General features: G+C 39.2%; 21 protein-coding genes and 2 long non-coding RNA genes across 52 annotated transcripts in view; 16 read left to right on the top strand and 7 right to left on the bottom strand.

Annotated features, from left to right (window-relative positions):
* Positions 1-15,324: 15,324 nt before the first annotated feature.
* On the bottom strand, positions 15,325-35,701 carry snx33 (sorting nexin 33). The gene is made up of 2 exons (XM_088417463.1): positions 33,463-35,701; positions 15,325-18,256 (listed from the first exon to the last, which is right to left on the bottom strand). The coding sequence occupies exons 1-2, from the start codon at positions 34,895-34,897 to the stop codon at positions 18,003-18,005; spliced, it is 1,689 nt and encodes a 562-aa protein (XP_088273589.1). The 5' UTR covers positions 34,898-35,701; the 3' UTR covers positions 15,325-18,002.
* A 1,043-nt stretch (positions 35,702-36,744) lies between these two features.
* Positions 36,745-43,294, top strand: snupn (snurportin 1). Of its 3 annotated transcripts, XM_088418336.1 has the most exons (10): positions 36,786-36,802; positions 36,887-37,075; positions 37,336-37,500; positions 37,608-37,806; positions 38,034-38,138; positions 38,993-39,089; positions 39,166-39,263; positions 39,407-39,484; positions 40,626-40,706; positions 42,148-43,294. In XM_088418336.1, exons 3-10 carry the CDS (start codon positions 37,343-37,345, stop codon positions 42,451-42,453), a joined length of 1,122 nt encoding a protein of 373 aa, XP_088274462.1. In that variant the 5' UTR covers positions 36,786-36,802; positions 36,887-37,075; positions 37,336-37,342; the 3' UTR covers positions 42,454-43,294. The 3 variants fall into 3 exon arrangements, with proteins under 3 accessions (XP_088274461.1, XP_088274460.1, XP_088274462.1); XM_088418335.1 differs by lacking the exon at positions 36,887-37,075 and having other exon boundaries at positions 36,745-36,802; XM_088418334.1 differs by lacking the exon at positions 36,887-37,075 and having other exon boundaries at positions 36,780-36,802; positions 37,313-37,500.
* A 3,856-nt stretch (positions 43,295-47,150) lies between these two features.
* On the top strand, positions 47,151-64,307 carry ptpn9a (protein tyrosine phosphatase non-receptor type 9a). The gene is made up of 13 exons (XM_088418065.1): positions 47,151-47,601; positions 53,746-53,889; positions 53,975-54,064; positions 55,029-55,153; positions 55,938-56,043; positions 56,170-56,280; positions 57,443-57,759; positions 57,836-57,923; positions 57,993-58,062; positions 58,783-58,861; positions 58,971-59,121; positions 59,191-59,398; positions 60,837-64,307. Exons 1-13 carry the CDS (start codon positions 47,569-47,571, stop codon positions 61,025-61,027), a joined length of 1,713 nt encoding a protein of 570 aa, XP_088274191.1. The 5' UTR covers positions 47,151-47,568; the 3' UTR covers positions 61,028-64,307.
* A 792-nt stretch (positions 64,308-65,099) lies between these two features.
* Positions 65,100-80,609, top strand: LOC148422753 (paired amphipathic helix protein Sin3a-like). 2 transcript variants are annotated; one of them, XM_088417503.1, is made up of 21 exons: positions 65,100-65,138; positions 70,088-70,300; positions 70,392-70,577; positions 71,454-71,560; positions 71,650-71,941; positions 72,082-72,324; positions 72,403-72,555; positions 72,972-73,127; positions 73,214-73,303; positions 73,674-73,792; positions 73,871-74,081; positions 74,207-74,323; positions 74,410-74,648; positions 74,727-74,910; positions 75,458-76,043; positions 77,039-77,208; positions 77,292-77,465; positions 77,963-78,055; positions 78,155-78,249; positions 79,039-79,231; positions 79,301-80,609. In XM_088417503.1, exons 2-21 carry the CDS (start codon positions 70,115-70,117, stop codon positions 79,514-79,516), a joined length of 3,810 nt encoding a protein of 1,269 aa, XP_088273629.1. In that variant the 5' UTR covers positions 65,100-65,138; positions 70,088-70,114; the 3' UTR covers positions 79,517-80,609. The 2 variants fall into 2 exon arrangements, with proteins under 2 accessions (XP_088273629.1, XP_088273628.1); XM_088417502.1 differs by lacking the exon at positions 65,100-65,138 and adding an exon at positions 67,862-68,058.
* Positions 80,610-84,806: 4,197 nt separating this feature from the next.
* crabp1a (cellular retinoic acid binding protein 1a) lies at positions 84,807-94,977 on the bottom strand. The gene is made up of 4 exons (XM_088417039.1): positions 94,814-94,977; positions 91,586-91,764; positions 87,314-87,427; positions 84,807-85,129 (listed from the first exon to the last, which is right to left on the bottom strand). Exons 1-4 carry the CDS (start codon positions 94,881-94,883, stop codon positions 85,079-85,081), a joined length of 414 nt encoding a protein of 137 aa, XP_088273165.1. The 5' UTR covers positions 94,884-94,977; the 3' UTR covers positions 84,807-85,078.
* Positions 94,978-96,172: 1,195 nt separating this feature from the next.
* On the top strand, positions 96,173-100,693 carry skic8 (SKI8 subunit of superkiller complex). The gene is made up of 11 exons (XM_088417248.1): positions 96,173-96,296; positions 96,498-96,549; positions 96,632-96,659; positions 97,003-97,108; positions 97,665-97,837; positions 98,453-98,601; positions 98,675-98,768; positions 99,223-99,316; positions 99,420-99,512; positions 100,328-100,406; positions 100,506-100,693. The coding sequence occupies exons 2-11, from the start codon at positions 96,538-96,540 to the stop codon at positions 100,593-100,595; spliced, it is 918 nt and encodes a 305-aa protein (XP_088273374.1). The 5' UTR covers positions 96,173-96,296; positions 96,498-96,537; the 3' UTR covers positions 100,596-100,693.
* Positions 100,694-101,950: 1,257 nt separating this feature from the next.
* On the bottom strand, positions 101,951-106,809 carry slc25a44a (solute carrier family 25 member 44a). 3 transcript variants are annotated; one of them, XM_088416204.1, is made up of 5 exons: positions 106,722-106,803; positions 106,509-106,630; positions 104,771-105,475; positions 103,859-103,981; positions 101,951-103,757 (listed from the first exon to the last, which is right to left on the bottom strand). In XM_088416204.1, the coding sequence occupies exons 3-5, from the start codon at positions 105,402-105,404 to the stop codon at positions 103,513-103,515; spliced, it is 1,002 nt and encodes a 333-aa protein (XP_088272330.1). In that variant the 5' UTR covers positions 105,405-105,475; positions 106,509-106,630; positions 106,722-106,803; the 3' UTR covers positions 101,951-103,512. The 3 variants fall into 3 exon arrangements, with proteins under 3 accessions (XP_088272330.1, XP_088272331.1, XP_088272328.1); XM_088416205.1 differs by having other exon boundaries at positions 103,859-103,986; positions 106,509-106,809; XM_088416202.1 differs by having other exon boundaries at positions 106,509-106,809.
* Positions 106,810-107,499: 690 nt separating this feature from the next.
* Positions 107,500-119,306, top strand: ireb2 (iron-responsive element binding protein 2). The gene is made up of 21 exons (XM_088417663.1): positions 107,500-107,594; positions 109,155-109,244; positions 109,327-109,492; positions 110,728-110,865; positions 110,967-111,194; positions 111,718-111,787; positions 111,867-112,053; positions 113,160-113,299; positions 113,373-113,544; positions 113,623-113,723; positions 114,378-114,494; positions 114,566-114,725; positions 114,801-114,936; positions 115,039-115,123; positions 115,203-115,484; positions 116,315-116,419; positions 116,501-116,643; positions 116,715-116,862; positions 117,670-117,792; positions 117,881-118,066; positions 118,813-119,306. The coding sequence occupies exons 1-21, from the start codon at positions 107,570-107,572 to the stop codon at positions 118,930-118,932; spliced, it is 2,922 nt and encodes a 973-aa protein (XP_088273789.1). The 5' UTR covers positions 107,500-107,569; the 3' UTR covers positions 118,933-119,306.
* An 843-nt stretch (positions 119,307-120,149) lies between these two features.
* On the bottom strand, positions 120,150-132,545 carry snx1a (sorting nexin 1a). The gene is made up of 15 exons (XM_088418031.1): positions 132,194-132,545; positions 129,192-130,077; positions 128,882-129,027; positions 128,600-128,675; positions 128,447-128,490; positions 128,225-128,366; positions 128,073-128,151; positions 126,893-126,968; positions 126,610-126,723; positions 126,439-126,532; positions 125,219-125,424; positions 123,652-123,795; positions 123,493-123,573; positions 123,340-123,411; positions 120,150-122,377 (listed from the first exon to the last, which is right to left on the bottom strand). The coding sequence occupies exons 1-15, from the start codon at positions 132,296-132,298 to the stop codon at positions 122,327-122,329; spliced, it is 2,316 nt and encodes a 771-aa protein (XP_088274157.1). The 5' UTR covers positions 132,299-132,545; the 3' UTR covers positions 120,150-122,326.
* Positions 132,537-140,748, top strand: sv2 (synaptic vesicle glycoprotein 2). Its single transcript, XM_088418032.1, has 13 exons — positions 132,537-132,964; positions 133,717-133,815; positions 134,312-134,473; positions 134,555-134,717; positions 135,233-135,354; positions 135,462-135,625; positions 135,700-135,780; positions 135,888-135,977; positions 136,080-136,168; positions 136,963-137,090; positions 138,002-138,097; positions 138,187-138,346; positions 139,795-140,748. The coding sequence occupies exons 1-13, from the start codon at positions 132,886-132,888 to the stop codon at positions 139,976-139,978; spliced, it is 1,617 nt and encodes a 538-aa protein (XP_088274158.1). The 5' UTR covers positions 132,537-132,885; the 3' UTR covers positions 139,979-140,748.
* Positions 140,749-141,421: 673 nt separating this feature from the next.
* Positions 141,422-163,083, bottom strand: ap3b2 (adaptor related protein complex 3 subunit beta 2). Of its 10 annotated transcripts, none has more exons than XM_088418019.1 (29): positions 162,805-163,083; positions 157,123-157,198; positions 156,727-156,801; positions 156,426-156,521; positions 155,569-155,729; positions 155,403-155,469; positions 154,597-154,779; positions 153,869-153,904; positions 153,252-153,452; positions 152,560-152,657; positions 152,421-152,475; positions 152,268-152,339; positions 151,192-151,254; positions 150,965-151,097; positions 150,572-150,858; positions 150,006-150,192; positions 149,801-149,931; positions 147,415-147,462; positions 145,802-145,916; positions 145,534-145,699; positions 145,287-145,452; positions 144,959-145,046; positions 144,727-144,836; positions 144,264-144,492; positions 143,898-143,982; positions 143,712-143,809; positions 143,427-143,447; positions 142,431-142,569; positions 141,422-142,286 (listed from the first exon to the last, which is right to left on the bottom strand). In XM_088418019.1, exons 1-29 carry the CDS (start codon positions 162,915-162,917, stop codon positions 142,094-142,096), a joined length of 3,492 nt encoding a protein of 1,163 aa, XP_088274145.1. In that variant the 5' UTR covers positions 162,918-163,083; the 3' UTR covers positions 141,422-142,093. The 10 variants fall into 10 exon arrangements, with proteins under 10 accessions (XP_088274145.1, XP_088274142.1, XP_088274146.1 ...); XM_088418016.1 differs by lacking the exon at positions 162,805-163,083 and adding an exon at positions 160,179-160,483; XM_088418020.1 differs by lacking the exon at positions 153,869-153,904.
* On the top strand, positions 162,518-172,258 carry dnai4 (dynein axonemal intermediate chain 4). 4 transcript variants are annotated; one of them, XM_088418028.1, is made up of 17 exons: positions 162,518-162,970; positions 163,957-164,104; positions 165,593-165,750; positions 166,040-166,128; positions 166,206-166,359; positions 166,987-167,126; positions 167,216-167,362; positions 168,821-169,006; positions 169,083-169,363; positions 169,884-169,964; positions 170,242-170,396; positions 170,544-170,707; positions 170,901-171,022; positions 171,099-171,197; positions 171,277-171,503; positions 171,639-171,792; positions 171,878-172,258. In XM_088418028.1, exons 2-17 carry the CDS (start codon positions 163,967-163,969, stop codon positions 171,926-171,928), a joined length of 2,346 nt encoding a protein of 781 aa, XP_088274154.1. In that variant the 5' UTR covers positions 162,518-162,970; positions 163,957-163,966; the 3' UTR covers positions 171,929-172,258. The 4 variants fall into 4 exon arrangements, with proteins under 4 accessions (XP_088274154.1, XP_088274153.1, XP_088274156.1 ...); XM_088418027.1 differs by lacking the exon at positions 162,518-162,970 and adding an exon at positions 163,738-163,843; XM_088418029.1 differs by lacking the exon at positions 162,518-162,970 and having other exon boundaries at positions 163,990-164,129.
* Positions 172,259-174,504: 2,246 nt separating this feature from the next.
* Positions 174,505-176,827, top strand: snx22 (sorting nexin 22). Of its 2 annotated transcripts, none has more exons than XM_088417441.1 (7): positions 174,505-174,746; positions 175,253-175,336; positions 175,439-175,543; positions 175,626-175,720; positions 175,940-175,972; positions 176,197-176,264; positions 176,392-176,827. In XM_088417441.1, exons 1-7 carry the CDS (start codon positions 174,684-174,686, stop codon positions 176,496-176,498), a joined length of 555 nt encoding a protein of 184 aa, XP_088273567.1. In that variant the 5' UTR covers positions 174,505-174,683; the 3' UTR covers positions 176,499-176,827. The 2 variants fall into 2 exon arrangements, with proteins under 2 accessions (XP_088273567.1, XP_088273568.1); XM_088417442.1 differs by lacking the exon at positions 174,505-174,746 and adding an exon at positions 175,115-175,141.
* Positions 176,828-177,776: 949 nt separating this feature from the next.
* On the top strand, positions 177,777-185,527 carry adpgk (ADP dependent glucokinase). 2 transcript variants are annotated; one of them, XM_088417906.1, is made up of 8 exons: positions 177,777-178,009; positions 179,375-179,598; positions 179,880-180,105; positions 180,191-180,253; positions 180,648-180,768; positions 181,151-181,347; positions 181,659-181,757; positions 182,022-185,527. In XM_088417906.1, the coding sequence occupies exons 2-8, from the start codon at positions 179,381-179,383 to the stop codon at positions 182,580-182,582; spliced, it is 1,485 nt and encodes a 494-aa protein (XP_088274032.1). In that variant the 5' UTR covers positions 177,777-178,009; positions 179,375-179,380; the 3' UTR covers positions 182,583-185,527. The 2 variants fall into 2 exon arrangements, with proteins under 2 accessions (XP_088274032.1, XP_088274031.1); XM_088417905.1 differs by having other exon boundaries at positions 182,019-185,527.
* Positions 185,528-185,879: 352 nt separating this feature from the next.
* isg20 (interferon stimulated exonuclease gene) lies at positions 185,880-188,100 on the top strand. Its single transcript, XM_088416224.1, has 4 exons — positions 185,880-185,964; positions 186,600-187,151; positions 187,255-187,455; positions 187,641-188,100. The coding sequence occupies exons 2-4, from the start codon at positions 186,711-186,713 to the stop codon at positions 187,839-187,841; spliced, it is 843 nt and encodes a 280-aa protein (XP_088272350.1). The 5' UTR covers positions 185,880-185,964; positions 186,600-186,710; the 3' UTR covers positions 187,842-188,100.
* Positions 188,101-190,582: 2,482 nt separating this feature from the next.
* On the top strand, positions 190,583-196,462 carry rlbp1b (retinaldehyde binding protein 1b). The gene is made up of 8 exons (XM_088417043.1): positions 190,583-190,694; positions 191,989-192,029; positions 193,838-193,966; positions 194,031-194,235; positions 194,377-194,555; positions 194,639-194,797; positions 195,739-195,849; positions 195,915-196,462. Exons 2-8 carry the CDS (start codon positions 192,018-192,020, stop codon positions 196,041-196,043), a joined length of 924 nt encoding a protein of 307 aa, XP_088273169.1. The 5' UTR covers positions 190,583-190,694; positions 191,989-192,017; the 3' UTR covers positions 196,044-196,462.
* Positions 196,463-197,975: 1,513 nt separating this feature from the next.
* abhd2b (abhydrolase domain containing 2, acylglycerol lipase b) lies at positions 197,976-208,222 on the bottom strand. Of its 2 annotated transcripts, XM_088417040.1 has the most exons (11): positions 208,111-208,222; positions 207,878-208,011; positions 205,804-206,035; positions 204,102-204,277; positions 202,858-203,025; positions 202,602-202,785; positions 201,536-201,628; positions 201,369-201,470; positions 200,169-200,238; positions 200,004-200,088; positions 197,976-198,582 (listed from the first exon to the last, which is right to left on the bottom strand). In XM_088417040.1, the coding sequence occupies exons 3-11, from the start codon at positions 206,025-206,027 to the stop codon at positions 198,335-198,337; spliced, it is 1,350 nt and encodes a 449-aa protein (XP_088273166.1). In that variant the 5' UTR covers positions 206,028-206,035; positions 207,878-208,011; positions 208,111-208,222; the 3' UTR covers positions 197,976-198,334. The 2 variants fall into 2 exon arrangements, with proteins under 2 accessions (XP_088273166.1, XP_088273168.1); XM_088417042.1 differs by having other exon boundaries at positions 205,804-206,032; positions 207,878-208,167.
* LOC148422740 (uncharacterized) lies at positions 204,117-206,213 on the top strand. The gene is made up of 2 exons (XR_015865895.1): positions 204,117-204,314; positions 205,818-206,213. It is a non-coding gene; the product is annotated as an uncharacterized LOC148422740 (long non-coding RNA).
* Positions 208,223-211,928: 3,706 nt separating the features above from the next.
* Positions 211,929-234,444, top strand: mfge8b (milk fat globule EGF and factor V/VIII domain containing b). Of its 4 annotated transcripts, none has more exons than XM_088416851.1 (11): positions 211,929-212,099; positions 220,224-220,346; positions 221,448-221,579; positions 222,412-222,444; positions 225,188-225,301; positions 226,388-226,569; positions 227,599-227,754; positions 228,397-228,541; positions 230,112-230,296; positions 230,889-231,044; positions 232,159-234,444. In XM_088416851.1, exons 1-11 carry the CDS (start codon positions 212,030-212,032, stop codon positions 232,300-232,302), a joined length of 1,440 nt encoding a protein of 479 aa, XP_088272977.1. In that variant the 5' UTR covers positions 211,929-212,029; the 3' UTR covers positions 232,303-234,444. The 4 variants fall into 4 exon arrangements, with proteins under 4 accessions (XP_088272977.1, XP_088272976.1, XP_088272979.1 ...); XM_088416850.1 differs by having other exon boundaries at positions 230,094-230,296; XM_088416853.1 differs by lacking the exon at positions 222,412-222,444.
* hapln3 (hyaluronan and proteoglycan link protein 3) lies at positions 234,236-243,183 on the top strand. Its single transcript, XM_088416854.1, has 8 exons — positions 234,236-234,375; positions 234,535-234,695; positions 235,216-235,275; positions 240,111-240,291; positions 240,530-240,672; positions 241,531-241,938; positions 242,070-242,372; positions 242,553-243,183. Exons 5-8 carry the CDS (start codon positions 240,534-240,536, stop codon positions 242,828-242,830), a joined length of 1,128 nt encoding a protein of 375 aa, XP_088272980.1. The 5' UTR covers positions 234,236-234,375; positions 234,535-234,695; positions 235,216-235,275; positions 240,111-240,291; positions 240,530-240,533; the 3' UTR covers positions 242,831-243,183.
* A 983-nt stretch (positions 243,184-244,166) lies between these two features.
* On the bottom strand, positions 244,167-259,909 carry acanb (aggrecan b). The gene is made up of 18 exons (XM_088418086.1): positions 259,870-259,909; positions 253,230-253,308; positions 252,626-253,009; positions 252,293-252,467; positions 252,084-252,211; positions 251,680-251,973; positions 251,159-251,350; positions 250,889-251,063; positions 250,691-250,818; positions 250,294-250,587; positions 250,094-250,222; positions 249,863-249,970; positions 248,476-249,750; positions 248,235-248,393; positions 248,073-248,155; positions 247,834-247,978; positions 247,302-247,484; positions 244,167-245,949 (listed from the first exon to the last, which is right to left on the bottom strand). Exons 1-18 carry the CDS (start codon positions 259,870-259,872, stop codon positions 245,876-245,878), a joined length of 4,008 nt encoding a protein of 1,335 aa, XP_088274212.1. The 5' UTR covers positions 259,873-259,909; the 3' UTR covers positions 244,167-245,875.
* LOC148422736 (uncharacterized) lies at positions 244,192-259,160 on the top strand. 2 transcript variants are annotated; one of them, XR_015865975.1, is made up of 5 exons: positions 244,192-244,300; positions 245,870-245,979; positions 253,152-253,324; positions 254,791-254,875; positions 258,047-259,160. It is a non-coding gene; the product is annotated as an uncharacterized LOC148422736 (long non-coding RNA). The 2 variants fall into 2 exon arrangements; XR_015865976.1 differs by lacking the exon at positions 258,047-259,160 and adding an exon at positions 255,329-255,439.
* Positions 259,910-266,755: 6,846 nt separating the features above from the next.
* ppip5k1b (diphosphoinositol pentakisphosphate kinase 1b) overlaps positions 266,756-277,730 on the top strand; it is a 33,448-nt gene continuing 22,473 nt past the window's right edge. For all 6 annotated transcript variants that reach the window (XR_015865891.1, XM_088416993.1, XM_088416990.1 and 3 more), the window contains exons 1-8: positions 266,756-266,922; positions 272,818-273,163; positions 274,240-274,435; positions 275,265-275,355; positions 275,577-275,662; positions 276,372-276,526; positions 276,669-276,770; positions 276,853-277,014. Coding sequence is in view for 5 of the 6 variants with exons in the window: in XM_088416993.1 (XP_088273119.1) it covers positions 272,999-273,163; positions 274,240-274,435; positions 275,265-275,355; positions 275,577-275,662; positions 276,372-276,526; positions 276,669-276,770; positions 276,853-277,014 (957 nt within the window). In the remaining variant the exon portion in view is untranslated. The remainder of the gene's footprint in view (positions 266,923-272,817; positions 273,164-274,239; positions 274,436-275,264; positions 275,356-275,576; positions 275,663-276,371; positions 276,527-276,668; positions 276,771-276,852; positions 277,015-277,730) is intronic.

Genomic DNA, 277,730 nt, shown 5'->3' with positions numbered 1-277,730 from the left:
GACAGCAAGTCTCCAGACTTGTCGCTAGATGTTTCTTTTGTTGCATGGAATTTTTTAAAATGTTCAAAATTTCTTGGTGACGAGCAGTGCGGGCGGTTGGTGAGCTTCTGTTGACATTTGGCGACCTGGTAAACTTGAATCAATCCTGAGAAGATCAAAACAACCACTACCTTCGCAGTCATTGGCTAGCATTCGTCCCTCAAGTGAGATAGGAGGTTGCCAGAGGTAGCCAAAACGTCGCTAGAGGTTGCCAGACATTCCCCTTGTTGCAAGGAAATTTTGGATGTATCAAAATATCTTTTGGAAAAGAGCAGAACAGGTGAACATCTGGTAACCTCTGGCGACATTTTGGCGACCTCTGGTGGCCTTGAATGAACCCTGAGGAGATCAAAAGAGCCCATTTCAGTGGGATCGGGACTTCAAAATTACTTTTTAAAAAATTGTGTTTATGCAGCGTTCTCCTCACTTTCAGTCGCAAGAAAGATTTATGGCATCCACCATTTTGTTTTCTAGTATTAAAGCATTAGAGAGCCCTTGAACAGATGATGTTCTACTGTCTTCCATTTGCCTTATTTCAAATTCATCATGGTGGCGGATATTGTCCAAATATTAACTGTACTGTAAGCGTGTACAGTATGTTGTACTGTTTAGAAGATTTCAAACTGCCTTTTGGTTCTTGTGTGCTTTCTAAGTTTGTTTGTTTTTGTCCCCTCCCGCGCTGATTCTCAGGGCTAAATTCAGTTTAACGTCGACGCTCCAAACGTATCAACAGCAGAGGGGTTGGTACTCAACTCAATTTTTAAACTTGAATTTAGCTCCGAGGACCGAGTATTACTGCTTCTGAAGGTCTGGTGGACCTTCTTTACTCGAGTGGACTGGCAGCCTGGACGGACTTACGTTTCGAATTCCACGCAAGCTGCTCGGCGCTCGGAATGGACGACGATTCGAAGCATTCCATACGTAAGCTAAATATAGTCACATATTGAGGTAATGAGGATTTATTTTTTTGTAACTGAGGAATTTTACTTCCTTGTTCCTGTGTGATTGGTGAATGTTGACTAAAGGTCAAAAGGTGATGTAGAACTTGAGTTAGGGGTCCCTTTGGCTCGTGGACCATATGCTACGCCGGAAGAGCATTTAATTATGATTATGAAAACCCCAAAATGTTAAATGATCAATGCTCATGAATTATAGGGGGGGGGGGGGTATTGTATCAGATATTCATCATTTTAGTACACTTGGATGAGAAAAACTCTATTTTAAATAATTTCTCCACTAAACAAGGAGTTAATGGTCTCACTCTTGTTGCTTTTGTCTCATGATGCACAAACGAAGCTTCATAAGGCGCTTATGATATTTTTGACTCCTCTTGATTGGACTCTGTTTAAGCCTTGTGCAGTATTGTGTCCATTTTTTGGACAAATTCTTACACAATCTTCTTACCGTATTTTAGCGAAGGGATAACACACTCCTGCTAGTGTGATAACTAAGTGGTCGTGCCATGTCGAACTTTGACATGTTGTCGCCATCTGGGTGAAATTTCAGCTCCCTAGTGTCTTCTTTCAATGCTTTTCCTTTGGTGTGAAATGCCTTGGACACAATGCGACACAGGGGTTACAATTTCAGTGGAAATTTAACCACTTACAACAGTTTTTTTCTTTAAACCAAGAGCAACATCTAGAGGAGTAAAAAATGCTTCGTGAAGCTTCATCTTCTCATCGTTTTTTCTCATAACGTTAAAAATGTAGCTTTATGTTCTATTGTACTGATACGTCTTCACATCTTAAGTCGTCATAACGTGAAGATTTTTGTTTGTTTGTTTCCAGTCGGCACAAAGCTCAGGAAGTGATGTGTTCAAGGACACTCTGTATTTCCTGTGAAATGTTTGCTTTTCTCATTTCTCACTTTTCATCCCCTCTTTTTGTGTCAATAATGTGTTTGGCTGCATTCTAATTAAACGACATTTAAAGAAGACTAAGCTCCCTCTCTAGCTTGCTGCTCCCTTTTGTTTTCATCCAGAGTTTCATCATCGCACCTCCTTTGTTCATTCATTATTTATTATTTCTTTCATTTCCCTTACATCACCCCCATGCTATAAAAGATCTTTTTTTTTTTTTTCCTCCGAGCTGAGCTTCCAGAACATGACAAGCGTCCGTCTAAGCCTCCTTGAAAGGTTCCCATTACACTAATTGAATAAAAACTCTGACGCAACAAAAGACTCTGTTCATTGATTTGTTCTCAGTCAGGCAACTTTCATATGATAACAATGTGATAACAGATTCATTTCGTTAGCAGGGTTAATTATGGAAATGGGGTTGCATAGAGAGCTAAGCCATTAGTTCAAATTGACGACATTATTTCATTTAGGGGCCGGGCGAATACTGATATTAAATATCATAAATCATAAATATCAGTGCAAGTAATTACAAATTTGAAGAATAAAGAATTGCCATTGATTTTAGGGATTTTTTTTTTTTAAAGAAAATGCTGTATTGGAATATATATATATATATATATATATAGTTGAGTACCGGTACTCATACTGGTATCGGTCGGGGGAAAAAATAATATGAATATTCTTATTATACATGCATTTAGGTATATGTGGAATATTTATTTTTTATTTTTTATATATAAAAAAAACTCCACACCTTTGATTGAACATCATAGTTTTGTTGCATATTTTTTTTCAACACAAAAAATCTCATTTAAATTTGAAACGCTTAAAAATATAAGATTTATTATTAATACAGTTGAGAAAACATAATAGCAGCAAATACCGAAAGAAATCAAAACTTCCGCCCATGACAATGTGCTCTTGTGTATGTCTTTTTATTTTAATTCGTTTTTAGGTGTGTATATTTCTATCTTTTTTTTAATTTGGTTATTATGTTCGGATTATGATGATGATTATGATTATAATAGCTAAAATGGGATCAAACATTATTCATTTAATTCATGGTAGCAGTTCATAAGCTGCAGATTTGCAACAAACCATCAATATTAATAATGCATACTTGAAAATATTACTGGTTCAAATCCATATTTTAGCCCCCAAAACTACAAGTTACGTTTGGTTTTTTTAAAAGTGGAATTTGTATGAGCAGCATGCAATTCATTTTTCTGATGCTGCACTCAAACTAAACCACCAGAGGGCAGTAATGCACAACATTACCATTGAAGTGCAAAAGAACCGACAACATTCCAGTTTACTAGGTGTGCGCGCGCGTGCGTGCGCGCGCGTTCCGTCTGACCGCTTTTCGCAAACGGAGCCCAGCTGTGCGTGCGTGCTGACGTCATCAGATCTCAGCTGCGATTATGCAAGAGATGTCGCTGCTGGATATGTTTCAAGGGGAATAGAATCCAGATCTTGATGTTGTTGTTGACTTGCATTTTTTTTTTAATTATTAAACTACTTATGATTTTACATTTTGCGCCGCAGTATCACTCGCGAAAATTTTGAGTCTTAAATAATTCAACAATGTGTGTGTGCGTGTGTGTCTGTGTTTTTTTTTTGTTTGTTTGTTTTAAAGTAGGATGAGATTCGAAACAAACTGTTTGGTACTTCGTTTTTAGAGTTTAATAAAATGCCCTTGATGGCAGCAAAATGGACAACAGGCCTTAGCCTGACCATCCCTGGTTGTAAACAGTGTCCATGTTGGAAAGAGGTGGGGCGCCATTAATTGTTTCCCTTTTTTTTTCCAAACATTGAGCAGACATGATGTCCCCTCCAGATGCCTCCGTCCTGAAAGCAAAACTATTCTTTCATGTCTCTGTCAGACGTCGTCTTGCGTAAGTTTGGAGCGAAATGATTCCTCCAGGCTTCAAAAAAAAAAAAAAACAACATAAAAATGAGAAAACAGTTCAAGACTGGGAAGAGGAGGAGCCATTCTTCAGATGCCAGGAGGATAAATACTCGTTTCCTTAAAGTGAGGGGAATTAGAGGAAGACAACCGCAAGAAGTTGTTTTTAACTTTAAAACAAGCATGAGCTCATCTAACAAAAAATAAATAAAATAAAAGGAGGCCTGCTGGTAACCGCGGCGACAAGTTGTTCAATAAAGTTGGATTAAAAAAAAAAAATCTAAGCCAGGTTGCAATGAGGTTGAAAGATGAACAAACACGAGCACTTCCTGTTGGGCTTTTCTAAGCTCTTCTTATCTCGCTAGCCAGTTGGAGCGCATAGCCTGCAGGAAGTGGCGCGCATCTCAAAGATAATGACTTGATGTTGATGCCAATTCCAAGATGTCCAAGAAAAAAAAAAAACTCATGTGGGGATGAAAGTAATTGGAGCCCTAAATTAAATATCCAAACTGTGCAACAGTGGCTTCATTTTAAAAAAAAAAACAATGAAAAATTCTGAGCAGTACATTTAAGACCAGCTCAGTAAAAATAGCCCCACAAATTTTTGCATTTGTATTGCTTGCTTTGAAACTCCTAATAACATTTAAGGGTGCTGTTATTCAATTTAGGGGTGCTTGAGCACCCTAAAAAATGGTCTATGAAAGCCAATTAAACCTAAACTGAAACAATTTGCATATATATATATATATATATATATATATATATATATATATATATATATATATATATATATATATATATATATATATATATATATATATATATATATATATATATATATATATATATATATATATATATATATATATATATATACACTACATTGTCCTGAAGTCAAGTTCAATTGTTAATTGTATTATTAAGTAAATTGATTATGCCAAGCTTGTTGCCAATGTTACAGGACTAAATGCTAGCAGCATTAGCAGCTAGTAGCACGCAACGGCTCCACATAGGCTGGCGAGAGCCGTCAAAATACTTTTCAAATGCAGTTTAATAGACAATAAATAACTCAATTGAGCGTTACTGTTCTTACTGATCACTTTTTTTAAACATACAATAATTGTTATTGTGGATTTGGCATTATTTTTTTTCATAAATCAAATTAGGAGCCAACACTTAGCATTCCAGCACTGTTGTATGTTGTATGTTCAAGGCTATATAACTTCTTGTTTTTCTAAATTCCTCCATTTTAGTCATTTTAATGTTCTTTACTCTTCTTTCCCTCTATTGTACAAAACCACTAGCATTGTTTGATATTTTCCTGATTTTTTTTTTCACCCAGCAACTGCAAAAAATAACTAAATAAACATTTTCTCGCATGCAGCTGTCAGACGATTGCCGGAGCCGCCCCGAGGCCAAGTGTCACGGTCAGGGGGTCAATATCACAACACACACTTGCGTAGCCAACGGAGAAGAAAAGCCCATTCAGAGCCAGCAAAACACTCACACACTCGCATGCGCTCGCACGCGCGCACTCTGACAGCTGGAGGTGAGCTAAGTGATTGTGAATTGTTGACTGTTGTCCACTGTAACACGTGTGTGCGCGCATGTGTATTTGAGAAAATTATTATAATATTAATGCCCCGGTTTTACTATCGATGTTCGTTCTGAGTCAAATAGCATAGCATATATGTGATGCATTTACACAAAATCAGACTTATATCTCCAAAAATAAAAATTGAGACACAAATTGAACCCCCGCCACACAAAATCAATCCGTTCCAGAGTTGGGATCGGAAGGCGAAATCGTCATGGGAAATAGAAACCTATGCTAATTAGCTAATGCGTATAAATCCCAACATCAAAATTGTATATACATATTAAAAATTGTTAGCAAAATAGCACAGTAAGTGCTACTAACATATATGACTTGCTATGACTTCTTTATGTCTTGAATTTATGTGCTGTACCGATTCATTAGCATGATGTAACTAAATGGCTTTTTATTGGTTTAATTTTTACACAAATAACCTCCATATATCTCGCCTATTATTTACTTTCTTCATGTTGAAGCCACTTCCCTTAAAGGCTTTGTTTGTTATAACTAAAAAGATGAGGAAGAAAAATCCTGAAAACATAAAGTTGCCTTTGAAGGATTTTCCCTTGAAGTCCACACTACATTCCAAACACAGCATGCTACATGTCATTAGGTGAACATTAGCTCTTTCATTTTAAGTAAACAAACAGCATATGGAAGGCTTTATGAGAGATTTTTACAGTAAAATTGTCAACTGCGCATATCCCTTACTTCTGTGGCTTTAGCTGATAGCGTGACCGACCAACTTCATGTTTTTGTCCAAGTAAATTGAAACTCCCACGGCCAACAACCGCTAACGCTTGGCTTTTGTTGACAAAATTTAGATTGCTGCTCTTATTTTGCTGTAAAAGCCAAAACCAACAGCCAGTGGCCAACCACGGTCATGCTAACTTCCTGCTAGCGGCTATTATTGGTGGCTCAAAAACGATTGATAATTTGGTGAAATTGAGCTTCAATATTGTGTTGTAGTGTATTACAGACAATGATTTTATCTTTTAGACATTTTTATTGTATTAAAAATATAATAACTAAGCTTGTTCAGTAGCACAATAGGAGTCACATTAGCATGTGAAGCTTGCCCTTATAACTTTAGCGTCTTTAACAACACACAGGCTAACACTGACGCAAAATGGAAGCTGGTATTTCTTAGTATTTAGTAAGCGGTTTCGTATACATGTCCTGGCTTGTTGACAAAATATGTTTGTTCTTCTTATTTTAGAAGAAAGGCCAAAAAACAGCCAGCCAGCGAGCCAATTTTCTTTTACGTTTTTGTTGGTGGGGCTTAAAGTCCGAAAATGTGGTAAAAAAAAAAATGTAGAAAGCTAGCTACACAGAAAAACACAAGTCAAGAACCTAAGTTAACAAAAATAATGGTCAGGATGTGAACAGGGTTTGCAAATTACGGCCAAGTGACGTGGTGTGGTTTCATTTGCTACACATGCATAAAACCAGACCCTCAAAAATTACAACTCGAGAATGAACAAACACCCCAAAATCACCATAATTCTGGAATCTCAACGTTGTGTAGGCGATACCCTGTTGTGGTTCAGGATTTGGACGCGATGGGGGTGGTCCAAGAACAACACGGGCACTGATGGACCTCGTTTCTGCTTTCGCCATCATTTCTTCCTGTATTACAGAAAAAAAATGACATCATCGGGGTGGACCCTCTCACCCCTCGTTCAACATTCTTTGCGGGGTTGTCATAATCTAACGCGTGCAGCTGATTAGTTGGATCAGGAGAATATTTGCGGCAGTTGACCATGTTGGCGTTGGACACATGAAGGCACCACGCACGCAATCCGATCCTAGGAAGTGTCTGAGGTGGTCCTAGATGTCAAGCAGCGAGGTTTAATACGCTCAAAGACGCCAACACGGCAAGTTCTTTTTAAAAGAAGGAGTCCTTGGGGAAATTGGCTCCAGAGCTGTCAGGCCTTCGCTGCTTTTCATCACAATTTTCTTTTTTCTCGATGCAATTTCCCAAAATGAAGTCATAGAGCCGAGTAAGGGGAAAAACATTGGCTTCTCGTCCAAAAAACTTGACAACAAGCAAAGCAGTCGTATGGTGAGCTTTGTTTTGCAGTTTAATACATTAGGAAGGCTGAATAATATGATTTAGGCTACCTTTTCTAAGAAAAGAATAAAACGAAATTACGGCATGATTTTCAGCTTCTTTTAGCAGCATGAACTTCACTGATATGGTGGGCATATCTCATGGAGCAAAATTACCAAATACATATAAAAAAAAAAATCTCAAACGTCAAGTTTGGCCAAGTTTAAACCGCAGACAGATGTCACTTCACTTGTGATTGAAAATATGCAGAATGTCTTGCTCCATGAAATGTTGTGTCATACATGTACTAATCTTCCACCTACACATGAACAAATACACTCGCCCCAGCTGCACTTTTGCCCTTTTAGAGCTGGAACCTTCATGAAACCTCCGAACCAAATAAAAAGAGAGGGTTCGGAGAGACTGCTTCAGAACTTAGCAGAATTGTAATCATGCAGTCCTTCTCCGTTCTCCTCATGCATGAGCAGAAATGAATGCCTTTTCTCCTTTTTTGTTTATAGTTGTTTACAAAAGTCTATTAGGTGAGCCTGACAATGGTGAGAAAATGGAGATTTTATATTATTTGGGCAGCTATGGTGATCATTTATTTTCAAACATAGGTCCACTCAGCACCAAACAAATCAAAGTCAGTCAATATGATCGATGCTGCACTTGTAAAGAGACATTAAGCGCTTGGGAACACATTTGTTCTGGCCACATCCTTACTCGACTCCGAAATACCAGTAAAAGAAACATGAATTATCAAAACTTTGCGGCTATCACCAAATTCTAATGTTTATGTTTTTTAAAAAGGTGATCCCAAGGTCAGCCCGGAATTCAAATTCATCACTCTTCTTTAACTTTTGCAGTTTTGTTTGGCTGTCGTTTTTGCAGTCCTTTCGACACACTGGCGAGAGAGCCAACTAGCAAAACTCGCCAAAATCGTGTGTCTTTGTGGATCGCTTCAGACTCTGAATGACCTCAAAGCATAGCGGGACAATCTTCTTCACTGCCAAAACCCGGCTTGTTTTTATTGTTTCAGCTCGAAGGCAAAGTGTGCTTCTTGCCGCTGAGAAGGAAATTCTGTTAAAGTTGAACTATTCCAAGCATTTTGCGTCTGGTGGTAATTAATTATGCAACAATGTGCCATCAGAGAGAAACCACAACTTCATTCCAGAAATGTCTGTTTGACCCAGTCCTTTTCAAATAAAGGCAAGGGGGGAAGCTTTGTTTTTGTCATGTCAAGTGTAATTGCAATAAAATAAGGATTGGCATTTCTTTTTTTAATTTTATTCCAGGCACTTTGATGAACACCTATTTTTTTTTTCAGTTTTGGACTAATCTGTGACTTGTATAAATGGTGTAAAAATACTAGTTGGAAGTTGATTTATTTGGCTTTTTTTCTTATATTGAAAAGTTGTTAAAAAGGATGCAGGTTTAGGTATATTTATACAATGTTTATAGATAGCAATCTTATTTTTAAAAAGGCGGTGCGAGGGAGGGGTACAAGGTTTTCCATTTCCTCAGGGGGGATTTGCAAGATATAACATTGCTTTAACACTTCTTTTATGTTGAGGGTCAAAAAGGCCCGAACCAAAACCTGGGTCAAAATGACCCAAGAACAGTATTGCTGTTTTTTTTTTTTTTTTCTATGGGGGCGGGGTGTCACAAGATTTGTTATTCAGCATAATTACACGCACAAAAAAAATTCTGAAACCTTACAATAATTACACATAACCCCGGGTCAAATTGACCCAGAACGTAGAGTATACAAATATGTTCAAACGTACAGTATATACAGTACACATGTAGAGATTAAATTACGCCTTTGTAAATTTGCGAGTGCGTTTAAAAAAAATGAATTTTTGCCACTTTTGGATAAATGCACACACCTTCGGGTCATATTGACCCGGAGCCATTAGTTCCGCTCTCAAGAAATTAACATAAATCAACGGTTAAAACAAAACATTGGATTTGGATTACGCGCATTTCGGACATATTTGGGTGACTAAAAAGGCCTCGGGTCAAAGTGACCCTGGAACAACATTGCTGTTGCTTGCAAACAAACATACCACGAGGGTGAAAATTCAATCTTTCCAGACCTTCTAATTTCTCAAACGTTTTACTTTTATTCAAAATACTGCACAAGCAACCATTTGGTCATCCTGTGTTTCCCGTACCGTTCAAGGTCAGTAGGAAAAATTGATTGCTGAAACATCTGTGGACATCAGATGATACAACGCAGTCGAGATTTGTTTTGACTCTTCGAAAAAATCAAGAACAAAGCTGGAACGGAGATCCAACAGATAATACATATGTCGCGTGTGAACAGTGTGGCGTGTTTTCACCCTTGCGTACATTTCTGTCAACAAGAGGTGCAGCTTGTGAAATCCGAGGATCTTCCAGATAAGTGCTGACTCACTAGAGAGGTTGTTCAGAGGACAGTATCCCCTCTTGGAATAACACGACTAATCTGCCAGCGCCATGCGTACGCGTCATAAAACTGCTACGTTGATTTGTCCTTTTTTAAACAATTCAATCCCAAAGACGTACTTTTAAAAAAGATTTTCTCAAGTGTCCAGAATTTGAATCCTAAGTAAGGATTTGTCAATTCAAAATTAAGTCAATTACCAAATGAAGCGATTACTTTAGGTATTAAGTCTTAAAGTAATTTATTACTTCAGGTACTAAAGTACTAAAGTTATCAAATACTTTAGGTAATAAGTAGGTAATAATTAAAGTAATGAATTACTTTGGTATGTAAAATAATTGATTATTTTAATATCTAAAGTCTTTAATCCTTTACGTTTGAACGTAAATGCTAAATGCTAAAAACAGCTAATGCTAAAATGCTACAATGGCATTATGGGAACAAACGCAATGCTTGTTCGAACATATTAGCAAATGTGTTCAAACGTGTGTATGGAAAAATTTCGAACGATTTGAAAATACGTCTCAGTAAACATGTAAACACTTGTAACCAATAATTTAAGTAGTTTAAAACGAATTTGCCACTCAAATAATTATTATTCACATTACAAGTCCAATTAAACCACAAAACAGGTTTGAAGCAAGAAGAAGCCTGGAGACAATTTTAATAAGTGACATTCCACTTCAAACAAACTATAAACGATGTGAAAAAAAATGGCTGCTCTTCACGAACTTTTGAGATTGATATTTTGGCGGTTATTGTAATACTTCTTCACAATTCCAGCCTTGCGGTTAAAGACGCTGGAGAATGATGTCTGCCACCTTGTGGTAAAAGCTGCTATTGCGTCTTTGAATAAGCACATTTTCTTAACTTAACTTAATGTGGGTAACAAATGCTAATAGAAAGCTATGCAATAATATTCAGACTAATTTATAAAAAAAAAAAAAAAAAGAGACCTAAGTGTGTTTTTCACCATCTGCTCAAACAGAAGGCATCAAGAATAGGAGGGCAGAGGTCAAGTCCGTGTCACTGGGGTTAGTGGTTTCAGGCACGCCAAAACAAAAGTGTCACCAGCACTTCCCATGTCAAAAACAAGAGTGATGTGATCATGTTGCGGGAAAGCGGCGAAGACTCAACGTGCCACTTTCCGTCGTCTAGCGAAACTATGCAGACGCTCGCTCTTCACTCAGCATTTTTTTTTTTTTTCATACAAACATCTGCTGCCATTTCTTAAAGCGGCCGTAATGGTTTTACCAGGTGCCCTCGCAGGCAAGGACGCAATCCAACACTCTTTCCCCGAGGAAGGACTCGGTCAGACTGGGGAGCGCTTAAGAATGTAAAAAAAAAAAAAATGTGGACCACCTCAAGTGTCCAAAGGTATGCGGAAATGCCCATCCGTCTTTTTGGGGAGGGGCCTGTAGTCTCATTAGGGTCACAACGCAGCTGGAGCCTATCCCAGCTGATTTTGAGAAAAAGTCATCATGCGATTGGACAAGTCGGCAGTCGATCACGGTCAACGTATAAACAGATGGATTTTCAAGGTTTGGGGCAAATTGTTTCATTTTCCATGATTTCAGATAGGACAGTGTTCGGAATATTTCCCAATGTGTTTTTTTTTTTCTAAAGATAGTAACAAATTATTAAGGCAGCAGTTCTGAAATAGGGAAACGAGGACCTACATGAAGGCGCTTGAGAATTAACCAGCAAATTTAATTTAATGCTTTTCAACACCATGACAGGAGAAGTATTTTTTTCTTTTCAAATGAAGAGCAAATTAATTAGAATATGTGTCCGTTTTAGTGCCTCCTTTGCAAAATGTTTTATGCCTTTTTTGGCAAAGTTTTATACAAATGTGCATTGGCATCAGTGTTGCAGTTTTTCGCATTGTTTTTACAACAACAAAGGCTTTAATAAATCAGACAGAAAATGGCACAGCAGTTTTGTTTTTCATCCAAAAAGGTGAGAACCACTGCAGTAAGGTATGGGTAATTTGCAGACATGTACTTGGGATCTGAAAGTGTCAGCATATCAAACTTAATGTTGTTTAATGCCATGACAGAAACATTACATGTTTCTTTTCTGATTAAGAGCAAATTGATTGGAACATGAAACAACTTAATGTTCAATTTTGTTATAGTGACTGCTTTGGAAAATGTTGTTTGTTTTTATTTTATTTAGTCACACAGAGGCACATTTTCTGCGTTTTTTTTAACCACTGCAAATGTAGTTCCATAAATTAATATACCAAACATTGATGGTGCAGCAGTTTTGATTTTTAATCCAAAAAATGCTTAGCGCTGTCTTGGGGGTACTTGGCTGGAAAAAAAAAATATATGGAGATATGTGTCAATGGTTAAAAAAAAAAATAATAATAATAATGTTGTTTAATGCCATGACAGAAACAGTACATTTTTTTTCGAATTAAGAGCAAATTGATTGGAAGATGAAACAACTTAATGTTCAATTTTCTTCTAGGGACTGCCTTGCAAAATGTTGTATGTTTTTATTTTATTTAGTCACACAGAGGCACATTTTCCGCATTTTTTTTTTACCACTGCAAATGTAGCTCCATAAATTAATATATCAAAAACTGATGGCGCAGCAGTTTTGATTTTTAATCCAAAAAATGCTTGGCACTGTCTTGGGGGTACTTGGCTGAAAAAAAAAGAAATTATCTGGAGATATATGTTTAAAAAAACAAAACAAAAAAAACTTAATGTTGTTTAATGCCATGACAGAAACAGTACAGCTTTCTTTTCGAATTAAGAGCAAATTGATTGGAACACAAAACAACTTAATGTTCAATTTTCTTATAGTGACTGCTTTGCAAAATTTTATTTTATTTAGTCACACAGAGACATATTTTCCGCTTTTTTTTTCACCACTGCAAATGTAGTTCCATAAATTAATATACCAAACACTGATGGCGCCGCAGTTTTGAGTTTTAATCCAAAAAATGCTTGGCGCTGTCTTGGGGGTACTTGGCTGAAAAAAAAAAAAAAAACGAAATTATCTGGAGATATATGTCAATGGTTTAAAAAAAAAAAAAAAAAATTAATGTTGTTTAATGCCATGACGGAAACAGTACATGTTTCTTTTCGAATTAAGAGCAAATTGATTGGAACACGAAACAACTCAACGTTCTATTTTGTTATAGTGACTGCTTTGCAAAATGTTGTATGTTTTTATTTTATTTAGTCACACAGAGGCACATTTTCCGCCTCAATGGTTTAAAAAAAACACTGCTAAAGATAGTTAACTGACTTGAAACGTTCAGGTGCAGTATATCCTGCAATATTTCCTCCACTGCCCTTTTTTTCCACTTGATGACATTTCCTCCTGTGAGCAAAATGATGTCATTGCCACTCCTCATGTTACATTCCACAAACTGAGAGAACCTGAAACAAGTAGCTGAGACGTTGTCTTTCAGTACACATGATTTGAAAGAAAGAAATCTTGTCAGGTTAATTACTTTGTCTCAGGATCACATGATCCAAATATTTTTTTCTTTATCTTCTAACAGTAATCAAAACAAAAGTGATAGTGAATCACGGGTTGCACAAGCTTCTTTTGGGCTTGTTTATTTTATGAACAGGTTGGACAATTTTCTGCTTCCATTCTCCCCCTCCCATCAAGGCGTGCTCGGACAAGTCGGACCTCTGAGGAGCTCGCGAAGCTTCGTCTGGATGAAGGGGCTAACGTTCATCCGCTGTCAGAAAAAAAGATGATTTGAGTCTTGTAAAATTAAATTCTCAAAGAACTATTTTGATGTACTTCATTGTTCTGAATTTCTCTGAGAACGCGACAGTAGTCATGGAAAAATACACATTAGCAACATGGTAACTTCTTTTCTAAAAAAAATATATAATAATAATGATAATAATACAACGGCAGCTTTCTATTGAAAAATTCTAAAAAAAAATTTAAAGTTTACTGAAATAAAGAAAAACTACTCACCTTCCAAAGACGCTTCTCGTAATGGAAAGTTCAAAGGTAACTTGATTGACTGACAATTTTGCAGTGAAATTTTACAGCAGTAAATGTAAAATTCAAAATTAAAAGAAAAAAAATGAAATTCTGAATTTGGAAATTAAAAACAAAAAAATAAAAAAAAAAGCAAAGAATTAAGAAAAATAACAGTATAAAATGGGGAAATTCTTAGGTCTGAAAATTTGGGGGAAAAAAAAACAACAACAGAAAACAAGTTCCATCCAAAAATAAAATAAAGAAAACTACTTGACTGACAATTTGGCAATTAAATCTTACTGTGGTAAATGTAAAATTAAAAAAAAAAAAGAAAAAAAATGAAATTCTGAGTTTGCAAACTATTAAAAAAAAAAAAAACTTGAAAAAATATCCATATTTTAAAATGGGGAAAATCTGAGGTCTGAACATTTTGTCGAAAAATGATTACAAATAATCACATTTAAAAAAATAGACAGTTCCATCTCATGAATAAATTCTGCTATCTGAACAAAAAAATTCTAAAAAATAGAAAAAAATTCTAGTTTTAAAAGAAAAGTTACAACAGCTCCATCTCCACCCTCCAAAAAAAAAAAAAAGTAAAAGTAAAACTACTCACCCTTTGAAGATGGCTTGCAGAATGGAGGGTCAACGGGTAGCTTGATGGACTGACGATTTTGTTGATATTTTTCAAATTTAAAACTAACAAAAAAACATTAAAATTCTGAATCCAAAAATGTAAAAAATGAATAAACATTTGAAAGAAAAAAGTTACAACAGTTACATCTCCAAAAGTAAATAAAGAATAAAGCAAAGATACTCACCCAAACAACATGAAGTGTAAACAGGAAGTAGCGCTAATTTCCATTTTAAATCGTATCATTTAACTCTGTAATAATCGAAAAACCTAATTAAACCTATATTAACTCTAAATTAATCTTGAGGGAAATTTTAAATGTATTCAAAAAAAAGTACCCCAAAAAATGAAATAAAATTTTGGAACATACCAATAAAATGATAATTTTGCATTTTGCAGACCACCCTTCAAAAAAAATTTTAAGCTTCTACGTCTCCTTCCCTTGAATCAAATGATGACTCAGCTTTTTTTTTTTTTTTTTTTTTTTTGGACACCGTGTAAACTCTCAAACTCTCACATCAACATTTTTTTTTGGAAGTTTCACCAAAAACGTGAAACCGCTCTTTATTTCGAAGGGGATTTTCACACGCTAAACCTTTTCCGTTTTTTGTTGTCGGCCTTTTTTTCAGAGACCGCTGCACATTTTCCTCACACAAGGACAGATTCGATTACAAAAGCAGACAGAAAAATGAGCTCTGCAGTAGAAAAAAAAAAAAAAAAGAAAGACGTCGGAAAATTCGGACTTGTGGGGGAAACTGCAAGAAAGACATGGTCGAAGAAAGTTTTTTTTTTTTTTTTTTTAAATGAATATGGAAAGGAACTTTTGTACCCATAAACGCATCACTTTAGGAAGCTGAATCTGTATTTTTTGGGGAATGTCGTGACATCAAAACAAACACACCGGAATGTCAATTCCATTAAAAAAAAAAACAACCTTTTTCCACATAACAGGCATCAAAAGCATTCATACAATGACAAATTTCTATGGAAAAAAAAAAACAAAAACATAAAACATGCTCACAACTTGTCCATAGAAAAAGTGCTATTTTTGGTCATGTCTTCTTAAAAAAAAAAAAAAAAAATCAATTCAGTTCTCGCTTAGACTCCCTCAAATGTGCCTCTTTCTCTTTCCAGCTAGTGTTGCAAAAAATGCTAACTTAAAAAAAAATTATCAAACACAAAAACTAGTCACTCTGAACAAGACTGATAATCCACCAATGTGTCAAACTGTCCTGTATAGCGCCAACTACTGGCAAGGAGGACTTCCTCTGTCCGATTTTCTTCGCCTTAAAGGCATAGTGCACTAATTTAGCAATTTTCAGCAATAAAAACTTCATATTTTGCCAGTAATTCATTTGAAAACCAAATAATTTTCCCTGTAGAATTAATAACATCAAAAAGACAATTTACATGACATGACCTTCACAAGCTGAGTTCTTCGTTACCAGATTTCAGTCGAAAGCAAGTGGCAAAAGTATAAACTACTTCAATGCTAGCTGAATGTAAAATGTAAAAAAAAAAAAAAAAAAAAAAAAAAAAAAAAGACGTTAATTGTACGTGAATTATAATATGATGAATGAATTTTAGATAAAACAACATTTTACTGCTGAAAATGGCTGAATGTGGACAATCCCTTTAAGTATTGGTGGCTGGTATCGGCAGCATATCGGAGTACCTGATACCTTAAAATATGGCCTTAAAAGGCCTTAAAATTAGATTGACATCGGCCTGATACCGATACCTTGTGTCGATACTAGCCGTCCTCCCTATGTACCAAAATAAAACTTCCTCTTGTGTACGTTTCCACTAAACGCTGCACTTTGTTTTTTTCTTGTGTGTTTCAAAAAAACATAACTACCAAAAATAATAATCTGTTTTCAGCAATCTACCCTGTAGTTGCTAATGGCAGTGTTGGGATCTTGAAATGTTGTCATCACCATCCACAAAAAAATGTACCAAAATGATCATCACCTACCAGCACCGACTGTCATCAGGGACCTGACGGTTTGATTTTTCCGTCATCGATAGTTGATAAATATATCAACATCATTTATGCGTAGTTGGGTTAATAAGCCCATTAACGAGACGAGATCTCGTTCATGGAAATCTCATGACATTAAAACCACGAGATTTGTCGTCCCTTCACAGCGAAACATCGGGTCGATTTTTGGGCCGCAACTTCAATGGAATGCACATTAGAATGTATGACAGTAAAACAAACCCCCGAATGTGGTGAGTAGGCCAACCAATGCTTCAAAATAAACCTTGGCATAACAAATAATGTATGGCCACCAACGCCTTGGAATACTTTTATTTTGAAGTTCTTTGCGCAAACCATTACGCCTTCCCGGAGTGAGCCGCGTGTTAAATGACGTAAACAACACAACGGTGTTCTGAAATCACATTCGATCGGCAATTAAGGGCACAAAAAATGATTTGATTATGCAGACATTTTATTGTATGTGTTTAGCGCAGCCTCTAGCATAAATTAGCCAATAGCTACAACGCTCAAGTGAAGTTGAGAGAAGTCTGTTTTCTTTTAAGAGGCGGTTTAATAGACATAAATCAAAACGGCATTTTGATGCGGACATCCTCACATGGTTGCCGTTGCTACTGATCACTTTTGATGTCACTTAATGGAAAAAAAAATACGTGGAGAGAGCTGCCTACAATCTCAGTTTAAATTTAAGTTGAGAAAAATGTTGCTCATCAAAAAACTTTTAAAATTTGGTCTTCTGTATTAATAATTGTTTTTCACAAAACATTTTTGTTTTTTATCCGAATACCAAAATACTTCATAGAAGCTGCCCTATATTAGAAATGCAGGATGTGCTTATTCCTTTCAAATCAAGTGTGCGGCGATACTTTGGTTTTCTAGTTGAAGAAATGAATGGTAAAATATTGCTATATCAGACAGAATATTTAAACACATAAGAAAAATTCCCTACCCAACACAGACATGTGGTTTTTGTTGTTGTTGTTAGCTTAGCTGCAGCTGTAACAAAAATTTGTTGTTGTTAGCTTAGCTGCAGCTGTAACAAAAATTCCTCTCCTTTGCATGCTAGCTTGTTAATTTTCTTGCTGCATGCCTAATGAAAAAATAAGACTTTGAAAACTGAAAAATTTACACTGCGCATAAAATTTGGCCCAAATCTCATCTTGTTCTCGTGGACTCAATCTGTGAGACATTTTTTCTCGTGGGAATTGTGTCTAGTGCCATTTTTACTATTAACTAAAACTTAACTGGACTGTTAGTTGGAAATGTGGCTTGAAGGCACTTGGCAACATTTGCAAGGGTCGCGACTCCACAAATGAGGGCGGAGTCAATTTGGAAACAGTTGGTTTTAAAAATGGACATTTAGTGTGAGCAATCTACTACAGGAACAGCTAAAAATGAAAAACCTATAAGCAATGTCATACCTTAAATTAAGTAAGACAAACAATACGCTGCGACATATTTGTCCGATATGTGATAGGTGTCCACTCCGTAATGTCCTCGAGTTTGGCACGGGACGTCCTTAAAGACACTCGTACATGCGCAGCGTGCGCTCCAGTTGCTGCACCACGCGCTGGTAGAAGGCGATCTGCTCCCTGAGGTACACTTGCATCATGTCCTTAAAGTCCACTTCCCGCTGCCGGTGGAAGTGGCTCATCTCGGCCTGCAGCGCGAAGCCCACCGTCCGGCAGCGTTTCCGGATGCCGTCCGCCTCGTCCTGGTCCATCTTGCCCTCGTCCGTCATGCGCTGGCTCTCCTTTACCTTGGCGAAGGCACCTGATAGTGACAAAAAAAAAAATCTCACGGTTTAACTCATTCTGCGCCATGGATGAGAATTCTCATCTTTTAAAATTGTAATAACAATAACAAATTATAAAATTCTGTTTTTTATGGAGGTTAGCTGAAACCCTTGACTAATGCTTACCTAATATAAGCCAATTGAGCACTGTAGTGTTAATTGTGACCATTGGATGGCAGTGTTTCAACACTTATAACACAACTATTACCTACATAATTCTAACTGAAGAATGGAAGTCAATCTTGAGCACTGTAGTGCTAACTGCGACCATTGGATGGCAATTTTTTCACACTTACAACTATTACCTACATCAATTCTAACTGAAGAATGGAAGTCAATTTTGAGCACTGTAGTGCTAACTGTGACCATTGGATGGCAGTGTTTCCACACTTATAACACAACTATTACCTACATCAATTCTAACTGAAGAATGGAAGTCAATCTTGAGCACTGTAGTGCTAACTGTGACCACTGGATGGCAGTGTTTCAACACTTATAACACAACTATTACCTACATCAATTCTAACTGAAGAATGGAAGTCAATCTTGAGCACTGTAGTGCTAACTGCGACCATTGGATGGCAGTGTTTCCACACTTATAACACAACTATTACCTACATCAATTCTAACTGAAGAATGGAAGTCAATTTTGAGCACTGTAGTGCTAACTGTGACCATTGGATGGCAGTGTTTCCACACTTATAACACAACTATTACCTACATCAATTCTAACTGAAGAATGGAAGTCAATCTTGAGCACTGTAGTGCTAACTGTGAACATTGCATGGCAGTGTTTCCACACTTATAACACAACTATTACCTACATCAATTCTAACTGAAGAATGGAAGTCCATCTTGAGCACTGTAGTGCTAACTGTGACCATTGGATGGCAGTGTTTCCACACTTATAACACAACTATTACCTACATCAATTGAAACTGAAGAATGGAAGTCAATCTTGAGCACTGTAGTGCTAACTGTGAACATTGCATGGCAGTGTTTCCACATTTATAACACAACTATTACCTACATCAATTCTAACTGAAGAATGGAAGTCAATCTTGAGCACTGTAGTGCTAACTGTGAACATTGCATGGCAGTGTTTCCACGCTTATAACACAACTATTACCTACATTAATTCTAACTGAAGAATGGAAGTCAATCTTGAGCACTGTAGTGCTAACTGTGAACATTGCATGGCAGTGTTTCCACACTTATAACACAACTATTACCTACATCAATTCTAACTGAAGAATGGAAGTCAATCTTTCATATGGAGGCACCCATATTTACACAGACATAGCATACAATATTCTGTTGGCCTTGAAAGGGGAGCGAAAATGCTAAATAAATACACTTGCACTCTAGAGGTTTCCTTTCCGATAATGCTTGGCACTGAAAATTTCAAATATTTGAGAGAAACTCATACATAAATGAATCACAATATTCAAAATTGGAAAAAAATCAGGCCACGGTGTTTGCCCTTTACATCTGGCTGTGAAACCGTGTTTCAAATGGATAATTGGATGATTACTTTATCTGACCTTTTTTTAATTTAACTGGGATGTACAGGTATGCGCCCAGGCAGCATAACATTACAACTGAAACTTGGAACAGCACGACCAAAAAAAAAAAAAAAAAAAAAAAAAAACAGAACAGGCCAGAACAAATGATCACAGTACAATGAAATGCCGAGACGGATTTTCACCAAAGATTGTATGACATGACTCCTTCTTGTGACAGGTTCAAAGTGGGCCTTTTGGCTAAAAACATCCGATTTTGCCTGCTTCATCAACATTAGTCCCTATGAAAATACTTCTAGGAATGTTATCCTAGCATTTGCCTCACAAAATTCTTGATGATATGGAACACTTGTAAAAAATACAATAAAAAGAATTACAGTTTAGCACTAGACAAATAAAATGTCTCTATTTTTATGTCTTTGCTTAACTGAGAGTACATTGTAGCACAATTAACTTTCGTGGATCTGTGGGCACCTAGCAACATTCTCCTTTATTTTTTTTGCTTCTGCATACCAAACGTCTGAGGACAAGATGTAACGGCGTTGGCGCTGACGGCCCCGACGTCACTTTTCCACGGGCACGTCGCCACCTCGCACTTCCATACGATTATTCCAGCCAGTCCAAATGCAAACGGGGAATATTTCACAGTTCCTACAATCGCCGATGCGGACGGCGAGCCGAGACAGGCCCGCGGTCGCCGGGGGTAACGACATCTCGAGTCAACGATGGGCCCGGAATTTTGAGCGGAATTCCTGGCAAGCGTGTGGGAAAGCACGGAGAGAGGAGACTGTGGAGATGACCTACATTCATCAGCTCCCTTTTCCACATGAGGGGAGAATGTGCATCACCATGTAGAATGGCTGCCGGCATCAAGGAGTGTGTGTGGGAGCATGTGGGGGGTGTTGTTTTAATTACTGTAGGTTTGTTGTTTTATTTAGGTTTTTATTTCGTTTTTACTAGTTTCAGCAGTAGTTTCTGTATTTACTCGTAATTTGTTGAGTGCGAAAAGTCTAGTCATGTGCAGTAAAGTGAAAAAATTAAAATTAATTATCAAAATTTGTATCCCTTTAAGTATCAGTGACCAGTGTCATCGGCCTTAAAAAGTATTCGATATCTAAAAGTAAGGCCAGTATCAGCCCGAGATGGCACTAGCTAATCTCCGCCCACGATATTCCCTCAGTGTGGATGTCACAAAAAGAGGAAATGTAAAATATGGTTGCATGAACTCATGTTATTTATGAAAAAGTTAAGTTTTAACTGAAATTGTTTGGCGAAAACTCTTGCCACTTTGAGATTAGGTCACCTGCTCGGTTGGTCTCACGCAGCGGACTGGATGTTTAATGGCGGTAGTGTGACAGCTTAACAACCTTGTGGAGACTAGATCGTCTGTGAGGGATTAGGTGGGGGGGGGGGCTCATCTAAACAGCATCGAGGCAAACGGGCCCGGCTTTACAGGCTGGTACAGTTGCGCATGCGCACGGCCGCAATCCAACAAGAAGAATGAGGACGGCCAGATTAACTGTGACCACAATCCTGCGGGCGACTGAACTCTGGCGTCTGCTCAATGTTCTTTTCCCACAAGCCTCAGAGGGCAGGAGGAATTCTGGGAGAGAGCAGAATTTGCTCTCATGATTTTCAAGAATCCATTTAATACAAACGTGACAGCCCATAAAAGATTGCTTGTATTTACTGTATAAAACAGATTATAATGAAACAGATCATCATGGGAATGTTACTTTTGTTGATCTGGCCGTTGTTGCAACATTTGTTTTCTCAACACCCCATCCTGTTTTCTCTATTCCCTTTCAAGCCCTTTTTTTTTTTCTTCCAGTTTCTCCATCTCAACCCAACCGGCTGAGAGGATTCTGTTCGAGTATAGTAAAAAGTGAATATTTTAACTGTAGTTAATTCTATCACAACTAGTTTGCAGGTTTAGTTTCTGAGTCTAAGCCAAATTTGTTTCTCAGATTAATTTCCGTGTCAAGTTATCTATACTTCTTCTTCTTGTACGTCAAGACATTTTAACCTGCCCAAATTCAGCTCCTCACGTGACAAACACAACTGTACTTATCAAATGTGAGAATCGCCGTCATAAACAATATTGACAGTTAGAACATTGCGGTGCTTGTTTAACATGAATGATGAAGTGAAGAGACAGCCTGATGATTTTACAAGTGAGAAAAGGGGACAAAAAAAATAAATAATAGAGAGAGAGGAAAATTCAGGCCGAAAAGGGATCACACACTCTAAATATTTGCAGCAGCCAATATTGCGCAATTTATCTTTTAAATCCGAGGCGCTGTTACGGAACACTGACCCAAAATAGTTGCAATACTTTGCTTTTTTTTTTTTTCCCCCTCAAAACCCCTGATAGGAAAACAGAAACAGGCTCTCTCATCTCAGCACTGATCTCAAAGAAAAGTACAAGTCATTACAACTGCTTCCAAATCCATCCTTGGGTCGTGTTTGGCTACTTAGGACAAAATATGTTCATAATCAAAAGTTTAGTCAGGAGAAATTCTTGGAAGTTTCCATCCTGATGGGATTTGCTAAGATATTGGCGACCTAACAAAGCTTGTGTCATTTGAAAATCCCATTAAAGTCGGTGACAAGCTTCGACATGTGTACAGATGGACATCTCATCGGAAGAAGGATGTCACCACCGTATTAGAACATCGTTACCATGACTTTGGAAAAAATGGGATGAAAAATAATAAATTACGGCTGGGACTAAGAATTATCGCAAGAGCTTTCATGATCATCACAACAATAGGTAGAACTTCTTGTTTAGTCCAGTGTGCTAATTTTGTTAGCCTGTCTATGGTGATTTGCATTATACGGTAGCATTAAGCTCGACAAGATTCATTTTATGAATATTGTTTGGTCAAACAGTTCTGTTTTATCACAGGAGATTAGAGGCAGTCAAGAAAAAAAACTGTCAGATTTCTCACTGATTCTCTTATGAGAATCCTCAAAGTGAATATTCTAACTGAAATAATAAAAACTCACAATTCTGAGAAAAAAAAGTTTGAATAAAGTTAGAACTCCCATTCAAGTCAGTCAAATCAAATCTAACTTTATTCTCATAATTCTGACTAGTCTGAAAAAGTGAGAATTTAAGATCAGAATTATGAGAATAAATGGAGAATTCTGAGAGTAAAGATTTGGGTTTTAAGTCAGAATACTGATTTTAAAGTAGGAATTCTGAACCAAAGTGACTGATGTGAGAATTCTCACTTCAAAGTAAAACGATGAAGTGAGAATTCTCACTGATGTCAAGATGACAATAAAAATTGAATTCTTAGAATAGTCTGATTTTTTTTGGCTTTGAAGTGGGATTTCTGACTTTAAGGTCTGAATTTTGGCAACTTGAAATTCTAAAAGTTAGAAAAATACAGACTTCAAAGTAAAAAACCCGAAGATACAGTTGAAATTCCAATTTATAAGTGACTTAGAAGAAGAAAATAGATCTATAGTCAGATTTCTGAGAATAGTCAGAAAATTGGCTTTAAAGTGAAAATTTAAACCTTTTTTTGGAACTGATCCTCTTCCATTCCATTTTCGTTTTCAATATCCTTTGATTTTATTTTAAAACTTTAACTGAAAGTGACAAACAGCTTGACACACGCATACGGTGTTTCTATTTGCTGAAGGGTGGGTACTCCAGATTTTGGACAGCATAATACAATGCGTTAAAAGCATATGATTATCAATTTAAAGTAAGCACAGAACTGTGTAAAAAGAGAGGGTGCGGAGAGACTGTTTCAGAGCGCAGTAGAATTGTACTTGTGCAGTCCTTCTCCGTTCTCCTCATGCATGAAAAACAAAAAATGTTTTTTCTCCGTCTTTGTGTATAGTTTCTCACAAATGTCTAACAGGTGAACCTAACAATATGTTCTTTTGCATTTGCGCGTTTATTTTGACACCTTTATCACATCCATGGTTTAGCTTGTACTTTAAAGGACAAAGATGGGACTCCCACTGTACTGTAAAGAAAACAGGACAAAATTCTGAATGGGCTCACAGGAGGAAGATTCTTTCTAGTTTACACATGGCAACAAAGCGGTGTGCTCCCCGCTCGGGGTGCCAAAGAGCCGACTGATCCAAACATAAACAAATACAGATGCTCTCTACTGCTACTTTCCACGTGTTCGTGACACGGCCAGCGTTTTTCGACAGACATCAGCAAATTCAGCCAAGTTTCTTCAATAAAAGCTCACGCAGTTAACGTGCCACACTCTAAATTTGGACAGGGAGTCTGGGTTCAAAAACCGCTTGCGACCACCAGAGTTCAGTGTAATGCATATAGATATATAACAAATAGATTTAATGAGGAAACACAAAAGAAGACCAACACAGCTATGGAATAATTTTAGTCATTTTTCAAGGATAATAAGGAATTTATTTTGCTTATGAGAACCCGACAGGAACTGACAAACTGCCTGCTTTTAAAATATAAATTAAAAATAAATCAGCGCCGCTAGTGTTGCCAAACCTCAAAGGGCCCAGTCTGAGTCAAACGCCATTTTCCACTTAAATTAATCAAAAAGGGTGGGTGAACATTTTCACGCAAATAAAAGCCAGCAGCATATTAATGTCTACATTGGGCGTGGTGGACAAGAACAAATAAAGGTGGCTGTGCAAACACTGAAACTCCTAAAAAGTAAACAGCGTAATTCACAGGACATTTTCGGGCTGCGTTATCACTCCATTCAAGTGTTCTGATTTGGTGTCTGCCGGATGTTTTATGCTGTGGTCGCCCACATGGATGCCGTGACTCACGTCCTGTTACTGTCCAACATCTCTTAGCCAGACAAACCACACCATCACAAATATGGAGCCTGCTGGCACCCGGATTCCTATTATAGCATCCTTGCAAAAAGTTCTTCTTCTTGCATGGTCTGGAACAGTTTTCGCTCATTTACTGCCCGCCATCACAACTGTGCAGATCTCATATCCTAAATCGGTCAATGGGGCCACCTACTGGTGATTGTGCATCAATAACATTGTTTCTAAGATTGAGATTTACAGTAGTGGGCTCAAACACGGCCTTGCTCATCCCTGTAGAAAAATCTAATTGACGAGTAAACTCGTTAATGGCAGTGAACGAGTTAATCCTCTGTTGTGATGACCTGCACTAACAAACACTAAAACTACCATACTCATCACCAGTCTTACCCTTGCATGCAAATGTATGGCCCAGTTCAGTTGTATTTAACTTTTTGACTTCAAAACATTTACATTTCATTTACATTTTAGTTTTAATGAATGCCTGTTCTTTAAAAAAAATATTTCAAGTGGAGATCAAGTAAAAAAAAATAATAATCTCAAAATTAGGTTCTTTGCAGTCACATTGATAATCACATTAAATGGACGGATTAATATTGCTTGTGTGAAATTTGAATTGTTTGTTTACACATTCTGAAGGATTTAACAATAAAAAAAGAAAGTGATATCACATGTAGAGATGAGATAGAAATATCCAAAACCAAAATAAAATGAAAATAAAATAAAACAATACGATCAATGCGGGCTAACCATCAGCAAAAATATTTTCTTTTTAAGTAAGCAGAAAAATCCAGTCGTTTTTAATCCATCTCAGGCCATTTTATTACTTGCTGTCGACATCACAGCTTCTTAAGCTTCAGGTAAAAAAAAAAAAAAAAAAATCACACCTCTGCATGCAAACGTCATTGATTCTTAAAAGAAAATATTTGATACCACTTTTTTCAGACCGATACCAGTATGAGTTCACAACTCTTATATGCTTACCGATACCAGGTCCTGACATCACCAATACTGACTTACTTTATGTTTTGTTTTATTTTTTCGTTCATCTTTAGTTGTAAACGGTGATATCATTTTTCAGTAAGTGTCAAAATGGCCGCCACCTGAGATAAACAAAACTGGTGTTATTTTGCAGCTTAATTCATATTTCACAAACACAATATGAATGTGTTCTGGTGGATGAGTATAAAATATATCGTAAAGGAAGTTTAAGGGATGACTTCCCCTTTAAGTGCTGGTATTTAATAAGGCTACGTTTTTATTCGCTTACAATAAACTAACTTCAGTAAGAGTCAAAATGGCCGCCACCTGAGATAAACAAAACTGGTGTTATTTTGCAGCTTAATTCATATTTCACAAACACAATATGAATGTGTTCTGGTGGATGAGTATAAAATATATCGTAAAGGAAGTTTAAGGGATGACTTCCCCTTTAAGTGCTGGTATTTAATAAGGCTACGTTTTTATTCGCTTACAATAAACTCATGTGGTAATATTGACACTGTGCTTAATGTTACATTGGTTTACTAAATAAAGCCTTTACAAATGGAAACTCTGCTTTGTTGTTTTTTTGTTTTTTTTAACAACTGCTCGACGGGATAAGTGGTGGACTGGATCCAAATCAAACAAAAAGACAACAACAAAAGAGGCACGGTTTGTGTAATAATGACTACCTTCTTCTTTTTACACAACCACTGGGATTGTTTGCGCGAATATTGGTCTTAGAGTGCTTCGAGTAGAAGACAACACAATCGCTATCTTTTTATAAGTCTTTTTGCACACTGGTGCCCCAAGAGTATTTGTCTATGGTGAGGGAGGGTTCTACAAAGGATTCTGGGATACATCTGTGGTCTCCGTTGGTGTGAATCAGCAGTGCAGTGGGCCAACATGCGCAGGAATGCCGCAGCATGTGGACAGACAGTTTGTGTGAAGACGAGAGGGCCTCGCCTGGGCCCCGATTTATGAGTAAGCAAACAGCGTCAAGAAAAAAAAAACATTTGCTGTCCAAAGTCGCCAAAGTGGATAGTGCAGCAAATAAGCTCAACAGTAAAAGATACAAACGTTTTCCAAGGAAGGCTATAGTTCAAAAGTCCTTCTGACTACACAGTTTTTTGTTCCTTACTGTTTGTAACGTGCACAAATTGGATGCATATGAGAACTTTTCGATGATCAAAATGACCACTCCAGGTCATGACCAAATTGTATTGTCTCAAAAAAAAGGTTCAGTTGTTGGTACTCATTGTAATTTTTGATGAGCTAAACAAAAACATGTTGTCTCCATCAAGATACTGGGCCAAGGAGCATTATTTGTCGAGGACAGCTATTATTTCCGTACAGCAAGAGAAACTTGATTTGGGTGCAGGCCAATAGAATGAGAACACTTGGTGATTTTTTTTTTTCTTTTGTGATTTCTTTTTTGGTTTGTTGTACACTAAAACCAAAAAAACATTGTGAAGAGAACCCAAGGTAGAAATCTCATTTACAAACTGTTCTACAAACTGTATTGTGTAAAATGAGAACCCCCATTTTGAGCATAACGCAAAACAAACTTTCACAGCGTAAAATTAAGTTTTCTTCTATACTTCACGCATCAAAACAGTGAATTTCATAGATAAATAGAGAGAGATAGATAGATAGATAGATAGATAGATAGATAGATAGATAGATAGATAGATAGATAGATAGATAGATAGATAGATAGATAGCGCACGAGCTAGATAGAGCACTAGCTTGATCGAGCACTAGCTAAGCGAGATAGAGTGTGAGCTAGGCTAGATAGCTTGGCAGCTTGCTAGCTAGCTTGCGAGATTAGCAGCTATCAAGCTAGCTATCTAGCTAGGTAGCTAGCTATACAGACGGACAGACAGACAGACAGATGGAGATATAGGCTAACTAGGCTAGCTAGGTTATTTAGCTGCTAGATGGAGCACTAGCTTGATAGAGCGCTAGCTAAGCTAGATAGAGTGTGAGCTAGGCTAGATAGCTTGGCAGCTTGCTTGAGAGATTAGCAGCTATCAACCTAGCTAGCTATCTAGCTAGCTATACAGACAGAACAGAACAGATAAAGACAGACAGACAGACAGACAGACAGACAGACAGACAGACAGACAGACAGACAGACAGATAGATAGATAGATAGATAGATAGATAGATAGATAGATAGATAGATAGATAGATAGATAGATAGATAGATAGATAGATAGATAGATAGATAGATAGATAGATAGATAGATAGATAGATAGTAACATTAAGTATCATCGTTTCGGAACAGATATTACGAACAATAGTTTCCAGCGATTCAAAACCGTTTAGCTGTAAAATCCGTGCTGGAGCAGTAGAGCTAAGGGGTTGTGCAACCTTCATTGCTCAGCGCTGGTGTGCATCACCGCAGCTTTTATCGCACTATCAGCATCAAGTGAAGTCGAGAAGAGCAATTGAGACAAGTTGTTCCTAAACTGAACAACATTATCATGTAAACAACTTTAGTGTGTGGGATCTTACAACAATTAGGAATGGGACACTTTGGGCTTTGTCCACTGTAGCGCTACACTGTCAAATATTTGCTCCGTGGAGATTTGGTTCGGGGAAACACTGCGGTCGCCATGGATACGGTAATGACAGGAACTGATGGTGAGTCGGAGCCGCCCACTCAGCAGTCTTGTGTTTTGTTAAAAAAGAGCAACGTTCCAGTGAGCAAGGTTGAGACTGAAGACGGTAATTTCCATAACGTCTTTTTTGTAGCCACCTTAGCAATCTTGAGTCTTCAAAAGACATCTGTATCTGTATCCAAACCCAAATGTAAAGATTTTTGAGGAAAATAATGTGAAAAGTCACCCTCAGTGGTCGTTTCACTCCGGTTAGTAAACCAAAACCCAGCTGACTAAAAGTGGTCAGTTATTTTGGAAGGGAGGAAAATCTTGACACATTCTCCCCGCAGTTAGTAACCAAACTATCCAGCGCCAAAACGTGTTTTGGAAAAGATTAGCGGCGCAATCGGTAATCGAGAAACTGGGATAATTTGATTACAAAACTCAAAGCAGAATCTCTGCCAATAGTATCAAAAAAGTGGTCTCATAACGTACTATACACGACTTTTAACTCATTCATTGCCAGCTACGACTGGGCAATAAATTAAATTAATTCAATTAATTATTTTTTTAAAAAATCCAAGCTTTGAAAATCAACTAAATATTGAAAAAAAATTGTGAGATATTCCTTTAGCCTCACACTTAAAAATCATTAGAAAAAAAGTAAGTACCTGGGATTTATTGTCTGAATTCTTAAAAAAAAAAACCAGAATTACGTCTTTGGGATTGAATAACTACATTATTTTCATGTACATTACACGTGCTGATGGCTCAGATAATGACCAATCATGGTTCAGTTTAGGAGTGTCACATGACCAACAGGTGAACCATGAGTGGTCGTTACTGGAGACTTGAGCACGGGTGATGTCATTTTCAGTCGACAGCAAATAGAAAATGTGTTTTCAAAGGTAGTGTTTGTACGTGAAAAATATAATTTAATTTTCAAATTAATTATTGACAAAACATTAACTTTTTACTGCTAAAAATGGCAGGATAAATAAACTATCCCTCTTCAGCAAGTTATCCACAAGCCACGAATGTTAGGTTTACCTCAAATCTGATTTAAAATCACTATTTTTTTTAGAAGATCGTCCACAGGATTTTTAATCAATGTTTATTTCTTCCATTAAAATCTATTAAAATCGGAAAAGAAGAGAATAAGTGAAGAAAATAGAGATTTTGTTTTTTTCTTTTCGCCAGCCCGGTGGAAATGGATCTTTTGACGTCTATAACCGTCAATGGCATTGAATGAGTGGATATAAAATGGAAACTGAAACCTTTCGATTTACACCCATGCATCAACGTTTTATGATGCAATCGCAATAATTTTGCTACCCTACAACTTCAAAGCACTACCCAAAGACCACAGCTCAGTCGGAATCAAATTATTTTAGGGATGAATCTCATCAAACACATTCAATGGCAGCCATTGCCTTAATCCATTATAAAATAACGAGTTAACACGTGGATGGGAGTGACTTAATTTTTTTTCTACTTGTATTGCAATTGCGAAAATGTTGTTTAAACAGGAAATTGGTAAAAGTTCTACAACGGTAAGTTTATTATAATTGAAATATTTCCTACTGGAAATCTACTTTTTCCCTAAAGTGAGCTTTAGAGGTTCTGCTTTATCAGAGTAGATATGAGATCTGGCTCTGTTGTCATTTATACAAGGAAGGGCCTCTTACATAACAAGGTAATCTCATCCCCTGATATCTCCATCAAGGGGCGGATCCGTTCCGTCCTCCTTTGTGTTTTGTTCTCGAATCGAAGTTCCTTTTGTCTCCGATTTGAACATCACAGAGCAAAAAAAGCAGAACCTGATCGTCATACCAGAAGCCATTCCGATTCTCCAGCTCGCTCACAATATGAGAGCACGGCACAGGAGGTGTCACGGATGCATTCTGGGAGCGAGATGCTCCGACAAAGAAGCAAGTGTGATTCGGCGGCGCATCGGCGGCCGGCGGCGATCACATCTGCGCGAACAAAAACCTCACGAGGTTCGTCACTCTGGAACAATGTAGTGCAATTAGCCCTCAAAATCCAATCCGGCTCCGACGCCAACTTCAGAGGGATGGATGAGAAGAAGCAGATGGAAAGCAGAAGTAAGGCTGAAAAATTCCACGAATTTTTTGAGTTGGAACCCTTCCGTGGGAATTAACACGTATATATGGGGATTGTTGCACAAAAAACAAGATTTTTTTGTAAAACGTAATCTATGACGTCTATAGCCGTCAATGGCATGGAATGAGTTAACAGGGAACCGAAGCATACAGTGGTGCTTTGATATGCAAGTTCAATTTGGATTATGAATACGGTCACCACTCTTGTACATCAAAAATTGTCTTTCCCCACTAAAATGGATAAAAACGCCAAATGTTAAGCGTTTTTTTTTTAACTCATTCGCTGCCATTGACAGCTGTAAATGTCAATCGTGCATTTTTACTGGGTTCGCAGTGAATATTGAGGAAAAAAAACATGTTTTTCAGCCATGTACCTCCTAACCAACACAAAGCATTTTCAGACTAAAAAAATAAAGACGAGAAAAAGTGTGCCATTCATGTCTGAATTATTATTAAGCCTATTTTATTCACCAACTCCAGAAGAGAGATCATGCTGGAAAATTGTGTCAGTAATGATAATGCAAATCCACATGCAAACTTAACTGTAAAACCATTTTACAATAAGTTACTTCATCTTCCAATTGATTTGCTCTTAATTTGAAAAGAACAATACACTTTTTCTGCCAGTGCATTAAAAGCATTACTTTAGTTGTGCTGATACCTGCAGAAAACCTGTTAAAATCTTACATAGCTCCATAAAAACATACCCCTAGTTGAGCTACTGTATTTGGTTGCTTTAATAAGTAGGTGATTTTACAACAAAATATTTAAAACTTCATAAAGTACTCCTTACAAATCAATCAGTTAAAATTGCCATTCCAAAACTAAATTCATATGTTTATCCTTGAATATGACATCAAAATTCACCAGGTTAACTTGCCATGTAAATGTACGGAAATTTTCTCCCCCATTTGAAACCGTAAGAATGAGGCGGAAAAAGAAGATGAATACAAAGCCCAAGTGAACAGGCAGGGCGCACGCCTCGGCTCTGACATAACCTGGAAGCTTCTCGCTCCCGAGGGACGTCCGAAACCAAGAACACATGCTTCACGCACACACGACCGAACGAAAATTTTGGGACATTTAACAATCTTCGCATACCATCCCACAAGAAGACATCTAGGAACATGCTGTACACTTGTGTCCAACCCACCGTATCTTATAGATAATCAATAATTCCTACTCGCATTCACACCTATATGGATAGAGTAGAGGATGGGTGTTCAAAATTTGGCTCGAGGGCCATTTGCATCCCAGAACTGTTATTTTAGAGGTCCGCAGGATTCATACGTGTAAAGTGTGTTGAAATTTACAACAATTATTTCGAATATACGACAAGGGCAACTCAAATCTCATCCAATGTCTGATTGATTCATTTATTGATCAAGACAAAGTTTATTGCTTTAGAAAGGATTCACTACGATCCCATGCTAGCAACACCAAGGTCAGCTACGGAACTTAAATGTTAAGCTAACAACGCTCTGAGCATACCGTTGGGTTAAGCCTCAATCTATGGTTTGAATGTGAATCAGTCACTCAGTCACGTCACAAACGAGCAATACTGATTTTTCATGATATTCACATGAAAATGGTCATGTTACAGAATGTCCCATTTGAAATCTCAGAGTGGTTCGTCGAATGGATGTAAAATCAATATATTGGATGCGGTGTGTGTATTACGACTCCTTGAAGAACTATGTTAACAAACACTGATTGAAGTTACATTTCAGTATGGTTGCTGAAGCTAGTTATCAGTTGACCACAACAAGCTAGCTGCCTTGGCTACAGTGCTCACATAAAGCCAGCTTGCTAGCTAGCAAGTTTGTGTTGTGAAAAAGGACTTTTTATCTTCTTCTTTTTTTACCATTTACCATTTTTTTACCTTTGCTGAACCACCTTCAATGTGTCTGGCAAAAAGTGAGATTTGGCAATCGCTGGTTTGACAACAGTATCGCCTACCGCAATCCACTGTTTCGAGGTTGACAACATCTCCAGGAAAACTTCATGCGTTGATAGAAGATGCTAAATGTAAACAGAATATTATCTGTTTGAAAAAAAAAAAGTTTTTAATGGTGCTGAATAAACAGTTTTTCTAATTGGATCAATGTGTCAAGTTCTACAACGGCGCAACATAATGTGGCATGCAGGATTTACTTTTGTGACAATCAAGAAGATCCTTTTTACTTTTTGACATATAAAACACCCACGGCCCATTTTCAGCCTTAATTTTCAAAGGTTGGCATATACCCGAGAGGTGAAGGGTGGGGGTAGGTGAGCCCATCTGTCATTCATAATGAAATAGCTAACAAATGCTCATGTTTCTTATTAACAGACTCAAACTATGTCCTAATTTAGGGGCTTTTTACCAGGGATTTCCAAAAGCTGTCTTAATCATAGTTGAAACGCTCCATCCAGTTTGTACATGATTTTGTGTTTGTTTTTTTTTGTTTTTTTTAAATCCGTCTAAATGGAGGACACAAGATCTGTCTCTCCGGAATACCTAAACTCCATGACCCACGGAGGAGAGACGTTCAGCCATTTACAAGAGCCTTTTAAGATCCCACATAAACCTTGGGACATTTCCTGGTTGTGCCCACCGTTACCTTTACCTATACTAATATAACCTACTTGATGCAGAAACATCAAGATTTAAACAATCCTGAGAGCCATTTAAGGCTGTACCCTTTGGAGGACCCAGTCTAAGAATTTGATGAAGACCAGGTCAAAACCTATTCAATTGAACAGTACCTGCATAGCTTTTTGGAGCTCTCTTGGTTCATCCATTATATAAGAACTGATAAATTCAATTCAACACACAGAAACCTCCCGATTAAGAAGGTCCCGAGAGACATTACTTGCATCCAAGGACTAAACCCTTTGGAGGACCCAGTCGAAGCGATTGACGAAGAATAAATCGAAACCTATCCAATTGGACAATAGTCTTTCTAAGTGGATCCTTTACATGAGACATGAGTCCCGCTAAATTTCAGATGTCTGATTATAGTTGGTCGAAGAAGAGATGCTTGAAATCAATAAAAGCACAGGTAGCTTGGACCCCAGAACCAAATCTCAAAATGGCGGGACAGACGAACTAAAAGACCCCCACTGTGAAAACCTACACGAGACAAAGGGATGGACTGTAAAATCTTAAACTTGGATTACCTTTTTGTAGATGAATAATGTCCGGGAAGTTGGCAAGCAGGCCTTGGTAGAGTGAGAGCGTGTCCAGCATGCGGAAGAGGTCGTACTTGGGCTGCTCAGCGAAGAGTTCACCGATGTTCTCATAAGTGCGACCAGTGTGGGAGATGGCGTTGTTGAGGGCCTCTGAGCTGTGCGGAGGGTCCAGCATGAAGGATTGACTGATGGCTTGGAAAGAGTTCCCGAGTCGTTGGAACTCCTTCCTGAAGCCGCCCAAGTGTTTGCGAACCAGCTCCGAGGCCACGTGAGTGAGCTGCAAAACGCTGTCGTCCATCTTCTTGGCGAAGTTCTTGAAGGTATCGACCCGTTCTTCCACGTCTTGAAGATCCTGATGCTCGTTTGGGATCTGGAGCGTCAGCATGAAGTGCGCCCCGACCATCTCGTCCTTCTCGGCCCGCCTCTTGCCCAGCTTCCACTGCTTGTCGTCGGCGCACATCAGGAAGTGTTCGAAGCCTTCGTACTGGGAGAGCACCGGGTGGCTGGTCATGTGGTTCATCCACAGAATCAGCCGACGCTTGCGTTTCTCGATGAAGTCCTCCTCAAATCGCCCCGTGGCTTGCTTCTCCGGCAGGTGGGGCACGGAGATTACAGTGAACTTGTGCAACAGGCGGTTGTAGAGCCAATCAAACTGCTTGTAGCGCCTGTACACAGGCCGACCCGTATGGCTCGGCGTCACGCGGTACGAAATGTACGTCTTGATTCCTTTAAACTTGGTTTGCTTGGTGGGATCTTCAATGGAGCAGGAGAAAGGCTGCGGGCTCTCCTTCCATCCGGGCCCCTGGGGTCTCATCTCAATTGTGTAGGATTCCGCTATCTTGGCCATCATGGGTACGTCACCCAACACGAAGGCCTCCACGCCGGAGCGGACGAAGCTGGAGAAGCGGTTCAAATTGCGGCCCACCATGCTGCCTTTCCTGGCACTGGAGATGCTGTCCTGCCTCTCCATGGGCGGCTTGGCCCGGTAGTGAACGTTGGGGTTGTTGGACGGCGGGCTTGGATGGGAGTGACCGTTGGCCCCGGAGCTCCGGCCGATATCGGCGTCCTCCACCACGGTGGATCTGTCGTCCCAGTCATCCCAATCGTCGTCGTCGTCGATATCGTAGTAAGTCGGTTGCGTGTTGAGGGTGGTGTTCGTAGTGGAGGGCAGGAAAAATGAGTCGTTCCCCAAAGAACCCGCCGGGCTGATGGAGCAGTCGGTCACGTTGGAGTTGGAACGAGTGCGGATGACTTCCACGTAGGATGCCGGGAAGAGACCCCGCTCCCCTCGGCTGTTCTCCCCCTGGAACCAACCATCCACCGAGTTCTCGTCGAAGATGATCAGTTCCTCGTTCTCCTGGATGCTGATCTCCTCTTTGTTTTCACTTTGGAACGTGTAGAGGGCTTTGGCTTTCACCGACATCTTGACTTTATCCAGACCCAGTTACGAAACAAAAATATTATATATACTAACTTATCTACATGCACATGGTGCCTAGCAGCTGTATTGGAAACATCTAGGACACTTTAATGAATATTTCAACTCATATCACGTGACATGGATCAGGTGTGCACCAGCTCCATCGGTCAAAAGATGTTTACTATGATTGACTTTTTAGTGAATATGCTTTACTTATTACTGTGTTTACACTTAAATGCCAATGACGCTACCCCAAGCCTATTCATGCATTGATTTTTTTTTTTTTGTCTAAAAACGGAGTCATTTGCGAGCACCCAAATGCCCTCGTGAATGCCCAGATTTCGACTCCCCCGAAACAACTAAGTCGGTTTAAAAACCGGTTTCACCAACCAGCTCCTCCAGCCAGGCTTTTAATAATCCAAAAAGTGGATCGGATCGTCTCGTTCTTCCTCCACTTCTCGCACTTTCGTCACATTACGGATCCTGGAGACGGTCCCGGGTGCAAGTAACTCCAAGCTAAAAGTGCACTTTTGTTGATAGCTTTTGTATCCGTGTACATGGTGAAGCGGCGGCTCCACATTCGCGTCCTTCCTTCCCTCACACACAAACTTGCTCAGTGAGTCTTGTAAGCAGGTTCCTGCGCATCTTCGCTCGATCCTTTCAAAAAAATCACAACGGTCTTCTCCGGATCATCCCACTTAAGCGAACCGGTATTGTTTCTGTGGCTCAATTTCCTTACAGACCCGACACAAAGTAACTCTTTCCATGACGTTAGACTGAGACAATTGGAGGCGAGATCGCCTGCTCTCTTTCAAGGCGCCTTCCCTGAAAGTGGTGGGGGAGATTTATGGCTCAATGACGCCCTCTAGGTGGACGCATAAAGCCATTGCAACAACAAAGAGGGAGACGATAGCGTCCATGTCAATATATAATTAAAAACGATAGTTTTAAAATATCAAATGTTAGGAAAAACGAAACCATTTAACCATTGTCATTATAATATATAAACAATGAAAAATCAAATGAAAATGTAAAATAACGAACAATTACTTATCACTGCCAGGGCCAAAATCTCATATGTCACATTTTGGTGAATTAAACAAAAAAAAGTTCCCTTTTCACCACTCCCCAACACGCGTAGGTGTTATTATTGAAAATTAATGACCAATCCGAAGTGCTGATAATGGCATGTTCTCTTTCACAATTTAATGGTAATTGTCGAATAATGTTGTCATTTTTTGGGGGTCTCCTGAAAAGTGATGATTTTGGAGATAAGAGGATTCCAACATGCATAATCAGTGCTCAACTATAAATTTCCTCACGACGACTTATATTCTCTTAATGATAACTCAAAATTGTACAAATGTCAAATTAATAAAAAAAAAACTCAGCGTTGAACTATCAAATGTTTTATGACACTATTTACAAACACTCAAATGAAACAATTATAAATGGCAACCCCCAAAAAGTTCTAAATGGTAAATGGTGAACAACGGTGTCAAATAAAACAAATACAAAATGTGTTCAATACAGTTATAGTACATGACAAAACATGGCAATACACAAAAGCACAACATAATTTGGTCATTTTAACGTATCCTAAACTAATACAAAAAAATACGGAAAATAATTCCGTTATAGTTATAGTACAGTTATAGTACATGACAAAACATGGCAATACACAAAAGCACAACATAATTTGGTCATTTTAACTTATCCTAAACTAATACAAAAAAATACGGAAAATAATTAAGAAACATTACATCGGTTTTAAAAACATCGTTTTAAGCGTCATCCCTTGTTTTATGTGAGGCCCCACAATTTGGGAAACGCTTGTTAACACCGGAAGAGTTTCCGTCTCCTTTGGCGGATGTGACATCACTGCACGGGCTCTCTCCTATGTCGAAGGTAAACGAACTTTTTTTGTCGTTTATTCGCCATAGTTGATAGTGGTTAACATTTGCACGTTCTACTCATTGTGTTAATTTTTAGGAGATTCTAAAACGTGGCATAATGGCTGCTTTGGCTCGCTACCGTTTGGCTCTACTGCGAGCTAGCTTAGCCACACCGCTAGCATAAACCGTCCGGCTAGCTGGCCACATACAGACTGTGCAGTACTGGGAAAGGATTGGCGAATCCCCTGTAATGTGCCAAATTAGCCACTTTGTGGATACGTTAACGGTATAATACTTTAATTTGTTACCTTTCATGTCTTTTTGATTTGCACCTTATGTACTGCACATCATCACATCCAAATTACATCACGTCAATTTTGAAATTATTAAACTAATATTCCGTATATAAATGTTTATATAACACACTATATGTTCAAAGATAGCCCACTTTTTTCCTCTCTTCATCTGCATTTAATTTTCTTTCTTGGCATGTTAAAGTGAAGGTACTGACACCACTGTTAAGTTTTGTTTCGACCCCACTTCCAGTGTCCCCATGGATGACCTGACCCGTGCCCTCTCGGCCAGCTTTGCTGTGTCCAAGGAGCCCAATAGTACGGCCGCCCCGCACCCTCGGCTGTCCCAGTACAAGACCAAGTACAGCGTATTGGAGCAGAGCGAGCGGCGCCGGCGCTTCCTTGAGCTGCAGAAAATGTACAAATTGCAATAGACCCTTTCATAATATTTGTAAAAAATTGCATCAAGAAAGAACGGACATCCTTTCTTCTCAAGCAGTAATTTTCCTTCTTTTCTCATCTCAGTAAAAGGTTAAACTACGTCGACCATGTGCGGCGTCTGGCTGATGGCGACTGGACAGGAGCGGACAGCGATGGGGAGCAGGACATGGAGAAACAAGAAGAATCTGAAGAGGAGAAGGGAAAAGGGGAGCAAGATGGCAAAGCTGAGGAAGAGGAGATGGATATTGAAAAAAGAAAGCTGCCAAAGCATTATGCCAACCAGGTCAGTGATTTCTGGAGACAAAGTTTGTTTGGTCCTCAATTTTCCCAATCAAATCCATAAAGTAAGTAATTTCCAGGATTTCATCACAAAAATTCTACTTCATTGTTGTGTCATGAGAAAGTTAGCTTCGATTCTACAATGTTCCATTGCGTCCAGAAGATGGCGCCTTTGTTTAATGAACAAAAAATCCGCTCTGACCATCACTTCCCTACTATGTTCTTTCTCAGCTCATGCTGTCAGAATGGTTGGTGGACGTCCCAGCAGATTTGGACTCTGATTGGCTGATCGTAGTTTGTCCTGTTGGGAAAAGATCCCTCATTATTGCCTCCAAGGTGGGATTTTTTTTTTTTTTAAGCCTCAGTGTACGTGATTTCTGTGTCTGATTTCGGAAATGTACGTGAAATGTGTCTGTAAATGTGAGAGTGCTTTCCAGGCCAATGGATAAGCTCTTATTGTCTATATTTTGTACCTTATGACCAAATTCATGACGTGTCAAACATTACGCAGCCAGAAAATTCGAAAATACCAAAATGAGCAAAGCTGTTATCCACGATATTTTGGTTGCAATAGTGAAGAATTTAAAATATCAGCTGTTCTGTTTTGAATCAACTAAAATGTTACATATTTGTCCCATCAATATTTCTTCACATTTTAAATTTTTATAAATCAGGGAATAGTTTTAAAGGGATACATATTTCACCACTTTCATAAGGTAAAATGGCAGCAATTTGCCTAAAATTATTTAAAAACAAAATAATTTCTGATGTACAATTAATACTTTGAAAAAAGAAAAGCTTTCACAAGGCTCAAATAACAACCAATCACGGCTCACCGGTTACCTGGGTTTGGTCATGTGACGATCACAAGCCGAGCTGTGATTGGTTATTCCATGAACCTTGAGCACATGTGATGTCATTTTCAGCAAGCAAGATATATTATTTATGTGTGGAATTTTTTTTAGGAATCAAATTAACTCGGGACACAATTTTAACAAGTTATAAATATTGAAGAAAAAAAGAATTACATGATGCTTCCAAACTTTCGACTGCCACTTATCAAGGTCATCATAGGACACTAACAATTGCAGGTGTGTATCTGTGAAGTTCAATTTAGCACTGTCCCGATCAATATTTGGCCTTGGAGGAGGTCTTTGACATTTATTGGTCATATCTTATATTGTGTGCAGGGTTCAACGGCGGCATACACAAAAAGTGGCTACTGCGTGAACCGTTTTCCGTCTTTGCTGCCCGGCGGAAACCGCCACAATTCAGCCATCGGAAAAGGTAGGCCGAGCCCTGGCTGTTTTTATGTGCAAACAAGACTCAAGTTGACCTGCGCCCAAATTTGTCGCCGGTGTAGATTCCACCATCCTGGACTGCATTTACAGCGAGGCAGACAGGACCTTCTACATCCTGGACGTCATGTGCTGGAGAGGCCACCCGGTTTACGACTGCCCGGTGAGACCACGGACCCTTCCCGAAAATCCCGCCGCGAATCCGGGAATGATTGTCGTTCGGAATAGATTGAAAGTGGCGCGAGTCTGGGGCGCAGATGTTGCTTTTCGCCGTTTTGACACAGCCGCTTGTTTTCTCCGCCGCAGACCGATTTCCGTTTCTACTGGCTCCAATCCAAAGTGCAGGAGACGGACGGACTGGCCCAGATTGCCAAACACAACCCTGTGAGTGGCAACACCTTCTTTTCTTTTATTTCTTCATATGGGAGCAATAAAATGTTGAACCTTGAAACATTTTGATTCTGATCTTACATACGGAAAAAAAATGGGAGAAACAAAATCCTTCTAACATCTCAAACTACGGCCCGGGGGCCATATGCGGCCCATTAAGCTTTTTAATCCGGCCCGCCAAATTTGAAGACATTATCAATCAAGAGGAAAGTAATTTCAATAAATATCTTAATACTGTTGTTCTCTAATGGGGGTATTAGTACCCCTGGGGGTACTTGAAGGAACTTCAGAAGGTACCCGAGATTTGAACTAAAACAAGCAAAAATCCTTAAAAAATAATTATTGAATGAATTAATTGTTTCAGGAAAATATAAGTTCATAAACAAATTTTAGGTTTAGTAGACAAAGTCTCCCCCCATACTAGAATGGTTCAACCCAATTTGTCATGTGCCACCTCTCGTCACCTGTCAAGTTCATGATTTGTTTTTGTAACACATCTCTACTACAATCCCAAATGTTGAATATTTTTCTGTGGACAAATATTTATTCATGATTATTTCTGTTTGGGAACAGGTCTGACACTTTTTTTAGGGGGACAAATATGTATTAATAATTAAGTTGATGGTTTATTTTTGTGAAGAGATCTCTCCTGTAACCCCGAAAGAGGATGCTTTATGATTAATATTTTTCTGTGGACACATATCGAAATTGAAACTCCCAACGCTTGAAAATGCACAGCTGTGAACTAAAAGTCAATTCCAGGTCATAAACCATCTTGAATCTAAATGATAAAACATGTTTTGGTTTGGCTGACAAGTTTTGAAGTTTAGTAATTGATTCCTTGCATTTTTCTGCATAGTCTGGATGATTGAAGTGATAATTTAGAATCCCCCATTTCGAGTTTGTTCCACTGATACAGAACAGAAAGTCCCATTGACCCATTTCATACAGAGCCGAAAAAAATGCCGCATCAGAGAAGGTCCATAATATCATCTAATCAAATCTGTCAGGTTGACCTTGCAACTTCCTCCGTTGCGTTTTTTTGGGTGGCGTTTCTACAGAACGTGTTCTGTCGGACAGGAAGCCAAAATTGTGTATGGGCGAAACAAACTTGCGGTTTTGTTTGCTTCGACAGTTCCGCTTCGTGAGCCTCCAGAGCACCGAGTGCACAACGGCGTCCGTCCAGAAAGTCCTGGCAGCCGAGTACAGCTTCAGCGTGAGAAAATGTTTTCGTAGACTTTTTCAGAATGTTTGTCAATCCTAGACCGGCATACTTCCGCATGACTGAACACAAGTGGCTACTGTTGACCCGATTTCAAAACGATGACATAGCACAACGCCATAAGACACTCATTCTTAACCTTTTTTCCACGTTAAGTATTTTTTCAGGCACGTACCTCCTAACCGCGTGGCATTATTTGACGGGGGGGAGAAAAAAAAAAAAACTCTGCTGTACATGTTTGATTACATTTTAGAAATACATTTGTAGTGATCATGTTCATCACGGAACATTTCATCGCAAAAAACAAGAGTGAGCCCTTATAAAACAAGAAAATAAAAAGCGTATGAAGTTCTGCGAATTTTAGAAATATGTTGACCCATGTTCCATTTAATTTGCTCTTAACTTGAAAAGAATAAAACGTAGGGATCATTTCACGACATTCACAAGCATTAAATTAGAGTTTCGGAAGACTTGTTAAAATCTCACTTACCCCCAATTATTTTTCATGTACCCCCTGAGGTACACACACCTCGAATGTATTTATTTATTCAATTTTGATCAAAACCTGCAGATAAGTCTTCACCAAAAAATATTTACAATAAATAATATTTTCTATGTGTCCCCACTAGAATAAACATGACATTCTTATTATTATCGCACTCTTAAAAAAACAGTTGGACAAAAAGAACCCATTTATGAGTTTAAAAAGAATTGATCCAACCTTCTGGGTTGTTTCTACAAGACAACCATAAAAATTGGGATGACACAGAAAGATGGGTCGAATTCTTACAAATTGGGTCAGTCTTTTTATTTTTTTTTTAAACCCATAAATAGATTATTTATTCTTTTTAATTGCTGTTTTTGGAGCATGTGGTTGTAGGATATGAATTAAGCAGCAAAATTCACAGTTAGATGGGTCAAATTCATACAAATTGGGTCAGTCTTTTTATTTTATTTTTTAAACCCATAAATAGATTATTTATTATTTTTAATTGCTGCTTTTGGAGCATGCGGTTGTAGAATATGAATTAAGCAGCAAAATTCACAGTTCATATGTTTTGAGTTTGGCAATGTGGTGTTCACAAGCTGACCTGTGATTGGTTGTTACCTGAGCAACTGTGATGTCGGGTGAATTTTGTTGTGTAATTCGTATTCTACAATTTCAATAGGAATGCCGTGTTTACACAATTGAGGACCAACAGAACATATTATGGTTAAGAAAATGTCGTCTTTAACTTCCATTTTAAATATTCATATTTTTTAGATGATTCTAGATATACTCTGGTATAGAAAGTGAGGTACTCTTCCTACGTCTGGTTGTGTCCGAGTAATTTAAGTAAATATAAGAGCTAGCTAACGAGCTTTTGCCACTTTGAAATCTGAGTAATATCTTGGCGAAAATGTCTTTCGAATGGGCCGTCAACTTTGCCGGCAGGTGGACGGTCTTCTGTTCTACCACCGCCAGACCCACTACACGCCCGGCAGCACGCCGCTGGTGGGCTGGCTGCGCCCCTACATGGTGGCCGACATCCTGGGCGTGGAGGTGCCCCCGGGACCCCTCACCGCTAAGCCCGAGTACGCCATCCACCAGCTGCAGCAGATCCGCGAGCACAAGAAGGCGTCCGCTGAGGTGCGGCCGGCCAGCAGGGATGGCGGCTACGAGCTGGAGTACCTGTCCACGCCCGTCCAAAACAACTGCCAAAACCACAGACACGTCCAAGAAGCGCAAATGGAAGACTGATGCAAATACGAGATTCTTGCGAACAAAAATTCTTCCCAAAAGCTTCCCTGAGAATTCAAAGTTAATTTTAATCAGGCACCACCCAGGACAACCTCTGAATGTGCAGAAGTGTTCGATTCGTCCCCTCTTAACAAAGTGGTGGCAAATTTCACTTTAACGGAATCGGAAGGTTAATATAGGAGCGGTTTCTGGAAATTTATATAAATAGGAACATTTGGTTTAGTCACAAGACATTGATGGAAAAATAATATCTACCAAAAAGCAACATTTAAACAGCTTTATTACTAAGCACAAGTTTTGTAAATATTTGAACAGTCAGCTCTTTCATTAAGACAAAAACGTGAATGTTGAGTCAAATATTAATCAACGCCTAGAGCCAACCCATTCAAAGAAAATAACTTTTTAAAAAATGACGCCAATTCAACCTAAAATATCATCAAAGTCCCATTGAAAAATTTAAATGCTAAAAGCCTCTTTCTCTTGGCCTCAAAGTGCAAAACAGATTAACAGTAGCACTAAAAACAGCAGTAAATTGAAATAAAAGAAACTTAAAAGCCAATCTTCAATTTTGTAAATTCCTCACAAATCATTAATTCCTGTGGAAAGTTAAATTGAAAAATCCTGGAATTTTGCAACCCTATTCACATTCGTTCAGCCGTATGCTTTTTTTTCCTTTCTTTTTTTATCAATTCGGATACACAACACAAAGGTTCTAATAAAACAATAGTTTACAATATCGAGTCTGTTGTAATGACATGTTTACATCAACGACTTTTATATATGTTGTTCCATTGAAATGTTTTTCATGGTGTAGTATTTTTAAATAAACGTTTTAAAGTTCCGTTTGTGCTCGCTGTCTAACTTCAAACAGCACTAATAAAATCAATTATTTGACATCGTGTTTTGCTAAAGGGAAATTTGAGCTGTCTCAAAGAATGTGACCTTACAACACAAATCTACCGCATCATATTTTTCTGAGAAGCTTGACCCAGCTTTGCTGCAGGAATCCAGGTATTAGTCAGCAACACAAGTCGCTTTCCAGGAAATGCTGCACTCACTTGTACTTTCCAGAGAGCTCTCCCACGCTCTCTCACGCGCAAGCGATCAAACCCTGCTCACGATTTGACCTCACAAGGAAGGACAGCAAAATATGATGAAAACATCGAATATCCACTCCGTTTTAGAGAAAGAGCAGGCTCTTTTTGTGGCAGCGGCATGCAGTGTGGCGACTGTGTGGCAGCTGCCACCGAGAGCCACGGGTAGCCACACTTGATGCCACCAGTAGCCACTCTTTCCGAGGCATTTCCATGTTCGTCTGTGGCTGCTGCCACCGGTAGCCACACTTGATGCCACCAGTAGCCACTCTTTCCGAGGCATTTCCATGTTCGTCTGTGGCTGCTGCCACCGGTAGCCACACTTGATGCCACCAGTAGCCACTCTTTCCGAGGCATTTCCATGTTCGTCTGTGGCTGCTGCAACCGGTAGCCACACTTGTTGCCACTCTTTCTGAGGCATTTCCTTGTTCCCTCTGTGGCTTGGCTTCACCTCCACGTTATTCTTTTTCGTGTTAGACTTGCAATGTATTGTTGTTGGTTTGTATAGTTGCTTTTATTTCACCCATTATTGTGTGGATTCCTCTTTCGTCGTTGCTGCCATTGCATTTTCCTCGGTCTTTTTTTTTTTATAAATATGTTTCTCTTATTTTCATTTCATGTATGTTTTTTAGATGTACTGGTATTGTATCTTATTTAGTGTGGACTGTGTTTTCATTTATTCACATTTGTATTATGTTCTATCACGCAATGACCGGAAGAGGCGTCTCCAGAGTTACTACGAGCGATGCAAACGAGTAGTCACGGTCGATGCAAATGAGTAGTCACGGTCGATGCAAATGAGTAGTCACGGTCGATGCAAATGAGTAGTCACGATCGATGCAAATGAGAAGCCACGAGCTATCCAATGAGCTGCAAGCAATGGCCGACATTTCACCGGCTATCCAATGCGCGGCAGGTAATGGCTGACTGGGCGTCGCTATATTGTAATACGGGGACTCCCCGTCGCCCAGCTGTCCAGTGAGCTGCAAGCAATGGCGGACGGGGCGTCTCCCGACGTGTCTTGAACATGCAAATGAGTAGGCTGTTACCAGTATGTTGCTCAGTTTTAAGGTTTTTGGTTGTGTCCCCCTAGCGTTGTTGTTTTTTTTGTTAATTTTTGCATTGTATTGCATTCTTTTATATTAATAATAATAATAAAAAAGAGTCGCGATGGATGCAAACGAGTAGTCACGATCCATGCAAATGAGTAGTCACGGTCGATGCAAATGAGTAGTCACGATCGATGCAAATGAGACGCCACGAGCTATCCAATGAGCTGCAAGCAATGGCCGACATAGCAAAATGTCATATTAATTGAAACTAAGACGTTTAGCAACACGCATTCACAATTAATTATTATTATTAATATAAAAGAACGCAATACAATGCAAAAATTAACAAAAACAACAACAACGCCAGGGGGAAACAAACCAAAAACTTACAAACTGAGCAACATACTGGTAACAGCCTACTCATTTGCATGCTCAAGACACGTCGGGAGACGCCCCGTCCGCCATTGCTTGCAGCTCACTGGACAGCTGGGCGACGGGGAGTCCCCGTATTACAATATATTGACGCCCAGTCAGCCATTACCTGCCGCGCATTGGATAGCCGGTGAAATGTCGGCCATTGCTTGCAGCTCATTGGATAGCTCGTGGCTTCTCATTTGCATCGATCGTGACTACTCATTTGCATCGACCGTGACTACTCATTTGCATCGACCGTGACTACTCATTTGCATCGACCGTGACTACTCGTTTGCATCGCTCGTAGTAACTCTGGAGACGCCTCTTCCGGTCATTGCGTGATAGAACATAATACAAATGTGAATAAATGAAAACACAGTCCACACTAAATAAGATACAATACCAGTACATCTAAAAAACAAACATGAAATGAAAATAAGAGAAACATTTATAAAAAAAAAAAAGACCGAGGAAAATGCAATGGCAGCAACGACGAAAGAGGAATCCACACAATAATGGGTGAAATAAAAGCAACTATACAAACCAACAACAATACATTGCAAGTCTAACACGAAAAAGAATAACGTGGAGGTGAAGCCAAGCCACAGAGGGAACAAGGAAATGCCTCAGAAAGAGTGGCAACAAGTGTGGCTACCGGTTGCAGCAGCCACAGACGAACATGGAAATGCCTCGGAAAGAGTGGCTACTGGTGGCATCAAGTGTGGCTACCGGTTGCAGCAGCCACAGACGAACATGGAAATGCCTCGGAAAGAGTGGCTACTGGTGGCATCAAGTGTGGCTACCGGTGGCAGCAGCCACAGACGAACATGGAAATGCCTCGGAAAGAGTGGCTACTAGTGGCATCAAGTGTGGCTACCCGTGGCTCTCGGTGGCAGCTGCCACACAGTCGCCACACTGCATGCCGCTGCCACAAAAAGAGCCTGCTCTTACTGCCGTTTTATGGGAAGCGGTTACGTATTTGTGCGTACTTTGATCAATCTACAATTTTGTTAGGGTTGACTTATTCACCCAATAATTCCTTTAGTGTTTCTTCATTTTGTCAAAGACAAACGACTGTTTGGGGAGAAAAATAGATGATTTTAAGGGTGTTTCCAAACTTTTGACCTGTGCTGTGTATACAAAACGCTTAAAGGCAAAACCAAACCCCAAAAAAATGTTCAATGCAGCCTCGCTAGTCTAAACACCGGATTTTCATTAACACTGTGATTATGGGATAGTATGGAATTATATTTGTGCCACAATCGCGAATGAGCAAAGAAAGATTTTGAGCGAGCAAAAATAGATTTAAAAGTACCAACTGCCCCCCCCCACACACACACACACACACACACACACACACATTTTAGGGGAGACCACCGTCATGTTTTCTCATAGCTCAGGTATTAACCAATCACGACTCAGTTTGCGAATGTCACATGACCAAGCTAAAAAAACGGATTGGTTGTTACCTGAGCCATTCGCTACCGTAATTTCAGTCAAGTGACAAAATAGTCACCCTGTAAAATGGTTAAAACACATTTGGATTTATTTTCCAATTCATATTTCCAATATATATATATATATATATATATATATATATATATATATATATATATATATATATATATATATATATATATATATATATATATATATATATATATATATATATTACTGTGAATGTCGGTACTATAGAACATTATTTTCAAGAAAAAAATGGGGTTGGTCTTCCTCTGTAAACAGATTAATAGTAGTTGCAACGTGACTGATTAAAGAAAAAAATATCTTTCAATAATTATAAAGAAAATAACAAAGAATACGACCACAACAATTTCATCAAATTTCATTTTATCTTTTCTGTAAATTGGGCATCGAAAGGGAGGAACAGGACAAAAAAAATAAAAACAGGACAACAGAATTTGGAAATAAAAAGGGAAGAAATTGGATATATCACCAGTGCTTCGTATATTTTGTTTTAGGAAACTATAATTTACACAAGAAATGTTTGTACGTCAATGTATTTTAAATGTTCCATGCTCCTGTTTTGCTTAGCTGTATTTATGAATGAATGCAATGGGTGGGTGACCCTGTGGTTGCAGTTCCAGTGCTGACCACCAGGGTGTAAGAGAAGCGCGGAAGAAGTGGCTGGCTAGTCACTGGCCTCATTTGCAAGGCAGCAAAAAAGGAGGCGTTCAAGGCTGTCCGATAAAAAAAAAAAAGAATCTCCATGGCTGGAAGAAGTCGAAGGAGATCCGCGCTGCTAGGCTAGGCTAAAGCTAGGCTAAGGCTGGACAGGAGGGGACGGTTCCGAAGGCGGCCGAACATCCATAATCAGGCCTTGTTTTTTTTTTGTCCCCCTCTAGTATGGAAGAGCTTACTGGAAACTTACACCAGAGCCGCGTTGTCGTGTTATTGTGAGGTTGTTGTTTTTTTTTTTTTTTAGATGGAACATTTGAGTTAATTATCCTTGGAAAAAAAAACAGGACCGAACAGTCAACGACCCCCCAGAAGCTTGCTTCTTCCTCCTCCTCCTGTGCGGTGACCGAACTGGTACCATGGCAGCTACTTTGTCGGCCGAAGAAGAACAGGTAGGCCCTTTGTATTCGTGCATGTTCTCAATTCGAGCAAATGGGACCGTGTCAGCGATCGAATGCGGACGGAAATGTTGCCCGAAAAGCCGAGCGGAACTGCTGTTATCGATTTGTGGCGCATTATTGCATCACCGACAGTTCCCATGTGTGTTTGAGTCGTTGTGGGGCGCAAGAACCCCTTCACGCATGTGGAATACCCACCCGAGCCCCCCTCGAGCGGGTGGGGGGCATTGCAGCTTTGGAAAATATGCGCATTTCATGAAAATAATCGTCTTTTGAAGGAAAGCGCTTTCCCCCGTTTTGGGGTTGGTCTTTAAACGCATCATTTTTACTAGTTAAACAGTACGAGTTTGTTACGTAAAGCAACAACTTAACTACACGTTCCCCATTAAGAATGTCATATGACCGATGCAAAAAATGCATTCATCTATTTTTTTAATAACGCTAACCCTTCAATGCCGTTAGCTGCAGGGGCGTAGCCAGAAAATTTTCACTCTGGTGGCCAGGGGTGGCTGTGCACGAATCCGTGTGTGCGTACGTATTTTTTATCGTAGCATTCAGTCAAGGTTTCATTAAATTCAATTCACATGCACAATAACAATGCGATCTATATATTTTTTTTAAAAAAGGTATGAAAGGAGGGTGTTACTTTTTTAGCCAAAACATGAAGTACCCCTAGACTAGTGTGTAATTCTAACACATTTCCATGTCGTGAGATATCAACAGGTGAACTTGGTCTCACTTAATCTGAAAATTACTTTTCTTTAATTGCAGTGATGCATAATGACAGGCTAGAAAAATAATGTAACTAATAGAAATAGTATAACTACACAAAGTACTGTATTTGTTTGAGTGTACTGTGCACAACCGTTGCATTTGCATTTTGGCATTCACAAATATGCATTTTTATTTTTTTCGGAACCGAACCTGCTGAGTCTGCAAAAATCTTTGCCTACTAACCATTTACTGACCAAAAAAAAAAAAAAAAAGGACACACCATATTTTTTTTGTCATTTTCTTGGCCGAATACTAGACTTCATGTACATTTAATGACATTTATGTATGGTTGAGCCATGATTTTTTTTTTCCTGTCGTAAATATTTTAAGAGGCCTCAATCATATGTATTGTATGCCTAAAATAACAAGCAAATTTTTTGGCGCTGTTCATGAAATACTCTGTTTATTGTCATAATTGATAAACTTCACTGCATCACACTGAGAGCAGTTTGTTATACTTTTCTCATCTCTTGCAGAGTTATGAGTACAAACGAATTATGTGCTTGCCAAGTGTACTATGCTGTGACTCGAATAATTAGCCGAGATGAATGAGGCGTTTGAAATGATGAAGCGAACGCCCCGTGAATCGTGGCAATTAGAATTGGCGGGAGAATACAAAATAACGTACAACTACTCAAGCTGACAGGCATAACTGAGGCAAATGGTTTATAAGTCCGACATTTTTGTTGACTGAAGTATCAGCATTAAAATACACTTTCTTGTGAGTATGTTTTCAACAAAAATACAACAATTTTATTCATTGTAGCCTGGGTAAGAGAGAATATGCAAAACATGTCAAAGTCAGTGACAAAATCACATTTGGACACCGCCCATCATCCTAAAACAAATTCAAATAACAAATAAGGCAGTCTTGAAATGAACTTTTGCAACAAGGTACGTGTGTTAGCGTGTCTCCGCTTGCAGAAATCAATACTAGAGTCTCGCTTGAGGTTATTATACAGTAAGAATCCGATACCTGGTTATACCAAACCACGAGCTATTGTAATATTCTGAACAGTTTAGACATGTTTTATACCACATTTTGTTCCAGACGCACGTGATTTTTTTTACGGTCGCAGTGTAACACTAATTACTCGCAAGGAAAACTTACATGGTCATTTCCCCCCAAGTATCAGTGGCTGGTATCGATGGCCTCGAGGAGTATCTAATATCCTGAAAAAGCCTGATATCAGCCTGATACCATGTATTTGTACCCATCTCTTCTTTCAGCTTTAAAGGGAATACTGAACCTTTTAGCCATTTTCAGAAATAATAAGATCATATTTTTTCTGCGAATAAATGGAAAATTATTATTCATGTCCCATCAATACCTTTAAAGACAAAAATGTCCCCTCGCCGTCGACCTCAAAATGACATCAACTGTTTTCAAGGCTCACGTCACATGACCAAAGCCAGAAAATAGGTGAGCCCTGTTGGGAGGACATTTATAGTTTTAAAAACAATTCTCAAGGGGAGGGGATGTATTTCCCATCCTAAACATTAGGTACACCGAGACCAGTTATTCCCGACCACATGACATGACCCAACCCAGACAAAAGCCGAGTCATGATTGGTCATTGCCTGAGCCTTGAGCGTGTATGATCATTTTGATTTGACAGCAAGTGTAGAAAATCTTTTTAAAGACATTAATGTAGCCATCACATTCATTATTGACAACTAATATTTGTTCTCACTGCTGAAAATGCCGAAAAAATTTTTAGTATCCCTTAAAATGTAGAACAATGACTACCTAGTACTCTGGCTTCTTCGTTCCACATTCCAAAAACGTGCCTCATCGGTTAATTGTCTTACATTTATTGTAGACGTGATAATGAGTGGAAAAATCTCTGACTGTATGTGCCCAACAAGTGACTGACAACAATTCCGAGGTACACACCGCCCAAAGTCAGCTGGTGTAGGTTCCAACCAGAGAATGGACGAAGAAATTACGCCTAGACTGAGGTCACTTTGTGACCTCAAATTCCCATTCGGAGTTAGCATGTTTTTTCGATGGTTATTTCTGCCTAACGATAATTTTTTTAGCCGGTAGAAAGCCGAATCTGGCAACTTCATTTCCTGTGTGACATCATCATTTTTTGGGGGGGGTATTTTTTGGTGGTGGGGGGTTCCAATGATGTGTGTGTATGTCAATAGAACGCACGCAGTCAAAGCGGAACTTCATTCAAGCAGCTGTTAAAAGCATTTCCACGAGACTGTGGATTTTGAGGGGCGGGGTTAGTTACAGAGCGCACGTGTGTGTGTGTGTAGCATGTGCTTTTGTACATGTGTGTTGCATGTGCACCCAGGAAGCAGAGAAAGTGGGAAGAGAGCGCCTAGAGCGTTGTTATCGACTTCCTGTTTTTGGGCATCGACCGCGTCGTCCTAAATGGAAGCCAGGCTACAGCTGCTATTTGACTATTTGGCAGGCGTGTTACCAAACACAACATAGGCAAATGCTTTTTCAAATCCCGTTCATGCTTGCGGGGGGAAAACGTTGCTGAGCTTCCCATCAGGCGTTGGATGTGTTGCATGCAGAGTTTTTTGATCTGTTCTGTTTTCAAACAAAAGGGAGAAACTAGCGGTCTCGAAATGTACATTTTAATTTGTATAGAGGGCTGGCCCATACAATCAAAATATAAGTAAAATGTCATTCTGGATTATTATGATTTTAATCAACAAAATAAACCCAACAAATATTGATTTCAAGGTTTGATTTCTTTCAAAACAAATCCTGTCTGATAATGTATGCTGATTTTAAATTAGCTTGAACCTGAACACGCATTGATAGTTTTTGCACATGTTTTAAGTATCATAAACAAATAGGGGGTACGAGTAACACTAGGGGTGCATGAAAGCACTTTGGTGGGGGTTACAGGATATTTTTGCTTGTATTTTTTAAGTATCATAAACAAATGAGGGGTACGAGTAACACTAGGGGCGCATTAAGGTACTTTGGAAGGGGTTACAGGATATTTGTACATGTATTTTTTATACTGTGACAATAGCAGTACTGTTTCTTTGAATGAGTTCGTGTGAGCCTTTATAAAGCATTATGAGCATCATCTGGTATAGATAAAAGCACTTTCTGTACAAATGCACTTCATTTACTTTTACTTCATTTTACTTTACTTTTTTCAAATTAAGAGCAAATTAATTGGAACCTGAATAACATATTGCTAAGTTGTTTTATAGTGACTTTTTGCATAACGACAAATGTGTATGGGCCCAAAAAAGGGTAACGCTTGATGAAAATGCAAATTTTACGAGCGAGAAAAGGAGTATGCAAAAGTTAGTATGCATTAACAAACGATGATGGTGCTCCGCTATCAAGAAATGAAGACGTCAGTGCCAGGGAGAAATGGGTGTCAGGTATCGTTTCCCCCGCAGGATAATTTTTCAAAACATTGTCCAAACTCAAGTATGCAGTTTTGTTGGAACAGCGGTCATGGAAATTGCCTCTCCTTGATAATCCAACATTGCGGAACACTGAGAGGAAACATCTGCCTCAATCAGGTAAATATTTATGCATCCTCAAGGAAACAAATAAGTGACTCCTTGGCTATCGGCGCGCCGACGCCGCACCAGAACGGATCCGTGGATTTGATCCCAGCAGCCCCCCTCCTGTGGAACCAAACAAAAGTGTCTGCTCCAGGAAGTCAGGGTCACGGGGAGCATACCTGACAGGAAGTTGCCTTTGGCGCAAAGCCTTATGAGACTGAACTTGACTTTAGGCCTATCAATGACGTTGTTATACTCCTGATTGGATACGAAATGATGTAAGCTTCCCGCTAAACACTATGACAGATATTTACCCTCAGGAGTGTAAAACGAGACGAGCCCCTATTTTGCCTAGTGAGACCAAATGGAGCGCTCCGATGGATCTAAAGTGTCAGGTGCACTGCTAGCTCACGTTGTGCATGTTAAGGCCCGGGAACAGAGCAGAAGCTTTATGTCTAGTCGTCTTTCCTCGAGAGTGAGAGAGGGAAGCGCAGACACAGCGGCATCCTGTCTTCAGGCCCCGCCGCCCCTCACTGAGCGTTTTGTACTTCTAAAGAGAATCCCATAAGTGGACTTCCTGCACCCCCCCAACCCCTTCCCCCCCGACTCCCTCCGCGCTTGCGGCTCTCGTCTGACCACAAAAAGCAGAAGGCGGCGTTGTTTGGGGTGCTGAAATGCCCTCCCCCCACACACCTCCCTCAGACTGCTAAATATTTGACGGTGTTTCAGGGAACCCTTTATCAAAGTCGATAGGAGTTATATCGCTTTGATAAACTGTTGTATATATTTGTTTACGGAACTGCAGGTTGAGTGAGGCCTTTTTTGGAATTGATATTTTTCCAACTGCGAACGGCTAAAAATAGTGAGTAAGTGACTTGCCCCCTCATTTTTGGTTGTTAACACACACAGATTTCTTGGAAATGATCATGGTCCTTTTGTTCCGCTCCCTCTTCCCTTGGGTTCTTTTCTGTGGCTGCTGCCGGATTCCACAAGAAGCTCATTAGCATCTCCTGACACAGTTGGCGGAAGCTCATTTATAAGCTTCAGCGTCACGCTTTAGATGATGACGATGACGGGAGCGGATTCAACTATGGGTGGTGTAAAATTATAGCAACGTACATGTGCACGACAGTTTTTGCTATTGTGTTATCTATGCTAACTCGGTCGCTAAGTTTATCGAAGAGCCTCATGTGAAGGCGTTTTTTTGTTTTAGCTAATGCAAGTGTATGCTATTGGTTATCCTCAATAGTGCATTCACTGTATAATTTAAGATAGCATGTTAGCTAGTACGATTGATTAGCCGCATGTGAAGATGGTTTGTTTGGTATATAATTGTGCTTCGTATATTGTTTATGCTAGCGCGTTAGCTAATTCAATTGATTAGTCTCACTTAAAAGTGCTTGGTGTATTAATTAAGATAGCGTATTAGCTTATACCATTGCCATTACTATTAACATTAGCCTCTTATGAAGACTATTTGTTACTTATGATAAATTAGCTTATTATATTATGCTAGCATTAAGCTAGCATGTGGTTGTTCTTTATGATAATTGTGCTTTATGTTATTCATGCTAGCATGCTAACTAATACTATTGTTTAATCTCAAGTGAAGGTGGTTTATGATACTTGTGCTTTGTATGTTATTTAAGCTAGCATGCTAGCTAATACTATTAGTTAGCCTCCTGTGAAGGTGGTTTGTTTGTGTTGAATAAATGAACTGCATACTGAATTGTTGCTTATGTAACATGTGTTTGTGCTGGATAAATGATTTGGATGCTTCACGATCCTCCACCCAGCTTGTAGCTAATTCTGCTAAAGTATTTTTGTAGGTTCTTTTGATTGTGACATTTGCATCATCTCTTTCAGGCCATCAGACAATTCCTGGAGGAAATTACCAAGTGGACCAGTCAGCATGGAGTCTCGCCGCTATCCAGAGAATTGGCCGTCAAGTTCCTCATGGCGCGCAAATTCGACGTGCTCCGAGCCATCGAGCTGTTCCACTGCTACAGGGTATGCAAGGTTCCTTCTTTTGTGGCCATCTTGTGTTAAAGGCGTTGCCCTCATTCAAACTGATTTCGCCTGGCGGTTTCACCAGGAAACGCGTCTCAAAGAAGGAATCGTCAGACTTCAGCCTCAGGAAGAACCTCTGCGGTCCGAACTCCTCAGCGGAAAGTTCACGGTGCTGGTAAGGTCAACAACATTTACAACCTGAGCACTTTTGGCACTGATGTCATTTTCAGTTGACAGGAAGTGACCAAATGGCCGCCACTGAGATTGTTTAAAAACATGTGGAATTTAATGCTTAATTAATGTTCCACAATATGAATTAATGTAGCATATTTATACTAGTGGACGTACATAGAACATATCATCAAGAAAATTTTGGACTTGACTACCCCTTTAACTCATTCACAAGGCATACACACAGTGTGTATATGCCCTTGTAAAAAAATTAATCCAAGGTACTTTTTTTTTCCATTTCTTTGCAAGTGTTAGGTAAACGAGGTTTGAAAGATGGCTGGCCCTAAATGAGTTTATGTATTCCATAAATACACTCGCTCAAATAATGGTCTCCACCCTAGAAGCTTTGCAACCAAATAAAGCAATTGAATGCCCCTTGGCTCTCTTTGTGGAAATGTGGTATTTGTATTTAATTATCACTCCACTTTGCAAGTTTGAGGTATGAATGTACAACTTTTACAAGCAGTGACATGTTCTAATTTGGAATCAAATGTTTCCTAGTCAACTGGAAATACAGCATTAAGATATATTTTAGGTATTTGTAATGCAAATCCCGCTCGTAAACGACTGGCTTCCCTGCTGATGCGGCCCGATTGATGCGGATGCTGCACCCGTTGTTCATATCCTGTCTGGAGTATTTTTAGCAATATCCCTGTATCGGGTGCTATTAAATTGTCTTCCTTACTCAGCGTCATTTACTGAATCTAGAATTGCTCCTCCTGCTATGAAAAAAAAAGGAAAAAAAAACAAGTTAATTCTAGTGCCCCCATGTGGTCAATTCTTAAATTGTTGCATTTTATTTAAGCTTCACTCAGGGAGTTTTTAACGTGGTGAACATGGATTACAAGGAAATAATCTTGTTTTTCGCAGTTGAAATTGCAATACAATTTTTCTGTGTGTTATTGCAGAGTGCGCGGGATCCATCGGGTGCCTCCATCGCCTTGTACACTGCCAAACTTCATCACCCAAACAAGACGGGTAACCATGTTGTCCTGCAGGCACTATTCTACCTCCTGGATCGTGCCGTCGAGAGGTCAGCATCCTGGAAAAATGCAATCCACTTTTTAATACCGTTGCTTTCACATCACAATTAAGGAAACCATTCGGTTTATATACTAAAAAAACTCAGTTGCACAGCTTGCAACTGTGCCATGTGCGTTTTATGGAACCAGAATCATGAATAAACTGATAAATGTAAAAACAATTGAAGATATTAGACCAGAGGTGCTCATTATAGAATGTAATGTCTTTATTATCATTATTGACCTTCGTTTTAACTTGTTAAAACGATGGACGCGTGCGTTTACAACAATAACTTTAAGATAACTCAGTTTAAAACAATAAAACAAGACAAAGTCAATGCACACAAAGCAAACAATCAAAATTACAAATGTACACATTAACAAAAACAGAAGAATTTTAATGCCACTACAAAAATTGGAATTTACAAATTAATGATGGACTGATGGGTTTTTTTTTTGTTCAGGGCCGATACAATTAGTCAAGGAGATGGTTAACCGATATATGGAGACAATATTCATTTTTGATAAAAAAAAAAAATACTGCTTTTAAAATATACAAAATCGTTTAGCAACTCATAATCTTTGTTCTTCAAGTGTATCATATTAAACAAACTAGTTTTCAGGTTTGCATAATGCACATTTTCTTTAAATTAATTAATTTACTTAATAATTATTATAAAAACCACTTGAAAACCTTTTCTCTGGGAAATGTCCCCCCCCAAAAAAATGAAAACGTTCTGCATGTAAAGTAAATAAGCAGTCAAAAGATCGTACCTCCATATTTGTCGTCGACAGCTTTGAGACCCAGAGGAACGGCTTGGTGTTCATTTACGACATGGCCGGCTCAAACTACACAAACTTCGAGCTGGACTTGAGCAAGAAGATTCTCAACTTACTGAAGGTTCGCTTTTTATTGTTCCTTTAGATGACAACACATTTTTAATAAAAGTACATTGCAAATGTCAACATCTGAGGGGGAATTTTCCACTTTTCTATTTGAATTATTTGCCGTCACTTTTACTGTTAGGGGGCGTTCCCCGCCAGGCTGAAAAAGGTTTTGATTGTTGGGGCCCCGGTGTGGTTTCGAGTGCCCTACAACTTGCTCAGTCTGCTGCTGAAGGAGAAACTTCGAGAGCGGGTAAGCGACAAGAAAGCTTCCTGTATTTATTTATTTTTTTTAACATCATCTCTTGGGTCTTATTATTTAGTTATTTTTACTACAAATTAGGGTGGTAAAATAAAAAAGATTTCGGCTAAAGTTTTTTTTATGTAATAAATCCCATGTAAATATGGATTCTGATTTTTAATCCGTTTGAATACTAACTTAGCGTTCATATATATTCATATTTTTTCTTTCAAAAATAGCTTTTTATAGCGTGTGCCTAACTTGCTTAAAAGTCGCAATAAAGTTGGTCTTAGCAACTTTTGTACACACATCTTGTAAAGCCATCCAGCATTCTGTCATGCAAAACTCAATAATACAATTTAGCTCATTTAGGTATTCGGGTCACATTCTTTGGGTCATTTTATGCCACGTAATTCTCTCAGTATTTTAACCAAGGGATGGTACACTCCTGGAAAGAAGTTGTCACGCCATGTTGAATTTTGACACGTGGTCACCATCTGGGTGAAATTTCAGCTCCCTGGTGTTTTCTTTCAATACTTTTGATGTGTTTGCCTTTGATGTTAAGATCAAAAGGTTGGACAAAATATCACACAATGGTTAAGAAAACAAATTGTCACCATCTGGGTGAAATTTCAGCTCCCTCGTGTTTTCTTTCTTTGCATTTCATTTGATGTGAAATGCCTTTGAGGTAAAAATTAGACAAAATACTTCACAAGGGTCAAAATAACACATTTAATTAGATTTATTGCCCAGCCCACAGTTGGGTAAAGGATTTTTGGGATTACATAATATTTTTGTCAATAAGGTACTATAATTGCATGAGGGCAAGGAGTGCCATAGTCACAGATATGATTTTTTTTTCAAATCACATTGTGCCATTTGCTGTTAATCTAAAAGGACTTTCTGATGGCTAAGGTATCGACTAATCAAAGCTCAGCTTGTGAACGTCGTATGATTGGTTGTTAGCCTAGCCTCGAGCACAGGATTTGTTATGACTATTTTGTTTTTAAAGGTATGAATCGTGCAAGAAAAATAACTGAGCTTTCAAATTAATTATAGACACAATAATAACATTTTACGGCGTTAATAAACAGGACAAAGTAAAAAATAAATAAATAAATTGCCCTTCACTGACAGCTTGAACTCAGCATGGCTTCTTGGAACGTATCTCCAGGTTCAGATGGTAAAGATGGCCGAGCTGCGCCAGCACCTCCCCAGGGACTGCCTCCCCCAGCACCTGGGCGGCTTGCTTCCCCTGGACTCCTTCAGCTGGAACCAGCAGCTTCTGGCGGGCCAGAACGGCCGCGTGGACCCCGTGGACGAGCTGGTGGGCATCCCCCTGGAGGACTCGTCCGTTCACGTCCCAGGCCCCGAATCCATGCGGCCGCAAGAGCTGCTGACGCACCTCGGCAGGCTTCAGCGCTCCGGCATCCACATGGAGTACGAGGAGCTACGCAAAGAGGCGCCGCCCGGAACCTTCCACTGTGCACAGTGAGCTCATTAAAATTTCTAAAAAAATGATGAAACCTTGGAGCCCATGATGATTTTGTTTTGGTTTTGTTTACAGAGCCGTCTACAATCTGGAGAGGAATCGATATGGAGACGTTCTGTGCCTCGATCAAACGAGAGTCCGCCTGAAACCCAGGAGGAACGAGGTTTGGCGTTGGCCCACCCGAGCTCGACTTTGTCCGTAAAGTGCTTCATTGAGAAATGTTTTCCAACAGAGATCTGACTACATCAACGCCAGCTTCATGGATGGCTATAAACAGAAGAACGCGTATATCGGGACTCAAGGTACGCTGGCAGGAAAGCGCGCATTTTACAGATGCAAATTTTTGTTTTGTTAGGACGAATTTGATTATTAGGGATGCCGGTAACCGATATTTGTGGCTGTTATTCATTTGAAATAAAAGGGGACATAGAAGCATCATACAAATAAACTAAATGCGATTCTTAAACTTCGGATGGAATCCTCATAGCTCCAAAATTATCGCTTTTCAGGAGGCCTCAAAGATGGCCAATATGTTCGATCAGAAATGTCCAACTAGAAATGGGTGGTATATGTTGCCATTAAATAAAATCTTAATTTTTCTTTTCAGTAATTTTGGAAGGTTACGATTTTAAGTCATGGGCCCAACAAGCGTTTATTCAAAAATTAATCCTGTGCAAAATGGACAGTAAAAATGTATACTTACTTAAAATCTGTCTGCCACTTGTGCACAACCTTGATTTTGCGATTCAGCAACTTTTGTTATTGTTTACGCAAATATGCTTCCGAATATTTTTTATGAACTTCTTGGAACTACATGTTGTGTAAATGTGCGGGTCATTAACTTTCATAGTTGAAAAAAAAGTGTGTTTATTGAAAATACATGTGTACCAAGAATCGAGCTGTGTGGTACACCAATTTGTCATTTAAGTGTGAAGATTTGACACTTGCAACTAATTAGATTTTTGGAAAACCTGAGCTTCGGGATATGAACTGATATTAATATTGTCTCTCACAATTTGTAGGTCCACTGGAAAAGACCTACGGTGACTTTTGGAGAATGGTTTGGGAACAAAGAGTGCTTGTTGTTGTCATGACAACCAGGTGACTTTTTTTTCAGCAATTGTGGCGAGTTGTGGTAGAACCTAAAAGTGAACTACTTTTGGGTTGTAAAGTTTGCGGGAAAAGTATCTAAAGTTGCTCATGGTTGCAGGACAGAGGAAGGCAGCCGACGGAAATGTGGACAGTACTGGCCTCTGGACCAAGGCGGGCAGGAGGTCTACGACCACATAGCAGTGGTCAATCAAAGGGTGGACCACCACACCCACTACAACCGCACCATCCTCGAGCTGCACAACACTGAGGTAAAACCACTCTTCATTTTTTTCAACATCTGACAGATGTAGCTAAGATGTCCCCATGGTCCAAAACAGACTTGCGAACAGAGACAAGTGAGTCATTTCCAGTACCTCAGCTGGCCCGACTACGGCGTCCCCACCTCGGCGGTGACTCTCATCGACTTCCTGGCGGCCGTGAAGCGGGAGCAATGTAATATGATCAAAGCTTTGGGACCTCAGTGGACGGGACATCCGCAGGGACCCCCCATGGTGGTCCACTGTAGCGCTGGGATCGGGAGGACAGGTGAGGAAGCCTCAGCACTGAAATATAAAGTTCCGACTGCTACATTAAACAGAAAGTACCATCTAGAGCAGTCAAAAATATCACGAGTTCTCCATGAAGCTTCATTTGTTCATCACTAGCTTGGCTTGGGAAAATGAAGCTTCATGCAATGTACTTGTAATTATTCTTTACTCCTTCAGATGGTGCTCTTGGTTTGAAGATAAAAGCTAATGAAACACGTGAAATTTTCACTGCTACTTTCAACAAAAAGTCCCATGCAGAGGAGTCAAAAATATTATGAATTCTTCATGAAGCTTCATTTGTTCATCACTAATCTTGGCTTGGGAAAATGAAGCTTCATAACGCACTTGTAATTATTCTTTACTCCTCCAGATGGTGCTCTTGGTTTGAAGATAAAAGCTAATGAAACACGTGAAATTTTCACTGCTACTTTAAACAAAAAGTCCCATCCAGAGCATTCAAAAATAATCACAAATTCTTCATGAAGCTTCATTTGTTCATCACTAATCTTGGCTTGGGAAAATGAAGCTTCATAACGCACTTGTAATTATTCTTTACTCCTCCAGATGGTGCTCTTGGTTTGAAGATAAAAGCTAATGAAACACGTGAAATTTTCACTGCTACTTTAAACAAAAAGTCCCATCCAGAGCATTCAAAAATAATCACAAATTCTTCATGAAGCTTCATTTGTTCATCACTAATCTTGGCTTGGGAAAATGAAGCTTCATAACGCACTTGTAATTATTCTTTACTCCTCCAGATGGTGCTCTTGGTTTGAAGATAAAAGCTAAGGAAGCTCATTTTAAACTTCTGAATTCTTGGTATACAAATGTTGAAAAAGTTTTTTGAGGGGTGGGGGGGTTATGTCCTTTTATGTAGGACTCCCAGCAAGATGCATATTTTCTAAGACCAGTTTTTCAAAGGTTGGAAAGTTTTTTTTGTTTTTTTTTTAATCATTATTATTATTGTCATTGAGAAAGTAGTAGTGATAATCAGGAAACTTGTTGAAGGTTAAAAAAAAAGAATCACTGAAGAGAAGCAATACAATTTTAGCTTAGTATGTATATTGGCTTATAAAAAATATTGTTATTTTTTTTCCTCATTTCTGCCCCTAATAACCAGAAAAATGCAAGGTGCAATACAGTCATTTTATTGTATTTATTATATGTATTTGTCATTGTCTATTCTTTATCAGAATATAAAAACTGGTCTCTTTTGGGACCTAATATTTACACCATGACACTGTTTATATTCTGTATCTAGTTGACTGTGCGCTTGCATCTCAAATTTTTGCTCTCAAGTCAAAGCAAAAAAACAAACTACTTTCTCTCAAAGGGCCTGGAGCCAAGATTGGAAACCAGAATCTAATAACAATGCGACCGACTTGCTAAGCACCAGTTAATAATTTTTTTTATTTATCCTTTTTCTCCTTCCTCAGGTACGTTCTGCGCCTTGGACATCTGTCTGTCCCAGCTGCAAGACGTGGGCTCGTTGAACGTGTGTCAGACGGTGCGACGCATGAGAACACAGAGAGCCTTCAGTATCCAAACCCCGGACCAGTACTACTTCTGCTACAACGCCATTTTGGAGCACGCTCAAAGGCAAGGCCTGCTCCCGGCCAATCAGTGAGCTCCGCTTTATTCCGCACCTTCTCCTCGCGCAAACAAAAATCTGCTGTTCGCTGCAAGACACGCTTCTGGACAAATGCTGTTCTTTTCTTTCCTGGGACCATTTTGTCAGCATGTGACCGTGTGTGTGTGTGCGCGTGTGCGTGTGTGTGTGTGTGTGTGTGTGAGAGAGAAGCCCAGCAAACAACTGGTGAGTGTGTTGTTTTTTTGTTTTTTTTTTCTCATTGCCTGGCAGCCCAACCAGTAAACTTTTTTTTTCTATTAACCTTTTCTGCGCAAACTATAATTTGGGAAAGCATTCATAATTTTTAGATGACTATACAATAAATTCCCGCTCTTCGCATGTGAGCAAAGCAAAGGTCTAAATTAGATAGTTGACACCGGAACTTTTTTTTTTTTTTTTAGATGTTCAATAAGTTTCAACCTTTAATAGAACTACATTCCAGAAAAAAAGGGGTCCATATTGAACTCTTCTCACAACTTTATCATGAAAAATATTTGCTCATATATACATGTGGTGAAGACTCTCCACTAATAACCCTGTTTAAACTAAGCTCCTACATATATGGATATTAGTCTCAGAGATTTATCACATTTATCACATACTTCCTTATAAGGCTGCAGTGAGCGATTATTTGATGAATCAATTGATTTGTCAATTAATTGATTATTCAGATTTTTTTAAATTTGTTTGAAATTTTATATCCTTTTATTCAAAAACAGGATATTTTCTCAGTGCAGGAAAAACAATTATTATTCGTTGCTGGTTTGCTGTGTAACTTGTCAGAAAATAAGCTAAAATATTGATAATTGTTTTCCAAAGTAAACGCAAATGTTTTAAATATCTTGTCTTGATTTAACAATGATAATGTGCATTTATAGAGGACTAAAATATACTCATAAATCAAAAATCATTTATAGAGGACTAAAAATAGAGCACTAGAAATCTGAGAATATTTCCAGCCGAGGGGCTATAATTTTAGTCTCAAAATGATTAATCGCTCGAAAAAATGATCGCCGATTTTTGATTATCGATTAGTTTTCGATGAATCGTCGCACCTCCACTTCCTTTATATTGATTACTACTTTTTTCAGCTTGTTAGGGTGTTCTAGAAACAGCACAAAAGTATACAGAAATGCTTGCAGGTGAATTTTTCAGCAAATATTGACAAATATGTGAAACTGTAAATAGTGACCCACAAAATAAGCAGGGGTTTTTTTTTTTTATTACCTCTGTTTATGTGGGGGTTTTTTTCTCCATGGTGGGTAAAATTTTCATTTAAATAAATGCACAATTTTCTTAACGGGGAGCAAACGTGGCTGCTAAATCGATCCCGATGGGTTTAAGTCCGTACTTCAGAGTTGTTTTAGCACAAATTGGAAGTCAGAGTTGCTGGTACGAGCGAGCAGCGAAAGACCTTCTTTGTGCAACTTCGCACAATACAACAAACACACTATGACACACCGCCAATTCCCTCGCACATTCCATCCATTTTCTATACTGCGCAACCGATATTCACACTCACGTTCCCATCTGAGGACAATTTTGCGTGTTCCGTGAACTTAAAATCCGCACCAGAAAGCCACATTCGAACCTCCAAATCGAAGTGAAAAATCTCTGTTAATGATGGGAAAATGAAGCTTCATGAAGCACTTGATATTTTTTCTCCTCTCGATAGAAATGGATGAGGTTTAACTCATTCAGTCCCACTTATTTTTTTTCCCTTGGGACATTCAATTCTAGCTACTTACTACAAAGGACATTTTTTTGGCGTTCTTTGCTTATGTTTTTTTCCCGTTACGAAGTGGAATATGATTTTTTTCGTCCCCTTGTTACGGCCTTTTTCCCGCCTTACGGCATCAACAACAATTACAATTTTCAAACGTGGCGGTCAGTTGTGCGTGCACTACTCGCGCCACTGCGTACGTCACGAAGATGCTGATCTGCTATTGGTCGGCGTCATGGCGTCCCTAAGATGCTGGTCTGCGATTGGTCGGCGTCACTAAGACTTGATCTCATGCGAGTGCTTACGATATCGTATTTATTGTGCATTTTAGTGCTTGATTCAAACTTTAATACATTAGCCGTGGGTCCCAAGATTGCCCGTAATGTTAAGAAGATGATTACTATGAAAACAAAGAAATACGAAGAAGGCACGTGCATCGTTAGCCTCGCCAGAGATTATGGCCGTAATTACAGTAGCTTAAGTCACGTCACTCCAAAGTTAAATACAATTTCATTTTTCTTTTATATAAAGTATATATTTTATTTATGATGTTATTCAATTTTATACATGTATATTATATATAACTAGTACTTAATATACTATTTTGTGACTCGTTTTTAATATGTTTATGAAATGTTGATGTTTTTACCTGGGGTTTTGCACGCATTAACTAATTGACATAGGTTTATTTTCCCTACCATACTATAAACTATAAATCGCAGGGCTCAAATCATGAGAAAAAAGTTGCGGCTTATATTCTGAAATTTGCGATGAATAAAATACGTACAATGTCTGGATTAAAAAAATAATAATAATACGTAAAAATGCCTCTTTGGCATTGAATGAGTAAAACCCAAATCGCCCTCTAGAGGAGTCAAAAAATATCACAGTACTTTACGAAGCTTCGTTTGACCATTCCTACTGTTTGTTCATGAGTGCAATACCCCCCTCCCCTCCATACACACACATCATGTCTTAGCACTTTTCACCAAGAGCCCCAGTATACTTGGAAATATCCGCAGCGATGTATGTAGAGATAATATAAATATGAACCATGTATTGACCTCAAGGCTCTCCAGAATGCACACGTGTGCCTACCTTAAGTCCCAAGTGATGCGCGAGACCTATTTGAAATCTTGTTGTTTTGTCTGTTGCTTTTAAAGTTCCACTGTGGTTGTAAATGTGTGCTTTCATCTGGCCACATTGTTTTGAAATATATATGTATGTATAATATCAGAGTATACCGTATTATCGTATGTGTGTTATGCGCCATGTCGTATTCGTTTTTTTTTTTTATCTTAACTACGGAATTCATATTGAATTTACTGGTAGTGAAGCGTTTTTATGTCAGCCGTCTTTTTTTTTTTTCTTCTTTCAAAGCCAAAATGTGGCCTATTTTTATTTTTCTATGCTATTCTATAGCTGTTTTCATAAAGGATATATACAGTTATCTACATTAATTTTATATTTGTTTTGTTATAACCTATTACTGTACTTTATCATTCTTGTGAATACTGAATCAAGCTATACTGTAATAAATACCAACCATGTCAATTTTTGGTTTGCTTGTATCATTCTTTGATGACGGCTTTGTTAAATATATATGTGTGTGTGTGTATAATATCAGAATATACTGAAAACTGGATGTCATTTTTTTTTTATTTTTTCACTTTACTTTTGGTTTTATTCTTGCTAAGTAAATTAAGTCAAAACAGCTTCACAAATTTATCCTCATAACATTTCATGATTTTTTATTTAATCACGATAAAACTATTCATAAATTCAACCTTATTTTACACAAAACATTTGTGACTATTTGTTTTTGTTGTTGGTTTTTTTTCTAACAAAGTTGTGACTTAGTTATTGAGAAATTATTTTTAAGGGCTCAAAAATATTTTATCTGAAAAAATTTTTAAAACAAACCAACGCCTTGGAAGTAAAATACAAACAGGGCAATCTGCACAAACAATTAACGATGGAACGCAATCAAAAGTTTTTCATGGAGCATAGAGAATATGCCTGTGAGTTCTACTTTTCCTGTCTACATGTGTTGCTGCACCATTTGTGCTTTATGACACTGGCTAGTTTGTTTTGTATAAAACATTTTAGATTTTGATTTTGAAGTGGAGGTACCACCGTGCTGTATTTGGTGTGCGTAGTACATGGACGTTTCTATAATGAAGAAAGAAAATCACGGTTCGCAGTTCCGTAAATAGTGTGCGTGTATTTTAGCGGGTTCGCTTCAAATCTAGTGACGTAACGCGTGACGCAGACCAATCGCAACACAGGTGGGCGGGGGAATGGACGAGGGGGGCGTGCCTCAACTATTTTGTTCCAAACACGAATAACGTCTGGAGTTCGAAGTCTCTTCTTAATCCCTACTGGGTATGTAACCCCAAAGTCAACCTTTTTTAAGACACACGAGTGCACTTTGTAAGTCTTATGATGATTAACTCGGCGTTTCGAGCGTTTGTTGTGGCTAGACGACCGCATGCTTGGATGCTTTTTTTATGCGCTAACGTAATGTATAGTGTACTACATAACATCGTCATGGCGTTTTGGTGCGTTTTATATAGTAGGAGATCGGCGCAGCGTGGTTGCGCGGTGCGTTTTGCTTTGTTTTGATGGCCAACCGAGCATGTTTGCAAATGGGAGGAGGGGACGCGTGTGTAGAGGGGAGGATCAGGATGTGTTGTTGTGGTGTGGTTCGACATTTTTGACGATATGCAATGAGAGCAGATGAACCCCCCAAAAAGCAGCTTGTTGCATTGAATGCACCTCGACGTCGTGTAGCCGCCGAATGACTTTAGCATTGTGCAGTAAGGGAGCCCCTTTTGTTCGGTGCTTCGATCGCGCACCGTTCAATAAAAGGTGACATTTACACGCATGAAGCGGTGTCTAAATATACATTTTTGTAGACAGCGCGTGCGGATGTTGTGCCTAATGGACGTTTGCCCGGTCCTGTAACTGTCCCGACCTTATCTTTGGGGGGAGAGCAAAAAAAAAAAAAAAAAAAAAGCGAGGACAGAGGAGGAATCCCGGGCTGGCGTTTAAAGCTCCGCCTATCGTGGGCGATGCTATAACAACCAGCCAGCGACGTGATTGGTTGTGTTTTTTTTCCCCAAAAAGTGGGCGGGGTATAACCCGGAAAAGGTTGACCGATAGTCGAAGCAAGTGTTGGACGATCAACTTCAGCAAAAATTTGGTCAAAGCACTTTCGGCACGATATACAGTATTTTTAAGCATTATGTTAGCAGAAAAATAAAAAACAAGCTTGCTTTTGCCATTTAAAAAAGTGTGTTGAAGTTCAAAGAACTTATAAAAATCATTCCCCAAATCAAAGACAAAGCTGCATTAGAATACTAACAAAACCATTGTTCATATCAGTCGTGTTGCTTTTATCACAACTAAAAAGTGAAAAACAATCATCAAATGTTACCTCTAATGATTTTTTTTCTTCTGCATATGTCGCAGAATGTGATTTTTACTAAGCTTTTTAAAGTGTGCCAAATAGTTAGCAGCTTTGATTTCTTCATCAAGACAGTTCCAAAAATGTACACCATATCTTGTCACACACTTACTCTTTAGTGTGATTCAAGCTTTTAATTTTTTTTTTCCCCTCGTTACTCATTCTATTTCGTGTGCAGAACATTGTTTGGATATTTGCAGTGTATCTCCAACATAAACTGATTTGATTTAAATGCTTTAAGATCCTTAAACTTCAGGGTTTTAACTGGAGAAATATACTGTTTATATGGTTCCAATACCCAGCAAAACTGATCATTCATATTGCGCTCCTTTGTATTATGGCTAATGGTTCAATATTGCTCTTATATGTGTTTCCCCAGGGCTCTACACAAGGTTAAATGTGGCCAAATCAGTGAGCAATAAATTATATATAAATATTTCTGATTAAGATTATACTTGGATTTGTATATTTTTACATTAAAGCCACAGTCTTAGCAATTTTGGTTTTGACCTTTGTGATGTGCGCTCTCCAAGAAATGTTATCAAGAAATGTTATCATTATCAATCATAATATGTGTTTGTATATTCATGTTGCATTTCTCGAAGAACATAATCTTGTTCTTTAGTGTATTTAGTGACCTTTTATTTCTTGCTAAATAAGTCACAGAAAATTATTTACAAGGTTTAGTGCCATTTGTTTTGAGATGTGTTTTTATACATGAATAACATACAAATGTATTAACATGATCTGAGTAAAATATAGAAACTAGGGTTAGGGCCTTATATTTCATCCTCATCCCTTTGAACATGTAAACCTTACTGAACTATGATATTCATTGATGATCCTTTATTTCTTTATATTTTGTTTTTAAATCTTGTAATGTGTTGATATGTTCAATCCATCAAACTATGATAGATTTCCAGCAACCATTTTCATTTCTCACATTTATTTTTCCCATCATTTTGTTTACAACATTAAAACTACCTCTTTTCCCCCTCTATATATTGACACATTTACCAAGATAATAGTGGGATTTTTGGAAGGGGGTGTAAAAACTGTGATTAAAACAATGGAGTAGTTCTACCGAAGCTCAATACTCAATTCATAAAATGAACTTAACTCAATTCCACTTTATGTATACTGCACTTAATAACATTCAAGTGCTGTAAATGTGGTGAAATTGATCAACAAAATACTCAGTGAAAACACTAAGTTAACACAAAAAATAAATTTAAAAAAATATATATATTTTTTTTTTTACAGACGTTGTAATGTACAAATATTGTCGAAAGCCAAAGAACAGTAGTGTGTTTTAAGACACGAGAGTAAGACTTATTTTTCCACCCAAAATAATAAGAAACCTTAAAATGTGAGTTTGACGCTAAACAACCGACAGCAAACTATTTTGTTTTGGGTCTCCTCGTTTCGTTGTCGCGCTCCCAGTCAAAATGGGAGAGCGCCTTCGACCGGGAGCTCTCCGTCATTGATAGACAGCTCGACTAGCCAATCTGGGGGAGCCACCCCGCCCTGCGTGACGACCTCTTTCCAAATTACCCAATGGCAACACATCAAGGAGGCGTGGTTACCCCAGACCTTTACGCCTCCGCCCACAAGCTAACCTAACGGAGATTGTTTTCCCTTGTCGAGGAAGATTTTTTTTCCTCCACTTTGCAGCTCCTCATCTCCTCTTATTTTTGTTTTTCTTTTACTATATACACCACGAAATAAGTCGCGTTTGACACACCGATCACTTCGGACTGCACCCCGGCTGGAGGTATCGCGGTTAAAACCCAACGAGGATTATCGTAGCACCGTCGGCGAACTTAAAGGAGAGGGGTGAGTTCAGCTTGGAAATTCATTCAGCGAGCTAACGTGGCTAGCCGCGAAGCTCCTCGCCCAGTATTCCGCATAAAACACGCCAAAGACACAAACGACGTCCATTATGATTCAAACTTGGAATAATTACTCGAATGAATCGCGAGCAGATGCCTTGCGGTGCTACCAAGTCAGCCCGCATGTGCTTCCCTGTTCGCCCCCGGACGTCCCCCCGCGTCGGCGCTCCTCATGTTGTTTACATTAGCTAGCAGCTAACACTCCCCCCCATTACCCCGACAAAAGCGAGTTACGAGATTGAGTTTATGCGAATAAATACGAAACTCCATTAAAGAAACGGAGAACCGGTGACATTTTCCCGTGTGTTTATCTCGTGATTTCCTCCGTCGACGTGGACCGCCTCGACGGGGTCCCTCATGCCGCACATGCGCCACCAAATGGCGGCCACGTATGGAACTCGAGCTCGGTGCTTAGGGGGCAAGGCCTCGCGTAAAACGGAGGGGGGCGAAGGCTTCCGCGAGGGATTTAAAGGCACATCACAAAGTCACGACATTTTTTTAAAGTCTATTTGATTATGTTGTGAATTTAACACCGATTTTGTTTAGAATTTAGCTTTCAGCACGTAGCGACGGTTTGCGGTCGAGCGACACTTGGCTAAGCTAGGTTAGCGCCAATGTTCCATTTGGTAGTTTGCATGTTCGGGAATGCGTTTCTTTTAAATGAAGTTGCACAATTACGATTAAAATCAGTCAAATTTGGAGTTTGTTTTAACGAGAGTCGCTGTATGGGGAAGTTGTAAGTAGCCGAGCGACTCCCACACGTTTGTTGCTTCGGTGACGTAGCGCCTCGGTAGCCGTGATTGGCCACAGTCGTTGTGTGTTTTTACTCGACTCTCGTTTTCCAAAAGGAAAAAACAAAACTCCTCAAATTAAAGTTAAACACCTCCTTCCCTGACTTTGGTTTTGTTCCATTCATTGTTACCCACGCTTGTGGAACGTCACAAAATTGGATTCAGTTTCATGTGGCAAAAGCACCCGTTCACTATATTTGAATAGACGTACAGATTATTTTGCCAAAATAAAGTAGACGTACATCTTTATTAAAGTTAAAATGACACAGGTTTAATTGAAAATACTCTTACATTTAACTAGTTTATGTCATGAACCGCCAAATAATGACTTTTCTTACAGCTCAGGTAACGACCAATCACAGCTCAGTTTGTCACATGACCAACGAGGAGTTGTGATTGGCCGTTACCCAAACGTTGAGCACAGGTCAGTTTTTAAAGGCATTATTCGTACACGGAAAATGAATGATCAGGTTGATTATTAATCAAATGTTAACCCTTTTTACAATGAAAATGAATAAAAAAGTGTGCTATTCTTTTAAGAAGGACAAGCGGCATGGAACAGTGGTTCTCAAATGGGGGTAAAGTTTTAACATCGATCATGCAAGTATCAGCCAAACTAATTTAAATGCTGTGACAGGGACAGTACATTATTCTTTTCAAATTAAGACCAAATCAGTTGTAACATGAAGCAACTTAATGCTAAATTGTCTTGCTGTGACTCCTTTGCAAATAGTCGTATGGTTTTAATTAGTCAAGTTTTCAACAGACGTGCCTAAATTGTCATTAATGGCGCAATTTTCCGGAGGACAAAAAAGAAACAAAACCGTTGCAGAAACAGCAAAATAAGCCTAAAGATACAGCCGTAAATAGATCCAGAGTTTATTGAATCAGACATGGTTGGCGTCACACTCTTTATTATTTTTTATTTTTTTTACTTTTCACCAAATAATAATAATAGGGTGTTCTTGGCTGAAAAACAATGATGATTGATAAAAGGTTGAGAACCACTGCCATAGAACATTAATGCATGCTTTATCACATACAGAACACCAATTCATAAAGTTGACGGTGAAATTCGAAGGTCCTTTAACACCACAGAATGCACCGAAACGGCTCCATCATGCCAGCTCAGATGATGGAGGATGATTTATTGTCATGGTTTCTCCTCATGTGGCCCGCAAGTCTCTCAGCTCCATCGAGTATGAGTTCATGATGAAGCGGCGACTGGAGGATCAGGAAACGGTTTTTGCGTCCCAGCAACGCCGCCTCCCGGGCAACGCCGAGACCTTCCAGCACCGCGTCCTGGCCCCGGCGCCGCCGGCGGTGTACGAGGCCGTACCCGACAACATGCAGCCCACCTCGGGCATCCAGTACTCTGTCCCGCAGGGGTACCAGGTGCTGTAGCTGAATGTTTTTGCAACTGCGTCAAATAATTAAAAAAAAAAAAAAGGTAACTGGAAGTCACGCACGTGATTCTTTCCCGCAGGTTCCCACGGTGGCACAGAACAGCGGTGGCCACGGGCACACGCCAAGCTCAGCTGTCCACGGGGGGTCCCACCACCACAGCCCGGCTGCCGTCCAATCCCACGGGCCCCCGGTGATGCCGCCACACAGCCACGCGGCTGCACCTCAAGCCTCGGCGCAGGGCCAGCAACAGTTTCAGAGGCTTAAGGTCAGTCTGCGCCGCTTTTTCGAGTACGCGAGTGTAAAGTGAGTCAAGTCCCAGGACGATAGATACATTTCATTTATTAAAGCTTCACTGCTCACTGGACAAATGATCAAATTAATCAATAGCAATTTTTGAGACCTTGTTCGATTTTGAAGTGTCCAGATCCTCAATGTGGTATCACTTCTTGTTAAAAGTTAAGTTTTGTAAAGCACTTTATTACAGCTGTTATGAAAGCAGTATATAATATATATAATATAATATATATATTATATAAGCAGTATTGTTCTCCTGCTGATATCGGATCAATACCATAATCGAACAGTACGCTACACTGCAATATTGGTATCGTATTGAAAGTGACTTAAAAGTGCTGTGGCACCCGCGTCTGTGTGACTAAATTTTAGAACTACATTTGTAATGGTAGCTCTAAGGTTATTTCAATCAGCACCTCCAGAAAATAAATTGTGTAATGTCATCTCTTCTATTTTTGTCTCGTCTACCATAAAATTGCATCTCCAAAGACAATTTCCATCCACATGAAAGTTATCCAAAAAAATGGAGCCGCCTTGCAGAATTTTGCAATGAGTTGCTTTATGTTCAATTTTATTTGCTCTTACTTTGAAAAGAAAATTGGGCAGTTCCTGTCACTGCATTCAATTAGATTTATTTATACCTGCCTTCACGTTACCCCCATATGATAGCCACTGCATTATACGTCTATGCTTCCCAAACTGTGGAGGAAAAAATTGAGAAAGCATATGTGGTTCTAAAGTTTGTTCAGAGTGACCAACATATGGAAGGTAGCTAATAAACCAATGCAGTAATTCTTTGTCTTTCTTTCCACTTTTTTTTATATGATCCTCAATTCTTGTCTCATAGGTGGAGGATGCGTTGTCGTACTTGGACCAAGTCAAGTTGCAATTTGGCAACCAGCCTCAGGTTTACAATGACTTCCTGGACATCATGAAAGAGTTCAAGTCTCAAAGGTGAGTACACCTTTAACAGTTTGGTATACCTTCTCTATATTACCCTTATTGTGGCGATGGTCATAAAATCCCAACAATTACTTCACCAGCATCGACACCCCCGGCGTCATCAGCAGAGTGTCTCAGCTCTTCAAAGGACACCCCGATCTCATCATGGGCTTCAACACCTTTCTGCCGCCCGGCTACAAGATCGAAGTGCAGACCAACGACCTGGTCAACGTGACAACGCCCGGCCAGATCCACCACATTACCCCGCACGGTATCTCCGTACAAAACATCCCTATCACGGGTGCTCCCGGCGTCCAGCACCCTGCCCAAGCGCCTCCCACCACCAGTGCGCCGGCGCTCCTCACACAGCCCGTCCCAGCCAAGATGAGCAAAGTGAGTTTGCATTTCATTTAGTAGTTCTCACAAAAGAGCCCACTTTGCAGTGTACATTCAGTTCTTTTATTGAATGGTAGTTTTTGTGTTGCGCTCAAAACATTTCCCAATTGAGCGTTATGCCGTGTCCCCGCTTGCAGCCCCCCCAGGCGTCCACGCCAGGCAGCCAGGGCAACCCGTCCATCCCGGCGTATCCTGCGCCGCGCTCCCCGCCCGTGCCGCTGCACCCGCCGATCGGCGGGATGCCTGCCGGCCTGCCGGCGCAGAACAACCAGCCAGTGGAGTTCAACCACGCCATCAACTATGTCAACAAGATCAAGAACCGCTTCCAGGGTCAGCCCAACATCTACAAAGCCTTCTTGGAGATTTTACACACGTACCAGGTCAGCAACAGGAACTCACCCGCAAAGATTTCCTAGAGATTTACTTTATATTAACACATCTTGCGTCAAATTATCCAGAAGGAGCAGCGGAATGCAAAGGAGGCTGGAGGAAACTACACCCCGGCCCTGACGGAGCAAGAGGTCTACGCTCAGGTTGCCCGGCTCTTCAAGAACCAAGAGGACCTGCTTTCTGAATTTGGACAGTTTCTGCCCGATGCCAACAGTTCCGTGGTGAGCGACACTTCAGTTTATTCTTTGTTGATAAACAGTTATCCATATTTATTTGAGTTATTTTGCTAGATTTTATACGAATGCGCAATTTTCTGTCAGACAAGCCAGAAGTAAAACACTGTTACATGATCTACATACAGGTGGATAAAATACGTCCAGGGATACCTCTTAAATAGGGTTCAAAGTTTAATGAACAAGACACTGTTTGCACAGCACTCTGTTGTAATTATTATTTATTTTTTCTCCAAACATACCTCTTGCTGGTTATGGTGCTTCAAAAACTATTACACATGGGATATGTCATTTAAAAAAAAAAAAGAACAAAAGTTAAGATTTAACCACTGTATTATGGTGATATAGTTTCTTTGCTCAGTCTAGTGCTTGGCTAGCTGTTTAAACTTTTCTGTTCCAAACAGCTGTTGAGCAAGACAACAGCCGAAAAGGCAGAGTCGGTACGGAACGATCATGGCGGCACCGCAAAGAAGCTACAGCTCAACAATAAGCAGAGACCCAATCAAAATGGCTGCCAAATTCGCCGGCATCCCACTCCTGGAGCCACGCCCCCCTTGAAGGTATGTAAAACATCAACATATTTTGTTGTGTGTCACAGGAGGATGATTTTGTCATTCAAGTGACTTTTTCCATGTTGCTTAAACAGAAGAAGCCCAAGTTACTCAATCTGAAAGATTCGTCCATGGCTGAGGCCAGCAAGCATGGAGTTGGAACGGAGTCGCTGTTCTTTGAGAAGGTAGAGCTTCATTTTCCATTTTGTTCTTCCTCTTTTAAATTTTCAAATTGTTTAGTTAGAATCCATTTTATTTATGTTTATCAATCAATTTTCTATAGTCAGAGGTGCACATAATTCTGTTTGGGTTTTCCAAGGACCACTATAGATTGTCCTCACTGGAAGTAGCAAATTACGGATTTATCACAGCAGCTATCGATGTCTGCTGCATCATTCATAAATCAAGCCTGTAGCAATATCCTGAAGTGTTACATGTATCCGCACTTAGTAAATGAATTAAATGAAGATTTACCTAATAATGGTGATCCAACAAAATGTAGTGTCTTAAATTGACCAAATATGTTTTAGAATGTGGTGTGTTTTATCACGGAAGGTTCGCAAGGCCTTGCGGAGCTCAGAGGCCTATGACAACTTCCTGCGATGTCTGACCATCTTCAACCAGGAGGTGATCTCCCGGGCTGAGCTGGTTCAGCTGGTGCTACCCTTCCTAGGGTGAGTACTTGGCATTGCGATGTGTAGCGGCCATTTCCGCACGTCTCTCTCACTAACCCACCCCTCTCTTCACTCCAGGAAATTCCCGGAGCTGTTCACCTGGTTCAAAAACTTCTTGGGGTACCGGGAAATGTCCCACATCGAGGCATACCCCAAGGAGCGGGCCACCGAGGGCATTGCCATGGAAATTGACTACGCTTCTTGTAAAAGGCTCGGCTCCAGCTACAGAGCGCTTCCCAAAAGCTATCAGCAGCCCAAATGCACTGGGAGAACACCACTTTGTAAAGAGGTGAGGACAGCAGTGAAGTAAAGGGGGCAAATTCTTCTTAAAAACTGTGGTGGTACCTTTATCCCAAATCTTACTATGTTGGTAACCGTACAGACATCAATCTCTTTTGTTGTGGGTGGCTACAGGTGCTAAACGACACCTGGGTGTCCTTACCTTCCTGGTCTGAGGACTCTACCTTTGTAAGCTCTAAGAAGACTCAATATGAGGAGCACATCTACAGATGTGAGGACGAGCGCTTTGAGGTGAGTTATTTCCTATAGTGCATGAGAACCAGCCAGACCCTCGCGTGCACAATTATTCAACCAAATCTTTGCTTTCCTCCATGCAGTTGGATGTGGTGCTGGAAACCAACCTGGCGACCATCCGAGTGCTAGAGACCGTGCAGCGGAAGATATCGCGGATGTCGGCCGAGGAGCAGGCCAAATTTCGCCTGGACAACACGTTGGGCGGTTCCTCTGAAGTGGTGCACCGGAAAGCCATCCAGAGGATATACAGCGATAAAGCCCCGGACATAATTGACGGACTGAAGAAGAACCCAGCCGTTTCCGTCCCCATCGTTTTAAAAAGGTGTGCGTTGGACCAGAATGACGAGCCCTGTCTTTTAATAAGCTAAATATTTTTATTTTTATCCCCAATTCTGCCCAGGCTAAAGACCAAGGAGGAGGAATGGCGGGAAGCTCAGCGAGGTTTCAATAAGATCTGGCGGGAGCAGAATGAAAAGTATTACCTCAAGTCTCTGGACCATCAGGGCATTAACTTCAAGCAGAACGACACCAAAGTGCTGCGCTCCAAGTCCCTGCTTAACGAAATCGAAAGCATCTACGATGAAGTGAGCGTTCTGCCCTTTTTCTTATGTCGCTGTTGGAATGACAGCATTCAAAACAGTCTTATTATCTCTAATCAACTTTTGGTTTGAATAAACAATAAATAACACGGCAGGCATAATTTGTCACTCCAAATAGTAATGCCTTTCTTTAATGATACTACAAAAATGTGATCAGTATTTGCAACACTGATTGTCGGCACTCAACTGGGAATGGGATACATCTTGCATGCAATAGTGATGTAATGTAATGCTTTTTTTATTTTGCTCTAGGAACAGTACATTTTCAAATTAAGAGAAAATTAACAGGCTTGCGAAATAACTAATTGCTAAACTGTGCTCTAGTGGTGCTTTTGCAAAACATTGGATGTCTTCATTTTGTTAAGTTTTACAGGGATGCATGTTTTCATTTGTGATGCAATAATCTAGCAATGTTTTGCACTGGTTAGGAGGTAGGCCTACTTGGCTAAAAAAAAAAAAGTTGAGAACCGCTGATCTACCACAGTATACTCCTAATATGGGGTTTATTGAGTTTAATATCTTTGCTCTGCAGCGCCAAGAGCAAGCATCTGAGGAAAACGGCGGCCCGCCCGCAGGCCCCCACCTGACACGCTCATACGAGGACCGGCAGATCCTGGAAGACGCGGCGGCCCTCATTATCCACCACGTCAAACGCCAGACCGGCATTCAGAAGGAAGACAAGTACAAGATCAAGCAGATCATGTACCATTTTGTCCCCGACTTGCTGTTCGCCCAGCGTGGCGAGCTCTCCGATGTGGAGGAGGAAGAGGAGGAGGAGGACGAGGAGATGGACGTGGACGAGGGCGTCCCCTCCAAGAAACAGAATGGCATCCCGGCCGGCGGGAGCCCCGCCAAGTCCAAGCTGCTGTTTAGCAACACGGCGGCTCAGAAGCTGCGCGGCTGCGAGGACGCTTACAACCTCTTTTTTGTTAACAACAACTGGTACATCTTCCTGCGTCTGCACCACACGCTGTGCTCGCGACTCCTTCGCCTCTACTGGCAGGCCGAGCGACAGATTGAAGAGGACGTGCGCGAACGGGAATGGGAACGGGAAGTCCTCGGACTCAAGAAGGAAAAGAACGACAATCCCGCCATCCAGCTGAGACTCAAGGAGCCCAGTGAGTAATCTCATAGATGGAGAGGCAGTATTAAAACAGGCCAAATTTATGATGTCAACCGAAATTGGGGCTTTGGTTGACTTTGAGCAGAAGCAAGGAAAGAATTACATTTTACTTGATTGTTTGTCCTTGTGGGTGTGCTCCCGGTTTATTCAACTCATCCTAAAGAGACAAGTCTGCAGCCTAATGTACTGTGAGATGGATTAGGATATCACAGGATGGATAAATGCTTTGATACAGTTTTAATAGGGATGTTCAAGACAACATTTTCTCACATCAATACCAGTATCATCAACTCTTGAAGATTCACAGATAACATACCAAGTAATGACAATAAATGAATAAACAAGACGGATCATTTTGACAAAAGACCTACTTATTCCAATATAGCATTTCCCTTACATTTTCTTAAAATCAACAGCAGTTTTACATCCTTCTGATTTGTAATCTCTAGGTCATGATCTTAAAAGTGTGCCAAGAAAACAGTCGATACCAATATCTAATACAATATGGTAAATGGACTTTCACTTATTGCGCTTTTCTAGCTTAGGTACTCAAAGCGCTTTACACTAACTAGTCATTTACCTACTGATGACGCAGTTTCAGGAGCAACTGGGGGTTCAGTGTTTTGCTCAAGGACACTTAGACATGGCCTTGTTGGTCGGGGTATCGAACCCACGGTCTTTCGGCTGGGAGACGACCACGCTACCACCGAGCCATACCGCCCCGGAATGATACAGGCTTTTACTTCTTTTTAATAATACTTACTACTTAATACTTGGTAAAGGTACTCTCCCATATACAGTACTGTCTATTATATCTAATTGTTTATAATTGCACATATTAAAGATTTAGGATGTAGACTGATATAATCCGTTTTCTTTTTGGGGGTTGGTATCATACTAATATCAATGTCGGATGGTGAAACCTGGTTATGCCCATTACTAATTCTGAAAAAGCAAACTAATATTTGTGCATCGTGAATCTCCCTCTAGTGGACATCGATGTGGAGGTTTACTACTCTGCCTTCTTGGAGATGGTTCGCAACTTGCTTGACGGCAACATGGAAGCCTCGCAATACGAGGACTCGCTGAGAGAAATGTTCACCATTCACGCGTACATCGCCTTCACCATGGACAAGCTGATACAGAGCATCGTCCGGCAGGTGGGCCTCTTGTCTCCTGTTGGTACCACATACTCGCCTTTGTTGCCCCAAATTGAACCCTGTACTTGCCCGTGCCCTCATAGCTCCAGCACATCGTGAGCGACGAGATCTGCGTTCAGGTGACGGACCTCTACTTAGCCGAGAGCGCCAACGGCGCCTGCGGGGGTTCCATGTCCACAATGGCTTCCCGGAGCACCCCGGAGGGCGCCTACCAGCGTAAAGCAGAACAACTCATGTCGGATGAGAACTGCTTCAAGGTAAGCAAAGACATCCATCCGTTTTCCTTAGCCGCTTTTCCTCACTAGGGCCGCTGGCTTGCTGGCGCCTATCCCAGCTGTTTACAAGCAGAAAGGTGGGGGATACCCTGAACTCCTTGCCAAACATTTGCAGGGCACAGAGGGGCCAAGAACCATTTACACAACCAATCACAGCTAAGGACAATTTAGAGTGTCCAATATACGTGCCATGCATATTTTGGAGATGTGGGAGGAAGCCGGAGTACCCGGATGGATGGAACCCATGCGGGCTGGGGGAGAACATGCAAATTCCACACAGGAAAGCTGGAGCGAGCTGGGTTTGAGCTCGGGACTCTTGAGTTCTGTGCTGGACATGCTAACCATTATTCTACCAAGCCGCCCTGAGCAAATGCGTTCAAGACAAAATGGTAGTCCAGGCTTTGCTGAGTCACCCTGCATGACTTCACCCGACAAGTGTTTGTTACATATGCATCACCTTTGCATTGGTTTCCTCCTAGGTGATGTTTGTAAGGAACAGAGGCCTGGTGCAGCTGACGTTGGAGCTGCTCGACACCGAGGAGGAAAACTCTGACGAACCCCTGGAGGCAGAGGTGAGAAACACCACCAGCAGAAGTCCTCACGACTTTTGGGCCTTCCATTTCCTCACATTACACAATAATTTTAATAACCCTTACTTTCTGTGTCTGCAGCGGTGGTCCGATTACGTGGGTCGTTACTTGAACCCGGACACCACCACACCTGAGCTGAGGGAGCATCTGGCCCAGAAGCCCGTCTTTCTTCCCAGGTGAGACACACAAATACCTTTCTTTCATTTGGATTGTCTTTGTCCAAGCACCGCCTTAGCCCTGAATGTTGTTTTTTCGTCTGCTGAATTAAAGTCTGCACAGACCTTTATTTATTCATTTTAATCATATGCACAGACATCTCCACATGACAAGGCATGGAATGCAAGTTGACCCAATAACCCCTAAATCTTGTGGAAATGGCAATAAATAATACTTATGATGAAAGGTAGAAAGATAGTCCTTATTTAAGGCTTCAATGGATGCAGAAATCCAAGAACATTTTTGCCATACTAATATATTAATGGTATCCCCCAAATCCCTGGTTGGCCCAGTAAATCCAAAGACTTGTGACAATAAAAGATAAAGAAAAACAATTATGATAAAAGCAATAAAGGTTTTGCTTATTTAAATGGATGCCGTGTGAGATTTGGGCCGTTTTTCATTACGGACAGCAGGAGGTGCTGCATTTAATATTTTCCATAGCGATAACAAACATGTCAGTCTCCATGAAAGTGCCACCCCTCCAGGTAATATAATTTATTAATAACTTGACCTACAATTTTATTTAAAACATACTGTTGGTCGTTAAGAACACATTTATGCAAGTTTTTGAAATGTATAATCTTTTAATGTATTCCTTTTTAATAAAAAACAATCTAAATCTTACACAGTGTCCCTTTAAGACTTTATTAATAGTGATTTCAATCCCACCCGAAAATTATTTAATTTTATTAAATAATCGTAGTAAGGACCAAGAAAGACATGTTCATGACTGTTGCTGTCGACAGGAATCTGCGGCGGATCCGTAAGTACCAAAAGTGTCGCGAACAGCTGGACAAGGAGGCCGGCGAGGGAGGCAAGAAGCCGCTGGACAAGGAGAAGATGGAGTGCATGTTCAAACTCAACTCCTACAAGATGGTCTATGTCTTCAAGTCGGAGGACTACATGTACCGACGCACCGCGCTGATGCGAGCGCACCAGGTAGGGGTTGACACGTTCTCATTGCTCGCACCCGATCGGGCATAACATATCCTCCATCTTGGCCCGCAGTCCCACGAGCGCGTGAGCACTCGCCTCCACGAGCGCTTCCAGGCCTGGGTGGCGGCGTGGGCCGAGGAGCACGTGCCTGCGGACATGGCCGCCGACACCGAAAAGTGGCTGATGGGCGAGGGCCGGGACGGACTTTTGCCTTGCAGCACGGAGCGCCAGCCCGAGGTCCTCCACTTCCGCAACGTCAGCAAATACCGCGTCAAGTACAACCCGTAGCGAGCGACTCCAGGTCAGGAAAGAATTTTGTTTTTAAGGCGGTATGTGCGCGTGTTGCTCCAGCGGTGGCGGGGTGACTTGTTTTTTTTTTTTTTTAACTACCAGCGTTTTTAGCTGGGAACACATTTCCTCCCCCCGCCCTCCTCCACAAGGGTGCCAAAACTTGAGAATGGTCTCATCCCGCTCACCAGCACTCACCAAGATAGCGTCTCTTTTTTCTACAGTAAAGGCCCGCTTTTACTATTCCACCGTCCACACGACCCCAACACGAGGGGAGGGAGGGTTTTAAGCCAGCCCGGACATGCTGGACAAGTGCACTTATTTGGGGAGGGGGGGGGGGACAAAACAAGATTCCCAGATTTTTGGATGGGAGCGACCGCCCAATCACAAATCGCTTCTTGTTTTGTCCCTTCACAACACTGTTTGGACTTAAAAGTGCACCCTTGTAAAGTTACGTCTTGTAAATATATACATATATTATATATATTATATATAATTCTGTTCACACACATCAGCCTCGCCGCCCTGGAAGACAACTTTTTTTTTAAATAGCTATAAAAAGCCCACAGCCAATGCTCACACACGTACACTTTGTAAATACATTGTAAATAGTTTCAGACTTTTTAAGGCCGAAGCGTGTTGTTGTTTCTGTAGAACTTTCCGAGCTCACTGTTAGATTGTAAACAAAACAAGCAAAGAGAGACACAAAAGACAACGTTTAGTACAGTTTTTAACCAAAGGGACTTGTTGATACATTTGAGCTGTTTTTTGGTCCCACTTTGCACCAGATCCCGCCCACCGTACACCGCCCTTTGTGTCTTCTTTTATGATTTTGCTTCTCATTAATTTACGTAGTAAAAACAAAAAGGTTGAGAATTAGAAATGTATCCAGGTTGTTTTCTGTTTTTATAAATGATGAATATCTTTTCTTCGCAATTCACCTGAAAGAAAAGAAAAGCACTGCAACCCCCCCCCCCCATCTTGTTCCTTCCCGTTGTATTTTTGATATTGGAAAAGTCACACAAGCATGTCTTCTGACCATTTATTTAGACATTATTTAAAGTAATAATAAAACATTTGTAGCCTACAACAATCTTCTCTGTCATTTCTTTTGTTCTTTCACATTATGAACCTAACGTGGGGATTTTTTTTTCCTTTCACTTTTCTGCAAAGAAAACATTTTGATGACGAACCAAAAAACCGGAAACAAAGCGGGTTGGAAATTTGTTTTGCGAGAGGCAAACATCCGTGCAAAATAATACAATTAAGAATCGATATCGGTGGAATAATGATCACAATCTTCATCATGGTCCATTGTGATTCTGATGCTGGTGTGTTTGTTGGCCGCCAGGTGGCAGTATAATAGCCCGACTAATGTCCCCGACTAAATCTGTTCTCACATTCAAAGCAAATCTACTGAGCTATGGATGATTTCTTAAAGAAAAAAAAATTAGATTCTTTGATTCTAAAAAAAAAAAAAAAATCCCAGGAATGCGTCATCAAGGGTGAGTATTTTTCCTTTTTCAATCCATTTCTTTAACAATTGACCCTAAAGTGCATTTTTTTTAACTCTTTCAGTGCCAAGCGTTATTGGAAAAGGAAACCTCTATTTTTAGCATTCACTCACGTTCAAAGCCAACATAATATTGTGTACTAAGTCTATTTAGAAATGGGTGGTATCTGATGAAAGATTGATTTCTATTTCTTACTACGAGTTGCATGTAGACAATAGCTATGTTATAAGTGTGGAAACACTGCCATCCAATGGTCACAATTATCACTACAGTACTCAGTTGGCTTCGGTAGGTAAGCATTAGTCAAGGATGACAGCTCCTCTCCATCAAAAAAAACATGTTTGACTAGATTTTATTATTTATTATTGTGATTACTCTTTTAAAAGATGAGAATTCTCTGGAGGTACTGACTGACATATGAAGCTTCATGAAGCACTTGTAATATTTTTGAAGCACTGTGATATTTTTGACTCTTAAATGTCACTCTTTGTTTTAGAATGCAGTGAAATTTTAACTTATATTTCATTAGCGTTTATTTTCAAACCAAGAGCACCATCTAGAGGATATAAAAAATATCACCGGTGCTTCATGAAGCTTCGTTTTCCCATCACGGAATGGTAGGTCGTTTGCATGGCGCAAACATGGCAACCAATTTTCTGCCATGAAGGCTTTTCCTATACAGTACTTAAGTTATATATTTGATTACGATTTTTCTTTTGGAATATATAAAAAAATAAATACTTTTGGCATGTTACGTTAACAGCAAACTAATATTATCTGAGGCAGGCGCTTAGTCCAACTGGATATAACAAAACCTGCAATCAACAGCCGCCATGAATATGTTTTGTAAATAGCTACAAAAAGATGTCAACGTGCTTACAACAGAAAAATCTAAATAATTAACCTGATAAATAAAAGACTCTCCAGCATGCTGATGTTGCAAAAATAAGCCATAGAACAATCTAGCTAACTACCTTTGTTCATGCAAAGATCTGACCTCTGCAGGTGTTTGCTGAATACATCTCAAAAGGAAATTCTTCTGGGACCTTGGAACCACAAAGCATGCTGGGTAATTCAATGTGACAGCCGCACGCACACACTTGATAGAATGTGACCTTATTCTTTTGCGTGCTCTCGGTGTTATTAGAATATGAGCGATGTCATAGGGATATTCATGGAGAAAAATGACAGATAAGGACAGAAGTACAATCTGATTTTTATGTTGTAAATTAAAAGTAAAAAAAAAAAAGTCTTTCCCACATGATGATAATAATTTTCAGAAACTCAGATGCTCTTTTCTCAAAAAGCTACTACAAACATTTTTCATAATGTGCTAATTATTTTTAATGAATAACTACCACCTTTAAAACACATTTTCTTTTGATGTACTTTCTGATTTTATATACCTATACTGTAAATTTTGGACCTTAAGCCTCTACTTTTTTCTCTCACATACTGAACCTTGCGGTTTATAATCCAGTCCTGCTTATCTGCGGCTTTTTTACTAGCCACCAGAGGGCAATCTCCTACTAAACAAAGGGAAACACAAGACACCTTTGAAGTATTGATTTAGTTTTTTACTCACCTCCAGGGGGCACTCTCCACTAGTAAATGCAACCAAGCATATGTTACTGTTGTGTTTGTGCAGTATTCTAACAGCACAATGAAAAAGTGCCAATGTTCTCTTGAAAATACGTTGGTGCCACTCTCATTTATAAACTAGCAGGCATGTTCACTGCGTTGAAGATCTGTTGTTGCTGTAACATGTTACAGTTTAGAGAAAAAAGTTAAAAGAACAAAAATTGAAAATGATTTACTGTAACACAATTTTGCAATTATTTTGCTCTTAAATTGAAAAGAAAGGTCTGTGTGTGTGTGTATATATATATATATATATATATATATATATATATATATATATATATAAAAAAATAAATATGACTTGAGTCAATTTTGTACACGAGTTTCTCCGCTTTCCTTCACCTGTGATGCTTTGAGAAACACTGTTCGGGACTCTTCTCACACAGGTTGGACCACCAAGTAAGCTTTTTGACAAATAGTGCCCGGCCGTCTTTAGAAGCCCGCCCGCTGTAGTAAATAAATTATTCTTTTGGGGGACACATCCCCCCACTCGCAGGTGCACCCCAACAAAAGTCTAGAAGAAAGGGGCACGCTATCAAAAGCCCAAGAGCAAATGTGTCTCTTTTGCTGCCAACTTTTTCCATTCAGCGCTTTGGCCGACACCCGGGGGGTCCCCGGCGGCCCCCGGGACAAATGGGTTCCGCCGGTGACGTTTCACCCGCTTATCCCCACGCAGAATGCTTTTTCCTCCTGAGTGCGCCGCCGTGCCTGTGGGAAGCAAAGAGGCCGGGGCCCGGCGAGGCGCCCTGAGGCGTGCCGCCCGCCGTTGAGTTAATTGAGGGACGAGCCGACAGCTCACCGCTGCTCAATGAGGGCATTCTTTTGTTTTGTCGCGGAGGGCCCCCCCCTCGCCCCCTCCCATGCCATCTTTAGAGTAGGGCATCAAACAGGGCAGCCTCTGTGGGTACAGTGCGCCAGCCACTCGGCGTCCCACTTTTGCTCTACCCTGCTGGGCTTTGATGTCGCCAAAGAGAAAAGGCCAAAAGGCGTTTGGCAGAGTCATACAAGATGGCTCCAGGATGGAAAAGCATTTATCATAGTATACAAGTAAATATTAGGTTGTTTTTTTTAATCCTGAAAAACTGCTGGAGTCCCTTTCATGTTTGTCGTATTCATCCCAAATGGGTCTTTTGTGGGGGGCAAAACAAAATAACAAGTTTTAATGAATGATAATAGTTTTTTTCCTTAAAAATAGAAGAAGAATTTTTCTTTTTTAATTGTACTTTATGGGTAAACAAAATTTTTCTGCAAGAAAAACATGTTGGAATTATATAACAAATACAATTAAAATAATCCAAAGTCTGCATATTTGATGAAAAAATACTTTTTTGTTTGATTAAAATGTACCTTTCTTTTTTTGTGAAGAAAAAAGTCATGGTTTTGTGAATAATATAGTCAAGTAAGTGACTAATAGTTTTGTTTTAAATCTGGAAAAATACTACAACCTGATAAAAACTTCGTTTTTCATATTTTTCATGTTGAAAATGTTCTTTTTTAAGAAAAAAAACTTGTTTTCATGAATATATATATATATATATATATATATATATATATATATATATATATATATATATAAAAAAAAAAATATATATATATATATATATATATATATATATATATATATAGTTTGTTTTCTGTGAAAATGCTTTTCATGGCATGTTTTTTTAACATTCATTATATTGTATACTACATTTTTTTAAAACCAGGAAAACTGTCGCAATCTCTTAAGAATTCCACATTTGTCATATTTTTCATTCCAAAAAGTTGGTTGTCTTTTTTAAGACTTTTTCCCCTCAAAAGAAGATAAAAAAAAAACTAGTGTTGAGAGAATTTCACTTTTTTTTTTTTTGGTAAAGAGAAACACTTATGAGAGAAACTTTGAATTGTATAATATTAAAATAATTTTGAGAACGCTTGAAAGAGTCCATAATCTGCGTATTTTTAAGATGAATAAATAAAATAAAGTCATAATGTATACCATAAGTAAATGTTAGTGTTGGCCTTCATTGCGATTACTAACTTAAAATAACGGCCCAATACCAATACTTGGTATTAGTACTGGGTCGTCCCATTTTTTGTTCAAAAAAAGCTTACATTTAAACATTGAAATGCGCAGACTTTTACTTCTGAAATAATCAGGGCTTTATTCACCATATTCCCCCCCAAAATAAAAGCAACTTTGTTGTTAGCTTTGATGCTAAGGCTAATTAGTGGCAAAAAGACTGACTTTTGTTTTTCTTTTTTTCTGTCAAAGATGTATTTTATTCTTGTTGTTGAACATCAGTGGGATAAAGAGAGAAAGAGCGTAACTACTAGTGCATGAAACTATTTGTGTGCGAAACTGTCAATTAGCATGTTAGCATTTGAGTCGTGGTCCCGCATGAGTCCTCCGCTACGTTCCGAAGCTTCACTCGCGCACGTATATGCGAGTGCACAACACGTCGTCAGCCCCGAAAATCTGCAAAAATATGGAACCACATGAAAATAACATTTAGGGGGAAAAAGTACCTGGTGTAATGCCAATGCTAATTTTTGTCTTTTTTTTCCCCCCATTCAGAGGTTTCCACTGTACACCAAGAAAGAAGCAATATGCAAATTGTATGGAAATGTGTCCCACTTAGTGTGCTCACACAATCCGCTTTTTGTCTTAGTAATGCTTCCTAAAAAGCAGCCCCCCCCCTTTTTTTTTAACCAGCTGTTTTTGGGAGCATCCATTTTTAAGCTGTGAGGAAGTTTTATTTTATACATCAAAACTAATATTAGTGTTTTTGTATTGTTTCAGCTTTATTACTATAACTTTTCAGCTTTATTATTGTTATATTATGTTGTAATTATCTTTTTTTTTTCAACTCACCTTTAATGTTAATTTAAATTTTAGTCTTACATGTTTTTTTTTTGTTTGTTTTTTTCACATTACAGCCAATTTATTGTACTTTTTTTCCACCCGAAAATTCTCATGCAACATTTTTTGGGTCAAAATTATACATTTTTCTTTACTATCCGAATGTTTATTACCGTAAAGTTATGTCTTAAGTATCAATATTTTAAACTCAGCTTTATTCACATGAAATATGAATTTTAGTTTGACATGTTATAGCTTTTTTGTTACGTTACAGTCAGTTTACTATACATTTTCCCATAAAAAAATCTCATATATTATAAAAATATATATAAAAATATTAGAACGTTACTATGCTAAAATTTTAATTTGTAATTCAAATGTTTCTTGTACTCATAATAGCACTTAAATTGTACTTTTTTTTTTTAATTTAAAGACAACTTTCATCTGCAATTTGTTTTTATTATGTTCTTTGATTTATTATGCCAACATTAAAATCTTTGCTACATGCCATATTTCGGTTTCAATCTAGTACAATTTTCTCATGGCGTAATCAGAATTAATTTTTCTAAAATTGCATATTTTTCATTCAATATTTTCACTCCATTTTTCTATCATAGCAATTTTTTTTTTTTTTTACAAACGTATGCTCCAAAATATAAGAGATTTGTAAGCAAATTGCCACTGTATATATATGCAAATTAAAAAAATAAATGGCCACATATAGACATTCAATATTTCTCCGTATTGTTTCCACGTCAACAGAGCTCGGTAGCCAAGGTAACCTTCAGTACACATCAGATAAGGCCGAGGTGAGAAGAGCTGGAGCGATCGATGTCCGTCAGAGCGAAATTATTTGAGCTCCCGTGGGAGCTTGTTGGCACGTTTTTGCTTTTATCACGCAGAGGCGATGACCACCAAGGATCGCCTCTCACTTCCTGTTCCTGTAAGGCTCTCGAACATAAAAAGCTAAATCTCCCTGCAGCCTTTTACACTGAAACCCAGAAAAACGTATTCTTGAGTTTTCGCTCGCAACAGCACAGATATTAAATTAGGGTCCATTTTTTTTGCCTTTTTCCAGGTTCTGTGCAGTGGCGTAGCTAGTGGATTTTTTGTGGGGTGGCCAGGGCGACCTTACACATCAGTAAAAGGTCATGCAACAATGATTAAATAATTAATTAATTATTAAATCAGATAAGATTCAATCGATCATGATATTGGCTGCCACGATTAAATTAACATTTAAAAAGCCAGCTACACTACATGTCAAATCAAGTGCTTTGTCATCCTACCCCTAGGGGGCAATGTTTCCCACATGGCAAAAGCTCTGCTTTTCGCACCCTAATTTATTATTTACCATTGTGAAATGACGTTATTGGCAAAGTATTGCAAATAAATTTGGTTTGAAATTACCGAAAATGACATTTTGACTGCTAATTGATTCAAATATGCTTAAAAAGTAAATCATGTGCTCTCAGTAGGCTTTATTTTTTTCATTGGTTTGCACTCAAGTAAGTTAGCTGTGTTGCCCTGTGTGCCAAGTTTTTGCCATGAATGATTATTTATTTTAGTTTATTATTATTTGTAAGTGTCAAGCCCTGAAGCCTTGTTTATATACTGCTAAATATACATTTTTGACCAAACATTATGAATAACCATGATTAACAATCGTGATTTCAATATTGACCAAAATAATCGTGGTCTGGTATATCAATTTTTGTAGCGTTTCTGTGATTATAAAAGGCATAATCTTGTCCATTTGAAAGGGTTACTTCATATGAATATTTGTTGCAGTGAACTCACCAGCGTCAGCTCATCGCCGTTGAGTTCTCGGGTCCAAAAGGTTTTTGGTCCGTCACCGTCCACCAGAGTCTGTTGACAGCTGATCTTGTTCTCCGACTCCCAGGTGGCGAGACTCTGCAAACAAAAAGGCAAGTCGGTTCAATGAAGCTTCATGAAGCTCTTGTGATATTTTCGTCTCCTCTAGATGGCACCGTTAAGTTTAAAGATGCAGTGGAAATTGAACACATTTCCTTAGCATTAGAGTTTATCTTTAAACCAAGAGCACCATCGAGAAGAGTTAAAAAATAGATCATAATTGACAATTTTTTTTAATGACTCCAGTAGATTGTTTTTCAGAGTTTTTGCTTAGTGGGACAAGTGAGCTACAGCTTCAAGTTTCTCATTTCCTGTGTGCTTATGTTGGATTATTTTGAAAGCCCAACATATTTTATGACATGGCCGCCCATAGTTTCCCGGCTGATTTTGGACCCAAGTTAAATTACAGTACATCCCTGTAGTAGTACTCAATAAATTTAGTACTTTCTGTACCTAAAGTAGTCCCTGACTTTAGTAATTATAGTACCTAAGACAATAGATTACTTCAGCATTTAATTCATCAAGTACTTAGCAAAACACTTGAGAGTTTTGGGGGGAAAAGAAAACATCCATAAAAATGTCTAAACAACAATGAATAAACACATTCTTGGCATTGAATGAGTTAACGCCGTGACAGAAACTGTACAAGTTTTCTTTTTGTTTTTAAATTAAGAGCAAGTTAATTGAAACATGAAACAACTTCTTGCAATATTGTGTTATAACGACACCTTTGCAAAATATTGGCTGCTTTTCTTTTCAAATTAAGATCAAATTAATTGGAACATGATGCAACCAAATTATGTTATAGTGTCACATTTTTTTCTCATTAATGCATCAATTCATCTGGCAAACAAGCCAGAAATAAAACATAATGTTAAGCAATCTTTCTTCTGAAGTTGCTGAATTGAAGATACCACTTCTAAAGCAGTTCCAAAGAACTTCTGGTTTTTTTTTAACCTTGGTTAAAGGTTGAAAAAAATATTTGACAAGGGGTACAAGGGTGAAAAAAGGTTTCAAACCACTGATGTATATCCATCTAATTCCCTATTGTCTTTTGAACTAGCTATAGCTTTAACCTCCGAGAAATGCGAAGCGCTCATACAGATTAAATGAGACTTTTGAACCTCGCAGCATTATTGGGGCGAAGGATCAGCGCATTAATCTCTTTGAGCTCTGCCGCATCTGGCCTTGACTCACTCAGGCCGCTAAGAATCACTCCAGCAAAACTATCGATATTCTATTTTGCGGGCAGTTTCAGGACACCTTCCACAAAATGGTTGGAGGTTGTTGAGTCTTTCCATCTTTTTTATGGGAATGAATAGAAATCTTCCCTGAGAAATGTTGTTTCACAGAAAATTTAAAAGAAATCTGTTTTTTGTCATGTATAAGCCGCACCGGACTATAAATTGTAACATCAGATATTTACGCACAAAGATGGTATATGGACGTTTTTTTTAAATATTTGTTTTTATTTTTTTTTTTTCAAACTGCATGGTTACAGCAATATTATGCCAAATTACCACCATATTTTCAAGGTTAAACCTAAACACTGATTGTTACAATACTGCACCAACACAACAGTATCCTGCCTGGTTGTGTTTACGATTGAAAAGTGCCCCCTGGTGGCGAGGACAATAGCAGTTCAAACTCAAAATCAATACTTTGAGGGTCTTCTGGTGTCTCATTTTGTTTATTAGGTGATTGTCCTTTGGTGGTTAATAAAAAAAAGAAAGCATAAATGCAGATAAGCCACAATGGAGAAAAAAGTTGATTTTTTTTTAAACTGCTTGGTTACAGCAATGTCATGCCAACTTACCACCATATTTTCACGATAAAACCTAAACACTCGGATTGTTAGAAGATTGCACCAACACAACAGTAACACACCTGAATGTGTTGACTATTGAGGAGTGGTGAGCAAAAGAGCAGTTTAAAATCAAAACTTTGAGAGTTTTTGTGTATAATACTACACCAACACAACAGTAACATGCCACCTCATTGTGTTTACTATTGGAGAGTGCTCCATGTGGCGAGTAAAATAGCGGTTCAAACTCAAAATCAATACTTTTAATAATTTCTTCTGTCTCCCTTTGTTTACAGTGAGATTGCCCTCTGGTGGTGAGTAAAAAAACTGCAGATAAGCCGCATTGGTCTGTAAACCGGCAGGGTTCAAAACGTGAGAAAAATACGGCGGCTTATACACACATTTGCAGTGTATGAAGCAATAAAAGTGCTTATTAATTGCTTGACATGATGAGACAAATTCAAGTCTTGGCTCCTGCAGAGAATCTGGTAAAGAAGCAAAGTAATGGCGCCTGACTCACGGGGGAATGTGGACGGGTTAGTCCTCTGCCAAATCCAATTACATTTTTGCCTCGTCAGACCAAATGCTTCTTGCTTGCTTCCCAAATGTAAAAAAAAAAAAAAAAACAGCATACTAAAGATAAAAAAAAAACATGAGGAATGAACAATGACAGTCTCTCTCCTTTGATCTTTCAGAGACGTCACGCAGCTTGGGACGGCACGCCCAATACCCAGCATGCCGTGGGGTGCTGAGGAAAGGGCACCACGCTGTCTCCAAAATAGGTCAGTCCTGCCCTTGATGCTCCTAAACACAACACTGTGAATAACGGTGAAAATACCGGACCTACTATATGCCTAGGAACAATGGTTAGCAACTGTTGCGGTGCCCACCGGGACCAACAGGGGGCGGTGTCAAATTTTAAGGGGTGTCTCGATCCAGTATTGATATCAGGTATCGGTCCGATACCAGACTTTAAAAAAAATACGGTCTATAACCAAAATCTCTGATATTAGCACCAATTCGATTACGAATGTACTGAACTACACTTGAAATGTTATTTTAAAAGAGAGTTATTTCTCATGTTTTTTTTACAAAGATGTATTTTTACATATTAGTTAGCTAGCTAGCTAGCTATGAGGAAATTTATTTTGAGGCCCTCTTTTACCCTAAAATCTAAAACATATAATCTCTAAATTAGTACCTGGGATGGATTGCCTGGACTATGTGAAGACATATAAATATGTCTTTGGGATTGAATGAGTTATTTTAATGAAGTGCATTATCATATTGGAAGTTGGATTTATGAAAATGATATAAATGGGAATTACCGGTAGTTTTGCAAACATTCGTTTGTTTGAATAGTATCACTTGGTCAAGTCCCTTCTATGATTTCATAAGAAAGAATTTCAAAACAGTATAGTTCTCTTTTCAAACTAAGAGCAAATGAATTGGAACATGGGGTTAATTATTGCTAAATGGTGTTTTATATATATATATATATATATATATATATATATATATATATATATATATATATATATATATATATATATATAGCAAAATTAATATATGTGTGCGTGTGTGTGTATGTGTGTGTGTTTGTACATATGTACGGGGTTTCTGTTTCAACAGATTAAATTCCCTTTAAAGCTTGGTCAGAAACCAAACACTTTATTTTCAAATTAAGACCAAACTAATTGGAACATGAAGCTAATTACCTGCTCGCGTTTGAAAGTGACTCTTTTTGCCAAACGTTGCCATTATTTTGCCAAGCGTTATTCCTTTGCACATTTGTCAGTGATGCAATTTTACCGCCAAACAAGCCAGGAATAAAACACGTTACGTAACGTATACCCTAGAGTTTCTGAATTTAGCACACCGAGAGATAAATATACAAATAAATCAGACACTGATATCACAGCCCTCTATTTTGAGTCTTTTTTTGAGTCTGGTTGAAAAACTTGCTTAGATAACTGCCCCTTTTAAACGTGAGATGCATATGGTTCATTGTTGGGGGTAGCGAGGGGGGGTAAGTTCAAAAGCTCATCAAAATCCGCCCTCAGGGCCCGCAAGATATATTCCCATCCATCTCAAGGATCACGACGCCCCTTGATCCATGTGCGCAGACGTGAGGGTGATACCAATTTCGCCAGTAGTTATTCATCCCTCAAAAGCACGCCGTGGTCTTTGAGCCTTGAACGGCGGCGGTCCACAACTTTGATTGGTGTGGGGGGAAATTACTTGTCTGTAAACGTATTTCACATCGCCAAAAAAAGGTTCTCCAGCGTTCTGCCAAATCTTAAATCCACCATCTGATTTTCAAATCGCCAAATCTGATGAATCTAACGAATCGGATGTATCATAATCATAAGCGCATTGTTCTCGCCCGTCACCTTGCACTTCCTGCCGTCCACCGTCTCCTCGTCAAACTCCTCCCCGATGCGGAAGTTGATCTCAGTGGTGCGCACGCTAGTGGACGTCTTAATGTAGAACTGCTCGCCGTCCTGCCGGATCTCCACGTGGGGGTTGGATGCGGCCGCCACCGCCACTTTCCTCAGCATGGCGTTCACGCCTGAAAACACAACGTTCATTGTATTGATTCTCTGCATTTTTTTTTTTATGAGTCATGAGGACCCGTGTCCTCCTTCTGAATGTTATGAGGACGTCAGGATGAGAATTTGCGGCTCATGGTGCGCCGGGGGACTTTGTTTTGCTCTCCGAGGTCAGCGTGAGTCCGGGATCACTTTGGTGAAGCTGGGATCATGTGAAACACATGGAGAGGATGGCGAACAATTTCAGATAAATTGGATGAGAAAGTTATGACATGTGCAAGAAGGATTTGCGTTGTATTTTTTGGAGGATTTGAAGTGTTATTTCAACCATGGTAACTTCCTATGGGAATGAATCTTATGAGGATTTGTAGGATGAGTATGCTTCTGCTGAGAATGTGTTTTGAGGATTATGATGACATTTCTACAGCTACAATGAAGGGACTGTCCATTATTATGCTGTGGAATATATATATATATATATATATATATATATATATATATATATATATATAATCTGTGTGTGTGTGAAAGCACTTCAACAGCTGATGCAATGACAGGAACTGTACATTTTCAAATAGAAAGCAAAGTAAACTGGAACACGAAACAAGTTAGTGCTAAATTGTGTTATGATTACGCCTCCGCACCATGCTGTGTGCATTTTTTTGCCATTAGTGGCACAATTTTCCAGTACATCAACAGTATATTTTTAAACACTAAATTTCTTAACACACCTGTGTGCCTTTTTTTGCCATTATTGGCCACAATTTTCCAGCAGGTCAACCGTACATCCCGGGCATCCTCAATTTAATCCTTTTTGGTGCAATGACAGGAACTGTACATTTCCAAATAGAAAGCAAAGTAACTGGAACATGAAACAAGTTAGTGCTAAATCGTGTTATATATTTACTCCTCCGCACAATGTTGTGTTGTGTCTTTTTTTGCCATTATTGGCCACAATTTTCCAACAGGTCAACAGTATATCCCAGGCATCCTCAATTTAATGCTTTTTGATGCAATGACAGGAATTGTACATTTTCAAATTGAAAGCAAAGTAATTGGAACATGAAACAAGTTAGTGTTAAATCGTGTTATAATTACGCCGCTGCACAATGTTGTGTTGTGCCTTTTTTTTGCCATTAGTGGCACAATTTTCCAGTAGATCAACAGTATATTTTCAAACACCAAATTTCTTAACACACCAAATATTAAATATTTTATTGAAAGAAGTCTATTGAAACTGACACAATTGCTCAGGGCTCAGATAATGACCTATCACCGGCGTTTTCAAAGTTTGGTCAGGTGACATTCGCAAGCTGACTCGTGATTGGGTCTTACATAGTCATGTACAGAACGGTGTTGACTTTGATAAATGGATGCTAAAAAGTTGAAGTACACACCAGATACACAAGGGCGAATCAATCAGAAATGCCGCACCAGTCCGTCGTCATAGCAACAAGTTTGTTTTGGTTCTCCCAACAAATTGATGTCAGTCATCAGCCAGCATCTGCTGAACCGCATCACTCTTCTGCTTGTTGCTAAAAGAGGGTTGTCTAGGGAGTTTAGGGGTGGGGGGGGGGGGGGGGGGGGTGAGGGGGGGGGGGCACCGAAGTAGATTCCAGTACAGAGGGAGCTGCCATTCTCCATCAGCATCTTCCTAATGATGTGGCCGCTGGGAGGTTAAACAGAGTGCAATCCAACTCAGGGACATGAGGAACAATTCCAATTCAAGTAAAAACATATCCACCTCAATCTGATTTTTTTTTTTTTTTTTTTTTTTACTCACCACCACAGGACGATCCCCCACTAAACAAAGGGAGACACAAAAAGTTTTGAATTGATTTTACCCGCCACTAGTGGACATTCTCTACTCCTAAATACAACCAGAGTAGTTACTGTTGTGTCGGTGCAGTATTCTAACAATCCAAGTGTGTTAGTGTAGAAAATACATTGTTGCTGCTCCTGTTAATTGTGCAGAGATGTTAGGGCTGTGTTGAAGGCATAAAGTTGCTGTTTCCAGGCATTATGAATAGAAACTTTTAAATATGAGCTAAAATTGAATAAACTTCCCTGTAGAGTAGCATCTTTTTGCTTAAATATCTAATTTGATTGTAGTCCGGTGTGGCTTATACATAGCAAAAAAAATGTTTTTTGTCACATTTTCATTGGTGCGGCTGGAAAATACGATGTGTGTGTGTGTGTTTGTGTGTATATGTGTGTTGTTTGTATTGTAAACATAAATGTATATAAAACTTTGCTTTGCAAAGTAACATGAGTCCCTATAGCACAATATAGCAATTAGCTGCTTTATGTTCCAATTAATTTGCTCTTAATTTGAAAAGCAACGCAAACTTTTCCCGTCAGTGCGTTAAAAGACATTTATTCACATTTATTGATGCCCGCTGAAACTTTAAAAACTCCCTCGCACCACTTCCCGTACCCCCAATCGAGAACCGCTGCTTTAAAAGATTTTGGGGGTTCTAGTTGGTGCCTGTGGGAAAAACCGTGGAACGATACGAACAAACGGCTTGTGTCCGACTTCGGAGGTCCCCAACATTTTGGTCCCCCCCCCCCCCCCCCCCCCCCCTCACCCCCCCCCCCGCCCACCTCCATCCCTTCGCCACCATCATTCCCCCTCGGCACCGCAAGGCAAACACAATTGAATGACCCACTTAATGCGTCCCAAAGCACAAGCGGCACAGTCGTCAGTTAAGACTATTAAAGGGTGAAGACGACACACACATGCATGGCCTACTTAAAAAGCTTCAACGTGAACAATATCGTGCGTAACAATGACACGCTTGTGTACAGGCTGGAATTCGGCATCTGGCGTTTTTTTTTTTTTTTTTACATCCATCATCATCATCATCACCCGCATCCTCATCCTCATCATCCCCGCGTCCTTTCCCAGGGCGCCGCTCCAAACAATGCCATGTTGTTCCCAAGTCCGGCTCGCATTCCCAAAAGAACAACACGTTTGTTTTGGGTTTTTTTTTTTTTGGGAGGTGAAGGATGTAAGACCGGCGTAATCGATGCGGCGGCGAGCGAAAGGGAGGAAGGAGGTACGCTCACCCAAAGCTTTGAGAAGTTCGTCGAAATTCTCGCTCCTCTTCATTTTCCAGGTGCCGGCAAAGTTGGCCATGTTTGCTGACGGAGGCGGAGGGAATGCCGCCGAGAACCTGTTCCACTTTACGCTGCCTTCCTCTCTCTCCCCTGGCACTCTTTGGCACCCTCCTCTTTCCCCTCCTCCTCATCTGCATCACCAAAATGTTCCATCTCCACCAATCTTGATTTCAATCTCAAAATGTCATGGGCAAGCACTCATTTTCAAAAATGAGAGGATTTAATGGGGAAAGTAAGCGAATTTTTGGATGTGAAATTTTGGCCCGTTTTTGGACATTTGCGGGGATCAAACTTTTGCCTAGATCAGGGGTATCAAACTCATTTTTATTATGGGCCACATTGTAGTTCTAGTTTCTGTCAGAGGGCCGAATGACTGTGAAGTCACATCTTTTTTAAATGCTTTTGTAAAACACGCACCAAGTTTTGAAATCAGAGGCCAGCAAAAACTGATTGTGAATTAAAAAATGCTTGTATTTTCTCCACAGATTTTTAAAAGTTAAAGACAACTTGCAAATTTGCTATTTTAGCCAGAAACTTGAAGTCAAATCAGCATTTCGCGGGCCACAAAAAATAATGTGGAGGGCCGGATCTGGCCCCCGGGCCTTGAGTTTGACACCTGTGGCCTAGATGGTCATTCTGACTTCCACTTTAAATTTGGCCTGTCCCATCATAAGAGTTACAACAGGGGCAAAAATCTTGATGATATCAAAAACTATATGACGACGGCGGTGCATTAAATTTTGCATTTCATATTTTTTTTTGCCATGAGTGACAAAACGCTTAATAACTCAGTTGAAGCTTTAAAAAATAAAAAAAAACTTCACTTGTATATTAAGAGTCATAACCAAGACATCTACTAATATTCTGCATTACATATAGCGCCTACTAGTGGCAGACAAAACAGTTTTATTTGCATTCTTTTCGTTGAATGAATAAAACAGAATTTTTTTCAGAAAAGCAGAGAGACATGGATCATTTATGTTCCCAAATTTTAAAAGGTTTTGATAGTGGGCGTGGCCTGCATTGCACCCCACAAGTTTGTTGATTTGGCTAAACAGTAAAACAGTTGCTGTAATTCGAGCCAGATGATTCAATCTTCTCAAAAATTTATATATTTGATGGAAGTCCAAGTATGAAGAGATCTACGAACTTATTTTTCATCATCGAAGTGTCAATAATGGGCGTGGCCTATACGGCACCTTTACGTCTTCACAAGTCCGAAATCAATACATTTCCGATCTTTGCGGAATTTCCCTATACTGTCAATAGGGGCGCTAATGAACAAATTGATTTATTTGTCAAGCGCCAAGCAGACACAACGAAGAAGAAAACCGCGGAAGTTTCCTTCAGTTTAATATTTTCATGGCGCCTCGCATGTAATTCAACTCGAACTCCTACAGATTTACTCAAAACATTTTCCAGTGTTTTGAAGGTACGTAGACTTTCATGGCACTTTGCGTTTTAAGTTGAATATTACATGAATTACGGGATTGTCGGATGGCTTACAACGTGTTATCGATAGCATTAGCATTAAGATAGCGATAACCTGCGATAAACAACTTATCGTGTATTGACCGAAATAGCTATTAAACTTATCCATTAAAAAAAAATCAATATGCTTGATTGTGTTTAGGTCGCCGTGGTTAAGCTGGCTGTTCCACCGCCAATCAATAATGAGCACACAAGTATGTATCTAATTTTTCACCAATGTGTGTCCCCAAATAAAGCAAGTTTTAATAGTCGCAATTTTCATTTTTTTCATTTCAGTACAGCATCCTTTTTAAACAGGAGCACGGTGAGTATCTACCAGAGTATTTTCCCTCAATCGTGATTTATAAAGTAACTACTTAGTACAAAATAACTACGTTCTTGTATATATGTGAACATAAATAAGAAAATTTTCTCAAATACACATATTAGTGTCATGATTTGTATTGCAATTGCATAAATATGCAATACAGTTGATCTAAAGCTCTATTTTGATATCATACATGGCTATGGCCTTTTTAAATTAAGCTCATATTCAACAATGTTCACAGGGATATAATAAAGGACCGCTTTTTATTTTAAAAAAATGTTTTGGCCAGTGAGGGTATACTCTCTCAGTTAATTCTAACATTTTTACACCACCTCCCCAGCACACGATGATGCAATCTGGACAGCAGCATGGGGTAAAAGTGAGGCAGACAGTTCAGAAACAATCGTCACTGGCTCTCTTGACGATATGGTCAAAGTGTGGAAATGGTAAGTGTGTATGCGTGCCGATATTTTCTTGGGTATCGCTTGGAAACCTCAGATGTGATTAGTGCAGTTGGCTGCTTCTTCCTTTTGCCTTCCTCGCACTGCTCCTGCATATTAGAATGACAGCGGGAACCCTTCCAATACATTTGAGCTTTACCAAAAATTTGGATGCTTTATTTTATTAAAGGTGATTCAGTCAAATGCGTATTTTTTTAAGGCTGATGCATTGTAAGTAAATATAAGTACCAAATTAACTGTAAGGGCAGAGTCTTCCAAACACATTGCAATTGGAATAATGTTTAATAACATTACATTAAAATTGCAATTGGATCTGAAAGGAACAGCAAGTTGTTCAAGGGCTCATACTGACCTCTAGTGGCTTTTTAAGGTATTTCTGTAATACAACATGTGGATTGACATGACTGTAAACTGTGTGTCAAATTTTTTAACCACTAAACCGTGAGTCTGGCCAGAAAAAGGACAGTCAGATTATCGATGAACGAGATGATGCCACAAGACAAAAAGACAACATGCGCTAACGTTCAGGTTTTCAACGCAGGTCAGACGAGAAGCTAGAGCTACAGTGGACGCTGGAGGGACACCAGCTCGGCATCGTCTCCGTGGACATCAGCCACAACGCCGCCATTGCCGCCTCCAGCTCGCTTGATGCTCACATCCGCCTCTGGGACCTGGAGTCCGGAAAACAAATCAAGTCTATAGATGCCGGACCAGGTAAGACCATATAGTGAATAATGTTTGCAATACCATAAATTATATAACCAGAATTATTAGGGACACGTTTCACCGGCAGGAAGTGAATGATGACTAGTTTCTGTGATGTGCCCCCTTTGAAATATTTTTTCAACCGAGTATCCCCTAATCAGCACATATCATTTGGGAGGAAAAATAAATAGTATTAAAGCAGAGTGTTGTGCCAAATGAAAGTTAGATGTATTTTATTCCAGAAGATAATGTTGTACCAAAAATAACGTGCATCTTTATGAAACTTAACAAAATAATGGCATAAAAGAGTCACGCCATATCAAACATATCAATAGGTTGCTTCATGTTCCAATTAATTTGCTCTTGATTTGAAAAGTAATCTATTACGTTCCTGTTACGGCATTAAAAAGTATTAATCTTGACCTGCTGATACCTGCAGAAACGTTGATAAAATCCCATGTACCTCCGGAAGTATCTTCACATACACCCAGGGTTACTCGTACCCTCATTTGAGAACCGCCACTATAGAAAACAAGTGGAACTCAAGTACTTCCATGAGGAACGCCGCTCATTCTATTGCAATTAGACAAACGTGTTCCCTGATGTGATATTCTTCCACTCTAGTGGACGCCTGGACGGTGGCCTTCTCGCCCGACTCCAAACACATCGCCACGGGAAGCCACCTTGGCAAGGTCAACATCTTCGGTGTGGAAAGCGGCAAGAAGGAATACTCTCTGGATACCCGAGGAAAATTTATCCTGAGCATCGCTTATGTAAGGAATTCCCCAGAACGCAACATTATGCATTTTTAGTTTGAAGTATTTGTTTATTTATTTTAATCCCCAGAGCCCAGATGGTAAATATTTAGCCAGCGGGGCGATTGACGGCATCATCAACATCTTTGACATCGCCACAGGAAAGCTCCTCCACACGCTGGAAGGTGGGTTTTTTTCTTCACAGATAAGATGCACCACACTATAATTCGCAGATATTTACACAGAAAACTGGTTTTACGGAAGTTTATTTATTTTAGTCCTTTTTTTTTAATTAACTGCCTGGGTGCCTGCTTCCAGCAACATCCTATCTTCAACAGACTGAAAACGCCTGCATGTTTAGCACAGACATATTTTCAACATAACATAGAACACTACAGAGTAAAAAAAGCATGGAGTGCCCCCTGGTGGCTTTTTAAAACAACAGCAGATAAGCCACACTGGACTATGAGCAAACCGCAGGGCTCAAATCATGAGAAAAAAGTTTTGGCTTATAGTCTGAAATTTACACAACACAAATCCTTCCAACCAGTCAGCAAAGAAATCACAATGAAAGGATTTTTTGCAGCGCCATCAGACGTGTCCCGATAATTTCAAATAGGTTCCTTTTTGTTTCTCTAGGGCACGCTATGCCTATTCGCTCCCTCACGTTCTCCCCCGACTCCCAACTGCTTGTCACGGCATCGGACGACGGCTACATCAAGATCTATGACGTGTAAGTCCATTTTTACGCGGTTTTGATTCTTTCATCAACTCAAAATCCATTTTAACTGGGAATTGAGTTAAAAAGATGTTTTTGTTGTGTTTTGTTTTGGTAGGCAACACGCCAACTTGGCAGGCACACTGAGTGGCCACGGATCCTGGGTCCTCAACGTGGCCTTTTCTCCCGACAACACGCACTTTGTCTCCAGGTAACCTTTCTTTTCAAGCAGAAAGAAGAAACACGATTTGAAACGTTTAAAAAACAAATTTTTAAAAAAGGGCGGCGCTGTATTCCCTCACGGTCCGGTTTTTGCATATTTTAATTTATGACCAAAACATTTTGGATTGCAGGTTTGTGTCGCTCTTTTTCTAGCAATTTCTTTCAATATTCCCTTTAAGTCGGACCAGTCTAGAAATAGCTATTTTATTTATTAAAAAAAAAAATCTAATTCAACCTCAACAAAATGGATTTTCTTTATAATTTTCCTCCTATGTATGGCCAAACAAAAAGATTTTTTTTGTATATATTTGTTTTTATATTTAATATATATATATATATATATATATTTTTTTTTTAAACCATAAGCTGCACCAGTATAGAAGCCAAAAAAAAATGTCGTGGATTAGTTGCACCGGACAGGTTGTAATGTCAGATATTTCACACAGAAATATCGTTTGTGGAAGTTTTTTGTTTTTTCTTAAACATTTTATTTCAGATAGAAACATTTGCTTTAGCGGCGGATTGTCCCCTGGTGGCTTGAAAAAACAATAGCTGATAAGCCGCACTGGACCATATGCCACAGGGCTCAAATCGTGGGAAAAAAGTTGCAGCTAAAATCCCGAAAATGATCATTTATCATGATAAAATATTTTGATCAGAATAAAGTTTCAGAGAAAGGCGTTATTAAAAATAAAAGGTTCCATAATTCAAGCCACAAGGTTGAAATCACAACCTCCGTTAACACCCTCGGTCAACTCGGGCTCGATTTCCCACAATGCAACTGTTCCCGTTCCAACTCCGCAGTTCCTCTGATAAAAGCGTGAAAGTTTGGGACGCCGGTTCCAGAGCGTGCATCAACACCTTCTTCGACCACCAAGACCAGGTCAGACCTGAACCATCCTTGCTACCATTTTTTTCAACTTTTTTGTTTTTGTATTGAATACAGAATAGTGATTAATTTGTGTACTTGTACCCCGCTCAGGTGTGGAGCGTCAAGTACAACAGCAATGGCTCCAAAATCATTTCGGCCGGCGACGACCGCGCCATTCATATTTACGATTGCCCCATGTGATGCGACACAGCCGCAAAAGTTGACTGCAGTTCATTTGTGTGAATAATTTTGCTCTGGTTTGTGACATTACAATAAAGTCTTGCTTTTTTTTAAGTAAACGTGTCTGCTTGGGGTTGATTTTCGAGTAATTGAGCAAAAATGCTCTAAAATTTTGAGGTTTAAATAAACTATATAATCTCTTAAGTAATTTAAATGCCTTCTTTCTGTTATTAAAAAATTGGTCTATTAAAACAATTACTTTTTGAAAAACGATTCAAATATAACTCATTATTTAAAGTAATGGATTACTCTAGTACTTCATTAAAAAGATTCAAATATAACTCATCTTAAGTAATGGATTACTCTAGTACTTCATTTGCAAAAGTAATCAATTATCTTAGTACTTCTATCCCCTAAGTAATGGATACTTAAATGCTTTATTATCTGGAGTATTCAATCACCTTCATACTTAATTACTTCAAGTACTTAATTACTCTAAGTAATCCGTTACTTTTACTAAATTTAGTACAAGACTTTTTTAGGCCCTCCTGAATTCTCAAAAAATATAAATAAGACTGCGATTAATTGATTGAATACATAAAACAATGTCTTTGGGATTGAAAGAGTTAATAATGCCACTGACACATGAATATTTTCTGTTTTACAAAAACGTTCAAGGAAACACAGACACCAAACAGTGTTACACTTTTAGGAGTCCATCTTTTCTCTTTATCATTGTCTTTCTCCAGAAGCGTAATTCCAGTCTGTAGATGATGATGTGCTCTGTGATTGGCTGGCATTCTGTCTTCAATAAAACAGTCAACGGGCCTGCAGGCCCGATTTTTGGCAAATAAAATCTACAGTACATACTTTGCTCCACGTGTGCCTTAAAGAGGAAGGAAAGTTTAAAAAAAAAAATTACAAGTTCTACACACACCCATTGGTTCAAATATGACTTTTTGATGAATATTGTCTCTTTAGGAATAATATATATATATATATATATATATATATATATATATATATATATATATATATATATATATACACACACACACACACACACACACACACACATATATATATATATATATATATATATATATATATATATATATATATACACACACACACATATATATATATATATATATATATATATATATATATATATATATATATACACACACACATATATATATATATATATATATATATATATATATATATATATATATATATATACACACACACATATATATATATATATACACACATATATATATATATACACACACACACACACACATATATATATATATATATATATATATATATATATATGTGTGTGTGTGTGTGTATATATATATAAGTGTTTGGCTTAAGGAGGGTCTAAAAATTGATGGTACTAAATTAATTCAGCACCGAGGTAATCAATTACAGGGTAATCAAGTACTCAAGTGAAGTACTTAGGGTAGTACTTTTGCTAAAGTTTTTTTTTTTAATTTTTGCCCCAACTGATTTTAGAGTATAACTACTAAAGAAATCAAGTACTACGAGTACTTTAAATATTCAAATAGTAAGGTAATCATTGACTTGATGTATTTAAGTGATAAAGTAATTACTTTAGTTACAAGGGTAATTGATTACTCTAACCCTTTCGTAGTACTCCAAATAGTCAAATAAGGTAATCATTGACTTTATGTATTTAAGTGATAAAGACAAATCAATTACTTTTGTAAGTAATCAATTACTTTACTTACAAAAGTAATTGATTACTTTAACCCTTATTTCATTTAGTACCAGTCATTTTAGATCCTCTTTTGGCCAAATACTCTGAAAAATATAAGTAACTCAGATTGAATGTTTAGACTCTTGAAAAAAAAAAACGTAAAAATACGTCTTTGGGAGCGAATGAGTTATTTCATATTTCACTCAAGCAATATTATTCAAAATGTCATCATGACACAAGTGGATGTTCGTAGAACAGATTGTAAAGAAAATGTTTGACTTGACTTCCGCTTGAGAAAAAAATAAATGCATTTCTCCACATACCAACAGAACCTCCAAAGTCCCACCAAACGTCACCAACAGGTAACAGAAATGGCAAAAAAACGTAACTGCGACAGGAACTTCCTGAAAAACATCTATAAAATCTAAGAGAACAATATTAGCAATACCAAAAAAAAAAAAAACTACCCTAGCTAATGTAAACAGCTTTTAGCAGAAAGCTTTAAGGCTGTTGACTTGCACAGAAAAAAAAAAAAAAGTCTGTTAACTTCTCAGCGTCTCGCACATCTTCAAATAAATACCCGCTATTTTTACTTTTTAGTTTTACTAAACCACAATGCTCCAATTGCCTTCCTGTTCCCATCAATGCCGAGTAGCTGACATAGGCACAAATTAACTTATTTTTACATTTGTACGACCATCAAAAAATGTTACGCTGTAATTCACAATTTTTGGTGCTTGCTGTAAAACTGTAAGACACCACAAGATGGTGCCAAAAGCAACGTTGATAGGATCAAAGCTGACTTGTTAGCGATGTATGGAAATTAAAAGGGAGCAATCAAAAAATATGTTAGCCATGTATTTTTGTCACCAAAGTAAAATAGAGGTGAGCGTTTTTTTTTTTTTAATTTTGCAATCCAATTGGCGAATTGATTCCCTTGGCTTTAATTCCGACTGCGACATAAAATATTAGACTTCGAAGTCAGGCGGTGTCACGAAACGGATTTTGCTCCACTTTGGAGGTCCTTGCCATGCAAGAAAACGTTTAATCTGTTTATAAACTCTTTTTTTAAGTCATTCGCTGCCATTGACGGCTATAGACGTCAAAGAACAATTTTTACTGGACTGGCAGTGAATGAGACATTGTTTAAAAAAAAAAAAAAAACAATAAAAGGCAGTGTTGTTGCACCAGAGACTAAAGTGACGTTTAGGTGAGCTCCTGCCGTGAGGTAAAATGCGGCATCGGGCTATTTTTGTCCTCTACCAGTGTCTCGTGTGGACCAGGTCGTCTCGCAGGCTGAGCCTCTTGAGGGTCTCGTAGCCCACCACGATGAGCACCGACGTGGGCGTGGAGGAGATGATGCGTGCCGACAGCCCCTTGGTGACGGCGCCCAGGCCCTCCTCTGCCAGCAGCTGCTTGAAGGTCTCCACCACCGAGGAGCGGCCCTCCACCTGCCGACGGGTCACAAACGATCCTTTGCATGAACTACACGCTATCGGAAGCGGGTTTTTTCTCAAAGTAGGTGGAAAAAAATGGATTGAGGATGTGTTACCTGTACCCTGGCCCGCACCACGTCCATGGGGTTGGTGATGGTGGAGGCGGTGGCGGCGGCCATGGGCCCGGCCAGCGCCTGCAGGATGAGGTGGGGGCACTCGCTCGGTGCCATCAGGGACAGCTGCTCTATGGACCCAAAAACACACGCCTCAATATACAATATGTCGCCGTTTGTCAGGTAGATGCCTAATAGAGCCATACTGGCAAGAAATAATGCATTCTCGAAGATTTTATATATATATATATATATATATATATATATATATGTTATTATAATGTAAAAATTTTGATCTATTTTTTATATTTTATATTGTTATATTATTTTTCTATTTTTTATTTAGATTTTTTAATATGCATAATTATTTTTCCCAGTATAAAAAAGCCATAGTATTTTTTTAAGAAAATTGTAATATGTATTACAGCTTTTTTTTTTAAATTATTATTGCAAATAATGTAGCTTTGTCTTAAAATTACATCTGCTAGCATTTAGGAATGAACACCTGGTATGACAAACTATGGTAATTTTTAGCCTCCTAGTTTGTTTTTTTTCTTGCATGCATTTTGATGGACATTTCAAGATTAATGGCCCAAATTGGGTCGAAATTGACACCCACATAATTACCTAAAGTAATTGATTAATAAATTAATTTTGTACCAGACATTGACTTAGAAAAAAATGAAAAAAAATATAAATAACTATCTGGGATTGAAATCATTAAAAAAAACTTTAAAAACATTAAAAAAAAAGTCTTTAATAAAGACTAAAGTTATTGTAAAAAATCGGTCTTGATTAAAGTTATTAAAAAAAAACAGTAATACTAAAAGTATAAAGTCAGCTTTCCCCAGGATAAACAGTGAAGGAATATTTGCAAATGAAAAAGTCGCACTTTGAAAAGAATTAGGAACTCACCTGCGTAAAAGTGATAAAAAGGCCACCAGAGTGCGCTGTTTGGGATATAGGTGAGCAGGGACGCCACGTAGCCCCTGTAGAACCCCCGGAAGCCGTCGGCGGCGAAAATCTGCACGGAAATGTCCCGCGTCTGTCCGAAAGTGAGCCGGCGCTTGGTGGCCGCCAGCATCATCTTGGGCTTGGCCTTGAAGCGCCCGCTGTGCTCGCCTTGGCCCTGCATCATGAGGTGCTGCGACACCACGTCGATGGGCACCGTGATGGTCTGCGCCACCAGCGAGGCCGCCCCGCCCGCCACCACCGACTTGAGCGTGTTACTGGACGAGTGGCGCGACACCTGCCTGCGCGCCAGCTCGTAGGTGGTGATGTACGCCTGGCCCGACACCAGCGTCAAGGTGTTGATCATGAAGCCGCGGTAGAGACCCCGCACGCCCTCCGCCCGCAGGATCTTGCAGAAGGCGTCCGCCGTGCCCGAGTAGAGCGCCTTGCCCTTCTGCACCTGGAGCCGCGTGCGGATCAGGCTGGCCGGGTACACGGTGGCCCGCGTGCTCAGCGTCATCAGCACGCCCAGGGAGTAGAACTTTCGCTTGTCCAGGTCCTCCCATTCGATGATGCGGATGCCGCCTTTCTGCTGCATGGCCGTCGCGAGGGTGCCGCGGCGCTAAAGCCTCCCGCCTGACGTCGTCTGTTCCCCGGGTGCCATCGCGACTGAAAGGAAAAAATAAATATATATATATATATATATATATATATATATATATATATATATATATATATATATCATTCTCTCAGTTCTCCCCTTTGAAATGCACATTAGTGCAGCTATGATAAATGTCCTTATTTTTTTTTAGCAAGCCATACAGTTAATGCTAATATGGGCCAGCTACCTTCTACACCATGGATGTCCAAACTGTAGCCCGGGTGCCATTTGGGACCCACCATTCGTATTTTAGTGAGAATCAACTACTAAACACACAAAAATGTATGAAATAAACGAAAACATATATAATGAACCATAAAACTGAATTGTAAGTAAAAGAAAATACTGTATTACAATGAAAAACACAAAGGGAAAGATCAATAAAAAAGCATTTAATTAGAAAAAAATACTGTAAATTAAATATTTATGTAATAAACAGGGAGAATCATGTCTTGAAAAATATCAAACTCTACTTAGCAAATTTCACTCTGTGTGTATTTTGATAACCGCCGCGATAAAACAAGAGAACACTGTAGAATAAACTTAAAAAATAAATTGTAGACGAAAAAAATGGACAAACTACAAAGCAAAGAGTTTATGATCAACGAAAAAAACACTAATGAAATATGTAGTGAAGGAAATAAATGTATAATAAACGAAGAAAAAACGTATTTAAAAAATCCACCTCTAATTCACGGATTTCACTTATTTAGGGTATTCGAGAGGGACGTAACGCCGCGATAAACAAGGCGATTCTGCAATTCCACCGGGAGGGAAAAAAATATATGTTAATCTTATCAGAACCTCTTACGGATGACAACATTGCTTCAACCCTTGTTTTCCCTTCAAAGCGATCGAAGGAAGAAATCGAAAATCAGCATCAGGCCTTTTTTTTGGCTACTTCCCCATTTTGCATGCGAGGCACGTGTAAAATGTCACTAGCGCCCCCTCAACCCAGTTAGCTTAGCCCGCTGCTAACGACGGTCACAATCTCGATGTATGTGCAAGACACTTGAAAAAAGACATCGAGCTGTGACGAACCTGCTCAGAGGTCCACGAGCTCGGTTCACTCCTGCAGCTCGTCTCACTCTTTCATTCGGTCTCCTGCAAGAGGACACGATGGGTCACGTCTTCCGTCCATGACTGCGTGCTGCGCTCCAGAGCTAAACCCAGAGTTGAAAGGTCGTCTCAGATGCTGTTATCCTTATCGGTTCGGATTTTTTTTTTCTCATGTGAAAAAAAAAACACGATTACAATATTGACGAGTTGATCCGATCCAAAGGGTGACTGTGGAAGGTGATTTTTTTTCCCGACTGTTTAACTTTGTTGACGGCTTGTTCGATTCGACACTTGATACGTTCAAGTGCAAAGTAATCGTCGGAAATGTCACAATTTCTGTAGGTCACGGTATTTGTACATCATTCGGGTCGGATCAAGACGAAAGTTTGTTTGAGTACAGCCGGTTTAGAAAAGTATTCTTCTGTAAAAATACAAAGAAATAAACAAGCAACAAAAACGCGTTTTGTTACGGCTGTGGCAATGGTGCACTGTCTAAATTTGAACATGCAACAAGAAACGATTTACAAAAATCGGAGTGTCCTTTAATTTAACACAAATGTGTTACAAGTTTCTTAATTCAGATTCTATTCTCATTTTTATTGTTGGCGGTTTGCTCAAGAATATGCTAGTTATGTAGCTGCTTGGCTAATTTTTCGGAACAAAATTATATTTTTTGCACTTTCAAGCAATATTGATCAATTATTTTTACTGCGATAACTTTTTGTCTTAGTCCAACTAACTGACACAATATTGGATTTTTTTCAGTGTTTCGTGCATGGTTTATGTGAAACTTTAATGGAGGCGGTGAGAAAATATTCCAAACTAACCTTTATGCTTTTGTGACCATTTTGTTTGTAGTGTGTACTCCAGTACGCTAACATTTTTTATTCCTTTTATTTGAACAGATCGCCGTTTCCGCTTACTTTTACTCTGAAGGCATCAAGCTCGTGGGCGTGACCGTATCTTCCCTTGCCTTCTGATTGGTTCGTTCGCTGTCGCCACCCGGCTCGCGAGGATGAGTCGTGTTGATTTCATAAGTCATCATGGCGCTCGCGTCTATGGGTAAAGGTAAAGCGGAGCCTTCTTCTTCTTCTTGTAGTCCCTTTAAATTCTCCTCCTTTGCACCCACTTTTATTGTCAACCACGCAGCATTTATCTACATTTGTTTTAAAGGGCATTATTTCTCTATTTAATGTCTTTGAAACCACAACCATCTTGGTTTTGCTTTCGAACTGAGCAAGTGTTGAATTAGCCATTGCCGCTGAACCACACTTAACTTCACCCTAACTTAGTTCACTACAGTGTAGAGGAAATATTCCGTCGTATGTTTTTTTGGGGGGTTGTGCTTTATCTCCGCCGCCTGTCGTTCTTTCAGCTGCGCGATAAGTTGTTAGCGAATGGGCTTGATGATAAGGCTAGTAAGCTAACACTACTCGCCGCCTACACACGATTGCCAACCGGGGGTCGTTCCAGAATGTCGCCGAATATTTAGTTGTCAATCGGGCTCGTTTTTTCTTCTCCTTGTGTTCATAGTTAAAATGAGTTCCGACGTACAAAGCTTTACATTGTGCACCAACCCCCCATTTCCTTGTACTCCTTTTTTTCTTTATTTGTTATTGTAGTTTCATCTTTAAATCAAATATTTTTCTTAATTAGTATGTCAAATTGTGCATTAGGTTAACATTATAAAGTGAGCTGTTATTTTTTTCATGACTTGGCAGGTTCAAATGCTTATCAATTTATTTTTGTTTTGCATAAAGTAAAATGTGGGACGGTGCATGTCACCGACTTGACGGCTCTATCACGTTTTTTGCCTCGATTCTTATGTTTTATGCATTAACTTTTTTCTATTTCGTATATTCGTCTCGTTTTTATTATGTCAGATAAAACATGTAGTGTACAGTGTTTCCTCGTTATTATGTCATGGTTCAGTTATTGCAGAATTTGAATTCTGACCATAACTTTTACTGATTTTTCAGAAACTTATTCAGCTGATTTTTTTCTTTTTCTGATTTACTTTGGTCTTTTTTTCCGTATTGTTTTCCTTTAAAGTCAGACAGTCAAAATCAACAATTCTATTTATTATAAAAATAATGTATACTTTATAATTTAAATTTAACCCTATGTATTTCAAGTTTACTTCACAATTTTCTTGGTATTTTTCTGTCTTCTGAATCAGATCAAATAAAAGAAAAAAAAATTTTTTTTACTGTATTAATTTATTTTTTATTGACCAAAGAAACAAAATATTAAAAAGAAACACAAGCCATAAATCCATAGGGTTCAGTCTCCTTTTCGTGGATTTCGGTTGCTGCATGAATTTCATGGAGCAGAACCCCCGCTTTAAAATTAGGAATCTGTGCTGAAAAATATAACTTATTTCAAGTTAACTATTATTAAACAACTCTTGCATGCTAAACTGCTTTGCCTTTGGCTTTGCATAAGACACTACAATGGTGTAAAATATGCATAACAAATAGGTTTAAACAAAAAAAACAGCACTTGCATAACCATCGCTTGAAGCGTGTATCGTATTGTCACTTTAAATAGTGTGGAAAGATCGAGTTAATCCCACACTTAACGCGCAATAAATATATAAATTTTTGCGAAATTGTTGTTGTCCTGCAGAGCACCCGTATCGCCATTTGATTGACCCGTTGTCAGAAGACGGAAGCCTCAAGTTTTTCAACCCGCACAAATTAAACGATCCAAGATATGGTGAGTCCAATGTTTCAATGGATGCCTTGCCGCCTCCTTTTTTTTGGAAAAAATTAATTGTGTCTTTCTTGTCTTCATAAAGTCAAGTTGCCTCTGTCCATCCGCGTCCTGCTGGAGGCGGCCATCCGAAAGTGCGACGGCTTTTACGTCACGGAGGAAGATGTTGGGAACATTTTGGACTGGGAGAAGCAGCAGGCTTCCTCCGAGGTGCCCTTCTTGCCGGCGCGCGTCCTCCTGCAAGACTTCACGTGAGTTAACTCTCTTCTGAAGGCTCGCGAGAGAATGTCCAAAGTAACAGAGCAGAAGAATGATTTTAACTCATTCATTCATTCATTCATTCATTCATTCATTCATTCATTCATTCATTCATTCATTCATTCATTTATTTATTTATTTATTTATTTATTGCGTCCATCAAGTATTATGGTAATCAATTACTTTAGTTAGTTATGTACTTAAGTACTTATCAATTACTTTAGTGAATATTGTACTTAATAATGCATTACTTTAGGTAATGAAGTTCTAAAGTAATTGATTAATTTGTGCAATGATGTACTAAAGTAACTGATTATATTAGGTACTGAAGTGCTAAATTACTCCATGACTGTAGGTGATTACTTACTACATAAATAGATCACTTTATTCATTTTTTTGTTTAATTATGTACGAAACTAGTTGATTATATTCTATAATTATGTATTAAAACAATTGATTAGAGAACTACATAATTAAGTAGATTAAGTACTACATAATTCAATCACTTTAGGTCATTAAATTCTAAAGTAATTGATTATTTTGTATAAATATGTACTAAAGTAATTGATCATATTAAGTACTGAAGTGCTAAAATATTCGATTACTATAGGTAATTACGTACTATATACATTGATCACTTTAGGTAATTAAATCCTAACGTTATCGATTATTTCATTACTTTAGTACTTGATCTCTTGAATACAAGCCATTTTTAGACCCTTCATTAGCCAAATACTTTGGCGAGAAAAAAAAAAAAGTACCTGGGATTGAATGTCTTGACTTAAAACACTGCAAAATATGTCATCGGGATTGAATGATTTAAACAGAACTAACATGAGATAACAGGGAAATTGGTGTTGCGGGATTTTTGCAAATTAACGCCAGTTACATGGAAATTCAAAAAAATGCGGAGGTCGTGAGTTTGATTTCGACTTTGCGTGAGTTTGCACGTTCCCCCCGTGCCCGCGTGGGTTTTTTCCTTCCTCAAGCATTCCAAAAACATACATGGTAGGTACACATATCGGACACTCAATATTGCCCTTAGTTATGTTTGTGACTGTGACTGATTATTTGTCACCGTGTGCCCTGCGGTTGGCTGGCAACCAATCCAGGATATAACCCGCCCCCTGCCCGAAGCCGACTGGAATAGGCTCCGCCCTCGACCTTTGTGAAGACAAGCTGTCAAGAAAATGGATTCTAATGTTTTATTTCCTCTTTGCCCGACCAGCGGGATTCCCGCCATGGTGGACCTGGCAGCCATGAGGGACGCCGTGGTAAAACATGGAGTGGATCCCGGATTGGTCAACCCCAAATGCCCCACAGACCTCATTGTGGACCACTGCCTCCAAAAAGACTACAGCAAATGGTGGGCGTGCGGCCTCTCATTCTACCATACGATTTTCAATCTTTTTCTTCTAAATGTGTCCATATTTTCTCATTGTCCGCGTCTTTTCGTCGGGTTCGCAGTGCCACACAGAACGCCCCAAATCCCGGCGGAGGGGAAGGCGCTTCCCGGCCGCCCCCTTCCAAGCCCCCGGCGCGAGGAGGCGCCCACTGCGGAGGCCAGCGGGGCTCGTGTAGCAAAACGGCCTGCAGCGAGCCGCCTTCGTCCACCGGGGGGCGAGCTCACGCCTCGGTGCAGCAGATCGAGAACACGCCGCTCCTGTGCCCTTACCACCTCAAACCCGTTTCTGAGTGAGTGTCGTTTTCCATGCCCGCGTTCACAAAGTGCTTCGGGTCACTCGTAAATGGAGGTGGGGTATTCAATTTTCGGGTCAAAGTTCAGAAAGAACTTAAAATTTTTGACTTTTACTGGTGAAATTAATTGCACCAAAATTTTACGCAACCGATTATTGACCAGGATGATTATCGGGGCAGATATATGGCCTTTTTTAAAAATGTTATGTCCTATAATGAATTAATTTAAAAAAAAACTTTAGAGAACTATTTAAAATTTCTGGTAAAAGTGAAATTTTAGCATTTGTCTCATTCGGGAGACATTTTAACAGTAGAAAACTATTAATGATCGGTTTGTTGACATTTTTATTTCAATCTATAAAGCATGATAAAGAAGACCCAGAGAGCCCCCTGAAATTTTTGTTGTGTAAAAAATATTTTTAATTAAGGGTTCCTAGTGAAAAGAAACAATTTTCTACTCTTTAACAAGTAGCTGAATAGAAAAACTGACAAAAAATGACAAGTAATTTCCCCTCTACAGAGGTGATACATCGGTGAAGAACCAGGAAATGGAGCTTAGCAGAAATAAAGAAAGACTTCAATTTTTTAAGGTATGTCTGGAGCTCAGAACGTCCTGCAAAAAAAATAAAAAATAAAAAATGACAGCATTTGTCATGCGTTTGCACACAGTGGTGCTCAAAAGCCTTTAAGAATGTGAACGTGGTACCGCCGGACGTGGGCGCCGTCCACCAAGTCAATCTGGAGTACCTGTCCCGAGTCATCCAAGTCGGCGACGACGGGTTGATCTACCCGGACAGCGTGCTGGGCACCGACTCGCACACCACCATGATCAATGGCCTGGGCATCCTGGGCTGGGGTACGCTCACCTCCTTCTTGCAGTTTGCCTTTGATGGGTTAGGGTTTGTCCATTTACTTGTATGTTTTGCATAGTGACATTCACTTGGGGCCCCATGATGTTTTGTTCGATGCTTATAGTACCGTATTTTCCGCACTATACGGCGCACCTAAAAGCCTTAATTTTTTTAAAAAGCTGATGGTGCGCCTTATAATCAGGTGCGCCTTATATATAAGGATCAATATTGAGATTGGGATTGCTAGATGGGGAACGAACTGATAAAGTAAGCTTGACCTGTTTTTTTGTGTGTTTACAGTTGAACAAGGTTGCTCATATTGACATTGAGTTATTATGCTATTGAGAGTTTCGAGTTATTATTGTTATTACTTTGAGTATTACTATATTGTGATTGAAAAAGTTTTAAAATATGTCATTAATTGAGGGTGCGCCTTATATATGGAAAAAAGTTTTCAAATATGTCATTAATTGAGGGTGCGCCTTATAATCCGGTGCGCCTTATAGTGCGGAAAATACGGTAGTTTTATTTAAAATTGGGGTTGTTTTTCACTTTCTATTTTAAGAGAGTTTCTTTATCATCTGCAGAAAGACAGGCCAATATCATTGCGACTTATTGAGTCACTGTTGTCGAGTAGTCACCATCATCATGCGCCGATACCACTGGTACATTTGATACACAAATTTAAAAAAGGATTGAACTCGTTTTAAAAACAGACGTATTTATCCAAAAATTGCAATCTTTCTGAAAATTGCAAGAAATGATCAATTTACTATTGTGATTTCTAGATGACAACGGTCATAATTAGGCAGGCGTTGTGATACCTTCAAATGAGGTCGGCATTAAAATCTGATATCAATTTGAAACTCACATCCGGCACTTATAGCGGTCCGATATCAGGTATCACTATTGGAGCGATATCGTAATCGGACTGTTACCAGATATCCAGTAGTCCATTGATAATCACTATCGATGACATCAGATATCAATATCAGGCTGATACCAATATCGGAACAATACCAATAGTTTTTATTTCCAGGCGTTGAAAAAAACGCACATTGTATGGTAAATGAAAAAAAGAAAATGGCCTTTTTGAAACGCTGCCCGCCAGGTGTGGGCGGAATCGAGTCGGAGGCGGCGATGCTGGGCCAGCCCGTGTCTCTGACGCTTCCTCGGGTGGTGGGCTGCAAACTGGTGGGCTCCGTCGACCCTCTCAGCACCTCCATCGACGTGGTCCTGGGCATCACCAAGGTCCGGCCGGCGGCGTCGGCCGGCGTCGGTCGCCCTCTCCGCCTTCTCCTCACGCCTGGCTTTTGTCGCGCAGCACTTGCGGCAAGCCGCCATCGCCGGAAAGTTTGTGGAGTTTTTCGGACCCGGCGTGTCGCAGCTGTCGGCCGCGGACCGGACCACCGTTGCCAACATGTGCCCCGAGTACAACGCCACCGTCAGCTTCTTCCCGGTCGACCGGGTCACCATTAAGCACTTTAAAAAGACACGTGAGGATTTAGTCTTGTTTTTTTTTTTTAACACGCCCTGCCGTCGGGTTTAACACCGTTTCATCCGTTTGCTTCCAGACTTTTCTCAAGAAAAACTCAAGTTACTGGAATCTTACCTGAAGGCCGTGAAGCTCTTTAGAAGCTACGAGGATCCCTCAGAAGACCCCCACTATTCCGAGGTATTCATGACACAAATGCGCATTTTAGCAAACGAAATCATTGTGCCGTAATGGATGAAAAAAAACAACACTAACATGCAGTTGCAAGTTGAAATGAAATGTCATTGTAAAATTGTTCATATGAATCATTTAAATAGAAAAAAGACAATTGAAATGAAATGACAAGGCTTTAAAAACTACATTAATAAATGATATTTACTGTATTTTCCAGGCTATAAGCCACACTGGACTATAAACTGCAGGTCATAATATTACAACAATAACAATTGTGTTTTTTAATTTATATTTCTTTTTTAATTGTTTTTAACTGAACAGCCATTGATTTCAATCTTTTCAGTTGTATTTCATTGTTGACACCTTGAACATACACACAGAGTTGAGTCAAAGCCAAAATAAAAAGGAAAAGGGTTGGATTAATGGAATAATTAATTAAAAACTCGATATCTAATCTATATTAGATATAGGGGCCGAATCATTGGGGAAAAACAGCTACTTCAATGAAATAAAAAATAAAAAATTATGATGTATGTATACATTGTGGTTTAGTAGCGTTTGGGGCGAAAGTGAATGAAATGATACGAAACTGAAATGAAGAAATCTATTTGCTTAAAGTTGCCAGCTTTACTTTGGAAGTTTTCCCACTTTTGCGCGCAGGTGATCGAAATCAACCTGAGCTCCATGTTGCCGCACGTGAGCGGGCCCAAGAGGCCGCAGGACCGCGTGGCCGTCTGCAGCATGAAAGAAGGATTTCAGAGCTGCCTGGACGAGAAGGTAAAAACCCCGCCCCCTCCCCGCCGATGACGTCATCCCGCCTGACGCCATCGCCGCCGCCGCCCCCGCAGCTTGGCCCCAGAGGCTTCAATATCGCCAAGGACAAGCAGGACGTGCGGGTTCCCTTCCTGCACGCCGGTCAGGAGTACCACCTGGCCCACGGCTCGGTCGTCGTCGCCGCCGTCATCAGCTGCACCAACAACTGCAACCCTTCCGTCATGCTGACGGCGGGTATGCGGCCGATCGAGAAGGCGCCGCGCCCGATCGGTTCTCCTAAAAAACTCATTGTTGCCGTGTATGCGGCAGGCTTGCTGGCCAAGAAGGCGGTGGAGGCGGGGCTTCTGGTCAAGCCTTACATCCGGACCAGCATGGCGCCGGGAAGCGGTATGGTCACCCACTACCTCAACGCCAGCGGGGTGCTGCCCTACTTCAGCCAGCTGGGGTAACTGCTCCTCGTGTCCAAGTAGTGTCCTAAGTTGACGTAAGTAACGCTGCATTTAATATTGCCCTCTATGTTTATTTTTCTTCCCCCTCCCCGCAAAAGCTTTGAGGTGATCGGCTATGGTTGTGCCACCTGTGTCGGAAACACGGCGCCCTTGCCGGAAAGCGTAGTGGACGCCATCAAACAGGTGATTTTTTTCTTTTTAATGAAATTGAAGCGAAAAGTGGGATACTGAGTAGCCGTGCCGCCTCGGGCTGATCTCCCAGGGCGAGCTGGTGGCGTGCGGCGTGCTGTCCGGCAACAGGCACTTCGAGGGCCGCCTCTGCGACTGCATCCGGGCCAACTTCCTGGCCTCGCCGCCCTTCGTGGTGGCGTACGCCATCGCCGGCACCGTGGGCATCGATTTTGAAAAAGACCCCTTGGGCGTGACCTCGGACGGAAGGGAGTTGTACCTGCGTGACATCTGGCCGTCCAGGGAGGAGGTGCAACAGACGGAGGAGGATGCCGTCATCTCTTCCGTCTTCAAGGAGCTTAAGGACAGGATGGAGGTAAAAACAAAAAAAACATTGCCAACTAATTATTTTCATAGGCTTGACTAGTTGAGTCAACTCTGCAAGCACTAGTGATACCGTATCCCCCATCCTTTCAATGTCGTACTGCACTGCGTTTCCGCTATATCACTCGTAAACTTTTAATTATACAGAAAGTTTGTTTGACTACCATGGACATAAATATGCGTTCTTGATCAAAAAGGAGCATTTACTTTTGTCGTTTTTGAAGTTTGAGAGCTGTCTCCTATACAAATAAAAGGCGCAGAGGGCATGCTAGGCGTCATAATTTGATTTTAGTTGGTAAAGTTTCATTTATCTCCCAGAAGTAAGCAACTTCATCAGAATTCAGCGAATTTTTTGGTTCAGACAAGCAAACATGTCACGTCCAGCGTGATGCTTTGATCCGAAATGGTGAAGCCAAAGACATCCTTATTATCCGTGCATGCCGAGAAACTTTCTTAAAAAGAAAAAAAAAACAGCGGTTGAGAACAATCGCTTTAATAAAAATTTTGAGAAAAATTATTTTCATAGGTGGCTTGTTGAGTCAACTTTGCAAGCATTAGCGATACCGTCTCACTCGTTCTATTATTGTGCATTGCGTTTCCATGAATGTCCGCTGTGAGGTGCACTAGACTTTGAGAAAAAAATTTTTTTTGAAATTAACATAATGTTATCGCTTGTAAACTTTAATAGAAAAAACTGAAAGCAAGTTGGTTTGACTAGCATGAGCATTAATATTCATTTTTGATTCAAAACAAAAAAACATGCAAAAAAAAAAAGAAACTTCCTGAAAGCTTAACTATGGTGGCGTTCCATCCGGTTTCCAGAAAGGGAACACGTTCTGGAGCAGCATCGAATGTCCCGAGTCCGTGGTCTTCCCGTGGGACGCCAAGTCCACGTACATCCGCTCGCCGTCCTTCTTCAGCAAATTAGTAAGCGGAGGCCCAACCAATCAATGCATTTAAAAAAAAAAAAAAGCACTCTTGACGCGTCTTTTCCATTTGCATCCCAAGACAAAGGAAGTCCCGCCCCCTCAGTCGATAGACAACGCTCACGCCTTGCTGTTTCTCGGAGACAAGGTGACCACCGACCACATCTCGCCGGCGGGCAGCATCGCCCGGGTCAGCGCCGCCGCCAAGTACCTGCTCAGCAAAAGGTGCCCGCAAAATGTCCCTTCCGGCGAGGCGAGGCTCCATTTCAGTCTTGACGTTTGGTGGCGTCCCGTAGGCTGACCCCTCGGGAGTTCAACTCGTACGGCTCTCGGCGAGGCAACGACGCCGTGATGACCAGAGGGACCTTCGCCAGCATCAAGCTGCAAAATCGACTGGTGGGCAAAGCGGGGCCCAAGACGCTTCACGTGCCCTCGGGGCAAACGGTGAGATGCGGCTTATGACATTTTTTTTTCTTTATCTTTAATAAAATACTACGTGTCCTATTTAGACATAGCCTATTCATTTGCGCCCACTGCTGTCTGTTTTGTCTCACAAAGACAGCAATGCTAATTAATCCCCACCCAAACACAAGACATGATTGGAAAGGTCAGGATGTCCTCTATTGAGGACACTAGGACTGAACTGGTCACTTGGACATAGCTCATTCATTTGTCTCCACTGCTGTATGTTTTGTCTCAGAAAGACAGCAATGCTAATTAATCCCCACCCAAGACATGATTGGAAAGGTCAGGACGTCCTCTACTGAGGACACTAGGACTGACCTGGTCAGATTGACCCAGGATGTTGTTACTATTCCAGAGAAGCAAACGTAACACATGCATAAATTATTGATTGCCTTTGTTACTTTTGAGTGGGTTGATAACAAAAATATCTATACTTTTTTAACACTTTTGACAAATATTGACACCTCCGGGTCAGATTGACCCAGGATGTTGTTACTATTCCAGAGAAACAAATGTAACACAAATTGTCTTTGTTACTTTGTGAGTGGGTTTATCATTAAAAAAATTATCTATTTTTGAGAATTTTAAATCAATATTTACACCTCCGGGTCAGATTGACCCAGACATATTATTGCCGTTTTGAGAAATAAACATAAATAACTGGTTTAGCCAAATATTGGATTTGGATGTGACACATTTCTGCCCAGTTTGGGAGCCTAAATTCGCCCCGGGTCAAAGTGACCCAGGGACAAGTCAAACGCTCACAATAGTTTCCTTTGCTGTTAGCTGGACGTTTTTGAGGCGGCGGAGCGCTATCAGAGGGACGGCGTGGCGCTGGTCATCCTGGCCGGGAAGGACTACGGCTCGGGAAGCTCGCGGGATTGGGTGGCCAAAGGACCTTATCTCCTGGTACAAACACAAATGCGAATCGTAAAGTCGGGCGCCGGAGAACCCGACCCGCGCGCTCCACGTTTGACGCGGGCGTCTCCCCCGGCAGGGCGTCCGCGCCGTCATCGCCGAGAGCTTCGAGCGTCTGCACAAGAAGCAGCTGGTGGGCGCCGGCATCCTGCCGCTGCAGTTCGAGCCCGGGCAAAACGCCGACGCGCTGGAGCTCACCGGCGCCGAGAGGTTCAGCGTGGGCCTGCCGCCGCGCCTGGCGCCCGTCCAGCGCCTCACCGTCAAGGCAGGAAACGCTTCTCCCGCACTCTCACATACTTCATGTCTCAAAACAGATGGACAATGATTCCAAAAAAAGACAAAGCTTCATGAAACACTGGCGATATTTTTAACTCTTGGATGGAATTTTGTTGCTTAACCTCTTTGCAGTATTGTGTCCATTTATCGGACAAATTCTTCCACGTCGTACTTAGTGTATTTTAACCAAAGCATGGCACACTTCTGGTTGTGTGATAACTGATTGGTCGTGCCAGGTTGAACTTTGACATGTTGTCACCACCTGGGTGAAATTTCAGCTTTTCAATGCTTTGCTTTTGATGTGAATTGTTTGGACAAAATACCCCACAAAAGGGTTAAAGTAGATATAAAAATGAAACATTTCCATAGCTCTAGCGTTTCTCTTTTAGAGCACCATCTAGAGGAGACAAAAATATCAAGTGCATCATGAAGCTTCATTTTGGCATCGCTATCTATATTAGCTGATTCATTCAACAATGGTTAACAGCAAACTTTGATCAGAAATGGCTTCAAGTGTCTCATGATTATTTTTGACGTCATTAAAAAAATGGCTTTAATATAATTAGTGATGGACAAACGAAGCTTCATGAGGCACTTGTGATTTTTGACTCTGCTTGGTGGCACTTTTGGTTCTCAAGAAATGTTTACTTCCATCTGTGTTTAAATATTGTAGTAAGTTTGTTGATCAATAAATGCTACCTACCACTAGCTCATTTTCATGTTGTTGTGTTTCAGACGAGTACGGGCAAAAGTTTTGCGGTGACGGCCCAGTTGGACAACGAGCTCGATGTCATCTTTCTCCAGCACGGAGGCCTCCTCAGATACGTGGCGCGGACAATGCTTTCAAACAACTAGTCCCGCTATGGGACATACTCGGAATGGACGCCGCTCATTCTTGGCCGGACTGACTGAAATGAGGACCTTTTTGAAGATGATTTTTTTTTTTTTTTTTTAAATAAAAAGGTTGGCTGCAATTTGGACTTTGACAATTAAAGTCAACATGCTGAGATACGTCATCCCCTGAAAGGCTTTTTGTTTTGTCCCATGTTTGTTCACTAAATGGTATTATTTCTTCAACAGAAATGTGTCTGTTTTATGCAAAAGTGTCTTATTACGCCTCCCGGCTCTTGTTTTCCCTCAATTGTTCTGCATTTGTGTTGTATTTTTGTACGTGCGCGTCACAAAGCAATTTTGAATGATTGGAAAATAAAAGTCACGTCCACAGTAAATTTGGCTTGATTTTTTTTTTCCCTTGTGTGTAAATGGCCCTAATATAAGGTCATGGTATGGTTTTTTTTGTGTTAAGTCCCTAATATAAGGTCATGGTATGTTTTTTTTTGTGTTAAGTGTTTTACTAATTATGGCCATATTTAAAAAAAGTCATGTATATACTAAGATCCCCCTCCCCCAAAAAATGAAACACCTTACTATGCAATTTTCTTTCAATAAATGAACATTAAATAAAATGCCTTACTATATATATATATATATATATATATATATATATATATATATATATATATATATATATATATATATATATATATATATATATATATACGGTACTTGACCGTTTTTACATCATTTTTACTTTTACTGTTTACTCTTGAAGCTGAGCACATGCAATAAAATTGGGAGCATGTAATCTTGATTAGAAACCAAAAAAAAAAAAAAAAAAGACTAAAGATAATTTGAAAATTTAAAAAGAAAAAAAAAACACCTTACTCGACATGTTTTGTTTTTTAAATAAACAGTATTTATACAGTTTTTATAAACATTTTAAACTACTGTTTCAAAAGTAAGGTTTTAAACTGAGATTTAAAAAAGTGCTTGTCAATTATATTTTGCCTATATATCGCCTTATATTTTATCTTGGGTTTCAAATTAGGGTTTTAAAACCAACGCAGGCTGAGTCTAATCAATTTGTAGGTTCTCTCTTGTCAAATAATTATTAATGTTGTCATATGATACAACATACACAACTGAAAAAAATAGGAGATAGTTAGTGATATAGCCACATGTAAACATTGCAAACTTTATTTTGTGCCAAATAAATTTCCACGACACGTGTGCACATGGTTTTTCTTTGTTTATTGATACATTGATGTTGACATTGTGTCAGGCGCAGTGAAATCTTGGCGCCATTTGACCTAAGGTGAAATGTTCTCCTTCCGAACGTGCGTAGCGTCGTCATCAAATGTGAAGATTTTTCTTCACTTGACTACAAAACTTCATTCAACAGAGATGACACTTGTAAAGGAATATTAAAAAAAAAAAAAAAAAAAAAAACTGTTTATTACACATGTGTCCGATTCTTTTTATTTTAGTGTCAGGTGGTTTTGCTGATGTTAGCTTGATTGTACAGCAAGATTCCTTTAACAATGTCACGTCACTTTCGGAGCTTTGAAAAAGAAAATAAACCAAAAAAAATACAAGAAAAACACAAGAAAAAAAATGCTTGTTTGACTTTTAACATTGAAGTCATGCTTGTTCCAATATTTGGGACACGGTAACAAAAATGAATGCAAAAATGTCAAGAAACAGATCTGATGATAAAGTCAGAATTTTACAAGTGGGGACAAAAAAAAGAATAGAAAAAGAACGAGTATATAAGATACAGTAAAAAAAAGACAGGATTTGATGAGAAAATATACATAATGTGCATTTTACAAGTATTTATTAATGATAAACGAGTTAATACGTCATCTTTTTTGGTGGGTGATTTATTTTTCTTACATAATCAAGCGTAACACTTGTAACAATTATGGTGTCAAAAATTTCCGTAAGATTTTTGATCATTTTATCAGAAACGGAGCCCTAAAAATACAACACTTTTGTCCTTTGTTTTGATTTTTTTTTTTTTTTTTTTTGTAGCTAGGACATGAATGGATCCTCATGACAAAAATGACTATGAAAAAGTACATTTGACTTCAATTTTACCAGCTTTGTTGCGCCGTGAAGCAGTGAACAATTGTAACAATTTCATCTCAATTTCTCTTGGGCGAAAAAAAAAACAAAACAAAAAAACATTTGGTATAGCTTACGTGTTTTTTTTTTTTTTTATGAATTCAGTTGTTTTTGTAAGCAAAATTGGTAATTCTTTGTATTTGTTTATTCAGGATTTATGGGTAAAAAATTGCTCAATTTCAAAAAATGTCTTTGCGACTTGATCAAATTTCTTCGCAGAGGAATGAAAACGATTTTTTCCATTATGTGTTCATAATTTCGCTGCTGACAAAGCAGGTGAAAATCACAAATTTTATTTACGATATTTTGACGAATGACTTTTTTCAACAATCCCCAAAAGTTGCAATGGGAAGGTAACAGATTCCTAACTAAACATATCCAAGTCATTAACTGAATTATCCGGAATTGTTCAAACAAACGCAAATAAATCGAGTACAGGAAATAATTTTTCGGTTGTTCGTGAGGTTTGACGCTAACAAAAAATTCCCGGGATTTTTTTTCGAGATAGAGTTAAATGTAATTTGTACGTTAAATGTAATACTTTTAAAGGCAAAATCGTTACAATATTTACGTGTCGTTAGCAAGGTTTGCTATGAAATGAAAAAAACAACAACAACAAAAACGAGCCAGTTAAATGGTATTTTTTTTTGGGTGTGTTCCGTGCTCAAACCGGTCACGATGGAAAACCTAGCAAAACTTGAAATCCACTTTCTAGGCATTCAAATTAGGAGGAAAAAAGAACAGAAAAGAACTTCCTTTGTCATTTGCATGATTTCTCACCTTTGTCTCATGTGTAGAAGGCACTGTTACGTCAAGTCCTTTTTATTTATATTCATCTTTGTTTTTATACAAAAGTGACATCAAACGTACGATGCTACCGGTAATATCCGCGCCATCTAATGTCCCTTCCCTCATCTCGGCATCAATAATAACCCCAAAAAATAAGACAGCTTGGACTTGTTTTTTTTTTGTGTGTGTGTGAAATTCCACCAAAAATTTGGCTTAATCCCTTTTGAGTCAACCTCCTCCAGACGCGCTGTAAACAACAAACCAGCCGCGCGTCTATATGCTTCCGAAGAAAATATTTGTGATGGGGGGGGAATACAGTTGTAAAGAGCAAAAGTTGGATTGGGAATCAAGAAGCGGCTTGATTGTAAACTCTCTCGCAACGACGTACACGTGGTCCTCCTTGGTTTTTTTAAAGGCAGGAGGTCAAGTGTGAGCCGAAAGAATGAAAAGTGAAAAAAAAAAAAGAATCGGAAAGGAGATTTGCACCTCTAACTCAGGCGATAGCTTTGGCTTCGGGTAAGAAGGCCTCCCAGTACTTGATCAGCTGCACGCACACAGAGGAAAAATCACATTGTTCTTCTTGTAGGGAGGGCATACGGGCAATATTTGTCTGTGTGTGTGTAATACATACACACACCGTATTTTCCGCACTATAAGGCGCACCTAATTTTTTTAAAAAAGCTGATGGCGCGCCTTATAATCAGGTGCGGCTTATACATGGTACAGTATCGGGATTGTGATTCGTAGACGGGGAATGAAGTGATAAAATAAGCTTGACCTGTTTCTTTTGTGTGTTTACAGTTGAACAAGGTTGCTCATATTGACATTGAATTATTATGCTATTGAGAGTTATTTGTTATTATTATTACTTTTGAGTATTACTATATTGTGATTGAAAAAGTTTTAAAATATGTCATTGATTGAGGGTGCGCCTTATAATCTGGTGCGCCTTATAGTGCGAAAAAGGTTTTAAAATGTCGTTGGTTGAGGGTGCGCCTTATAATACGGTGCGTCTTGTAGTGCGGAAAATACGGTATATACATACACACACACACACATTATATATAAAACATATACAATTAATGAAGTTATAAGGATTTGAGTTCATCTCGTATTGGTGTCACTAGTAGTTAAATGGTTTACAGATGTAGGCTTCCTTAATGTTGCACTATGCAGTTTATGATTTTTGCAGTGTAAATAGCAATATCGGTGTGATTGCTGTATCTGGTTAGAGTACATAAAGAGTAAGCAAATATCAGAAATGTGGCTGATTATTTTTGGTTGATATTTGAAAGGCCATAACCAGTTGGGCCCTGAGCTAGCGTAGTGTTGTGCATGCTAAAAACAATTTTTACTAAGCTCTGGGAATAATACGATATGGGATATTTTTGCTAAGAATGAGCGTTATTCATGGGATTTTACAAACGATTTACACTGTTCTTATTATAGGAATACAATAAGCACATAAAACATTTAAAGATACTCTGTACCATAAAATAAACTCACCTGTTGCTGAGACTTGAGCAGCTTCTCCAGGTATTTGATGATCTGTCTTTTGAAATTCCTCGCCTTCTCTTTCTGGAAAAAAAAAAAAAAAAAAAAGTCGATTGGGGACGAGGAGGGTGTTTCCCGACGCGAGCGGCGTCCAACGTGGCGCACCTCGAAGCGCATGACTTCCTTGCGCACGGTGGCGGACACTCGCTCAAAGTCTCGCTCGTACTGCGTCACTTTGGCCTCCCACTGGGGGGCGCAAGAGAGAGAGGCGTTGAGTTGCATCGGACTTTTGGAAGCGGCGTTTTATTGGGAAAGCGGCCTTACTTCGGCGATCTCCTCTTTGGTCAGCTGCAGCTTGTCGGGCTTGTTGGCCCACTGGAGTTTGGCCTCCATTTCGCGTTTCTTCTGCAGCGTGCTCTGAGCGTCCTGCCAGCGCTGCCACGCCTTCATGCGATGGTCGAATGACCCCTGCGGAGGCGCCAGCTCCATTTTACATGCAGGGAGGGAGTGCGCACGGGCACATTCGGACAACGTTCGCAAGTTTAAAAAAAACAGAGGTTTGTAGTTGGGCCGCTCACTATCAAATATTTTCAGAATGAATAATTCTACCGATGAAACGAATAAGTGAGTTTTTCATTCAATTATATCACAAAAACTAAAGAATCAGAATAGTTGTGTTGAGAAAGTGTTCAGGATTTCAATTATTTTCACTTCGACAACAGGCGTAACCGATTACTCGATTATTAAACGAGTTGTCAATTTGATCGATTAATTTTGACAGCTCAAGTTTATAGTTGGATCAAAGACGTAAGCTGTGCATAGGGGAGTTTATGAACATGTTTTGTAGGTTTACACAAAAGTAAATATCCATCTGGAGCCGTTCAAAGTTTTACTGGAGGGAGATTTTACAAAGGATCACGCAGATGGCGTTCATACGGCCATGAGGTCATTATGAACGTCTAGGAGCCATATTAAGTCCATTAAGGGTCATTAAGAATTGTTTTTGGCAAGATTGACAGATTTTTTTCCTATGTGCTTTTTTTTTATAAGTAAATAAGACAAAAGTAGACCCAGGGAGTGCATACGGACACGTGCCTCAAAGAGCAGTCACTTTCGTTCAGACAAAGGATTTCATTTATCATTTGATTTCAACAGGAACACATTGAATCCTAAAAACACTCAATCCCAGGTATATATATGAAATTAAAGTAATAAACTACTTTAGTACCTAAGCACACAAAGTAACTGCTTGAAAGTCGTTTACTTTAGTACTTAACTACCTAAGATATTTGAGTCCTTTGGCATTTAGCACTTGAAAATCGAAATAACTAATTCCTTGAAGCTATGGATTACTTGAGTACTTTGCTACTCAGAGTAATTGCTTACTTTAGTACTTTTTGCTTAAAATAGTCTTTTACTTCAGTAATTAACTACCATTTTTTTGTAGTTTTGCACTTAATCACGTACCTGAACACTTAATTACCTGAAAGTATAGATTACTTAAGTAGTTCATACTTTTAGTACAAGCTATTTTAGACCTCCTTTGGCCAAAGAATTGAAAACAATGGAGAGAAATGTAAATATGTACCAGGGATTGAATTTCTGGACTGTTAAAAAAAATAAAAAATAAAAATATGCCTTTGGGACTGAACGAGTTCTTAAAAGAAATTTGCATACACAAACACTCGCTGTGCATATACAAATACTCATTCGCCTGCAGTATCTTGTAAGAACTCACTACAAGTTCTGCTTACGCAACAGATAGGGATTTTTTTCCCCTAAAATATTTCAAAGTTTCACGATTTCCAATCTAAATACATCTTTCTTACATTATCTTAAAACAAAAAGAAAATGTCTTGAGTGTGTTTGGGGTAGAAGGCACGCGACGTACCCTGACGGCGCCGAGCAGCCGGATGAAATCGGCGATGAGCTCAGCAAAGCCGAAGGTGTCGTTAGCCGCCTGGTCCTGGTGCAGTTGCTCCATCTTGTCCTCCACCTCGGCCAACTGCGAGAGGGCGCGGGACAGCGCCGTGTTGTCCTCGGCGCTGCCTAGCATGGCGGCGCTCTTGGCGAAACTCGCTGTGTTCGTGGAAAGCTCTGATAAAGTCAAAAAGGTGGGGTGAGATTTTAAAATAGATTTTAAAAGGTATCAGCAAATCTAAATGATGGATTTTTAATGACATGGGAAAAAAAAAAGGTCATTTTCATATTAATAGCAAATTAACTGGAACATGAAACCCATTATTGCAAAATTGTGTTAAAGTGAGTCCTAGCAAAATGACGTATGCTTTATTTTGGTGAGTTTTACACGGATGTAAATTGCATACTGCAAAAAAATATTTTAGTTCAAAGTCTAATAAATCAGATATCAATCGCAGAGCACTCTGTTTTAATGCTTTTTTTCATTCCCATCTGAAAATGCCCTAGGTATCTGGCTGAAAAAAAATGTCGGTATGTCATTGAAAAAAGATTGAAAACTACTATTGTAGACATTTCCCCTGTGAAATCAATGTACTTTGTGATTTTTTATTATTTTTTTTTTTTATAGAGTATATTTTAATTAGTCATTATAGTAAGTTTGCTAGTTCTTATATTTTGACAAGGCTTTGTGTTAGTTTCATTTTTATTAGTGCGAGTATCTTTTTTCATATTTGGAGCGTTTGTCGAGTACAAAAAAAATATTTACAATGTATAGCATGTTAAGTAAACTATGAACTTCAAATGACAACAATAACAAAATACATTTAAAACGAAACCCAAAAGCTCATGTGTTATATTGACAAAAATGAAAACAAATCGCTATTTCTTCTACAATTACAGTTAGTATTAGTTGATTCATTTGTCAAGGAAATACTTTACAACTTTTTGTTTTTGATAACTCTACTAACCTCACTTCCAGGTTGCAAAAACTCAAAAGATCTGCAAGGGCATTACTAGTGAAACAGTCTAAAAAATATGTCAGAAAATTTCCAGGACTAGCGTCACAAAAGCTTCTGTCAGTCCCAAACAACAAACTGGAGTGTAACACTACTAAGTTGCTTTAGTCATTGTTACATTTGAGGCTAGCTGTTTTCCTGGCGGCAAACATGCAAAAAAAAAATCTGCTGCTACCTTTCCTGTGGACCACAAGTGACTCCACCATGGCGTGGAGCTTCCTGAAATGTTGGTCCGCAGACTCCACTTCCTGCAGCTTCTCCTCGAACCACTGCGGCACAAATTTATGACGCTTGCGTGAATGCTAAAGTCCGACAAAGTTTTTTTCTCGTGTCCAATCGAGCTCACCACATCCGACTCGTTCATCTTGATGGTCATTTTGCTGACGGCGTCTGTCGCCTTGTTGATCATTTTCAGGAAGCCGGCGCCGCTCAGCGCCTGCGTGCTCACAGCTCTGGGCAACTGGACACACGCGGACACATAAGCGGCAATTACAATGAAATGCAACAGCGTTCACTCGTGCACTAACTTGTAAAAGCTGCTTTGAAAAATAAAAAAAAACGTTTTGATTGGACCTCTTGAGTCACAACTGAGAAGATCAAATGAAGCAAAGAATAGAAGTTGAACTTACTTCATCTCTCTCCAGGAACTCTCGAACGTCGGGGTCTTGAAGAAGCGAAGGGTGATTGACCACCCTTTGAAGGTACCTTTTCAAACCAGGAGAAGACATATCAAAGCTGTGGTTTCATCTATCATTTTAGCTCAAGTAAAAAGTAATACAGCTAACAACCTATTCTAAAAAGTAAAAGCACAACTATGGCAAAATCCTGCAAATAATGTATTTTTTTGCAAAAAACAAAACAAAACAAAAAAACAACAACAGAATCAAGGGCAAGGGTTATACAGGGGGTTAATAAGATGAAATTCTTCACATGATTCAGATGTTTAACTGTAGCTACTCAGTATCTCGGGGTTGGATAAAATGAATAGAATCGCTTAGTTCCAGTAGATCGCATCTGCAACAGCACTTGAAATGCCTCACAAACAGTAATTACAAGTATGGCTTTTAAAAGCAGTTAAAAGCTCAAAAGGCTTTAAAGCAAACTAAAGAGATTAAAAAAAAAAAAAAAAAAAAAAGTAAAATGTTGAGATAATGGAGTGAGAAGATTTTCAAAAACATGATTTTAAATACACTTTAAAAGATAATCATAACGCAATACAAAGGCGCTTAACTTTGAACCTGAATTTAAAAACATTGGAGCTTTATTGGCATGTTTGGAATTTTACTTTATTCATTCTATTCCTCAATCATTTTCATGGGTGGGGGGGGATTAAGGGGGATTTTGAGGGGAGTGCATTATACCCATGTGTGTAAAAAGGATTTTATAGTATGAAAAAGCATTCCCAAAAAAAAAAAAAACTATATGTAAAATTTTGTATGCTAACTTAATGCCACGATGGGGACTTGTTTCGAATTAAGAGCAAAATAACTGAAACAGCAAGCTCCTTTTGCTAATGTAAATGTTATAGTTGTTATATATCTTATAGTGACTCTTTTGCAAAATGTAGCACGCCTTTAATACATTAAGTTTTATATTGACACCAATAGTGACACAATTTTGTCCCGAGATACCGCTGCAAATTAAGCTTCAAATGTTGATAAATCAGGCAGTTTTAATTCGTTCTTTGGCGATGGTTTGACTTAAAAAAAATATTTCACATAAAAGAAAATCACAGATGTAAAACATTGCCAGTAGTTATTGGCTCAGGTGAGGGTCATGTGACTCGATTCAGCCATCTGTACACTTCACCTCTCTAGGGCGCCTCTTCTTCTCTCCACAAATTCCGCAGAGGACGAGTCCTCCTTTCCCACCTTGACCTTGGTCATACCTGCAATACGATAAGATGACAACAATGTGAGAAAACTGCACAACGGCATCAATGATGGATGAGGTCCAGCTACCCAAGATGCTCTTCTCCGGCGGCGGGGGCACGATGAAGCCGTTTGGTCCGTGCTTCTCAGAGAGCTTCTCATAGAGGCCCAGGAAGTCGCTGAAGCGTCGGCGCACCATGAACGTCTTTTGGCGGAACATGGGCAACGTGGTCTGGAAACATTTTTTTTTTAATGAATAAAAACAGCATATCGATTTACATGGTAAGTAGTTTTGAACAAATCGAACTTTACCTGAGTGGACACTTTGTAGGCCATGTAGGCGGTCATCCCATCCCCTGTATAACATGAAAATAATATTCATAAGCAGGTGCAAATTGGACATATGAGCAAACGCTGCCTTCTTAGAGGCAATGCAAAAAGGTGGAAATTAAAGAGGAAGCTCACCTATTTTTTCTGGGTCGGTAATAGAAACGGTGATGTCAAATTTGTCTTCAAGTTCTGATTCCTCCTCGGGTTCCAGCTGCAATAAATGATGAAGGCGAAATATCACAGGTTTACAAAGTGTTCTGATTTCTGAAGTGCCGCTCCGCAATTAGTTTGGAAAAATTGAATTAATTTCAAATGTGAAAATTTACAAGCAAATAGATATTGGTCAAGGCCAAATGAAACTGACTGAATTGAAGCTACAGAAATGTAACTACGATAACCAAATGAGTCCCTTACTACCTCTGGCGCAATTGCCGGTTGCTTGGCAACGCTGGACGCGGTGGTGGGAGCAGACGTGGAAGGTTTGGCGTCTGTGGCAGCAGCGGCGGCGGCGGCCTTCTTCCTCTCGCTCTGCGGACTGTCCAACGAGAGCTCCACTGTGGCTTCTGTAGGAAGACGCAATGTATTTGAACTCGTCTTTTCTTGCATCCAGCAGAAATTGGTCTCGACAAATGTGATTTTTTTTTTAGGTTGATTCTAACAATGGCAGAAAAAAAAAACAGACTGCTAACCAATGAATTGGATGCTAACTCGACACTGGTGGACTCACCTGCAAATATATCGGTGCTTTCTTCCACATGGACTCCGTTTGCTCTGGAGTTGAGGCGGGAACCGTTACTGGAGCCGACGGCTTCCTCTGCGAAGATGTCGGTGTGGTTACGCGCCGCTTCGCGGGCTTTGCTGCCGTCGTCGCCCGCAGACTCCTCTGCGAGAGGGTCGTCCGGCAGGACGGTGGCGGCGGGCTTTTTCTTGGCACCCGGCGGCTTGCCGAAGAGCTCCTCGTCGGGCTCGCCGAAGAGGCTCTTCTGAGAAGGCTTGGCGGCGGTGATCTGTCGCGGGTCGGCGAACAAGTCGCTGCCTTCGTCTTGGAAAAGGTCCGCGGCTGCGGCGCTTTGCTTCTGGGTCGCGGCTGGCATGGGATCTTCAAAGAGGTCTGCTAGAGGGTCAACTATTTTGCTAGGCGGATGTGGTGTCAAATCTGCTGATGGATTGATATCTAAAAGCGGCGCGGTTTCTTTGACTTCCTGTTTTGCGTTACCGACCTCATCCGACCGACTTTCTCCGGCATCCCCTCCTGCTATTTCCTGTAACTGCGGTGTGGTTTCGCTTCCCAGAATGTCAACGAATTCATCATTGTGAAGATGTTCAGTTTCACCGAAGGCTTTCGTTTCACCTCTGGAAGGAGCGGAGGCGGTCGGAGTCATCCAGTTGCCCACGAGGTCGTCAAAGTCGTCGGAGGGCTCGCTTGGAGTTTTGGATTCCGAGCCGCTGCTGATAGGGTCACTCGCGACATCGCTCGGAGGTGAAATCAAATTGTCGCTCGGCGTTTTGGATCCCAACCCGCTGCTGTTGGGATCACTCGTTGGGTCTTCGGCGGTGTCGCTGGGGGGAGTCACCAAATCATCACTGGGGTGGCTGGCTGTCGGCGTCTCGCTCTGGAAAAAGAGGAAAAACATCTGAGTACCCAGAATGCATAGTACATTTTTTTTAATCTTAAATTAATTTCAATCCTTTCATAAAAAGGTATCCATTAGGGATGAATGGGTACAAAAAATGACAGTGATTCGCCCTTCCTTCAATATTCTGATTTTATAAGATTTTATTCTTCAAAGCCTTCTTCCCATGTTTTTATTATACAATAATGTTCTGGATCAGTGTTTTTTTCTCAATAATGTACTGCCAATTGAATATTTTTTTCAGCCAAGTACCCCTGAAACAGCAGAGTGTGTTCTTAGATGAATAAAAAAGGCTTGAACGTACGCTGTGCCATCATTTATTAAACTTTGAAAGTACATTTGCAGTGACATCTATGAGAGTATTTTATTCAGGGACTCCAGAAAATAGATTGCATAATATCATTTGTCATATTTCTGACTCAGCCATGTAAAACTTTAAAAAATAAGGCAGACAATGTTTCACAAAGAAGTCACTATAACACAATTTAGCAATTAAGTTAGATTCAAGGTCCAATCACTTTGCTCTTAATTTGAAAAATAAATGGCTTTTCCTTTCATGACACTGGAAACCATTAATATAAATATGCTGATACATTTGAAAACCCTGTTAAAAATCAAACATAACCCCTCCTTAAGTGCCTCTACATTCAGAACCACTGTTCTATATTAAGCTTATGTTAATATCAAGACAAACATTTTACATTTCTATTGCACTGGCTCCCAAAAGTTTAAATTTGTTTAAAATATTGTTTGCCTGTTAACATATATTTTCCAAAAGTCTCTGGGGCTCTGCTGACATCACTTCTTGTTGTCAACAGCAAGAATACTCAGGGGAAAACAAAGCCTTTGTTGTTGCAATGCCAAATTAGACATGCCTTTAACCCTGCTTGAGTATAAATCTTCTTGGACCATGTATTGCAGCTGCAAGTTTGTGATTCGATTCCCTTTCTGTGAACATTTTTTTTATATCCGGCTTATGTTATTGTCCAGTAAATGTTATTTATGCCGGATCGTAACAATTTATTGATGTTCAGCACTGCCTCAAATTTCTGTTTAATGTGCTTAAATTTGCTTTTGAACAGTTGGTCCCGAGTACTTCAACTCATACCCTTCTCCATCTCCATTTTTAAAAAAACGTTCCTTTACATGCCCTATCACAATGTTCACAAGTTTCTTGTTCTTGCCAGCTTTTCCCCATTCAGGGTCACCATTGTGCATGAGCCTCCTCCAGATGTTCCTTCCATCCATTTCAGGTCAGAAATACTGAAGGCAGTCTGTTGGTTATTTGGTCCACAGGTTTTCCATCACTGAATAATCATCTTCACTTCTTTTATTACGTTCTTGAGTGGCACTGCTTCCTATCAAACATTACAACTGGTCTAACCACTTTTAGCTTTTCAACATATAAGTGTAGATTTTATAATCAATTCCAAATGAGAATCAGAGCAAACCAATAGCTCCCCTTGTAAGAAAAAAGCAAGCTGGCACTTTTGATGTGTGTTACGCTTGAAGCTGCTGAGTAAGCCTTTTGCCAAATTGCTGTCTTTTTCCCTTTTGAACTTTGACTGAGGCGAAAACATCCGGGTTCTAACCACGTGATCGCCACTCGCTCACATGACAGGAGCGAGGCTGCCATCCATGCATGGGCCACTTTTCTCCATTCAAATGAGAATCAGTGTTAATTACGAGAAGTAACAATCACAACTAACGTACACTAGTCCTAAGGTCAACATTAAAAAAACACATAATCGACAGAGAAAACTTATTGCGCACTGAGTGTTTGTAGTTAGTCCGCCCACTCACAGCCCAAAGATCACAGCCAATTAAATGCAGTTATAAGTTGGTGATGGAATAAATTTAACGTTGAAGCTTACTTGAAAGTAAACATCGTGTAACATAAAGTAACATTTCACACTTTTGGGCAACCAGGTGGATGCGAGTGAAAACTTTTTGTTAACACAACAACAACGAAAAAGTGGCGACTGTTTTTTTTTTTTTTTTTCCCCACTCGCGCATGGCTATGGCTAACCGTCAGTGAGAGTTAGCCGAGTTATGAAGACGGAAGAAGCAGCCGTAGAACAAGTTGGGAGCTTACCACACTCATGAAAAGGTCGTCTCCTTCTTCTTCATCGCTTCCTCGGCCTGCGTTGTCTCCGGCGTCGGGAAACGGAGGAGGACTGCGTTCCGAGCTGGTCGCCATCTTCAAATCGCAAATTTGACCAACTTAACGCACGCGCCCGCGGAGAAGAGACACGATAGAGGAGAAGACTTCACGGTGGATAATGTTGACTGTTCCGCTGCCCATGCGAGCACGCACAAATACGGTTGAGGAAAGTGACGCCTAGGGGACGGTGGAAGTGCTCCAAAGTGACAGGGAAGTAGGGAGCGTAGTGAGGGAGGAGGGGAGATGGGGGCCGCTGTCACTTTTGACTTCCTGGTTATCTTAGCGAGCTAACCCGCTAGCCTACTAACCTCACTTCCTTGTTTAGTTGCAGGCATGACACGCCTACTCCAATATGATTGGCTGTTGCGTCTGGACTTGCAGAGCACGACGCCCAGAGCGGATGCATCAGCCAATCATATTGCAGAAGCGCGTGTCCTGTCGCCAATCATTTTGCACCAAGTCGTTTCCTGCCTTCAACTGCCGTGGGATTCCTCACTAGCTTACTACCATCGCTAGGAAGCTAACACCCGAGGTACCCTGTCACGGGACCGAACGCAGCGGGTTGAACGGTAATGAAAATGAATTGGAGCAAGTGAAGGTGGTGAGTTGCAGCGATTTTGGGGATGACTAGTGTCAACTTGACCGATGATCAAGAGCCGCTTCTCACAGGAAAAAGTCAGCTCTCGGACGAGTCAGATGAAGGTAAAAAAAAAAAAATTCCAGACACTTCTTTATGAACTATATTGCATCAGCAAGGGCAGGGTAACTATTTAAATACGCTTTACATTACATAATTGGCAAGGATGTTGTCAGTGAGGCGTTTATTTAGTACAATGTTTATTGTCCTCTTAGCGTTTTGCAATAAGTTGTACGTCTTTTTAAATCGCTCTAAACGCACAAATGCAACTGCAAAAGAAGTGCACTCCCTAAAAAAACTTAAATAACAACGAATGCGCAAAATATTCTTGTAAAAAGGTATGTCATTTATAAACGTGAAACCAAATCAGTACCGCTATCACTTTCTTGAGCAGATGCGTAGTTATTTATTTATTTTGCATTGGGGTGGCCCTGCGTTTAGTTTATGTTTACGTTTAGTTAATGCGTTTATGCATTAGTATTTCTTTATCATACCATCGACAGCATTACAGATTATTCTAAAGTTTGCATTCAGTTTATTTGTACATTTCTTCTTTAAATATGTAGTTAAAAACTGTAACTGAGTATCAAGAGGTCTACGAATACTGCATCCGTGAGATAATGTCGCAAAAATCAGAGTTGAAAAAATATTGGGTGACCACAGGGTGAGACATGGGGTGGTCTTGGTCACCCTTGGACACCCTGTAGCTCCGCCCTTGACTTGAGCACAAATTGTCCTGGTTGGTTATTGGTTCTTTCACAGAGGCCAATTCACACCAATTCATTCCATTTTTTGATTGATTTTTGTTTTCTTGTAGATGAAACCTTGTTTGAGAGGAGTACATCAGTCATCACTCACGATGCCAGTGAAGGCACGCGCACCAGATTGACATACGAGGAAGCAGTGGAGGCAACAGGTAATTAAAAATGGAGCACCCTCGTGGAACGACTACATCACAGATAAAGTAGTCACAGTACTGTGCTGCAAATGTTTTAAGATATATATTTTTATATACAGGTTAAAACAGTTATAGCAAGCAGATTCAAATGCAAATTATAAAAGCATTTTTAATCATGGAGGCAGTACCTCATACAGCCTGCCGCCGTGTCCAGAACTTTGACCAAACAATCAAGAGTGCGCCAATTTTCGAACGCGAAAGCTGTTTGCTGACTCAGACGTGATAGCAGGGGCGTCGCACACATAGGGGATGTGAGTGTTTCTTTATGATAGTGGCTCGTGTCGGCATGATATTGTTTTTAGAACCTCAAAACTGTGTAGCAGATGCACAAAGCACTGAGGACTGAACAAATCTAAAAAACATGCAATTTTTTTTTCAACCCATTGAATTTTGCGATTATTTTTAAGTCTTTTGAGTTAGCCTTTTTTTGAGCGGTGCACTTCCTTTTTTTCAGGCTTTGGATTGTTCCACTGGCTCCTGCTGCTGGTTTGCGGCTGGGCTAACGCCAGCGATGCCGTGGAGATCGTCTGTGTCTCCTTCCTTTTGCCCACCGCCCGCTGTGATCTCCTGCTCAGCTCCTCCGACATGGGCCTGCTCACTGCCTCCATTTTCCTTGGTCGGTCTAAACCCTGGGATCTTCCTTCCTTAAGGATCTTGGTTTGAAATTCAATGACACGCGCCTGCTCGTCTCTTCCAGGCATGATGGTGGGTGGCTACATGTGGGGATATTTGGCTGACCAGAGGGGGCGCTGCAGCGTCTTGGTGGTCTCATTGTCTGTCAACGGTCTTTTTGGGGGCCTGGCTAGTGCTGCACCGTGGTTCTGGCTTTTCCTCTTGCTCAGGTTCATCAGTGGCGTGGGGTGAGGACACAATGCAATGCAATTTTGTTTTTGTCCATACCCTCTTGAGACCCAGTCTTCATTTTAAATAAACAAATGACATATCCTCCCAATACCCATCCTATTCATTTGTGTCCATTTTTGTCCATTTTGTCTTAGCAAGACAGCTATCTTAATTTTATCCCACCCAAACATGAAAGACGTAATTGAAAAAGCACTAGGGACCAAAAACAAATGTCCACTTCAGTGTACATAAATTAATAGTCTGGGTATCAGGAGGACATGTCATTGTTTATAAAAAAAAAAGATATATTAAAAAAAAAAAAAAAAAAAAAAAAATATATATATATATATATATATATATATATATATATATATATATTTATAGTTAACATGAAGCTAACCCTCAAGTAACACTGGTAATTTGTGCAATATGGAAATATTCAAAATTGCCCATTTACATTTGACTGGCAAGTAAGATCATTTTAAAGTAATTTAAACAGATTGAGTATTTTTTTAATTCTCTCTTTTTCTAGGGTTGGTGGGTCCATTCCCGTCATCTTCTCCTACTTCTCGGAGTTTATGCCCCGACTGAAACGAGGTACAATGATCAGTGCTCTGGCCACCTTCTGGATGACGGGGAACATTCTGGCTGCAGGTGCCAAGAAGACACCACAGAACAACCGCAACATTTTTTGTGGCTGTAATTGAAAGATGAGGGTTGTGTGTGTGTGTGTGTGTGTGTGTGTCCTTGTGTGTGCAAAGGACTGGCCTGGTTTGTGATCCCCAGAACCTGGATGCATTTTTCCGTGGGCCAACTGGACTTTCAGAGCTGGCGAGTGTTCGTGGTGCTCTGCTCCGTCCCGAGCATCACATCAGCGTTTATCTTCAGGCTGCTCATGCCCGAGAGCCCCAAGTTCCTCATGGAGGTATTTTTCAGTTTTGTTCGCCAGTCGTCCCAAGAACATGTCATCAAAAATCCGTTGTTTTTGCGACTTTGTAGGCTGGCCGAGAACAAGAGGCCATCCACGTCTTCCACCAGATGTTCAGACTGAATATGCGTGGGGCAGAAGCATCTTTCCCTGTAAGTAGAAGCAAAGGCAATTACAGTTACGACATCCCTCTATAAAAGAGATCGTGGTTTATTGCGTAATCATATCAATCAATTAAGAGTTCTGTTTGCCTTGGAAGGACTTTTCCTTGCACGTGAACATCAAGCCAAAAGTGCACGAGACAGAGATTCGGCAGCCCTGTGGACGACTCTGCGCTATTCTGAAAAAGGTGAGGCTCATCATAAAGTAAAATGGAATCAAACCAGTCACATATTGTAGACACCTGACAGTGAAATGTTCTGGCTTTTTTGGTGTCATCGCTACACAACAGGGTGTGACGCCAGTCCGGCAGATGTTTGACAGGAACCTCAAATCCAGAAGTTTTGTGCTGCTCATCATTTTCTACTGCATTTCTTTTGGGTGAGACGTCATTTCTCGTCAGTCCACAAGACCTGGTAGTATTGTGTAAATCGAATTTAACTGAGTCAAGTTCTAGTTTGAATATGTCTAATACCAATGTAGCCCTGGGGGCACCTGAAATTTTACCAGGGATTCTGCATGTATTAGGAAATCTAATTTCATGCGATGAAAGGAACAATACATTTTCTTTTCAAATTAGGAGCAAATTAATTGGACCATGAAACAACTTGTTGCCAATTTGTGTCATCTGCAAAACATTGTATGCCTTTATTTTAGCTATACAGACAGCCATTGTCACGAGTGACACAATGATTCTGCAAAATGCGGCCAAAGGTTTTTTAAAAAAATACACCTAGAGCACAGCACCATTTTCTCTTTTCTTTTTTTTTAAATCAAAAATGATTTGTATTACCCTCTGAGGGCCACATACACAAAATAGAAAGACAGTGCCAATTCATTTTTACTTCAACTTTTTAAACGGTAAACAATCAATCAATCAAGGAACCAATTACACATGCTATTTAATGTATCTATTTTTAAATCAGTTAAAGCAAATGAGGCAAATTAGGATACTTTTTCACACTTTTAATGCTACCTACCATCAAACATTTCTAAATGGCATGTCGAAATCTTGTAAACGCTGTGGGCCGCTAATATGTGATTGGCAGACCGAATATGGCCCCTGAGCCATAGTTTAGAGACCAATGACTGAGTGAATGAGGTGCAAACAGGCTTTTGCAAACTATATGGGTTGGAAAAAGAAAAAAAAGACGTAACTTGTCTGGTGTGCACAGGTACTACGGGCTGTGGATGTGGTTTCCAGAGCTGTTTTCCCGAGTGGAGGCTGGCAGCTCCCCCTGCGCCAATATGTCCGCTCCGTCTCAACAGCACGACCACAGCTGCTATCCCGTCAAGACTGTCGGTGCGTAGTTGTCAACTTGTACTACACAGTCTGTGGATGCTTCGTTAAGTACACAGGTGGTTCTTCATTCATTCAATCCTAAAGATATTTTTTTTGTTTCTCCAGACACTGAGTCCCAGATACTATTTATATAATTTTTTCAATTTTGTTTACCTGTGTCTGCTACTAAATGAATTAAGTACTAAAGTAATCAACTACTTGAGGTAATTAAGAACTAAAGTTATCAATCACTTTATACATAAAAGTAACTATTTACTTCAGCTACATTAGTAATTAAGTACTCATTGAAATGATTACTTTAAGTGTTAGGGTAATTGATTATTTTAGTGCTTGAACTAATCAATTAATTTGATCAAAAGTAGCTTTAGTAATTGATTACTTCAGTACAATAGTACCTAGAGTAATCAATTCCTTGAGTACTTTTAGTACCTTAATTACTTTAGTACTTAAATGTGTACTTTAATCAATTACTTTAGAACTTTTAGTACCTAAGGTAATTAATTACTTTTGTTTTTAATTACCAAGTAGCAAAAGTATTTGATTATTTAATTTAATTGATTACATTTGCTCTGTATCACCTAAGGTAATCCATTACTTTAGATTTAATTGATCACTTTAGTACTGTAGTACCTAAAGTAATCATTACCTTAGTACTTGTACTAAGTACCTAATGTAATCAATTACTTTAGAACTTTTAGTACTTAAAGTACATAAATACTTTCATACTTTTGTAACTAAAGTAATCAATTATGTAGATATTTAAGAACAAACAAGTATCTGGAATTGAATTTCTGGAGTCTTAAAAAAAAAAAGTAAAAATACATTTTTGGGTTTGAATGAATGAAACTAGGAGTAACCAGGTAAAGATTATTTGAGGTATTCATATGACATCCATTTTTTTCAATCCTTAGTCTACGAGGAGGGTTTCTTCATTGCGGCCGCCAACCTTCCCGGCAACATCTTCACCATCATGGTGATGGACAGCATTGGAGGGAAGATACTCCTCTGTGAGGAAAAAACACACCGCACTTGTGTTGCCCACCTAATCGTCATTTGCCCTGACTTGACTCAACCTTTCTCGCGTTTGTCTCGGTAGCGGTCAGCCTGCTGGTGTCCAGCCTGAGCGTTTTCCTCATTTACATGGTGCGGACCAAAAGCCAAAGTCTGCTGTTGTCCTGCTTGTTCAGCGGCGTGTCCGTCATCGCTTGGAACGCTCTGGACGTCGTGGGAACGGAACTCTACCCCACGCAGCTACGGTACTTTTCCAGAGGCCTTCACTTTATGCGTTTATCTTAGGAAGGCATTTAGTTGTCTTTAGCAGTGGATGAACTTAAAGACTAATTGACTAAATGTTCTAGGCAGGTCTTGATCAATTCCTGTTCGTAATTACTAAAGGACAGATTTTGAAATGTACCATAATTTCCGCACTTATAAGGCGCATCTAAAAGCCGTCAATTTTCTCAAACCTGGCAGTGCACCTAAGAATTCGACGTGAGTTTTTATGATTGGGGGACAAAAAAAATATAAACTTAATCGGCATGTAAATCTTTAATTTTTACTCCTGCATTTCAGTTGTAAATGTATTTTTTACATTTTTTTTTAACAGTCTGTTTTTTTCTCATTCTTCAGATATTAGATAAAAATAAAAGCTGTTTATTTATTTTGGAAGTGAATGGAGTTGTGAGAACGCTGGTTTATATTCTATTAACAAAGTTTGATTGACTCATCTGATTGTTTTGTTGGCATTCCCTTTGGCACAGCTCCATCTAGTGGATGCCTAACGCAATCCCAGCCCCTACTGTAGCTTCTATTCTATGCGCCTTATAAAGCGGTGCACCCCTCTTTTATATTAGATAAAAATAAAACAGCTGTTTATTCATTTTGGGAATGAATGGAGTTGTGAGAACACTAATTTATGCGCCTTATAAAGCGGTGCACCCTATATATGAAAACAGTTTTAAAATAGGCCATTCATTGAAGGTGCGCCTTACAATCTGATGCGCCTTATTGGGCAGAAAATTTGGTACTTAGTAACAGTAGTAACCGTTTCTACCTTTCAAATATTTTAATAACTCTTCTGATGACACATTGACGTAAAGCTAGTGGAATGGTATTTTTGTCATGGGGTGCAGGTGCCTAGATAGCTTTCACGGGCATTAAGCAACTTAGAGGAAAAAACTACAAAAATGTTGACTGCTAGCACTGCTGTCATGGTAGAAGCTGCTAATAAAAACTAATGAAAAATTTAGTTTGAGGAGATACAAAAAAGAAGGCTACCAAGATAAAAGGACAGTCAAGGATCAACATTGGCATGTATTTACTCGCTAACTGCTAACCCTGGTTCTGTTCCTGGTGGACTATCAAGTAGCTTCGATGCTTGCGTGGTAGAAATAGATAGCCATCTACTTGAAACAAAAATTACAATTCAATCTGCAGCCTATTGAGCGATCAGGATTTCTCAACACTATGCATTGATCCTTATGGGAAATGTAGTCTTGCTTCAGGCAAAACACAACCACTTTTGTCAATATGGCGCCGTCATAATCAATAAAAAATTAAATTCTTCGGCCACGAAAAAGCCATTCTTGTAATAATGTTATTTAATTTAGAAGTGGCAGCCATTTTGTGTACAGTACCTCAATCTCCAGCGATTAAAAAGCAAGCCTCTTTGAGTTCGCCCTCATGATCTTTTTCCTGGGTGCAGTTCGTCAGCACTGGGCTTCTTCACGGGGGCAGGCCGAGTGGCCGCCATCATGGGGAACGTGGTGTTTGGCAACATGCTGGACTCGGGCTGCGCCGTGCCTATCCTGCTGGTGTCGGCCCTGTTAATGACTGGCGGGGTTTCTGCGCTCTTCCTTCCACACACCAAACAGATGGAGCTTGCCTGAGCGTTTACACTCATGTAAATAAGCTGTGCAAATGCTGTGTTTTTGTGACAAAAAAAGAGATAATGATAAATAATTTTAAATCCTCGTTCACTGTTAACAAATTCACTGCCAGGCTTACCAGCATATTGAAAATGGATTGTTTGACGTCTATAACCGTTACTGGCATTGAATGGGTTGCTGTGACCAATAACCTGAACAATATCAGGAATTGTACACCTCTTTGTAAGTCTTAATAACCATGTACATTTAATGCTTCCTCAAAATAGCTTAACACATGCAGCCATTATTTTCTGAATAGATGGAAAAAAAAGTGCACATACCCTAAGTGAATATTTCCATGTCCACAAGTGCTGGAAAATATCAGTAGCCACACAAAATACTTGATCATTTACGCTTGACATTTTTACCCAGGGGTGTACTTAATTTAATGTTGGGTGTTAAGAAATGTATGGCTGTGTCTATTGCTATGATCTATACTGATGACGTTGTAGCAAAGTGGCCTTACCTCAAAGTTTTCCCACTGAAAAATATAAGCAAAAATTTAAAAATTCTGAGGGGTGCACAGAGCCAAGATATTTTGTATTTTTTTGCACTGCTCAGTAATGTCAATACAATCAAAGGACTGAAGGCATTTTTATCATGAAAACAATTCTTAGTGATAAACAATCACTAGAACACATTTTATTCATATTTTTTTATTATTTATATTTTGTATCTATTTTCTTTTTTTTTTTCAATGTGCTTTCTGAAAATAAAACATTTTGCCAGCATTTCTTTTGGCCTAATATACTTACAATAGTCAAGCAGTGGACACACAGCAGTTGTAATGAAAAGTAATATTCACCAACATTTGTTGTTTCAAAACAAACATTGGGAGATGATCAGCATGATTCAATCTGCTTTGGTCAGACACATTCTACAGAGTCGACTGATGAAATGTGATGAGAGGATTTTAGCAGATTGTAACAAGCTTGGTAATATATCAAAATAATTAAGAAAAAAAATCCATAATTTAGCATTTCTTAATAAAATACTTAAATGAATTAAACTTTTGCATTTCAAGCCAAGCTGGGGAAAAGTATGGTGTTGTTAAGACACTTATTACATCATACAACATCCAATTATTTGGCTGTTTTCAAATAACCACGTTGCTTAGTTCACAGGAATTGATAATGAAAACTTTTTAGATACATATCTGTGGGGAAGAGTGACATTTTCAAAGTTTTATTATACAGTACTTTAAGGCCCAGAGGGAAAGCAACAAATACAATAAAATGACTTTCATGTAACAAGTTCAGTGTTTAAAAAAAAACAACTAAATATTATGAGACATGCTGCTCATTTGTGTGTGTGTGTGTACTACACACACACACACACATATATATATATATATATATATATATATATATATATATATATATATATATATATATATATATATATATATATATATATAGTACTGTACATACAGTAGCAGTCTGGCATACATTGCAACATTTCAAATGTTTATTCCCAGTTTTGTCATTCTTAAACTTCAACAAAAGGACAAACGTGCCACATTCAAATAAAACGATCTATGAGCTAGCTCTTTTTCATCATCTAAAATTACACAATAACATTTGTGCCTTAAAAAAAGATCAATATTTATGAGGCTACAAAAAAGGTAATGTAATAATCAACTTGAGCAAAATCAACAACAAATGAGTAATAATTGAAATAAAAAATAATTTACTATTTTTAAAGTCCCAAATGTTTTGTCATTCACCACTCAATAATTTGTAATTATAACCAAATTATTGAAGCTCTATTTAAGCCAATTTATTACATTAACTTGACGTTAGATTTGAAAAAAAAATCTCAAATGTTTTTAAAAGTGGAATCTTGTAGAAATAATAAAAAAAACAACAAATAAATATAAATATATGTATATACAATGCAAAAAAAATAATTTTCAAGGCTGGAGTGCAAAAAAAAAAATGTTGTGAATTGGTCATCGTGTTGTCCTTTCATGTGTCAGGTCAGTCACAAAAATAGACAAAACGTTGCGAAGGAAATCTCACAAAGATTTTTTGAGAAAGCGGGAGAGTGCAGCAGACGGGCAAAAAGGGACGGGACTCACTGCGTGAGCGCCAGCAAGACGTCCTTGACTAGCATAGTCCCAATGACCATCTTGTCGCAGTTAAGCGTCAGCCGCGCAGCTCCGTCCTCCTGGGTCGTCACGGTGACCAGCACCAGGCTGCCGCCGCTGGCTGTCCTTCCGGCAAACCTATGCACGGGAAGCGAAACGGCGGCAAGAGCAGGCGCAGGACTGAAGTCAAAGCGGAACAGAAGTGAACGCCAAAGGCGGCAGAGTAAAGGACATGCGTGCCATTATTAGTACTCACAAAACAAGAAAACGGTTCCAAAATTCACAAACAAGAATGTCATTTAAAAAAAAAATGTCTTCCTTTACCTGCACTCTTTGTCGCAACCGCAGGGCACTCTGCTGAGGTTGGCGGCAGCCGTCACCCTCTGGACGATGGCGTGCTCATTCCGGCACTTTGCGCCCAACGTCAACTTCTCTGTGATCTCGTTCATGCCCATCAGCTGACCTGTATGTGCACAGGTGCACCATTTATCTTCTTACACACTACAGTGCCAGCTGACAATCTTTTACGGTGCTTCTGGTGGCACAAACGCAACAAGATTTTGTCCGTGTTCTTGTTGAAGTCAATGGTAGTTGATTGCTTCTGTGCCCCCGGAAGTAGACTCTGGCGCCTACTCTTTACATACACAATCAAAAGGGGTTTACAGTCTAATAGGCAGACAAAATAGGAAGGTGAGTGAGGACACAGAAAGTGGCTCAGTTTTATTTAGTAAGTACCAGGTGCAGCAGGTGGGGGTTCGTTGATGAGCACCCCCTAGTGTTTACTTCAGACCCACATCAGAAGAAGGCGGCTGGACCCAAAAGAGTGTGTAAGGGACCAGATTTTCTAGTGTCAATAAGTGCACTACTATCCTCTGCTGGCAATTCGGCTCATACCAATCCTCACCTTGCTTGTTAATAAATGGATCGGTGCATCAGACTCATATGAACGCATCCCCAATGGAAAAAAAGTATATAAAACGGCATAACTCGACCTTGGCACATCATGTTTTGATTTTAATGTACTTCATAAGTCGTTCTTGGAATTTAATGAGTCAATTAATCAAATGTTATACCTTTTTTAAACCAAATTCCTCAATAACGAACATATCACTATTTAAATCAGAATAGTAAATTTAGCCTTTGTGATGGAACATTCTTTGTTAAAAATAATCTAACCACTGAATGTAGGTCCACAAGCCGCCAAACTTGCTGCTGATGAGAGGCTGAAGATATGCGCAATAGGAACGGTGAAGGGTGTGTGGGGCTTCAGGGGATTTTGGATGGGGTATCAGCAAGTACGGTACATGGAAGGTAACTCACCTAGACGCTGCAATAGCGTCTCTTTTGGGAACAGCACAGAATTGAGCAGCATGTTTAGCAACACGTTAGTCACCATGACACACAAGGATGTTCTGGTACAATAGCTAAAAAGGTGCTCATCCTATTTCACTCACTATATGACTTACACGCTGTTTCTCCTAATAATTTTTTTGTGGGATTAAAAAAAAAAATCTACTCAGTATACTGTAATTAACTGAAATGCAGAGCTATACTGTACAATGGACCCTCCAGAATAGAAGTTTGCTCTGTGTACTGTGTACTAACCTTGCTCCTTTTTAAATTCATTCTCGGTCATGAAAACTGGTTTCAACAGCTCTCCAACTGGCGGCTGGATAGACACAAAGAACTTCCTGCTATGAGTGCTGAAAAAGAAAACAGGAGGCAGTTAAATTTGCACCCGTTATTTGGCTCACGCAAAATTTTAAAATAAATCAGCCATAACTGACTTACCACAGCTGAAAGTTTGCCGCTTGTGTGGAGTCGCAGAAATCGATGCCCATCACAGTAGTGACCGTCTCACCCGCGGGCAGCAGCTCTGTGAACAGGAAACAAGAATACATCAGTAAACATCAATGTTGCGAGGAAATGCACTGCATTAAAAAAATCTGAAAAGGAAGAAGAAAAAGAAGAAGAAAACTATATGGTTTTTCTATTTGATGGTCATGCTCTGATTTAAAAAAATATGTATCAGAAATAACTCACAAATTACTATTTACTTGAATAGTTATTATACTTAACACTTGCTCATCAAGTAATTCATTGCGGGACTATTTTTAACTTTCATTTGAGATTTGTCTAAAATAATCTTTCACTCACCGATCTCCGCGAACTCTTTGACCCTCATTCCAGACTGCAGCTTGACGTCTTCCATGTGCAGGTTTTTGGCGTCTGTGGCGGAGCTGTTGGTGAACTGCATTTGAACCGCTACCATGTTGGCGTCTGGGCCGAAAGGCTGGCGGCTGAAGCAGTACTCTACAGACAGGCCCTCGCCAGTGATGCGGTGGAGCAGTTCGTAGCTCTTCTGTGCGCCCGACGGCGAGATGGCCTGTCGGCAAAAGGTCAACAGATGTGAGCCAGAGAGGAAGTCGTCCATTTTGGTTTAAAGCAGCCATTTAGGGCATCTTCCCAATTCTTTGATGGACCGCTACTGAAGAATAATGCCAAATGAGCACCCATCAGAAGTAGTTATCATTAGACATTTCCAACCACTAAGCATTATTGTCATTGTTACATTTTCCCACACGCATGGCATACTAGCCAGGAAAAAGTGTGCCCTTACTGTAGGCGAGAGGACCGAGTCTGACAATGACAAGCCTTCCAGGTCGGTCACGAGGCTACTGGACAGGAAGGAGTTGACGGGCGTAACCTGAGGCGAAGGGGCCGGCTCAACTGAGGAGTGAGAAACAGATGTCAGGGAAAACATCTGTAAGAGTCACTTGTAACTTTTTACAATCACCTGGGGAATACTGTACATCTAATGCAACTGTGATCGACAGAACATAAAAACTCACAGTCATCAAGGTCCAACAGTGACATTTCTTTCTTTTCTTTCTTGCTCTCTTTTGTGATGGGCTTGGAGGTAGCTTTTGGTTGCACTGGCTGCAAGAAAGAAAACAGTATTTGCGTTGCCAAATTATAGTTGTACTTCAAAGAACCTCTAAGTACAGTACACCACTATTTACTTTTTAAGCGCATTTACTAGATGCATGATTATGATTATAATTTCTTTTAAGAAGGCCTCCACAATGCATAGGTCAATAATAATAAGCAATTTCCATTTCATATAGCAGATGCCCATTTAAATTTTGTAACCTTCAAAATTCCAACATGTTTCAGTACCTTTTTCTTGTTTTTGACATCCACTTCTGACTCAGAGTCTTCAGATTCAGATTGACTGCTTTCGGAATCGCTCTCCTCGTCTTCATCTGACTCAGAGTCAGAATCGCTCTTTTGTTGTTTGCTCTTCCTTGCACTCTTCCTCTCTTCCTCCTCACTGCTCTGCTCACTGGTGCAAACATTCAAGGTCATTGTTAAATTTGAGATACGACATGATGAAAAAGACTCCAAAACCAAATCACAATCTCACCTTTCACTTCCTCGCACAGGCTTTTTGAATTCTTTCTTCTTCTTCTTCTTCTTGTCCTTCTCCTCTTCCTCTGAGTCGGAAGCTTCTTCACTTTCTTCGCTTTCAGATCCAGAGCTGCTTTCGGCACTCCCGCTTCCACTATTGGAGCCACTGGAGGAGTAGGACTCTACGCAGAATAGATTAGAAGTCAGTCAAATGAATCATCTGAAATACACCGAGCAAAAGAAACCTCACCACTACATTAATAACACAGTCCAACTGAACTTACCGCTGTCAGCTGACTCGGTCGGCCCGGACTCGCCCTCGGAATCGGAGTAGAAGGGCTTTTCTACTTTTTTCTCCTTTCTCTTCTCTCGGCTGCTGCACTTGGTCCACTCGGGCACCTGCAGAGCCCAAAAGCGTCAGGCTAGCACCACAAAAGCCCACCCGAGACGGAAGCAGCGAGCGAGTGACGCGGGCTGACAACGGCAACAGCGGCACGGCCATGGAAGCCTCGGCCTGGAGCGCGATGCAGACAGATGAAGCCAGCTTGCCCCGCCTGCTGAGTTGGGTGACAGAAGTCAACCCGAAGGGTTTGTCAAGATGGATGCAAGCACCAGGTAATGGCTTCGTGGCTTTTTTTTTTTTTTTTAACTCAAATAGCAGGTCCATTAAGAGAAGTGATGTCTTTGGGGAGTGACTCGCATTGTATGGGAAACCTACAATCAATGTTCTGATACTGACATTTTTTCTTTTCAACTGGGTGGATAAACCATTTAATAATAATAAAGTAGAAAATGATAAAATACTCACTTAATTCCTTTTTGTTAACAAAAAATAGGAAAAATATTGTCGTACAATATTTAAAACTGAGTAAAATGCATGTTCAGTATATTCAAGAATATACCAAAGGTTTCGCTTTCCATGCACTTTTGATTTGCTGGCTTTGAAAAATAAAAGGGACAATTAATCAAATACGAAGCTGAACTCACAAAACAACAATTGAGCCACTGACAACTTAAGTGGGCTAAATACGTTTTCATTTTCAAGTTAAGTGCAAAAAAGTGCATACATTTTCCCCCCTCATTCTTATTTTTGTTTTGTTTTTTTCAAATAGAAATAGGTGTACCTAGCGTCTTGAGTTGCTGAGTAAATTATGTCTACAAATACCAGTGGCGCAGGACTGTTTTACGCCTTTTTTTTAATCCCAAATTTTTTTGTTCTGGTGAAGTGGTACTTGGCAAGTAAAAAAAAACTAATCAAGGGTACATCAATAAAAAAAGTTTTAGTTGATACTGACAGAAATACAAACTATGAAACTTAAGAAATGACGGTACCTCTTTTGTAAGTAAAAGCAATATGAGCCAATTCTAATATGGTAATAACTAAAATCTGAGGAAGGCCATACAGTAATTTCAGTTAAAACAAATATCCGGAAGAAATCACTGCCACAAAAATCACTAAAATACTCCATACAGGGACCGACTAGATGGTAGACTAGTTCTTTGCCCACTATATTTCTCAGTGGCTAATCATCCATCTCATGACACTCATATCAATTAATATCAATACCAATGTTGGTATTGTCATTAACGATACTTGGGTCAAACTGCCAATCACTAAACACTCAGCTAACACAGTGAAGCTTCTCCCAAAGAGAGCCTCTCTAAAAGAATCACTTCTCTAATGGCAGACACTGAGAAAAAGAGGGATGGAAGAAAAAGGGCGAGGGTGGGCTGTGTTGTGTTTTAGGGGGCTGAGCGCTAAAAGCACAGAACAGCAACCACATCAGGCGAAGGCGCGGGGGAGGTGAAGCGGGAGATCACCGAGGAGCGAGGGGATGACGGTGGAGGGGTATCGAGAAGCCGCTACAATGCTTCAAAAGGGCGCTAACTGACTCACGCTGGTCAATGTTGTGACTCGCTCAAGCAGCGAAAATACCTGGCAAGCCTGAGGGGGGCAAGGGGGGAGGAGAAAAGAAAGATGGGGGATGGAGGTGAGATGGGGGGAGATTTAAGACATAATTAAAAGAAAAGAAAAACATCAAGAGGAAAAGTACATGAAGGTTTCTGGATCTAGAAGGTGGAAATTATGACAACAGTTAAATACAAAGACTGAAATTAAGAGTTTATGTACTCGGATGGCCCCACTTTACAATAGAAGCACAGTGGAACCTCTAATGTTGGAAGAGATTTGACCTCAGACAAATTAAATGGTAGCTTGGGGTCCAAAGACCCTCCCCAAATTATCTTTTATAAAATAAAAAAAATATAAATATACATTTATTTGTTCTCAACAATAGCTACTTTTTGACTCATTTCCTATGCAGGGCAAGGGGATTAAAAAACAGGAATTTTAGAGGTTTCATTGTAGTAATGAACAAACAAAAACCATACACCACTAAAATGTCAATTGGACATTTGACAAATTGATGAATGAGCCATAAAAGATCAAAGTGTTTGGTTTCTAGATGGCGACCTGTTGAGCGCTTACTCAGCCACATGAATGTGCGTTATGTGTCCAATATGATAATAGCAACAACAAAATGTCTGAAAAGGAGACAAAAGGGGAAGACGTCACGAGCCGACAAAAAAATGACAGCACTCCAATCTGACAGTATTCAAGCCACGTCACAAATTCCATGCTAAACAAATAAGATGCAGAAGAGGAAATAAATATTGAAGCGGGTTTGTCAGTTTCATAACACTAGATTTAATCTGGATTTTTTGCTATCTCTTTTATTTTGATGAGAATTTCCTTTTGTCTTATATTGAGTCCAGTAGGACAGTAGATAACATTGGTCTTCACTATATTTTTTATTTGAGATCCTATGAGTCATCGGAGAACTATTACAAATATCAGCGCCTTCCTTGTGCTAGAATTGCAAGCTATCCATCATCCCATTTTTCATTTTTCCTTGGTGGTATTCTGTTGGCAGAAAAAATTATCAAGGAATTCTTTACTGAATTCTGACTATTGCTGAGTTCTTTTGTGAGCTGTTCCTCGGCGGTCTGCTGTTTGCATTTGTGCAATTTTGCATCTGTCGTCGGTGAAAAGAGAATAATAGGAATAGAGCTGTCAAACAAAAACAGCAAACAATCAAGGCACTCCCAAACCCAACCTCTCGCCAGTCTCCAAGCAGGCCGATTCTCCCCTCGCCAGTCGTTATGACTTCCTCTATCTGCAGATGAGGTAAGGGAACCTTTCAGAAAGGATCCTCGCTTTTGGGCCATTTAATTTAGTTCCCAGAATTCAGCGAAGAAAGGCCAGCTACTATTTTTGAGAACATCTTGAATTAAAAATGCTTTGAATGGATTTCCAACAATCATGACAAACCGCCGCTCTCCCTCATCCAGATTTGTATCACAAGTAGACAACAGGTAAACATCGAGTCATGAGAGTCAAAATCTGTTAAAAAAATGGTTAGTAAAAAATAAACGTGACGAGATAAATCAAAACTTGATGACGCGCCTTCAGATCAAATCAAGAGAGGTGTGTGAGAGCGGGGGGTGTTATGTAGATTTTGTCTTGATTTTCACAAAAGGAAGAGGCGCTCAAGTTTTGATTTGCAGATATTGTTTGTGAGAAACCAATGGCACATGGATTGATAAGAGATTGATTAAATTTGGAATTAGAAAAGGTTTACAGGTGCATGTATATCGAGTAGAATATTGGAACCTGATTCCTAAAGAGAAACTGTTTTTGTGTGTGTGTGGGGGGGATATTTCATGTTTATACTTTTGTATACTTGTGCATTTTTGGTCTTTGGAGTCAGCATTAAGTATGAAAAATAAATGTTTGTTCGTTTGTTGTTACTTTAAAAAAAATAAAATCGTAACTGTCCAGAATGACTGGTAAAAATCGATATTTTATTTTAAGCCATTATCACCCAACCTGATTTTCAACAAAATTATACTGAAATAAAACTGTAAAATAAAAAGAGTAGGGTGGAAGCTCTAATATTTCTGCGGTCCTCATCATCATAGAAGGGTACCGGTAAAGGCAAAGTGTGATGATAACCACAGAAGCGGAAATTGAAATTTAATCGTAAAGGATTTGGTAGCTCATGTGCCATTGGCTCAAACATGGGTGACAAAATGGGCAGGTGGGGGAGCGAGTAAGCTGCTACAGAGAATGAATCAAGGCCATAATTGACACGATAAAATATGAGTAGTGAGTTAACGGACGAGCATAGCGATGAGTGTTTAGTCGCTCTCTCTGCATCAGTCACACTCGCTCCCCTCCTGACTCCGAGTGACTGTTTGTTACTGAATGCCACTGCACGCACAGACTCCTTCACCTCCACGTTGCGCACGGAGGGGTCTGGGGCCGCTTCCGGCCAGTCGGGCAACTCCTGGTAGCCGCCGGCTTTGGCATTCAGCAGGTGGGATAGCGAGCCCAACTGGAAGTGGTCTCGATCTACAAAAGAGGGAAAGCGGATGAGGTGCAAATAGAAAGTGTCTTCACACTTACTTCTTGGTCCTCCTCTGTACCTTTAAATGGAGATTCCAGGACAGGAGCGGGCTTGAGGGCCAGGAAGAGTTTCTTGGCGTACTTGCTGAGGGCTCCGCTTTTCTCGGTGGGAACGATGAGCTGGCGGATGAAGCGCGCCCTATCGCGAATGTCGTAATTCTGGTCGTACTTGGCCAGGTTGAGGACGTACTGCGTCAACAATTTGGTCTGTGGCAGGCAGGCATGAGGTGAGTATGCTGAATCTTCTTATGTGTGTAGATGTCTATCAGTGGTTCTGAATCTTGTTTCAATGTCAAATATTTTTCAGCTCTTTGTGCCATAGTTATCTGATTTTGGCATTTTCTGGTTTATCTGCCAGAAAATTGCATCACTAATGACCATGCACATTCGGGTAAAACTTAGCACTCAAGGGTACTTGTACCCCATTTGACAACCATAAGTCTACATCAGTTTCCTAACAATTATGGAGCCAATAAGACAAGCATATTTTACAAAATTTCCGATGATCTTCTTCTTTATGTTTTTTTCTTTATGTGTAGCAAAAAAGGCCGAAGAACTTCAGGAATATTATAGTTTAAGATCATACCTGCTTGGAATTGGTGAGATAAAGCTTTGCGGCCAAGTTGAGTATTTGCAGTTTGACAATGTCTTCCTCGTTGGTGAAGGACTTGGCCATCTTCCGCAGGACGTCCGGGGCAATCTTCGGCACGTGCTCACAATATTCACCAATCAGCCACAGAATACTGGCGCGTGCCATCGGCACCTGGATGTTATCCGTCAGTTTGGCCATGTGTTTGATGATGTCGCTGTGCTTCTCGGGCTGCATCTGCAGCAGCTTCTTGATCACCACCACCGACTCGGCCACCACCAACTCTGCGAGCGAGACACACATGTTGATAAAGCCCTACTCACATGTGCCCTATGCTGTTACCATAGCAACTCAGGGAGAAGGGATTCACGATGTCAGGCTTCAACATACCGTCTCTGTTGGACAGCAACTGGACCAGGCCATTAAGACACGTGTCCCTCACTTCTCCAATGTTAGTGGCACAGCGGCCGATGGCTTGGATGGTAGCGGCCACAAAGTCTTTATCCATGCTTTTAATGTATGTCTGCGGGTAGGAGAGGAAAAAAAAAAAAACACCCGCCTCAATACATTTTAGTTGTTGCTGTTGAGATTTTCAAATAGGTTAGAAATTTGTGTACCTGAAACTCTCTGAGAATAGTGGAGATGTTTGTCTCATTGGCAAGATTAGTGAGAACCTCCAACTACAAAAAAAAAAATATATTGAGTATGCCCCATATAAAAGTCTTTCTGAAAAAAAAAAAACATTAATGAGAGTGTTTGAAAGTTGAAACCAGTTACCCTTGAATTTTGAAACATTATGTTTTGGTCAAATTCAGTTGCTGAATCGAAAGCAGGGCGCAAAATTATTCCAAAATTGCGTTCTTGCGGCTAGCAAAAATCGTAGGAGTGGCTTAGGATCATTCTTGGTTTTTATCAAATGAGGAAAATGTCTTTTTGTCTAAGAACTTAAAAAGCTGATTTAGACCAAATCAGGGCAAAATTAAAAAAAAAAAATCCATACCCTGACTTATATCAATTTTAATACCTATTGCTTATTTTAATTAACTTGCCCAAATTGTACATTTAATATAACATGTTTTTTTTGTATTATGTCACTGTTTGTGTCTTGTTTTGTTCATGTGTTCCTCAAATTAATGTGGGAATCGATGCAATAAAACAAGGTTGAAAAATTGTGTATTTCTTTCTATTTCTAAAAAATACAAATAAAAGAAAATAAAATAATCACAGCCTAAATTAGCACGTTTTACTTTTGGTTATAAAAACTGCGGCTCATACAACTTTTGAAGGTTAGGGATGGGCAAGCTGAGTAGTGATACTAAGTATCAGTATCGGGCTGATACCTGGGGCCTTATTTGCAGATATCAGTAAACTTTGCCGTGGTAGCGGATGAAAGTTTTCTTGGAGGTTTTTTATAATCAGGAACTAGAAGTGACAGATTAGAATAGTAGAACATTACCATTAATTTCTATACATTTTGAGGAAAAATTATCTTTTGGAATATACAGGTATTTCTCAAAAATGATCTGTTATTGAGTTTTGGAGGAAGTATTGTGTATCAATATTACTAATCAGTACTTGGTATTGGTGCCGGTGACTACTCAAACAGTTGTGTACTCGTACTGATATCGGTCTGGAAAAAAAAAAAAAACAGTACAATTGAACATCCCGAAATAATATAAATGAAAAAATTAACCTTGAGTATTTTGATCTGTGTTGGGTCAGTGGAGCGGATATAGAAACTCTTCAAGTAAGGTTCAAACATTCCCTGCAAAAACAACATGGTGAGAGATTCAAATTTTTTGCAATCATTCAAAAACAGAGATGAAAGTGTCTGAGTATGACTTACTCTTCTTTTAATGGTCATAGTGGCCACATTTTGAAGAACAACATATTGGACTTCACTGGGATAAAACAAATACAGGTTGAAAAATGAGAAATGGAGAAAATGAGAAATTGTCAAATGTGTCAAATGTCCTCAGGCTCACCTGTGACTCCGCAGGAGACGCACCAGAGCCTTAGCGATCACGCCGACCTCCGCTTTGGGGGCCAGATGGAAGTAAAGCTGAGCCACGGCCATCACCACCTGTAGCATAGAGATGGAAATATAAAACTTGAGCTTTGTTAGCATAGCTGATGGTCAGAGCACAATGATAATACCATCACTGGGCTCCTTTTATGTCTTACAAACAATTTTGGAGTTAAACTCATTGCCTGTCATTTTTATTTTTTTATTTTTTCCGGAGCAGTTTAAGAAGTGCTAAATTTAGCGACAAAATCACAAGATAACACCGTGCTTTTGTAAACTAACTTCTTGCTTTTCGCAGCCCTGTTGTCAGTGGAAACAATCACGTCATTTTGCCACAATGGATGATGGGAATTTAAGTGTTTCTATTCCTATTTCAATTGTTGTGTCTCATACTGACGTGTTTAGGGTTCATTGTGAGAATCCAGCATAGTTACTAATTAAGTTTAAATGGCTCATTTCCGTTGAGAAAGGACCCTCATCCGAGCGTGGTAATGATGGAGGGCAATCCAAGCGCTTGTTAACATAAAAGTCTGAACAGAGGTCAAGCCTCTGGAGACTAAAGCTGTGGCACCACGGTGAGTAATGTGCGCTAATGACGTCCGCCACTAATGCTTGCGTTATTATGCAGGTGGGGGATGGGGGGTTACTAACAGCTGCGTTGCGGCTTTGCAGGAGAGGCTTGGTGTTCCTCAGCAGCAGCCGGTGGTCCGGATCCATCACGTAAGGCTTCCTTTTAGCCAGGGCAGCGGCCTCGGCCTTCTTCTCCTTGTCCTCCTCATCTTCATCGTCGTCATTGGCATCGGAGCCGTAGAAGGTCTTGTCACCGCCCCCGCCCTCCTCCAGCAGTGATTCCTATATTTAAAAAAGGGCAAAAATAATGAAGCTTCGTTTTCAGGATTGAATTGGTATAAATTAAATGGTATGAAATTAGCTATAATTTGCACTAAGCGCTTCAACTAAGTCTGGGGAAAATCTGTATCAAAATAATATGATGTCTTTGTATGTGATGTCTAGGCCTATGTCTAACACTATAGGACTTTTCTAGATCTGCAAAAATGCTAAAAACTTTCTATAAGTAAAACAGTAACATTTCTATTCAAATCACCCCAGTGAAAACAACTAAAAATCCAACAGCAACCTCAAATGTGTTTGTCAGTGCCGCGTAAAGGTCCAGATAACAGAGTGACTTAGTTGGTATAGTTTTAGTTGTCAATATCTTCAATAACTGATTAGTACAGGGGCGTACTGTATCTACTCTAATATCCTACCTTGAACAATCCTTGAATTTTTGCTTGATCACCTAGCTGTTTAAAAACACACACACACATAATACAAAAGCATTATGTAAGCAGAGGATTACGGTCAGTGAAGAAAAAAAAGGTTGGCAGGATTCTCAGTTTTACCTCAGAATTGCTGTCAGAATTCTGAAATTCTGACAATAAAATCTAAATTCTGAAATTCAGAATTCTGACTGTAAAGTGTGGAGACTGAGAATAAAGTCAGAATTCTGAGATAAAAATGGGAATCCTGCCAACCATTTTTTCTTCTCTGGCCCTAATTCTGTATGATATGTAAGTATGGTGTACCACATGTAAATGTGCCATGGTTTTACTGGGCCGCATTCAAAAAAGAGAGTAACTCAAAGGCCACTTTGACATTCTTCACAATTAATTTATATACAAAAATGTTCTAAACTCAATCCAAAAGCCAATACAGAAAAAGATAAGGCAGTTAAGATTGGCAGGATTCTCTATTATATATCAGTAATTGGATGTAATTTGAGTAATTATTGTATTTCTTTGACCAAAGATCTAGTTCTACTCTGTCTTTTTTGCATTGTCAAGCAGCCTAGATTCCCTGTAGCAACATACTGCCTTTGACAGGTCTTAGTACTACATGAGATATTATGTTTTAGGGGACGCGCCTCACCACGGTGGACTAGATGTTGTGATGTGTCTGATGTGCTGGCTCGGTCATTTAGAAAACTTAAACTCACATTGATGTTGGGGTTGAGGAACTGCGTCCTGGCGTAGCGCGTCAGCATGTTGATGATGACCACTTGGCCCCACTCCTCCACGTCAATCAGGAGGTTGCACAGCTTCCTGTAGTTCTTGTGGATCAAGTCAATGCGCTCCGGACACACCTCTTCAAAAGCCATAACAACGCTGCCTGCCACCAGCTGTGATGCCACATGGTCATATTAACAAAGGTGTGATTTCAAGCTTTTTTTGCAGATATCGAGCGTTTTAACAGAAATCCCTGGTTGTTGTTAGCAATTTTATACTTTATGCAGCAGAGCAAGATACAAGCAAAAAGCAAATATCTGTGAATGATGTCGCTCCCTCATTAAAAAAGGATTTGTAATTGCCTATAACAAAATAAAGAATAAAAAAAGTATTAATACCAAGAATCATGCACACAAAATCATTAACCCATCCTACAAATACAACTATTCAGTAGCTAAATTATGCTACGCTAACATAATGTCAAAAAATTGGGCTATTAGCTGGATTGAGAAAAAAAAACATGATTTCAGTTTCACTGTAACTTTACAAAGTGCATTCAAGTTCCACCAACAAAACGACATCTCAAACGTAGATGAAAAAGCACAGTAAATATATTCAAATTAAAAATAACCAAGGATAAATTTCAATGTCCCTGTCGCAGCAAATTGACATGATTTATACAAAGACAATCCCAAGATACGTCTTTTCAGTCACTCATTTGTGATTACCTTATTTTGGTGAGTTAATTTAAGAGTGGAAAATATGAAGAAAAACAAAATAATAAATAAATACTCACAGTGGTTTTATCAGCAAGGAGTTTCTCGATGACTTCGATCAGCTGGTCCTTCTGTTCTGGATCCAGACTGAAAATACACAAGGATCAATGGCCATTTTGGACTCACAATTTTTAAATTTCTTGCCAAGACTTTAATCCAAAGGAAACCCCTCATGAGAAAGCACACCTGTAGAGTTTAGGGATGGCATGGGCAGCAGTCTTCCGAACATATGGGGACATGTCGGAAGCGGCTTCTTTAATCGCCAACATCATTATGGGAACAATGATGGTGACTCGGATGCTGGAGAGAACTCGCAGAGCGCTGGCTCGGATCAGCTGGTTGGGATCCTATGAAAGTAGAGGGTGTGAATTTTCTCACAAAAAGGTTTAAATTCTTGATCTAACATTTATCATACAATAATACTGTTTGATATTTGTAAACATGTAACATTGTACTCTGTATGATTTTTATTTTACTTAATAGTTAGTAGTTAGTTAGTTAGTTATTCTTAGTTTTAACATGTGCCTTGTGATTGGCTGGCGACCAGTTAAGGGTGTACCCCATCTCGGGTAGCTGAAATAGATCCAACTTTCTAATGAGTCTTGAAAATGTAAGCGCTTCAGAGAATGGAAGGATGAGTGCATATTTCAAGATTTTGAATTTTTAAAATATTGCTCATGACTGCTTTGGATCCTTTTCAAATTTGCAAGTGTGCCTAATGTGGTGATCAGTGGTTCTCGAATCGAAGTATGTTCACCCCTGCGGGTAGGTGAAAGGCACTTCAGGTGGAATGTGAGATGAATGGGGTGTCTGTTGGGATAAATAAACATGTCAAATGTTAGCTTTTTAATGCCATAGAAGGAATAGCACATGTTCCTTTTCAAATTAAGAACAAATTATATGGAACATGAACCATGTTATTGTTAAACAAAAAATAAAATAAACATTAATGATACGATCTGACATCCCTGAAGATCCAAGACACTGTCCACCACCAGAGAAAAATAAAAGGGCACACAGCAGCACCACCTTGTGTTGTGTACCTTCAAGCCTCGCTGGAAGGTGGAAATGGAGAGCAGCGCGAGGTCTTGCTGTTCCTCAGCGTAGCGCACAAGGTAAACGTAGACCAACTTCTTCACCTGCGAGCAGAGAGGGGGACAAAAAAAGGCAATTATTTTCATTTCCAAGCGAGGCGAAAAGTAACACGGGGATAACAGGGAAGGAGAAGGGAAGAAAATTACTATTTCCTTCAGGTGAGATAAACCCAAACCACAAGAGGCTGTGCAAGTATGATAAGCACTGAGCTAGTGAAGAAATTACACAGAGGAAGAGGATGATGCATACCTCAATATTTTTACAAGCTACATTTTTCACCACTGCAGGGAAGAGGTCTGACGCATTTTTACCTCGAGCGATCATCTGTGGGAAAACACAAAAGCACCAACTCAGGATTTCACACGCAGGGAATTTGGTCTTTTACAGTATATCGCTTCGCACTCATGATTTGCAAACCCGCTCCTGCGGGGATACAGACCAAGCAGGCAGCGGCAGCATTATGAATATTTAACAGCCGACTGTATCTTTGCCGCCGCAGTTTACGCTCCAAAACACCTTTAGCCGGTCTCTTAAAGTTTGGGGACATTAACTGCAGTAGAGCAAGCGGTTAGTCTTCAGTGTCCGTGTCCAATTAAAAACCAAGCTGTGTTTTGGCAAAATCCCACTGAGAAAATGATTACTCACTGCCACGATGCGTTTCATGGCCTCCAGCTTCAGAGAGTCTTTGTTGCTGTCCAACATCTCCTTCAGGTCGTCGTGTCTGAAAGGGAAGAAAAAAAAAACAGTACACAGCGTTATTGCAGATATATGTTTGCCAGTAGGCTATGAATTTCTTGAGTTTGCCACCTTTGTCGCACACAAGACGCTTGGTCAGGCTCTGACCTTGTGGAGCCGACTTATGAACGTTTTGTGTTTTATAGAAAACCACCAAAAATTGCTGCCATGTGCCACCCACACATGATGACAAAAAAATCCTTCATGATCATTTTAAGTTCATAAGTTTTACTAGTGTAAATGTCCAATGAGTGGATAACATTACAATAACACAGACATAGAACACATGCAAAAACAACCAACTAAATAGGCTGTGAGAGTAATATCCATCATGTTTTGCAAAGAGTAAATATTACATATGCATGTGAGTATTGTTATATTGTCTACAGGTGTTGCAACACCATTTGTGTGCAAATATCTGCTTCAATGGTTGTAAAACAACAAATACTGAGACAAGCTGTTAACATATCAATCGCATTTTTATTGTTAGTCTTAAGCTAACAGGTCATTTTTAAAGCAAAGTTCTTAAGTATAAATATATATATATGTTCAATTCAGGGCCACTAGTCTAGATGGGACATTCTGATTAATATTGCGTATGCAGAGTATGAATTAACAACTAAATTAGCAACTATATCTCCTTGTTTTTTATTTATCTTATGGGCGACCATTTTTCCACTTGCTGTTGACTAAAAATGACACCACAAATCCCCAAATCCCAGTGCTCAGGTAACCGAATGTCATATGACCTAACTGAGAAAACGGGTGAGCCATGATTGGTTTGTCTGGGGCAACTGTGATGTCATGTTCAGGAGACAGCCAGTGACAACATGGCTGCCCCTCGAGCCGGATAAAAAAAATATTGATTTTGCTGCTTAATTCACATTTGACTAGCACTATTGGAATCACTTTGTGTTTAGATTAGTGGATGCACATAGAACACTTTATAGTAAACATAATTTTTGAATTGACTTTGCCTTCCCCTTTAAACAGATTGAGCCTTCTTATTCAATGGCGACATGTAAATCGAAAAACTCTTACGTCGGACCTCTCATATCATCACTGGACTTAATTCTAAATTGGAATAAAATGGCCACTCCAAACCAAAATGGCAGACTTACAGGTTCTTTTTAGTGACCTCCCCTGATCCTCAATCGTCTCAAATGCCAACTAAATGTGTTCTGTCATGCAACCAACTTTGAGGAGTTGTTTTCCCCATTAATTCAATTCACCAATACAATATGGGATATTCACAACTCGTGAAAAGAATGTAGTATGGCATGAATCAAGCGTGAATTATGGTGTTTAAGTCCATAAGGCTGCACAAGGATCATTCGATTGCTTTCCACAAAGCAGTTTCCACGGCAACCAGATGTGCAGCAAAATGATTTTCAAATGCCAGGCATCCATGGATGGAACATATGTCCATAGTAACCACCTAAACAGCTAAAGCTCATTTGTATATTAGATCCTACTAATTAAATGGGTGTCGTATTGTCATTGACTCGCTTGAATAAACAGGTTCTAGTTCAAACAAGAATAGCTGCAGTATCAAATGAATTTTACCTATTTTGGTGGTTGGGGACTCAAAATGGCACGCTGAAGAAGACTGGGAGAATGTATTGCTGATGATTTCATCAAGAACAACTGAATCTTGGGGGTGGCATTTCCATCACTGGAAAAAATAAGGCTCACCATGGAAGAGACTCTCAATGAGCCGTTTGTGGAATTATGTAACCAGTGGTCAACCCATCACCCCACAGTCTGAGACCAAACTGGAAATAGCTGCCCTACCATCTCACAGGAACGTGTGACCAGTCAGGTGAGGAGCGGTATCTCCTGCACTCGATGGATGAAACTGATATTGAGTCATCTCGACAGGACATTTTTCATTAAAGGACTCCACCGTCCAGCCTCTGTCCATTTTAAAAAACAAATCTCCAAAACATTGGCTTGAGAAAATGCACCTGGTTGTCCAAGTCAGCAGAATGTGATGAACAAAGCCACTGGGCAGCAAATACAATGAAAACAGCAAGGGCTGTAACATTGAACCCTGTGGAACACCATATGACAACAGAGCAAAACAGGACTAAGAGCTACCAAGGCTGACACAAAAAGGTCTGTCTGACAAATATGATCCAAACCACTAGAGCACTAACCAGTTCAACACCTTGTTGCCACTTCGGCGAGCTGCGGAACATTTCTGCCCCAATTCCAAAGGTATTTTAGGTTAATGTGAAATTAACCTTGGGTAAGGAAACTCAGATTGTGTTTCATTCCAAAATACTGTTAATAATTCGATACCAACTGTTGCCTCTTTAATTCTGGATGTACAAACAGCTCTAAATTATTTAACCACAGTTGCACCCTGGGTTTCTGGTTACCTGCAAAAAAAAATCCCCCAGGAACTTTTGCACGACAATAGAAACATGCTGCAACACTTTTTTTTTTAAAGGTAGCAAATATGAAAATGTATTTGCATGACTCTGATGAAACATTCAAAGTGTCTAAATGCATTATACTGTATACACAAAAGAAGCTGAGACACCTTGTGTGGATTGCTTTGCTTATTGTGTTAAGGATATTAGGCAGGAGGTCCAAGCAACAGTGTGCATTATTAATGAACCAAGCAGCTCTTAAATGCTCCAACATAAAATAATAACTTGTGAGCTGCACCTAGTGGATAAAAAATCTCTACTATTTATAACTTTTGCATATCGATGTGACAACCTCTTACACTTGCAAAATCAGCACTTTTGTCTGAATGTAATGGCCCTTACCGCTCTGGCTCATCTCCTGAAAAGTTGTATGAAACAGTCAATCACTCATCTTTAAATATTGGATTATTCTAGAGGTGCAACAAATGACTGATTGACAACGTGATTATCAAATCAATTGACGACTCCTTCGCCTAATAGAAGCTCATTGACAAACCAGCACATTCGAGATTCTGGCGACTATCCTACCGCAATGGTTGACTTTGGGAACTCCCATTACCGCCGCCACTTTCCTCCAGTGGCGCTCGTTCCTCCTGATCTCTCCCCCCGTCACTGCCTCCTCCTCCTCCACCGCCGCTCCCTGAGCGGAGGTGGCGCAGCTCATCAGGCCTCACCGCGCTGTACCAGGTCTGCTGGCCGCCGTCGGGGGTCAGCACCGGACTCTTGTCCTCCTCGTGGCCCTGAACCTGACTCTGGACCGTCTTCACCATATTTACTGCGTTCACGGGCAGCTGCAGCAGCTTCTGCATGGCCGTCATCTTTTTTTTTTATTCTTTATATGAAAACTTTGCGGGATCCCCGTTGAGGCGGTGACGCAAAATGCCGGTAGCTCCTCTTGTGTTGTTTCCAAAACGGCTAAACACAAGTACCATTTTCTAGTCCAGTGTGAACATCTTACGCAGGGATGACGCAACAAGCCAACAAGAAGTGCTCTACTTTCAGCAAAGACAGGCGTCTCCGTGGCGACAGGGACACGGTAATCCGAATCTGATTGCCGGGGGATCCTTTCCGTTCCTGCTCAAATTCCTGCCTCTGTTGCAGCTGCGTCTGACTGAGCTGCCATCAGCCGCTCTGTAAAAAGGATGCTCGACACAGAGGGGCGTGGAGCCCATGGCGACCCCTCCCCGCTGTTCACGTGCTCGCTGTTGCAGAGCCGGCCTCTCCCTGTCGCTCAGTCATTGCACACACACACATAAAAGAGCTCGCTCATGACACGACGCTACAATAGCAACGCATTCCCGGCAGCCATCACCGCCGTCAACAGCTTTTTTGATCCTGTATCCCTCGACTCATTATAACCATTGCAGTTTTTTTCTTTAATATTGCTATTTTCTTCATCTAACATGACTCAGCAGCACTCGGAAGTCTCCCAACCCAAACAGGATGAAAATGAGTCCTCCTGTGATTATCTGCCAAAGCTCGGTCGGCTTTTGCTGCAAGCATAATTTTCAAAGGAGACGTGATTCAATTTTCAGAAGTCTTAATTAGGGCTGCACTATGCAGGGTGCTTCATAAAATTTGATATGACCAGAGATGAAAATATGATACAAATTACATGGTCATGGTTAATGAAGCCAAACAGGCTTAATATTAAACAATGTAAGATTTATTCCTCCAAAATTGTAAAGAAAAACTCACAGAAATGTGGATTTCATAGCCAATTTCACAAATGTTCAATATACACGCCACCTTAAACATGGCACATGCCAATTAGGTTCTGACTTTACAGATTATCCTATTGGCTAATGAAGTAAATTTAATTGAAAAAAATGCATTTAAAAATAAAAATGTGCATGTGAGGTGCCGCTAGCAGTTGCCATTCTCATGTAACACTATAATATACAGTATGTGACTTTGAATATAAGTGGCTTTAAAAGGTAGCGCCTGGAAGTCAATTTTCGGAGCTCATGGCAACAACACAAATATCAATTTTACTCGAGGTGTTTGCAGAATGTTCAAGTATCGGCCAAAACTGTGCTAACATTGCCCTCTGCTGTTCATGCATCCACTGGCACAGGAACTGCCAAGTTCCTGACAGAGAAACTCGGGTGTCACGATTCACCAAAATTCACAACATTTTCACAAATAGGTTAATAACACCCTTGATGTGTTGCATAGAACTCATAGCATATTAGCACAACTAAAATACTGTACAGCGCTGTCAACGTGTTGTGTTATAAGTAATTGTTTAACAAATCCCACACTACAATACCGACTGATAGATCAAACAATGCAGTGGACTAGTGAATGCCTAACACCTTTGTGTTCTAGAGTACTGGAAAACACTCACAAATACTCAAAAGCCTAATCAAACAGCACACCATTTCTAGTCAAATGTTAAGATGACATGAATGTGTTTCGAAAACCAAAAGGAAAGTCCCAATGCAACCTAATTTTGAAAATCAAATAACTTGGCAACGTATTAGGAAGAAAGAAACATCCAAACTGTAATTTTTGTAAATGAAACGATCTCAACATAACATCTTTAGTATAGCTAGTGGAGGAGTCCCATCTTTTTGAAATGGTAGACATCAAATTTTAAACGAATGTGTATTTGCAAATACGCAATTTATCAGTTTGAAGGTTAAATATCTTGCATGTATTCACTTAGTGAGTGATCACTGGAATAAAACAATGCCCTGCTGTACGTTTATGGGTGCATGACGTAATTATCAACCTATATAATGGAAAGGAAGTTGAAAAACATCTCGGATGCCAAACCGCGAATATGCGGGGGTTCGCTGTTAAAGTATTTTGGAGTAGGGGGGCGCTGTCCAGTACGGATGGTGCTGAATAAAATGGAGTCAAGGCCTGCTCATGATGATTTGTAAACGGACTTTTACTACGTCTCGTAACACAACTTTAACACGTTGGTTTAATATGACACGAATTCGAGCCTTAATTGTTTGTTTTTCGAACAACAACGACGTTCGAGCGACATTAGAGCAAACCAAATCACGACCAGCACACAGCGAATCCGAAGGTGGTGGTGCTGTGCATTTACAGTATCGAAACTAGCTTACTTCAAGCCAGATGTTGACATTGAAATAACAGTCAAAATGGACGTCAGAAAAAGACATTAGCGCGAGCGCACCTTTTATAGTCCGAGGAGAAAATCCCGCCACTCGCCGGGTCGTGGCCATATTCGGGCTCTCCGACGCTGGAGGACCCCCCTTTCTCGTCGTTGAAGGCCGAACTGGCGGACATGCTGGTGGCGTTTCAGTGTCTTCGACCTCCCGCCGAGGCGACCGAGATTTTCGGTGAGGCAATACCGACTGTTCCGAGGCCCTGAAAGGCGCCCAGGCACCGTGTAATCCCTGGGAGGAAGGGGATAATAGTTGGAAGAGACGCGGGTGAAACGAAGGTGGGGAGGAAGGGGGTGGAGGGGGGGTCGGTGATGCGCAAATCACGTGACAGAAAACCCGGAAGTTCTTCGGGTATTCCAAACCGAACCAATTTGACTAAATGTTGTTAATAATATTTTGTAAAACGTCTCAATTTCGTCTGCGTGTGTGTGTATGTTTGTTGCTGTTTAGCTACGAAAAAAACATTGTTTTCAACTTCACATTAGACATTTAAATATTTATCCCAAAATGAATCGACAATATTTCACGTACAAAAATTAACATTTAAATAATACATACATATTCATGTACCTATGTTCACTAATAAGTACATCTTAAATTTTCACGAATATGGAAGGTACCTTGGCTCTTCTTCAGAAGACAATTTAATTATATTAAACTACATGACACTTGTACATATATACTGGACATTAGAAAATATTGTAGAATGTAGATAAATATTATATGAGTAATTTTTATCATTACGCTTTTATTCTATTGTTTCCCGCGGGCTGGGTATGCTATTCATTAATCATTCATTAATTAGAATAAAATCATGGTGGACAATATTGTTTTTTTATATAGTAAAATTAAAACTAAAAACAGCTGCCGCGTATTTTTTGCTGCACATGCTACGCATGCGCAGTGTTGCTCATATTGTTGTCACGGCAACAAAAAACAAAGCCGAGCCCAAGACCAGTTTGAATACTTAAGGTGTAAAAACAAAACCAAAAGGGGTTAGCATTAAAAAAACAAAACAAAGATGAAGCTTAACAGTTCAACACTAACGTACGTACATAAATAGTCTTAACTTGTGACCATTATATGAAACAAAGTTGCGGTCATACAAGTGATGCTAACCTGACAGTTTCTGCTTCTTTTTCCTTTGTTTCGTCTTCTAGCTCCTCTCGGATGATGAGAGGATCCATTTCGGGGATGCAGCGAGTCCACCAGAGTTCAAGAAGCTTCTCGGGTTTTAATAGCCGTAAAGGCTCCAGGATGCTTTCGGACAGCAGAATGGGTCGAACCGCTCATAGGAAAGCCATCCGGGTAACTTCATTGGACTCTTCATTAGGTACACTTTAACAATCGAGATCCAATAGAGAATGTTAAGAAGTTTCAGATTATACTTAACGATTTCGTGTTTATATTGTTCTGTTATTACTATTTACGCCTGGACATGTTTCTCCTGTGGTCATGTGATCTTCGTAGCAACCGCCTAGCAACCAATCACAAGTTGTTTTTCATTCCTCCACTACCAATCAGGACTCTGTTTACATTATCATAGGTTGTTTTGCTCTTTCAACGGTCAGTCGGCAGGTATCGTTGTAACGGACAGTCATTTTCCTGCTTTCAATTATTCGGTGGATTATCACATTCCTTTCATCATTATTCCGTGCGTCCATGAGAATGTAAGTACAGTTTGAATATGTTGTCCGTTCGTGGTTTGGATACATGTTTACGTTTGCACTGCTTCACTTGTCCATTAACGTCTAAGTTGTTATTGCATTTAAGTTTGGTATAATTGCTAAAGGCAAATATACCGTACTTTTCATACTTCACTTTTAGTATTCATGTCAAAGTTACATCCCCAAAATGTACGTATTTGTCGAATGTTTGCCGTGTGTGCAGACGTGATTCTTACTAGTAAAGGAGTGACGTCACCGCCCACCTATTCATCTCCATTAACCCTTTCCTACCTAACGCACATTTGGAACGATTGGGTTTAATTCATTCTTCCTATCATTGTACGGTATGTTTGCCTGTATTGTTTATGTTATTCTATGCTAATATAGAGTAATGTGAGAATATGATGTAACATATTGTACAATTTTAGTTATGTTAGTTATCATTGTTTAGTGAATGTTCTCTGCTCTCCTTTGCAGAGACCACACAAACACAAACAATCAATTACACACACAATCAATCACACACCCACAATCGAACACACACACACACACCAACCCAGATAAATAAATAGAACATTATATACAAATAAAGAGTGGCATGAGAGTGTGCATCATTTATGTTCTGGCCGGACAACCTGATAAGATTCAGGATCCTCTGAATCAGTCAAATACAGTCCTTTCAAGGAGGTCACAAGTTTGGGCGCTATTCCGACACCTCCATTACAGAGAAAATCTTAAATTTACGAAATATATTAATGTCACAATTTGTTAATTAATTTGTTCAAATGTACTGCATCATACTATTTTTTTTCTTACATTAAAAACTAAGGTTGAAATTATTGTATTGGATCGTATTAGATTGATCACGGATATTAGTGAAGGGAACAAACCTAGTTCAGGTTATTTTGAGCAAACAAAATCTTCAATCACATTTTCTCGAGGAAATAAATGACTACTATCACATTTTATATGGCACAAACATCTTAATATTCTCAGTCGTCAAACAAAAAAAAAGGTAACAGCTGTTCTAGGTAAAATAAAAATAAGAAAGTCACATATATGAATGAGACATAAACGGCAGTAGATTTCTTCCCAGAAAGTAGCTCATTTTGTGTCGTTTTCTTTTCAGGTGCATGATGAGGATGGCAATGATGTCACACCGCGGCCCCTGTACGAGCCCGAGCCCAAGGACCCGCACGGCAAACTACAGAAATCCTTCTTTGATGATTACTACTCCAGATTTGACACTTCTAGATCCTCTTCGTGCTTCTTCGTGCCTTCCTCCGGGTAACAAATCATCACACTCACCTGCTAATTCAAGTAATAAAATCAGCTCATCTTTGATTGAATTAAAAAAAAATAGAATACAATTGATAAACTGCAAACAAAATAAAAATCTACCAACTTTTATTATTTGAAGGAAATAAAAAAAAAAAATCACATTTATTATTTGAAAGGAAAATCTCCCACGTAATAATTTGAGGAATTAAGTAACTACTATTTGAGAAAATACAAATCTATTAAATGATTAGAAGAAATAAAAATGCACTTCAAGTATCTTTTTCTTGCTTTCCAGGACATGTCGGTGGAGCAGCAGTCTGCCGAGCATGTCGGCCGCTCAAACCGGGGTGGGCTTTCTCAAGTTGGACACCAGCCCGCCATATGGTTGCTACTTTGTCACAATTTGACATCCTCCCGGGGTGGCAAATCAGCCTATATCATGTTCTTTGTTCTCTTCCCAGATTCAGCGAGACACACCGGGATTCAACTGGCACCGGAGGAGATTTCTGCAGATCAGGTGGTGAACATCTACTTGACGGAGACAGAAACCATCATCCTCCTAGATCTGCACACCGTTTGTATGTCCGAAGAGGCTGAAAATGCTCAGGCCATTAAGTCAGTGAACACTTTGTTTTTACATACTTTATACCACTTCTTTACATGTGAAACATTCCCTAGTGTGTTTTCTTTAACCCCTGGGTATCAGTGGTCATATGGTCAAACTTCACCATCAAATAAATCCCATTTGTAAGGATTTAGAAATGAACGCACGGTGTCGTTTTGAACATTTACTTGTTTTGAGAATTTAGAGTGATTTTTTTAGCCTCCTAGTATTTTTTTTATGCTTTTTGTTAGATGTGTCCAGCCCAATAGCCCAAATCGGGTAGAAATTGACATCCAGTGTTTTTCAAATTTGAAAAATAATATGGAATCAATTGTAATCAAAAAACCAGCCAATCGTTTTCCAAGATCCAAGCGCTAGTACATCAATAAATAAAGTAAGAGTAAAGTGAATCCATAATGATATGATACAAAAACGTTGCGGGATCTTTGCTGAGGCAAAAACCTTTGTTATGTTTTATCTTGGTCACAGGGGTGTGTAGACTTTTTATGACTACCATAAATAAAAAAACGTTACCAGAAGAATGTACAATATCACAAAAACAAATGGTAACATTGCAAGCATAAACCCGGAGCAAAGCCCCCAAAATGCAGTTAATATCGCCATGTGTGTATCTTTAGGGAGAGTAACGCCCTCTACATCGAGCTGTGCAATAACAGACTGGGCAACGACAAGTACGTCGAGCGAGCTATGCAGACATTTGTCGGCGCGGCCAAAAATAAAAAACTCCAGAGCGAAAACATTGTGATGCATGATCAAGGTAAAAACAGCAATAATAACCACACGTGATCTGCTATCGGCTCTCTGTATTCCGGTTTGATTTTTTTTTTTTTTTTTTTTTTTCCACAGGCACTATTGCCACTATTTGGGAAATTTTCGACTCTTTCCAAATGGAGGCTCCGAAAATGGAGAAGGCCGATGTGGAAGGCGACTCGGATGTTAGCAGCGAGTCATCAGCGGAGGAAAGTGACAGTAGTATCAGCACAGTCAGCAGCAGTAAGGGAAAAAAAAAATAACCACTTTGATTTTCATCCCCAATGACCCACAAAAAAAGTAAATCAGTTCATATCGCATCAATCAGCAGTGATTTCCATTAGTGGTTCTGAACCATTTTTTTCAATTTCGTAACGCATGTGAAATATTTTGTTTTCAGTCAAGTACCCTCTAAGCAGCGCGAAGCATTTTAGGATGTAAAAAAAATATATATTTGTAGCACTATTTCTAGGCATATTTTATTAAGCTGCTCCTAATATCATCTGTTTTATTTCTGGCCCGTCTACCACAAAATTGTGTCACTAATAACAATGCATATCTGTATAAAGGACTTAGATCATGATATTTTTACACTTTCCACAGTTAAATTACATCTAAATTACAATGGCGATCTAATTTTTTTTTACTAAATATGGGTTTTATGGCACTGACATTTCTAACCAAAAAATGAAACGTCTTGTTTACTGAAGCAGCACTTCTGACCATGTGGCTACCATGCACCTTTTATGATGTAATTCAATGCTGCCAACCACGAAATATCCATCCAGCCATCCATCATCTTGAGCGTTTACGATCTGAATGACGGTGCCAAAAAGAGGCATTTTACTGACATTAAAATGAAAAAAGTGTGTACAGATGGCACTCACTGACACAGGTTCCTCCTATTAAATTGACCCTTGTGTGAACCCAGTGTTCATAACCACAGTTCTGCCTGCAGGTGACTGACATTGAAGATATAGCGGTGTGCTGCCAAACATTCATTCTAGCCACTTTAGCATTTTCTACAGTAAAATGTTGTACCTAAAAAAAATGAAACGTTAGTGTTTACTTTACTGACTCGGTGCAAAAACTCTCCGACTCTACTCAGGAACCAAAACAAACCTAAAAGACGTTGGCTTAAGTTAGCATGTATTTACTCTTTCAATGGGCATAGTAGGGCAGGTACCAATTTCTTATGTCATACGTTTTTCTCAACTCACGTTTATCTGTTTGGAAGGGGCTTTTTTGAGAGTGCAGAATAAGCAAAGAAGGCTTAGAAATGTGTCAATAAAGGAAAACAACACTTGGGTGGTGTTTAGCATGAGAAATCAATATTATAAGATGGTTAAAGGCTCCAAAAAGTTTATTTTTCATGGTAGGCCCCCTTTAAACTGAACAAAATAAAGACAGATAAGGTTTTGCAAAGCAGTTGCTATAGTAAAATTTAGCAAAAAGGTTGCTTCGCGTTCCAATTAGTTTGCTCTTAATTTGAAAAAAAAATTGTACTGATCCTGTCATGGCAATAAAAAGCATGAAATTAATTTTGCTGATACTTACAGAATCTCACGTACTTCCAGGGGTACTAATACCCCCATTCGAGAACTGTTGATTTGGCATTTGACAATATTTGACATCACAATTGAATAAAATGTCCACTGTGTGAAAAAAGGCTTGTGTTAACTTTATCCTACGTGTGCCCAGCCAGCACCAGTAGCTCCCTGTTCGCCATCAGGATTCCCGGTGGCGATATGAAAGATGAGCCTGAGCTTCAGCTGATCTTCCAGTCGGAGACGTTCCAACGCAACTTGCTCATAATGGAACGCTGTATCGTTGCCAACATTTTTCAATACAAGCTGGCCGCTTACAGAAACCTGCCTGAGATCAAAGGTAGCGCACGCATTCAGGCGGCCTGATGATCGAAGAGGTTTGTTTCAGTGTAACGACGATCCATCTGTGTTTTGAGAACTCCCCTCCGAAACAAAGTCTGAACCAGAGAAGCCCGCCGAGGAGGAGGAGGAAAAGAAAATGGATGAGGAAGAGGAGGTGGGTGAGACGGCGGGCGAGGTGCAGGAGGCCAACGGGGAGGAGCAGGTGAAAGAAGAAGAGGAGGAGAAAAAAGAAGAAGAAGAAGAGGAAAAAGAAGAGGAAGAGCCACAACCATGTCTGGAACTTCTCTGGACCTTCAGTTGCGCACTCACCAAAGGATGGAACATCACCTGCATGGCTTGGAACAAGGAGAACACGGTTTGTTTTTTATTTAATGCTTACACAACATCCCAACTTGCAGTCACGCCATGAAATCTTTTCCCTTTTTTACAGCGCCGCTCTTTTAGATTGATGGACACGCTCAGCAACAGAGTTTTACTGTTATGCTAGCTATGAATTCTGATAAATAATGAAGTGAAGCAGCCTATCGCACTGGCGCGCCACTGTTGCATTGTGGGAAATGTAGGGGTGGTTTGTATAAAACACCTGTGTGATACAAATCAATATCCCGGCGACAGAGAAAACATTTTTGCGAGCCGGATCTTTGACACGTGATTTAGAGTGTCCATTATACCTTCCATGATAGTTTTTGGAATGTGGGAGGAAACTGGAGTGCCCAGCGAAATCCCACACAGGCACGGGGAGAACATGCAAACTCCTCACAGGAAGGCTGGAGATGTAATCGAACCCAGGAACTCTGAACTGTTAGGCGGGCGTGGTAACCATCCTCCACCAAAATAAAACAGGTGATGTTACATGATCTATCTTCTTTCATCAGGATCTGCTAGCAGTGGGCTACGGTGACTTCAACCCGAAAAGCTCAGGCTTGATCTGCTGCTGGTCCATCAAGAACCTGACCGTATGTAGTTTAGAATAATAATCCTGTGCTGAATTGAATCATTGTCCATATCAGTTTTGCTACATACTAGACAGAAAATTCATAAATGCAAAGGGCGAGCTAGCATTGGGATTCACTTCTGAGATTTTAAAATGACATTGAATTATATGTAATTCACATGGATCTATATGATGATTACATGCATCCATGTGAGGACACTGAACACAATAATGATTTCTCACAAGGCGTACTAACAATATACAGGTTTACTGGTTTAAATGTATTGTCCTGTGTGCAGTGGCCGGAGCGTGTGTACCGCTGTCGCAGCGGCATCACCGCATTGGATTTCTCCTCCACCAACCCCGACAAGTTGGCGGTGGGCATGTACGATGGCACGGTCGCCATCTTCAGCGTACGCAATCGAGAAAGCAACACATTTCTCGCCAGCCCCAGGTGAGGCTGTGAGCACTTGTCACAAAGAGTTTCTCACTAAAGTTTTATCTCAGTGGCGGTGTGATATAAAAATTGATACTTTGAATGAAATTGGATTGTTTCACACACACTTCATAATCTCTGAATTTCTGTTATTGTCTTGTGCAGAGATGGCAAAAAAGGGCACGTTCATCCAGTGTGGCACATCACCTGGGCTAAGCAGGAGTTGAGCTTTTCAGAGGAGGAGGACACGGTCGAATCCATTATGTCCGTTTCAGAGGATGGGCGTGTCTTTAAGTGGCTCCTCTGCAGCCACGGCCTGGAAGGCATACGTAGGATACATTCTTTAATTCTCTCTATGTACAGAAATGTCGAAAAATATTGTCAAGTTGCCTATCTATATGTGTTGCTTCGCCTTTTGTGCAACACTGCAGCACAGATGAATTCGATAATTATGTCCATTGTTTCGCATGGTTATTGTTGTACTTTCATTAAGCCAAAATGACTTTTTTTATCGATCATCAGGCATGCTGGAGCTGAGAAGAATCCAGGACGGCATCAAGAAGGCTGAAGGCAACAAAACCAAGAGAGAGGGTATTCTGGTTTCCACCGCAACGCCCGGTCTTTGCTTGGATTTTCAGCCCACAGTAAGTTGAAGTTTTATCCGGCTGCACAGGATTGTTTCATGATCCGATGACAAGATTTTATTGGTACTGCCAATAGGATCCCTCTATCTACTTGGCTGGCACTTCAGAGGGTGTCATCCATAAATGCTCAGTGTCTAACCATCATCATTACCTGGCCCTTTATCAAAAGCACCTCGTAAGTCAGGCACTAACCTGTCACTACGTACCTGCAAATGGTAACGTACCATTTTACTTAGTTTTCCTGCCTCCCGCAGTGCCCTGTCAACCAATTGCAATGGTCCCCGTTCAGCCCCGATGTGTTCCTGAGCGGCTCGGCTGACTGGACCATCCAGCTGTGGAAGGAGGACTGCCTGACGCCGGCGATGGGCTTCACCAGCATCCAGAGTCCCGTGCTGTCCCTCAGGTGGTCCCCGCTGTGGCCCTCGGTGTTTGCTTCCATCAAAAGCGAACAGCTGGAGATCTGGGACTTGAACGCATCTTTGTGAGTCTCGAGTTTCACGTCGACTACAGACGCAGTACAGTTTTCATTTCAAATTAAGAGCAAATTAATTGGAATATTTAAAAAACCCGTGGACTCCATATATGAGAACTCTGAATGTTAACATTTGTTCTCCAGGGTGGACCCGGTCATCGTAAAGCTCGCCCCACTGGGCGTCAACTTAACATCCACGCTTTTCGCCAGCGACTCAGATTGCATTCTGGTCGGGGACTCCAGCGGGAAAGTGAACTTCTATAAGATCCAGAACCTCAGCGTCGGGCCTGGCAAGCCGGTAACGCTGACATCACCGTCGCTGTTCGCATTTCCCTGCGATATCGCTGATGGTTCACTAAACTTTTATTTTCGTCTTCTCCCAGGTGCCAAGTTTGGAGGAACTTGTTCACTTTCCTGCCAGTACTAGTTCGTAGATTTTACGAACATAATATGTGTGAGATTCTATAAAAGTATTTGTTTCAATCGGCTTCAATCAGTGACACATGAGTAGACTTTCACTCCCAATCACACAGGAAATTTCCATACTCATCCTATCTGAAATTGACTCCCATCCTGTCCTGCTCTGTTTCAAAATTACTCCCACTCTCAAAATGCCCCAAGTGTTTTTTTTTTTCCATAAGCGTACTCACACAGCGTAACGGTTTTTTCCTATTAATTTTTCAAAGGATGTTATTTATTTATCAAATGAATTTTAGACCAAGCTTTCACTGTTAAAATGTGCAAATTAAATGGACTACTCTTTGAACAAGTTATGTACATGCTATGACTGTTAAGTTTACATTAAAACTGCTTTTAAATCAGTATTCATTATTTCCATTTGAATACTTTTCACAGGATTTGTTGAAATAAATCAAACCTTTAAACCACTGGTTCTCAAATGGGGGTACGTGTATCCCTGGGAACTCCAGGGGGTACTCAATATGTTAAATAAAACAAACACGCAAAAATCCTTTAAAAATATATATTGATTTAATTAATTGTTTCAGGATAGTACAAGTCATAATACAAACGTTATGTCCAATACATTATTCGATGTCATTATTAAAAAGCCAGATTCTCCCCCATACTAGAATGGTTTGACCCAACTTGTCACATGCCACCTCTCGTTACCTGTCAAGTTAATGATTTATTTTTGTGAACAGATCTCTACCGTAATCCCAAAAAAGAAAAATTTTCTGTGGACAAATATTGATCTGTAATCATTTCTTTTTGAGAACAGGTCTGACATTTTATATTTTTTGTTGACAAATATTTATTAATAATTTAGTTATTTCTTTTTTGATAATATATTTTTCTATGATCCAAAAGAGGACACCTTAGATTGATTACTTTTTTGTGTACCAATACAAACAAAGGGTTCTAAATTTTAATGAATTAGACACTGATGGCATGTTTTGAATTTTTATTTATTTATTTCTCTGGTTAAGGAGGACTTGGCTGAGATCCTATTTCACAAGGGGTACATCACTGAAAAAGGTTGACAACCACGGCTTTAAACCAATGTTTATTGTTTTACTTCTTCCATTTAAATTGTAATTATCCAGAATTATTGAAGAAAATGCTCATTTTTTGGCCATGTCACCCAACCTTAGTTGACTCCCATTCCACAAGAATCCCACGGGATTCCCGTCATCCGCAGGATTCTTGTTTTCGTGCTTCAGCTTGAGTCGTATTTCAATTCCACCATTACAAATCGAGTGAAGCTATTAAATAAAAGAGGTGTTTGCTGAAGAGCCACTTATTATTGTTTGTGAGCAATTTGTCAGGTGTTAAATGCAAATAAATAAGAGGGGAAAGAGTGTCGAGTCCAGGAATGCGTTAGCTAACGCGGTTATTCATGGATGACAGCGCTTCCTTTGACCCGGACCGAGCGGCCACACAGCTGCTATGTCCACTCATGGCAAGCTGGCAGCATTCCTCATTTCACAAGCGAACATATGTCAGAAACCAAAAATAGACACACCTGCTCATCATAGCTGCCCACATGTTTTCATGTCCTTCTCGACCAACAAAGATTCATAACGATAGCCCTCAAGAGCAGCCAGCACCAAAGCGGACAAACGATGTTTAATTTGAATTGGTAGGTTGATTTCAAGCTAAAACGTACAAGTTAAATCAGTTTTCAAGTTATGTGACAACAGTTTATAATGTTTCTGGGTTTACATCCCGTTACAGAACCAAACCTGGGAAGTGAAACCTCCCAACTTGGACTAGATCACTTTTATAAAGTCACACACCACATTAGCTATAATGTCCTGTCCTTATTGTATTTTCCTTAGGTATACTGTTAAAATGTTATATATACGCAGAATCATACTTACATTATCTTTTATCTTTGGTTTTTTTACCTATTTCTACTTATTGCCGTATTTTTACTCTGACAGTATTACTAAAAATGAATTTTACCACATCAATTTTTCACATCTTCCAAATGAATGTTATAAATGACAATATTTTTCAATGCTACATTCCTTGCGAATAAATAGTCTAAATGACAATATTTAGATTTGGAATTTGAGCGTTAAGTATTTTTATAATCACCAAATAAATGAATGTTAGAATAAAAAGAAACACATTGAGTCAAATTAATAATGAGCTCCACGAACCTGAAAAGACGTCAATGAAAACCCAACCGAGGAGCACCATTGATGTCAATTGACATTAGCTCTTATTTTTCAACTTTTTTTTATGGGAATGGGCAAAGAAAACGCTTGCAAAAAGAAAAAAAAACGCAGAATACTTGAAAATTGGCTTGTAAATTCTCTGTGTGGAATCACAATATCCATTCATGTAATAAAATTTAATTTTTTTCATAGCGATTGTTGAAATTCAGCAATACAAAATCAAGTCCGGTTGAAAACGACAGTTAGTTAGTTAGTTAGTTAGTTAGTTAGTTAGTTAGTTAGTTAGTTAGTTAGTTAGTTAGTGTTGTCTACTAAATCTTGAATGTCCCGGATGTAGCATGCTGTCCAATTAGCGTGGAGGTGGAGCTCCCAGCGGCCACTCGACTACTGTTCACGCCCGACTTGAGCGCTCACAACCCGGACACATCCACAGTGACAGCGGATCCTCCAAAAAGACTCGCCGGGACAATTTGGATCGGACAAAAAAAAAGTTCTAAAAATAACAGAGGCTCCACATGCTTCGTTTAGGACAACGGAAATCCCAATGATACAAGTCACAATTCCATCCACGGAGAGGGAAGTGGACGAGGTGGGGAAGTCCAAAAAGGTGAGTTCTTTTAACCCCCATTCATTACTTTGTTGTTGTTGTTATTGTCGTCTTTTTTCTATTGTTGGTTTCTGAGTAGTTTGCACGCCATTTGTCTTGTGTTTGTCTACCGGAATAAAGACGGAAACGAAAGGTGAGTGAGCACCTGGTGCCAGGGCTGGGCGAGCAGGTTACCGCATGTTGCGTGGGTTGCGTTCACAGAGCCTCTGGAAAAACGCACTCTGTAACAGTACAGTGGAGCCCCGTTATTCACTAATCGCTAATTAAAAGGTATCTTGCAGTTCTAAATAGTGACCCCAATAAATAAAGAAGCCAGTGTGATATAAAATTGACTACAACGACATCTAGTGGGCACATCTCGTCTATACTTTATGCAACCGGCTGAATCGTGTACAGTACGTAGTATTTTTTGTTTACGATTATGTCATGTAAAAAGGTTCTAGATGTAACTTGCATGAATTTGTTTTTTTTTTTTTAAGAAATACGCTTTGTGTCTCCTTATGCAGCTCTTTCGAGTTGAAGTGCTCTTCAACGAAAGGAAACATTTCGTGTTGAGGAGAAGCAGCGAATTCCAGGCACTGCACAGAAAAGTGAGTTCATGTGACCATCCCGGCTCCATCACAAACTCCTCATTAAAACCTTTGACAAGTTGTTATGCAAGCAAGACAGACATGCAGAATCTGTGATTTCAGCTCAGGAAGATCATCCAGACTCCAGATTTCCCAAGTAAAAGGAATCCTCATCTGAGATCCAAACCTCTGGAGCAGAGGAGGCAGGAGTTGGAAGATTACATCCAGGTAAAGTTCAAAAACATTATTTTGCGCAATGGAAATGCATAAAATCCTATTTGTTTGTTTCACCACATCTCCACCTTTTCAGGAAATCATCTATCAAGATGAAAATGTGCCACAGGAGCTGCTGGACTTCCTGCATGTCAAACATTACCATACGGGCAACAAGATCAGCAGCATGGAGTAAGAATGCTTGTGACACTACTGTATAGTACATGAGCCAATATATATACTGTATATTGAGTATACATCACTACTTTGCGGTTTTCACTCATCACTGGGGGGTTCCGGTCCCAATTAATCAGGAAAATGTGGGATTACTGTATTACTGTGTATGTATGTAACTGTACAGTTTTTCTATGCATGTGGTTATTGATGATGAATGTATGGCTTTGATTTCAGATCACTTGATGACCTGGATAATCAAGATTACAGGTAAATATGATGAGTCTGTGTTTAGCCTCTTTTCATGTTTACATGATTATGTTTAATTCATTTTGAATATCATAGGGATTCCAATTCATGCTAAATGGGAGTCAATGCAACTTTCCTGTCATTAAAAATAACGGTTCAGATTTTCTATCAGGCTTTTTCGAGAGGTTAAATGTCACATTGAGGGGATTTTTTTTTTAATGATTTATATCTCTTGTTTATTTCAGTTTTCCATTGCCACATCAGCGAGTAATAGGATTCTTCAGAGATCCATATGTGGCTGACTGCACATCAGGTAACCTTTTTTAATTTTAGTGAGAAATATTTCGAGTGACTACCACTGATTTGAACTGAAAACGATAAGAGTAACTATTTGGGTTTGTGAAACGGTGCCAAGTGTCAGCTATCGCTCTGTGTTGCAGGGCTGCCTAATGTCGTCCTTGGAGGAGTCCTTCAAGGTTTCTACCGGCGGGACCTCCGCGTCAGCTTCACAGCTCCAAACAAGTCAGACGTAAAAGTCCTCAAATGAGTGAAAGGAAATGAAAATGCACTGCAGTGAGAGTTGAGTTGTTGTACCCTTTTAAGCGATTATCTTTTTAGTGTACTTTTAAAATGTCTTAAACCTGCCACTGGGAGGCCAAGCGCATCCTAGTTTGGATTAGCGTCACAAGATTTTTGCGTCTTGTTTACTATGCCTACTTGTTTGCTTTAGTGTCTCATAAATGATCTATATAACACAAAAATGCTAGTATCTAAGGCTGCTTTCTGTTGTGTGTGTGTGTGTGTGTGTGTGTGTGTTCCCTTTTTCTTGAACGTGGCCTGTCAATTGTAGTAATAAAGAAACGGATTATGTTTTAACATCTTTTGCACTCTTGAAGTTTTGATTGTGCCATTGCAAGAGTTTAAGAGGCTACATTACTAGTATACTAGCATAAATGAATATTAACAATATTAACTTGGATTTGTGTGTTTTGGTGCAAATCAAAGGACCCAAAGATGCATATAAATACAATGCATCTTTTAAATACCCAATAAAGGATTTATTTTTTTGTAGATGTTACATGATCAAAGCCAGAAAAATGCTGAGCTGTGATTAGAGGTTACGTGAGGCACTGCAAAGTAATTTTTAGTGAACAATCTAATAATCTGGATTCTGAAATAGGTCATGTGATGTTCACAAGTCAGTTATGATTGGTTGTTACCTAAGTAACTATAATATAATTTTTAGTCGACAACAACTGGCAAAATTGTTGCCCATTGAGATGAATAAAAATGGGTGGATTTTACTGGTTAAGTCAAATTTATAACAAGATATTAATCATGATACCGTGTTTAACTAGTGGGGTTGTCTAGAATATTTTAATGTAAATTTACAATAATGTGGGTTGACTTCCAGTTTCACCCTTTTACAGTTTATCGTCTAATGCTTTGTATTTTAAATCAAAGAAATTCCACATGAAAGGGAAAGCGTTGAAAGACAGTAGGTTGTCACACTACCAAATGTGCTATCCTTGGCTAAAACACTGCAAGAATGATGTGGAAGAAAATGACCCCAAAATGGTCAAAATATTGCACACGGTTAAACGAGTTGAAAATACAACTTGAGGAAAATAGAGTCGATTTTTTTTGTTCCGCACTTTAATGATTGTCTTAATAATGTTTTGTTTTTTTTCCGGATTTTTTCAAAGATTAAAGAAAGCAGACGTGGTGTACATTATACAGTTGTTGTTTGTTTATGTCACAAATTATACTAAGAAATCCAACTGTAAAAGTCATTTTTATCCGATAGGTAATGCGCATGCGTCGAATGGGAAGGCGGAAGTGTGGTTCGCTGTCGGTTGCGTGCTGACGGTGGCGGTCGGTGCTATCCTGGTGGCAGCTGCTACCCTTCCTCGCCGCCTCTCTCTCGTTCAATGACGCCGACCTTCGCCTCCCTCGTTACGGGCAGCGTCAAGCGAGTTTAGCGCTCTTGATGCGGTCCTCAGGGAAACGACAATACGTTCCTCGGAGACACGTTTGAAGGCTGCGTTCGGACCTCTGGTAGGGAACGTTGAACCACCGCGCTTGTCAGCCATTAAGCGCGTTAGCTTCCGCGGATTGAGTGATTACAACTTTTCGTGGAGGAATGCAAATGGGAATTTTGTCTCTTAATGAGATTACTCGCTCCTCTGAGCAGCTTTAACGCTACTTAGCTAGTGTCACGTTAGTTTCGAGCGAACTTCAATTAAAAAGACAACACCGTATGCTAGCTAGCATTAGCAGAAGGGTAACATTAAACTGCCAGAATGAGTGTTCAAGTTGGAAAGTTTGTTTAGTCGAGCAAACCGAATGTCTTCCAGTATGTATTTAAGTCAGGAAAACGCTCTGGGAAAAGTGAAGAGTTCAAACACTTTACCGTTGATGTCAGTGATGCACTGTTATCAGAGTGATCAATTTTGAATTTGAGATACGAGTTGTGGGTACGCGACTTAAACGATTAAAACTGTTTAATGTTTTTTTTATCGGCAAGACCAGCGTCACTTTAAAGAGCTTGAAAAAAATTGATCAAACTGTTAATATGTGGTCTAAATGTTAAGATTTAAGGAAGTTGGTGCATTTTTACGACTTAAAGCAAAACAAAATAAACATCCTGGGTAATGAATATAAATATTTCGTGATTTTAAACATCGAGGATTTGGAAATGAGCTGAATTGTGAAATTGTGGTTTTACCCAAGTGACAGAATGCTGAACGGATGTGTTTACAATTATTGTTAAGTGTGGCATTTAGCTATAAAAATCACTTTTATTCCATGAATGTTGCATTTACGTTAAAAGCGATTTAATAAAATAATACGTTATTGTTTGAAGCTTTTTCTCAGGATTTGTTTGTGTATGCATCAAAGCTTTAAAACAGAAGTTCGTTGTTTAATTGTTCAATTTAAAATCAAGTAAAATTGTAATCGTCAAAGAATGAGGAAAATATCTATTTTACTTATGGGCCAGCTCTACGTCCAACCACGTTTGATTCGTCATTATCATTTTTTTTTACTACCATTTGCCCCTGTGTCACCCAATCAGTCATGGTCCGGACCTTGTAATTTCTTCAGCATCATAAAATGTATTTGTGACTCCATCAGCATGTCCACAAAATTACTGAAAATGGTGATTTAGGGCTATACAAATAAAATTTGATTAGATTTTTAATTTTGATTTGATTTTGACACAACTTTAATGGACACAAATGAATAGGCTGGGTTTCTGTCGGATATCTAAAATTGATGTGGAAAACACATCAGTCAATTTGCACTTTTCAGACGAGCATAAAAGCACCGTGATCACACAAAAACACTGCTACCAAAAACGGCAGTGACCAAACAAGCAACGTTTGGTGGTAGTATTGATTTTAAACGTCTTTGTGTTCGCAGTTCATCATGTGGAGGAAGGCGTCGGTGGCGGCCCTGCTGGCCTTGGCGGTCGGCTACCTCTACCACGGCTGCCCCGAGCTGCCCGAGCAGCTCCTTCAGTACGTCAGCCCGGACAGCCTCCGGTCGTCCCCGCAGAGCGAGCGCCGCCTGGAACAGGTCATTTCCGACGCCTGGGACTCGCTGATCACGTTGCCCACACGCCAGTGGAGCAGAGTGGCCGTCGGGTAGGTTCATCTTCAGCCTGCTTGATGTTTATCATCACACTCTTGACCGCGAGGCTCATCTGTCCACTCAGGCTTGCCAGGGCTTGACATAAGCGCTTTTTAAAATGAGGAATGTGTCCTGAGTACCAGAAGATCTCGTTTCACAGTACTCATTTTGCAAAGGTTCATGACACGGCAAAACTGATGCTGTTCATTGGCAGGGTTATTCTCAGTCTTTTTTCAATGATGTTTGCTCCTACAATTTTGACACAGCCGATCTAATGTTTCCTGTCTCCTGTCAGGGTGAATGCCTGTGTGGACGTGGTGGTGTCAGGGGTGGGCCTGCTGCAGGCACTCGCCTTGGACCCTGGGAGTGGGCTCGATCACGAGGTGCTGCACTCCAAAGAGGACCTGAGGGAGACCTTTGTCCATTACATGGAGCGTGGGGCTGCCGCCGAGCGCTTCTTCAGCGACAAGGAAGTCTTTCAGAGGATCGCCAGGGCAGCTGCAGAGTATCCCGGCGCCAAGGTGACGAGCGCTCGCGTACCTGCCAGTGCTCTAGTATTTGGAATGTTGTTCACACCTGAAACTTGAAGCACTTTTTGTCTTGCAGTTATATGTTGGAGGCAACGCAGCCCTCATCGGTCAGAAGCTTGCCACATATCCTGAACTCATGGTAAGCAGGAAGGGGGTTTTGCTTCATCCTCTAGAAATGATTATTTTTTTAAATATATTACAGTGGACTCATACATACTCAGTTGGGAATAGTAAATTAACAGATTTTTTGTTTTTAAAAAAAAAAAAAAAAAAAAAACATTTAATATTTTTTGGGGGGGCGTGGCTTCCCCAGCCTTTTTTTTTGTTAAATATTGATTTTTGCAATGCATTTGAATGTTCATCAGTTATACACAGATTTTTTGCTAGTCGTGATGGCTTCCACTGTACAGCTTTTTTATTAATGTAGTTTAGGGTCCAAGACCTGCTGCAAAAAGGAAAATGATGCAAATAGAATGCAAACTCTCAATCCAAATCTGGATGAAACTTGACTTTTTTTTTCTTAAACCCTGCAGGTTTTGTTATGTGGACCAGTGGGACCAAAACTTCACGAAATGCTGGATGAGCAGATAGTGGTTCCGCCGGGCTCCCTGCAGGAGACTGACGAATACCACCTGATCCTGGAGTACAAAGCAGGTAATACCCACTTAGTGGATAAATTTCCCATGAAATATTATCAAGTAATATCTTTTGTTTCTTATTTTTTATGCATTACAGTGGGTGTAATAATTATACACAACCCTGTTCAAACTCTGGGTTTTAGACCAAGATAAATAATTTCAAGAAATTTTCCTCCAGTCTTGTAACCTACAATCCTCTCAATGCAATAAAAAAATAACATGTCATTGAGAAGAGAAATAGAAATAAAAAACTGAGATAATGTAGTTGCACAAGTGTGCACCTGTAACTATGGATCATTACTGGTGAACTTGAGCCCAACCTGGTTGAATTTTTTTGTAATAGGCAGGGTACACCCTGGACTTTTCTTCTAACGTTACAACAACATTTCTGTCACTAGGCGAGCAGTGGGGTTCAACACGGGCGCCTCAGGCCAACCGCTTTATCTTCTCGCACGACATGTCCAACGGAGAGATGAGTTCGTTGGAGACGTTCGTGGCCAGCCTGGAAGAATTCCAGCCTGATTTGGTGGTCCTGTCCGGGCTGCATATGATGGAGGGCCAGGGCCGCCAGCTGTGGGAGGAGCGGCTCAAAGAGGTGTGTAAATGCTCCTCATTTTGGTGTTGTTTTTTTTTCCCCTGTATTCTCTGCATTTAAGTACATATTTTTCGACTTCTTATGTTGCAATTGTCATTCTTGGATTTGTACTTTTTCAATCCCTGCATGAGATGGAAAATGACCCAACAAGAGCCGTTTCAAAATATATGCCTAACAAAGCCATATAAATGCTTGTGTTTTTAATCACATGAAATTGTGCAGTTGTGCAACTAAGGCTGTGCTATATCAAAATGCTATACATAAAAGCTGGAAAAACAAAATAAAAAAGTGACTTTGTCCCCTCTTGGCAGGCAGTGGCAGCCATAGCGGACATCCGTAAGGACATCCCCATCCACTTGGAGCTGGCAAGCATGACGGACAGAGACTACATGAACAGCATCATGCAGGAGGTACATTTTGGAAGCGGCGTAATACATATGGAAATGATCTGTTGACATTTTTAATATGCAGTGTGTCTGCCCTGTACACTCATTTGGTGCAATTTTTGAAGCGTAAATCGGTAGTTCATTTCAGAGCGTGTCAACATTAATCAAAAGATCGTGCTTAGAGAATTTCTGTTTAGCCTTCCCTTCAAAAAGTCCATTTCCAGTAATGTGTTCCTTGTTTAAAGTATGTTGACTGTATATCATGGCTTTATGTCTTCCTGTTAGCAGGTCATGCCCATTGTAAGCTCCATCGGCCTGAACGAGCAGGAGCTGCTATTCCTCTCACAGGCCGGGGGTGGACCTCATGCTCACATTACCGCATGGAAGGGCGTCCCCGACGTGGGGCAGGTCAGCGACATCCTCCTGTGGATCCTGGAGCGCCACGGTCGCAGCGACCCCTCGTCGGAGGCCGACTTGACCCGTGTCCATTTCCACACGCTGGCCTATCACGTACTGGCCACGGTGGACGGCTTCTGGGCCAACCAGGTGGCGGCGGTGACGGCGGGGGCTCGCGTGGCCAGCAGCCAGGCGTGCGGCACACGTACCGTCGACGCCGCCAAGGTGGAATTGAAAGCTCCGCTCCACTTTCACAGTTCGGACTCGGAGCCTCGGGTGGCGCTGACCCTAGACCCGGCAACTCCCGTCACGGCGTGGCGCCGTGGGAACGTCACTTTCCACATGACACCGGTGCTGGTGTGCAAGCAACCACTGCGAACTGTGGGGCTAGGCGACGCCATCTCGGCAGAGGGACTCGTCTACTCGGAGTTAAAGAGCCAGCAGACCTTCTGAGATAGCAGGTGCTTCTATATCTTCCACTCACTTTGAAAATCCTGCCTGTGGACACGTTACCTGCCTCCGCTGTCGACCGTGGTCAGATTCTATGCACGGGAAAAGGGGGCGGCACCCCATCATCTTTAAATTGAAGGGGCTCACAGAATTGAGCTACAATATCTTCAAGTATACCTGTAGCGTGCCTAGGGTTGCAAAAGGGTGCAAGGTTTCCGCTAAGTTCCCCACAGGAAGTTTAGATGGCGCATTTCAGAAATACAGTGAATCCCTGCATATCTGCAGTCCTGCCTTTGTGAATTTGTTTATTAGAATAGCTTGATTCGTTTGGCGCCAGATACTCATTTTGACACGAGGAAGAATCTACTCAGTGGCTGACTATCGAGGTGCTGGCTAGGAATCAAACTCACGCCGTCTGTGCAAAAAGTCACCATTTGCCTTCTGGAGGTATCTTGAAATCAAATTGAAGTTGGCCGGCACACTCGTTAGATGTAAGTAGTGTTTTGCCGCCATTTTGTGACAACTATAGGTTTTTTTTTTTTTTTTTTTTTTTTTTTTTAATAGCTCATTTATTTTTGATAGATGTGGCAGGCCTTTTGTGTGCAAATAGTAGGGGTTCATTGTATTCCCAACTGGAAACTTTCCATTAGGAATTAATAGTGAATAGGCAACTGAGGGTAACGTAATGGATCATAATGGTACATTATGCAAGCATGAAAATGTTCCTGAGACTTATGTTTTCTGTTGCATTCCTTATTTTGTCTCAGCTAGGCAGACAGAATGTCCCCTGAGCACACTATGCAGAGTAGCTCTGATAAGTCAAAAGAAATATACCAAAAACAACATTTTTGTCAGAAGCAGAAATCCATGCAAAATAAATTATGTAGACAGAGTAAGTTCATTTGCTCTATTTTATTTTTTCTTTTAACTTCACTCGAATGGCTGCCTATCTGTAGGATGTTCGCAACTCAAATTTTGGCCCCCAACACAAAGCAAAAGATTTGATTGCTCGTTGTAATTCAATAGAGTTGCATCTCGTCCTTTTTTTTTTTTTTCAATTCAAGAATATGCAAACGTTTTTCTTCAAGTAGCATTAACTCTACTACTGCCAATTGAAATAAAATGTTGATTTAACGTATTTAGATCTGCAGATCATGTCAGTAAATGAAATAAAGACACAACCTTCAGTGTTGTATATTTTAGGTTCGTTTCCATTTAATTCCCATGGAAAGTTTCCAAAATAGAAATTCCTAAAATGTTGCAACCACAGGTATGCCTTGAGATAAGTTACACGATTGTTCACATTTCAGGTTCAAACGAGAAAAGTCAGGGTTTATGTCCACACACACACACACACACACACACACAAATATTTTTTTGTAAAATGTATCCTGGCCAGAAAGGGAACAATTCTAACAAGCACATAGATAATGGGTGATTGGAAGTGGGGTTTTTTTGTGTTTTTTTTTTTAAAAAATTTATTTGGGTGGAGGGGGCATATAAAAGGGAAATCCCAATTTTGACTCCCATTATCCAAATGTTACTCTGCTCTTTCCCCTTATTTAACCATTAGACACAAGACTCACAAATGTGCTTACATATGGACCTACATATTTGGAAATATGTGTGTGGACATAGCCTTCTGAGGAAGAATTTCACGTTTAAATGAAAACTGACACCATGTGATTTCATATCACATCATAGTCTTCTTGATTTTCTTTGTTGCATTTTTGTACAAAATGCTTTTGTATTCCTTTGAGTGAGGATACAAGCTACAAGAGCTTTTTTTTTTCCTTTTTTCGTTCCCCGGTTAATTCTATTTTAAAGATGCAAAGCACAAATATTGCTGTGACCGTCCGAATCTATTTCTGATTGACTTCCAGGTTGTTTTTATTTTGAAACTAAGATTAGTTGAGTACTGATACTGAGCTTGTTCTAATGTATTGGGTCTTTATAGAGGCACCTGATACCAGTCACTGATACTTAATACAAAAAAATGACATTAAGTCCTCCTAGGCAGTAGGTGGCGCTATACTGTGTCCATTTGTCACATAGGCAAATCACCATTTGCGTCAGAGATTATATAATTCAGAAGTATGACAGAAATCATTACAGTGGTCAATATTCATACTGCTATCGGTCCGATAAAGTGATATTGATCATCCCTGTTTAAAATGTTTTCTCTGGGTTAAGTTACATGATGTGTTCCTCATAAAACTACTTTGAGAAACAAAACAACGAGCATATAATGTCAAATTAAACGAAACCTACTCACCTGGAGAACTGTCACTTCATGGCATTTGATGACTATCATTTCAAGTAGAAAGGTGCATTTGTGGTTCTGGTAGTTTCACAATTCACATCTTTGACATCACTAGCATTTATGTAAACCCACTTATACAAATAAAAAAGCCAAAGACAACAAGGCCAAGCTGGCATTTTGCAGACGACAACATGCTTTGAGTTTTACTCCAAGTTCCAACTGTTTGACTTTCTAAGTTCCACTGTGTTTTTGGTTGACTGAAAAACAAATATTTGATTTGATTTCTGTGTTCCAATTACCTCAGCTGGCCAGTGAAGGCACTGAACTTCTGAAGTCTTAATGCAATTTTTAGTTGATCACACGGGACTCTTTGCACTAATAGAAAGGGAGGCGGCCACAAAGGTGAATGTAACTCCGCCTTGTCCCTAGCAAGTACAATCTAGTCAGCTATTTGTCTAGTTAACATGTCATTCAATTGTTTGTAATGTTTTATTGTGCTAGCTTATTGAAAGAATGGATCAGACGACTTCATACGGATGTGAAGAAACAAATATTCCTATATGTACATCTTAAATTGGGTTGGGGAAACTTTTGTCCTATCAGGGGCCATTTTAGTTTTCTGTGGGCCATACTAAACATGAAAAGTATGATGCAAACATTAATAAATGCTTACTGTTGCAGTAAATTCAAGCGTTTGTCGTTTTTATGTTTTTTGATAGCCGCACGGTGGAATATTGGACAGCAAGTCTGGCGCATCATTCATCAATGTTTGTTTCTGGTTACTTTCAAAAACAGCATATTTGCTTCAAACTATCAAATAATACTGTACATAATTGTTCGAATTTTCACCGTTTGAATGGAAATTGGGTTGTACCCTTAAGGATTGCACTAGAAGAATATGTTTACAATTTGAATTAGCCAATGTAATCAACGTGGTTTTGTTCGACTGCCTCATGCGTCATCAGCTGACGTTTCTCCTCCTGACCATTAGACGACGCGCTAAACGTCAGTTGTAAGTACTTCCTGTTTGATAACGGCGAAGAAGATGAGTAACCAATCGGGGGAAGCTTCACTCAAACATGTTCAGGCTGAAGCGATTCTGTCCACGTGCCACTGACGAAGGTAGGTTTCACCAAACGCTACTTCTTTATTTTAACTATACACGACGTGTCATTTTTTCGACGGTTTATATCATAGTTTACCACTTAGCTCCGTTGTTGTGATAGTCTGAGAAAAAAAATCTGTTTCTAGAGTGCCTCGTGCTATTGGGCTAGCTTAAAAGCCGGTGGCCGGCTGACGTTTTGCCTAAAAATGGCCACATTTTCTTTCGTTAGCTGAGAGTTTTCTGCTAAAATTATTGTTGAACTACTTTGAAATGTGTACGCATGTGAATGACAGTGGAGAATAACGCTTATGATTCAAGAACGCCTCCTAAAATTCCTGCGTGACGCAAGCAATAATTATGACCGCGTGACGTAACACATTTGATGCTACGGAACTGTTCACAAAGACGTGAATAACATTACGAGTTTGATGCTGCGACTGTTTCAATGCAATTCTGTTAATTCATCAATTCGACAAAAATGATAAATTAATGACCTAAACTTAAATTTGAAGGGTATTTAATGCCCAGCGGAAGATTACAACTAAAAACTATTCTTAAAATAATCCTTACGCTTTTTGAGCTTTTATCAGTGTTAATCAGCCCATCTTTTTTTCATGAAATGACATTTTCCCCAATGTTTTTCATTGCACAGCTATGACAGCAATGATACTTTGCTCGATGGATAATGGCGGGGCCACGGAAAAGGAGTAAGGCCCCGTAACGTGACCTTCTGACCAATTACCGATTATTGTGCAAAAAGGATATGATACATACCATGGAGTGCGGGAGGCAAAAACGCAGGTGTCAAGCAAAGAGGAAAAGGTCCGACAGCTATGGCGATGAACTGGTAAAAAAGCACAAAAGCGGTCGAGATTTTCAAACCAAAGATTTGAGCTTGAGGGACACCTGGGAGGTGGATAGCGGCTTCTCAGAAGGCAGCCCCCCAACCAGCGGCAGCTGCTCACCGTGCCCAAGTTCTTCCGCCACCTCTGTGGTTGCGCTGGACTGTGAGATGGTGGGCACGGGACCGGGCGGGTGCTGCAGCGAGCTGGCCCGCTGCAGCATCCTGGATTACCACGGCCACATTCTCTTCGATAAATACATCCGGCCGTGTCAACCGGTTACCGACTACAGGACGCGCTGGAGTGGCATACGGCCGCATCACTTGGAAGCGGCCACGCCCTATGATCAGGCTAGAAAGGAGGTGAGTCTTCAAATTAATGACAGAAGAAGAAAAAAAAAATCAAAATTCCTTGAATTCAAGTTAATTGTCAATGCTAACTGTCTTCTTTCCTCGTCGTCTTTAGATCAGCGACATTCTTGAAGGCAAGGTGGTCGTGGGCCACTCTGTTTTCAATGACTTCGGTGTGTTGGGCATCCTCTTTCCACGTCACATGATCCGTGATGCCGGAGCCACGCCACTCCTGCGACAATTAGCGGGCTTCCCCAAACGTCGACGGGTCTCTCTGAAGATCCTAGCCAACAAGCTTCTAAATAGACACATCCAGGTAAGTTTAGCACTAGCCGATCAGCGCTCCGCTCGTCACTATATAGATATATTTAATATTTTTGATTGTCTGACTAGTCTGTGAATACTTTTTCTGCCCCAAAAAATCCATATGCGGTAGGCTTCACGTTGCATAGTTATATACATATAAGAATATAAATAAACGAGTCGTTCCAATCCGGCCAGGTTGGGATTAGAGGACACTGCTCGGTGGAGGACGCCTTGGCAGCCCTGGACCTGTACAAGCTGGTGGAGCACGAGTGGGAGTGGGAGATCAACAGCCGGCGGCTAGAGGACCACTCGGTCGAGCAATACATGCAGGATGAGTACTGGCCAATTGGAGACGACGACGACGACGATGACAACCTGGAGGCAAACGCTATCTAATTTATTCTTGAGAGTTTATACTCCCTTACACCGGGGCATCACGCATACTTCTGGATGGCAAAAATGCTGATTGCACACTATTAAGAAAGACCTTCCATGGCGTTTGACCAAGTTGGAGAAAATGAGGGGAAAAAAGGACAAAGTAGCTTGAGTGATGGTTTCTGACACCCGGAAGTATCCTGGTGTAGTGATGGGAAAATTAAGCATCATGAAGCACTTTTTTTTTTTTTCTCTCTCTCTCTCTCTCTCTCTCTCTCTCTCTCCAAGATAGAACTCAAATGTTTTGAGATTTAATATATTTGCATGGCGGTGACCTTTTCAAACCAAGGGCACCATATCGAGCAGTTTAAAAAAACACACACACACAAAACTGCTTCATGAAGCTTCATTTTCCCATAACTATCCTCGTGAACACGACAAATATTCTGAAAGTTGTTACTGTCAACACAAACTTGAAAGTTGCCATTATCTAACTGTTTGCATTTGACTTGTTGTGCTGCTACTCTTTAATGTTTAAATTAAAGGTTAATAGTCATATTTCAAAAAAAAAAAAAAAAAAAGTTGTCTCCTACAGTTTTTTTGTTGTGAATGTTCGTGGAAGTATGTTCAGGGGACCTGAAAGGATATCGATCCTCCATATACTGTGGAAAGGACTGTGATGGGTGCAGTTCCTCATATCCCCTGTAGAGCGCACTCTAGATGGCTGATGTTGGCATTTAGGGTTAGGCAGCTGAGTTTGCCATTTTTGATGTTCAGTTAAGTGTTAAAAAATAATAAAGACATTGCAAGGCGGCACAGCATGTAACGGCCCAAGGAAATTTGTTAAACTAAAAAAAAATAGCTTGGATAACGTGAGAGTGGAATCCTGCATGTTGTGGGTGGGGCCAACATCTGGCTCCACCCACATGTTGAGCCGTGCCTGAAACTGCACTTTAGCCATGGCTCGTAATTTAAGACAATTTTAAAAGTGAATAAGTTGTTCTTTTCTTCTTTTGTACTAAGACTTGAATCACATTTCCTTTCAATATTTAGATTTTCTTTGACAAAAATAGAATTATCTATTTCCTCTGACAAAATGGTGATAATTACTTAAGGCTTTTTTTTTTTTTACATTGTCTAAATTATGAGCATTGTTGTAGTTTTTTTCACCTTTCTAAGAAATGTTTCTTTTTGCAAAACCTTTTGTAAAAACACATTAATTTATCTTGGTTTTATATTTTTGTTTACATCACAAAAACTGCATTTCTGCAGGCATATGTCAACTTTGTTTTTTGCTTTGTACACCCATATTTTCGTGGTCAAATCGTGCAACGGTACCTAATGTTGTGGCCTCAGCATATACATATGAGGCCTTGCTGTAGAATGTTGGAGCCAAAGTACAGAGGCCTCATTGTTGGGCCAATCCGCATAACTTTGCCCCTCAAATCGCTTTCTTTCTTGAGCAGATTACTGCTCGCCATCCGTCAGGGGGAAAACGTGTGCCGTACCGTGATTGAATGAATGAATGAGGGAGGGTGCAAGAGCGGGGGTAGTCCCAGAGCAAAAATAACTGCTAGACAGCTTGGAAATGTTGCGTAAAGTTCTGATTTTTGGCAGCGAGTCAAACCGAGCAAAGGTTGATCGTATGCGGTGAGATTTCGATTTCTCCGGGGATGTTTGATACCATGTTTGTTAATTGTTTTATCCAGACCAATACCAGTAAGCGTACTCAATGCTTTGATACACAAAATTAACCGTTTTTGTCATTATCCATTATCAATACCGCTATCTCGAAATAAGGCCAAGTATCGGCCTGATACCAATACTAGGTATAAATACTAATCTGTCCCTTGCATTAAAAAAAAAATTAATCCACCTGAGATTTTCTTTTGAAATTTTAATATCTTGCTTGGCGATCCTTCCCAGTACTTAGTGACGGAAAAAGGAAGCTTCAAGAAGTACTTGTACTATTTTTTTTCTCCTCCTGATGGCAGTCTTTGTTCAGACATGCCGTGAAAATTTAACACATTTCCTTAGCATTAGCGTTTATATTTGAAACCAACAACACCATCTAGAGGAGTCAAAAATTATCACAAGTAATTCATGAAGCTTCATTTCCTCATCACTTCTAGTACTTTAATTTGAACATACTTGTAGTGTAAATGTTAAAAACAGAATTTTTTCCTTTTTTTTTTCACCTTTTTTCTCTTTTTTATTTTTTTTTCCCAAGCATTTAGTCTACCTTAAGTTAATAACCCCTTCCTGGATTTTAGGAAAAAATGCTTGGCTTTTTTTTCTGATTTAGCGTGCAAATACATTCAATTATATCTGAGAATTTGGTTGAATCATCTTGCAAATATTAAAATATAAACTTGATAAGCGCCTAAGGAAATGGATGGAAATGGAAAAGTGATTTTTTTAAAATACCATCGTACATTCCACATCATTTTCGTCACTTTCACCTAAGTACCCTAGAATCTGTTTGTTTTACCAACATCACGAAAACACAAATTATTTAGCGACATTTTCAAACCGCAGTGAATCAAACACGCTTTCCTTATGAAATGTTGACCAGCCCCCAACACGTTGCAGAAGCTCACAGTCACAATGGTCACTTTTCACAAATCTTGGAAGAATGCAATCCAATCCTGTAACCCCCCCCCCCCACTCCAAGGCTGTACATTACATCACACTACCACAATGTCGACTGAGGGAAAAAAAAAAACAACAACCCCCCCCTCAAAAAAAAGGAAAAAAAAAACGTGTTGGGCTGTAATCTGTGGTGACGCCACTAATCCCCATGCTACAAAAGTCCCGGCTCGCCGCCCCCGTCCTGCACACGGACGCCTGACGCCTGTCATTCATCGCAAACAGGTAGGCTTTGGTTTATATTCATTTAGTTGTTGCATATTTAAAAAAAAAAATCATGTCACGCTTAATGCCAGGGGATGCAGCCTGAAATATTTCCATGGGGTGGCCAGGGTGGCGTGCACGGTTCATGGAATAAAATAATTTTGTTATGTTCATTTAAATGTAAATATGCAGTTAGTATACATAACCGACAGGAATCAAGGGTTTTAAAAATATTGCGTACATGTAAAAATGGCAGAAACTGTGTGAGGTGGCCAGTGACCAGGGTAGCTTGGCCACCCCTGGCCAGCGTGTAGCTCCGCCCCTGCTAGCAACATATAGTGGCAGGCAGAACAAGTAAATGTTCTTCCTTCCTTGTAATCACTTGATTTTTGTTACAATGATTCTAAAATTGAATTGAGCGATTTGAATCATGCTTTTGAAGGTTATTTTCCTGATGTAAGACCACGGTAAACTCACACAATGTGAGGGGCAGAGAAAAATGTGCATCTGGGTTTTTCAGTGAAGAATATCTTAATTGATATTAAAAAAAAGACATTTAATGTAAAAAAAAATAGCATAAAGATCCTTTTGATTCATTTCATTGTGGTATTGTTTTAAATCATCCGTGATGTCATTCCTTAACTGTAATGCAGCATTCAGTACAATAAATGGAAGCTAAAAATACTTAACAAATGAGTTAAATATTTTCATTTAATTTATAAACTATGTATGTATTCTATGACAGTTCTCCAGCCCGATGGCGCAATTCCAAAGCATGCTGCTTATGTAAGAGTTGAGCTTAAATCTGCCAGATAAATCATGCAAGAGCTAAATTTGGCATCATCCATCAAAATCATCCATCAGGCCAGCAGGATGAGGCTGGATTCGTCCAATTCAATTGTTTGTTTTGAAATCAAGGTTAAAAAAAAGATGTAAAGTCAAAAGTAAGTCGATAGGTCAAGCTACACAGTGTGCAATATGTCTTCATAAATGGCACAAATGTAAATTATTTGCGTGGAGAAAATTACAGTAACAAAGAATTTATGGCAGATGTACAAATGAAGCCTCATGAAACACTTGTGGTATTTTTGACATTCTTTTTTTAAAGCTGCACTGGAGAATTTAACCTTTTTTTAGCACTAGAATTCATCTTTAAAACAAGCGCATCCTTTAGAGGAGTACAAAAATATAGCAGGTGCTTCATGAAGCTTCATGTTCCCATCATTGAGCAATACTTCTATTCCTGCTGACTGCTTGCTACTTTAAACACCACATGATTGATTTATTGATTGATTTGCTTATTTTTGCCTTTCAGATTGAACCCGAGTGTGACTATCAGCGGACATGGCTGTTGTTGTGAGTATGAGCAAGCACTAACCTGGCAACAAAATGGCAACTTTTTGAAAAAAAAAAAAAAAAATCAACAAAGCCCATTGTTAGGATGCAGCGATTAATCGGCATCACGCTGCATTTGTGGGTTTTACGGCCCTCATGTGAGGCAGATTACGGCAACACAGGCCATGTTGATTAACGCTTGCTTTCATGCGGATTAGGTCTCTTTAAAAAAAAAAACAGACCCAAGCATAGTGAGAGACTTAGATGACGCGCAAGGGCTTTTGTTTCTGGAAAATACGTCTCAAACGTTTTAAGAGGGAAGATCCGAAATTAAAAGTCTCTATTGAGCCTAATCCACTAGTTTATATTCTAAAACACTTCTGTTTGTTTGTAAACAACAGCAATAATGTCCAGAGTGTGTATGATGTTTTGTTTTTAACCAAAGTAACAAAAACAACGCTCAATTTATACCTGGTTTATGTTTGTTTCTATAGAATAGTAAGAACTGTCGCGCGGCATTAATCATAACCTTATACTTTTTTTTTAATATGTGCAATCATACCATTAATATTTACTTTTTGTGTGGCGCTATGGCAATGCTTCTCAAATAGTGGGGTGGAAGATCCCAGGAAAAAGGCTTTGTTTTTGTCACGTGGAATGTAATTGCAATAAAGTAACAATTTTCATCATTTTCTTTTAGTTTCAGGCACTTTGGTGCACTTGCCTTTTTTTTTCCGTTTTAGACTAAGCTATTACCCGTATAAACGCGATAAAAATAATTAACAGTTGTTGAAAGTTGATTTATGTTGCATTTTTCTGTTGTTAAGGATACATTTGTGGGTATACTTAAACAATTTTCATCAATAATAATCTTATTTATATTCAGTGCATCGACTGGGGGGGGCGCGAAAAGTTTTGTCTTTTCTAGGGGGGGCCTGGAAAAATATAGTTGAGAAACATTGCGCAATCCATACATGAAGTTATAAGAGCATTAATTCTTCTCATAAGTGTTTGTGTAGGTACTAGTTGAATGGGTGTCATATTTAAGACATCGATGCTTAATTCAGGCCGCGTGATGCATGTCATGATTTTTTTTTTTTTTTTAACAATGACTTGAGATAAAGTGCTGACATCCAGATCCGTTCTTTGCACAACTTCCTTGCATTGCTCGCCTAATCATTGATATTAAAAAAATGAGATTTTATTTTAATGACACATCATTTCTTGCAGTATTTTAGCTAAGTGATGGCGCTCCCTCGGTAGTGTGATAACCAAGTGGTCTTTGCATGTTGAACCTCGATGTTTTGTCACCAACTGGGTGAAATTTCAGCTCCCTGGGGCCACTTTCATTGCTTTACCTTTGATGGGAAATACCTTTGATGTAAAGAGCAAAAAAATTGGACAAAATGCTGCACAAAGGTTATGGTATGGATTCATGTGTAGTAAATGATAATACCAGTGTTACTTATATAAAACTGATGTGTATGGTTAGAGTATTTAAGGGTATATTTGGTTGATGTTTTAATGGCCATAATTGGCTTGCAGATCAATAAATTTGTCTGAAACATTACAAAATTCACCCTGCTGCTTTTGTCAGCAGTCATCGATAAATACCAGGGAATATGCATATAAAGCACATTTTATTCATTTCATATCAAATCCATTCTGGTGGTCTTCAGAGCTCAAAAGAGGAAAATGATATCCATCTCCAGATATTTCTAGATCTGACTGTACAGGCTTTCTCAAACAAGCCTTTTTTTATCGACAGTATGTTTTACAGTTTATGAAGTTAGAAAAAATTGAGTCTCAATCAAGCTTACCATCCTCAGAGTGGAACTTATCGGATGGTATCCGAGGAGGAGCAGGCTCTCCGGGCCAAGCTGGAACGCCTCACCGTCAAGGACCACGGATCCGTGTTCGGACCTTGCCCGAGCCTGCCGGACCACACCCGGCAGAAGGTATCTCCCGGAGGCCTATTTCAAATTTAGACCAAAAACAACCCCACGTTTTAACAAACAACAGGCTAAGGATGAGCTGAACGAGACGGACGAGAAGCGCGTGTCTGCCGTCAAGGAACTGCGTGCGATGATCAAGGAGAAGGCGGACGGGGGAGATGACTTGGCCAAAGGTGTGCAGGACACTTTCGGAGAGAAGCCGGATAGCCTGTTGGTCCGCTTCATCCGGGCCAGGAAGTACGACGTTCCGAGATCCTTCGAACTCATGAAGGGTACGTACGCGTGGCTCCACACATCCATTTAACGTCTTCAATTAAAGTAAGGGGAAAAAAAAACAATTTGGGATCTTTAGAGAAGCTAATGTACGTGTTTTTACACATGGTCTTCACATTGACCGAGACATCCTTTCCAAGGTTACGTTCGCTTCAGGAAAGAGTACCCTGAACTTTTCGAGAACCTGACACCCGAGGCGGTCCGCAGCACCATCGAGGCGGGCTACCCGGGCATCCTCCAGAGCCGAGACAAGTACGGTCGCGTGGTTCTGCTCTTCAACATCGAGAACTGGGACTACGAGGAGATCACCTTCGACGAGGTGCGATCACCTTTCACGAAGTGCGATAGGACCTCGATCCGTGCCGAGCCATCCTCTGACCGGGGGCGACTCTGTTTTTGCAGATCCTTAGGGCCTATTGTGTGATCCTGGAGAAGCTTCTGGAGAACGAAGAGACTCAGATCAACGGCTTCTGCATCATCGAGAACTTTAAAGGGTTCACCATGCAGCAGGCGTCGGGCATCAAACCCACTGAGCTCAAGAAGATGGTGGACATGTTGCAGGTGAAAAACTTTCACTAAAGTGTTGTTACAGATAGTTTTAAAAGATCTTGTTTTCAACTCAAAGTAAATGTAATAAAAAGGACTGTTGTGTTTGATTGTAAGGGACAGCAACAATGTCCCTGGGTCATTTTGACCCGGGGCGTGTTTAGTCACACGAACCTGTCTGAAATGTGTATAATACTAATCAAATGTTTTGTCTTAACCACTGATTTATGTTCATTCCTCAAGAGCAGCAATAATGTCTCCGGGTCAAAATGACCCGGAGGTCTGAGGACTTATATAAAAGTTTAAAAAAATCTGTTTTTGATCGGAGACCCACTCAAAAAGTAAAAATACTTGAATTAATACCCTCTCGAATAGTAATGACATCAATTTGACCCAGGGTCAGGCATAATTATCCAAAAACTTCAGAAATCTTTTGTGTGTAATCCCCGCCCTCCTCCCCAGAAATAGCAATATTATTTTTCAGTCTTTGTGACCAAGGATTTGTTTATTTATTCAAAAAGTGGCAAAGGTTTTTATCCAATCCTTGATCATTACGTCAAAGGTATTTTACATCCAAGAGAAAGCCTTTAGAGAAGACACTAGGGAGCTGAGATTTCACCCAGATGGTGACAACATGTCAAAGTTCAACATGGCGCCACCACATAGTTATCACACTACCAAAATTGTGCCATCCCTTGGCTGAAATATTGCAAAAATTATGTGGAAGAAAATGATCCAAAAATGGTCAAAATACTACATAAGTGGTTGTAACAAAAATGCATACTTTCTTAATGGGTATGTTGATTATGGTAAAGCCAAGCAGAGGTACTGAAAAACTACACTAAACGTTGACTTTCAAAGGGTCAGTTTGACCCACAGCATAACAGGAATGTTAAGATTGCAAGAAATCTATCAAAATGTAACGAAATGAAAGAATATGCCGTTTGTCCGTCCAGGACTCGTTCCCAGCTCGTTTCAAGGCCGTGCACTTCATCCACCAGCCGTGGTACTTCACCACCACCTACAACGTGGTCAAGCCCCTCATGAAGAGCAAACTTTTGGAGAGGGTAAGCTTCTAAAAGTCTTTCCCAGCCGCCGTCGCCAATTGTCCACTCGTTGTCTCCTCTCGCAGGTGTTTGTGCACGGAGACGAGCTGGAGAACTACTACAAGGAGTTTGACGCCGACATCCTCCCGGCGGAGTTTGACGGCAAAGCGGCCAAATACGACGGCAAAGCCACAGCGGCCAAGTTGTTCGACTAAAAGCCAGAGTTGTCATAGCCATGATCGCGATGTCCACCAAATGTTGTGTCCATTGGACAAACTGGGGTCTTTTTTTTTTGTGGTTTTTCCAAACATTGCAGTGGGCGCTACGGAGTCATTTAAAGTGGATGGTCCAAAAAAAATAATAAAGGTGATTCATTTGTTGGAAGTTGGTCTTTAACTGCTCCACTGGAAATGGGTAAGGCCTCTTTGTTGTCCTATCTTCTTGAAATTTGTTCTTGGGCTTTATTGGGACCTCCTGATGAGCCTACAATCAGTTTATTTTAGAGTAGTTTCCATTATTTGTCTCTTATTGCCTGCTCCTCTCCACTGTTTACCATGATGAAGCGTTACCTATTGTGAGACTTGTTGTACCAACACTGTCAATTGATTGTACAGTAAAGTGTATATAAAAGTGACCATGTCTTTTCAAATGTTTTTCTTTGGATTAAAAACAGTGGACAATGCTAAGGCATTTACAGTGTTGCCTCGCTACAACGTGGTTCACGGACTTGGTGTTCCTCAGATGTATTTTTTCTTCATCGAGGTTTGATTTTGAAGAATTAAATGAAAGAAATCCGAGAAAAACTGACGAGGCATTTTACTGCTTTGAAACGTAAAATATTTGAAAAAATAAGGGAAGGGGGAACAGTATGATGAAAAAAACACAAATGTAAAAAACAATTATAAAATAAAACACACTTATACAAAATATACTGCAATTGACAAAATATAGAGTAAACAACACCATGTATAATTAAAATATAAAAACTACTGTAAATGAAAATTTGGATTCACTTATTATTTGGAATGTATCCCCTGTGATAAACAGGAAACCCTGTACTGTCCTCTAAAAACAACAGTCAATATTAGATTACGTATTAACACCTAAAATGAAAAAAGATTATTACGAGAAAAATCAACTAAGATGATAGCTTTTATACACTTAGCCACTCATATTAACTAGCCTGTCTGTCACAGGCTAATTTAAAAATTATATCAAAAAAATATATCACTGTATTTCTCTTTACTTTATATGGAGACAATGATCGCGATAACGAAAAAAAAACTACAAACCAAAACACATTTTAATTGAGTAGTTTGTTCATTTAGAGTCGCTGTGCATTTACGTCATCAGAATGCGCGCAGGACCGCCAATCAAGCGCAATCAAGCCTGTTGCTTCAACTAAAGCGGAATGAGGTACGTTTATTATCTTCGATATGGGTGACATTTATTTATTTATTTTAAAGAAAGGGACGGTCATTACTTTGTTTATGAGTAAAAATAACTTTTTAGGATGGAAGGAAAGTGACAAAATTATTGGCAATGTATACATAAATGGCAATGTACTGTTTCATATGTGATACTTAGAATTGCCATACATTTTCTTGTTTTATACATCAGTTGTATGGAGTAGACAAAAAATTGAAACTTTTTGAGGAACAGCAGTGAATTAACATTTTTTAAGTTCTTTTTTTTAATTGTAAGCTTCGGGTTTTAGGTCGGCATTAATTACTAGTAAAAAGGGCTGATATTTTCAGTAAAAGGGCAAAAAAAAACCCCCAACTATTTACTGTTGAAATGTCTAAGCACAACTTTTCAGATTTACATAATATTGATTTATTATTCAATCCACTTTAGACAGCAAACAGCTTTGTTGTAAACTTCTGACAAATACGTTCAGGGAGCACTCAGGGCCATCAGTATTGTAAAATGAAAACTATAAACAAGTAAATAGCTCTCTATAAATTGTGAAATTTAACATTAGTTATTTAGAAATGTTGGCGCTGAAAAATAGTTCCCTGCAGTTCATTTGTGAATGTAATTCTTTTAAAGATGCATAAAGATGATCAAGTTTTCAAATTTCAGCACCAATCAGTCTATCCTTACTTACCTCCATCATTGAAAAAGAAGAACAAACCCCCATTAGATGAAGTCATTCCTTTATTAAGCTCATAAACAATTGAAAAATTCAAAACAGTCGCGCCAAGTGAGTAAAGTGCATCGTCAGAAAGTTCTCCAGCAATAAATTACCGTGATTCCCCAATCCGATCGGGAGTTTTCAAAAGTAACGCAAGGACACCTGACAGGATCGAATTCATTTCGTGAAAACGCCGTTAAGTTTCCTCTGTAAACTTTGTCATAGTCACACGCTTCAACTTGAGGAAATTGCAGCAATAATAAAAACACTCACGTGCTCCTATACAATAGAAACCGTACAACGGAACCACCTGAGGTCTTACGATTCGGAAAAAGGCAAACAAAATGTTCGACTTCAGTCCGATGATGATCATTGATCGTGAAATAATGGCGGTAGCGAGGGCCAAGCGGCGGGCGCTTCGGACCCCCTGTTCGTGTCGGGCGGGCTTTGGTCGCGGTGGGGCGGGCGGCCGCTTTTCCAGTAGCAGATGGCGTCGGCGAACTCCACGATGACCTTGTCCATCCACGTGAGGGGCTGAGGGAACAACACGGCCCCCTCGAAGAAGCCCAGGTGGCCGCCGTGTTGAGTGAGGGCGAAGATCACGTTGGGCATTTTCTCTGTCCGCACAAAAAATAAATAAAAAAATATCTTTACAACTCATTTATCCTTTTTTTTTTTAGTCCAGACCTGAAATCCCAAGTACCTATTTTTTAATAAATAATTAATGTGTTTTTTTTTTCATGTTATTATTAGTCCAGACATGCACTCAGGTATTTATATCAATAATATTATTACTATTATTTTAATATTATTTTTATTATTTCAATATTTTTCAAGTGTTGAACCTTAGAAAGGCCTGAAAATTGCTGGCACTAAATGAATTAAGAAATAAAGTAATCGATTACTTTAGTGCCTAAGATAATCGATCACTTTTGTACATAATCAATTATTTTAGTACTTAATTCTCTTTTTGCTGGGTTGTCAGTGAATTATTATTATTTATTTTTTTTTAAATAGGATACATATTTTGGGGCTTTAATTGTATTTTTCATCCTATTTTGAAGTTTATACAGTTTTTAATAATGATCAGTGGTTTCTATATATATATATATATATATATATATATATATATTATATATATATATATACATACACATATACACACACATATATATATATATATATATATATATATATATATATATATATATACATACACATATACACACATATATATATATATATATATATACATACACATATACACATATATATATATATATATATATATATATATACATACACATATACACATATATATATATATATATATATATATATATATATATATATATATATATATATATATATATATGTGTGTGTGTGCTTTTTTTTTTTAAACAGATGGTTAATAAATTAATAAAACAGTCCACTGTTTATGCAATTGGGTCAGTAGCATGGAAATCGCAAACCAGCACACACTCGGTTTTAGGTTTCGTGACACACGAGAAGACAAATACTGACTTCCTCCGAATGACAAAACCGCTTGAGGCCAGTTTCCAGCAAACAATTAGCATTCGCGTATGTATAATCGCCCCCCCGGACAAACTGATCCCGATTGCGAGCTCCCGGTGTTTATTTCAGCACGCCCTAGGGCACTCAAAGTGTGTAGACCCAGTTTTGTTTTGGAAGCTGATCTTCAGGCTTCATCTTTAATGAAAACGTCTCCCGCTTCCTCATCAGGAAAAAAAAAAACTGCCATTCACAGACAGTGCTGACTAATTAAATGAACAGAAGAAAAGACTAGCAATGGCAACAATTAGGACACCTTTCCATAGCTAACTTGCTATACTTCCTATGCACTATTTGGGTTTATGATCATGTACATGTGATTTGCATATTGTTGCTACTTTCTGATCATCTCCGATACTTTAGGGACATTACATGGTCTCGACATAAAATTAAAAACGACAGTCATTCTTCTCAACCAAATGGTTGATCACATGACTTGTAGCTGTATCCGAAATTCAACACAAACCTGAGAGTGTGCGCGGGATAGCGAGCAGGGAGCGATGCACCAGCGGGTCGTCCGACGAGTTCATCAGGAGAAGCGGCACGGTGACCTAGATGAGGTTTTGCCGACGTTAGCGAAAGATCTCGTGGGTATAAAAAAAATAAATAAAAATGGCTGTCCGCGTTTCACCTTGTGCATGTAGCGCACACAGCTCTCCTGCTTGTAGTACTCATCCAGTGTGCTGTAGCCGTGAAACTTCCTGCACAAAATCAGAACAGTAAAGAAGAATCCTTTTTGTTTACCAAATACCAACTAAAAAACGTCAGAATAGCAAATCAAAGCGGAAATACACATGCGAGCTTTTACACACAGCAAAATTGAATTCAGTTTCACTTCGTTTCGTCGTAACTACAGTATTTTTTGCGTATAAGCCGCATAAACAAAAATGTAACAGAAAATCATTTTTTGTCATGTATAAGCAGCCCTGGACTATAAGACTCAGGACACAAAATTTATTATTTTTTTACTTTCTTTTCAAAGTGCCTGGTTACAGCAACATAATGCCTTCAACATGAACTGAACATGCCTGTACGTTTAGGAACAAGTCAACACATCACTGATGCACTTGGATTGTTAAAATACAGCACCAACACAACAGTAACCTAAACTTTAGCCTTTACTAGTGGAGAGTGCTACTTAGTGGCAAATAAAATTGCAGATCAAAGTGTCTTCTTGTATTCATTTGTTTACTGAGAGATTGCCCTCTAGTGGGCAGTAAAAAAAAAATGCAGATGAACCGCACTGGCCAATAAACTGCAGGGTTCAAAGCATGAGAAAAAAATTGCACTTTATCATCTGAATTTTATTGAATCAACAACTTTAACACACCTGATTGTGTTTACCAATGGAAAGTGCCCCATGGTGGCAGTAAAATAGCAGTTCAAACTCAAAATCAATACTTCAAAAGCGTATTCTTTGGTCTCCCTTGTTTTCCGGGATTTTGTATAAACTGCACTGGACTATAAGCCTTAGGGTTCAAAGCATGAGAAAAAAGTAGCATCTTATCGTATTAATTTTTTTGCATCAACATAACTCTTAACACACAATTGTGTCTACTAGTGGAGAGTGCCCCCTGGTGGCTAATAAAATAGCATTTCAAACGCAAAATCAAATCTACGATAGTATGTTCTTCGGTCTCACTTTGTTTAAAGGGAGAGTGCCCTCTGGTGGCCAGTTAAATAAAAAACCCTGCAGCTAAGCCGCGCCGGAGAAAAAGTCGCGTGTATCGTGAGGAAAAAGTATCACTTTTTACAGTCCATAATTTACGGTTATTCTTTTAACAGACCGAAAAAATAAAGGTCTACACAAGATGGAGAATAGAAACGATACCTCATGATGCTGTCGTCAATCTGCATGAGAGACGTGGCGGCGCACAGTCGGCTCAGGTCGGCGTCGCTGATGTTGCTGGAGGTCACGCCCAGGAAGCTGTCCCTGCGCGACAACGCCGTAACGCAATTGAGGCTCCAAACGGAACGTGACGTAATTTACGATCCCACCTGTGCGACAAGATGAGCTTCTTCAACTTTTCGGCCAGGACAAAGTTGTACAGCCGTCGACACTGGTCCCACTGAAGGAAAGTTTCCTGGGCTCTAAAAACACGCACGTGCATGTACTTTAAATAATAATACATTAAATATGTTACCTTGTTTATCAAGGAATTTATGCCCCCCCTCCCAAAAAAAAAAAAATCCCCACAGAAGAGGGTACGTTTTTCCTTTTCATTATATATTTTTTTTCTGTTTACCATGTTTTGCTGTTTATTATGAATGCATTCTTGTTTATCATAAAAAAAAAATTATTTTAGTAAACTGCTTGTTGTTGCATTTACAGTAAAGTCGTTTTTCATTTATTATATATATGGCTTGTTTTTAAATTTTACTTAACATTTTTCTTGTGTTTTTTTCATTGTTATAATACATGTCTTTTAATTTAGAGTACAGTGTTATTCTCTTTTTAAGAGTGTTGTTTTTCGTCAACGGTATACTTTTGTTTACTAAAAATGCTTATTGTTTCTCATAAATGTATTTTTCTTTGTTTATTTTCATTGTTACTCTGCAGGTCTTTTTCCATTCACAGTATTTTCTCTTTTTTTTTTAAACAAATGTTTTTTTGTTTTATTAATGTTATTTTATACTTATAAATGCTTAGTTTTCTGATTTTTATTGATTTTCAATCATATTGTATGTTTTTCTATCGACAAATCTTTTTTTTCATTCATTATATATTTTTTGCAGATTAGATAGATTCTAAATCAGTATAAGCCCGCCCATTTTCTCAGGTTTTCCTTAAAATACGCTCCCAAAATTCAAACCATATATTCAAAAGGAATAGGAACATGATTATAGAACTAACCAAAAGGCCAAACCATTTGAGAAATAAAATTAAACTTTTGTTCATCCACTTTCTTTTGAAAAAAGAAAAAAAACAATCCGCATAAAACGAGGCAGCAAAAATTGAATAGCGTTATCGCGAGGGAATACTGTAATGTCTTCCTTTGGTATTAGAATATAACTCACGTGAATATTTGTCTCCACCCAGTACATGACGCCTGTTGGTACCAACCTGAGGGCGCTGTAACCCTGACAGACGCTGACGCAGCACAGCACTCGCTCCTGATTGGCCGGGTTCTCTCCCAGGAATTTGCATACGATATTGCCCCCCAGACTGAAGCCCACCACCACCAGCAGCGTGCCGGGGTGCGCCTGCTTCACATAGCTCACCATGGCCGCAAATTCCCACGTGCAACCTGCGCAGGTGACCGAAGCGCTCATGAACGAAAGGCAAGTGGTGACGGCGGCCATTTTGCTTTCCCGCTTACCGTAGGTGAACATCCGCGGTGACGTCAGCTCCACGTCGGGCAAGGCGCCCAGGTGGTTGAGGACGGCGCAGCGGTAACCTTGGCGCTGGGCGTGATCCACGAAGGTGCGAATGTAATTCTGCTCGCTGTGGTTAGCGATGCCAGGGCAGATGACCATGGTGATGTCATCTGATGACAACAACAACAAAAAAAAACAGGAAGCTTGAAGGCAGAGGTATATATAACGTTTATAACGTTATTTTAATGTATTTAAAAACACATTTTGTTGGCTGAAAAGGACATCACCTGATGAAGGCTTGGCTAAAGACCAATCACGGTTCACCTATTGGTCATGTGATGTTTGCAAGCCAAGTTGTGATTGGTCGTTACCTGAGTCTTGACAGATTGTCCTTTTAATTTGACAGCAAGTGGAAAAATGTTTTCAAAGACATCCATTTATATTGAAATTATTATTATGTCATGAAATTTATTATAGATAAAATAACTCAAATTGGTGACGCTTAACATTTTATTATGGTGTAAATCATTGTTTATCCTTTATTAAAGTGTTTAACTTTTTTCAAACTTTTTTTACACAACAGTTTACTGTTTCAAGCAATTATTTAAAATATTTGGTAATATAAATTATTCCTTTAGCAAGCTCTAATACTTTATGCAAAATTAGTTAATAAATTATGAGAATTCCCTCAATAAATATTCCTATTATTGTGTTAAAACCAAATTCAGGAAGTTTGATGGCAAAAAATTCACAGGTATTATTTCTGCAGTCTATTCTTTGTAAGTAACACAATATTTTCATGGTCTTATGTTTTATAGTGTTTTTTTTTCAAGAAATTCTAAGCATTTATTCAAGATTAATACATTAACTTTCCCCCCCAAAATAATATTAATTAGTAATTATATTTAGAAAACTACAATGGACTAAATTGCTAAAAAGTATTTTTCCTGGGCGTTTGCAATATTTTTTGCTTTATTATGATAGTAAAAACTTATTTTTCACATTCATAGGTTATTATTCCCTCAGATAAAATGTAAGAATGATTTTTTTTTTATCGATTCTGTGATTGTTCATTACAATGCAAAAAATCTAAATTATCCATCAGAGTGAAAATTATATAAAAATTATAAAAAATAATAATGATTATATATAATTATATATATTAATATATTTTGGGGATTATTTTGACTTATTTTTTTATTTTATTTTTTTACGTTGTCATTGCATCACAAAATTGCCATCTGACCTCCTGTGCAGTGTTTGACCAGCGCCTCGAAGAGGTCAAAGCTAGCGGTGGCCCCGTCGGGCATGGGGAGGAGCTTCCGGACCCCGCGGGGCGTCGGGGTGCGCACGCGGCCCACCTTGCCGTAGAGCGCCGTCTGGATGTGGCCGCTCTTCCCCCACAGCATGGGCGGAATGTATCTGCGGAGGCGTCGGATTACATCGCACATCTGAAAAGGTCTGACGCCGGCCATGCTGACTCGGCACTTTTGGGCCCTCACATTCTAGGGAGTGGCCCACAAAAATAGAAAGAGACCCAAGAACAAGATGTTGCTTTATCGTGACCTTTGCCGTCGGATTTGTTTGAGCGGGATGACGTAAAACTAACAGAAGCGATCTCCTTTGCGGCAGGGGAGTCACGTGGATTCTGGAATTTTTGGTGGGGATCCAAAGAATGGTTCGGATCCAGTTTAGCAGCATTTGTTTGCTCAAAACTTTGTGCGGGGGCTGTGGGAGGGATTAGAGGCTTAGAGGCAAGTCTTTCAAATCGGAAGATGCCGCCGCCCCCAAAAAATGACCCCTGTGCAGTATTTGGACCATTTTGGGTCATTTTTTTAATCATTTTAGCCAAGGGATGGCACACCCCTGGTAGGGTGATAACTAAGTGGTTGTGCCATGTTTCAATTTGGCATGTTGTCACCATCTGGGTGAAATTTCAGCTCCCGGGTCTCTTCTTTCAATGCTTTCCCTTGGATGTGAAATACCAAATAATAGATTGGACAAAATACCTCACAAAGCTTAATAGCTTAATAGAATAGAATGCTTTTCTTGTCTTTATATGGCTGTAATACAACAAAATTGGAAACGCTGCTTTGATTTGTTATAATTAACTCATTCAGTGCCATTGACGGCTATAAACGTAAAAAAATGTGTGTCTATATATATATATATATATATATATATATATATATATATATATATATATATATATATATATATATATATATATACACACACATACATATAGATATATATATACATACATATAGATATAAATATGAACAATAAATGATGAAATATCGAATGAAAAGCTTTAGTTTCACAGGGTGCACTTGTTATTTTCAGTGTGTTATTGTTTTGTTTGTTTTAATTCCCTGTCAGGAGCAGGAAAGTTTTCTTTTCAAACCCAATGCAAATTAAAAATCTAGGTTAACAAAATTTTTAATGCTCTGACACAACACTACATTTGTCTACAAATTACGAGTGAATTCATTTTTGATTAACAATTAAGTATAAGACTTACTTTCATACATTTTTAACTCATTCAATGCCAGGGAAGTATTTTCATGTTTTTTTAAGGGTCCAAACTTTCAACCCCAGATACTTAAGTATTGATTTAATACTTAAATATCTATCTGGAAATTGTCCTTTATGGACTTAAGTATCAGTTTAATACCTAAGTATATGGTATTTATTGTCTGGAAAAAAAATAAAAAACCATCCCTGGGATTGAATGAGTTAACAGGCATATTTTCAGACATTACATAAAATCTGACATTTTTAATGTTTTTTTTCCAATGGAAACTTCCAACTTCTTGTTTCATGTTTATGAATAAATATTGCTCTGACGCACCAGCAGGTATTATGGTGCTTTTCAACAATGACAAAAGGAAAACTATTTCCTTGTCATTTGCAAATGACGCAATCCCAAAATGTTCTCCACTTACTCTTTGGTCAACAGGGGGCAGCATTTGAGCAGGTAGCGGGTAAGCGGCGTGTCCTGGTAGCTGACCTCAGGTGGCGACGGTGGACTCTTGAGGTTGAGGCAGCGGACGATGACGTAGAGGACGGTGGCCACCGCCGCCATTTTCACGCCATCAAACATGGCCGGCAGCTCCGAGCCGAAGGAGGGGAGCCCTTCGCCGCCTCCGCCGTCCACCAGCGAGGCCATCGTAGCTGCTGAAGACGACAAAATGAGGGCGTGGACTATTACCTCCAAAAGGTGGAAATTTTAAGAGTTGATTTCTCCGAATGCGAATGGCCGTCGGTTGACCATAACCACTTAGTTGCTCATGTAAGGAAATTCTCCTCAGCCAAGGGATTTTTCCCTCTATTAAATCAGCCGCCGCCCACATGACTTTTACTTGATCCTGTTAAAGTCTCCCAACAAGAACCTCGTGCAACTCGTGGCAAAAATGGAGCCTCTAAAGTCAAACGTGGTCCAAATTGGGGGCTAGCTATTTTACTGCTTTATAGAAAAACAAAAAAGCCACTGTCATGAGCACCATGATGTGGCCATCTTGAAAAAGTACTTTTACTTTATTTTGGTTCTATTTTATTGGGAGTTCACTTCTTTAGTTTCACACTCCAAAAGTGACTTCAATAGGCAAGGATTATTAAATGTTGACTAAAAGATGCTACTTTTTTCTTATGCTTTGAACCCTGTGGCTTACAGTTCATTGCGGTGTATCTACAGTGTTTTTTTTTTTTTTTTTTTTATAGCTACCAGGGGGCAATTTCTATGTAAACAAAGGCAGACAAAGAATACCCTATCGAAGTATTAAGCACGCAATCACACGAAGGACAATTTGGTGCCATGCAGGTTTTTGGAGTGCCCCGAGAGAAGCCACGTGGGCTCGGGGAGAACGCGCAAACTACACACAGGCCGGAGCCAGGTGGATTTGAACTCGGGTCCCTTTAACTGAGATGCGGATGTGCTATTCACTGAGCCACCATTTATCATCTATCTTCTTAATTATCTGATTATACAACCAGTGACTTCAAGTCTGTTGCGGCCTACACGTGACAAAAATACATTTTCTGTTAAATTTTTGTTATTGCGACTTATAATCTACAGCTCCGTATAGTCCCCCCCCCCCCCCAAAAAAAATGGTACTGTATATTTCTTTATTTCTACATATTTAGCTATTCTTTTTTTTTTTTTTTGTATTTTCTTGCCCACCGATTCAAAGCATGTTTACTTCAACTTTCTTTCAGAATTTTAAAATAACTCATTCACTACCAATGACGGCTGTAGATGTCACAGATCCATTTTTACTAGGCAGGAAGTAACAAGTAAAAAAAATCTCTTATCAAGGTACAAGCCAAAAATTAAAATGGTTTTATTTTTTCCCCTTTAATTACTTATTTAACGGATGCCAACTATTTGAGGTTCAAACTTTTTTTAACCAATCCCTACATTTTTTTCAAAATTAAAAAAAAAAACTAACCTTAATCTCATTTCGTATTTTTCCCTTTAATTTCCATACATTTGAACTTATTTAAACCATTCCAACAATAAAGTGTTCAGGGTATCCCCACAACTACTTTCTCTAAATTTTTAAAACCAGAAATAAAACATAATTCCATATCATTCAATGCGTCTCCACATAATAACTCATTGTTTCAACTCATTTGACACAATTCAGTCATTCTGTTATATTCAACAATTCCAAAACAATCCACATCTTTCCACATGCTTCCATAATTTTCCATTCAACTTTCAGCATCCACACGCAGTTTCTCCAGAAATCGCTGCATCTAGTTTCAAATTCTATGATTTCATTTTGCTAGAAAACATCTGAGAAGTCGACCCAAATGACTTCACGAGGTTCTCCGTCATGCCCGTTGTTGAGACCTAATTGTTGTGGTCCACTGACCAACTCATGATCGGTGACATCACATTCGAGAGTTAGCAATGAAGGAAGTGATACCCAGAAATGACGACTTTTCCGATTAAAATATTTATAGCAGTATATTGCACGGATAGAGCTTCAACGGGCGTAAAATGTGGCATAATACCTGTTGCTGCTTCTTCTTAGGTTTGTTCTGCAAGTTGCTCAATTACATCAGAAGTTGCTCCGGTTCGGTTTCTTCTTCGTGTTCTTTATCCCGTCACTCGGCTCGACGTCACGGTGCTTCAACGCCACACGTTACTTTGGAAAAGAAAACGCATTTTAAAGGACGTTTGCGGCTCCGGGAGTGGCTTTCGTGAAGCGCGTGTTTCGACCCAGCTCGGTTCCGCCCTCACTCACTTGTTGCTTATGTTTACGGCCCCGGCCAGAGTAACCAGCTCCGGATGCGTTCAAGCCCACGCAAGAAAAAAAAAATCTCCCGGCTCTGGGTTTACCCCGCCCACGCTCCGAGCTCAACTGCGAACTATATCAAAGGATGACGATTTTTCGCAATCATACCCCACCCAGTATGAATCATGGTTCCTCTTTTGATTCATAAATCATTTCTTTACAGTAATCTTAAGTTATGTTTACACAAGATAAAGTTTAACTCCCTTTTATCAGTTTCGCATAATATCCTACTCTTCTTAAACGCAGCACAGTTTACCGTACAGTACCTCCCATTCTAAACTCAATGGTTTCATCTTAACGTTTTTTTTTTTTTTATATAATCGTTTATTTAATATCGTTTATACAGCAGTTATGATGCATGATAAATGTGGGACGTCACAAAAGTAAACCAGTACTAGTTTAACGCGCATGGAATAAAGATGTGTCACGGTCATGAAAAAAGTTAAAAAAAAAGTACAGTACAGTAGTTTTGGATTGCATGATGACGTAATGTGACGGAAGTCATGCAACGCGGTAGCCATTCCCCAGATTTTCCGCTAGATGGTGTCATTACTGTATTTTTACATTACAGTACGTGGAGCTAGTATGCTATTAAATAGCATTTTATTAAACGTCCGTTATCGAATGAAATTTATATTAACACCCAATGCTATGTTATTGCTAAGAATTACAGCACTAGAAACATTCAAAAATGAACAATTACGCAACTATTGTCGGAAAGTAATTATTCATTTCTTGCACTTAATTTTGTCAGGTGGTGCTACTATGTTGTTTCCAGTAAGGGGATTTCAATACTAAAGTTAATTTGATCTTTTGCTCATGATTGGCGTCAACCCCCCTCCCCAAAAAATAAATACACTCATATTTTAAATCATCTTTCCCTATTGAAATGAATAGAAATGCCATTAATCCATTCCAGAATCTCTTAAAGCGGAAGTCAACCCTTTATTTTCACAGTAAAATGTTCTATGCGGTTTCTATGGTTTAAATTTAGTGGCCTAATTAATATTGCATTTATAGATTATGAATTATGCAACAAAATGTGTTTTTATCAATCTCAGGGGGCAACCGTCAACTGAAAATAACATCACAGTTGCTCAGGTAACGACCAGTCACGGTTCACATGTTTTCTGACAATTTTTTTTTTTTTTTTATGTGATGTTCGCAGTCATTGAAAGTGCACCATAGTCACAAGTTTTTCGGGTGGATTGGATTATGTTCTCCGTCAAGGATTAGGATCAAAGATGTGAAGTAAGTCATGGGAAAAAATTCTTGTGCATACTTAAAGTACTACTAAAATCCTCTGTCTCTCTTAGTGTCTTTACCACTAACATTTTGTCTTTTTTCAATCGAGGAAGAAACTGTTGAGTTGCAGAGTAAATATTTATAATTTTACTGTGTAATTGTCATCCTATGTGCTTATTTTAGTCCTTCTCAAATAGTGGGGTGGGCATTGCTTTTGCCATGTGAAGTGTAATTGCACATCCACGGCAATAGGTGGTGCAGTGGCGCTCTCATAAAAATCTATGCGGGATTTATAAACTTTTTAATGTGATTTAGAAAAAAAATCTGCATGTTTTATATGGTTTAAGATAATGGTGCCTCTGTTAATGTTCCAGATCAATTTATATTTATTCATGTTTTTTTTTTCCAGAATAAAACTGTTCATTTGGTCCAAAATTATTCTAGTTTAAATAAGTATTTTTAAGTATATTTTTTAAATTCCTTACTCTGATGCACTTTAAGTTTTTGTTTTACATTTCAGTCCAACCTGTTTAATTTCAAAAAGTTTTTTTTTTTTTTTTAAAGTTGATTTATATTGCTTTTATCCTTTGTTAATACTGGAAAGGATACAATTTGAAATTTACTTATAACCTTTTTCTAGATAATTACTTTATTTATAGTCACCACCGGGTGCTCAAAATATTTTCTCTTTTCTTTATATATATATATATATATATATATATATATATATATATATATATATATATATATATATATATATATATATATATATATATATAATTGGTAATTTAATTAATTAATGATACATTTAATGAAACATTGATATATTTGATTCCATATTTAATTAATTAAACATTCAAGTATTTAATACCACTTTTAACATAATGTGGTCAAGCTTGACATGTTCACTCGTGAAATATAAATAAATATGAAAACCTTGCAGAAATTCGATATAAAATACTAGCCAAAAAATGTGATGTGACACTGTGATGTGTCTTGAAAAAAGACATGTGACACACTTTTTTGGCATTCTAGGTCCAATCAACCTGAGGACAAATGCACAAAAGCTAAAATTAGATATTCGTGATCATCATCATCTTTTTCTTCTTGTGCGGTTTGAACAAGTGTCCAAAATCGAAAAGGATACTAATAACTGCAGTCTCTGCCTTGTTACTAGGCTACAAAATCATGTGTGCTGATGACGTTCACACGACTGCCAGTGTTGCGAGACATACTGTATGTCCTTACGTGAACCACAAAAGAGGAGGCGCAACACCACAAATAATCCAGCTGAATCAAAACTGTTGCTATGCTGAAAGACACATTTGCTCCTGTTTTTGTCTATAAGGAATCTTTAAATGGGACACGGCTAAGTTGTTGAAGACGTTCCCACTCAGCTCCTCTATTTGTCCACTGTTTTTGATGGGAAAAATGCAGTGGTGAAATATTTATGTTATATTTATGTAAAATATTAATATTAATAGTTATTTATGTGTGATATACTGGTACACTACTACAACAACAATAAGCATGAGTAATATAATGTATTTGAGAGATATTGATCAAAGCAGTAAGCAAGTAGATGACCTAGTTAGTTGCATGTAAACATCAATCCACTCATCAATTGTGCTTTTAACCCCTGCTTGTCTGGGGACTTTGCACAAGCCTGGCCTTATTATCACCCAATTTGGGCTGATTTAGAAAGGATCGTAATATATTTTTACTTTCAAAATGTTCAGTGGTATCGGCTCAAGGATTAATGCAAAAATTGGGGGAAATGCCTGATTTTTCATGGGGGTTTCAATATGTCCAAAATGGACAATATTTCCAACTTTGAATGGCAGTAAATGAGCCTGACATGGGCTAAATTTTACACCTATCGGGTCTACCACTCGACCTCCCGTTTTGCAAACATTTAGAAGGGACGTCAGTGTGGACATAATGAAAATCATCATGTTTTGACAATCCATGCAATATTTTAGCCTCCTCGATTTTTTTTTTTGTATGCTATAAGACATAGCCATGAACTACTTTCTACAACCACCAACTGCCCTAAGGTGAAAAACAAGTCAACAAAGAATTTTCTGCTTACATAGTTTGACCGCCACTCAACGGAATGTTGCAAAAATCACAGTTATATCAATGTCATGGATCTCATCTATATATATATATATATATATATATATATATATATATATATATATATATATATATATATATATATATATATATATATATATATACATATATATATATATATATATATATATATATATATATATATATATATATATATATATATATATATGTGTATACTGTATACTTAGAGAGAGAGAGAGAGAGACCCCTAAACATAGGCTAGACACGTGATGTAGTACCCTTACAGTTTTTCTCATCAGCAGTGGAGAGCAACTTTGGGGGTGTGGCCTGCATGTAAATCTAGGCTCCCGATTGGCTAAACGCCGATACGCACGTGCCCCGGTCTATATAAGCCTGGTGCTTCAGAGTTCATCGGCGCGAGCTTTATGTGTATCAAGAAGGGAGGTCAAAAACAAACCGCTGTGTTTTTCTCAACAGTATTCGCCTAGACGTCACCAACACGGCAGTGTGAAATTTGTCAGAAATGAAGGAGCAGGCACTTTTGTTCCTTTTGGTGCAACTTTTTACTGCTCGACTCTTCCCGGTCGTGAACGGTAAGTCTACTCCTCTCCGGTTTGTTTTTGTTGTCTGTTGATGACAGTTGAAAAGGGCAATGTCGACGGCTGTTTATTCGCTTTTGTATCGTGGGCTCCCCCTTTTGTCTTTCTTTAGGAATGTGCCGAGAGTTTAATTCCACTTTTGGCGAAAGTAACGCGGCTAATTCAACTCCTTGGTAATAAATTTAAAGCGTCGGTTTTGTGAGACGTTTACGTGACGGTTTTCCGGGTCGGAAAAATGAGTTTCAAATTTTGTTTTAGGAGAAGAATCAATGAAGAGTCACAGTCTCCGGCTTTTATTTCAGCGAACGAACTCAAAGGCAGCGGTCGTGTATTGTGACCCCTTTCGAGTCACGTGATTAACCATTATACTTGTTCAGCCGTAACGTCATGCCACTGGGCGTCTGGCATTGTTTGCATTTGAATGCATCAAACATGATGGACTAAAATGGCCTGATTCTTTTCCTCCCCGGCTTCCCTTTTTCCTCTTTACACGCATTCCAATGGAAGTGAATTAAACTATTGCAGAGTTGAATTCAAGTTTTGGACTGTGAACTGATTGTTTTTTTTTTCTTCTTGCACGAGGAAGTTATGGTTGTCATTATTTCATATTATACTGTTAAAGACCATTGTAAAAATAAAACGTGTTTCTGTTAAACAGGAACACATTTAAATTCAATGAAACTAATAAATTGAGGAATCTCATGGACTAGTGATGCACTAGCTAGTTTCAATTCAACTTTTTGTTTCAGTCGTAACTTATGTTAGCTGACATTTGAATGTAAACAACCAATTCCGGTCTTCCTAGTTTCAGGGATAGAATGTTTCTTTTTTTCATATTTTCCTCTTTGGAGTGCTTTTTCCTGTGGGTACTCCAGCTTCCTCCTTGTCCAAAAACATGGAAGTTGATTTCAGCGAAGTCCCACAATTGTCCTTAGGTGCGAAAGATTGTTTGTCCATTTGTGGCGTGCGATTGACTAGCGACCAGTTAAGGGTGTAACCCACTATTTTGATGTTTTAATGTCTCCTTATCCAACTCGGAAAAACTTGTCAATTGTTGCTAGTTTTTGTGTACTTTGAAGTTGTGTGGAAGTGGTTGAAATCTTTGATCGATAAGTGTCTTAGCAAATTTATCAATTTTAAATTCGGTGAACATATTCTGTTTTTTACTTGAAAACTCCAGTTTTCTTGACTAATACGCTTCGTGGCAAGAAGACAGAATATGTTCATGATTCGTTGATGCTTAACTACTCGTCAAGGGGTTGGAGGTGGTGCTGAATGATGTCTGACATCTAGTGGTGAACATTGTTATCACTACTCAAAACTTCTTTGTTACTGTAAACATTTTTTCTAATTAATTCACGGCCACTCCGATTGTGTATGTAGCTCAGATGTCACTAGTTACACAGCATTGATCGGAATAATGTATGCAATAAATCAAAACGACCAACTAAGAGGATTTTTTTTTTGGCAGAAAACAAGCGATTCCCGATTAACCGTCCTTTTAATTTCATAATCTGTAATGAGTAAAATAGCTATTGTTTCCTTCTAATGCATTCTATAGGTGTGATTTATACACACCAAGCGCATGAAGAAATTAATTTGTGAAGTTATCAATGCACTGCTTAGAAATGAATGTGTTATTGTTTGTTTAATCTCAGTGTTTGTTATTGATTTTATATTATGTTGCCCTTTTTTTCACGAATCCAGGACGTGAGTGCATTGAGTTTTGTTGTATTTCTGTTAACTGACAATAAAACTCTAATTTCTAAAGTATTTTCTTTAAAAAAATCAGTTTTGCCTTGCAATTTGCATTGCGTGGCACAGTTAACTAAATTACACAGAAATAAATTCTCAAATGTGTTTGTTATGCGTAATTTAGGTTGTGCTATGTGTTTTATTATGTTATTTATATTAAATTGACTAGCTTGCGTGTAATGATATTGAAGTCGATTCTTTGCACAACCTTCCTTGCATTGCTTGTAAAAATTAGCTTTTTATTGAATGAGTTAATCAGCTAATTTCATGATTGTACATTTAACGATGTAAGATTATGATATGGATTTATGTGTGATAAATAATGACACTGGTGTTACGTTTTTACAACTGATGTAAATGGTTTGAGTACATTAAATTAAAATCTCCAAATATCGGCCATTTGGCCCATTATTTTTGACTGTTTGAAGGCCCAGAATTGGCTTACCGTGTAATAAGTTGGGCCCTACTAAATTAAAAAAAAAAAAAAAACATTCAATGGAGTCTATAATATCTTATCTACTTATATAATAGCCTTAGAGAGTCTGTTAGTCCGTATTTTTTTTTCCAGTTTAAGAGTCTAAAATGTTCGTCAAAACATGCCCTTAGGATTCCCGATAACGAAGCTTCGTGCCTGCACCAGACGAGAGGAAACAGAACATAACGTCACGTACGGCCTCGGGCTTTGAGAACGCCAATCCAAACATGTTTGTCCCTCAATACGCCGCGTAGGTGCGGCTCCGCCGGCTGACCTCGGCATTGAGTCACTTGTCAGGCTCCCGCCAACACAGACATGTCAATGAACCCGCCCACACTTACTGGAACGTGCCCAATCGCTTTGTTATGGCCGCTGCCGGTTGCTTAGGGTTTAATTTAAGGTGCGTAATTTTTAGCGGCAGCAATTTACCAGATTATCGGAGCTAAAATGGAAGAGCTTTTTGCTTTTCCCTCAACGAGACCTCATCAGGCAGTCGAGTGAACCGAGGCTAAATATAGCCATTCGCCTGGCCGCTACTTTACTGATTGCGCACAAATTGCAAGCTTGACACTGCTGATCAAACATTATAATACAGCTGCCTTAATTAACGTTTGGATGGCTGTAACTCGGGCCGCAGGATTATGGCCAAAATAATCGTGATCAATAATGAAATTAAAATTCTTGTTTGGTCAAACGTTTATTTATTGCCCTTTTTTGTAAACAAGCAGTATATAAACGTGGGTTCGAGATTTATTACTTACAAATAATAATAATAATAAACATAAATAAATTAAGTAAATAATAATTCAGGCAAATCTCAATTGACAGCAAGGAATCTGTGAAAAACTCAACGCCCTTTCACACTGGTAAATAATAGAGTGAAAAAAGCAGAGGCTTTTGTCTTGTAAACATGTGGGAAACATTGCCCCCTGGTGGTAGGATGACAAAGTGCTTGATTTGACTGACTTTTTAAATGTTAATATAGCCAAGGATCATCTTAATTAATCCTGGCAGCCACTATTGTGATCGTGATTGAAATTCGATAGTCGCTACAACGTTCTCACTTTTGTCTCCAACATTAGATCGATTTTTCAGATTTAAAATAGCTTCCTTAATGAATGTTTCATTGAGAAATGGAATCTCATCTAATTCCGGCCTCCTAATGTCTGGCAACCCATTTTCCAATCTGTCACGTTGAATATTTTACACTCAGCTATCACATAGCACGAATGACCACAGAAAAAAAAAAAACATTTACAACAAGCAAATGTCGTATTTAAAAGGTGACGAAATGCTTGACAGCGCTGCTTACGAGCTCGTTTTGTTGACGATGCGTGACGCTCGCGTGTATTTTTAGCAGCTGGCTCTAATGTTTTTATTTTTTTTAGCGCTGCAGCAGATGGCTGTGCGGCTCTGGAGCGGCACTTAGAGATTACACAAAGCTCACCTGCAGCTGGAGCCCGCTAAGCCTGCTAATAAACAGGCTGGGGTTACTTGAGGCTCGCTAGTGTTTCCTCACATCCGCTTTCTCGCGCTTCTGTTGTTCCCCTGAGGTGACATTTGGCAGGAGTTCATTTACAAACAACCATTGGTTCCTATTTTCCTTTGTATTGTCTTTATATGTTCAATAAATTAAATTAAATTCTATACAATGTGTTTAGTACGTTCAACTACAAAAAAAGTGGCCCTTACATCTTTCTATTTTTCTCTACTTGGTCCTCAATGAAAAAAGTTAGGACACCCTAATTTCAAGTCTCTGTGTGACTCAAATCAAGTACTTCGTCCTACCACCGGGGGCAGTGTTTCCTACATGTTTGCATGACAAAAGCCTCAGCTTTTCTCACCCTAATATATTATTTACCAGTGTGAAATGGCATTGAGTTTCTCACCTGATTCCTAATATATACAGTGCTCGCTGTCAATCGAGACCCAAAATTGGTTTAAATATGTTTGAAATGACCGAAAATGACATTTTGACTGCTAATTGATGAAAATTTGCTTAAAAGTAAATAATGTGCTTGCTTTTAAGTACGCTTATTTTTTTTCATTGGTTAGCACACAGCAAGTAAGTTAGCCGTGTGATACTGTGTGCCAAGTTTTTGCAATTAATTATTATTTACTTCATTTATATTAGTTTATTATTATTATTATTTGTAAGTATACAAATTTTGTAACTTTTGTATACTGCTTGTTTTTAAAAAAGGGCAATAAATAGACATGTTTGACCAAACATGATGTATAATCGTGATTTAAATATCAAAATAATAATGATTATTGTTTTTGGCCATCATTTCTTTCTTTCACCAATCTCAACATAAACGGAACAATATTTGTACTAAATCATGGTCGACGCCCTTATTTTCATCTAAATCTACCTTGTGTGTTATGTTATACACATTTATTTATGTCTCATATCTCCGTATTAACTCATTCAGTGCCAAAGACGTATTTTTACATCTCTTTTAAGAGTCTAGTCATATTTTAGGGTTCTCAAAGTGTTCATTTGGGGCATTTATTTACATTTTATATTGTAGTTTAGTTTTAAAATCATTGTATCTAGTTTTGAGGCACCCCTTGAACTTCCTCCTTCTTGTGCTCATTCCCGAAGAGTGAACGTCGCCATAACAAATAAACAACTTAGCCATCCTCCCATTATTTTGACCCTCTTTAGGCTTGACGCCGTCTTCTCTCTCAGCATCACATGACTGCCCATTTCTGTCCTCATTCCTTCAGGATTAAGTTTGGCAAAATCACATTAGACACTCCGTGTCGGGCCGAGGCGTCGACGGTGACTCACCGGGGGCGACGACAGCGCAGCGCCCTGTGGGAAGGAATTGTTCTGCCAAGCGCAACCTCTCATGACTTCCCAATCTGTCGCCGCACTTCCAATCTAGCCGAGCTCGTTCCAACCACAATATGTAATGCTTCAGGCTCGGCTGATGACATTTCAAGATTTCTACTTTTTTTTTTTTTTTTTCAACCTCCAAAAGGCTGCCAATCAAAACGTAATAACTTTGTATTAAATCATCACGTGGCATTGATGATTATAAACATCAAAGATCCGTTTTTTTTTTTTTGAATGAGTTAATTTCGCATAAATCTCAAAGTGAAACATGCCAAAGCGTTACAGCTTGCTGGGCTAAAGTTCACCACAGAGCAAGAGGATGACTCAATGTTTGGGAAGCAGATAAGTGAAAACAGGAAGTCATTACTGTAGAATCGAGATGATGTGTTTGTGTAAATATTGAAGCCACAGCCTGTTATTTAAAGCTTATTTAAGCCATAAGAAGTTCAAAATATTCGGAGCCATCAGCGTGAAACATGATTGGGTTTAGTGCAGAGTGTCAAGTAGAAGATGCACCCAAAAACGTCTGTTAGGCTTTCAATCAGGTTTGTTGCTGTTGTGTTGGTGCAACATTCTAAGAATCCGAGTCTGTAGGTGTCATGTTCAAAATATGTTGGTGCTGCTCTTATATCTAAACATGCAGGCTCGGTGTTGACAAAAATCTTTCTCGATGTTCTAAACGTCTTTATAGAAGCCAGAATTCATACTTTGCAAAATAATGCTTATGTGTTTTTCCCGAAGAGCAGATGGAGCTCTTTCCTTCTCAGATCAATTTTGCAGCTGAGCAAATTTAAGCAATAATACCCGTGAAATCCTTCGACAGAAATTCAGCACCTTTCGCTGTGTGTTCTGCCTCATGAGCGCAGCTCTGAAATCTTCCTGTTTAAGGACAAGATAGGAAAAGTATTTCTACTCCTATCTGTTTCTATCTTGTTTACTTTGACGGCCTTATCCCAGCGCTGGCATCATAACTGGGATTTTCCGGGAGGCTTCGGTGGTTTGACCTTCGTCTCATGCCCAACCGCCTTGACTGATGACTCACATCATCTCCGCTCTACTTTTATTAGCCTCGTTGCTCATCTTTGCCACTTGCTATTCGGGATTTGTGAAATGAAGGAAAAAAGGGAAAGTTGTTGGGTCTTCATGATAAAAGAAGACTCCCGACAGATGTGAAGCTTCAAGGTTATGGCAGAAATACAAACAAAACACCACGTTGGAAGGTCCTTCATTTAAGTAGCCTCGTCTGATTCTCGTGCTTTAAATGGATTACAATTAAACCGAGCCACGTTGTTGACTGCGCCTTATTTTACGCATAGATTAAAATAGCGGGCTGCACTTAGCACTTCTAATTACAGCCCGTCTAATTAGATTATCTTGCGCCGCAGTTTGCAAAGAGTCAAACGATTCAGACAAAGCGACAACGTTCTAAAATTGGCCCGGGAATGACATGTCTGCGAAACGTTATTTTGCTTTCCTAAAAATAAACGCACGCTCCGTCAGGTCTGTTTTCCTGGAGGTGAGGCGGCAAAAGCTGTGAGAAAACAAGTCAGCGCCACATTTTTTGCATGTTTTGGCGACACTCAAGCTCAAAAGCATCAATTTTCAACTTGCAGTCTGACCTCAATAACAATTATCTGGGTCGTAATTGTTAACTTGGCCTCTGCCTTTCCTTTATTCATGGTTGTAGATCCTATACTGTACAGTATATGTACAGTATCATTCTCAGACTATTTTAGTCAAGGAATGGCAAACTCCTGGTAGAGTGACAATTTGGTGAAATTTCAGCTCCCAAATGTCTCCTTTAAAACCCTTGCGCACACACTTTGTAAACTGTACACATTGCATTTTTTTTCCTAATTTTATAAATGCTTTTAAAGGCGTAATAATTTATAAATATTTTTTTCCTTCAACCACTCAAATTGGTCAGTGGCATCAGTACTATCTATACATGTGTAGGTTAAATTCATCAACACCCAGGAAAAATTGAAAATGGTCTGTCTTTGTAGCCTGTGAAGTGATGGAAATAAAGGAAATAGGAAATACATTCCATTGACGAATATCAAATAAATATGAACAATAAATAAATAAATATTTTTGAATAAAAAGCAAAGTTTCACAGAATGCAATTGTTATTTTTAGTGTGTTCTTGTTTTGTTTGTTTTAATGCCCTGACAAGAGCGGGAACGTTTTCTTTTCAAACTAAATGCAAATTAATTGGAACCTTAGAACAGCAGAAAAGCCAGAAATAAAACCAATGATGTCACCTATTTTCTGGACTCGTTGAATGAAATACAACTAGAGATACCAGTACATATGTAGTTCCAAAGTTTTCTTAATCAGACATTGATAGCAGAACTCACTGTTTTAAGACTTATAAAGAAATCAACTCATTCATGTCTTTATAGAGTATAGACATTTCCCAGGTACAATTTTACAGTTTTTTTTTTCAAATGTTAGGATAAAGGAGAGTCTCAAAATATTTTCTGTATAAATAAAAAAATAAATAAACTACCTGGCATTGAATAAAACGTAAAAACACGTCTTTGGTATTGAATGAGTTTTTTTTTCTTTTTCTGCTGGTTACGAGGTATTTCACATTACTTGTGCATTATTAAGCCTGTGACCCTGAACCAAATTCATGTGAAATTGCAACTTTGAGCGTGTTCAACTTTGGACGTTTACAGAATTTCCACATCTGTCTCCAGCTTTTGCCCTACTCATCTCGAGTTCCCCCGTTGATTTTAAAAGCTGCGAGAGTCCAATCGCGGGCAAATTTCCACCACTCTCCCGCTGCCCGCTTGTCACTTTGGGGCTGCGCCGACGCTTCCAGTCTTTGTTTTGTGTTCACACCCTAGTTGAGATTACTCAGCTGTTCACACCATTGTGTCCAAACTGCAACAGTTTACTTTCTTTGCGCTGCACAACTGGTATTATGTAACGAAGGCAAAGTATAAAAAAACAAAAACAAACCAAAAAAAAAAGACAAAACTTCAGCAGGCAGTATGAAAGGGGCTTGAAACCCTTCTCTCTGTTTTTTATGCAGGTGATTTGTGTAAAGTGAATGTCTGCTCTAATGGTGGAACCTGTGTGACAAGTGAAGGAACGTCCTTCATTTGCATCTGTCCCGACGGCTTCACTGGAGAAACCTGCAATGAGATCGAGACAGGTGAACCACAAAAATGATCACACATGCATGCCAAGATCAAAGGTTATTGAACTTTGTAGTCTTTTTCGAGAGTTTTTGATACGGCTCTGAGATTTGATAAGGAGCCAATATTAGTGTGACGGTTTTCAAAGTCAAAGTTCAAACAGGAGATAATATGATTGGCTGCTTGTAGAGACGAGTCAACGGGCTGTCTCTTTGAATATAAACGCCACACGCTGATTCGTTTTTGGTTTTCTCAGCACGCATTGAGGCACACTGTTCTAAAAATAGCTTTAGTAGCATAATCAACTAGGTATTACGGTATTTTTTTTTTTGGTGGTATATTTTTTTTTAACTCATTCCATGCCAGGGATGTATTTTCACATTTTTTTTTCCTTTTTAAAAAAGAAACATTATATCCCCGATACTTAAGTATTAAACCGATACTTAAGTATATTAAAAACATTAATTTCCAAATTCTGAAGTATTAAATCAATACTTATGTATATGGGATTGAATATCTGGACTCTTAAAAACGTAACAATACGTTCCTGGCATTGAATGAGTTAAACTCATTCACCGGTAAAAATGAATTTTTGATGTGTATAACCACCACTGGCAGTGAATGATTTAAATGTTGTCCTGCAAAATGGCAGATAGTTATGGCAGTATTATTATTTGCCGCAAGTATTGCATTTTTCTTCTTGGATGTAAACCAGCATCATATAGTAACCGAATATTGAACTCATTCACTGCTAGCTGAGTAAAAATCTTTGACGTCTATAGCCGTCAATGGCAGTGAATGAGATAAAGGTTAGCTTGGGGATGAATAATTCCCATTTCTTTTATACATAATTCATTATGCTCATTATTTCATTGTTATTATTGGTCACGCGTGTCTCATGACAAAATAATATTTAGGCTTGAGTATGCTGTTTTTAAATGATTCTTTACAATTTTGGAATTTTTCAAACTCCTCCAATGGAAAGACATCATCAACTTTCTGCTTTCCGCTTCGTAAACTTTTGACACGATACGCTGTTAGCTTTCAAATGAGCGGTTCCAGTTTGTTGACAAAGCCATTACGGACGTTCGTACGGACGTAACTTTCTGGTCCACAAGGTCCTTGTTCGCCCAACCCGTGCAAGAACGACGGCATCTGCGCAGCGACGGGCCACTCCCGCCGCGGCGACGTCTTCAGCGAGTACGTCTGCAAGTGTCAGCCGGGATTTGAGGGTGTCCATTGTCAAAACGGTGAGTTTGCGTGCCCCACTATTTGCCATTTTCAAACATTTGATTATCTTTTCTCATTATAAGGAAGAATTTTATTGTCACATGCATAGTAATACTACACAATGAAATTCTTATTCTGTTCACTTCCCCGAGCAGACTATATTCCGCAAAGTAGGCAATAAAACAAAAAAGAAAAAAAAACAGTAACAGAGCAATAAGGGCAGTAATAACAAACTACTAATAAATAAATAGACTTATATTCTGAGCATATTATGGGCTAGATGGAGTGTAAGAAACCATATACGTATGAGCACGAATGCAAAATATCATGTCGTGCAAAATATTATGTATCTAGCAGCTTTCCTGCACTGTGCAGGATTTGTAAAGTGCATGTGTGCGTGCGGTAAAGTGACTGGTGATGAGGCGGATTAGTGCATGCGGACACCTTGGTTCCTCTACTGTTTGCACATCGTCAGAACCGGTCCACGGATGACGCAGTCAACGCCGCCATACACACAGCGGATTGGGTGTTGAATGTCTGGATTGAAAAGACGTAAAAATACGTTTTTAGGATTGAATGAGTTTTTTTTTTTTTTTTGCACTGTCAATCACAGTCATATAAATTCTTGCCCACCTGGAAAGCAACAGCTGAAATGCGCGTCGACACCATTCACGCAGCTGCCACTCTTCCAGGAGCTTCACATGGGGGTCACCATGGCGTTAGAATTTCTTACGGACACACACGGAGGCAGATGGCCTCAATTTGCTTGCTTGACAGCCTGCGGAATAACAGTGCACATGTGGCGCCAAATGCTACTTGTATTTGATCACGTTTGCCTTATTATCCTTGTAGGTGTCTATGGAGCAGATTTAAGCTCAAGAACAGGTAACAGAAAAATGAATCTGATACGAAGAATGTGAGTCGTGCGTGTGTGTTGCCTTGCCTCACGAGTCTTGACGAGCTAGATGAACTTTTTTGCTTGCTTGCACACATGCATGCTGCATCCTTTACACAGAGATCCCGCAAAAATGCCACATCTGAAAATCTCTTATATTTTGCCACAACAACGTGTAAAAAAAAAAAATCCGGAAACAAGCCTATCCTCCCGACACAACGGCCTTGTTGTACGCCATCTCGTTGACGTCATCTTGATAGTAAAATGGGGGGGGTACTGATAAGATTTACTATCAATTCATCACGTCTGAATTTGGGGCACAGCTGAAAACAAAAAGGTGGAAAAACAGCCACATTTTCAAGTATAACCAATGGAGGGAAAAATACAATAATAAAAGCCAAAGAATGCTATTAATATCTCGGACTCCTAGCCAACAGAAAGTAGCAAACGACGCTTGGCGCTCAGCGCGTCAGCGGCGCCTCTGTTGCCGGGCGGAAGAAATCTCACGTGGAGGCGGAACGGCGAATTAAGTCTGCCCTCTCGACAATGTCACACCGCCGTTCGTGGCAGCGTGTCTGATGCGCTGCCAAATGCGAAAAAAAAAAAAAAAAAGCTTTTACGGCAATCACAAGTAAAACGGGGGCAGTCAAGGTGGCCATTACGGCGTCCACTCGCTCCTATTTGCACGTCTCCAACTTCTTTTCGAACTTGCCAGAGCTCCACAGATTTGATGAAGGCTATGCAGTTGACATCTGGAAAGCGTTTTAAGATTGAATTCAATAAGCGCGGTTGGGTTTGAGCTTCCCATATTGCCTCGAGCTCCCATCACCCCCTTGGCTGGTTTTCCCATAGCAACAGTGGGCATTTTGATTGGAGACGTATAATTTTTCGTTTCTGTTGTTAGTGGGAGGAAGAACCAGGAGGTGGGTGGTTCTATACGGTTGTTAGGGCTGGCGGTATGGAAAAGCAGAACATGAGCAAGATATAGGGGCGTAAGTGCAAGCTTCAACCCGTGCAGTTTTTTTTTTTTTTTTATGCTCGGATGAATATTGAAGATAATATTGACTTTGTAGTGGATTAGGTATGACTAAATCCATTTTGAAAGCCCTTAGTCTTAGATTTGTCTTTCTTGTACCTCCTGATTTGTAATCAGTTTATTAGAGAGGCATTTTTGGCTTACCACAATTTCCCTTTGTTTTTTTTTTTCTTCTATGGAAAATGTGTTTTTTTTTTTTGTCAAACAAATCCTAAAACCACCAGCATCTCAACATGAACATTTATAATTCCGACTGATTATAATCAAGACTATTAAGAGTATTCCTGTGGTAGTTTTTTGTGAAATATGTACCCCGTAATTTAGGATTTAAAATAAATAACTTACAGCGTGTAAGATTTAGTGAGATCCGTTTTTCAATTGTGTGCAAAATGTCTGGGCAACAAGATTGTATACTGATTTAAACTCAGTTTTAATGTATATTTATTCATAGCTTGTTCAAAAAATAGATCTGTATACTGTGCTTAACCCAATGCTTCTCAATTATATTTTGCCAAGCCCCCCTAGGAAAGAGAAAACTTTTCGCGCCCCTCCCCACTTGACGCGCTGACTATAAATAAGATTATTATCTGTAAAAATCGTATACCTAAATCTGTATACTTTTTAACACTAACAAAAGAAAGAAGCAATATATAGCAACTTTCAACAACAGTAAATTACAGCGTTTATACGCATTCACAAAAGAAAAAAGCAATATAAATCAACTTAACAATAACTGTTAATTATAGTGTTTATACAGTATGGGCTACAGCTTAGTCTAAAATTGAAAAAAAAAAAAATTGCACCAAACTGCCTGATACCTAAAAAATAAAAAATGATGAAAATGTTTATTTTATTGCAATTACACTTCACACAACAAAAATAAAGCCTTTTCTCCAGGGTCATCCGCACTCGCCCTGGCATCAGCTTGCCCTTATACAGGTTACAGCTTAGTCTAAAACTGTAAAACTGAGAGAGAAAAAAACGCGCCAAACTGCCTGATACTAAAAAAAAAAAAAAAAATGACGAAAATGTTTATTTTATCGTAATTACACTACGAAAAGCATTTTCCCTGGGGTCATCCGCACCCCCCCTGGCATCAGCCATGGTTTAAATTTTGTGTATAAATTTAATTTTAACATAAATTCATGTAATCTGCTTGGTTCCACTGTTTTCATAATGATTAATTATGCTGAATGCGTTGCTTGTTTATGCTTTTTTTTTTTCTAAAAATAGCTATGTGCGTGGTAGAGATTTGTTTTTGCGTGACAAATGCAAGACTAATTTATGGGCATTCAAATTTGAAGTTCGTCGACGTGCACGTTTGAAGCCACACTGTCATTTTGGCGCCACCCAGTGGTGAAAGAAGGTGCAGACATGAATTGCTGGCACATTCCCCTTATTTGACTCATGAACAATAAAAATGCAATGCTGTGTCTGCAGGTTTGTTTTCCCCCACAGGGCGTGTGCTGGATATGAATCACAAAACCGCATAATTCCCTCAAGAGACACTTTTTCCAAGTAGAAAGAGTTTTCAACCCTCTATCATGTTCCTAATATTTAAAACAACCTCCTGCTTAATCTTCTTTAGCGCAGCCGCAGTCTAGTCAGCATGGCATCAACTAACCTCCTCATAAGTTGCTAATGGTCCGCCGTCGTCCAGTGGTTTGACGCTGACGTATTTGTGTTTTCCTCCGCAGACGTGAACGACTGCGCCAGGCAACCGTGCCTGAACGGAGGCAGCTGCAGGGACCTGGAAGGGGATTTCAAATGCCACTGTCCATCCCCATATGTGGGAAAACACTGTCAGCTGCGTAAGTTTGTACATTCCCCAGGGATGCATTGACATATTTCCTGGGGTTCTTACTCATCCCATCCCAAAGAAACATGTTTGGGGGTTTTTCCCGGTACTTATTTACATTTTTCTTTTTTTAAAGTGTTTGGTTAAACCAGGGTTGACAAATAACTGCTACTAAATGAATTAAGTATTGAAATCATCAAATATTGTAGGTAATAAAGTTCTCAACTACTGAATTGCCTCAAGTATTTACGAAAGAAATCGGATATTTTAGATAAGAAGTGCTAAAGTAAATGATTATTTAATGACTAAAGCTTTCAATTAGTTGTTGAAGTACTAAAGTAAATGGTTGTTTTAGTAATTGATTGCTTTTGTACTTTGTTACATCTGGTAATTGAGTACTTTAACTCTTAATTTATTTAATACCAGCCATTTTTAGGCCCTTGTCAACCCCCCCCCCCAAAAAAGAAGAAGTACTGTACCTGCAATTGCCTGTTTGGCTTCTTAAAAAAATAAAATAAAATAAAATGAATACATTAATTAAAATGGAAAATTTGGTCTTTGGGCTTGAATGAGTTAATTTGGTTAAGTACTCAATTTTGGAAGTACTTTATTAATTATCTAAGTTTTAACTTGCTGTCAACTGAAAATGATCACATGTACTTAGGGATCAGGTAACGACCAATCACAGCTCACCTTGTCACATGAGCAAACCCAGAAAACAGGAAAGCCGTGATTGGTTGTCACCTGCACATGTGATGTCATTTTCAGTCATAGCAAGCAGAGGGCTTTAAAAATACCATACACGAGAAAAAAAAAGAATTATCAATTAACTCAGGGCCCAGTTTGACTTTGACAGTTTTTTGCCTTTGCCACATTTCAAGCTTCAAAGTCTTAAAATCATAATATTTTTGCACATTGTAACTTTTCAATGTGTTATTTTTAAGAAAGTTTAAACTATCATACAAATGTAATTCCTTTAATACTTCTGCTAGGCACCGTTTAGTCACCGATTGTGTCAGCCCGCTAAAAATGGATCTTTGACGCTCATTGGGACAAAGGAGGAAATGTCAACTCATATGAAAGTAAATTTGCGCCACAGGTTGCATTTCCCTGCTGGGCATGGAGGGCGGAGGCGTGGCCGAGACGCAGATCTCCGCCTCTTCCGTCCGTTACACCTTCCTGGGCCTGCAGCGATGGGGCCCCGAGCTGGCGCGCCTCAACATCAAAGGTCTGGTGAACGCCTGGAGCCCCGCCCCCCACGACAAGAATCCCTGGCTGCAGGTCAGACTTCTTCAAGTGATCTTAGATAAGAAAACTGGTTTGGCTGACTCTTGTCTTCTTTAAGGCTTTTCAGTCGTAAAACCTTTTCTCTGTAATTTGATGGCTAAAGTAAATTAATTTTTTAATGTATTTTCATTTATCATATATTGTATCATTATCATTCCTTTTTATTCATTAATGTTACCAAAGCTTTAGTTGCAGTGGCATTTTTAGGAGGAATATTAGTTATTCCTATATAGTTGTATACATATTTAGTTTTTTGAAATATATTATTGTTATTGTCGAAGTTTTATGAGGAAGTGAAATTTCAGAGGGCAAACTTTATTTCTAATTGTTGGAATTTTTATCAGTTTTGTTAGCAGGCATAATATGCTCTCACAAACCTTTTATAATGAACTTTTATCATTTATAATAATAAATTGATGATATAACTAAAGAACTAAGGTCTTTTTTGTGTACGTTTACCTGTTGGTCAGATGACATTCACAAGCTGGGCTGCGATTGGTCGTTACTACATGTGATGTCATTTTCAGTTGACGACAAGTGGCAAAATTTGTTTTAAAAGGTATTTTTTTCAATTATAGATAAAGTATTAACTTTTTACTGCTGTAAATGGCTGAATAGGTGGTCGTTAAAATGGGGGTACATAGAGGTACTCGGGGGGTACGTGAGATTTTAAAATATAATTTAAAATGTAGCATTTGTGCGGAAATCCTTTTTAGAAAAAAATTGAATAGTATATTTTTTTTCTGGAAAATATATTGTGCGTTCATCAAAATAATCATCTATTAAGTATGCTAGTCAATTTCATTCTTCGACAAATCTTTTTGTTGTTTAAAAGAGATTTATGCAAATGAAGTAACAAAGTTTGACAAGATAATGTTCGCTCAGCATTCTGTTTTAAGTCTTTTTTCCCCTCGTCCAAACAAAAACGTTTTGCACTGGTTAGAGGGTACTTGGTTGAAAAAAAAAAAAAAAATCATGAGGGGGTTTGGAAACAAAATGGCTGACAAAATTGCACGACTTCAGGTGAATCTGCAGAGGAAGATGCGCCTGAGCGGCATCGTGACGCAGGGCGCCAGTCGCGTTGGAACCGCAGAGTTCGTCAAGGCCTTCAAAGTGGCCTCCAGCCTGGACGGCAAGACCTACACCATGTACAGGACTGAGGACCAGAGGAAGGACCAAGTAAGAGGATGCATAGTGGTCACACTTGAAAGAGAAAAATTAAATTTGACATCTATCATCGCCAATGGCAGCGAATGGGTTCATTATAAGATTTTATAGTGAAAGTAATATTTCTATGCAAGTAATGCTAAGGTAGTAATTGCAGAAAAATAAGGATTGGCATCATTTATTTATTATTTCAAGCACTTTGATGCACTTGGTTATTTTTTCTGTTTTAGACTAACCTGTAACCTGTATAAACGCTGTAAAAAATGAGTTAACAGTTGTTGAAAGATGATTTGTATTGATTTTCTTTCCTTTTGTTAATGTTAAAAAGGATACGGTTTCGGGTTTAATTATACAACTTTTATAGATAATAATATTATTTTTTGTCAGCACCTATTTTACACATTCAATCCCAAAAATATCCATTTTTCTTCCATTCATCCAAACATTCACTAGTTAGTAAACAGTTATTGAAAATAGATTTAAATTGCTTTTTTTCTTTTGTTTAAAAAATATACAGTTTTAGGTTTACGATGCAATTTTTTATAGTCAAGTAGTTCATAGTGAGAAGCAATGTCTTCCTATAGAAGCAATGTCTTACTGTCACAACATAACCACCAGAGGGCGCATTTTTTCAATTGGTCCTTCTGTCCGCAGATATTTACTGCCAACGTCGACAATGACAGCACCAAGACCAACGTGTTTGACCCGCCGATCATTGCTCAGTACATCCGCCTGATCCCTGTGGTGTGCCGCAAGGCCTGCACCCTGCGCCTGGAGCTCGTGGGCTGCGAACTCAACGGTAAATAAGCGCACAAACCGTCAACCGATTTGATCGGGATCTTTTCCTATCTTTGCTTGGACGAGAAGCGACTATCCCAGAAGATGACGTCACTTTGTAATCAGGAGTTCCACGAATCAAAACCACATGATCTCGCAACATCAATAGTGCGAGTTTTGATGGCGAACACATTTCTTTCAGCATCCCGCTTGCGTCTTTGAAGTGTTTTTTTTTTTTTTTTTTAGTGTTCATTAACTCTGCTTGTGTGGACCTCACATTCCTCATTTCCCAGCTGGACCTTTCAAGTTTTAACTAGCATGTGCGTGTGTGTCCTTTACTTCCGACACGAATGCTATGACTAGCGCATGATGGCTTGATTTTGTGCAAGTGGGGAAAAAGGGAAAGCATCTCAAAGGAGCAACTAAAGATTTTATCGGAGGAATACCAAGAATCAGGTTTTCTCATAAAAACACCCAAATCCCACGCTAAGGCGTATTCCATCCGTATATTTCCTGGGATACTCAACTTATTTTATGCAGTTTAAAAAAAATACTTTGTCTACAGTTAATTCGATAACAAAATTATGTTTTACATTTTTTTTTCACTTCCTGTTGACTGAAAATGACGTCACATGTCCTTAAAAAGTGTGTGTGTAAGATTTAGACCGTTTTTCATTACGAACAGCAGGAGGTGCTGCATTTACCATTGTCAGCTATAACAAAATGGCCGCCTCCAGAGGAGTGCCACCCGCCATATTACATATTGCAAATTACGTATTATTTTTAAAAATTGCCATTACTTCTGTGAAATTTTAGGGAAATGCTATAGTTGAATATGTATGTAGATCTTTCTTTCAGATAATCTTTAATTTTGGGGATTTTTTTTGTTTTTGTTAGATTTGTTTATCATAAGTGCTGGTAGTATTGGTACAAGGTATCGGTGAATACTCAAAAATTGAGTCCTCATGCTTCTATCTGGCTGAAAGCGCTAATGAATATCCTTCACCGAAAAATTTGAGAGCAGTGTCTATTCATTTTTTATTTTATTTTAATATTTTAATGAATGATTAGATGATGTATTAATTTACCATTTTATGCATTATGTTTTATTAAATTAATGAATTGATTATTACTATTTTATTGTAATTATATTTTTATTTAGTGTGTTTTATTTTATTTGACTGTCATTTATTGATTCGGTTAAAATGTATAGCACAAAAGTTGTCACGCTAAATGTTTAACAAACATTTCCTTCTGAATGCGATGTTTTTAAATTACAAAGTTAAACACAACTGAACTCAGGCAGTGACGGTTCTGTAGTGCTAAAAGACTGCGTTTGAGATGCCGTGATCGTTCTCCAAGCTTGCCCGTAGCGACTTGATGATTCACCATGTAATTGCACGCCGTAGAATTCACATCTGCTCATCTCATTCTCTGCATCGCCGTCATCCGTTTGCCGCTGCTTAACATCACCCGCTGGCCTGCTTCCCCTGTCTATCATCCTGTATTTTTTTTTCTCCCCCATCCCCTCTCTCTTTCTGTCATTCCCCTCTCCATCTGGGCCTCAATTTCAGTGTCCTCAAACACTTCAGGTTGCTCAGAGCCCATGGGCATGAAGTCCCGACTGGTGTCGGACCAGCAGATCACGGCTTCCAGCATGTTCCGCACCTGGGGCATTGAGCCGTTTACGTGGTACCCGCACTACGCGCGGCTGGACAAACAGGGCAAGACCAACGCCTGGACCGCCGCCACCAACAGCCGATCGGAGTGGTTGCAGGTAGGAGCAAATTTCCATTCGTAACTCATTCAATGCCAGCGGCGTATTTTCACGTTTTTTTTTTAAGGAGTCAGGACATTCAGTCTGGATTTAGTATTTAAGTACCTGGAAATTAATGTTCTTAATGGGCTTAAGTTTCAATTCAAGACTTAAGTATCTGGTATTTAATGCCTGAAGTCTTAAACGTGAAAATACCTCCCTGGCATTGAATGAGTTAACACTGGAAGTGAAAAAAAAGTTTAAAAAAGATGTTCACTTTTCAACTTGATTTAGGGCTGGACAATTAATGGAATTTTAATCGCAATCACGATATTGGCTACCATGATTAATTAAGATGATCCTCGGCCACATTAACTTTTTAAAAGTCAAGCACTTTTTTTTTTTTTATTATAGGTCAAATTAAGCACTTTTCCATCCTACCACCAGAGGGCATATAGACAATAAATAGACATGTTGATGAATAACATGATGAATAATCATAATAAAATAATGGGGATTATTATTTTGGCCATACATGTGCAGCCCTGATTACATTCTTGTGTTTTCTCCACCTGTATATTTTAAATGGATTTTTTTTTTTTTAACGTTCAAGGTGGACCTGAAGTCTCCCAAAAAGCTCACGGGAATCATCACACAGGGAGCCAAAGATTTTGGCAACGTCCAGTTTGTCTCGGCCTTCAAAGTGGCTCACAGCGACGACGGGCAGACCTGGACCATCGTGAAGGACGAGACTACAAACAATGACAAGGTTTGACCCAAGTTGCCATGTCTTCTAGTTCACTATGCTACACTTTGGAAGCCAAAATAAGAATTTTCGCTGGTCTCTATAAACACTTTTGCACTATTGTGTCCATACTTTGGACAAATACTTCCACATTTTATCTACAGTATTTTAGCCAAGGAATTGCAAACTTCTGGGAGTGTGGTTGTTAAGTGGCCGTACTATGTTGAACTTTGATTTGTTGTCGCCATCTGGGTGAAATTTCAGCTCCCTAGTGTCTTCTTTCAAATCTTTGATGTAAGATGAAGTGGACAAAATTGTGAGATAGTTTGTCTAGTCTTTTGATCTTTATATCAAAGGCATTTCACAGCCAAGGGAAAGCATTGAAAGAAGATGCTAGGGAGCTGAAATTTCACCCAGATGTTGACAACATTTCAAAGTTCTACATGGTATGACCACTCAGATATCACGCTAACAGGAGTTAAATTCTGTCTCTGGGTTATTCACTATTTATTCACTTACAGTTTATCTTCCTTTAATTTAGAACAATCAAAAACAGCAATTTATTCACACTATTAATAAATAAAATGGCTGTTTCTGGGTTATTACTTCACTATTTCTCTTGCAGTTTCTTTTCCTTTAATTCAGAGCAATCTAAAATAGCAATTTATTAAACCTATTTATTCATAAATAACATTTCTATTTCTGGGTCAAAAGAAACAGTTAAAAAAGGGAACAAATGCAAAAAAAATGTTCAATCTCTAATTCGCGGATTTCGGTTAATGCGGGTATTTTTGGGAATGTATCCCTCAAGATAAATTTGGGAACACTAACTACAATAAATAAATCACTATTCGAAGTAACATTCTCAAAACACCATAACTGAGGCAGGATGTGGAAGGTGGAATTCATTGTATCTCCTCTAGATGGCAGTGTACAACACTTTTCTCTGTCATGGCTTTTGATTAGGTACAATTGTGATTTAAAAGTGCATAAGCAAAAGCCCTTACAGATTTGACACAACTTCATTTCTGTTCTTGTTTCTGTTTTTGTTCATTCTTCGGTATACCCCGAAGTAAAATATGTGCCTTTAGTCTTAGTGTCCGTCGTCTCACTTTTTTTGACCTCTCAATCAATTCAGATCTTCCCCGGCAACAGCGACAACAACGTCCACAAAAAGAACCTGTTTGAGCCGGCGCTCTTCGCCCGCTTCGTGCGCATCTTGCCCTGGGAGTGGCACGAGCGCATCACCCTGCGCGTGGAGCTCCTGGGCTGCGACGAGTAGCGGCCGTTTCCTTCGTTTCTCTACCTCCACATTCCTCATACCCCCCACCCTTCTCCCCCTCGCTGTGCCTGCACTGCCTCGTCCTTGGCTGTAGAGGGCAGTAAACACCGCTTAGAAAGAAGAAGAGTCCTCATGGCTGGAGTCTCTCCTCCCTTGAATTTGAACCACTTCAGCCTCTGCCTAGGTCCCACTGCAGGATGGATGGGCGCCGTCTGCAGAAGCTCCCGCCAGCCGGTGATGTATATAAACTCCCCGCTCTCCTCTTTACTGGTTTCCCAGGCAACTCTTTTGTTCATCGCAACCGTCTCCTTTTTCGCCGGAGTTTGCAGATTATCGTTGCGGTTTATCAAGCTGCAGACACAATAAATCGCAAAGGCACACAAGTCTGTGGCCAAACTGAGCACAACAAACAAAAGAGTTGCTTTGCGGCCTAAGGCGTGAGCCAAAAGCTTTGTTGGCCGCCTGACTTAACATTATCAACACTTACGGGACAGTCGTTGAATTTAACCAGGTTGCCGTAATCTTCTCTTGACTTTTTTTTATTGTTATTTTTTCACTCCCGTCTTGACGGGACGATCAGAACGCCGGCGGCGTATTCTAGCAGAACTGCATCCAAATGCTACTGAGACATTTCATCAACTAATTATAGTCTTGTGCTCACCATTTTCACTTGTATGGCACTTTTGTTAGTTGTGTTTGCTTGAATCCTCCTGAGAGCCGGCCTATTCCTTTGTGTCCACTGTTGCGTCCATTTTGTCTCGGCAAAGGGAACTGCCTCCCATCCAAACACGTTTAGCATTTTCACTCATCTTTCAAGGTCAACAGAATATCGGGTGCCGTATAAATATGGGTGGTATCATATGAAAGATCGACTTCCATTCTTCAGTTAGAGTTGACGTAGGTAACGGCTGTGTCGTAAGTGTGGAAACACTGCCATCCAATGGACACAGTTATCACTACGGTGCTTATTTTCTTATGTTAGGGAAGCATTAGTCAAGTGTGTCAGCGACTCTCCATTAAAAAAAAAAACACATATTGGACAAGAATTTTATGATTTATTTTTGTATACTATATTAGAAGACGAGCATTCTCGTCCATGGCACTGAATGAGTTAGTTTATTTGCCAAATATTTATACTTCATTTTACAGTTTTTTTTTTTTTTTTGAGAAACAGCTAAATATCTTTCCATCAATCAATAGTTTGAGATTTATCCCAGTAACCCAAGATACATAAAATATCAGCCCCCTGCACTGAATAGCAGCCAAATCCCATCTTTACATTCACAACTTGAACAGGAGAATCTATCATAAAATCACCGTGTTTTTAGGCAGTAACTTTGGAATTATTCATGTGATATTGTCTGTAAAACTTAATGATCTTTAATCACTACAGTCTTACGGCAATATAATTGTAGATAGTTCATATGCATTTTTTTTTTTGCATGTATAGAAACGCTCTGCAGTATGTAAATCAAATATTACTAACAAATTGTATTTTGGGCCGCTTAAAATGGACAAAGGGACACAAATGGCCCCCGGGCCATAGTTTGGAGACCGGTGCAGTGCCCCAAAAACAAATGTTTATTGCAGTGGACGCAAATAAAAAGGCTGAGTCTCTGAAGGATATTAAAGAGAGAGAAAAAAAAAACACATTGTGGTCAAGGACAATGCCGATGTAAACAAAGAAATCCAGTAGACTCCCTTAGAGCTAAGCTCCTTTTGGGCTTCATTTTTTTTTTTTTTCTCCCACCTCCGCTGCACACGTGACACATGCCATCTTTTCCACCCCCATAAATTATGAATTATGGGCTCGTGCAATATTATGCGATCGTGCCACGCAGGTTCCGATAACGACGCGTATTAATGCGGCGTGAAAAATGCATGAGGGGGAAGGTCGCCAAACACTGAACAACGTGGCACACTAATGATGCTTTCAATCTGACCACACTTTCATGTAAATATCACCTTTCCCTCTTCTGCTTTTCTATAGTTTGTTGAAAATATGACATGGATGTATTTTTATGGTGTTTTGTGCGCTTCCCTGCACTACTGGACTGGATCCGCCGGATTCCGGTAAAGTCCCATGTTTGGCCTTTGTATCGTTAAAACAAACAACAATAAATAAATAAATGTTGAAATGTACTCACTCCATCCAGGCGCTTTTTTTTTTTTTTTTTTTTTCGGGGCGGGGGGCAAACACTGAACTGATTGCAGCTGTTTTCCATTTAAAAGGTGCAAGATGAAAAGCACCGAGACGGACGTTTTGCCTGTTTAGCATTTAACCCCCCACAAGCCCCCAGGGAGCCACGCGCACGTCTAATCTGCCTTCCCACCACGCCGTCCTGCTCATGGTATCTTCTCGGCCTCATTATGCCGCTTTGAAGGTCATTCAAGTAAGTGTCGATAGCTCACATATGGAAATACGCGCGTAAGATTGCCCCCTAGCTCGTGTGTACATAAGCAAGTATATAATGAGCTTGTCGTCGCTGCCAGGCAGAATCAGAAAATAATAATAATAATAAAAAAAAAAAAGCTTCTTGCATCATTCATGTTTTGCGGAGTCCTTGGTCTCCAAAAACCGACGCTTTTCAAAAGGACCCCAACTATGGCAAGTTTGGCAAAACAATAGTATTGCATTGTAGAAGTTGGCAAGTTTCAACACTTAAAATTGCTCAATAATTCATAAAAAAATAAAAATGCTCACATGTGGACTGATTAATAGGATAGTTTTGAAAAAAAAAAAGCTTTTCGGGAGACGCCAATAAAGGCTGTTTTTTTCAAACGATAGTGTTGCGTTGTAAAAGGTAAAAAAAAAAAACATGTGGCCAGACCAATAGGAGAGGTTTTTTTTTTGAAGGGGGGGGGGGCTTCACCAAAATGGAAGTGAAAATGCCTCTTGACGTTTTTTCCCAGCTTTTCAACCTCTGGACAAAAATCTTTTCGGAAGACGCCAATAAAAGACGCCAGTAAAAGGTAAAAAAAAAAAACAAACATGTGGACAGACCAATAGGAGAGTTGTTTTTTTTTGGGGGGGGGGGGGGGGGGGGGGGTCACCAAAATGTAAGTGAGAATGCCTCCTGATGTTTCAGCAGACCCCAACAATTTCAAGTTTGCCCAACCAACAGCATTGCATCGTAAAAGTGAGCAAGCCAGGCTCTGTGGGTGGAGCTAAACATTTAACTCCGCCCACAATGAGCACTTTCTTTCTTTTTTTTTTTTTTTGCATTTCTTGTTAAACTTACTTAGTGGCTTTAATGATGTGTCGGCTTATGACGTCAGGATTATTTTTAAAATGCTTTTATTGAACATCGGAAATTGAAAAAAACACCCCTCAGTTAGTTGGGGGCGGAGCTAACTATTGTTCGATAACAGGTGGGTGAACGAGACATTGTACGCACCTTCACTAGTCTAAACATGGCATTCTGTCATTGTGTTCATGGAATACAAATTAGGCAGCAAAATCCACCACAGGGGGCGGCCATTTTGCTGCTCGCTATCAACAGAAAATGAACTCACAGTTAATCGGCGCTTATACCGCAGCCAATCACGGCTTAGCTTGCAAACATCACATGAACAAACTCGGAAAACCTTATTCGGTCGTGACCTCTGCCCCGAGCAACTGTGATGTCATTTTTAGTGTACGGCAGATAACAAAATGACAAAGTGAGCTGGAGTAAAACAGCTACTTTATTTCTTTTCCGCTATTCAAGTGGAGACTAGCGTAGAACATGATAAGGAGACGGCACCTTTCGAAATTTTCGGGCGTGTACGCTTCCGTCGACGCCAAAGCGTGAAACTCGATAGCGGCGTCGGGAGGAGGAGGGTTGGGACGGCTCCCTTTTTTTCCCAGCTTTTCAACCTCTGGACAACCTTCAATGACTCATTATCCAGTGGCCCTCAAGGCAGATTCACTGTTGAGGACCCTCGGGAGTAAAACTCCCGACTCTCCCGCCCGCTCGTAAACAGCTCCGGATTGATTGCCAAACGCTCGGCGCGCCTTCTAGGAATACCGCCGTCCGCACCTTTTCTTTGCCGCTTGTCCTCGCTAATCCAGAACGTTTCAATTTGGAGGCGCTTTGGTTTTATTTCGAGCGTATGCTTATGCATGAAGAAATGTGCTATGTGGAGGAGTGTCTTGTATTCTCCCTAAATAGCTCCTACTTGAAAGAAATCAGCGGGAGCGAACAAATTTAGAGTTGGCGTGAAGTGTGTTGGGCTGTCTGTGTGGCGTTTTCAGCCACAAATAATCCCCCCTATAGAATGAACATTTTTAGAGCATTTTGATAGATCTTTTGAGGCCCATAGGATGTTATTGTGTTGGGTATTCAATGTCAACACAAGCACTAGTTACTCTGGTCAAATAATAATAATAGAAAATAATAATAATCAATAACATCGTCATCAATGACAGCGAATACATTTATTTACTTGCAGCTCAGTAAAAATGGATCATTGATGTTTATATCCGCCTGTGGCAGTCAGTGAGTTAATTACTGTTTAAAGAATAAACTGATTTGAATGCAAACAAAAACAAATGTTGTGTTTAGTATGATTAAAATAATAATAAAAAAAAGAGGCGACGCCACTAAAAAAAATTCTGGCTGTACTTCTGTGTCAGCACCAAACCTGTAAAAAGAAAGAGAAGTTTATTTTATTTGTGGGCTTGATTTTCAGTTATTTAGTCATTTAAAAAATTGTTGTTTTGATAATTGATTGCTTTATTAATAAAATCAAGATAGCAAATATAAAATAATAAAAATAATGTATAAATAATATATATATATATATATATATATATAATATATAATATATAAAATCAACAATGTAAAATAAATAACATTTAATAATAAAAAATAAATAAAAAATCTAAAATAAAATATAAAAAATGTAATGCAAAAAGTAACAATAAATTACAATAAATATAACATATGATAAAGTATCTTGATTATATTAAAAATAATATATAATAATCACTTTAGAAAATCAATCAATCAAATAAAAATGTAAAATGAATGATGAATAAAATCTAAATGAATAAAATTTAAAAATAATGCAAACTATCACAATATAAATATAAAAATGTAATGACAATAAATATCAAGTATAATAACGTAATATCATGTATAATATTTTTTTTTAGAAAATACATCAAAGAAATGTAAGAATGTAAAATAAAAATAATCATGAATAAAATCTAACACAATTATAAAAAATATGCAAAATATAACAATTGTATGTATAAACATACAATTATATAAAAAAGTACATTATTAAAATATACATTAATATTGAGTAATTTAGTTAGATCTGGTAGAGTAATTGTAATAAAAGAAAATAAAAATAGTGGAACAACAAACCTATAATATAATGACCATTTAAAACAATGAATGTTTGTCAACTGTTTCGATTCCAATTCGCCCGCGGCAATGAATGAGTTAATCAGGTGACTGCAACATCAAGCTCCTCTCTTTCCACCTTCCCGCTTGGGGAAAAATCATCCTGGAAAAGTCAGCTTCCGTTTCATGGCGGTCGCATTCCCGAGAGGAACGGGACTATTTCTGCTCACGTCACGCTCACGCGATGAAGGCCATTTGAAATCCTCGCTTACTATATCTGGCTCATCTTCACGTGCGTGCGTGGGGGAGCGCCAACTTCACAAAAACTGCGGGAAATTGGCCTTCCGCCGCATCTGACTTTCCTAGCGTTAAATCAAGTTGACGCTTACTTCCTCTCTAATGTACACACGCGCTGCGCTACCTTTTAGAACTTGTGTAATGACAGCGTGTCCGGAACGCACAATGGACGTCTGGGCTACTCACAAACACAAACAAACGGCACGCCGGATGGGTTTGAGTGTCGCGGGCCAAATTATAGTCCTCCGCGTGCTTTGACAATGGGGGTGGTTTTGGGGAGAGGGGGGGGCGCTGGTATTTGTGGCCCGGGGCGGAAGCTTTCATGTGCGGCCCTGGGAAGATAACGGCTTAGGGACGTACACCGGCTTCACGGTGAAGCGCTCACACGTTCCATTGTTGAGGAATTGTCAACAAAAGCCGGACTTTCACATTTTCCTCCGTCCCCCATAAATGGAATGCCGAGCTGGCGACCTATCAAATGACATCCAAAATCTCCTTACTAAGGTGTTTTTGGAATACGTTGAAAGAAAAATCTGCAAGCTGTTCAAATTCACAACACAATTCTTTTTTTATAGTCTTATTTTGTTATTGTTGCGCAGCGCTTCTCGAAAAGTGGGTTAGGGACCCCACGAGGCGATGCCGGTTTGGGGGGGGGTCTCATCTTGCATTGTCATTGTTATTTCAGATACACTGATGCACTTGAATTTTTTTTTTTTAATTTTAGACTAACCTGGAACCTGTATACAGCAACACTTGTTTTTTTCTTTCAATTTTAGACTAACCTGAAACCTGTATACAGCAACACTTGTTTTTTTCTTTCCATTTTAGACTAACCTGTAACCTGTATACAGCAACACTTGTTTTTTTCTTTCAATTTTAGACTAACCTGGAACCTGTATACTACTATAAGAACCTTTTTTTATCATTTACAAAATCATATCACGGGCCGGATTAAACCAGTTTGCGGGCCAAAACCAGCCCGCGGGTTGTATGTTTGACACCCCTGGTGTTTACGTTCATTTTCCCCCATTTTGATGATGTTATTTTAAAAAAGTAGAATGTCCGTCAGCATGCGAGTGAAAAATGCGCAAGGGAAGCAGGTCGCTGAAAGATTTTCGAGGTGTTTTGGCCGAGATTGAGTTCGGGGCTCGGTGTCAGGAGGGCGCCCAACATCTGCGCTTCACTCAGCCGCGATGGCGTTTTCTCTGCAGCACATTGTCCACGCAAGCCTCCCTCGCGTCCAATCTCGCTCTTGTTTTCCACCGCCGTAACGCCGCTTGACGACGGCGACGTACGTTCCGCTCGAGACCTCGGCAAAACACAAGTGACCTTTGACCAACGTGGTGGCGAGCCCGCCGAGCGATTTGGTTCGCTTGTATTGCGGAAAATCGACTTTGAACTGTTTGGACAGCCATGTCCACGAAAAAACTAATACCCTCTGGGTGCCACAAGGTGGTGGTAAAGAGCTATTTTTTTTTCGAGTGGTTCTCAAATGGAAGTACTAGTGCCCCTGGAGGTACTTGAAGGAACTTCAGGGGGTACTTGAGGTTTAAAAAACAAACATGCAAAAATTCTTCAAAAATTTTGCTTGAATTAATTGTTTCAGGAAAATATAACTTCAATACTCTTTATGTTCAGTATGTTATTCAATCTCATTATTGTAAAATGCCAGAGAATGGTTGGACCCAATCTTTTATGTTCCACCTCTCGTCACCTGTCAAGTTAAGGATTTTTTTTTTTTTGAACAGATCTCCACGATGATCCCAAAAGTTTAATACTTTTCTGTGGACAAATACATATTTATAATTACTTATTTTTGAGAACAGTTCTGACACGTTATATTGATTATTTTTTGTGGACAGATATTTATTCATATTTACTGTAAGTTAATGATTTATTTTTGTGAACAGATCTCTACTGTAACGCCAAAACCAAACGCTTTATGTTTAATATTTTTCTGTGGACGAATACTTATATAAATTATACTTAAACTACTAATAAAAGTACCTGGGATGGTTTGTTTTGACACTTATGAAAACGTCAATTTCTAAATTTCCAGCTTTACATAATTGTTTGTAAATTGTGAAGACTAATTTCCTTAATTGTCATCTACTACTGTGTCACTTGAGGTATTTTTTTATTTTATATATTTATTTTTTTACCGTGTCACTTGAGGTCACAGTGTGGAGCAAGCCGCGATGACGTCACCGCGACGGCGACGAGGAGGAGGAGGAGGAGACGATCAAGTCAACACACACACACACACACACACACTCGATCCATATTGACGCGCACACACATGCCGTGAGTGAGTGAGTGGCCAACAGTATTTCTTTACACGTTCTTCTCGCAGACGGTGAGTTTAATCGACCTGTCAATATTTATTTTTTGTTTGCTTGTAGAAGCGCTAATTATCAGAAACTTTGGTGTGATTTGGTGATGAGCGCAGAGGACGCCTTGAACGGCAATATTTTTTTGTTTTATGCATAATTTTATGAATTCGCGTTTTGACGTTTTGAGAGTCGCTTATTTTTGCATGTGATTGACCACCCTGTTGGTAGTTAGTTAGTGGATTTTTTTTTAATGTCTTTTAGAGTAATGCTCGGTGGTCTCTTGCGCCCTCTGTTGGCCGCCTGCGGACTCGTGATGCTGTCCGCTGTCGACGCCGCCGTCCACTTCAACTACAACAACGGCTTCTACTATCATGACGTCAGCAACAACAACGGAAACGGAGAGAGTAAGCGCTCAACATTTTTTCATTAGGAATGTGTCAAAGATTTTCATATGTGATTTGAGATAATGTTGTAAATCACAATTTCACACTATTAACATCTTATCAGCAACAATTATTTATAATATTATAATTTTGAGATTCACGTTTAATTTATTTAATCCCAAATACATTTTTCACCATCTTTCAAGTCTAAAAATTCAAGACTAGTTATTTATATACAATTTCTCCAATTTTTTTTTTCATGTCTTTGGAAAAAAAGAGTGCCTAGGTATTAATAAACTCAAGTAATCAAATATTTAGGTAATCAAGTACTAAATTAAATGAGTACTTTAAGTAATTCTGCGCTAAAGTACTAAGAGTCCCACAATTCAGTACTAGGTATTCAATTACTTGAGGAAAATAAGTACTCAAGTCATTAAATACTTAAGTAATTGATCATTTTAGGTAAACACTGAAGTAATCGATTATTTTTAGGTAATTACGTTCCAAAGTAATTGATTATGATAAGTTTACATATATAGATCGATAGATAGATAGATAGAAGCTAAAAAAAATCTTTACAAAATGTCTTCTACGCAGAACCTCTTGTCTGTTTATTGTTTCTTTGTTTTTTTTTTTACAATTTGAACCCTAAAAAATCAAATTAAAAAAATCTAGTATAATAAGTGCAAACAGTTGTTTTCATTTGCAAGTACAATCAATTTGCATTGATTTATTTTTGGAATTCTCAAACGTTGATTCAGGTCATTCATTCTATTTAAAAAAAAAAACATTTAAATTGAGTCAATATTTTGTTCAACATCTTAAACCAATTGATTTGTTTAATTTTTGAATTGTGTTGCATGTCACGTCTTCCCGCAGTCTATTTTAACGGCGTCCGTTTGTACGTGGAGTCCCCGCAGCCGTCCGTGTCGGCCACTAGGGGCAGCAGCGTCACCCTTCCCTGCCACTTCCACTACGAACCCGAACTGAGCGAGCCGCGGCGGACGCGGGTCAAGTGGTCGTGGTTGCCCGCCAACGCCGTCGCCGAGCCCTCTTACCCCTCGGCGGCGTCGACCTTCGCCATGGAAACCCAGGTGATGGTCGCCATGGGCAACCGCCACCGCAGCTACGGTGGATTCCGCGGTCGGGTCCGCCTGCGCCGATCCGCGCCGGGCGACATGTCGCTGGTCATCAACGAGCTGCGTCTCAACGACACGGGCCGATACCGCTGCGAAGTGATCGACGGGTTGGAGGACGAGAGCGCCACCGTGGAACTGGAGCTGAGAGGTGAGCGGATCGGATTGACCAGCTCCTCACAGAATCGAGACGGACGGGCTGGGTGGGGGCGAAGGGCAAGGGTGGAGGCATCCAAATCGCCCCCGCTTTTACAACTGAGTCATTTCTCCTCTTGGTTGCAGGTGTGGTGTTTCCGTACTATTCCAACAAAGGACGCTACCGCTTTAACTTCCTGGGGGCCCAGCAGTCGTGCCAGGACCAGGACGCCACCCTGGCTACGTTCGAGCAGCTCTTCACGGCGTGGGACGAGGGCCTGGACTGGTGCAACGCCGGCTGGTTGGCCGACGGGACCGTGCAGTACCCCATCACCGCGCCCCGCGACGGGTGCGGGGGCTCGGATTTGGCGCCGGGTCTGCGCAGCTACGGTCAACGGCATCGCCTCCTCCACCGCTTTGACGCCTTCTGCTTTTCAGCTTCCATCAAAGGTCTGGATCATGATTTAAAACAATACTTAACCAAATTTATACATGGTTTAAAACAATACTTAACCAAATTTATATATATATATATATATATATATATATATATATATATATATATATATATATATATATGTGAGCCTGCCTGTGGGTGAAATGTTGAAGCGTGTAGTCTTCTTTCCACAGGGACCGTCTTCTTCCCAGCGAGTCCGACCAAGCTAAACTTCACGGAAGCGCAGCAGGCGTGTTTGGCCAACTCAGCTCACATTGCCAAAGTGGGCCAGCTGTACGCCGCTTGGAGGCTAACGGGATTGGATCGCTGCGACGCAGGCTGGCTAGCGGACGGTAGCGTCCGCTACCCCATCACCAAACCCCGCGCTAACTGCGGGCCGGCGGAACCGGGGGTGCGCAGTTTTGGCTTCCCTCCGCGCCACCAGAAATTTGGTGTCTACTGCTATCGCTAAGTGGTAATCTGAGAGGTTAGCGTTAGCTTTAGCCTAAAAGAACGCAGGCATTATTGAGGCCTTTTGAGTTTTTTGCGCTCCTTTTGCTTTTACTAAGACCACAAATGACTGTGCTGACAACTTTTTGAATGACTGCACAGTACTGGGTTTGGGTCAGGGGGTTTTCCACGTCTGTAAAACTTCTTGACTGGTTGTGACGATTGAGGGCAGCAAAAACGACTGTGGAGCATTGCAGCTAACAGTGCTAACAAGTAAGCTAATTTTAGCATGTGTGTTTGGTCTTGAACAGGTTTTTGTTAAATATCAAATGCCATTTGGGGTTTTTACTGAACATAAACATGTTTTCATGAATACAAAAATGGTTCAGAGTCTTTATTGAATCTTTAACTTGTTTATTATGAACAAAAAAAAACCTTGTAGTGTCAAATTAAAGCACGCCTTTGTGGCAAAGGCGTGGTAATTGATTACCTTAGGAACTAAAGGACTAAATTCATTAGGTACTAAAGTAATTGATTACTTCATCCTTAAAGTAGTCAAGAATGAAGTAAAAAAGTAATTGATTAAATTACTTCGTAATTAATTTAATAGCTCACTCACACACAAACGAGTACCTTGGATTGAATATCTGAAGTTATAAAACAAATTATACACTTTTGGGATTTAATGAGTTAGTTTCATGTCAAAAATGTCTGAGGTCGGGAATGGTCACATTTTATTGGCATGCTGTTTGTCTTTTTTGTAACTCATTCAATCCTAAAGACGTCTTTATGCGTCTTTACTGTGTCAGACGGCTCAGCTGTTGGTCATGTGACAATTATAAGCTGTGCTGTGATTTGTCATTCGCCCTAGCCTTCAGCACATAATAAAAAATATCCAATAATAACTTTTTACGGCTGATAAAGGCTCTGTGAACTAAAAATGTTCATTCTAGAACGTTTGAGAGACGATATTATGCCAACTGACTAATACATAAAAAATGACAACAATTAGAAATGTCACCTGTTTTTCGAAATGACAACAATTATAAGTGTCACCTGTTTTTCGAACTTTGTTATGTTAAAATACTTTTTTTTTAAATAAAAGGTGCATAACAATATAAAAAATACCTAATATGCTTCCCGAATTTGCATCCTGCAACAACAATTTTTTTGATATTTCCCTTCAACCAGCACACCTGATTCAAATCAGGATTGTTAGAGTTTGCAAAGCATGTTGATTGAAAACGAGCTGGCTCGTTGCTCTCGAGGACCGAACATGGCCAGAAAAAAAACAAAAACAGGACATTTCGATTTTCCTGTCATAAAATGAGTTTAAGACACATAGAATACGCGTAGGCTGGATTCCATTTTTTATTTGGCGCAGCACACTACAGCAGACCGTATGCTTACGTCACGGATGGCGACAACGACTCAGTTTTGCCAGTGGGACATTTGGACTGGAATGAAAGCATGTTTTGATCACTTAATGAAGGTATTTGTATGTTTGTTTCTATTAGCGTTTCAGTTTTTTTGTTTTATTTATTATTATTGTTATTATTTTTACTGAATTGACGGTCACTCGTATTTTTACTGAATTGACGGTCACTCGACTGTTTTAAAACCTCGCCGTTTTTATCCGCCCCCTAAAACAAAATGTTTGGATGAATTTGATTAAAATAAATTTTTAGCTTTACAAATTTGCTTTCCAAACTAACCCAAGCGAAAAACATTGTGTATAGAAAAGGAGACCATGTTTTTAAAGCAACAAAAAAAAAGTTTTTTTTTCCCCCCCTTCACATTCGCCATAAAATTCATTCGGTTCCACAAAGTGCGACTAAATAACTGACATCATTCCATCCAGCATTTAATTCGACTAAACTATACAGGGTGAATAATGACAAATGTTATGTTATTGACAGATCCCGCTGTTCACACATTTTGCAGTGTAGAATATTTACATTGAGTCCCATGCGTTAAGCCAGCGACGGGTCTCCACGAACACTGACGATTTATTATTCAAATAACATTTTTTTTATTCACAGACAAGGACGTTGAATTAGTTTTTGTGCTTTCACAAGTAGGTTTGTCGAGTTATTTTCACAAAATCTGAAGACAATTGAGCATGTTAACATCAAGACAAGGGTTTAGTTAACCGCGGTGTCCAAACTGCGTCCCGCGGGCCATCGGCGGCCCGTCGTGCTGATTTTAGAGGCCCATGTCAAACACCAAAAATACATTTTGAAGCCCTAATAAAAATTGATTGTAGGCAGCATCAAAAGTGTGGGGAAAAATTGTCTGCACACATCTGCGTGTGTGGTAACAGTTAACTTCAATGAATCTTGATTTAAAAATAAAATCAGTCAGTTAAATAAGTGAAACCCTGTACAGTATGTGCTTATGTGAAAAGATCAGACAATTTTGAGTCCGTTCAACCTAACACGTTTTTGTAAACTAAGCAATATTTTTGTAAGAGATGAAAAATTAATCTTCAGGTTTGCGTAAATGTCAAAGTGGGATATTTTGAAAAGCAATTATTCAAGTAGTTAAACATGGATTTGAATGTTACCGAAAAGCATCTGATGATTTAATTGGAAAAAAATCAAAATCCTGTACTACAGGAAAGTGTGATCATTGATGATGTCGCTGAAAAAAAAAAATCACAGTCTTGGAATAAAATCTTCGGAAAAGTTAGTCACCAGGGACCAAATACGTACAAACACATACCCAGAAATAAATGAGCTGAAAATATAGCAACACGCTAACGTTTGCAATCAATAACACTTTCATATAGGCCTCTGTTGATTCCTCCAGTAGTAATTGTGCATGGAGAACATGACTTATAGCTATAAATTAATTCGACTCTATAAATAATATAATGTAAGTGCCTTCACTAAAGACACGAGGGAAAATTGTGAGTCAGTTACATGGTCACTGCCTAAATGTGTTTTTGCGCTTGTATTTACATTGGTGGCTAAGCCAAATGCTTTGATTTTTGGTCGGGCATTAGCATCGGTGTCCATGAGAGGGGTCCTTTTGTGAATCTCACTTGTGCTTCATTCAGTCCCGCTCAGAGCGTCTTCCTGCTGATTTCTTGACTTCTGCTCCACGCCGATCGTTTGTGAAGCCTGTTGCCGCCAGCGGCTGGAAGGGCCGAGAAAAAAAAAAAAGCTTGTGAGTAACGACAACGATTTGCTCAAAATAATGAGAACTTTTTCCAACCGTTTTAAGTGAATATAATGACATTTTTACTTGACGAAAGAGAGAACCTGCCAAGTCAATTTCAATCATTTTAACTGACTAAAGTTAGTGTTTTTTTCTCAATATTTTCCCCCAGCCGTTTTTATTTATTAAAAAAAAAAACAAAAAACAAAAAACAAAACAATTGCCGGCAGTTGATGGAAAGTTTTAACTGTCCGATCAAACAATAATGATAATTAGTGGAAAGGAAAACGGTTATCAGTACTTGCAAAAATACACACATTTTATTTTAAATGAAAAACTTAAAAAAAAAAAGTAAAAACAAGTTAGCTAGTATTTTGAAAAGATGAAAAAAATAATATACCAAACTATTGAAAGATAATAAATATAACGTGAAAGGAAAAAAAATAGTAAAAAACTGATTGGATAATAATAAGGAAGACTATCCACCATATATTATAGAAAATTAGACAAATATTAGCAAATGAATGATGTAACAGATATATATAAAATAAAAAAAAGGCAGTGCTGGACCAAACCTAGCACACACACAAAAAAATCCCAACTCCTAATACACCCAACGTTATTCATAGTTGATGTAAATAACCATATGTTCAAAAGTTACGGCCATATTTATGTTGATATTTGATGCATAAAATGTAACTTTCAGTCTTGTGTTAGACACTTTAATTTTTTCGGCGCACTTTCAGTGTTGTGATGTAGTTAAAAGGTAGCTTGATTATGGATTTGACAAGGTGCTTTTGAGTTTGCATGTTTACAAGGAAGTCCCTTCGAGGAGGCGAAAGGTGTGTTTTCATGCATATTTCATCTCATGTACTTTACTATATGTTTCTTTATAATCGGTGTTAAAAAAAATTTACACCTGTCAACAGAATTAATACTGTAAACTGTTCTAAAGAAAAAATATATTTTGACAAAATTGACATATGGAGACTGAAAGGTCATTCAGGGAATTCTCAAACCACTTAATATTTGAATTATTTATTAATCATGTATGACATATATCATTATTATGTGTTTATGATTTAATGATCTATAATTATTATGAATTGAAAATAGCACAAATTGTCAATATATCATTTCAATGGGATATTTACAAAAAAAATGAAAATTGGCAAAAATCATTCCTATTTACAAAACTGGTGTTGATGGGACATTGGTGTCGTGGAGCCCGAAAAGGCACGTATACAAACATTTGTAAGTTTCTGAAAATAACACTTTTGTCTTTTACTTTTGTCATCTGCGATAGATCCTACTCTAGTCCGAAAACTCACTTTCTGTACATTCCACCTGTGGCCTCTCCCACTGTCCATTTTCCATGCAGCGTATGATAGGTAGGTGGCGCTGCGTGTAGCCAGGTTGACACTGGTAGCGCACTTTAGAGTTGACGGCGTAGCGTTGTCTGGTGACGCCCATCGGTGAGCCGTGATCCACTTCCGGAGGAGCTCCGCAACCCGCTGACAGAGAGAGTAACGATAGAGTCAAATAGAAAATGAGTCAGTCCTAAAGTGGTTTCTGAAGCAGTTTAGCAGCCTGTTAATACTGATTTTTTTTCAGCTGCAAATTAAAGCACTTATGATTAAAATTAAACTATTACTCGTCATTCTAGATCACCAGAGTCAGGACGTTGCGTAAAGGCGTTGCACTTATGGCTGTGAGTGAGAGAGCTGTGTGGAGATGTACATTTGTGGGAGGGGTGTGGATGCATGCCTGATCCTTGGCCTCACCCTACCAGAAAATTTAGCGTAATCCTGCCAAGAATCAAGCAAAAAAGTACCAAGGAATTTGATCTGCATCAGTTCCTACCCGGTTGAGTCTTGCATGAGAAGGGAAGGTAGTAGTTGCATGGGACATCGTTCCACTGGCCGGCCTCGTGCCCGATCATGACCACGCAGTCCTCTCCGGAGTTGAAGTAATTGTCAGGTTGGTTAGGTCTCCAGTTCTCGTACGTCTGGAATGTCACAAATTACAAATATCTGTGAGGTTTCATCCTGAGATTGCGATGAAAACATGAATTATATTCTTTAGTTTGCCTTTAATCTTACCAGAGCACTGCCGTCTGTCCAGCGGAATTCATTCTGGACTTCTTTGTCGTTGAGACCTATCCACTCATAGTCTTGACCTTTGGCTGTAAAGCAGAGATATTCGATATTTCAGAAGCCAGTTTTACCAATATCGGTTTACATCGGAAAAAAGGTATCACTGACAGTTAAGAAACTGCTGCTCCTCATCAGATGTGACGCTGACCAGGTGGGCGTTGAGGTCCTGGCAAAGCTGCTCAGCGTCCGACCAGGTGTGTCTCTCAGCAAAGTGGAGGTAACAGTTTCCCATGAACTCCAACCAGCCCTCGGGACAACTATGCGCACCTGCGTGAAATATCAAGCAAAGATATATGACTTTGAAGATATCTGATCTGGATTTTATTACGTTTTACCAAAAGCAACATACCCTCTTCTATTTCCGGCTGCTCCACAACGGGAGGGGTTGCCAGTGAAATCGACGGTGCGGTGGTTGGGCTGACGTAGATGGGGTCTGGAGTCACAAGCATGACTGTAGCCTCCTCCTCTTCATGCCCGGATGGTCCGTTGTAGTCTGGGTAGGTCGTTGTAGATCCATGAGGATAAGCTATGGAAATCCCAGCAGTTGACGGCTTGTCGCTGCCTGAGATTTGAAGAGGGATTCCAGAACCACTTTCCTGGCCGCTGATTTCTACAACCCCACGGCCTTCTTCTAGATGATGCTCCTGGGGGGAAACGGTAACTTCCTTTACGCCATCATCTGTTAGGAAGATGACGTCACCGTCCACCTGGCCAGAGGCAGAACCGCTGGCTGAAACACCAGATGGAAAACCACTTGGAGCGCCACTGGGGTAGCCTGATGCATAGGGATGAAATCCAGACAACTCCTGATTTCCTGATTGTTGAATTGTTAAGTCAATGGCACTGTCGTCCGTGAAAGAGATGCCAGAAAATCCACTGATGCCTGACCCTGACAAAGATCCGGATCCAGACATGGATCCCGATCCTGACATTTCTGCAGATCCATACAATTCCTGTTCTCCTGATTGATGAACTGTTAGGTCAATGGCACCGTTGTCGATAAAAGAGATGCCAGAAAATTCGCCGATGCCTGACCCGGACAAAGAACCCGATCCAGAGATAGATCCCGATCCGGACATTTCAGCGGATCCTTGCAACTCCTGCTCTCCCGATTGCTGAACCGTCAGTTCGGTGGCACTGTTGTCCGTAAAGGTGATACCAGAAAATCCACTGCCTGACCCGGACATGCTTCCTGATCCAGACATGCTTCCTGACCCGGACATACCTGACGTCCAGAGGACTCCGCTACCTAACTCTTGCTCAGTGAGCGTTGGGATCAACAGTTCTTTCTCTTTTCCATCCAGTATACTGATCAGAATGTCACCACTGCTGCCACTAATGTCTCCACTGCCACTGGCAGAACCTGATGCGGACACAACAAAACCAGAGCCGGACCCCGATGCAGTGTAGGAGTCTCCCGAGGTGAAGATAGTGCTGCCGCCCTCGGCTCCTTGTGAATCACCAGAGGCAGAATGGTCTCCTGATAGGATATCTGTTTGTCCGCTGAAGGTGATGTCCAGTCCTGAACCAGAAGCTCCACTCCCACTGGCGGTGCTGGACTCCCCTGAGATATCCCCACTTGCCGAATGATCGCCCGATCCAGATGCTGAACCATCAACTGGAACTAGAGATAAAAATGAAGACAAAACCAAAAGAGTTTTGGTCATTCATTTTGAATGTGTAGCTACTGTACGAGAACCAAATTATTGGCATATTATCAATCACAGCTTTCTTACGAGTAGGAGCGATCAGCTGGGTTGTGAAGTTTATTTTCTGGATAACCACTTCAATTTCAGTGATGTTCAGACTTGTTTCTGTGTCATTGTAACTCACTGTCGGTTCAACTGAAATCAAAGACATTTTCACGTAAGAATAGAAAAGTGGACTGGCCAAAGCAGAAAGTACTTACAAAGTAATTGAGTAACACATAAAAGGACACACATTTCATTCTACAAAAATAATCTTACTTGTAGGGGTAGCATGATCAACGGCAACTGTTGTCTTGCTGATAACATCTATTGTCAGTAACTTGTCAAAAATGGTTTCGCTGATGGTGTCAATGGTGCTTTTGCTGTCAGTAATGGTGGTTGTTTCAGCTGTAAAACACAAAATCCAGAATATAAGTTTTAGTAACCCGAATGATGAATCCAATGCCACAGTTTCCCACCTTTGAAACAATAGGCATCGTAGCGTGAGTGCTCGTCTGGAAATCCCGTCTGGTTGGGGAAGGCATAGATGATGTGTACGCCCACTTGGCCACCTCCGCAGTTGGATCTGGAGGTTGTGATGGGATATCGGACACTGCGGTCCATCAGCCAACCCGGGCGGCACTTGTCAAGTCCTTGGTTCCATGCAGCGTACATCTGGCCGGTTGTGGCCAACGTGGTGTTGAGTTTCTCACAATGCTGCACTGCTTCCTCGTAGGAGAAGCTGTCGTAGTCACTGGTGAAGAAGACCTCGCCTTGGAAAAGAGTGGAATCATTGAAATGCATAATGCTAAGACCTGGTATTGATGACATATACAGGTATGAATTCAGTGATTCCGAATGTGACTGAGTCCTGACCTTGCAGACTTTCAACGTAACAAAATACATCATAACGCTCAGAGTCTGGCCTCAGGCCGTAGGATCGGACACCCGGAAGGTGAAGCAGATTGCCGGCACAATTATCTCGGGGTGACACGATGGGATACCTGGGCATGAGAGATATTTCTTTGAGAATCTGTTTCCAAAAAATGTGCTTTAATCGCCCCGCAGACACACCTGACACTCTGGTCAGCGAGCCAACCGGCGTCGCATTGGTGCAGGCCTTTCTCGAAGGCTGCCTGAAGCTGCAGGGGGCTGGCGATGACTGCTCCAATACTCTTGCAGGCCTGTTGGGCCTCCAAAAAAGTCAGCGTGTATCGACCAGTAATAGGTCGGTAGTGGAACACTACACCTATTGGTGTTTGAGATAGAAAATCAGAAAATTGGCTTTCGGACCTTCTCGTTTCATTGATAAGGTCATCTTATTGAGAAGAACAGCAAGTTTACCGGTGGGAGCCATTGTGGCGTCTGTAAAAGGAGGTAAGATAGGCTTGGTGAGAACATCTACCCCTCCATGCTTGATCTCTTGACCACCAGGGGGGGTTGTGAGTCCTGGATAAACTCCAGGTGCTGGGGTTATGCTCATGATGTCTGGGAAAGGAGTGATCCTTCCAGGAACTGAACCTTCATCATCACTACCTGTTAAGGTGACAATATTAGTGTTTCACATGAGATCGAGGATAATCATAGACAGAAGAGATTGTACTTCAGGTGTTGTGGTCCTGGGTTTTTCACTTAAGGGTATCCCAGGTGTGCTACATTTACATAAATTTTAGTCCTCAGCTGGCTTTAAACTAACATCTTATAGCCTAGTCCAGTGGTCCTCGAGAGCCCCTATCCAGCATTACCCTACCTCCAAAACACCTGATTCGATTGATCAGGATCATTATCAGGACCGAATCTGGGCACCCCTGGACTAGTCTACCAACACTGAGGAATTGATGTCCTTGTTTAGGTAGAGCAAGTACCGTGGAAACAGATGGCATCATAACGAGAACTCGGCATTGGGTATCCCGTCTGGTTGGGAAACAGGTAGACGGTTCGGACTCCCAGGAGCCCGCCTCCACACTGAGGCCTCGCGATGTTGATGGGGTAACGTACGCTCCTGTCTCCCAACCATCCGGCATTACATACATCCATGCCGCCCTTCCAGGCCAGGTAAAGCTCTCCGGTGGTGGCCAGTCTGGCACCCAATTTAGTGCACTGATCCTCAGCTTCTTGGAAGGTGAACTTCTCGACTGACATGGAGTAGAAGACTCTGCCTGGGAGGAGAAATAGAGTCATTGAAATTTACCATGACATATTAGTATGTATTTCAGAATACAGATTTATTGTTTGGGCAGTGAAGTAGACAGTTCGTTGTACAATGTACCTGCCATCTTCTCAGCAAAACAGTACACGTCGTAAGTCTCATTAACGTCCCTCACTCCATAGGTTCTCACACCAGGATAGTTTTCCTTGTCTCCGTAGCATTCTATCCGAGGCTTATGAATGGGGTACCTCAAAAAGGACAATCGACAGAATTCAAATACCTGGCCCCACAAATCAATTCTTCATTGACTGCAGATGGATGAAAACTACCTAACAGTCTGATCAGACAGCCAACCGGCATCGCACTGGTGGTATCCGTCATCGTAGGCCGCCTGCAGTTGGGCAGGGGTTGCAATGGTGGCACTGTTTTGGATGCAAGCAGCCTTGGCCTTCTCAAAAGTCAGGGTGTACCGGGTAGTGATGGCTCGGTAGTGGAACACAATACCTGTGGGTCAATCATATTTCAGATGGCATCTGACAATTTGTGTTTCCGGTACAGTTGCATGCAGGGCAGAGGCCCTTGAGGATTGGCGTTTCCCACCCCTTTGCTAAATGGAAACAAATTCAATTGAATAGAGATCGGAATGTGTTTGCACATCATACCCTGAACCTGGATGTCCACGCTGTCATAGTTGTCCTCGATGCCATGCATAACCTCGCAGCGGTAGGTGCCTGAGTCTTTGGACCTCAACTCTGTGATCTCCAGGCTGGCGTCCGTGGGCACCAGCGGGTAGCTGACCAATGTTACTCTGTCCAGATAATCCATCTCAACGTGGACTTTGCCCTCTGATGCCACCAGGATGGTTGTCACGTTCTCTTTGGTAACGAAGGTCCATTTGATGCGGTGGGATAGCGGGGCGATGGTTGGGGCTGCTGGGTCGCTGACCGTGTTGTCCTGGAAGTAGCAGGGCACCACCACCTTGCCCCCCAGCAGCGGGCGGAGGGGCATCTCCAATGGGATGCTGACACGCAGTGTGCCGTCCAAGCCTGTGTAAAAAAAAACGGATTTATAGTTCGTTTCCTAATGATCATATTGTAAACGTTTGTAAATCATTGGCTAGGGTCGGCCCTGGTCATGATATCCACCCTTTGGTTTATTTGGGTGTGGCATGTATTTTGTTTGCATTAGGTGACCCTCATGATATGATATGGAAAATGGATGAATAGCATTGCGAGTCAAGGGGAGCTGAATGCGCAACGAGCGTACCGTCATGGTGTTGGAAGGATTTCGTTGCCGAGATGAAGGGCAAAGTGACACACAGCAGAAGCAGGGAAGTCATTCTTACCTACAGGAAAAACAAGGTAAAAAAAAAAATAAAAACAATAGTTTCAAGACCGGTGATTGAGCTAATTTCATGTCAAAGTGCTCTCAAGCTTGCAAGCCAACCTTACATGACTCACCTGTAGTATTTTTTTTTAAAACTCACTCAATCCCAAAGACGTCTTTATGCGTCTTTACTGAGTCCAGACATCTAATCCCAATTATGTCTTACCAGTATTTGCTTTATTTTAATTATTTTTTTAAAGATGAGTTTAAAGAAGGATCTGCAAAATATTATTTGAACCCGTTAATGGAATTCCTGTTTTTTAAAATTACCTCAAATGGGTGAGGGTTAAGTTTTCAAATTGTGCTTAATGTTACTGTGGCTTACGATAATGTAAACACTTTTTTTTTTTTGAACCACTGCTCTGTAAGAACATTTCTTTAGATTACATGTAAATATTTGAAAGTCCCCACAAAGCGTGATGTGTTCACATGAATGAATGGCTTTGGACATCCCCTTTACGTTCCCAGCCGCGGTTACTCAGGATATGCGCACGTTTGCTCAGCTACTCGAAATGGAAATATGACATCATTTAGTAGGACGAAACACCGAATGTCTCTGTGTCGTCGCCAGGGCACAGGAAATATCTTAAGTGGCTTAAATAAGTTGACAGAGTAGGATTCAGTCCGCTTAAATGCATTTGCAGCACGAGACTTTTCGGATGGGGAATTTTTTGTCTCGGCTTTCAAGGGAAACCGGGAAAGTAATTGAATATCCCCCCGTCTGGCATCGACTTTAAACAAACTGCATGCGTTTACCGTCGGGGATGGGAGCCAAATTATGTATTTATTTCTGGCACCTTACTTTTTTTTTGTTTTTCAACTGAACATTTTTGTCTAGTATGAAAACGTGTGTTTTTTTTTTATCTTGAATTTGTAATTTGAAAAAAAAAAAAATCAATTTACTGACATTCATGACATTTTCTGACCTGTGGATATTTTTCCCCTCGTTGGTATAACTTGTTATGTTTGTTTTGACAAAATATTCAAAAACTAGATCCTACTAGATGAATCATTATTTATTATATATTATTAATAATATAATAATATTTTATATATATATATATATATATATATATATATATTAAAAAAAACTGAAAAAATCATTAACTATTCTGACCTTTAGTAATATTTTCCCCCCATTTCTATAACTTGTCATCATGTTTGTTTTGAGAAAGTGCTTGCAAACTAGATCGCACTTGATGAATTATTATCACTATTGCTATGGACATTTGAAATAGAAATTCGCCATAATTTTAAACATGTTTTTCTATATTGTAGGCCCTTCCACTTGACAACATTCAAATTAAATGTCGAATTGGATATCAAGCTCAGTTTTGATTCTTGGAGATACAAGCTTAATTTTGTGAAAACAGTAAGATATACAAACGTGTGTTTTGTCATCTCTTCAGAATAAATTGTTTTTTTTTGTTTCAACTTTAAGAGAGATGTGTCAGTGTTACCACTGGAGGGCGCTCTTCTTTAAAGAGCCCTTTTGGACTGACGCAGCCAAGTCCATCCTGGCAAAGGTACGTTTGTGTGTGTGCTTGTGTGTGCGTGTAAGCCATTAACACTGGCATACTGTAGACAGAAACAGAAAGACTCAGTCGCCCCAATGTTTGTCATGCTGTCTCAGCACGCAAAATATCACAGTGTATTTAGACCCAAGCGGATGGCTGTGATGCAACTTTCTTTTTAGACCTCACTATTTTTGCTCGTAGTCTTGAAATATTGTGAGAAAGCTGTTATTTTTTTCTCTCCTTTTTACCGTCACCGGACTGGTACATGCTGTTGATTTTTCTATTTTACAAAACAAAAGAAACCTATGAATAATCATTTCTCTATCACATTATAAACAACAGATATTATAAACTGCAAAAACGAATGAATGGATGATTAATTAATGGATTAACTAGTCCAAACTTTATATTCCGATTGAAATTGTCTTTGCTAATATCAGCCTTTTTTTTTCCCAATCCCAGAATGCGGCCATTTTGTCTTTTGCCGTCAACTAAAAATGACATCACATTTAGACTTCGCATAACCAATCTCAGCTCAGCTTGCAAACGTCACAACGTAACTTTAAAAACAAGTGAGCCCCGATTGGTCATCGCCTCGGCCATGAGTAAGTTAAATGCACCGCCCTAAAACAATCAAATACATAAAGTCGTCAAATATCAGTTTGGTCTATTTTTCTTGCTGTTGAGAAGTAAGTTCACAAAATGAATGTCTGCTTCAACCTAATATGGCCAACAGGGACATTTTCACCGTTTCCAACAAGGCGCAGCGTGTTCCCGTTCACACAAGAGAAGTAAAGAGTTCTCTCCAATAACAAACACAAAGTCAACACCTTGCGCTACTGCCCTTAAAGGCTCATTAGGTAAAGGGGGGGGGGGGGGGACAACTTTCCCATTTTAGTCAGTGGAATAACGCGTTTCCTGCAGATGGGCGGGACAACTGGATTTGTACAAACATGTTTGTGGACAAATATCAAAGCAGCGTGAGTGCTATATTACAGTCCGTTTCAAAAGAACGTGATGTTTAGAAAATGAAATAATGCGCTCGTCCTTTTTTTTTTAACATTTTTTAATGCTCGTGGATTTTTAACGTTTCTGAAGCCTCATTTTAATCATGTGATCTTTTTAATCATTCCAGTTTTGCAGGGTTGTTGACATTTTTTTGTGTTATTCAAAAATCAAGACATTTAAATATTTGTTTCTTTTTTTTCGGCCAAGGGAGTGTCCAAATGGCTGGTATTAAATGAATTAAGGACTAAATTAATCAATTAATTAAGGTAATGAAGTATTAAAGCAATCAATTACATGTACATGAAATACTTTGAATTAATCAATTACTGTACCTCAGGTGCGTTATTAGGTAATCAACTACTACATTTTTTGATGACTTACTTTGGTGCCTGAAGTAATCTATTATTTCTGTACTTATTACATTGATTACCTTTGTACTTGAAGTAAATTAATTTTAGTACCTAGAGTATTGATTACAAAGTTAAACAGTTACTTTAGTACTTTCATTACCTAGAGTAATTGATAACTTTAGTACTTAAGTAAATGATGCAACAATTACTTTAATCCTTAATTGATTACTTTAGTACCTAAATAAATTGATTAAATGCATAAAGAAATTGATTACTTTATTACAGAAAATTCCTTAATAATTTCAATACTATTACCAAAAAAAAATATTATTTTAGTAATTCAATACTGAACTAGATCAATTACTTTAGCACTTATTGTACCTAGCGTAATTGATAACTTTAGTTCTTAAGTACATAACGTAACAGATTAATACGTAAATAATTACTTATGGATTAGTTTAGTAGTTGCGTACCATAAATGGATTATTTTGGTACTTAATTGCCGAAAGAAGTTGATTACCTTTAGTACAGAAAATTAATCAATAATTTCAATACTTGATTACCAAAAGAAATATTATTTTAGTAATTCACTACTGAAATAGATCAATTACTTCAGCACTTTTTGTACCTAGCGTAATTGATAACTTTAGTTCTTAAGTACATAATATAACGGATTAATCATTACCTATGGATTAGTTTAGTAGTTGCGTACCATAAATGGATTATTTTGGTACTTAATTGCCGAAAGAAATTGATTACCTTTAGTACCGACAATTAATCAATGACTTCGACACTTAACTACCAAAAGATATTTATTATATTAGTACTTCAGCACTGAAATTCATTGATTACTTTATTACTTTTAGTACCTAGGGAAAGTAATAACTTTTCTACTTAAGTACTTAAAGTAATTGATGGTTGTAATACTTGACTGCCTTGATATATATATATATATATATATATATATATATATATATATATATATATATATATATATATATATATATATATATATATATATACACACATACACCTGGGATTTAATGTCTGGACTCTTTAAGATACTTAAGGGTATGTCTTTGGGATGGAATAACTTCGGTGACATTTATTTTTCCTTTCCAGCAACTTGAACTCGGTGCAAAATGTCAAGCGATCCCACTCTGGTTGTCGGCGGCTCAATTAAAAACGACTTTCCTCATTGACGCTCATCAAGAGTCATTGCCTCTAAATGGAGCCAGTCTCCACAGTGCGTTCATTCATTTGACGCTAGGTGGGGCGGGGGTTAAGGGGTGCGGCCGCTCCCGTCTTGGGTCACCGTGGTATGTTCCGCTCGCGGCCGAGGTGACGGGCAATGAGGCCTTGGTTTGTTCCCGCTATGGACAGGGGCAGGGCTTTTTGGGAGGGGTGCAACCAAGCCAAGGTAAACACAAGGGGCGGACCCCCCCCTCCCCCCAAAACCCTCCAGAGTCCCTCATTGGCAGAACAGAGTGGACATTGATATGAACACACACAGTGCAACACACTCACAGGGGACGTGTGGCAACATGCTTCTGATTCTAGGAAATATATGTGTGTGTGTGTGTATTTGTGTATACTGTAAGGCTTATGTTTGAGAACACACACACTCTTGTACAGTGAAAAAAAAAATTAACAGGTGGGTAAATGTGCTGCTGTTGCACATATTTCACATTTTTACATCACAAACATGGCTACTGTTGTGAACTTGTGATTGAAACAATTTGACAATCCATCAGTCATTTTATGTTTAAAATAAGGTGATGAATGCGGTTTTTTTTTTGTTTTGTTTTTTTCTCTCATTTAGCCAACATCTGCCAATTGGAATTCACAATGGGCAACCAGGGAGCCCCATGTTGCCATAGTAACGAGACGTCGCCTCCAAGGAGAAAGGCAACGGAAAATTCACGGCTGGACTGCTAAAGGTGCCTCTCATCCAGAAATTTGGTTTAAAAAAAAAAAAAAAAAAGGCTTTCAGATGCAATGAGATAACCACAATTGAGAAAAAGTTATTTGTGCTTCCTTTTAACATTCAAAACAACCATTGAATAAAGCTTTTAATTTTGTCTTTAACTTTCTCATGGCTAGGGAAACTCCTGGGATTTATACTGGTATGAAACTATAGCACATTTTTCTTTTCAAATTAAGAGCAAATTAATTGGAACATGCAACACCCTATTGCAATTGTTTTTATAGTGACTCCTTTTCTGGTTTTTTGTTGTTGTTTTTTTTCTATATACAGATGCACTGTTTTAAAAATAAATCAGATGATGTCACATGATCTAGCTTCTGGAGTAGCTGAATAACGTACGCATAGATAAATCATTGCAAATGTAGTTCCAGTAGTTTGTAAGTTTTATACGGTTGCATAATCATCAGCGATGCATTTTGGTTAAGGGGTACTTGGCTGAAAAAAAAATATTTAGGGGTGTATATTTGAAAAAAAGTTGAGAAGCACAAGGCTAATAACAATAAATCATTGCTACAATTAGATGGATGTAGCCAAACATAAAAACTGCCAATAAAAATGTCCCCCCTCCTGCCAGCACCCACGCCAAGCCGACTAGTAAAAGTAAGAAGAAGAAAAAAAAAATAGCAATCAACAATAAGACATCATAGTAATTCAAACAATTACCTGCTTTAAGATAAGTTTAATATAATCCTTAACCAATCTCCGTTGAAATAAACTGGAAATGCCAACAATCCTCTCCACCCAAATAGTAACAAAATGTTTTTATCATTTTTTTTCCTTCAGCAATGAATCCTCTATACCCCAAATACTAAAAAAATATTTGTATCACTTTTTTCCACTCTGCAACCTTAAAAATGATAATGAAAATATTGTAAATGTTTTAGCTCGTTCACCTGCTATATGCTGCTCACGCTAATGTGCATCTAGACCACCTGGGGGCAGTATAAGACAGAAGTTCAAATCAGCTCCTCTTTAGTTTCTCAGTTCAGCAGTAATATTAGCCGTTCTTGGCAGAGGATGAAAAATATATGCTTGTGAGAATTTTTCTATTTTCTCTATGTGTGAACTGATATATGTTTCTTCAAGGGCAACAACACGGCCATGATGCTAATTGTTAGCCTAAGTGCCCTTTGTGTGTCCGACTGTATGCTAGCGGAGCCTAGGTGGTTATTTTAAATACACAATGTAAAGTTCTGTCTTCTCTCTTTATTTTGTCAACAATCTTCAGCTTTTGAGGTAATGATTAAAAATTAGATATTTTTGAAAAATTAAAGATAACATTTGCCAAGCAGGGATTCCAATTGTGATCCAAGAGTGTAAAAGATTAAAAACTTAATATTAGAAAGCGTGTACAGTGTATACATACAAATCAAAAGTGTTAAATTGGTGAGAGCATCATCAAAGCAAGTCCGAAGTAGAATAAAAGCTCTTTTGACCACTTTTAATCAATTATCTACAGAGCTTTATCAATTTCACAGCTTTTTTTTTTACTTCAGTTTTAATGCTTTTAAAAGAATTCCAAGAGCAAAAATTTCCAGCCTCCAAAACCAAACTTCCCCTCAGGCCGTACACAATATAATCGCCTCATTCCAATCAAATCTCATTCAAGCTTTTAAAAGTTAAAGTCCGAAGCGCCCAGTATTTCCGTACGTACGTACCATTGATGCTCCTGGCGGCCAGCGACTGCGGGGGCCTGTGGCTCCTGCCTGTGTCGGAGAGCAGAAAGAAGCTTTATTCAAATGCTAGTGCACATTAAGATGTTGGAAAGAAGGAGGAGGAGGAGGAGGGAGGAAAGAAAGGAGGGAGGGTAAGGAAAGGAAAGGAGGAAGGAGGGTGAGATTGAAGATGTGATTCTTTTCCTGCTCAGGGCTTAAGGTCAAGCCTAAAAAGGATGAAATAATATATATTGGAGGCACGAGCAATAAAAAAGGTTTTAAAAAAAAAAGTACCAAGAGAATAAATTAGTTTGGAAAATTATTTAAATTCATCGATTACTAGGCTAGTTAAGCTCGAAATCAGTTACTTTAGGTAAGAAGTGATGTAATTGATTACTTTAGGTGTAAAGGTACTTGATTAGTTTGGAATATTTTTTAAATTAATCGATTAATTGGATAATTAAGCTCTAAATCAATTACTTTTGGTAAAAAGTGATGTAATTGATTACTTTGGGTGCAAAAGTACTTGATTAGGTACTAAAATCATTGATTACTTTGGTAATTAAATACTGAAAATGAAGAAATTACTTTAGGTAACTAAGTACCAAAGGAATAATAACTTAAGGTAATTAGTTACTTGGGTGATTAAGTACTAAATGATTTACTTTAAGTTGAATTGTAATTGATTACTTTAGGTCCCAAAATAAGCTATTACTTTGGAAATTAAATTCTGAATCAATTACTCAGTGGTAATTAAGTATCAAAGGAATTGCTGACTTTAGGTAATTACTTACTAAATTAATTGATCACATGTATAAGTAGTAAATTAATTGGAATTGATTACTTTAGGTGCAAAAGTACTTGATTACTTTAGGTACTAAAATAATCAATTACTGAGATGAATAAGTACTGAAGTTATTCTTACTTTAGGTACTTAAGTACTAAAGGAATTGGTGACTTTCGATAATTCGTTTCTAAATGAATTGATTACTTGGGTAATGAAGTATTAAATCACATTAAGTAAGAATTTAATTGATTACTTTAGGTGCAAAAAGTACTTGATTTATTATTTACTATTACTTTATGTAAATAGTAATCAATTACTCTATGTAAATAAGTACTAAACAAAATAATGACTTTACAAAAGTACTCAATTATATTAGGTATTGTAGTACTAAAGTAATTGACTACTTTAGTGCATTATTTATTTAGTATCATCCATTTTTAGGCCCTTTAGCTAAACACTTAAAAAAAAAATACAAATAAGTACTTAAGTAATTGGCTACTTTAGTTCATTATTCATTTAGTATCATCCATTTTTTGGCCCTTTAGCCAAACACTTGAAAAAAAAATACAAATATGTTCTTGGAATTGAATATCTGGAGTAAGGAAAAAAAAAAAAGGTAAAAATATGTTATTATCCTAAAATCTTGGTCTTCTTTTGACTACATCTCAAAATCCAGTTACACAGGGGTGTGTAGACTTTTTATAACCACTGTAAGTGTATTTTCTTTGGGTGTTTTCCGGGTATTGCAACGTATTCCTAAAATGTACAACACAGATGGAAAAAAAAACTAGTTACCGTGTTTGTCCGCGCATGTGCTCACCTCTCGCACGTGCGCCATTCGGTGTACTTGAAGAAAAGGGCGTGTCCCCCCCCACCCGACTCCATTCAAGGGCATCAATGCGGGCCCTGTGCCTGCCGCCTTCATGACGCGCAGCAACGTAACCCAGAACGTTCAAAGCAAAACATGTCAACAGCCGTTTTGCAGACGTGTTTGAGCGACACACTTGTCGTTTGTTCACGAGGGACTTTTGCAATTACGCATTTAAACCGCTTTTTACATCCCAAAAAAAAAACCCCAAAACATTTGTACTACTCAACACGTTAATTAGACCTGGGTGTCAAATTAATTTTCATGGCGGGCCACACATGGGAGGAGTTCTGGTTTCCATCAGCGGGAAGTGATGACTTTGGAAATCATGGAAATATGCTCTTACCTGTCAAAAATTTGGAAACACCTTCAATACATTTAGAAGCCTAGTCAAGGAATTTGTTCTTGAAAATGCACAGCTGTGAAGCGGAAGGATTACCAATAACATTTATTTATTTTATTTAATTTTTTAAACAATATGTTTACTGTTGATTGCTGCGATTGACGTGTTGAAAATTTGCATATAATTGACACATTGAAATTATACATTTTCAAAAGAACCCTCTGAATAACCGTCAATCTGTCATTTTTTTCTACTAAAAATCTGTGTAGGCCTTACAAAAAAAATCCATATTTATTTTGACATTTTTACTCGAATTTTAAGGTATTTTTGGCTGCATTTTCAGTGGACAATGTTGGACAAAAGTGTTTTTTTTTTTTCATCCAAAAGTCTCAGAAAACGTTATTTCAGTGTTGCGTTCATCGGCGCTCATTACAGTTTCAGTCAATAAACTATTTTAGCTTTTAAAAAATGTCTTTCAGGTACGAGGTTTTCCCTGTTTCATTCAATTTCTTCTGTCCGTCCCGTTTGAGTGGAGGCTTTTGGTCCGCTTCATTTTTCTATTCTCGGCGCATCTCTTTTAGCTGCCACATTCCGACGGATAAAAACGCGTTTCGTTGACCTTGGAGTTTTTCACACATAAACTACGTTTGCGTTTGCCCGCCTGTCTCACCTCAGCCCCTTCCGCCGCTGCTCATCACTTCACATTTGATTTCGTCCGTCCTTTTCCTAGACCGCTTATCTTTTATTGATTTAATAATTTTATTTATCCATAACTAGGATCTCCCTCATTTATTTAGACTGTATAAATATCAGACGTCAGATATGTCACATCTGTGGGTCCAGGATTAGAAAGACACACAACTTGTATTTACACACACGGATATAGACTTGAATATGCTAATTGTACTGGATGTAGACTTTGACTCCCTCTAATATCGTTTTGCACAGCAAATATTCTATTTTTATGGGTGCGGGGGTTGATTTGCACAACACTATCAAATCAATAGAAAACTATGCATCCTGTCATCATGATGTTGCTGGGTAATTTAATTTTAGAAGGCAAACTTTTCCTGAAGCAGTGCTTCTCATCTCCTCTGCGGGGGGGGGTGCAGAACACATAAGATTTTTACTGGGTTTTGGTAGGTATCAGTAAAACTGACGGACAGCACATGTTTTTTTTCAACTCGAGAGCAAATTAATTTGAACGTGAACAACTCCTTTGCAAAAGTGTGTATGGCTTTTCTTATTTTTATGCTTAATGCAAGCAGCTCTCTCACCTTTTTTTTCACCCACAAAATCTTTTTGCTGACAGGTGCATACTAGGTGGATTTTCTTTTTTCTACAGGATTATCGCCTGTTAAATAATTTAAAAAAAAAAGAAAAGTAAAATAAATTCGGTATGGCTCGGTAGTAGAGTGGTTGTCTCCCTACTGAGAGGCTGCGGGTTCAATCCTCCAACCGTCAAGACCATATCGAAGTGTCCTTGAGCAAGATGCCGAACTCCCAGTTGCTCCTGATGCTGCGTCATAAATGACTAGTTAGTGTAAAATGCTTTGAGTACCCAAGGTAGAAAAGCATTATACAAGTGGAAGTCCATTTACCAAGTCCAATTCAGTTGTAGTTTCTATTTTTTTCATCAACAATAATTATTGGTATAAGAAAAAAAAATCCTTGTTATATATCCACGTTTTTTTATGAAGTCCCATTTGTGACTTTAAACTGAAAATTCAGACTTCATTTTCAGAATCCTCACTATTAAAGTTCAAATGTTCATGTAGGCTTTCCCTGACATTTTTTGTCTGTGTTTTGAGCTGAAGTCTCAACATATTGCGCTCACGACGCAGCCCAACTAAAATCCTGTCACGTATGCGCTCATATACATAATACACTGAAATATGCATCGCATTTGCGTATATGAGCAATAATGATAAACGATATCCCTTGCTGGCCCTGATCATCATAAGACCTTCTTTCACTCAGTGCATCTCCTTCTCACGTCCGTGTTGACACAGTCTCTCGCAGTCGGTCAAGTGGGATGGCCGCCGCCTTCTCTTGAGCGGACGTGAATGGACGCTTTATGGCTGCGGCCCGATACCGCTCCGCTCCCTAAATTTAAAATCTACATAGCAGTACATGTGTGAGACACGCTGACAACTACGCTGACCGTGTCTCCTGAGGAATTTCAACCGACGACGGTCTCGCCTTACCCCCCCCCCCCCCCCCCCCCCCCCCCCCCCTCACAAAAATGTCCGGCTCCAACAAATATATGAAATGCTCTTTTAGGATGACTCGCTATGCCGGAGGTGTCCAAAGGACGGCCCGCGGGACCATTTGCGGTCCGCCGCATCATATCCTAAAAATACATTTTTTGACATGGCCCGCAGTGCTTTTTTAAAAAAAATCGCAAAAAAAAAAAAAATGATGGTAGGCAGCATTGAGAGTGAAAATAATCCTAATTTGCTTTTTGAACGTTAAAAAAAGGGAGCTTTCAAAATATCATTTTTTTTTAGATAGCTACATGATGCAGGTGAAGTGTAATTGATGTGTGTTTTTCATATATATAAATATATATATATATATATATATATATATATATTAGTGTCTTCCTGTTTGTATGCAGCTCTCATTGGGAAAAAGTTTAGACAACCATTTATATAACCCTTATATAACCCCTTGAACAATGTTAATATAATTAATAATTTAATAATATGAATTTATTATAATTTAAGATTGATATGATTATATAAAATTATCATTACCATTATTCCTTGGGCGTCAATCGCAAGTTGGTCAAACTTTGCCATCAAATAAGTTCATTTGCAAGCATTTAGGAATGAACACACGGTGCCATTTTGAACCGCTACCTGTTATGATGATCTATAGTCATTTTTAGCCACCTTGTGTTTTTTAATGTTTTTTGTTGGATTTTGCTATATCAGAAAACTAAGGTCTGGGGGCCATATGTGGCCCCTTAAACGTTTTAATCCGGCCCACTGAATTTGAAGGAATTAAGAGGAGTGTGATAATGTTACTGTATATTCCAATGCTTTCAAATAGTAATTCATCAGTAAAAAAAAAAACTATTTTTTTCATTTGATTTCAGTTATTGAAAGAGTCATTTTATCGGATAGTTGCTGTATTTTTGGACTATAAACCGCTCCAGTCCCAACTGAGGAAAAAAAAAAAAAGAGAGAGATGAGCCACACCGCACTAAAATCTGCATATTGCATAAAAATCTGCATCAGATCTGAGTTTGAGTGCATGGAGTTTTCATGTTCTCCTGGAAGATTGAATTGTAACTTCACTCAAGATAATTCGTTTGACTAATTTGTTTCAAATAAACCTGCCTCCTTCAAGCCAACAGTACGGCCCTCTTTTAGATTTTTTGCACTTTTTTCTCATGTGTTACATAATATTTAGTAATTCTCCCCCCCTCCCTACATGTTTGGATGCAGCGTAGGTGGCGATAAAGAGGGCGAACGTACGTTACCGGCTAGTTGAGAACACTGACTTCCTTATGTGGCGGCACAGACCGTCTCCTCATGCCCCTTTGCATTATGAGAGCAACAGTCATTCCCAACTTTCTTGACGGCGGGCCAGGCTCCCGTCGGCCGTACCGGCTCGTCTGGCTGGCGTGCGGGTATGCCGCTCAAGCCAAAATATCACATTTTGGATATCAATGTAAGGGATTGTGATGCCCTTCATACGCTTAACTACGCTATCTGAAAAGCGAGAGGCTTATGATCATGACAGTACTAAATATGAATTTAATAATTCATTGACAACTTATTGATTTTCAGACTATCTCGTCTTTTTTTTTTTTTTTAACAACAAATCAGTCTTTTAGAGACTTAAAATCTCAACTGTAAATATTCTCTTGAGTCCTGTATGGAAACAGACTGATTATCATTATCGAATCAAAAGGTATTTGCAAGCATCTGATTTTACTTCAAAATCAATTAACTTTTTCCCGATTTATTATGGACCAAACCAACATCTGTCATTAGAAAAAAATTCAATGTCTTTAGATTTGCTGTTAGAGTGCTTTACTTCATTTTTATTTTATATATATTTTTTGTGTTATTTATTTTTTTGTTTTAATTATTACTTTATGTATTATTATTATTTTTTTTATGTGTGTTTTTTTTTTTCTTTTGGGTGATATGTTTGCAGAAGGACTCCTACAACTTTTATGGTTCATGTAGCAACTCTTTCCTTGTACCATGCTTATATACATCTGTACTATTTGTAGTTTTTGTTAAAATATGGTAAAATCCAATAAAGTTCAAATCACAAAAAAAACCTTCAATGTCTAATAAAATAAAGTCATGTATTTCATAACATATATTAAAAAAATTCTGTATATATATATATATATATATATATATATATATATATACAGAATTGATGGCTAATAGTAACAATAATAAAATAGAATGATTATAATAAGAAGAATTGCTTTATTGTCATTGTACCACAAGGTGCAATGAAAAACAAAACAAGATAAGAATATGTTAAAATGTGGAGGTAGTTTATTTATTTTTTTAGGTGGACCTAGAAAGTGGGATTTCTTTTTTGAGTCTATATCAACAATAATAATAATAGCAACCTATCACCTTATTAATACAAACGTTTGAGGTTTTCTTTTCTTGCCAAATGCATGGTGGGCCTGTTATAGAAGGCGTGAGCCGCATCTGACTCACAGACCGTCGATTACCCACCGCGTTGATTGTCGCGTATGTTGAACCAGCACAGGCCGCTAGGTGGCAGCACCGTCGCGGTGACATCTGCGCTTTTCCCCCCCCGGCGGCGAGTTGCAAGAACCGGTGAAAAAGTGGTGTGGATCCGGAGGGTACTGACGGGGGTCAGCGGAGGGAGGAAGGAGGGGGAGAAGGGTGAGGATGTCCCGGTCAATTCGTGTGGCGGCGCTTGTTGGCGGTTAGCCTCCGTTGACCGGACGTGAACTTCTCGCCAGCTTCCCCTCGGGTCCACTACACTCGTTGGGGGGGGAACAAGGAAGTGGACGCGACGGGGAGACTTCGGACGACCTCAACGCGGGTAAGTGGCGCTCATTTGTACAAAACTCCCGTCGGCTGACCGCTGGGGGATTTGTGGGAAAATCGCCGCGAAGAACACGCCGCGCCGGCGTCAAAGAGCAGCGGACGTAAATCGGAGTCAGGAAGTTGTGTTGTGAACGCTTTAGTTCCCACGCTCATTCATTTTGACGCGAGCTACCGCAATCGACTTTGTATACCATGAATGGGACTTGAACAACAAAAAAATCTGCTCCTTTTAATCACCCTTGTGCTACTAAGTTCCATTTTTCATATTATGACATGTTACAACATGTGACCGCAATAATAAAGGGATTACTTCAAACCGATTTCAAGCGCTTACATTCGAGTACGCGCTCACAGATGCTCGCTGATGCCGTTGTTTTGGGATTGTGTCAAATTTGATGTCACTTAAGAACGTTCCATACCACTTTATTTCAGACCTACATCATATCGAGTAATCTGAGTAGTCACCGATACCAAGTACCGATACCACTAGTACTTTTGAATCACGTAATCCCCTGCAAATAAGAACAGTTCGAATTTTAAATCCAATCTGATTAATCACAACCGTCTATTCTTATTGTTTTTAATTTCTAGTTTGCGATCGTAAAGCTGCTCCAAAAGAGCGGTCAATACTAGTATCGGATACCACCGAACGAACTGATACCTTAAAATAAAGCAAGGTATCTCCCTAATACTGGTATTCATACTTGCCCATCCCTATAAATAATAACAGCCTTTCACTTAAAGAGAAAGTTTACAAAAATGTAAATAAAAACTGGTAATACATACATATCCATACAGTATATGTGAATAATACAAATTAACCGTGCAGTATTTTGTCCAATCCTTTGCCCTTTACCTCAAAGGTATTTCACGTCAAAGGGAAAGCATTGAAATAAGACACCAGGAAGCTGAAATTTCACCCAGATTGTGACAACATGTCACAGTTCAACATGGCATGACCACTTAACTATCAAACTTCCGGGAGTGTGGCATTTATTGGCTAAAATACTGCAAGAATAATGCGGAAGAAAATAATCGCAAATACCGCACAAGATTCAGTTGATTTGCTTGTAATTTGAGATTATGTACCTGTTTGCTGTTCACAATTACATTTTAAATAGTTCATAGTAAAACTATAGCGATGGCATCAGATACTAGTATTGGCCCCATACTAGCTAAAAACTAGAACAATAAAAGAATTCCATTTTTTTCATGCAATTTGAAGGAAAATGCTGTTGCAATTGTTTATGGGTTTATGTATCAAAACTTCTCGCGGTATTGAGATTACAGCACTGGTATCGTCTGAAAAAAAAAGTATTGAACATCCGTGGTTGGACGGAATACGTCGTTTTATCGTGTCCAGCAGTTTGTCGTAACTGCGTTTATTTTTCAGTGTTCTAAAAAGTTGAAGTGATCCTAAAATGTGCTAGATAAATTCTGTTAACGTTTGTTTTGCGCATTTCAGTCTGAAAGTACTTTTTATGTGAATGTTTATGAAGTAAATATATGCTCTAAATGTATATTTATAGAGATTTTTACATACGTATTTATATACACTATTTATCTGTGTAGCAGTATTAGTATAATTTAAAAAAACAAGAATACTAAAAATCGGTAGGAAATAAAGTATTTTTACTTTACTTCTTACTTACTTCTTACTACTTACTTTCAAACATAATACATTTTTTGTTGGTTTTATTTTCAATTTTATCTGTTATATATACAAACTATATTATTTATATATAGCATAGCTTCCAAACCTTTTCAATCGGTAAACATCTTTCCCCTTGTACCGCAAATTGTCGGAGATAAGCGAATATTTCCGTTTTCAGAATAAAAGCGGCCTTGCGCAGGATAAGCGGTGCGGCTAACGCGGGGAGGAATGGTTAGCGTTTTTCGTATCTTCGCTCGATGTCGATTAGAAGCCAGCGATCTTGTAAGTCGGCGTGACGGGACTCGTTGCTCTCATCTAATCAAGAATGTCATAAATTCAACTCGGCCTTCCTTCGACAGACCGTCTTAAAGGTCGAACACGCACGTACGACTTTTATAGGTCCGTTTTACGGCGCTTGTAAAAAGATGGTGTTTTTCTGCCGTTTTGTTCCGTTGGTGCGGTTGAAGTTTCTCGGATGACACTTCGGAAGCAATCGTCCGCTTTGAAACTTCACACCAGGCTCCGTTGCTGATGGCATCTCGTTATCTGGTTGATGTGTGAAAGCAGTTTGCTGGATTCCGTGTTAAAGGTAAAAATGGATGGTGGGGACGGAAGGTTTTTTTGTAGGGTGCTTTCATTTAGTTTTATTGCTCCTTTCTCACTTTTTTTTTTTTAATACCTTTTATTCTGTGGTCTTTATTTCGTTTTGATAGAGTCCCAAAGTTTTTTTTTTCTGTTTGGTTGTAGCTGATATCTTTTGGACAGATTCAAGGCCAGCGGCTTTAGACAGTGTTGCAGTTTTTGTCAGTATACAAAGTATGTGAAGGCACTTTAGGGCGCTGGTTCTGAACCTTTTTTTCAGTGGTGTACCCCCTTTGAAATATTTTTCAATTCATGTACCCCTTAACCACTTTTTTGGGATAAAAAAAAAAAGACTTAAAACGTGCCATCAGTGTCTAGTTTTTTAAACTTTAGACCCTTAAAACTTCATTTGTATTGGTCCACAAAAAATAGTCTACCTAAAATGTCCTCTTTTGGATCGTAGAAGAAATCTGTTATTGAAAGAAATAAGGTAAATATTAATAAATATTTTTGCAAAAAAAGTAATCAATATAAAGTGTCAAACCTATAAATAAATATTTGTCCACAGAAAAGTATTCAACCTAAAGTGTCCACTTTTGGGATCGTAGTAAAGATGTTCAGAAAAACAAAATCAATAACTTGACAGGTAACGAGTGGTGTCACATGACAAGTTGGGTGGAACTATTAGGGAGAGAATCGGGCTTTTTCCAAAAAAGAAATAGAATGACCTACTGAATATAAACTGTTGTTTTATGAACTTATATTTCCATGAAACAATTCATTCAACAATTATTTTGCGCAATAAAAATTTGGTGCAATATCTCCAATACGTTTTCTCCAATCATAATTGGCCATTATGATTTTAATCAAAGATATAAATCCAACAAACATATTTGAAGGATCTGATTAATTAAAAAAATAACGTGGAAAATATTCAGACAAAAATAACACAATTTCAAAACCAATTTTACCATAAAGTTAACTCTTTCAGGCTCAAATGCTGTCACAGCAAGTGTTTTCAAGTTAAGAGCAAATTAATTGAAACATGAAGCAAAACGTTTTATAAAGATGATTATTGTCAGCAATTAAGAATTTTTTTTTTGGTCGACAAGCCATAAATAAAACCGATTATGTTACACGGTGTTTAATAAAACAGATACAGAAATGTTCTGTCCCGAGTGCTCTTCAGCACCAGTTTGAGAAACTTAATGGCCAAAGACATCAAGTGGAACAACATGATGCTCGGTGCTATAACACAATTTATCTATCTGACTTCATGTTCTAATTAATTTCATTTTAATTTGAAAAGAAACACGTAGTGTCTTTCACAGAATTAAAAACATTTGATTAATTGAGGCCTTTTTCTTAATAAGCTTATTTGAGTTTTGTTCAGTACTCAAACTTCATGCCCACATTCCAAAAACATGCGTTAGGTGTCCACAATTGTAAATTTGAGTGTGAAAAATATTCAAAATATCTCAAATATTCTATCCTGGCTCTGCTGTGTCTATTTAACATGAACTTTTTGCAAGAACGAGGGAAACGTTTTGTGGTCACCTGGCTAATTCTGTCGTTGATTTTGCGGCGAAGCAGACAGGAAGTTGTATGCTATTTGCGTCTGAGCACGCAAGGAAAATATTCACGTTAAAAACAAGTTGTTTGGCGGACAGAACTTATGATAGTTTGTCATGATCCCAAACGCAGCATCATTAAAGCGGCGCCTTCTTCTCGGTATTTTTGTACACGTTTATCTCTGCCCGGCCCAGCCAAAAGTGTTCCCTCTTTAGTTTTAGTACCACTTGTCGGCACCTCAGAACTAAGTCGGGATGACTTATCTTTTGGTTAGCATAGCCGCTCTGTATAAATGTCCCCGGCCGCCTTGCCCAGTCGGGCCTCGGCTCCGGTCCCCAGGTCCCGTCCCGCGGTTATTTATAGGCGCCAAGGTCAGCCGGAGATTATTTGAGATATGTCACCGGAGAAATGGCGCGACGCGGGCAGACCTCCACCAAGGTTGGACTGTTAACAAGAGTGGGGGCGGGGAAGGGGACGGGTTGCGCCATCAGCAGGTGCGATCTTGGGCCAAAGTGAAATCGGATGACCCTGATGGGTTCTCACGGCACAATGGTTGAGAATCAGCAGGAAATAAAAAGTGCTGTCACGGAGTTGATGTTGCGCGGAGACTCCCATGCAGATCAAAGGCAGATTAACGCGTAAAAGTCACATGGTGCAAAATCCAGTTTCAGGTATTTTTTTTTCTTCTCACGTGCATTTCTCTAGTTCAGAGGTTCTGCGAGAATTGTGTTTTTGCCCTATTTTCCCCCTGAACTTCAAAAGTGTAATAAAAAAAAAAGTAACGCTAAAATCGAAAAAAAAAAACACTTTCATTTAATTAGATGAAAACAAATGATTTTCTACAAATCTAAATGCATCTTTACTGTACCTTATTCTGTATTTCGTGGCGGTAAAACAGTCGTTCACGTATTGTAGTTTACTTTTACACAACACTTGAACACAGTTTATTTGTAGTTTAAGATAAAAAAATCATTATGTAAAAACACTAAACTTAATACTAAAACTAATACAAATACTAACAAACGTGTTCGAAAAACTAATTAAAAGTAAATGAATAATAAATGGACTAAAAAATAGTATATATAGTATAAATAAAAAAAAGTATATATACTGTGTATATATATATATATATATATATATATATATATATATATATATATATATATAGTGAAAAAAAAATCAAAACTAAATGAATAATAAATTAACTAAAAAAATAGTATTTATAGTATAAATGAAAAATAAATTAAAAAAATATATATAATTTTTTAATTTTTTTTATTTTTTTATTTATGTGTATATATATATATATATATATATATATATATATATATATATATATATATATATATATATAGTGAAAAACTAATCAAAACTAAATGAATAATAAATGAACTAAAAAAAAGTATTTATAGTATAAATGAAAAATAAATAAAAAAATATATAATTTTTTAAGTTTTTTTTATTTACTTATGTATATATATATATATATATATATATATATATATATATATATATATATATATACATACATCGTGAAAAACTAATCAAAACTAAATGAATAATAAATCAACTAAAAAATAGTATTTATAGTATAAATAAAAAAATTTAAAAAAAAATATATATAAATATATATATATATATGTATATATATATATATATATATATATATATATATATATATATATATATATATATATATTTATAAAAAAAAAATTACGAAAAAAATAGTATACTATGTAAGTATATTAACTGTCAGTCACTATTTTCCAGTGACCCATATGTGTTATCAATTTTTATCTACAAATAGGGAATAGTTATATAATTATATCCAAACAAGCACATGAAACGCACATAAATAAGCGTTTTCTAGCTACGTTTTTTAGTGCGCTTTTCCGCAAATATTTGTATGGAGCAGTGGTTCTTTCACAGCGTCACGTTGTCAGTGACGCGTAACTTCTTGCTCCTTTTCTTCTCTTGCATAACTGAGATTCCCACACATTGATGGATGTGGCAACATTACTACCTTGCATAGAAAGGTTGCTTAACTGTTTGCCGTTACGCTTTTTGCTTTTCTGTCGCCAGGGCAAAAGAACAATGGTGTAAAGTTGATCCGGTGAGGAACCATGACATGTTGTCCTTCAGGGCCACAAGTCTTGAGTCTTGAGCATGACTTTCTAGAGTCCCAAGCCGGAGTTTCTACCTCTCCATTCCTGCTTCTCCGGCAATCACAACTTAACCAAGCCCTGGAAATGTCTCACCTGTGATGTCCGAATCCTGTGACGTACGGCGGCTGGACGCCGGGGACGGCCCGAGGCGGGGCAGCGCGGACTTTGCCGCCGAGGATGACCAGACCGACCTGCGGCCAATGGAGGCGGATGTTAAGATTGACGTTTTTCGAGAAGACATGGAGGAAGAAGATGATGAGTCAGTAAGTCAACGTCCCACTTCTGGTTGCATCTAGCTATAGTTTCCAACTTTCAACCATTTTGCTCCATGCTTCTCTTAATTTAAAAAGAAAATTGTAATTTTCCTTTTTCGGACTAAAATCATTCAGTGCCATGGATGAAAATTTTCGTCTTTTAAAATATTAATAACACTAATAGATGATAATAAAATTCTGGTCAAATATGTTTTTTTTATGTAGAGGAGCAGTCACCCTTGAGTAATGGTTACCTAATATAAGGCAATTGATCACTGTAGTGATAAATGTGACCATTGGATGGCAGTGTTTCCACACTTAATACAGCTATTATCTAAATGGAATTCAAAGTCAGGAATTGAAGTCAGTCTTTGAATGATACCCCCCATATTTACATAGACATAGCACACAATATTCTGTTGGCCTGGAAATGTGAGTGAAAATGCTAAAAATAGCCCTCTAGAGGTTTCCCTTTCCAATAACACTACTGAAAAAGCATTAAAGGACCTAAATAATGACAATTTCACACTCCTCACGGTTAATATATATGCATAGAAACTTAATTTGACACATTGGCGATTCAATTTCTTATTAATCATGAGTTTCATGTTATTGACATTTCTAGCCAGAAAGTGAAATGTCTCGTTTACTGAAGCTGCACCTTGCACCGTTTGGCTGCCACGCCCCCATTATGATGTCGTTTAATGCGAACGACCAAGAAACGTCCATCCGGCCAACATTTTGACGGGTCGCACATTGAATGGATTCAAAAACAGGCGCTTTACTGACATTAAAATGCTAAACAGTCGCGCTCACACGTTCTTTCCGCTCGCAGGTGACTAACATTGAATGGATTTTTGAAGGACCACTAACACACATTTTGCCCACCGGCATTTTTAACAGTAAAACGTTGTAACTAATAAATAAAACGTTGCTGTGCAAAATCTCTCCTCCTCAACTCCGAAACTAAACGACTTGGATAAGGTTGGCGTGTATTTACCCTTGCACTGGCGGTACGGGGAGCTACGAATTTCTTCCGTCATCATAAGCTCTTCTCAAGTCAAACTTGCCTTGCTTCCCGACAGCCGTCCGAGCGGCAGATTGTGGTGGGCATCTGCTGCATGATGAAGAAGTCCAAGTCCAAGCCCATGACGCACATCCTGGAGCGCCTGTGCAAGTTTGACTACATCGAGGTGGTCATCTTTCCCGAGGACGTCATCCTTGAGGAACCTGTGGACAAATGGCCGCTGTGCGATTGCCTCATCTCCTTTCACTCCAAAGGTAACGTTTGCATGAGTAATACACGCTGTATTACGATATTATTATTGTTACGTACCTTATTACTCCCTCGCTCATCGTTGTATTTACGTTTCCAAAAATACCTGGAATATGTAAAAGCCGGAATTTTTTTTTTTTCTTAGTTGTATATGATCGATCTTGAATACCGTTTTTTTTTTTTTCCAGACCGATAATAGTCTAAGTACTCAAATCTAGAGTAGTCATAAATACTGCTGGTACTTTTAATCCACAAATTTACCCCTCAAAAACAATGAAACTTTCTATTCCATCGTAACATGTAACATGTTTAGACCTTTGATACTCTACCACAAAATGCTCACATTAAGTGCGTATTTAAATTTATATATTAAAATCAATGTATTAATTACTTGAAACACTTACTGCACATGGCATGATAAAGAATTTTATAAGAGGCATTCATGGACACAGGAGAATTTCTGGCTCCGCCTCTGAATACCATAAAAAAAATACTCCTTTGATTTTTTTATTAGCAAAAAATATTACATTAAATGTTAAATATTACACCTAAATGAATTTGGAACTTACTTACGGAAGTTATTTTCTCAAACATAGCCAATTATTCTAATAAAGGAATTGGATAAAAGTTGAAATAGTCATCACTGCGCTTGTGTTTGAGTCACATTTTTTTATCATGAGGGTGATGAGAATTTTTCTACTCCCATAAAATGTTATTATTATTGCATGTACGCATTGCAAACACACCAGTAATATGCTTGTATAACAAAATGCGAAAGATGTCAGTAGAAAAATATTGTGATTTTTTTTTTTTTTGCGCGTTTGTATCGTGCAGGTTTCCCACTGGACAAAGCTGTGGAATACGCTAAACTCAGGAATCCACTGCTCATCAATGACCTCAACATGCAGTATTTTATTCAGGACAGGTACAAAGGCGCATGGACAGAAAGACAAATGCAAAATCTGAATCTACTCTGTAGCTCAATTTCCTTTAAAAATCTGGACCAATAGTAGTGGTTCACATACAAGCTAACATGGGGACATTTTTCCAATCAGTGTCCATTCAAAATGGAATTTTGTTCAGCAAACAATCTGGGGTGTAAGTCCGCATTTTTGGGTGGAACTTGTTCTTTGATGGTTACGGCAGGAGGGAAGTGTACCGCATCCTTCAAGAAGAGGGCATTGACCTACCTCGATATGGCGTGCTCAAGCGAGACCCAGACAATCCTGAAGGTAAGCACTTTTGGATGGCAAAAAAAGACTTCTGCACCATTCATATCTGATTTATTAACGTTAGGAACCCTGTTTGTACTTTATCTCCAAGCTTTTTTTATACGGCAACTACAGGAAATAGATTGTGTAACACAGTCTGTTTTAATTAGTGGAAAATTGTTTCACTCATGACAATGTGCATTTGTGTAAAACTTAACAAAATAAAGGCATACAACTGGTGATGTCACAATCTCCATCACGCGATCGGAAATCGGGGTTTATGACTTCATTGTCGGATAATCGGAATCTGGAGTAAACTACTATTGGGTAGTTATAGTTTTCTGATTGTATTCACATATTTAGTTTACTTTTATGGCCTACAAAACATTCTATAGGTATACAAATATTGCGGGAAAAAATGATTTACATAAGGCTTTGTGTTCAAATAAATAAATAATTGGGGGGGAGGGCTATTTTTGCTCCTTAATGCATTACTGAAGTATCAAATCGCGACTCAGTATTGGAACGTACCCAAAATTAGGACATCTCTACATGCAACATTTTGCAAAGGAGTCACTGCAACGCAATTTAACACTGGGTTCCTTCATTTTCCTGTCAATTTGCTCTCAATTTGAAAAGAAAAATACACTCTTCCTGTCACATCATTAAAGCAAGTTCCGTTAGATTTGAGAAGCACTAGATTAGAGCATGCATTCCAAACGGCTTTCAGAGTGCAACCTGGTGGAGGGGGAGGACCACGTGGAGGTGAACGGGGAGGTGTTCCCCAAACCCTTTGTGGAGAAGCCCGTGTGTGCCGAGGACCACAACGTCTACATCTACTACCCGACGTCAGCGGGTGGCGGCAGCCAGAGGCTTTTTAGAAAGGTAAACCAAAAACGACACGTCGCAGATCCGGTTAAACCCGTCGGAACATTTTTGGAAGAAGTACTCAGAATTAATTAGTGTGGAATAGGCTCGGAAAATGATTATTAGATTTCCGGTTTCTCTATTTCCCTGCTGCTTTAAGATTGGAAGTCGTAGCAGCGTTTACTCCCCAGAGAGCAGCGTTCGCAAGATGGGCTCGTACATCTACGAGGAGTTCATGCCCACGGATGGTACGGATGTGAAGGTACCGTAGCTTTTCATGTCAAGCGCTTGTGGCTTTTTGACTGCGTGCAGAAATAATTCCATCCGTGTTTCGCGGTCGCTAGGTGTACACAGTTGGTCCGGATTACGCCCACGCGGAGGCCCGGAAGTCCCCGGCGCTGGACGGGAAAGTGGAGCGAGACAGCGAAGGCAAGGAGATCCGATACCCCGTCATGCTGACCGCCATGGAGAAGCTGGTTGCCCGCAAGGTCTGCCTGGCCTTCAAGGTAAGCCACAAAGGCACAAAAAGGTTAGATTTTTTTTTTTTAACCATTGACATTCAATCCCAAAGAGGTATTTTTATGTTTTTTAAGAGTCCAGACAATCTCAGGTACTGAATGAATTAAGTATTAAAGTAATCAAATATGTCAGATGATTAAGTACTCAAGTAATTGATTGCATCAGGTAGTTAAGAGCCAATCAATTAATTTATGTTATTAAATACCACAGTAAACAATTTAAGTACTAAAGACATTCAATCCCAAGTACTTATATAGTGTTTGGCTAAAGAAGGGTCTAAAAAAGTTTGGTATTAAATGAATTAAGTACTAAAGTACTTAAATTGATTATTTTAGGTAATCAAGTACTCAAGTAATTTATTAGTTGATTACGTCATCAGTTACTTCATGGAATTAAATGCTAACTTAATCGATTGTTTTGTAGTAAAGTAAACAATTTTAGTAATGAAATACTAGGTCATTCAAGCCTTGGTACTTTTACTTTTTTTTTTCCTCAAATGTGTTGATAAAGGAAGGTCCATATATGATTGGTACTACCGGTAAATAAATAAATACTAAAGTAATTGATTACTTTATCATATGTACTAATGTAATCAAGTGCTTTAGTACTTCAGTACCTCAAATAATAAAGTAATTTATTACTTTAGTACTTTAATCCCTCAAGTACTTAAGTAATTTATTTTTCAGTTCATTTTCTAGATTCT

The sequence above is a fragment of the Hippichthys cyanospilos genome, chromosome 6, assembly GCF_059441005.1.
Source record: "Hippichthys cyanospilos isolate Australia breed blue-spotted pipefish chromosome 6, RoL_Hcya_1.0, whole genome shotgun sequence".
In the NCBI taxonomy this organism is placed as follows: Eukaryota; Metazoa; Chordata; class Actinopteri; order Syngnathiformes; family Syngnathidae; genus Hippichthys; species Hippichthys cyanospilos.
Note: the sequence above shows the minus strand (reverse complement) of the source record. Positions and strands in the feature narration are given on the sequence as shown.

What these genes read in the sequence shown, in the direction of transcription:
- LOC148422753 (XM_088417503.1), top strand. Translation starts at nt 70,115, where the DNA reads ATGATGAAGCGGCGACTGGAGGATCAGGAAACGGTTTTTGCGTCCCAG. An exon ending in AAAGAGTTCAAGTCTCAAAG is followed by an intron (nt 71,561 to 71,649) that starts GTGAGTACACCT and finishes TTACTTCACCAG; the next exon opens with CATCGACACCCCCGGCGTCA. An exon ending in TACAGAGCATCGTCCGGCAG is followed by an intron (nt 77,209 to 77,291) that starts GTGGGCCTCTTG and finishes GTGCCCTCATAG; the next exon opens with CTCCAGCACATCGTGAGCGA.
- ap3b2 (XM_088418016.1), bottom strand. Translation starts at nt 160,468, where the DNA reads ATGACGGCCATGCAGAAGCTGCTGCAGCTGCCCGTGAACGCAGTAAAT. An exon ending in CTATTCTCAGAGAGTTTCAG is followed by an intron (nt 151,098 to 151,191) that starts GTACACAAATTT and finishes TCCTACCCGCAG; the next exon opens with ACATACATTAAAAGCATGGA. An exon ending in ATGTCAAAAACAAGAAAAAG is followed by an intron (nt 145,047 to 145,286) that starts GTACTGAAACAT and finishes TCTTTCTTGCAG; the next exon opens with CCAGTGCAACCAAAAGCTAC.
- sv2 (XM_088418032.1), top strand. Translation starts at nt 132,886, where the DNA reads ATGACTAGTGTCAACTTGACCGATGATCAAGAGCCGCTTCTCACAGGA. An exon ending in CACTGCCTCCATTTTCCTTG is followed by an intron (nt 134,474 to 134,554) that starts GTCGGTCTAAAC and finishes CGTCTCTTCCAG; the next exon opens with GCATGATGGTGGGTGGCTAC. An exon ending in TTCTACTGCATTTCTTTTGG is followed by an intron (nt 136,169 to 136,962) that starts GTGAGACGTCAT and finishes TGGTGTGCACAG; the next exon opens with GTACTACGGGCTGTGGATGT.
- crabp1a (XM_088417039.1), bottom strand. Translation starts at nt 94,883, where the DNA reads ATGGCCAACTTTGCCGGCACCTGGAAAATGAAGAGGAGCGAGAATTTC. An exon ending in CGAACTTCTCAAAGCTTTGG is followed by an intron (nt 91,765 to 94,813) that starts GTGAGCGTACCT and finishes TTGTGTTTTCAG; the next exon opens with GCGTGAACGCCATGCTGAGG. An exon ending in TGGACGGCAGGAAGTGCAAG is followed by an intron (nt 87,428 to 91,585) that starts GTGACGGGCGAG and finishes TTTTGTTTGCAG; the next exon opens with AGTCTCGCCACCTGGGAGTC.
- snx22 (XM_088417441.1), top strand. Translation starts at nt 174,684, where the DNA reads ATGATACAAGTCACAATTCCATCCACGGAGAGGGAAGTGGACGAGGTG. An exon ending in AACAAGATCAGCAGCATGGA is followed by an intron (nt 175,721 to 175,939) that starts GTAAGAATGCTT and finishes CTTTGATTTCAG; the next exon opens with ATCACTTGATGACCTGGATA. An exon ending in TGTGGCTGACTGCACATCAG is followed by an intron (nt 176,265 to 176,391) that starts GTAACCTTTTTT and finishes TCTGTGTTGCAG; the next exon opens with GGCTGCCTAATGTCGTCCTT.
- abhd2b (XM_088417040.1), bottom strand. Translation starts at nt 206,027, where the DNA reads ATGGCCTCGCTGGTGGACGGCGGAGGCGGCGAAGGGCTCCCCTCCTTC. An exon ending in AAGCTCATCTTGTCGCACAG is followed by an intron (nt 201,471 to 201,535) that starts GTGGGATCGTAA and finishes GTTGTCGCGCAG; the next exon opens with GGACAGCTTCCTGGGCGTGA. An exon ending in ATTGACGACAGCATCATGAG is followed by an intron (nt 200,239 to 201,368) that starts GTATCGTTTCTA and finishes GATTTTGTGCAG; the next exon opens with GAAGTTTCACGGCTACAGCA.
- isg20 (XM_088416224.1), top strand. Translation starts at nt 186,711, where the DNA reads ATGATACATACCATGGAGTGCGGGAGGCAAAAACGCAGGTGTCAAGCA. An exon ending in ATGATCAGGCTAGAAAGGAG is followed by an intron (nt 187,152 to 187,254) that starts GTGAGTCTTCAA and finishes CGTCGTCTTTAG; the next exon opens with ATCAGCGACATTCTTGAAGG. An exon ending in TTCTAAATAGACACATCCAG is followed by an intron (nt 187,456 to 187,640) that starts GTAAGTTTAGCA and finishes CAATCCGGCCAG; the next exon opens with GTTGGGATTAGAGGACACTG.
- snupn (XM_088418334.1), top strand. An exon ending in CCCTCATTATTGCCTCCAAG is followed by an intron (nt 38,139 to 38,992) that starts GTGGGATTTTTT and finishes TATTGTGTGCAG; the next exon opens with GGTTCAACGGCGGCATACAC. An exon ending in CAGCCGAGTACAGCTTCAGC is followed by an intron (nt 40,707 to 42,147) that starts GTGAGAAAATGT and finishes CTTTGCCGGCAG; the next exon opens with GTGGACGGTCTTCTGTTCTA.
- skic8 (XM_088417248.1), top strand. An exon ending in GTCTATAGATGCCGGACCAG is followed by an intron (nt 97,838 to 98,452) that starts GTAAGACCATAT and finishes CTTCCACTCTAG; the next exon opens with TGGACGCCTGGACGGTGGCC. An exon ending in GCTCCTCCACACGCTGGAAG is followed by an intron (nt 98,769 to 99,222) that starts GTGGGTTTTTTT and finishes TTGTTTCTCTAG; the next exon opens with GGCACGCTATGCCTATTCGC.
- snx1a (XM_088418031.1), bottom strand. Translation starts at nt 132,298, where the DNA reads ATGGCGACCAGCTCGGAACGCAGTCCTCCTCCGTTTCCCGACGCCGGA. An exon ending in AACCGGCAATTGCGCCAGAG is followed by an intron (nt 128,676 to 128,881) that starts GTAGTAAGGGAC and finishes CATTTATTGCAG; the next exon opens with CTGGAACCCGAGGAGGAATC. An exon ending in ACTTGTGGTCCACAGGAAAG is followed by an intron (nt 125,425 to 126,438) that starts GTAGCAGCAGAT and finishes TGACTTTATCAG; the next exon opens with AGCTTTCCACGAACACAGCG.
- ireb2 (XM_088417663.1), top strand. Translation starts at nt 107,570, where the DNA reads ATGGCGCTCGCGTCTATGGGTAAAG. An exon ending in CAAAAAGACTACAGCAAATG is followed by an intron (nt 110,866 to 110,966) that starts GTGGGCGTGCGG and finishes TCGGGTTCGCAG; the next exon opens with TGCCACACAGAACGCCCCAA. An exon ending in CCAAAGGACCTTATCTCCTG is followed by an intron (nt 117,793 to 117,880) that starts GTACAAACACAA and finishes CTCCCCCGGCAG; the next exon opens with GGCGTCCGCGCCGTCATCGC.
- slc25a44a (XM_088416202.1), bottom strand. Translation starts at nt 105,404, where the DNA reads ATGCAGCAGAAAGGCGGCATCCGCATCATCGAATGGGAGGACCTGGAC. An exon ending in TTTTTATCACTTTTACGCAG is followed by an intron (nt 103,982 to 104,770) that starts GTGAGTTCCTAA and finishes TCCATAGAGCAG; the next exon opens with CTGTCCCTGATGGCACCGAG. An exon ending in TGGTGCGGGCCAGGGTACAG is followed by an intron (nt 103,758 to 103,858) that starts GTAACACATCCT and finishes ACCCGTCGGCAG; the next exon opens with GTGGAGGGCCGCTCCTCGGT.
- hapln3 (XM_088416854.1), top strand. Translation starts at nt 240,534, where the DNA reads ATGCTCGGTGGTCTCTTGCGCCCTCTGTTGGCCGCCTGCGGACTCGTG. An exon ending in CAACAACGGAAACGGAGAGA is followed by an intron (nt 240,673 to 241,530) that starts GTAAGCGCTCAA and finishes GTCTTCCCGCAG; the next exon opens with TCTATTTTAACGGCGTCCGT. An exon ending in CGTGGAACTGGAGCTGAGAG is followed by an intron (nt 241,939 to 242,069) that starts GTGAGCGGATCG and finishes TCTTGGTTGCAG; the next exon opens with GTGTGGTGTTTCCGTACTAT.
- adpgk (XM_088417905.1), top strand. Translation starts at nt 179,381, where the DNA reads ATGTGGAGGAAGGCGTCGGTGGCGGCCCTGCTGGCCTTGGCGGTCGGC. An exon ending in CCACATATCCTGAACTCATG is followed by an intron (nt 180,254 to 180,647) that starts GTAAGCAGGAAG and finishes TAAACCCTGCAG; the next exon opens with GTTTTGTTATGTGGACCAGT. An exon ending in TGAACAGCATCATGCAGGAG is followed by an intron (nt 181,758 to 182,018) that starts GTACATTTTGGA and finishes TCTTCCTGTTAG; the next exon opens with CAGGTCATGCCCATTGTAAG.
- mfge8b (XM_088416850.1), top strand. Translation starts at nt 212,030, where the DNA reads ATGAAGGAGCAGGCACTTTTGTTCCTTTTGGTGCAACTTTTTACTGCT. An exon ending in ACAAGAATCCCTGGCTGCAG is followed by an intron (nt 226,570 to 227,598) that starts GTCAGACTTCTT and finishes GCACGACTTCAG; the next exon opens with GTGAATCTGCAGAGGAAGAT. An exon ending in GCCGATCGGAGTGGTTGCAG is followed by an intron (nt 230,297 to 230,888) that starts GTAGGAGCAAAT and finishes TTAACGTTCAAG; the next exon opens with GTGGACCTGAAGTCTCCCAA.
- ptpn9a (XM_088418065.1), top strand. Translation starts at nt 47,569, where the DNA reads ATGGCAGCTACTTTGTCGGCCGAAGAAGAACAG. An exon ending in AGATTCTCAACTTACTGAAG is followed by an intron (nt 56,044 to 56,169) that starts GTTCGCTTTTTA and finishes TTTTACTGTTAG; the next exon opens with GGGGCGTTCCCCGCCAGGCT. An exon ending in CGCGTATATCGGGACTCAAG is followed by an intron (nt 58,063 to 58,782) that starts GTACGCTGGCAG and finishes CACAATTTGTAG; the next exon opens with GTCCACTGGAAAAGACCTAC.
- acanb (XM_088418086.1), bottom strand. An exon ending in GGAGCAGCAGTTTCTTAACT is followed by an intron (nt 248,156 to 248,234) that starts GTCAGTGATACC and finishes TCTGCTTTACAG; the next exon opens with CCAAAGGTCAAGACTATGAG. An exon ending in GGACAGACGGCAGTGCTCTG is followed by an intron (nt 247,979 to 248,072) that starts GTAAGATTAAAG and finishes GTGACATTCCAG; the next exon opens with ACGTACGAGAACTGGAGACC.
- dnai4 (XM_088418027.1), top strand. Translation starts at nt 163,818, where the DNA reads ATGAAGCTTAACAGTTCAACACTAAC. An exon ending in CTTAACAGTTCAACACTAAC is followed by an intron (nt 163,844 to 163,956) that starts GTACGTACATAA and finishes TTCGTCTTCTAG; the next exon opens with CTCCTCTCGGATGATGAGAG. An exon ending in CTTGGAACAAGGAGAACACG is followed by an intron (nt 169,364 to 169,883) that starts GTTTGTTTTTTA and finishes TTCTTTCATCAG; the next exon opens with GATCTGCTAGCAGTGGGCTA.
- rlbp1b (XM_088417043.1), top strand. An exon ending in AGATGGTGGACATGTTGCAG is followed by an intron (nt 194,798 to 195,738) that starts GTGAAAAACTTT and finishes TTGTCCGTCCAG; the next exon opens with GACTCGTTCCCAGCTCGTTT. An exon ending in AGAGCAAACTTTTGGAGAGG is followed by an intron (nt 195,850 to 195,914) that starts GTAAGCTTCTAA and finishes CTCCTCTCGCAG; the next exon opens with GTGTTTGTGCACGGAGACGA.
- snx33 (XM_088417463.1), bottom strand. Translation starts at nt 34,897, where the DNA reads ATGTCGGTGAAAGCCAAAGCCCTCTACACGTTCCAAAGTGAAAACAAA. An exon ending in CATTATTCATCTACAAAAAG is followed by an intron (nt 18,257 to 33,462) that starts GTAATCCAAGTT and finishes TGTCACTATCAG; the next exon opens with GTGCCTTCGCCAAGGTAAAG.